Below are 288,358 nucleotides of genomic sequence, written 5' to 3' on the forward strand. Positions count from 1 at the left end.
GTGTTTTATTTACATTAGGGCGACCCTTAAGTTTAACTTACTAGTTATCTAAGTAAGTGGTGGAATTAATTAATCTAAGTAAGTGGTGGCACCATATTGTGTTCTTTCTGCCTTGTTTGAGAAGTTAAAGGACTTTGAATGAGTTATCTGTAGCTGCCACTGCAGCTTGATTTCCTTGTGTTTTTTCACCTCTCAGTTCTGGGCTGTCTGCTCCTCCCCTATCACTATCTTCTCTGAGCAGAACAGGCAGGGCTGTTGCACTAGCGACTCCCAGACTCCACACAGACAGTGCTGTTCTTCCTTCAGACAAAAATGCAGCAAATCTTTGTTCATTTGCCCAATGTCTCTTGTTCACATTCGCCTGTAAATGTCTAAACTCAAATGGCTAAATGCAAAAATGACATTCGGTACTCCTACTTATATACTGTATAGTGCATTCGGTAAGTGTTCAGACCCTTTACTTTTTCCACATTTTGTTACGTTACAGCATTATTCTAAAATGTATGAAATATTTCCTCATCAATCAACACACAATACCCCATAATGACACGGCGAACATTTTTGAAAATGTATTATAAATAAAAACAGAAATACATTATTTACATAAGTATTCAGACCCTTTGCTGTGAGACTCAAAATTGAGTTCAGGTCCATCCTGTTTCCATTGATTATCCTTGAGATGTTTCTACAACTTGGAGTCCACCTGTAATAAATTCCATTGATTGGACATGATTTGGAAAGGCACACACTTGTCTATATAAGGTCAGAGCAAAAAACAAGCCATGAGGTCGAAGGAATTGTCCGTAGAGGTCTGAGACAGGATTGTGTCAAGGCACAGATCTGGGGAAGGGTACCAAAATATTTCTGCAGCATTAAAGATCCCCAAGAACACAGTAGCCTCCATCATTCTTAAATGGAAGAAGTATGGAATCATCAAGACACTTCCTAGACGTGGCCGCCAGGCCAAACTGAGCAATCAGGGGAGAAGGGCCTTGGTCAGGGAGGTGACCAAGAACCTGATGGTCACTCTGATAGAGCTCCAGAGTTCCTCTGTGGAGATGGGGGAACCTTCCAGAAGGACAACCATCTCTTCAGCACTCCACCAATCAGGCCTTTATGGTAGAGGCCAGACAGAAGCCACTCCTCAGTAACAGGCACATGACAGCCAGCTTGGAGTTTGCCAAAAGACACTTAAAGGACTCTCAGACCATGATTAACAAGATTCTCTGGTCTGATGAAACCAAGATTGAAATCTTTGGCCTGAATGTCAAGCGTAACGTCTGGAGGAAACCTGGCACCATCCCTACGGTGAAGCATGGTGGTGGCAGCATCATTCTGTGGTGATGTTTTCAGCGGCAGGGACTGGGAGACTAGTCAGGATAGAGGAAAAGATGAACAGAGCAAAGTACAGAAAAACCCTTGATGAAAACCTGCTCCAGAGAGCTCAGGACCTCAGACTGGGGCGAAGGTTCACCTTCCAACAGGACAACAACCCTAAGTACACAGCCAAGACAATGCAGGAGTGGCTTTGGGACAAGTCTCTGAATGCCCTTGAGTGGCCCAGCCAAAGCCACGACTTGAACCTGATCAAACATCTCAGGATGTTTGATCAGCTTTGTCAACCTGACAGAGCTTGAGAGGAAGAATGAGAGACACTCCCCAAATACAGGTTTGCTACGCTTGTAGCGTCATACCCAAGAAGACTCAAGGCTGTAATTGCTGCCAAAAGTGCTTCATCAAAGTACTGAGTCAAGGGCTTGAATACTTCATGTAAATGTGACATTTAATATATATATATTTTTAATAAAGTTGCCAAATTTTCTAAAAACCTGTTTTAGCTTTGTCATTATGGGGAATCGTTTGTAGAAAAAAACATTTTAATCAATTTAGAATAAGGCTGTAACCTAACAAAATGTGGAAAATGTCAAGGATTCTGAATACTTTCCGAATGTACTGTATAACTTTATTAGCTGGATTGCCTGTCTTTGCAATTTCTTTATTTTCTTTTGCGCTTATCAGCGTATTTAGCTAGCAGCCTCCATGGAAATCCGCTATTACTTGTGCTAATTTAGTTAGCATTCTGGTAATAGTAGCATTTTTGGCTCCCCCTTGTGTACTTAATCGGTAATACTGTAAATTCCGGTTTGAGAGAAGGACAGTATGAGGATATGAAAATCTGGATACCGCCCAACCCTACTACTCAAGGAGAGTTCGGTGGAAGCTTTAGGTTGCTAAAAGAAAGACAAACTGAATTACTTTCGCAGAGGACTGACTTGACCACACAATTTATTCTCATCTTGAGTAAAAGCCATTGGTTTTCTACCGAAATAAAATGTTGTGATGAATTTAATAAACAAGAGACTAGCAACAAGGGTGTGACAGTAGCAGAAACAGCAGCATCTAGTGGGCAAAACCTGGTACTTTCACACTGATTTATTGTAAATAATGCAAACGACTTCAATTACTAATTTCTCTAAACAGGAGAGAGAAAATCATCACCAGATTCACAGGGAATACATTACAAAGGATGAAGATGCAATACTCCAAGCTGCAGCTCCCTACTACTTGTCAGACTTAGAGGAGGGATACTGTATACTGGTTGTTGGGGTGGGATTGGCATGGGTTGGGGGGGTCCGTGCGTGGCTTTTGACCCTTTTATTGGATTCAGGTCTTACTCAATTGTAGGAATACGTTTTGTCCAAATCGGATGTCGGGTACTATATTTATTGAATATTATATGAATCCTGTCAATCAAAAAGCCAATTTGGGTGCAATCAATTATCTTAATTTTTCAGAGATCAAATAAAATGTTAAAAATGCAATGTTTCAGCAATGCTAATCTTATCCGTTTCTAACTACAGAAACGATTTCAAAACAATCTGTGGGTGTCATGACTTGCTGAAATTTCATGACATTCAATCTCAAAAAGCACAAGAAAGAGGATTTCGACACCCACCATCTCTGATTGTTCAGAAATTCTTTGTGTAGTTAGTAACAGACACGATTAGCATTCCAGAAACATTATATTGTAGAAACATAATTTGACCTCTGAGAAATTAAGCTAATTGATTGCACTCAAATTGTCCATTTTAGTTTATAGGATTCAGATAATATTAAATAAATATAGTACCCAATATCTGATTTTGACCAAACATCTCCTACAAATGACAAAGACATAAGGAATTGTCTAAGCCATTGTAAAAAATTGTCAAAAGCCATCCAAGGACCCCCCACACCCCATGCCAATCCCACCCCAACAACCAGTATAAGTTCTCTATGTTTGACAAGTAGTATGAAGCTGTGGCTTGTAGTAGGCTATTGCCTCTCCATACTACGCAATGTATTCTCTGTGAACCTGGTGATGTTTTTCCCCCTCCAGAGAAATTAGTAATTGAAGTTGCTTACATTATTTACCATAAAGTAGTGTGAAAGTTACAGGCTGTGACCGCTAGATGCCGCTGTTCTTGCTATACCGCCAAACCCTTTTATCCATTGTTTTGATCTCTTGTGTTTATTAAATAGATCAACAATTCCTTAATAATGTGACTTCAATGAAAAATTGAAGTCACAAATTGAACATCACCTGATTCACAAGGAAATACATTACATAGTATGGAGAAACAATACTCCAAGCCACACCTTCATACTACTTGTCAAACAGACAACTGATACTGTATACTGGTTGTTGGGGTGGGATTGGCAGAGTGGAGACTGGTGACTTGAACAATTTAGGAGGATGGGAGACCCACGATATAGGCGCGGAACGCACGTCGATGACAAAAATCATCAAAGACAAATTATTTTAACCTAAAGCGTTTAATAAAGACATTTATATTACAATATTATGGGGAATGGGAATGAGAGGGCTACTTACACAGTGTTGGGAAGGGATCACAGCAGTGATCGCTTGAGGGTATGAGGCATGAGTTGAGGTGTTCAGATGCTTGACTTCAGTGCAGGACAGGATTTGACTGGGAAGACAAAAAACAATAACACAACACACTACACAGTTAGACGAAATAACTAATAATGAGTTAGTCCAAGCAAGAAGTAAAGTCATTGATGTGTAATAATGTGATTGTGTTTGTGTATGTGATTCTCTACATACAGTAGTGAAAATTGATAGGGATACTCACAGTGCTTGGAGAGGAAACATTCAATGTGCCAGTGGATGAGACGGCACATGAGACGTGGCTTCGGTTCATGTCAGGAGAGAGTTGACAATAGTAGTGGAGTGGAATGATCATCACCTCTTAATCAGGGAACAGGAGGGGACTTAGCTGTAAATACAAATAGCAGATACCTTCTATTACAGCTGTGCCATCGTAGGTTTGAACAACAAGTTTCCCCATGAAGTTAAACTCAGACATCTCAAAATTCACAAAGTCAAACACAGATTTCGCATCTCACCCACTTGACACATCAAAGTAGCCCAAGAAACGTTCCTGAATAAAGCTCTGTTCATCCACAATGACTGACCACTGCAAGCAGACTGGTGTCACCATAGGTCCCAGAGTGGTGGGGCAATTTTTACTCCTGGGGCCCGGAGTTTTTCCTTATATGTTAACCTAACCAGGAAAACTTCGGACACTATAAGGTATGACTGATTAATCAGTTGTAAAAAGGTTTTATGAAGGCTATGATGGGACCAGTTTTTCCTAATCAGGTCACGTTTTTTTTTTTATGTCCTACACTTGTGGGGATGAAAACCCTGTCAAACTGCAGCAACCTTATACTTGTTCATATGAATTATATTTAGACTAGAATAGGAGGGGGATTTCCTCTACCCAGACACAGGCACAACAGATAGACAATAGAACTCACAGGGCTGAGCTTGATTTATGCATGTTTGCATCATGCAGGCCTATACAACTGTAGGCCTTATAAAACATTACCACATATCTCATCAATATTATGTTGATTGATTAATTCCAGTTCATAATTTTGGATTGAAAACGTATAGGCAGCCCAGCCAGCACAATTTTGAATATAAACCAAATTTGATCACATTCACATTTTCTCCTGACACACAAATGGACTATAAATACATAACATTACCAATTAGTTACCCTGACCAGATGGACAGCGCACATTGAATGTACGCAGCTGCTCTTATTAGTAGCCTACAGTTGATCAGACTGAAAAATTGTCTCGTTTTCATCCCATACCGCATGTCAGATCTCTAATGTTTAGGTGTAGCCTAGGCTGCTGCAACGTTCATGTAATGAGTGTTTTCTTGTGTCTGTCTGTGATTATGTGTTATAATATTTGCTAAATAAATACTGGAGGGTTGTGAAAAGCCTACTTGAGCGCAGGTGAAAAAATGCTCTGCGTCAGAGTCCGCATTATGGAAGCTGTCAAATCATTCTGAATTGATTTCGAAATCCCAGAAAATAGAGTAGAAAGTTCCATATGTTCAGCAAGTAAAGCATCGTAACGTGCAATTACGGCTGCAAGCTCCTTGTAGTTGTTAACGGAACTTCCCCTCTAGTCGTGTCTTCTAAAAAACTATTATTGCATGCCCAAAAACGCAGTTGTGAAAATATATATATATATATATATATATATATATATATATATATATATATATATATATATATATATTGTTTTATATAACTAGGCAAGTCAGTAAATAAATTCTTATTTACAATGACGGCCTATCCGGGAACAGTGGATTAGCTGCCTTGTTCAAGGGCAGAACGGCAGATTTTTTTTTACCTTGTCAACTCGGCGATTCAAACCAGCAACCTTTCGGTTACTGGCCAACGCTCTAACCTGCCTTTCAATTACTGGCCCAACGCTCTAACCTTCCGTTCAATTACTGGCCCAACGCTCTAACCTGTCTTCCAGTTACTGGCCCCAACGCTCTAACTTGCTGCCCCAAATAAGCATCTTGAAAACATCCCTGTTTCTCCTTACTTTCTTGTTGTGTTGCGCAGTTTGAATACCTAGAACTTCGCCATGATTGATGCGGCTTTTTCCCAGAAGCTTGAATCTGATGTGGGCATTTATATGCTCCTTGTTTTTGTTTTGCCGTTTAGCTGAATGCTCACTGTACCCCCATTTCGCCCAAGACTTTCCAAAAAACAGGCAAGGCCAGCAATACAGGCAGATTGATGAAATGCTCCCTGTTAACCAGCTATACTTTTGATAACAATTGGTATTGAACGTCCTAACCTTTGCATCCTTCTTCATGAATCTGATCTCAGGCAGAGGTCGACCCTCGGTTTTAATTCACACTTTTTCCGAGTACCCCAGAGAATGAAAGCGTTTCTTCAACAAAAAGTCAACAACATTTGAGGTAGTGTTGGTGGCGAAAACAACACACTTGAGCAGCTAGGTAGCTAGCTAGCTACTGAAGTTAGCAAGGCAAATTTTAATAAATTGCACTAACTGGACACAAAAATAAAGTTCTAAAACCAAGAAAACTATTTATAATCTACCTCCTCCATCTCCTGTAATTTGAAGAAACTGATTTGAATTGAATAGTGTCCAAAAAATGCTCAACTATCACTTTTCAATCTCTATCCAATAATGTCATCCCCCCATAATGCTCTGTGGTACAACCCCAATTCAACACACTAGGTTCCTTCTCTGATCTTAATACTATGATTGGATGAACAACATGTCAGTTCATACTGATTGGTTGGTTGGAGGTCGTCCTCTGGAAGTGGTCCTAATTACCATGTAGGTCCATGGAAGGGGTGAGGCCTATGAGCCTCCTAGGTTTTGTATTGAAGTCATTGTACCCAGAGGAGGACAGAAGATCGCTGTCCTCTGGCTACACCATGGTGCTACCCCAGAGAGTGCTGTTGAAGTTACTATAGACCTTCATTGCAAAACAGTGTGTTTTAATCAATTATTTTGTGACATTTGAATCTATTTAATATATTTTTAGCTAAAAAGGATATCTTTTTTAGTGTTTCACTATTTTCTTTTTATACAATTTCACTGAGGATGATGGTCCTCCCTTCCTCTTCTGATGAGCCTCCACTGGCTTCCAGTTGAAGCTCGCATCCGCTACAAGACCATGGTGCTTGCCTACGGAGCTGTGAGGGGAACGGCACCTCCATACCTTCAGGCTCTGATCAGGCCCTACACCCAAACAAGGGCACTGCGTTCATCCACCTCTGGCCTGCCGGCCCCCCTACCTCTGAGGAAGCACGGTTCCCGCTCAGCCCAGTCCAAACTGTTCGCTGCTCTGGCACCCCAATGGTGGAACAAGCTCCCTCACGACGCCAGGACAGCGGAGTCAATCACCACCTTCCGGAGACACCTGAAACCCCACCTCTTTAAGGAATACCTGGGATAGGATAAAGTAATCCTTCTAACCCCCCCCCCCCTTAAAAGATTTAGATGCACTATTGGAAAGTGGTTGTTCCACTGGATATCATAAGGTGAATGCACCAATTTGTAAATCGCTCTGGATAAGAGCGTCTGCTAAATGACTTAAATGTAAATGTAAATGGATTGGCATGGAGTCTGGGTTTCCGTGAGTGGCTTTTGACAATTGTTTTGGATTCCTCATGTCTTACTCATTGATTTGAAGAAGTTTGGTCCGGATGCTGGGTACTATATTTTCTGAATATAATATTATCCGCCGTTCAGAGTGAAAACAATGAATGTGTCGATGATGTGGAGAGTGGAGGGCTACTGTCAGGGTCAGAGCCGCTATTGACAAGGAGAGCATGGACAAGGAAATCAAAAGACATGACAACCACAAATTTGCTCCCCCTGAAATCACCCAGTCAAAGCCATGCTCCTTATTGTTGCAAGGCATGTGGGAGGTATTTTAATGTTAAAAACAAAAAAAATTCAACATCAGAAAACACATCAGTGTGAGTAGTGCATCAGCTCTGAGAAAGCATTCTGACAAAATGTTTAAAATGCCACACCTTGGAGAAACCATATAGCTGTCATGTGCGCAGTAAATGTTTCCTTACAGAGGAATACCTTCAAAGACATACAGTATGCAAATACATACAGGGGAGAAATAATTTCATTGCCATGTGTGTGGCACTCACTTAACCCGGAAGGGACACTTGGCAGAGCATTTCAGGAAGTTACACCCAGAAGAGAAACCATTCCACTGTCAGGTTTGTAGTAAAAGTTTCAAACGCACTAGTATTTTGAAGGATCATATGAAATTACACAAGGGGATACACCATATACATGCTCCCAGTGGGCTAAATGGGCTAAACATCCATCGGCTAGTTCACACAGAGAAGATTTCCCTAGGAAGGGATACTTTGACATACACCACATATGAGGATACACACAGGAGGAAAAAAACGTTTTGTTGCCATGTTTGCCATAAAGGCTTCCATCCAAGTGCACACCTGACAGAGCATATGAAGAAGACAAGACACAAGGGTGGAAGTGCTCTATGAGGGGAACACAGTTCAGTCAGAATATCTGAAGAAATTGTTTCAATGTAGAACATTCCCCTCATGTCACTTCTGTTAGTTGAATGAATCGAATGTATTGATTTATGTGGGCAATTGATATGTTAGTGTATTTCTTCACGTTGTCTTCTATTTGGCACTATATCAATTTATCACGAAGCATAGTACATTTGTACTGTTTTGGCATATCCAATGTCAAACAGAGTGACCGTCCATGGTTGAACTAAAATGTTGGGATATTGGTGTCATTCATAAAAAAACTGCAAATATTGACACTCCTGTCCATATATAAATAAATAGGCCTAGATATGTTTTTCTGCAACTATCTTTTAACAGATTACTTTATCCAACAAGGAGAAGGATGCACGACACAGGGCACAGATAAATGCTAATCCTCTATCAAAAGAGGAATACCTTGCCAAGAGAACAGCATGGTATTATTTCCATGAATTTCATTGTACATTTCAACTTAATTAGTTCATTGTACACTGAGTGTACAAAATATTAGGAACACCTTCCTAATATTGCGTTGCACCCCCTTTTGCACTCAGAACATCCTCAATTCGTCAGGACATGGACTACAAGGTGTTGAACGTGTTCCACAGGGATGCTGGTCCGTGTTGACTCCAATGCTTCTCACAGTTGTATTAAGTTGGCTGGATGTCCTTTGGGTGGTGGACCATTCTTGGAACACATGGGAAAATTGTTGAGCATGAAAAACGCAGCAGTGTTGCAGTTCTTAACACACTCAAACTGGTGCCCCTGGCACCTACTACCATACCCTGTTCAAAGGCACTTAAATAGTTTGTCTTGCCTAGTCACCCTTGAAATGGCACACAAAAACAAACCATTTCTCAGTTGTCTCAATGTTTAAAAATCCTTCTTTAACATGATTGAAGTAGATTTAACAAGTAACATCAATAAAGGATCATAGCTTCCACCTGGATTCACCTGGTCAGTCTGTCATGGAAAGAGCAGGTGTTCAAAATGTTTTGTACACTCTTATGCCTGATCATGAACTACCACAGCTATCTTCAACATCAGTGAGAGACGTTCAACCAGAGTAGTTCTAAATCCTAACACTACAAATAAAAGAGCAGATTTCATAAACAATGCAAAAGAGAAGTCAGTTAGTTAAACAGCTATGGAGGGTTGAACAGCAATTGCAACAAAGCAAAAGAAAGGGAGGGACATTACCAAAATGTTGAGAGGTCAAAGAAAATGAAAGCAAGGGAGCGAACATAAGAGAGGGGGGAAAAACTATTTTGAGAGAAAAAACAAAGTCAATAAGTTCTTATGAAAACGTGAAAATAGTGGGATTGAATTCTACTGTATGTTATAAACCATGATGCCGTTATGATGCAAAAACTAACCTCGGGAATAAGAATTTGACATGGCCAGAAAAGGTGAGGAATGTATCTGCAATGGTTATGATATATTTGAGAAATTTGACATTACAGTATTCAGAAGTGCAATACTTCAACCACTTAAAACTGTGCTTAGGCATGGTCTAAAGTTTGCAGGAGGATAAGCGCATTCTCACCTCAAGTTTTTATCAATTCCAACTTTTGCGTGAAAACTAGCGCACGCATGTTTTGTGAGTATGTAGCGTTTATAAAAATAGGCACCCTGGGTAGAAAATGTGTTGTTTGTTCAGTCTCATCCATAGATCAGATCACAGAAACCAACAGTGCAGAGGCCTGGCATGCCTGCACAGTAGGTGGCGGTAATACAAATACTTTCAACGTCGTGTAGGCTACATCACCGACTCAAAGGGTGCAAATATACAGCCATTGGGGCAAACTCTTATCGCTTCTCTGTATGATATATATCAATGGTATACACTTTACTGTATCGGACATAAGAGGTCAACTGCTTCTTTAGAAAATGTCTAGACTACAGTTGTTACACCTATTTGTCAGTGAGCGGCTAAGAGCGGCCGCTGCTGAAATATTTGGGGCCGTGGAAAAAACAATAACGGATTACCAGGAAGAAATCTCCCGTTCAAAGGAGGACAACGACCGTTTACGATCGCTGTTCGATATCGCTTTCCAACCTCAGTTACCGAAAGCAGGTTTGCAGTTTACTGATTTTATTTTCTTTAACTAAAGCCACATTCCGTCTTCCTATGTCTGATGTGCCTTCCAAAGGGCTTAACAATGGAGAGAGTGTATTCCATTCACATTAGGATGTCAAATTTCATTTAGGATTGCTATGGCAAAGACATTTTCTTTTAAAGCTATACATTAAGTTTCATACACAAAAACAAATATTTATGTTTGTAATGATTTGGTCACAGAAATCAAGGGAAATTACCAATAAGCATCTGGAACTTGTGTCAGAGCATATAGTCTAATTATATTTAGATTGTATGTCTCATTTCAGCATATGTGAGTTAGCTATGTTTTTGTTGTTCCCTCCAGACCCACTGCATCTCACTCTCTCAAAAGAGCTTCTCCCTGAGCATCAGCACCATGAGCAGGAATGGAGCCCCAGTCTGGACCAGGGGGACCCAGAGCCCACGCAGGTTAAAGAGGAACCAGAGGACTTTGGGACCAGTCAGAGGGAGGAGTTAATAACCAAAGACTCCATTTTGAGGGACTGTAATCAGAAACCACCTGAGCCACATCTTTACCACATCCAAATAGTGGAGAACAGAGAGAGGGACTCACTATCGATCAACACAACAGGAGAGATCAAAACAGAACCTGGTGAAGAGTGTTATGGTGGGTCTCACTGGGAACCAACCAGTGACTCTCAGTCCCTCTCTGCAGTAAATCCTGACAGTTCTGCAGCTCAGACTGAAAACAGTGAAAGTGACGATGGGGTGGACAGTGGAGTACGACCATCAGGGCTACAACCATTACAATCAAACAACACCCAAACCACTTCTCAAGATAAGACGTTTCCATGCCGTACGAAATCACGCCGCCAAAGACTAGCCACGCCGTGTTTTTGCAAAGTGTGTGAAAAGTCTTTTGACTTCATAAATCATTTAATCAATCATGTGCGAATGCATGCAAAGGATAAAGGTCATGTCTGTGGTGTATGTGGAAATGGCTTTGAGTCCACAGACGGCATGCTGGATCACCTGCTAACACACATTGGAGCCAAACCTTTTTGCCAGATGTGCGGTAAATGTTTCACTAATAAGGCGAACCTGAAAGTGCATATTGTGAGGGCTCATGCCGGTGAGAGACCATTTGAGTGTCCTGTGTGTGGAAAACGCTTTCAAACATCATTCATTTTAAAAACACACCAAGTCATTCACACTGGGGAGAAACCATTTCAGTGTCAAGATTGCGGTAAACATTTCAGTAGAAAAGGAAGCTTGCAGATGCATCTGAGGACACACACAAAGGAGAAGCCGCATCGTTGCCATGTTTGTGGAAAGGGCTTCCCTGTGAAGAGATCCCTGACCACACATATGACGACTCACACAGGGTTGAAACCGCATCGCTGTGAAGAATGTGGCAAGGCCTTTGCTGTGAGTGAAGCCCTGACAGTGCATATGAAGACTCACCTCGAGGAGAAACCCCATCCGTGCCGTGAATGCAGCAAACGCTTCAATCGGATGGGATCCCTTAGAAGGCATATGAACTTGATTCACAAACTGGAGAAATCGTGATTTGTGTGGGGAAAATGTGTCAGTTTAAACTAGGTTGAAAAGTACTAACTGATGTCTAGAATTATATACATACTGTATCTCAGAAGTCACTGCTTTAGGTTGAAAAAGGTAGACAATAATGAATGCATGAAGTTGCATAACATTGTGGGGAGCCACAGAGTGGTGTGTCTAACAAAGACCTGTTACTGGATTAATTAAAATTGCATGTTTAGAAAATGTGTATGTGACTGCTTGAACTGAAAGACCTTCCATGTGTGTGGTTTGAGGAGGCTCTTTGTTTAAATATTGAAATATGTCAAATCTATTTTGACTGTGTTGCACAAAATGTAATGGTTTAATAAAACAAATGTTGCAAATGTTTTTTTGAACAAAGGTCATTTTGGGAAAGCCTTTTTCCCTTGCCGTATTGTAAATTAAATTGGGTAGGACTTTTGGTAATAGTACGAATAGTGTAACAGTGAGATTCTTATATACAGAAGACGCCACCACAGTACACACTTGACATGGTACTACACCCACACATATTGCTGCTGCCTGGATGGTAGAAGATTGCACAAATAGTCATCCTGACTTGAAACAGACCAATTATTTATTAAAACAGTTAAAGATGCGCTCCGCCATTTCCTGGTTGCTAAAAAAAATCATTTAGCAACGCTGCCCCCAAACTCTGGAAGTCTCTCCAACCAAGCCACCTGCAATTCAGACTCCCATCACCATTTTCAAAAACAATATCAAAGCCTACTTGTTTAGTCTTGCATTCCCCTAAGCGTAGCTCACCCCAACTCAGCCCTAGCCTAAGATAAGTAGCTTTTATTCATTTTATTGTCTTGTTTTATTCTCTTTGGTGTGCAGTGTTCTTATGGTTTTTGAAAGGTGCTTAAAGTCCCATGTATTATCATTAGGGATAAGGATAACTGTGGCAAGACCCGAATAGGCTAATCATACAGCCCAGCAGTCAGGTCCAAGTCCTAAGGGGAAATAGATAAGGATGATCAAATAAATTGATTGATTGCATCTAGTTAGGTTGAATAAGATGGATTTTCTACCCTCTGCATCTAGTATAATTACAAGAGAATAACATCACCGGTCCTCACTGTATTGTAATGCATTGTTCAAACATCAATCACTGGTTCTTCTAGTGTCTTAAATCCTAGACAATAGTTAAACTGCCCCGATGTACATGTTACTCTCCTTCTGAGTGTAGATGTCTCCGCTGTTAATGTTTTGACTGAGCAATTTTCCAGCTGTGTGGTCTCTCCCCTGGGTGAATTTTAAAGTGGGTGTTCAGGTGAGCCGACTGATTGAAACATTTCCCACAAATGTGACAGCGGTAGGGTTTCTCTCCAGTGTGAATCCGGTGGTGTCTCCTCAACAGGCTAATGGTGGTGAAGCTTTTTCGGCACACAGAGCAGCTGAATGGTCTTTCCTTGCTGTGCCATCGCATGTGGACTTCTAACTGACAAGAGAAATTGAAGCACTTCCCACACTCCCGGCAAGGATACACTCTCTGTATGCCTTGGGCTTGATAGGGGGATCTCTGTTGAGGCAGCTTGGTGGTGTTCTGGTCTCTAACGTGTATGTGTAGACCAATACTTTCTCTTTCATATGTTCCCTGTGGCTGTGGGGCCTCATATTCTGAGAGTCCTCTCTGAATTCTATTGTTGATATTGGGTTGGGCACTGTTTTCACTCCGAGCTGCAAGACAGTCTGAATTCACGGTGAAGATGCGCTGTAAGTCACTGGTTGGTTCTGATGTGCTGTAGCCTTCGCCTTCATTCTCTATTTTGATACGCTTATTAGATATGGTTCTGGCTAAAGAGTCTCCTTCTCTGTTGTCCACAGTTTGGGGAAGATGTGAAGGCTGAGGTGGGTCCTGATCACAGTTACTTTTCACAAAATGAGGCGTATATATGGATTCTCCTTTGGTTTCAGACTCCAGCCCTTGAAGCTGCTCTTTCTCTGGACTGTTTCTGAACTCCTGTTCCTCTTTAATCTGTGTGGGCTCTGGGTCCTCCTGGCCTAGACCGGGGGTCCACTCCTGCTCACGATGCTGCTGCTCAGGTGAAGATGCATCTTCGGTGAGATGGATAGTATGACAGTCTAGAGGGAAAAGAAATTAAGAAAGTATGGTAAAGGCAATTCTATTTCAGCGAACAACACAGCATACACAATCAATTCTAACTGAAGCTGGAAAGACAGCAAACTACCAGTTTTCTATTGATAGTTCTTTGTATATATCCATAAAAAGTATGCTGATATATGGCTGAGAAAAGCTGCCTGCCTGTCTGCCTGTCTCATCCCGACACGTTCATTATTATGGGACATCGAATTTAAATATTGAAACAATGTTGCAAATGTCAGACACAGACAGCAAGGTTTATACAAGTCTCTGCTGTTGAAAACTAAATGTTAGTCTAAATGAAATGTGAGATAATATCTAGATGCTTTTTATAGTCGAGATCAAGTTAATAAATTGTCTGGCTGGGCTGATGAGACAGTGGATTGTGCCGTCAGATGGAATAGAGTAAATAGGCATTTTAACATCTTAGAGTTAGCTGGTGAGAACTTGTGGAATAGACACCGGCTGGAATGCGGTTTTAACCAATCAGCATTCAGGATTAAACCCACCCGTTGTATAAGGTGTCTTAGAGTGTGTTAGTAAATTCAAACTGGAGTGCCAGAGTGCGCTCTGGGCGTTTGTAAATTTAGCTCACGGAGCATTCAGAGCGCGCACTGGATGCTCTGGCCGAGGAGTAAGGTTGATCCAAGCTCTCTGACCTCAATGCAGTCAAGCACCCAAGCTAACTGGCTAACATTGGCTAGCTGCTAGCTACTTCCAGACACATAATGAGAGAACACCCCACTCTGACCATTTTACACACCCTAGCAGAGCTTGTTTTGGCTGTTTTCATGTTATCCGGAGTGTTGGTGACTAACTGTGTTGCTGTCAACAATTTAATTACGCTATGCTTACTGACAGACCTATTCAACTGGTGTAGAGCATTCGTAAATTCATTGGTTATTCTGCCCTCTGGCACACTCAGACGAGAGTGCTCTTAAATCGGAGTAGATAGAGTGAATTTACAAACGCACGCTTAATGTAACAATGCATGCGTTCAGACCCCAGTGCAGCTCAGTGTAAACAAGCGTAATGGTAGGGTCGGTATCTGACGTTAGTAGGCTTTTCATTTTCACAAATACTTAGCAATAACGTATAAACATATTCTGGTCATGTATTTTCCTATAGATTAATTAATGGAGTCCAACAACAACCAATTCCCTCATTTTGAGAAATAAAAATAGGTTGGTAGCCTAGCGTTCATTCAGCTAACTACCTACTATACCCGTTTGAAGTAGAACGCGCTGAACAGCGATATCCAGCAGCTTTCGGAGATGATTGTTCTCCTCCTTGGAGCGAACGATTTCTGTCTGGTACTCAACTATCGTACCCTTCACAGCCCCAAATATCTCATTGGCAGCCGTGGTTAATCTCTCGGTGAGAAATATATTCAACAATTCCAATTTTTTCATTTTGTTTTCTGTGTGAGTAGTATTTTCACAATCCACCATCTTTGTTTACGTCCAGTTTCACGGAAGTGACGATGATTGTGATCTTTGTTTCCGCTTTGATAGCTCTGACCGAACTAAAGAGCACCATCTGTGTATTGAAAAATTATAATAAAATCGAATAGGGCACTTCTCCAGATTTGTCTAGTAGGGGTTCTCAAACCGCTCAGGGAATCCTAGCTATTCCATATATTTTAACTATTCCACAGCTAGCACACCGGATTCAAATAGTAAATCAATCATCAAGCCCTTGATTGAGTTAGTTCAGGGCTACAACAAAATTGTGAAATGTCTGGGGTGTCCCCAAGGAGAGGTTTGAGAACCACTGACATAATGAACTGAAACATGACCTCCACGGCACTCTATTACGAAACACTTTCTCAATAAGATCATCTTTGAATGTCTTCTCTTTGTGGGACATCTGGAATAAAGAGCCTGGATGAAAGCAAATTTTCATAAAAGCATTTTTATTTAGTTTCAACACCCTTTAGAGATTTAGATCATGAATATCAGGACAGGCCCAAGCAGGTACAGATACACAACAGGCTCCTTGCTCCAGATAGTAAAACTGATCAGCATATATAATCTGATCACAGTCAACATGGAACAGGAGGTACTCAGACAACGAAATGTGACATGCTAGCAGAGAAAATGGAAATCGTCTGTTGAATTGTAACATTGTGTATGAACAGTACAAATAGGTTCAAACTCAGACAGCAAATAAGTACTCCCTGAGAAGCTGCTTTTTCACATTTTAAGAGCAAAAAAACAATTTGTAACAAAAGTTCAATAGCAAACAGGCTGGATGTTGAACAGTGAAAGGAGTAATGTTTCATATTCAACTGTTTTGAGTGGGTCATGGTCAGATAAATTGGATAGGTTAAAATGTGGTCCGAACACTTTTTGGACCAAAAATACACTGGGAGCAGAAACAGAGGAACATGGTGGGTGTATTTTTAAAAAATGGACTTATTTCAGTGAGTTAGCTTTTCTGTTTTGTCTTACAGAAGCTAACTTTCACAGCCAAAAAGGGTACACCATTTTCATACTTCAAACCATCGTTCCATGCTTATTCAATTAACCTCAAATCCAACTTAATCCGTTCCAACAGTTCCACATTTACCGTGATCAGTCCAAAACTAGGAGAACAAAAACTTTGTACATGAGTTTGAGTCAGTAGATGTGGGACATGACAGATACAGGAAGCAAAGCAGGTTAACTATTTTAAGTGCAGTAGAATGTGTAGTTACTGTTACTCCATTTAAAGCAGTCTAGGCATACACAGTACACAAATTCACTCTTTCTGCAACAATGATTTAACATCCATAGGCGACAGGAAAAACATGCTTTTGTCCTTACAATGCAAGATGGGGAATTACCTGAGGATGTTAGATTTTTTTTTTAATGTAATTCTCCAACCAAATGGTTCCTTTTTCATGTTCTCTTTCGGGACAAAGAGCATAAAAGGAAAATGAACAAAGATAAAATCATTACATGAGTATTTCACTAGCACTGTAATCAAATAATAATAAAGGTGCAGAAATTAAAGATTGTTTTTCCAGGACAAAAAAAGGTAACCATGAATTAAAAAGTAAAGCGTAAAAACAATACCATCTAAAACACAATGTGTTTTAATTGAAGAAAAATAAAATAAGCCCACCAGTCCCCTCTGACATATTGTAGAAACCTTAGTCTACTCCGATGACATGGGCTGATAGACAGTGGTGGTTGGGAATCAGTAAGAAATACATATATCCTCCCCAAATCAATGAAGACATCTGTCAAATCAACCCTCTATGGCAGTGATAGGTGATACCCAGCCAGTTGCGCTGGTAGTAGGTTGACGTTCAACTGGTGTTTAGTTCTGGTGATCATTTGAAATATTGGTGTTGATGAATGTAGGAGTTACTGTAGATCAACGGTCAGTCAGGGGGTCGTGAACAGGGTATCAGGTGACATTAACATAGGCGTTGGTCAAGGGTCATGTACGGGGTATCAGGTAGGCCAGTCTAGCTGTCGATCATCTCAGACAGCTCCAGCAGGTAGTCATCCTCTCCCTTGCCTGGATCCAGCTCCAAGTCATCGTCCAGACGGTCATCTGTGAACTCGTTCATCAACTCGTCGAATTCGTCCATGGCGGAGGTTGAGGAGCTAGCGGAAGGGGCTGTTGCGGCCGAGCGAGACATCGCAACGCTGGGCCGCCGGGGCTTGGGCTGGATGGGTGTATTCACCACAGAGCTGGAGAGGGGAACAGAGTCAAAGCTCATTTAGCCATTGATGTTTGGCTTAATGCTAGGTTTAACCATATGACAGTATACAGGTGAGTTGTAACCGCAGAGCAGTTTGCCAAAGTTACCTCTGTGGGACTATGCAGGTCTCTGGGGCTGCTGTGGTGATGGCTGGGCTGTGTTGGTTGACAGGGACCGCCTGGAACTCCTCTCTCAGGGGGCTGGAGCTGAGGCCAGGGCCTGGGATGGTGGGGGGTCTCCTGGAGACCACAGGGCTCATCTGCACCTTCACACTGGAGGAAGTAGAGGACACCTGGAGAGAACACAAAGTTAAGTGGTTGTACAAAGTACATCTCCATAAAATCACAAAAGGAACCCCTACTATGCTGAGAGAGCAACTTACTCTGTTTCACTTCGGAACTTGACGAAATTGGACAATCGGCTATTTTTTACCAATTAATTCAACGTGGTTACAGGGTTAATTATGTATGGTTACAGGCTTAAAACAGAAGCAAAGGAGTTTAGGCATTTATTCAGAGTGGTTAAGGTTGAGGCTATGGTTTGGGGAAAGAATAAAACTAAACTAATCAAGTACTCTCCCTGCTTGCTGGACAATTTTGAGGTGCAGTGGTCTGAGCAGAGCACTCTGGTTCTGAACATTGTGAGTTATAGCCCAGTGTGTGTGTATAAATATATATGTATTTTGTTGTGAGCGCCGACGACTGCATATATTGACGTTCTCAGGACCTTTTCAAACATCCAAAATCGACGTGTGTTTCTAGTGACCAGCCTGAGAGAGCGAGCTTTGAGACATACCTCTCTCCGTTTGCAGGGCAGCTCCTGCAGTGGCTCCTCCTGCACTGCATAGGTGCTATTGAGGGGTTTGACTGCAGCAACAGCAGATCTAGCTGATGTTCTCTTCTGGCCTGGTTTCAGCTGGGCAGCCAGCTTCATCACAGAAGGCCTCACGTTCAGCTTGGGCCTCACTGCAACAACAGCACACAGGATGTCAGACATACTTTGGAGTTGATCTTTGCATAGGCTTTCTAGAGAAGTGTAGAGAGGATTTCTCTCTAGAGGCATATACCTTTAGCTTCAGTAGCTTGCCCAGGGGACTTCTTCTGGGCTCCATCCAGAGCCTTCTCAACCGGAGAACCTTTCACAGAGGGCCCAGGGGAGGCCGCTGCTGCTGCTAAGGCAGCCTGTTTTGGGGGACTGGAACCTCCTGGGGAGCCTCTCTTCCTCTTGCCTGGGGCAGCGCTGGAACTCCCGGGGCTGAGTGAAGGGGAGTCTGCCTCTGCCTGCCTCAGTGGAGACCCCTGCTGGGGGGAGGTGGCGCAGTGCAAAGGAGAGGCAGCCTTGGGTTTGAGGGTGATGCGCTGGCGAAGGGGGGCTTTGGGTGCCTGGGCAGGTGCCTCCAGGGTGATTGAGGGGGGAGAGGAGGTGGCAGGGGGGCTCACACGCACCCTCTTCTCCCGCTGGAGGGTGGGGCCTGTGGCCTGTTTTGGGAAAGAGTCTGCCTCGGCAGAGCCCTCTGGTTGGCTGGTGGACGAGGCCTGCTCTTCCTGCAGCTGTTGCCTGCGGAGCCTCTTCTCACGCATGATCTCCTCAAAGGTCTTCACCTTCACACTGTCACCGGACACAGCATCGCTCCTACCGTTAGCAGGGCTCGCCTAAGGACCAGAGGAATAGTGACATTCAGTGACTAACAAAGCTGATTCAGAGTATAACTACATATTTGGATGTACAGTATTCACAGAAGGACACAGGACACAATTCTTACCTCAGTAGCAACAGAAGACTCCATCTTCTCGGTCACCTCAGATGTCTTCTGAGTGGTAGTGCTGGCAGCTGTCAGGACAACAAAAGAATGTCTTGGAATTATACAAAACACTGCAGCTAGTTGGGTCAAGCCACCATACAATGTAAATTACTATGAGCAATTCTAAAAAAGTTTATATCAAATCAATAACAAACTCCTTACCAGAAGAAGCTGCTTTGTTGATGCGCAGTCCCAGGGGCTTCTTGGTGCCTCCCTCTCCAGAGGCTGAGCCTGGGCTTTTTCCGTTGGACGCCTCCTGTCCCCGGGCCTGCATCTTGGCTGCCTTCTCCCTGCGGATCTCCTCCAGGGTCTTTACCTTAACTCCACCTCGAGGAGGTGCGCCCCGGCTGGGCATGGCTGGCTCAGTGGGTCCCTGGGCGTTCCCTGGAGATGCATCCATAGCCTCCTGCTTGGCCTTTCTGAGGCTGGGGCCTTGCTGCTGGTCCTCCTCCAGCTTTCTCTTGGCGTGGAGGATCTCCGAGAAGGTCTTCACGTGGAGGCTGGCTGCAGGTTTGCCAGTGGTGCCTCTCTTTGGGGCCTTGCTGGTACTATCAGGGGTTGAAGAGAGAGGGTGGTCCCCCGGAGCTTGTCCTTGGGACTTGGCCAACTTCTCCTGCCTGATTTCCTCCAGGGTTTTGATGCGGATTATTTCAGGTGCTGTATTCTCACTGTTGCTCTCAGCTGAGGGAGAGGTTAGAGATTCAAATACAAACAATAATACATTTCATTCAACATATACAATTATTTTTTTTGTATACTGTTAAGATAACCGTTTCTAATTAAGATTGTATGAGTCACCCAAAGCTCTTTTTGCAAGACATATTTGTTAATTGTGAGAGGAGGCGAGTTAATGATTTTACCTGATTCAGAGGCAGTAGTGGGTTCAACAGGTAATCCCAATCTATCCCTGACAGGTTTCAGAGCTAAGGGTTGAAAAAAAAAAACATGAAATGAATCCAAATGATCAATGACAATTACTTTAAACAATGCTTTTACTTAGTATCAAACAATAGAACAATTATGCATCTCCTGTGACAGATGGTCCTAGAGGGAATCTAACGTGGATTCCTTTGTTCCAGAACAGACACCTGATTCTGCTTAACCACTAATCAGGGACTTGAACCAATGATGGGATTCAATTAATGCCCTGGGCATGCCCCATGTGAACCTGGTTAGTGTTGATTGCATTTGATTTGGAAGCAGGCTGCCTCCCAGGTGTGAGCAAGGGGTGTAATCATTAGTCCAAACAGTAAAACAAGTTCAGGTAGGTCCCTCCCTATTTTGTTTACTTCCATTTAAGAAACACTTTGCAACAGATTTGCCATAATGAATACACCCCAGGTGCCTCGTTCTAAAAGTGACCTAGGTTAAAGAGCCAGTGCCCCTAAAAAAACAACGAATCCCTTTGAAAATGGCATCGATACGAGTCAAACATTTAATCTTGTCTCAAAATTGACTACAAAGTGTAAATGGGATGATTTGTCAGTCTCGCCTAAAACAAAGTTAAGGTTGGGTTTGAATTACAATTGTGTCAATAATTCATGCCTCCCTTTGCCAAGCTCCACATACAAATTGCCCCTTCACCTACCTTCGCTTCCCTTCATTGAATGGGACTCTGTTGTTTCATTGCCCCTAGCACGTTAAAAGGATCACTGCCGTTTGAGAATGAATAGCCCTATACAGATTGACTATGGCTCTCCAGTTTGCATGCCCTGCTGAAGGACCCCAGTACCATACCATGCGGAATAAGTGGTTGAAGCTTGTTGGTCCCCAATGATGGTGAGTATGTTAGCTAGACCATACTGCTGGTTATGTATATTCTGACAATCATTATCATCGCTAGAATAGCTGACGTTACCTAGCTAGCCACCAAGCCAGAAACAGACTAGACGTTCATTACATTCTCTCTAGTCAGAACGTAGCTATGCCACAACCAGAACAGTGCGGAGCTGGCGTGAGACATGACTTGGAAAACGTACCTCAATTCAGGTATGGGAGATGGCAGCATACTCCTAATTATCCCATTACCTGAACTGACAAATCAAGAAGCTTGAAAGACTGCTAGTTTTTGTCAGCATGCTAGGCTAGCTAATGCTATAACAGCCCATTGGATTCAACAACAGTTCTGGTAGCTACTCACCTCAATGCTAGACGTCACATTTTAATGGAATCCAATGGGCTGCTATAACATTATCAAGCCTAGCATGCTGACGAAAAGCTAGTAGCAAAACCTTTGTCATGATTGTGATGTTGCCAGATTGACTTTAGATGCACTATAAGTTCAGCCAGCTAACTAAGATTGAGGGGACCACAGTATTTCAGCTAGCTAACATCAAGCATGGCTAACTATTTTTTGACAAACTGTTAGTAATAGTAATGGCAACATTGCCATTTCTCTCAAGTAAATTTGACAAATGGCAAAGTTGTTGCCTACTAACTATTTGTCCACTCTAGCAATGTTATCATATTTCTATGCCACTTTAAATTAGTGTAATTTATACTAAACAGTCAGCCTCCGAGGTGCAACCCATGTTTAGGGCACAAAAATATATTGCATGCAGCTATGGCTAATACAATATTTTCTTGTATTAAATCATTATAGTGAATAAAATGCATAGGCTGTGATTTACTTAGAATTAAATAAACAAAAAATACCTTTAGGCTCAGTCTACAGTGCCTTTGAATTCACTTTTAGAAACACGTTTAGCCAGTCTGTGGTTTCCGGCTCATGGGAGAGCAGGCCAGCAGTTGAGAATACCATCTCAGCACTTGCAGAGCCACTGGGGATGCTAAAAACCCTTCTGGCCACTCTTGCCAGGGTGGGCAGGGATGCAGAGTTTTTAAAATGTTCTATCAGTAGGCCTAAAGGTTTTTAGGCAAATTAACCCTATCAACAGAAAGCTCCTTGAAAAGAGGTGATATATCAGGCCTAATGGACCAAAATCCAGAATAGCCTTTTGTATAGATAATAGAACGAAAATGAAAGGCAACTTAAAGAGAACAGATTTTTTATTTATAAATACTTTTCTACAATGACACAGCTAGCAAAACACCTCGTTCCTTTCTGTTAGCATGTGCACGATCATGCTTTTTTCAAAACCTTTATTTAACTAGGCAAGTCAGTTAAGAACAAATTCTTATTTTCAATGATGGCCTCGGAACAGTGGGTTAACTGCCTTGTTCAGTGGAAGAACGACAGATTTGTACCTTGTCAGCTTTTGGGATTTAGGTCTTTTCAGATTGCACAATGATTCTTTAGTTGTGGACACTACATCACCACACTCCCTCTCTTGCTTTTGGTCCTCCTCGTCTTGATTTTGTACCTGTTTAATCACTTCTTTTATGAAAATATTTAGCAAACTGCAGCACACAAGTAGCCTACAAATGCATACTGGGGCGGGCATGCCCTAAGCTCGTGAAGTGAGCACTACTGGAACGCTCCAGTCAAATTGGGCACGCTCTGCTCCAGCTCCGCTCACATACTCTGGTCCAGGGCATAACCTAGCCCAGTGGAACCAGCCTGATCACTGTGTTAGGTAGGTTTAGTCTGACCTGTTCAGACTTCAACTTTAAAACACTATCTGCCTTCCATATGAAAACTACACTGAACAAAAATAAACGCAACATGTAAAGTGTTGGTCCCATGTTTCATAAGCTGAAATAAATGATCCCAGAAATGTTCCATATGCAAAAAAATCTTATTTCTCTAAAATGTTGAGTATTTCTGTCTTTGTGCCCTCCCAGGCCCACCCATGGCTGCTTCCATTGCAGTCATGTGAAATCAATAAATTAGGCCTAATTTATTTATTTCAATTGACGGATTTCCTTCTATGAACTGTAACTCAGTAAAATCTTAGAAATTGTTGCGTTTATATTTTTGTTCAGTATAGTTGGAAAATTCTAACATATTTTATAAGAAAGAGTTGTTTCTGAACAATACACAACGCTGCATTGTTGACAGTGTCACAGATTACCATTCCAGTCAAGCAGGCAGTGTGCCTCCCTCACTGGTTTCGCTTGGTCATGTGACGAGCCATAGCCTGGTTCAACCCAGTTCCATCTTAATGTAACTCAATAAGTACAACCAGGGTCATTTTCATCAGGCACAGAAGACAAACCGGGAGGGACCATTAATACCTGTCCAATAAACGCTCATTTTGGTTTTCCATTGCCAAAAATGTCTAAATGTTTTCTGCAGCAAACATAAAGAACAAAGGCTAACATGCCATTTCAATTACATTTTCTAAATTAAGAACTAGTATTCCTGATAGTCTGAGGTAAATCAATCCATTGGGGATATTTGGTTATCATTTCCCTTCGCATACCTTTCTGAGGCAGGTCCGTTTCACCCTCGTCCATTTTCCTCCCGAGGCGCTCGGCCAGACAGCGTTTCATTGGCAGGTCACCCCCGGCAGGAACTTCTAAAAGGTCAGAGGTCATGGAAGCTTAGTGTTGGTGACCAATGGTACCACCAATAACGAGTGTAATTTTGTAGTTCATTTAACACTGTACATTTACCTCTAACAACAATAATTATTATTATTTGGGGGTGCCTAATTTTTCCACTTAGACTTGACAAATATGTAATGGAAATGGTTTTTTTTGCATATCCCAACTGGGGTCACAGCCAGGATCAATTGAGGTTAAGCGCCTTGCTCAGGGGCACAGCGACAGATTTTTTTACCTTGTCGGCTCCGGTATTCGAACCAGCAACATTTTGGTTACTGGCCCGACACTAACCTCGAGGCTACCATTGACTGGCAGTGACTTCCTTACATTTTATAGATAAACAAGATAATAGAAAACATTTACCTTTGACTATTCTCTTCCCAAGCCTGTCCGCAACATTGCGTCTCACGGTCTCTTCACCAAAGACCACAGTGTCTGAGGGGGCGCAAGCATATGTTACAAATGACATGTAGCAAGTGTGTGTTCATATGTACTCGTGCGATTCACTTAAACAATATTCAATCTGGGATCTTGTGTTAATCTATACACAAGGCTCAGTGTTCAATGATTCTTACCATCCTTGGCTGTAAAGAGAGATGGACGGATGAAGGATCTCATGTTCTCCTTCTCTCCGCTGGCACCATTGTTCCGCTGATCTGAGCCCTGGCCAGGAACTGGATAACCTGACAAAGTACAGTTGATAAACTCACACATCATTTACAGCATAATAACACAAAAGGCAATAGTAAATGTATTTGGGAGGTAAGAGGAAGGATGAACTCACCAGCTCTCCTCATACTGGCTTTCAGCGCTTTTCTCAGTCTGATCTCCTCCAAGGTTCTGACACCAAAGTCCAGCGAATCATCTGTGCCAAAAAAACACTGTTAGCCAATCACAGAGAGTCATAGGGGCCACTCAAAGAAAATGGGGTCACTCATTGAACTCCTCAATAGGTGGTCAAGGTACAGTGCCTTCAGAAAGTATTCACACCTCTTGACTTTTCCCACATTTTGTTGTCTTACATCCTGAATTTAAAATAGATTCATTCAGAGTTCGTACAGACAGTGGCAAGTCAAATTCAAGGACTTAAGTACTTTTTAAATCACTAATATTTATTTTCAAAGACCAATTTGGCCAGGTCGCATTTGTAAATGAGAACTTTGTAATAGTTCATATTATGCAATTGTTTCTAGTCGCCACCAGACGGCAGTATATAGCTACAACCTCATGAAAAAACGAACTTCGTATTCATCACTACCTTGCAAGTTCTACTCAATAATACATTGTTTCACTACGTATTTAATACATGAGTGTTAGTACTGGTGATTTTGTAATTTGAGTAGTGATGAGAAGAGAATTGGGACATGTCTACTGGTGAACACACAATTCCTATTTGCATTACTAGACAATTCCAGCTTAATGACGACTTTTTAATTGGGCATTTGGGAAAATACTACTTAATAGCATCTTGCTTCCGACTGGCAGCTTTGGTGCCGCAGGTTGGGAGAAGGGCGAGTGGGCTTTTCGAAGCACTAATAATTCAAGCATCAATGTAATAAATCCTCTATGCAATTGTTTCTAGTCACCTTCAGACAACAGAAAATCTCCACAACCTCAAAAAAATAACTGACACCTTCTACTCAATAATACGTGTTTCACTACATAGCGTAAGTGGTAAGTCAGTACTGATGATGTTGACTGATTTCCTTATATGAACTGTAACTCTGTAAAATCTTTGATATTATTGCATGTTTCGTTTCTATTTTTGTTCAGTGTACATAATATTAAATTGTCTTTATATTTAAAATGTTATTTATTTCACAACATTTTAGGTCCCACAGGCTTTCCCCACACATGACATGAATGTGAATTCTGACAGTGTAAAATACCCTTAGTTGACTAAAATGTATTCTATACCCATTTGAAGAAAAACAAGTTATCCATGTGTTTGATAGAATCTTTAATCTTATCAGGGGACCCTATTTAAATCTTAGGGGACCCCACATGGGTCCTGGACCACATATTTGGGATCCCCTGTACTACTAACCTCTTTCCCTGCTTGCTTCAATGCTTCCTCTCTATGTGCATCTCCTTTGCCTAATTCATTGCAGCCTCACTCACCACTGTCTCTAACTACTCTCTATAAAAAAAATTGTATTTTGTTATAAGAACTCATAGTAACCCATCTTTTGATTATAGCTAGCTTAATTTCAGTCAAATGCTGCTGCCGAGGTCAGGCTCCATTCAACGTTAGCTTCTAACTTCATCCTTCTAGCAAGCTAGCTACCTAGCTAATAGCCAGAGCTAAACTACATTGAAATCAGAACTACATTGAAATCAGACTTAAATATATGCGACTATTTACCAGTTGTATACTCATTCTACAACTGAATCTACATTTGCCCGGCATTTTAGCTATCGATGTGGCGTTTGGCAGCACTTAATCAGTTCTGCACCTGGCTGGCTGATTAGCATTGTTGGTGGAATGAGCGACTTCGCCTGGCAACCAGAGCGCAAAACACGTAAGGGTAAAAAAAAACATCTGCAGTCTGCCTGGAAATTATTTTGCAAGACCAATATTTTTCATAAACAATATTCTGTTCTCTCATTTTAATTAAAGTAACTTGAGAAAATGTGATTTTTAAGGTATTCCAGTACTTGAATTTCAGGACGCCAAATTCAAGTAATTTAAGCACCTCAAGCACCTTGTGCGAACCAAGTGAGTTCATGTGGCTCTTCAGGGCCGACTGAAAAAATATATAAAACGCAACATGTAAAGTGTTGGTCCCGTGTTTTATGAGCTGAAATAAAATATCCCAGAAATGTTCCATAGGCACAAAAGGCAGACTTGAATCTACATACATCTACATTTGCCCAGCATTTTAGCTATCGGTGTGACGTTTGGCGGTGCCAAATCAATCAGTTCTGTACCTGCCTGCCTGAGTGAGTGGAATGAGCGAGCTCGCCTGGCAACCAGAGAGTGAAACACGGGAGAAAATAAAACTAAGTAGTCTGCCTGGAAATTCATTTGTAAGACCAATACAGAGATGTGGTCATTCTAAAACCACGTTATTAAACCCTATTATTGACAGTGAGTGCAACTTCTTACGTAACACCCAATAATGTCAAAGTGGAATTATGTTTTTCATTAAAATAATTACACTATTAAATGAAAAGCTGATTGGTCTTGAGTCATTAAATATACAACCCCTTTGTTATGGGAAGCCTAAATAAGTTCAGGAGTAAAAATGTGCTTAACAAGTTACATATGAAGTTGCATGGACTGTGTGCAATAATAGGGTTTCACATGGTTTTTGAATGACTACCTCATCTCTGTACCCCACATATAGAATTATCTGTAAGGTCCCTCAGTCGAGCAGTGACTTTCAAACACAGATTCAACCAAACACCAGGGAGGTTTTCCAATGCCTTGCAAACAGTTGTTGGAGAGGAAGGAAACCGCTCAGGGATTTCACCATGAGGCCAATGGTGACTAAAACAGTTAGTTTACTGTGATAGGGGAAAACTGAGGATGGATCAACAACATTGAAGTTACTCCACAATTGTAGCCTAATTGACAGAGTGAAAAGGAAGCCTGTATAGACAACAAAAAAACGATTCAAAACATGCATCTTGTTTACAAGGTACTAACATAATACTGCAAAAAAAGTGGTAAAGCAATTCACTTGTTGTCCTGAATACAACATGTTATGTTTGGGGGAAATCCAATACATTACTCAGTACCACTCTCCATATTTTCAAGCATAGTGTTGGCGGCATCTTTTTATGTGTATGCTTGTAATCGTTAAGGACTAAGGAGTTTTTCAGGATAAAAAATAAATGGAATGGAGCTAAGCACAGGCATAATCCTAGAGGAAAACCTGGTCCAGTCTGCTTTCCATCAGAAACTGGGAGATGAATTCACCTTTCACCAGGACAATAACTTAAAACACAAAGCCAAATCTACACTGTAGTTGCTTACTAAGACAGTGAATGTTCCTGACTGGCCAAGTTAGTTTTGTCTTAAATCTACTTGAAAATCTATGGCAAGACCTGAAACTTGTTATCTAGCAATAATCAATTTGACAGAGCTTGAAGAATTTTGAAAATAATAAAATGGGCAAATATTGCACAATCCAGGTGTGGAAATCTCTTAGAGACTTGCCCAGAAAAACTAAACTCATCGCTGCCAAAGAGGTGCTTCTACAAAGTATTGACTCAGGGGTGTGAATACTTATGTAAATGAGATCTGTATTTTACTTTCAATACATTTGTAAACATTTATAAAAATATGGCTTCACTTTGTCATTATGGCGTATTGTGTGTCGATGGGTGAGAAAAAAAATCGATTTAATCGATTTTGAATTCAGGCTGTAACAAAATGTGGAATAAGTCAAGGGGTATGAATACTTTGAAGGCACTGTATGTCATGACATAGAACAAGTGGTGGGGTGGGCCTTTCCTATTGTTCTCTATTGCTCCTTAACCTGTTGGGGCTAGGGGGCAGTATTTGCACGCCCGGATAAAAAACGTACCCGATTTAATCTGGTTACTACTCCTGCCCAGTAACTAGAATATGCATATAATTGTTTGATTTGGATAGAAAACACCCTAAAGTTTCTAAAACTGTTTGAATGGTGTCTGTGAGTATAACAGAACTCATTTGGCAGGCCAAAACCTGAGAAGATTCCAAACAGGAAGCGCTCTCTGACCATTTCATGGCCTTCTTGATCATCTCTAACCAAAACAGGGGATCTCTGGCATGACGTGACATTTTCTAACGCTCCCATATTTTAAACAGCGGTTGACATGCTTCGAAGTACGGTAATGGAATATTTTGAATTTTTTGTCACAAAACGCGTTGGGCCCTTCTTTACCCATCGGATAGTGTCTTGAACGCACGAACAAAACGCCGCTATTTGGATATAACTATGGATTATTTTGAACCAAACCAACATTTGTTATTGAAGTAGAAGTCCTGGGAGTGCATTCTGACGAAGAACAGCAAAGGTAATCCAATTTTTCTTATAGTAAATCGGAGTTTGGTGAGTACCACACTTGGTGGGTGTCAAAATAGCTAGCCTGTGATGGCCGGGCTATCTACTCAGAATATTGCACAATGTGCTTTCACCGAAAAGCTATTTTAAAATCGGACATAGCGAGTGCATAAAGGAGTTCTGTATCTATAATTCTTAAAATAATTGTTATGTTTTTTGTGAACGTTTATCGTTTTGACAATGAGGCACTGAAATGAGGCACTGAAAAGCGAAGCCGTCAACTGAAGTTTGAGCCTACCCTTGTAGCGTTTCAAACAAAATCTGTGTTAAACAGGCATTGTTTAAGATGTTTATCTATTCTATGTGTTCTGTTTCTTTGTCCTCCTCTTACCTGAGGTGGAGCCCACGGCCATCTTCCTGGGAGAGACCACTCTGGATCCGTCTGAGCCAGACCTGCTGTCCTCCCCCTCTGACAACTGATCTGCACGCGCGCACACACACACACAAACCCCCTTTGTCAAATGGTATTTCTCATTGTTCTGGGAAAAAACTATTATACTGTACCCCAAAAATATCAATACCATTTCCACCATTGAATATCATTTTCACCTAGCACTTTAATCACCTTAAAGGTCTGCTCCACTGTCTCTGCACTACTGCCCCTTTAAGAGCTCCTTTCTGTTTCTGCGCTGTCTATCTTTCCACTGTGTATCTTTCCATTGCTGAGCTCCTTCTTGCCCTACGGACTACATGCGGTTCAAATTTTATATTGTTTTTATTGTTTCTTTCTACATTGTTTGCTCTTCCTTTCTAGTGATGAAAAGTATGTTGTGACCTTTGTAAATTGCACTTTAAATAAACTTGATATGACGTGTTCTCACCATCTTCATCCTCATCTTCGTCATCTGCCGGGTTAATAACCACAGGCGGGTGAGTGGGGCTGGGAACGTTCTCCTGAGTCTCTGCCTTAATGACCCCACGGAGCTGGGGATTGGCTGGGCTGGGGATGGGGACAGGAGGCAAAGAATCCTCATGAGGCTCCTCCTCTTCTTTCAGGGCCGAACCTGAGTGACAAGACAATCAAGCTCAGAAACTATGGATAAACTCTGGTTCTGGTGAAGAATAGGTTCATAAGTGAGTCCAAATACATTATTCATCTCAATCATCATGTATCTGCTGATACACTACCATGTCAAATGAAAATCATGTCAATAATGTGTTTTAGAGCCATGCGATGCTAAGGAGATAAAGATCTCTAAGCTAATGGTGGTTTGGTCAGGATCGGCCTCTTCAGAGCGACTACTCACTTTTGTTGGGCGGTACGTATTGGCCGTCTATTATGCGTGGCTTCTCGTGGTGAAAGGCACAGTGCGGCTTCTGGCAGCCAGCAGGCTGGTTCTCCCAGTAACAAGCAATCTCCTTCCTGTTTTTCTGTAAGAGGGGAAGAGGTATAGAGAGGGCAGGTCAGAAAATGTAGCATAATGTCTTGCAACATATGAGTCTTTATGAAAGCTCACTTTAAAAAACAGTGAAATTCATCCCTTAAAAGCTATGACTGATTGCCTCAAAATGGCCAGGTGAAAAACTAGAGAATATGGTATTACTGCGAGGAGACCAAAAAAAAGATTTAAATGTCCCCCCCGACAAGTCCAGAGGCACACAACCCCTGACCCAGGTTAAGAGAGCGTATTTCTCTACACCTCCGTAATGGCAACTCGAGACATACACAGCCTTGAGTATGCAAAGCCTTAAGGGGACATTCCTGAAATACTTTTTTGGTTTGTGACAAAATTGAGGCAATAATGAGCAAAGATGGTCTACTGAAAAAGAGAGCACTATCCTTACCTTGATCTCCATGTGGCGGAACTTGCAGACCTGTCGGAAACAGCGGCTCTCCTGCCACAGGCTGCAAACGACCTCACTGCCCATTGCGGCTTCACAGTGTCTGAAGGGGCAACTGTCACCCTGCACCAGGAGACAAAAACACAACCATGTTAATACTTACATCTGAGAGCTGCATTTACACCACCAAAACACAGCAACACAGAAAATGCTACAGTGCTAGTTTATCTTTATGACCCCTACCTTAGCACAGTTGGAGTAGTAAAAGAAATAGCAGTCATCTCCATGGTTAGTCATGTTCAGGATGGTTGACTGGATTCACGTCCGGGTCAGGGATGTTCTCTTCAGGGCCAACAGGACTCTCCCTGGGCTGGCAACAGTGAAACAGAAGCCATGGTCATTTCTCTCCCATTAGTGGATTTGATTGCTTCACTGTGGTGGCAACAGAACTCCAGAGTTGAATTTGAATTTCTTTGAGGACTATGGTGACATACAGGTAACTGACTAAATAAAGGAAACGCCAACATAAGTGTGTCTTAATTAATAGGGTGTTGGGCCACGACGAGCCGCCGGAAGAGCTTCAATGCGACTTGGCATAGATTCTAAGTGTCGGGAACTCTACTGGAGGGATAAAACACCACTCTTCCACAAGAAATTCCATCATTTGGTGTTTTGTTGATGGTGGTTAGTGCTGAGCGATTAACCAAAAATTTATTTTTTACATTTTTTTAAGCACGAATTGACTGACGTCGGTTCAATTATTTGAATTCCACTTCGTTACGTATTTTTCTTCCTGTGAGCTCAATGTGCAGATCTTGTCAAGATAAATCAGATGAAGCCTGAACTATGCGATGTAGAAGGGAGTTGTAGTTTCCAGTAGGCCAACATTCTACATAGTTTAGCTCAGAAAACATGGTAATTAACTACAATGACCATAATCCACTGTGCGTTCACTTAAACCCAGAAATCTGCTCCTTTTACTCTCCGTTCACAATGCACTAGACGATTTCTTACAGCCTTTAGCTGTACCCTTAACCTCTACATCACTAGAGGAGGAGTAGGATAACTCAGGCCCTGCAGACCCCAGTACCACACCTATTCCCCCAGGGACTATCATTTGTTGACTTCTGTAACCGTAAAAGCCTTGGTTTCATGCACATCAGAAGCCTCCTCCCTAAGTTTGTTTAATTCACCGCTTTAGCACACTCCGCCAACCCTGATGTCCTAGCCGTGTCTGAATCCTGGCTTAGGAAGGCCATCAAATTCTGAAATCTACATCCCCAACTACAACATTGTCCACCAAGTTAGAGTTCGTACTGTCAGGTGACCTAAACTGGGATATACTTAACATCCCGGCCGTCCTACAATCTAAGCTAGATGCCTTCAATCTCACACAAATTATCAAGGAACCTACCAGGTACAACCCCAAAACCGTAAACATGGGCACCCTCATAGATATCATCCTGACCAACCTGCCCTCTAAATACACCTCTGCTGTCTTCAACCAGGATCTCAGCGATCACTGCCTCATTGCCTGCGTCCGTAATGGGTCCGCGGTCAAATAACCACCCCTCTCCATCACTGTCAAATACTCCCTAGGTCTCTGCTGCCAATGACTGGAACGAATTGCAAAAATCACTGAAGCTGGAGACATATCTCCCTCACTAACTTTAAGCATCAGCTGTCAGAGCAGCTTATCGATCACTGCACCTGTACACAGCCCATCTGTAAATAGCCCACCCAACTACATCATTCCCCAAATGGTTATATATTTTTGCACCCCAGTATCTCTACTTACACATCATCATCTGCACATCTATCACTCCAGTGTTAATGCTAAATTGTAATTATTTCACCACTATGGCTTATTTATTGCCTTACCTCCCTAATCTTACTACATTTGCACACACTGTATATACATTTTTCTATTGTGTTCCTCCCCATTGTATTATTGACTGTACGTTTGTTTGTACGTTTGTTTATCCCATGTTAACTCTGGGGTGTTGTTTTTGTCGCACTGCTTTGCTTTATCTTGGCCAGGTCGCAGTTGTAAATGAGAACTTGTTCTCAACTGGCCTACCTGGTTAAATAAAGTTTATATTAAAAAAAAAAGTTTAAAGAATTGGGGTGAGATCTGGTGACTGACACAAACACACCCTTTAAACTCTAAGCTCCTTTGAGACCCACTTTCAAAGTCACAGCTCTATTCTTCTAGCCACGGTAGCCAAAATAACAAGACAACCGGCCCTAAACATGATGGGATGCCAATTGCTTAATTCATTCAGGAACCACACCTGTGTAGAAGCACCTGCTTTCAACATATTTTGTGTCACTCATTTACTCAAATGTCCACGACAGGAATATGACCCAGAGTAGAAGTTGCAGAGAAACTAAACTCTGCTTGAAAGGGTTGTGGGGCTAAACTCACCTGTAGTGGCTAAGAAGATTCCTCCCTTCCTCACACACTTCTGATAGGGTGTCTCCGTGGCAACAAAGGTCCTGAAGGAACACTTGATCCGTGAGATAAGAGGAAAAAGGGAAGGTCCAGAGACACTCGTCGTCCTATGACCTCCCTTATGACTCCTTCCAGCCAGACTGCTAAGCATTACAGATGGATGGTGCAAGAACGTCCTTTTTTTTTTTTATTATTTTTTGTTAATGGGGGGGAATAATGTGAGATAGAAGCGAATCCAAAAAGACAGCCAGAGGAAAAAAAGGAGAGGTTTTGAAAGGAAAAAATATGGGGTGAAAAGAGGGGGGAAGAAAAATCTTCAACTTCTTCTTAAACTTGATGGCATAAAGGATGCTGTAGAAAAATATAAGTAAGGGTGGGGCTTCTAGGGATTCCTTCAGGCAAAAAAGTTTGGAGTGGAAAAAAAGTGGTGGGAATTTCGCATAAAATCTTCTGGGAATCTACTTTCTTTATAATGAACTCTATCCCCCATCCAAAGATCTTCAGGAACGGACAAGAAGCTGCTTCTTAACCTAGATTTAAATAAAACAAAAACACTCCCCTGGAGAACTGAATAGAAATTGGTTAGAGTACAGGACAGAGAGAGACTTGCACACAAACACAGTATCTGAACTGCAGTTTCTCACCAAAGTGTAGTTAACACCAAGAGAGAAAATGTAGAACATGACAAGGATGTGCCAACACCATCCACAATAGCGTATGATTAAGCATTGTTTCCCAACTCCGGTCCTGGAGTATCCACAACAGCACACATTTTTGTTGTAGCCCCTGACAAAAACATCTGTTCCAACTTAGCATTTACATTTAAGTCATTTAGCAGACGCTCTTATCCAGAGCGACTTACAAATTGGTGCATTCACCTTATGATATCTGGATGATTAGTTGACAAATAATATCAGGTGTGCTTGTCCAGGGCCACAACAGAAATATGTACTGTTGGAGATACTAGAGGAAAAGAGTTGGGAAACATTGTAGAGCATGGGTCAAACTGAATTTGACTATAACAGACAACACAACTGGGTAATTGTGTAATCCATTATTGGGAGCTCAATCAGCTCATACTACTTGATATGTTTGGATATCAACCCATTGCTTCAATTTTATGCATTTAATTTGGAATAATAAAATGTTAAACTGTATGTTTGTAACATTTGACACATCTGTCCAGAGGCCCCCACATCTTGTTAACTTGGAGGGCCTCGATGTAGGTTTCCAATTTCGATGAGTAACATACCGCACTATTACAATCAAGGACAGACATTTCGAATAATGTAATTAGGTAGTTACACAGCTAAATAACACGTTCTTTAAACGTAAAATTATAAGACACTAAATATATTGGCAAGACGAATTACCAGAATTACTGGGCGAATGCGATTTTCATCTTCATACGTGGTAGTTACTGAAAACACAAAATGCATTGCAACATTTAGATAACTAACGTTACTCATGTTTACGTCACAATATGAATGATTTAGAAAAAGAACGTTCCAAATTACGATACACGCGTTTGTAACTATCTTGCCCCACATACAAATACAAAATAACTAACGTTAGTTAGCTAAGGTGCCTAGAAACAAATCGTTCTGCTTGTATTTATATTGACGTGTATTATGTATATTGTTATTCACTTTCAGGGTTCCCTGACATAAGACTCCCTGATCAAAAAGGCTGAATAAACTCCAAAGCCAAGTTACCTGGCTAACGTTAACAAGTTACAGTAACAGTTAGCTAAACAATAGAAACAGTCACTTGCTATTTTAGGTACGTTATTGCAAATGAAATGTCTAACCGTCCTTAGCTAGCTAACGTTAAACTCAGTCACCGTTATGTCATTGGCAAAATGAACTGGGTGGTAATTGTATTTAACAAACGTTAGCTAGTTACCAGCTATGTATAGAATCTGGTTACAAGGCCTCGATGCTAGCAACTAACATTATACTTCTTGGCCTAGCCAAACTCCGTGGCCTCGTTGTTAGAGACGAGGCTCGAGCTAACTCATTGTTGCTAGCTAACTCGGACGTTTTTACACCTCGCTTTCAAGTAACGATCTACCCTTAAATAGTAATGCAATGACATCAAGACAAAACAATGATTTAATAAATCGAGTTAGTTACCAGTTTTACAAAAAAGGTTAAAATGTTTGTCCCACTACAAGAGAACAACACGTCCGCCGGGTTCCTTGCTGCGCAGCACTGGAGCCTGGAACAAAATGGCGACGACTCACACAAAGAATAGACATAGAAAATGTAATGCTAGATCAGAGATGAACAATTCAAAGTGATCTTTTTGGAGCTTTACAGACATAACTATAACGCACGTGTGTATTTTAATATACAATTATATGTTATCATGTTTACGTGTAAACTTATTTTTTTATCCATAAAGTCTGAGCTCTTATTGGAGAATGCATGCACATTCTATTTACTTTTTGTCTATGGTCATTAGTCACCACAGACAAAAGGGAAATCAGTATCTTCGACGTCACTTACTGTATGTATATTACGTCACGATTTATGTCAGTCTACATGCTAGTTGAACAATTCAAATTGAACAATTCAAAGTGAACTTGTTAGACCTTTACAGACATAACAATCACACGTGTATTTTAATAACAATTATATGTTATCATGTTTATGTATAAACTAACTTTTTTCTCCATAAAGTCTGAGATCTTATTGGAAAATGCATGTGCATTCTATTTACTTTTTGTCTACGGTCAATAGTCACCACAGACAAAAGGGAAACCAGTATCTTGTCACTTACTGCATTAAGTCACAATTTATGCCCCCCAAATGTATTTGATTTTATTTCCAATCTGATCACAAGCAGAATATCATGCCCATCATGTGTACATGCTTTTTAGTGTATGAATACAATGGGGATGTACGATATGCCTTGTACGCTAGACTCAAAAATAGAGATTGTGTATACGGTTCTTTGCCTAAAAATATCTAGACATACTTTCTCTGTTTATTCCATGTGTAGCTGAGGTAAGCAACATATAAATTATATGTTTGTCTGGATTGTTTTGGAATGAGGGTCTGCACAGACCACCCTTTTTACATTAGTAATTTTAGCAGACACTTCATATCCAGAGTGACTTATAATCAGTGCATTCAAGCAAAGAACATTACAGTACACAAACATCTTCCATTAATTGATTGCTTGATTCACTTATTTACAGTTTTTCCCTATTAATTTAACTTCATTACTTTCTCCCCCAATCCTAATCAATAATTCACTCATGTGTTTCATCTTATTGCACATTGTTCAGTAGCTCCTTTGTGCAAATACTGCTACAAACATGCCTGCCAGATTTCAGTCTCAACATATGGCTGAATTGTCCTCTACAGCTTTCAGTAGCTATGTTTCAGTAGCTTGTCCAGTGATTTCTTTTCAACATTTAGAAAGTTAGCATAGAAAATAGAAGCAGCAACTGCCTCAAGGGTGTGTTATCATTTAACTAACTATCTTGTCCAAAAAACAGCTGGACGTAATGACGTCACACCAACAACAACAAAAAACTACAGTAACCAGGTTTCCATCCAACCTTTTTATGCGAGAAAAGTACATGTCAGATAAAAAAAATTATGAAAACAGAACATGTGTAGGTAAACTTTCCAAATGTCAACAAAACAATGTCTTTTTGTGTTGGTAAAATTAATGTGAGTAAAAAACTACAGTGTAAAATAACAATTTAGTGGTGGAAGTGTTTCAATTACCCTTTTTAGGCAAATTGCACATTAATACATTTCAGACAGTCTGTAAGCCCTCCCACCGATCTGTCTAATGTCACAGGTAGCACGAGAAAGCCAGCATGGATAGAATGTAATAATTAGTCATATTCTAATAATTCCCATGTGCCAACATATTGCCACGGTCCGTGGTGAAACTTGCACTCCTAGTGATCTGAAATACAGAGCGAAAAAAGTATTTGATCCCCTGCTGATTTTGTACATTTGCCCACTGACAAAGAAATGATCAGTCTATAATTTTAATGGTAGGTTTATTTGAACAGTGAGAGACAGAATAACAACAACAAAAATCCAGAAAAACGCATGTCAAAAATGTTGTAAAATGATTAGCATTTTAATGAGGGAAATAAGTATTTGACCCCTCTGCAAAACATGACTTAGTACTTAGTGACAAAACCCTTGTTGGCAATCACAGAGGTCAGATGTTTCTTGTATTTGGCCACCAGGTTTGCACACATCTCAGGAGGGATTTTGTCCCACTCCTCTTTGCAGATCTTCTGCAAGTCATTAAGGTTTCGAGGCTGACGTTTGGCAACTCGAACCTTCAGTTCCCTCCACAGATTTTCTATGGGATTAAGGTCTGGAGACTGGCTAGGCCACTCCAGGACCTTAATGTGCTTCTTCTTGAGCCACTCCTTTGTTGCCTTGGCCGTGTGTTTTGGGTCATTGTCGTGCTGGAATACCCATCCACGACCCATTTTCAATGCCCTGGCTGAGGGAAGGAGGTTCTCACCCAAGATTTGACGGTACATGGCCCCGTCCATCGTCCCTTTGATGCGGTGAAGTTGTCCTGTCCCCTTAGCAGAAAAACACCCCCAAAGCATAATGTGTCCACCTCCATGTTTGACGGTGGGGATGGTGTTCTTGGGGTCATAGGCAGCATTCCTCCTCCAAACACAGCGAGTTGAGTTGATGCCAAAGAGCTCCATTTTGGTCTCATCTGACCACAACACTTTCACCCAGTTGTCCTCTGAATCATTCAGATGTTCATTGGCAAATTTCAGAAAGGGCATGTATATGTGCTTTCTTGAGCAGGGGGAACTTGCGGGCGCTGCAGGATTTCAGTCCTTCACGGCATTGTATGTTACCAATTGTTTTCTTGGTGACTGTGGTCCCAGCTGCCTTGAGATCATTGACAAGATCCTCCCGTGTAGTTCTGGGCTGATTCCTCACCGTTCTCATGATCATTGCAACTCCACGAGGTGAGATCTTGCATGGAGCCCCAGGCCGAGGGAGATTGACAGTTCTTTTGTGTTTCTTCCATTTGCGAATAATCACACCAACTGTTGTCACCTTCTCACCAAGCTGCTTGGCGATGGTCTTGTAGCCCATTCCAGCTTTGTGTAGGTCTACAACCTTGTCCCTGACATCCTTGGAGAGCTCTTTGGTCTTGGCCATGGTGGAGAGTTTGGAATCTGATTGATTGCTTCTGTGGACAGGTGTCTTTTATACAGGTAACAAACTGAGATTAGGAGCACTCCCTTTAAGAGTGGGCTCCTAATATCAGCTCGTTCCCTGTATAAAAGACACCTGGGATCCAGAAATCTTTCTGATTGAGAGGGGGTCAAATACTTATTTCCCTCATTAAAATGCAAATCAATTTATAACATTTTTGACATGCGTTTTTCTGGATATTTTTGTTGTTATTCTGTCTCTCACTGTTCAAATAAACCTACCATTAAAATTATAGACTGATCCTTTCTTTGTCAGTGGGCAAACGCACAAAATCAGCAGGGGATCAAATACTTTTTTCCCCTCACTGTAATTAGCCTGTGAAACTTGCCAGCCAACCAGAAAAGCAAGGCGAAACAATTCAAGCATTCTTGAAAGTCAGGACAATCCTTATCCTGCAAAGAAACATAATTTTTTATAGTTGAAAAATTGATTTTGCAAGCAGTACACATTTAGAATTGAATATGGAGTGGAGCTTTATAGTTAGGTCTATGTGGTGACATCATATGCACCACACCTTCAAAATGATTCAGCAATCATAATTTGTTCGAAAAACACAGTTTCCACAATCATTTGTCACAATAAAGAAAGTTAGAAAAAATTAAAACCCACCCCTGTTGAACTTATGGCCATTTTTCGAAAAGGTCTCCAATATATATATGCTGTTTCCAGTGGTTATTTTAGCATGTAAATCTTGGTGGGGCAAACTCAATTGACAGCAAAGCCACTACATAACACTAAACAATACATTAATTACACTATAACGGTGAAAAACGGTGCCGACAAACTGTTAGGGCCTACATAAAGCTGTCCCAACAGCAGTCCTAACATGTTACTACTGCTACACCTGGCTATCAGCGGATCCTTGTCTGGCAGTGAAACAGTTAATTCAGCCTTATTTACTGCCTTTTAATAACATAGCTGATATGGCTGACTTGCTTAAACAAATGTGGTTTCTACTGACAATTGAGATGTACAAACTATGGCATAAGGGGACAACGAGCGGATAAGAGGCAATCCGTAATTTCGATAAGACATTAATGAGCTAGCTAGGATGGACGTAGTCACTATAACTCTTTGTTCAACACTTGTTAAATGTACGGCGACAGAATTCAGAACATGGGCCATTCTTACAGTATTCACCCTGTACACTAAGTCAGAACTGTAGGATATAAAAAGAGGGCATATAAGCTGACAATGAAAGCTCTTACAATATTCAATGACAACATTTCTCTAAAACAGGCTAAAGGCTGAATGTGCACCACCACGTCAGAATTGTAGGCTAAGTTATGAGGTGAAAAGGGAGCAAATTATTAGGGTGAGGCACATGGCCTACTAACAGCTTACTACACAACATACACTTAGTATTACTTTCTTAGCTACAGTATACATATCTCCCTGGCAAATTACATAAATTATGCAGCAGCATATAATACATTTTTGGACTCACCTTGTTGGTCTGTGCTCAATTGAACAGGAATGTGGCGCGGCGATCCTTCTTGTAGGCTCTAGAAAGAGGCCAGAAATCCCAACTTGGAATTCAGAGTTGGATGACCGTTCAAAACTATTTGCATATTTTCCCAGGCGGAGCTAGTTTTATCCTAGTTACCAGTTGTCTTGAACTCACTGAAGTCTGAGATTTCCCAGATCTGAGATTCCAGTTGTTTTGAACGTGGTAGAAGTCATGCTGGATTTAGAGCATGGCCAATGTATTCAAACTTTTCTGGCCCATGGCGTTACCCTCTTTTTCGTGATATTCAATTGGTCGTTACGATCTTGTCTCATCGCTGCAATTCCCCTACAGACTCGGCGAAGGTCGAGAGGCAAGTCGCACTGCTTATTGACACACTACCCGGAAGCAAGCCGTAGCAATGTGTCGGAGAAAACACTGTTGAACTGACGAACAAAGTCGACCGATGAGACAAGGACATCCCGGCCAGCCAAACCCTCCCCTAACCCGGACGATGCTGGGCCAATTGTACGCCGTTCCCATGGGTCTCGCCGGGTCAACAGTGGCACCTTAGCACTCATTGTTGAATTTGAGATTTCCAACTTGTTGTGTAATGTTTATGTCCAATGGCTGATGAGCACCAATACGTTTTATCTATAATTTCTCTTCATATGATAAAGCTTGAAAAGGATTTACCAGTAGATTGCTGACTTGATGCATGATGATGACTGCTTGTCTCGCTTGCTAGCTAAGATTTTGAAAGTATGATGTTGACATGATCAGTCCAATCAAAGCTAAGGTAGATAAAGTGATTTGATGTTATACAATCTGTGGCCAATGACCTTGAGCCTTCTTGGATGGGCACTTCTAATTTAAGTCTATGACAGCACCCAAGGGGCTTGAATTTTTGAGGTCTACCCATAGATTTTGTGGTGACGTAGTGTCCCCATGAGTGAAGGAACACTGAGCCAATCACGGCGCAACTAGAGAACATTACCAACCCCTTCGCTCCATATTTTCTGTTGGCTGCCCCACCACCACAGAAAGCACTGAGCTAGGCTGAAACACCTGCATTTTGTAGCGGCCTTACTCAAGAAAGCAAAAAGAGACCATGTTTTATGCGACTTTATTAACTCAATTATCTTAAAAAAAATGTTTTTTATATTGTTTGCTTACTGCTATGTAACACGTATTAACATCTACGGGATCGGTGTCCCTATACCAGGATGGTTGTTGCTAACGTGCGCTAATGTAACTAGAACGATGTTGTAAGTCACAGCCAACTTTCCAGGACATAGACATGTCTTATATGGGCAGAAAGCTTAAATTCTTGTTAATCTAACTGACGTGTCCAATTTACAGTAGCTATTACAGTGAAAAAATACCATGCTATTGTTTGAGGAGAGTGCACAACAACAAAAAACTTTTATCACAGTAGTTATTTTCTTACTTTTACCTCTGAAGGTAAATACTGTGCTTAAATGCAGTAATCTTGCTCTGATTTGTTATCATGAGGGTCCCAGAGATAAAATGTAGCATAGTTTTCTTTAATAAAATACATTTTTATATTCAAATGTATGAACTGGGTTCTACAGTTTGAACCCCTGCTGTATCTTTTACCAGATCTAATGTGTTATATTCTCCTACATTAATTTAAAATTTCCACAAACTTCAAAGTGTTTCCTTTCAACTGGTTTCAAGAATATGCATATCCTTGCTTCAGGTCCTGAGCTTTGGGTATGTCATTTTAGGTGAAAATTGAAAAAAAGGGTCAGATCCTTAGCTAAAATAACATGCAAAACAGGTGTGGCTCAAAACAGGTGGGGCTCCACTGGCCGTTTCCATTACACATCACAAAGATGTTTTTTTTGCGAATTGTCAAATAAACCTGGGTCAATGGAAACCTGACTAGTGTTGAATTGAAAAGTCAGTAGCTATGTTTCCATTAACTTGTCCAGTGTTTTTTTTTTTTTTTTACATTTAGAAAGTTTGCATAGAAAATAGATGCAACAACTGCCTGCTAGGTTGTGTTTCCATTTAACTATCTTATGTCAATAAAAGACAGCTGGATACAGTAACCAGGTTTCCATCCAACCTTTTTATACAAGTAAAGTAGGGGAGACCGGGGATGGTTGAAACACTTTTAGCAAGTTTGTCAATTTCTCAGAGATTGTTTGAGCTACTACATTCAAAATGTGATAGGAACAGCTTTCATCTGTCTGCTACAAATGAGTATAGGTATCATCTCTCTGAATCAAACAGACAAGTTGTGACTTTGTCTCAAACACAAGGAGTGAAATGTTACAACATATCCCAACCCTGGGTCAGTTGTAACAGGGATTGGTGTGAAATGTAACAGTTTGAAAAAATGCAGAAATCATGAAATGCAACGAAAAATTTAGAAATCTTTAACAACATTGCCATGTTGAACATTTTGTGCAGCAGAAACAATAAAATAATAATACAAATCATAGATCGGTTATTATTTTTACATTACGTTAATAATTTTAACTGGTCTTTCTCGACTAAACAACAATCAACAACAACAAGTAAATGTTTGTGGTGTCCCTAATGGAAAAAACTAATGAATTCCACGTGATCAGATTTTTGTCAATAAAATCTGCAGTCTATCCCAGGGTCTTGCTTCTTCACATGAGGGTTGAGGACTAAACTGACCCTTTGCACAGTGAGTCATATGATTCTAGCTTGTTCCTGTTTAGAGATATTGAGTGTTACAACTATCCTGTGATACAACCATCCCTGGTTTCCCCTACATCTCAGATAAAACATGTAATCACAGGCCTGATGGAAACAGAACAATTGTCAGTAAACTTGTTGACAAAACAAAATACGCTAGACAAGGTGTGATATTTTTGGTGTTGGTAAAATTAATTATGTGAGAAATTTCGGTGGAAACGGCAAATATTTATATGATAACCATCATATCGAATTAAACTTGGAGTAACACAATGACATGTTGTGTGGTCCTCCAACTACTACTCATTGGGAAAGCATACAGTTTATTAGGCTACAGATGAAATAAGTTCTGAAGAACTTCACAGGGTGGTGAAAGTGCAAGGTGATGAGCTTGATGCTCCTTTCCAATAAATATTGAGGGTCTTACTCTGTTGACATGATCATCAACGCTTGGCTGCCATTTGACAAATAAAAATAATCTTGCTCTTTTTTCCATAATAATCTCATCATGTAGGCTATAGGCCTACCCGCACTGTATCTGCAAGCTGTTAGCTGGAGTGCACGTGCCAAGACCAGAGTAGGCACATTGCTATTCAATGCAACAGTTATTTTGACTATCGGTAGAGTTAAAAATGTGATGGAAGCAGATTGAAGATTTTTATTCGGTACATGAAAACGTACATTTTGTGTGCACTATGTCATCATGCACTGATTTTTATCCACAAGGAGTCCATTTGGTGGAAACACCACTGGTGGGAAAATGTGAATATTTTCTTTATGCAGATTTTTGAATATTGTCATGAAAATCTGTCGCCAATTGGATGTAAACCTAGCAACTGCCAAAGAGACTGGCCTTTCAGCAATCTCAAACATCAGGAAAACGATGTGCATGCTTAAATGGGGCAGAATTCCATGAGTTGTTGTGAGCTGAGGAGAAGTAAAATGGCAGAAGTGGATGCTGAGTTCAAATCAAATCAGTGTGAAAACTGGAACAAAGAAGGAATAGTCTAAAATTGGAGTGGAGGATACGTTTATGAATCATAATGATTTGATTCTTGTTGGGATGCGTTTGTTGAGTAAGAATGCATATGTTGGAAACCCTTTTGAGGTGTCGAAAATGGCTGGGAAAAGTGGTGTCTGACAGAGTGACCGGGACTCAGGAGTGGTCTTATTTTGATTCATTGTATTTCTGAAGAACAGAGGAAGATCATGAGGGCTTATGCACCAAAGCCTTTAAGATGTTATAACTGCCAGAGGTTTGGGCATGTGGAAAAAGCCTGTGAAGAGAAAAAGAGCTGTGCCAGATGTGGAGGGGAGCATGAGTATGGGAAATGTGGGGATGGTGTACAACCATGGTGGATAGAGGAGTTTGGGGCAGTGGTGAGGATTAGGAACAGAGCATTTGGAGAACTGAAAAGGAACAGGGCATTTGGAGAACTGAAAAGGAACAGGGCATTTGGAGAACTGAAAAGGAACAGGGCATTTGGAGAACTGAAAAGGAACAGGGCATTTGGAGAACTGAAAAGGAACAGGGCATTTGGAGAACTGAAAAGGAACAGGGCATTTGGAGAACTGAAAAGGAACAGGGCATTTGGAGAACTGAAAAGGAACAGGGCATTTGGAGAACTGAAAAAAAAACAGGGCATTTAGAGTACTGAAAAGGCAGCATAAATTCCAACATCTGATTCAGTATAAGCAGGCCCAGAACCTGGTGAGGAGAATGATCATTCAGGCAAAGAGGTCATGTTGGCGTCGGTTCTGTGACACCATTGGAAGGGCGACACCTGCGGGAGAATGGCAGTATCAGATGAGAAGGCAGAGATTATGGCCAAATCGTTTGTCCAAGTGCATAGCTCTGCAAATTTGTCAGAGGGGCGGGGGGGGGGGGGGGGGGGGGGGGGGGAAGAGAGAGAGAGCGCGAGAGAGAGAGAGAGAACGAGAGAGAACGAGAGAGAACGAGAGAGAACGAGAGAGGAGCACCCTGGAGTGCTGGGTAGGAGGGAGGATGTAAATGATGCGTGGCAGAGATGAAAATGGCAATAGGTAGGGCTGGGTTAACTTCATCTGGGAAAGATGAGGTGAGCAATGTCATTTTGACTCATCTTAGTAATGAGGCACTGGATAAGGTATTTGTGTTGTACAACAGTGTGGGAGGAGGGAAAACTACCAGGCAGCTGGAAAGAGGGAGTAGTGGTACCAATCCGGAAGACGGGGAAGAAACCAATGAGCTATCGGCCAATAGCTTTAACATCACATGTATGTAAGATTATGAAACGTATGATTATGGAGAGGCTAACTTACTTCCTGGAGAGCAGGGGGCTAGTATCGCCACACCAAAGTGAGTTCAGGAGGGGAGGGAAACTACGGACCCAGTGCTCTGCTTAGAAGCAGATGTCCGGAGGCTCAGGCTTTCTTTTTTGATGTGGAGAAGGCGTATATGATATGATATGATATGATATGATGTGGAAGGAGGGGTTGTTAATCAAGCTTGATATTATGGGGTTAGGATTAAGAATGCACAACTGGATAAATGATTTCCTGTTTGGAAGGTCTATCCAGGTGAGGAAGTCTCTATCAGGCAGCTACCTGGTGGATAACAGTACACCGCAAGGGAGCTTGATTAGGAGACAGCAGCTGGCAATTAATTATTAAGTCAACCTACAGGGACATGGGGTGTCTCACCCTGCATGCTGGGAACATGAGCGAGGACAGAATACGAGCTTTAGGTGGGCGGGTAACACCCAGGCGAGGGAGATGGGACTGTATGTAAGGGAGTTTTGTCCAACTTTAGCTATTCCTGTAAACCCATCATGGCTACTACCACCTCCAGTAGTTGATCTAGAAGTCTTGGAGAGACTACAGAAAGATATGGATGGGTGTTGATCCATCTGGTTTGTTTAATAGATGTCTGGATACTGTGTATTAGGATTTTGGGGCTGTTTACAGAGATGGTTATAAAGATCCAAGAACAGGACGTACTTGGCCAGCATTTGTAGTGCAGGAATGTGGGGTGGCAGTCAGGAAACGTATTACAGATCATCTGGCTGTATATACGGCGGAGCTGATGGCCATACTGTTGGCCTTGCAGTGGTTGGAGGAAGTCAAGCCAGACAGACTAGTTATTTGCTCTGATTCATGTGCAGTGTTGATGAGTCTGCAATCCTTTAGATCACGTAGCAGAAAATACCTGCTTTATGACATGCTACGAACCCATGGCAGGATTAGACAGATGGGTATACAGATAAGATTTACTTGGGCCCCAGCCCATATGAGGGTGGAGGGGAACGAGGCAGTTGACACACTGGCTGAACAAGCACTTAGTAGTGGGAATGTTGATGTTGTAGTTTCAAGGAGCAAGGCAGAGGCAAAAAAGCCTGATATGAACAGTGACGGTGCAGAAATGGCAGGAGCAGTGAAATAGAGATACTAAGGGCAGGCATTTATTTCAAGTACAGAGGAAAGTTGGGGAGGGGAGGACGGCAGGAAGGCACAGAGAGAGGAGGCTACTTTTACAAGATTAAGGGTGGGACACAGCTGGTTGAATAAGACTTTAAATGTGATAGAAAAGAGTCCAGCAGGAAAGTGTGATTATTACCAGGAAACAGACAGTGGAGCATTTATTGATACAGTGTGAGCAGTATGAGAGGGAAAGAGAAAGGCTGAGCTCTAGTATGAGGGAGAAGGGGATACAGGAAATGAGTTTAAAGAGTATATTTAGAGCGTCATTAGGTACAGTCTCAAATATTTTGTTATATTTTGTAAGAGAAATGGGGCTGCCAGGTAGGATTTAGTCTCTGGCCCACACTCCAGTACAGTAGGTAGCGGTAATGCACCATAACATTGGATGACAACTGCCAATAAAAGCCACCGAAGAAGAAGAGGAGGAGTTGTTTTTGGATGGCCAGATGGCTACCAACAATGATAAACTCCCCAAATACAGGTATGCCAAGCTTGTAGCATCATACCCAAAAAGACTCTAGGCTGATATCACTGCCAAAGGTGTTTCAACAAAGGACTGAGTAAAGGGTCTGAATACTAATGTAAATAAGGTATTTTTATTTTATTTGTAATAAATGTGCTAACATTTCTATAAACCTGTTTTCACTTTGTCATTATGGGGTATTGTGTGTAGATTGATGAGGATTTTTTGTTATTTAATCCATTTTAGAATATGTCTATAACGTAACAAAATGTGGAAAAAGTCAAGGGGTCTGAATACTCACTATAACTAACCATTCAGTTATTAGGTACACTAACCCGTTTACGAAAATGGATCGCTCCTACAGACAGTGAGTTGTGTGGCTTGCTATATAAATCAGGCAGACAGGCATTGATTCATTCATTCAATTACTGTTCGATTGAATGTTAGAATGGGCAAAACGAGTTGAGTAGATGATCGTCGGTACCAGGGGCGCCGGATCCAGTGCCTTAGAAACGGCCGCCTTCTGGGATTTTCACGCATGACAGTGCCTAGGGTTTACCGAAAATGGTGCGACAAACAACAACATCCAGTCAGCAACAGTCCTGTTGGCAAAAACAGCTCGTTGATAATAGAGGTCAAAGGAGAATGGCAAGAATCATGCAAGCTAACAGGCGGGCCACTAACAGACAAATAACGGCGCAGTTCAACAGTGGTGTAGAACGGCATCTCAGAAAGCACAACGTGTCAATTCTTGTCACGGATGGGCTATTGCAGAAGATGACCACACCGGGTTCCACTCCCATCAGCTAAAAATGAGAAGAAGCGGCTCTAGTGGGCACGTGATCATCAACATTGGACAACTGAGGAGTGGAAAAACATTGCCTGGAACTTGACAGCGAATTCAGTTTACTTGAGTGGCCTTTGGTATAAAATGGAAGGGCTGTTCGCAGCATGGAGGTACCGCCGTCCAATCTGTGGTAGAATAAGAGGTGTTGTTAGGGTCTTCCATTCTAACAAAGAATATCAGAAAGAGAAATAAACATTTACCCCATAATGTCGAAGTGGAATTATGTTTTTTCTAAATGATTTCAAAATGAAAAGCTGAAATGTCTTGAGTCAATAAGTATTCAACCACTTTGTTATGACAGCCTAAATAAATTCAGGAATTAAAATGAGTTGCATGGATTCACTGTGTGAGCAATAACAATGTTTAACATGATTACCTCATCTCTGTGCCCCACACATACAATTATCTCTAAGGTCCCTTGGTTGATCAGTGAATTTCAAACACAGATTCAAACAAAGACCAGGGAGGTTTTCCAATGCCTTACAAAGAAGGGCGCCCAATGGTAAATGGGTAAAAAAATAAGAAAGCAGACAATGAATATCCCTTTGAGCACGGTGAAGTTATTAATTACACTTTGGATGGTGGATCAATACACCAATTCACTTCAAAGATACAGGCATCATTCCTAACTTAGTTGCCGGAGAGGAAGGTAACCGCTCAGGGATTTCACCATGAGGCCAATGGTGACTTTTTTCTTCAGGATTTTGGAAAATCTCCCACGACCCCATTTTCATATCAGGCAATTTTTTGGTACATTATGAAGGGCTTGACATTAATTAATTAATGATTTTTTTTACTTGGTCTGTAATACCATAGGCCAAATAGGTGACTACAACTTGCATTGTATAGTTTTTAGGGCTGACCCCAATTAGTCAACTGGTCGATGGTTTGGTCATTAAGCTGTTGGTCGACCAAGATTGTTTTAGTCACAACACAAACTCACTTTTGACAACAGCTCTGCACTGCTCCACAAAGCGCAATAAGTATGAATGCCCTGACTTCTGCTGAGACCATAATCACCATAAATGCTGCATGGCCAATGCAGACTTCGGATTGACCATGCGCCCAGATACACAATGCACTTCTCTCTCCAGAACGCGCTCTCTCCCGCCAATTAGTGCACATTCATTGTTTCATAACTTCATTGTGTGAATTGTTTGCTTTTGATTGTTATTGTATATCAATTACCCATTACATATATCACCAGTAGTACATTTACCTTTAATTCCTATAATTTGAAATCTACAATGTTTCTTACTTTGCATTAAATATTATTATTCCAGTCTTCCCGTTCTCATTGTCAGAGTTCATTCCATTTTTGAGTTTTGTCAATTTAGACATTGTCTTTTGTTTTGAGCACTCCTGTCAATGTCATTAAATAGGCCTACCTGATGACTTCTTATCAGTGCTAGACTTGGACTGAAATAGGTTCCAGTACTTATTTTTGGTGCTGGTACTGTTTATATTTAGGTGCAGGAGCTCCAAAATACTTTCAAGCTAATATTCTATAAGATGAACAGGAGCTCAAGCTGGTGCCGGTACTCAGCTCCGGTGAGCTCCTGCCCAAGTCAAGCACTGCTTCTTATCCCTTGTGCAAATAGCCTACAGCTGTGTCTGTCCTGGGCTCACTGGCTCAGGAAACCCAGAGGCCCAGAATATTTTATACAATGTTGCAAGTTCGCTGATGCAAGTTTCGGGCCTGACCCAATAATGTTTCAAGTTCGTTGCAGACAGGCCATGTGTACCTTATTCAGTGGTGATTTTACAATTTAAATGTTGGTAGGTAAACATTTAAAAATATATATTTGTATGCATGCCAGCAAAGCCACTGCACAACACAACACTAAACAATACATTAATTGCAGTATATCGGTGACATACGGTGCCCACAAACTGTTAGAGCCTACATAAAGCAGTCCCAACCGCAGAGCTTTCTTTTCAGCACCATGGAGTGAATTCTTACCACTGCTATACCTGGCTATCAGCGGAGCCTTGTCTTGCAGCGAAACAGTTATTTCAGCCTCATTTACTGACTTAAAAAAAAGACATAGCTGATATGGCTGACTTGCTAAGGATCCGCACCTTTTTTTACATTTTAGTCTAAAATGACACCCAAATCTAACGGTCTGTAGCTCGGACCTCAAGCAAGGATATGCATATTCTTGATACAATTTCAAAGGGGACATTTTGAAGTTTGTGGAAATGTTAATGTATGAGAATATAACCCATTCGATCTGGTAAAAGATAACACAAAGAAAAAAAACATGCATTTATTTTGTACCATCATCTTTAAAATACAAGCAAAAAGCCATAATGTATTATACCAGTCCAGACACAATTTAGATTTGGGCCACTAGATGGCAGCAGTGTATGTGAAAAGTTTTAGACTGATCCAACCATTGCATTTCTGTTCAAAATGTTGTATCAAGACTGCCCAAATTGGTTTATTATTACATTTTCAAGTTCATAACTGTGCACTCTTCTCAAACAATAGCATGACATTATTTCACTGTAATAGCTACCGTAAATTGGACAGTGCAGTTAGATTAACAAGAATTTAAGCTTTCTGCCAATATCAGATATGTCTATGTCCTGGGAAATGTTACTTACAACCTTGTCATGACGTTGGCCTGTGGGTAAGGTTTATGACCCCCCCATAAATACCTTCTCCCTTCCCCTCTCTCTCTGACCCTACTGAAGGACTGGAATAGCCTGTGTTAAATATAGAGAGTCTGGGAACATCAAACAAATGGGGAAAGGAACCATCTTTTGCTAATAAAACCAGTTGGAAATATGCTTGATAACGTAATGAGTATGTATGTCAGTTCATTGTTATCTGAGACATTATGATTGATGGCAGGACAACATAAACTGTACCGGAGAAAGTATACACCCTCTAGTTATCAGAGTCACATGGAATTGTTATGCAATTGAAATGTTTGATATTGAAATTGTTTGTTAGGAGATTAAATGTAATTTTAGCTTCCAAATGAGAGAATTGGGTTTTCATAGGGAAAGTGCCCTGCCGATCAGTGGCCAACCCTGTGAAGAGACATGGGGTTATAAACGATGAAACCCCTCCTTTCCCCTCTCCACTATATAAGTCTTTGACGAAAAGACATTCCGGGTTCCAGTACGAGAGGTCTGCAGCCTCGACGTTATAAGGACAGACATGTTAACTAAACCATATCAAGGACAGAACTAAGCCAACCTCGGCGTGAGCTATGGTATGAACTGGTATGAACTTTGAGCTTATTCACTACAGAAGTGATACTTCCTAGCCGTTGAGTTAGCCGCTGCTAACGTGGGCTAGGAAAGGACGGACGACGGATCCAGTCTAACAACCAGACGAAGATACCACCACCATTGACATTCTTCCACTACACAACAGGAAGATCTGTTGGCCAACCACGGCCAGCATCTACGACCAATCTACCGAAGCGCAGCTCAGAGTAAATATTTATTGCATTTTCCTTTTCCAAATGGGCGGTAATTTAGAATGCATAAGATAATGTATTTACGATAGCATAGCTGCTGTTTCTGTGTTCCTAAATCTTCCCGCTCTTCCATTCAAGCCCAACCCCCTTCCTTTGTGTAACCAGCCATGATACAGGCTCAGTCCACCAGGACGTTTTCTGTATGACATCATATGAATTCTGTGTATTTGTAATTCTGTGTGATTAGTTAGGTATTTAGTAAATAAATAATTAAACCCAATTTTGTATTGCTGATTCAACTTGTTAGCCAGGGTTCGTGAAGATAACCAAGAATTTATAACTTTCATGATGAGATTGAAAATAAGATAAGATTGACTGCTATCGATGTAAAATATTACTAAGTATTTTAAGAGTTTATTCAGAAGATAACAGCTCTATAAACGTTCTTCTGTGGTGCCCCGACTTTCTAGTTAATTACATTTACATGATTAGCTTAATCAGGTAATATTAATTACGGAGAAATAATTTTATAAATTAGCATGTCATATCACTTAATCCGGCATAGCCAAAGACACGACAACCTCATGCTAATCACAATAGCCTAAGTTAGCTCACCAGTCCCACAGGGGGACCCACCAATCCTGTAGAGGTTAAACAAATGTGGTTTGTACTGACAATTGAGATGTACAAACTATGGCATAAGGGAATGATGAACGGATAAGATGCAATCCGTAATTTCAATTAAGACATTAATGAGCAAGCTAGGACGGACATAGTCAATATAACCAGCTGTTCAGCACTTTTGAAATGTACGGCGGCAGAATTCAGAACATGGGCCGTTCTGCACACCAAGTCAGAACCTTAGGATAAATAAAGCTCTTACAATATTCGATGATAACATTACTCAAAAATAGGATAAAGGCTAAATGTGCACCACCAAGTCAGAACAGTAGACTAAGTTATGAGGAGAAAAGGGAGCAAATTATTAGGGTGAGGCACATGGCCTACTAACAGCTTACTACACAACATACACTTAGTATTACTTTCTTAGCTACAGTATACACATCTCCCTGGCATATTACATAATTTATGCAGCAGCATACAATACATTTTTGAACTCACCTTGTTGTGTTGTGCTCACTCAACAGGAAGGTGGTGTGGCAGTCCTTCTTGTGGGCAAATTTCATCATCAAACTTTGTCATTAAAGTCTGGCATTCTCTGGACATATGGTTCTTTCAAGACAACTGGGAACTCTGAAAAAAACAAGGTTGAATCATGACGTCAGTGATCTTCAGGTCAGAGCTCTAGAAAGAGACCCGCGTTGGATGACCATTCAAAACGTATTTTCCGAGTCGGAGCTCGTTCTTTTACGATTTCCCAGTTGTCTTGAGATCACAGAAGTCTGAGATTTCCCACCTCCGAGTTTCCAGTTGTTTTGAACATGGCAGAAGTCATGCTGGATTGACAGCATGGCTAATACATACAACCTTTTCTGGCCCATGATTTTGCATGTAAATGTTAATCCTGTTAAGCTTGGAAAAGAGACGCTTAAACCCAAACATTGACCACACACCCTCTCCACTGAATAGCAGGCTAGTGATGGCTTTGCAACACTTGCAGTTAGCCACTGATTCCTTCCAAACCACTCAATGTTGAATTTGCCTTCCCTGTAGCTCAGTTGGTAGAGCATGGTGTTTGCAACGCCAGGGTTGTGGGTTCGATTCCCACAGGGGGCCAGGCCAGAAAAAAAACGTATGAAATGTAAGTTGCTCTGGATAAGAGCGTCTGCTAAATGACTAAAATGTAAATGTAAAATGTAAAATTTGCGATTTCCAAATTGTTGTGTAATGTTTGTGTCCAATGGCCGAGGAGCACCGATAAGTTTTATCTATACTTTTTCTTCATATGAAAAGGATTGAAAAGAATTTACCAGTAGATTGTCGACTTGATTCATGAAGATGACTGGTTGTCTAACTTGCTAGCTAAGATTTTGAAAGTATGATGCTGACATGATCAGTCCAATCAAAGCTAAGGTAGATATGTGATTTGACATCATTTTATCTGTGGCCAATGACCTTGAGCCTTCTTGGATGGGCACTTCTAATGTAATTCTATGGCAGCACCCAAGGGTTTTGAATTTTCGAGCTCTCCCTGTAGATTTTGCGGTGACGTAGTATCCCCATGTGTGACAGAACACTGAGCCAATCACGGTGCAACTAGAGAACATTAACAACCCCTACACTCTGTATTTTCCGCTGGCTGCCCCACCACCACAGAAAGCACTGAGCTAGGCTGAATCACCTGCATTTGGGAGCTGCCTAACTCAAGAAAGCAAAAAGAGACCATGTTTTATGCGGCTTAATTTTCTTAATTTTTTACTAATTTTGTAAATTCTAGAATAGTAGTGAAGATATCAAAACTATGAAATATTACATACGAACAAATGAAAATGTATTTTACATTTGAGATTCTTCAAAGTAGCCACCCTTTGCCTTGATGACAGCTTTGCACACTCTTGGAATTATCTCAACCAGCTTCACTGGAATACATTTCAATTAACAGTTGTGCCTTGTTAAAAGTTCATTTGTGGAATTTCTTTCCTTCTGAATGCTTTTGAGCCAATAAACTGTGTTGTGACAAGGTAGAGGGGTATACAGAAGATAGCCCTATTTGGTAAATGACCAAGTACATATTATGGCAATAAGCTCAAATAAGCCAAAAGAAATTACATTCCATCATTACTTTAAGACATGAAGGTCAGTCAATATGGAACATTTCAAGAACTTTGAAAGTTTCTTCAAGTGCAGTTTCAAAAACTATCAAGCGCTATGATAAATCTGGCTCTCATGAGGACCGCCACAGGAAAGGAAGACCCAGAGTTACCTCTGCTGGAGAAAATAAGTTCATTAGAGTTACCAGCCTCTGAAATTGCAGTTCAAATAAATGCTTCACAGAGTTCAAGTATCAGACACATCTCAACATCAGCTGTTCAGAGGAGACTCTGTGAATCAGGCCTTCATGGTCGAATTGCTGCAAGAAACCACTACTAAAGGACACCAATAAGAAGAAGAGACTTGCTTGGGCCAAGAAACATGAGCAATGGAAATGAGACTGGTGGAAATCTGTCCTTTGGTCTGATGAGTCCAAATTTGAGATTTCTGGTTCCAACCGCCGTGTCTTTGTGAGACACAAAGTAGGTGAACGGATGATCTCCGCATGTGTGGTTCCCACCGTGAAGCACGGACGAGGTGTGATGGTGTCGGGGTGCTTTTCTGGTGACACTGTCAGTGATTTATTTAGAATTCAAGGAACACTTAACCAGCATGGCTCCCACAGCATTCTGCATACGCCATCCCATTTGGTTTGTGCTTAGTGGGACTATCATTTGTTTTTCAACAGGACAATGACCCAACACACCTCCAGGCTGTGTAAGGGCTATTTGAGCAAGAAGGAGAGTGATGGAGTGCTGCATCAGATGACCTGGCCTCCACAATCACCCGACCTCCACCCAATTGAGATGGTTTGGGATGAGTTGGACCTCAGAGTGAAGGAAAAGCAGCCAACAAGTGCTTAGCATATGTGGGAACTCTTTCAAGACTGTTGGAAAAGCATTTCAGGTGAAGCTGGTTTGAAAGAATGCCAAGAGTGTGCAAAGCTGTCATCAAGGGTGGCTACTTTGAAGAATCAAAAATATATAATGATTTGTTTAACACTTTTGGTTACTACATGATTCCGTGTAATTTCATAGTTTTGATGTCTTCACTATTATTCTACAATGTAGAAAATAGCACAAACAAGAAAAAACCCTTGAATGAGTAGGTATTTCCAAACTTTTGACTGGTACTGGTTAAAACAAGTATTGTGTTTTAAGTATTTCCTGCTTCCAAAATATGTTTTTCAAAACAAGCTGTTCAGTTTCTAGGTACTCTGCCAGCTCCACCTCCATGGTGGCATAGGTCTGAACATTGCTTCGATATAAGTGGGAACTGCCCCAATGAAATCACTATTTCATAGCATAAATTATAACAGCACAAAATAAATAGACTGTCCTGGGGCGCTCAAATGTGCATTCAGTCAACTTCTGAGTCTGCTCTAATCTCCTCCTCCCAATGCGTCTCTCGTGCCAGATGGCTTACTTCCACACGTGAGACTGGATCTGATCTTAGGTACAGATGGAGCTAAAGCAAACATCAAATTGTAGTTCACTTGTAAATAAATAAGCATAACAGTCATGGAAGGCTGGGAACTGATAAACCGGACAACTACATCCAACAAGAATCAAAGGACAGAGGGATACAGTAGCTAGATCCTTCTCGTTGCGGATCTGGTGGGATAAAAACCATGGTCAATTTTTTTTATTCCCCCTGATGCTGTTTATAGGATTCTACTGTAGGTGACAGGGTGACATGTTGGGACTAAAACAGCATAAAACCGGGTGTATCACAAAGAATGATCATATTAATTTGCCAGCTACAGAAACATTGAGAAATAGTTGGTTGAATTTGTTTTTTTGGGTCAAATTAACCAACCACCTAGTTAGCTCCCATGGCAATTGTAAGTCTTTCTAAACTCATATCTGACAAACTCGGCAATAGGAAGATATTTCAGAATGAAAGTTAAATGTCTAGTGCATCATGCATTGTGACATTATGTTAGCTAGCAATCCTGGTGCACTCACTCTTTTGTGAGAAGGCAGCTCCTTCTAAACAGCATAATTTAATCCAGTGGAGGCTGGTGGGAGGAGCTAAAGGAGGACGACCTCATTGTAGTGGCTGTATTGAAATAACTGGAATGGAGTCAAACATGCGGTTTCCATGTCTTTGATGTGTTTGATACCGTTCCATCAATTCCATTCCAGTAATTACAATGAGCCTGTCCATCTTCCACTGATCTAATCTGTTCAAAACAGTGGCAGCATGTGCAGCAGTGGTCATTCGTTTTTTTGACATGCAAAAGTGAAATGGGTGTATTTATGCTGTTGTTCAAAAATCACAGATAGCTGTATATATCTAACGGTTGTTCGAAAACTTGGCATCATATGTCTGTCAGGTATGTATGTATCCATCCTCACCGATAGTCAGCAGAGGTTTGTGATCAGAGGGTTTGTCCCATGTCCACAGAACTGCCCAGAGAAGACATCCATGTCCAGAGCCCACACATGGGCACCACCATACTGGTTTTCTTACAGATAGCGGACCCGGTGGAACTAGATAGAGAAAGACCAGTATTATCAGTGTAAAAGATATGCATGAAACACACAATCACAAAGAAATAATCCTCAGATTTAGATAGAGGTTGAGTCTGTTGGTCATGCATGTCTGGAGATTTTTTTAGAAGATCTTACCTTGGCCTCATAACTCATCTGAGGAAAGCGTAGATCTGAGGAAAAAAAAACAACAACATTGGATTATGATGAAATGGATTTCAGTCTTTGAAAAAGAGGAGTGCAAGACTTCTGAAAACGTGTGAACCCTATAAGCGGGGATTCCCAAACTCAGTCGTCGGGACCCCAAGGGGTGCACATTTTAGTTTTCTGTCCTAGCACTACACAGCAGATTTAAATAATCAACTAATCATCAAGCTTTCATAATGTGAATCAGCTGTGTAGTGTTAGGGCAAAAACCAAAACATGAGTTTGGGAAACGCTGCCTTATAGTAAGCCCAGAGGCCCATCTCCTGAGTGTAGGGCCCAGGAGAAGCGGGTCCACTGACAGGGGCCCCGCATAGTCCTGCAAGGAAGGAAAATAGTTAGTGGAGCAAAATACTACCCTAATCTGAAGGCTTCATTAAAACAGTAAACAAGCAAATGTACTTTTTGCAACTTTACCAAAGAGATATTTGCAACTGTGTTTTTGACTCTTGCCTCAATGAGTCCTGTTTTCCTTACTGTTAGTGTATTTGTCATCTCCAGTTCTCCCTGATAGTTGGCGGTGACACTCCCCGAGGCTCCATGGAGGTTGAACGTCACTGATGAAGTCCAGATGACTTAGACACACAAAAACAGACATGTAACACTAACAGTGACCGAGGAGTATCACTTGATCAACCAGATGCAGGCCATACTTGGACAGCGCAGTGATTTCAGTCATCCCTCCTGGCTGCCAGTGCAGTTGACAGAATCAGTCTTGAGTTTCCCCTGGCCTTGCTTTCTGCGACATAAGCCTCAGAACTCCTGTGGGTGCAGATAAAGACAGACAAAGACACAGTAGTGAGCACAGTGGATATGTTTCTATTTCTATCATACTAGTTAATGTATTGTTTTGTGAAACATTGTTAGTTTAATCAATGCTGAGCTAGAACAAAAGCGTGCACCACATGGGTCCAGCAGGAATGGATTGAGAAGCTAGGTGTAACTCACCTGGCAGAGCAGAATAAACCTCGTCTTGTCCTCTGGGGGGCTCCCTTGGGACCCAGGATGCTCTATCCAGATCCAGACTGTCAAAGCCATGTCCTTAGGAAGCTGATGGACGGTGAGGATAATTCCCTGTAACACCCTGTTTTTATGTGAGTGTCACGGCTGTCGTAGTGATGAGACCAAGGCGCAGTGGGTTGCGTGCTCAACATATTATTTATTAAAGATGTGAACACGAAAAACAAGACAATACAGAAACACGACAGGAACAGTTTTGCATGCTAACAAAACACAGTGCAAAAACAACTACCCACAACTAAACAGGTGAAAACAAGCACTTTCAATATGACTCCCAATCAGGAACAACGATGAACAGCTGTTCCTGATCGAGAGCCACACAGACCACAAAGAAATATACAAACTAGAAACCTAGAAACCAAAAACCCAGAACATACACCAAAACCCCGGAACACATAAATACAACACCCCTCTACATACACATAACCCCCGAACCACATAAAACAAATCCCCTCTGCCACATCCTGACCAAACTACAATAACAAATACTCCCTCTACTGGTCAGGACGTGACAGTGAGGGTAACTAAGATCATTGTTTCTTCGACCAATGTGACGTTTCACTTTGTACTATGTGAAATTTGTAATATAAACTTTATAGAAGTTTAGAAGCACTGAGTCACTCCTTTCTGTTATAGTGTAACATGTCAATGTTCTTAGTTTGGTCTCTAGAGGGAGACCTTTCATAGGGAGTAGATGTGCTGGCTGCTTCGGCGTACCTTCCATTGTAGAGTTCATGGTTCCTCCCTCTCACCAACAGTAAAGTCATCAGTTTGGGGTTTCTGTACACAAACATTCAATATGAATATCAGAATATGTGTATCTCTCACTCTCTCCCGGTGTGTGTGTGTGTGGTAGAGAGAGAGAGAGGGGGAAAAAAAGAGAGCAAGAGGTGGCAGGTAGCCTAGTGGTTAGAGCATTGGGCCAGTAACCGAAAGGTTGCTGGATTGAATCCCCAAGCTGACAAGGCATAAATCTGTCGTTCTGCCCCTGAACAAGGCAGTTAACCCGCTGTTCCCCGGTAGGCCGTCATTGTAAATAAGAATTTGTTCTTAACTGACTTGCCTAGTAAAAAAGAGAAATGTAGTGTTTTACCAAATGAGCAACAAATTACCATTTTAATAGATACAAAATTGATTTAATTGTATTCATCATCAGAAACTATTACTTGGTCTTCAAGGCGGTGAAAGACTTGTAGAGGGTCTTGTCATTCCACTCGTAGGTGATGAGCTCATTAGCATAATTCATAATGGCAAAAGTGTAGACCAGGTGGGTGCACAGGTAAGGATCCACATTCTCACCAAACTGAATAAGTAGACTCAGACCTACAAGACACATTACAGATATAATTGTGTGCAGCTAAAATAAATGTATAGAGTTTGGTAAATAATCAATAATACGGTCTGACAAAAGCAACGGTACAACCAAAAATATGTAGCCATCTACAAAGAAAACAAATTCTGTGGATATCGCACCTGCTAAATATGCTATGCCTCTCATTATTTTATCTGTCCTGGTGTGCTCCTGGCTCTGGCAGTGTGGAAAGTCCCATGGAGAGGTACCTGGGAGAGCAGAGAGGGAGAGAAAGAGAGAGAGAGAGAGAGAGAGAGAGAGTGGGAGGAAGATGCATACATTGCAGAACGCCAGATGAACATTACCTCTCCGGTTACAGACATACGGTGAGCCAGGTGGAATGCTATTCCACTGGTCAGAACATTTATACAGCATAGCCTAAAATAGACTTCTATTTGTCTTGTTGAGAAGTACAATGACAGACTGCATGACATGTAGACGAAAGTACATGGTGTGGACCAACAGATTTTTTACTCAGTTGACAGTCTCATTTATCAGTTTAAATAGTATGCCTATATTAGCCTACATGCACAGTACAGCTTTGGTTGGCCTGACTGTTCTAAGACCAATTTATAATTTTAGGTCAGGCAACTCTTCAAGAAGGCAGACTGAAACCACTGGGAAGGATCTCGTTTATCAACTCGACGTTCATGATTCTCATTAGAAAACAGTCTAGGACTTGGTATTTAAGTGCCATAGTTTTTTAAATATGATCATCATTGTTTTAAAACCATTACTTAATGGACAACATTTAAGATTTTTCCGCCTTCCCTTTGGCAGGCGGGCCATTTGGCAAAGACCCAGAGTTACCTCTGCTGCAGAGGATAAGTTCATTAGAGTTACCAGCCTCAGAAATTGCAGCCCAAATAAATGCTTCAGAGTTCAAGTAACAGACACATCTCAACATCAACTGCTTAGAGGAGACTGTGTGAATCAGGCTTTCATGGTCGAATTGCTGCAACGAAACCACTACTAAAGGACACCAAAAAGGACCCAAGCCTATGATCACCATGCGCAATGCCAAACGTCGGCTGGAGGGGTGTAAAGCTTGCCACCATTGGACTCTGCAGCAGTGGAAATGCCTTCTCTGGAGTGATGAAATCATGCTTCACCATCTGGCAGTCCGACAGACAAATCTGGGTATGGCGGATGCCTGGAGAATGCTACTTGCCTGAATGCATAGTGACAACTGTAAAGTTTGGTGGAGGAGGAATAATGGTTTGGGGCTGTTTTCATGGTTCGGGCTAGGCCCCTTAGTTCCACAGAAGAGAAATGTTAACGCTACAGCATACAATGACATTCTAGACAATTCTGTGCTTCCAACTTTGTGGCAACAGTTTGGGGAAAGACCTAGCCTGTTTTATCATGACAAGGCCTCCATGCACAAAGCAAGGTCCATAAATTAATGGTTTGTCGAGACCGGTGTGGAAGAACTTGACTGGCCTGCACAGAGCCCTGACCTCAACCCTTTCGAACACCTTTGGAATGAATTGGAATGCCGACTGGAGCCAGGCCTAATAGCCCAACATCAGTGCCCAACCTCACTAATGCTCGTGGCTGAATGGAAACAAGTCTTACCAGAAGAGTAGAGGCTGTTATAGCATCAAAGGGGGACCAACTCCATATTAATGCCCATGATTTTGGAATGAGATGTTCGACTAGCAGGTGTCCACATACTACATTACCAAAAGTATCTATTTTTAGAATTGTGGGAACGCTTGAACAGTTTTCCTAAATGGAACACATTTTTTGCTGAATTCCTGATGTTTTTTTGAGCCCAAAACTAAAATCTCCCTTCTTTTTTGTTGTGCTAAAGGACTTTGTGAGCAGCAATTATTCAGGATGTTATGGTTATGTATTTTTTAACCATTTTAATTTACTCCACTAGCCTCACATGTATCATAAAATTCTATCACTTACTGTTACAGTTTACAGTACCTGATAGCGCTGGTTTAGCACACACACCCACGGCTGTCCCATTGCATGTATTGGTCATCAACTGTGGGCTACTAAACTATGCTGTGATGTCAAACAGCTTTTCTTATCCCTTTCCCCTCTCCCCTGGTTGGAGGACTGAACACTAATATAAAGACTAATGTAAAGTGCTGGTCTGATGTTTTATGAGCTGAAATAAAAGAGCTCAGAAATGTCAGGTGTGGCATATCAAGAAGCTGATTAAACAGCATGATCATTACACAGGTGCACCTTGTGCTGGGACAAATCCACTAAAATGTGCAGTTTTGTAACACCACAGATGTTTTGAGGGAGCGAGCAATTGGCACGCTGACTGCAGGAATGTTCTCCAGAGCTGTGAATGTGAATTTCACTACCATAAGCCACTTCCAACATCATTTTAGAGAATTTGGCAGTACATCCAACCTACCTCACAAGCACGTGTTACATCCCCCAGCTAGGAAACCAAATAATGTCACTCAAACAGAAAGGGGTACTAACAGAGTCTCTAACAACAACCAAAACAGAACAGGTGAGGTTATAGGAGGGGATTCTGAAAGACACTCATGGGGGTGTCCACAAAAAGTTGACCAGCAACAACTCAAACTAAAAGGCACCCACTAAATTTGCCCAAGAGGCAAACACAAGAAAAACACACACCAAACTTAAAGACAGGAAGCAAAACAAAGGGAAGATCAACCAAATGACTGGTTTGTTTGTTTGTTTGTTTGTTTTTTTTTTTTTTTTTTTTTCTATACATCAACTAGGGGAGCACCAACTTAACGTGTGACCCTCCACAACTGGAACACTGGGCCAGCCACTCTTAAATAGCACTTGGGCCAGCACAGGTGAAACACCTTCTGACTAACGAGATGGACAAGCCAGCACAGGTGTAACACATACTGACTAATCGGTGCACTCTACATGCTAAAAGTTTAGCCTCAAAATATATATGGAAAAAACAAAACCTGTATCAACCTCCTCCTTAAGACAACAAATATATCCTCTATTTTTGATGGAGAAGTTCACCACCAACACAAAATAAGATTTATCTCACAACATAATCAACTTAAAAACGTTGCCTTCTCCAATATAAACATGCCATCTACTGGCTGTCAACAATTAAATACAAGACAAAAAACACTTTTGTCCCTTTTTTATAATGTATGTTTTTATATGTAGTTGCCTATATATAAAAGCGTGTGCAAAGCTGTCAAGGCAAAGGGTGGCTATTTAAAGAATATCAAATATAAAATGTATTTTGATATGTTTAACACTTTTTTAGATACATGATTCCATGTGTTATTTCGTAGTGTTGATGTCTTCACTATTATTCTACAATGTAGAAAACAGTAAAAATAAAGAAAAACCCTTGAATGAGTAGGTGTTCTAAAACTTTTGACTGGTAGTGTACATCCACCTTTTTGTTGAAAGGTGGTACAAGCCGGCTTTTCCGACAAAGATCAAACTCTATTGAGGGTGTAGGATGGCCTGACTGGATTTGGAGCATTTCCAAATCATCTGTCAATCAAATGACATGCACACATTCTTTTTGTTGTTCTTCTAGTCTGGTTGCATGTTCCTCTTGGCTTTCCCTGTGCTCCAACCTCTCGTCACGTTCTTTTTCCCCTTTCCTTGTGCTCAAGCTCTAATCTCTCTTCACATTCTCATTTCTTGTGCTCGAGCTCTGATTTCTGTTAATCAAGCAAATTTTTGTTGCTCCAACTTTGCCTTTAGTTCTAACTCCCTTAGTTGTACATCTACGGGATGTACTTTACTACATGTAGCACCCTTTTCATGAGTCTCTCCCTCCGAGAGGATTTCATTCTCCACCAAAACACTACCTATCAACTCTTTAGCTATTGCTTTTGGATCGCCAGATGCCACTGATGTCAATGCTCTGCATTGACAAGCAGATTCGCCTTTGTACATTTAACTACCATCTCCCATGTAGGGTTTTCCACAAATTCTTCCAACTTAAAGTTCATGGCTTTTTTATTTATATGCCTGTGTTTATACAACTTTTAAAATGTATCCATTATTATTTATAACCTCTCAAGGTGGATGTCAGTGACAGAAACTCTACCACAAAAGTGTATTTTGAACACTCAAATAACTGTAAACAAAATCCCGGACGATCCCCCATTTTGTTATGTTCCCCAGCTAAAGAAAACTAATAATGTTGCTGACACAGAAAGGGGAACTAACAAAGAGTCACTGACAACAACCAAAACAAAACAGATGGGGTTATAGGAGGGGTTCTGAAAGACACTCATGCAAGTGTCCACAGAAAGTTAACTCGCAACAACAACTGGAACCTAAAAGACACCCACCATGAGCACCCACTAAATTTTCCCAAGAGGCAAACAAAAGAAAAACCAACACAGGAAGCAAACGAAAACAGGGAAGCTCAGACAACGGCATGTTTTTCTGTAACTCAGCTAGGGAGAGCCAATTAAAGGCAACTGGACCAGACACTCTTAAATAGCATCTGGGTCAGCACATGTGAAACACCTTCCAACTAACGAGATGGACAAGCCAGCACAGGTGCAACACATACTGACTAACGAGGTGACACCAATCGTTGCTCCCTACATGCTAAAAGTCCAACCTCAAGACATAAATGGAAAAAACAAAACCTACAACACCACGCCAGCCTAGGACCTCCAAATCTGACTTCTTCATCTGCGGAATCATCTGAGACCAGCCACCACAAACTGTGGGTTTGCAAAACCAAAAAGTTTCTGAACAAACTGTTGGAAATCATCTCAGGGAACTTCATCTGCATTGCTCATTGTCTTCACCAGGGTCTTGACCTGACTGTGATTCGGCGTCGTAACCGACTTCAGTGAGAAATTTGCTCACCTTCGATGGCCACTGGCATGCTGGAGAAGTGTGCTCTTCAAGGATAAATCCCGGTTTCAACTGTACTGGGCAGATGGCAGACAGCGTGCATAGCTTTGTGTTGGTGAGCGGTTTGCTGACGTCAAATCGAATCAAATGTTATTTGTCACATGCGCCGAATACAACAGGTGTAGACCTTACAGTGAAATGCTTACTTACAAGCCGTCAGCATTGTAAACCGAGTGATCCATTGTGGCAGTGGGGTTATGGTATAGGCAGGCATAAGCTACAGATGAAGAAATCTTTCAGCATGATAATGCATGGCCCCATGTCGCAAGGATCTGTATACAATTCCTGAAAGCTGAAAATGTTCCAGTTCTTCCATGGCCTGCATAGTCACCAGACATGTGAGCATGTTTGCGATTTTTCTGCATTGACGTATGACGGTGATCTAGTTCCCTCAAATATCCAGCAACTTCGCACAGCCATTGAAGAGGAGTGGGACAACATTCCACAGGCCATAATCAACAGCCAGATAAACTCTATGCGAATGAGGTGTTACACTTCATGAGGCAAATGGTGGTCACACCAGATACTGGCTGGTTTACTGGTCCACGCCCCTACCTTTTTTTGAAAGGTATGTGTGACCAAAAGATTCATATCTGTATTTCCAGTCATGTGAAATTCCCAGTCGTGAAATTCCTAGTCATGTGAAATCCATCAATTGACTGATATCCTTATATGAACTGTAACTCAGTAAAATCTTTGAAATTGTTGCATGTTGTGTATATTTTTGTTCAGTGTATAAACGCAACATGCAACAATTTCAATGATTTTACTGAGTTACAGTTCATATAAGGAAATCAGTTAATTGAAGTGAATTTATTAGGCCCTAATCTATGGATTTGCCTGCATAGGCCCATCCACCTGGTTGCCAGGCCCACCTACTGGGGAGCCGGGCCCAGTCAATCAGAATTAGTTTTATTACAGACAGAAATACTCCTCAATTTCATTAGCTATCCGGTTGTTTGGTCTCAGACAATCCTGCAGATGAAGAAGCTGGATGCAGAGGTCCTGGGCTGGTGTGATTAGACATGGTCTGCGGTTGTGATGCCGGTTGAACGTACTGCCAAATTCTCTAAAACAACGTTGGAAGCGACTTATGGTAGAGAAATTAACTAATTCTCTGGCAACAGCTCTGGTGGACATTCCTGAAGTCAGTATGACAATTGCACGGTCCCTCAACATGAGACATCTGTGGCATTGTATTGTGTGACAAAACTGCACATTGTAGTGGCCTTTTATTGTCTCCAGCACAAGGTGCACCTGTGTTATGATCATGCTCTTTAATCAGCTTCTTGATATGCCACACCTGTCAGGTGTATAGATTATCTAGGCCAGGGGTGGGCAATTCCAGTCCTCGAGGGCCTGATTGGTGTCACAGTTTTGCCCCAGCCCCAGCTAACACACCTGACTCCAACAATCACCTAATCATCAAACTCTGTTGAGGGTGTATCAATCTTCAGTTTAGAATGCAATTTGATTAATCAGCTGTGTTTGCTAGGGATGGAGAAAGTGTGACACCAATCAGGCCATCAAGGACTGGAGTTGCTCACCCCTGATCTAGGAAAAAGAGAACTGCTCGCTAACAGGGATTTAAATACATTGGTGCACAATATTTGAGAGAAATAAGCTTTTTGTGCGCATGGAACATTTCTGGGATCTTTTATTTCAACTCATGAAACATGTACATGGGACGAACACTTTACGTGTTTCGTTTATATTTTTGATCAGTATACTTTCGCCTGAACCTAAATATACTGCACTGCCAGCAAATTCTGTAACATTGTCTACTCTGAAAAAAATGAAAACTACAGTATGTTATAAACCTCGCTCCCTTTCAGATGCATAGAACAAAAATGTGAAATTATAATAGCCTATCTAATAGGCCCAATTAAATGATAGATGCGCATGGTAATTGGTTGTATGGCTACTTCGGGAATAGGAACTCATTATGGCCAGAAAAGGTACAATGGTTATGATCAGGGGTTGAACCGAAAACTGTAAAATAACACATTTTTCAAGGAACCGAAACGGAACCAGGAATGAAAGTGATCCATACTGTTTCGGAACAAAACTGTTAGTTTGAAAGCATGGGAACCGGTTACTAACGTTATTTTACATTCCATGCATTCTGTTCTAGTCCCACAACAAAATACAACAATGCACCTATGCAAAGCCCTCACTCTGTCACTCAACAACTTATTCCAGTGTCTGCCTGCAAGCTGGAGATCGGAAGGTCTACCTCTATAGCTCGGACGGGGCTGTTCGTGGGCCTAGTTGGTGTCGGTGTGTTCGTCAGTCGAGGAAAGATTGTGGAAGCAGATGATGAAGTGGATTCTGAATCTAATGGCAGTAGAATCAAGGAGAATTGGAATATTGTCCAAAATAATATTGTGAAGAGAATGATCCTTCGTATCTTGTAGGAGTATGGTTTGTTAATGAGGAGCAGCTGATTGGATTACCAATCTTGAAGAATCCATTTGAGATATCCAAACTGGTGGAGAGACTTGTGGATAAAGTGAAGGCTGTGAGGATCACGAGAGGCGGGCTTGTTTAGATTTTTTGTGCTTCTGCGGATCAGAAAGAACTCGTGTTGCGTCTCACCTGATTTGATAAGTTTGAAGTGTCATGTGTGTCTCTTCAGAACAAGGCACCCCTCGAGGGTTATGTCTGGTGTCTCATGGGAAGACGATGTTGAAGAGATTAAAAATATTCCTTGAATGACTGCACATCGTATGAATCGTGTGGTGAATGAAGAAAAAGTTATTTTGTATTTTGAAATGGAGTCTCTACGTACTCAAGTGTAATTGGGGTATATAAACTACAGTCAGAGCCTTTATCCCAAGACCAATGCACTGTAATTATTGTAAAGCTTTTGGTCATGTTTCAAGTGTTTGCAGAAGGGAGAAGCCAAGATGTTCAAGTTGTGGAAAAGATCATGTTGTGTTTTAAAAGTGATGAAAATGTGTCATTTTGCATTTGTGGTGGGAAAAATGAAGCCACGTCTTTCGAATGCCCGACAAGGTTGAAAGAGAATGGAGTGGCCAGTCAGGGCAGTCCAAAGCATTTCATATGTAGCAGCTGTTAAAAGGGTTGAGGCTTTGAATGGTGCACATGAAGAGTCCATGGTGGTGGATAGGCCTTCAATGCAGACTGCAGGGGTTCACTTTCACCAGCAGGAGCTATGGTGATTAATGGCACTGCCAATGTGGAGAGAAGGTCCAAGAAGATGGATATCATTGTGGAAGCGGCAGAGCAGTTCCTGGGACTGACACGTTTCTCGGAGGTCGAGTTATATGGAATTTTGCCACAAGCCATACCACCCTCTCAGGCCCTAGAACCTGAGAAGGAAGATATGGAGATTTGAAAGAAGGATGAAGTGGGAGTTTTTATTTGTTTTTTCAACTGTCCAGTTGGTGGCGGCAATTCACCTTTTGGGGTTGGAGTCTGCCATAAAACCCACAGAAGAAGAAGAAGAAGAAGAAATGCCTGCAAGCTGCAAATCTTTGCCTGTGCATGTTTAGGCTTCCTGCCACTCCCCCCTCCGAAGCATAGGCTACTGGCATTACATTGACACTTGCTTCAGAAGATAGGGAGAGAGATTTCTGTTAGCTTGAGAAGAATTAATTCACTTTTTCAATGCTAGTTAAGGACACAACAGGCCTAGTTATCACGTTTCACGTTGGATTTTTTAACTACAAAAAGGTGTTCTTAATTATGGTGCCCCTGTGCAAACACAAACTTGTTAGTTAGCTAGCTAGCTAGCTAGCTCAAGCTTGTTAGCCAGCTACCTCAAAGGACATTCAAAGTTCCTCCTTAGAGTCTGCTCCTCCTAGGTATAATTCTGTGGACATAATTCATGTAATGCATGTCATAACAAGTTGCCCAGCGCATCAAGCCTCCTCCTCAACTCTCCCACCCCCCCACCTGCAAAAGTCAGATCTTGCACTATAGGCTACACTTGTCTGTCCATCACGCACATAAAGAACTAGATTGCCTGCTCTATCTGCACTGATTGGTGAAATAATTTAATGAGTTAAATGTACAAAAACTGTTTATTTCACAGGTTAAACCGGTTCAGAACTATATTTTGCTAGTCGGAACAGTGGAACGAAATTAACTAAATTGTGGTTCTGTTCATGTTCTGTTATGATATACACTGAGTATATAAAACATAAAGAACACCTGCTATTCCATGACATGAAAGCTATTATCCCTTATTGATGTCACTTGTAAAATCCACTTCAATCAGTGTAGATGAATGGGAGGACACAGGTTAAAGAAGGATTTTTAAGCCTTGAAACAATTGAGACATGGATTTTGTATGTGTACCATTCAGAGGGTGAACGGGCAAGACAAAAGTGCCTTTGAATGGGGTATGGTGGTAAGTGCCAGGCGCAACGGTTTGTGTCAAGAACTGCAACGCTACTGGGTTTTTTGCGCTCAACAGTTTCCCATGTGTATCAAGAATGGTCCACCACCCAAAGGACATCCAGCCAACTTGACTCAACTGTGGGAAGCATTGGATTCAACATGGGCCAGCATCCCTGTGGAACGCTTTCAACACCTTGAAGAGTCCATGTACTGACGAATTAAGGCTGTTCTGAGGGAAAATGGTGGGGGTTGCAACTCAATATTAGGAAGGTGTTTGGTAGACTCAGTGTATGTATTATGTTTATAATTTAAATGTTGTCTAGGGTATTTGACAGTACAGTATTTAGATGTAGCCTAAAAATGCCAATGGAAAAGGTGAACCGTCTCTTCTACCCTTATACTGTGCTTTGGATCAGATCGCGTAGAGCCAAGTACTTGAAATACCGGTAGCTCATCTTTACTATTGGGAAGTGGGTCCAATTAAATGAGAGGTGGTATGAATTATAGCATAACCTAAGTTATGGGCCTTTAGGCTATTTTGTGAGTATGAAACCATCACAATCAAAAAAGATAAGGAATTTGGAAATGATCATGGAAATGAAATAAATAATCGGAAAAAGATTTCGAATGATTTTAGAATGTAAAGATAAAATAAATAGATTTGTCTCTTCTCACTAACAGAAAGTTATTCCATCTTGTTATAAAATGTAGCTACCTGTTTTTTTGTTATGAATAAGTCATATATTCCTCATTTACACAAGTCTACTTTTGCCTTCTTGCAATGCAATACTTCAATCACTGGAAACGTTTCTTATGCATGGTCTAAAGTTTGGAGGCGAAGCACATTTTCACGTCAAGTTCAGTTTTTATGAATGCCAACTTTTGCGTGAAGCTGGGGTTCTTCTGGGGTTTTGTTTTGGTTAGTATTTTTATTTGTAATAATGGATGTAATTCTTGGTAAGGTATTACATTATTTTTTATCATTCAACGCTCGTGTGGTGACTCCCCCTCTACCGGCTTTTGGTTGTCAGCTCTGATATCATGAGCTGTTGAGAATACAAGTCCCGTTCCATGATGGTTATGAATGTGATTGGCTAAGGTTTTGGGTCGAACCATTTTGATCTCATGGTAGGGTTCGTGTAAAGTAACCTTTTTGGGATTTGATTAGTTTTATGCTGTGACTATTTTATTGAACGCCATTTTTCTTTTTTGGGGTATCAGATTGTGATTTTTTGGTGAGTTTCAAATAATAGTTAAATTTGAAAAGAATGGATTGATGCATCAGTTTTGTATATCAGTTCATAAATCCTATGCCATGGTATTGGGACATAAAAAATACGTTCCAACTATCTTGAATTTTATACGGCATAGTTGTCAAACTAGTGAAACAGATACATTCCACGATTTACACTAGTCATTTTAAGCCATGCACGGTTTATCATTGGAGGCAGACAAACCAATACATTCCTTTCTCTATGAGTAATTGCCCCTTGAGTAATTGCACCTAACCAAGAGTTGGTTATACTTTCATATTGAGCATACACCTCCATAAACCTTTGTTATTTGCTTGTGTGACATAATTTTACAATATAATTCATAAACATTATACCTTCCTTATACAGTACCAGTCAAAAGTTTGGACACACCTACTCATTGCAGTATTTTCTTTATTTGTACTATTTTCTACATTGTAGAATAATACTGAAGACATCAAAACTGTGAAATAACATATATGGAATCATGTAGTAACCAAAACAGTGTTATATCAAATCAAAATATAATTTAGATTTGAGATTCTTCAAATAGCCACACTTTGCCTTGATGACAGCTTTGCACACTGTTGGAATTCTCTCAACCAGATTCACCTGGAATGCTTTTCCAAGAGTCTAGAAGGAGTTCCCACATATGCTGAGCACTTGTTGGCTGCTTTTCCTTCCCTCTGCAGTCCAACTCATCCCAAATCATCATTGGGTTGAGGTCAGGTGATTGTGGAGGCCAGGTCATCTGATGAAGCACTCCATCTCTCTCCTTCTTGGTCAAATAGCCCTTACAGAGCCTGGAGGTGTGTTGGGTCATTGTTCTGTTGAAAAACAAATGATAGTCCCACTAAACGCAAACCAGATGGGATGGTGTATCATTACAGAATGCTGTGGTAGCCATGCTGGTTAAATGTGCCTTGAATCTAAATAAATCACTGACAGTGTCACCAGCAAAGCACCCCCACACCATCAAACTTCCTCCTCCGTGCTTCACGGTGGGAAAAACAAATGCGGAGATCATTCGTTCACCTTCTCCGCATCTCACAAAACACGGTGGTTGGAACCATAAATCACACTTTTGGACTCATCAGACCAAAGGACAGATTTCCAATGGTCTAATTAATGTCCATTGTTCGTGTTTCTTGGCCCAAGCAAGTCTCTTCTTCTTATTGGTGTCCTTTAGTAGTGGTTTCTTTGCAGCAATTCAACCATGAAGACCTGATTCACGCAGTCTCCTCTGAACAGCTAATGTTGAGATGTGTCTGTTACTAGAACTCTGTGAAGCCTTTATTTGGGTTGAAATCTGAGGTGCAGTTAACTGCAATGAACTTATCGTCTGCAGCAAAGTAACTCTGGTTCTTCATTTCATGTGGCGGTCGCCATGAGAGCCAGTTTCATCATAGCGCTTGATGGTTTTGGCAACTGCACTTGAATAAACTTTCAAAGTTCTTAACATTTTCCAGATTGACTGACCTTCATGACTTAAAGTGATGAATGAATGTCAATTCTATTTGCTTATTTGAGCTGTTCTTGCCATAATATGGACTTGGTCTTTTACTAAATAGGGCTAACTTCTGTATACCACCCCTACCTCGTCACAACACAACTGATTGTCTCAAACGCAATAAGAAGGAAAGAAATTCCTCTAATTAACGTTTTAGGGTATAGGGGGCATTATTTTCGATTTCGGATGAAAAGCGTGCCCAGAGTAAACTGCCTAATACTCGGGCCCAGAGTCAAATATTTGCATGTTATTAGTAGATTTGGACAGAAAACACGCTCAAGTTTCTAAAACTGTTTGAATGATGTCTGTGAGTATAACAGAACTCATATGGCAGGCAAAAACCTGAGAAAAATCCAACCAGGAAGTGTGGAAATCTGAGAATTGTAGTTCTTCTTTTGAATCCCTATCAAAACTACAGTGTCTGTGGGGCTACGTTGTACTTCCTAAGGCTTCCATTGGCTGTCAACAGCCTTTAGAAAGTTTTTTCATCATTCTCCTGTTACTGGGCAGAGAATAGTAGCTCAGTCAATGAGTAGACTGCCTGAGGGCAAAGGGATTGGTGATGCGCGATCCCGCGAGCACGCCGTTCCTTCTTTTTCTCCTGGAATGAATACGTTATTGTCCGGTTGGAATATTATCAACGTTTTATGTTAAAAATACCCTAAGGATTGATTGTTAAACAACGTTTGACATGTTTCTACGACCGGTAATGGAACATTTTGACTTTTCGTCTTTGGTACTGCGCTCGCACGTTATGCCTTTGGATAGTGATCTAAACGCACGGACAAAACTGACGTATTTGGACATAAATATGGAGTATTTCGAACAAAACTAAAATTTATTTTGGAAGTAGGAGTCCTCGGAGTGCATTCTGATGAAGATCAGCAAAGGTAAGAGAATATTTATAATACTAATTCAGAGTTTTGTTGATGCCATAACTTGGCGGGTAGCTGTATAGCTTGCTTCGATGGCTGAGCTATGTACTCAGAATATTGAACAATGTGCTTTCTCCGTAAAGTTATTTTGAAATCTGACAAAGCGGTTGCGTCAAGGAGTAGTGTATCTATAATTCTTTCAATAACTGTCGTAAATTTTATCAACGTTTATGATGAGTATTTTTGTAAATTAATGTGCACATTCACCGGTTGTTTTGGTGGGAATACATTTTCTGAACATCACGCGCCAATGTAAAATGCTGTTTTTGGATATAAATATGAACTTTATCGAGCAAAACATACATGTACAGTGGGGCAAAAAAGTATTTAGTCAGCCACCAATTGTGCAAGTTTTCCCACTTAAAAAGATGAGAGAGGCCTGTAATTTTCATCATAGGTACACATCAACTATGACAGACAAAATGAGAAAAAAAATCCAGAAAATCACATTGTAGGATTTTTTATGAATTTATTTGCAAATTTTGGTGGAAAATAAGTATTTGGTCACCTACAAACAAGCAAGATTTCTGGCTCTCACAGACCTGTAACTTCTTCTTTAAGAGGCTCCTCTGTCCTCCACTCGTTACCTGTATTAATGGCACCTGTTTGAACTTGTTATCAGTATAAAAGACACCTGTCCACAACCTCAAACAGTCACACTCCAAACTCCAGTATGGCCAAGACCAAAGAGCTGTCAAAGGACACCAGAAACAAAATTGTAGACCTGCACCAGGCTGGGACGACTGAATCTGCAATAGGTAAGCAGCTTGGTTTGAAGAAATCAACTGTGGGAGCAATTATTAGGAAATGGAAGACATACAAGACCACTGATAATCTCCCTCGATCTGGGGCTCCACGCAAGATCTCACCCCGTGGGGTCAAAAGGACCTAGTGAATAACCTGCAGAGAGCTGGGACCAAAGTAACAAAGCCTACCATCAGTAACACACTACGCCGCCAGGGACTCAAATCGCCCCACTCTATTGTATAACATGAAGTCCAATGAGTGCCATCTGATGAAGATCATCAAAGGTTAGTGAATATTTTAGCTGTACTTTTGGTTTTTGTGATGCATGTCCTAACATAATCTAATTTATGCTTTCGCCGTAAAGCCTTTTTGAAATCGGAGAATGTGGTTAGATTAACAAGAGTCTTATCTTTAAAATGGTGTAAAATAGTTGATTGTTTGAGAAAATGAAATTTTGAGATTTTTGCTGTTTTGTATTTCGCGCCATGCTATTTCACTGGCTGTTGAATAGTGTGGGACGGTCACGTCCCACCTAGCCCAGAGAAGTTAACCTGTCTGGGCTAGGGCCCAGTATTTTCATGGCCGGATGAAAAACGTACCCAATTTAAACAGGTTACTACTCTGGCCCAGAAACTAGAATATGCATATTATTAGTAGATTTGGATAGAAAGCACTCTGAAGTTTCTAAAACTGTTTGAATGGTGTCGGTGAGTATAACAGAACTCTTATGGCAGGCAAAAACCTGAGAGAAATCCAAGCAGGAAGTGAAAAGTCTGAGAATTGTAGTTCTTCTTTTGATTCTCCATCGAAGGTCCAGTGTCTGTGGGGTGACGTTGCACTTCCTAAGGCTTCCATTGGCTGTCTAAAGCCTTCAGAAAGTGGTTTGAGCATTTTCCTGTCACTGGGCAGAGTATAGGAGCTCAGTTACTGAGTGGTCTCCCTGGCAACAAAGGGATTGGATATGCTCGGTCCCGCGAGTGCGCCCCTCTTCTTTTTCTTCTTGAATGAATATGCTATTGTCCGGTTGGAATATTATTGCAATTTTACGTTAAAAATACCATAAAGATTGATTTTAAACAGCGTTTGACATGCTTCTAAGTACGGTAATGGAACATTTTGACTTTGCATCTCTCGTTCTGCGCTCGCGCGTTATGCCTTTGGATAAGTGATCTGTACGCACAAACAAAACGGAGGTATTTGTACATAAATATGGATTATTTCGAACAAAAACAAAATTTCTTGTGGAAGTAGCAGTCCTGGGAGTGCATTCTGACGAAGATCAGCAAAGGTAAGAGCATATTTCTAAGACTAACTCTGAGTTTAGGTTGCCCCGAACTTGGCGGGTGTCTGAATAGCTCACCGTGATGGCTGAGCTATGTACTCAGAATATATAAAAATGTGCTTTCTCCGTAAAGCTATTTTAAAGTCTGACACAGCGGTTGCATCCAGGGGTAGTCTATCTATAATTCTTAAAATAATTGTTATATATTTTGTCAACGTTTATGATGAGTATTTTTGTAAATTGATGTGCACATTCACTGGACGTTTTGGTGGGAATACATTGTCTAAACATCACGCGCGACTGTAAAATGCTGTTTTTGGATATAAATATGAACTTTATCGAACAAAACATACATGTATTGTGTAACATAATGTCCTAGGAGTGTCATCTGATGAAGATCGTCAAAGGTTAGTGCTTCATTTAGCTGTGTTTTGGGTTTTATTGAGACATGTCCTTGCTTGGAAAATGGATGTGTGATTATTTTTGTCTATGTACTCTTCTAACATAATCTAATGTTTTGCTTTCGCTGTAAAGCCTTTTTTAAATCAGACAATGTGGTTAGATTAATGAGAAGTTTATCTTTAAAATGGTGTAAAATAGTTGTATGTTTGAGAAAGTTAAATTATGACATGTTGTTGTTTTGGAATTTTCCGCCCTGATATTTCACTGGCTGTGTCCCGCCTAGCCCATAGAAGTTAACTTTTAATAAGACACACCTGTTAATTGAAATGCATTCCAGGTGACTACCTCATTAAGCTGGTTTAGAGAATGCTAAGAGTGTCCAAAGCTGTCATCAAGGCAAAGAGTGGCTACATGAAGAATTACTCAAATTAATTAAATTACTGACAGTGTCACCAGTAAAGCAACCCCACACCATCACACCTCCTCCTCCATGCTTCTCTGTGGGAACCCCACATGCGGAGAACATCCGTTCACCTACTCAGCGTCACACAAAGACACGGCAGTTGGAACCAAAAATCTCAAATTTGGACTCATCAGACCAAAGAACAGATTTCCACCGGTCTAATGTCCATTGCTCGTGTTTCTTGGCCCAAGCAAGTGTCTTCTTCATATTGGTGTCCTTTAGTAGTGGTTTCTTTGCAGCAATTCGACCATGGAGGCCTGATTCACACAGTCTCCTCTGAGATGTATCTGTTACTTGAACTAGCTAATGTTGAATATTTTAATCCTGCTAATTTGCTGTTGGTCTAAATATGTTTTACAAGATAGTGGTGAGAATATCATGCATGAACTTAATTTCATGTTTTTTCTTTGTCATACCTCTGGAAGAACAGTCCACCATGTACTGCCTGCTGGTCAGTCAGCTGAGATTAAGGTACACAGACAATGAGTGGTCCCATAAAGACATGGACTGACTGTAACATTGTTCTACATCTTACAATTTTCTCAAGGATTTTGATGCATATAACCATTGCTAATACACCACACTGACTCAGATGCAGCTGCAAATCGGTATTGGACTGAAAGAGAGCGACATAAGTCGCCGTCTGACACCCCACACAAAGAGAGCAAAGGAATGGGAAATAAAAAAGCGTTTAACACTTTTTTGGTTAATACATGATTCCATATGTGGTATTTCATCGTTTTGATGTCTTCACTATTATTCTACAATGTATAAAATAGTAAAAATAATGAAAAAATTTTGTTACATTACAGCCTTATTATGAAATTGATTAAATCATTTGTTTTACTAATCAATCTACACACAGTACCCCATAATGCAAAGTGAAAACATGTTTTTAGAAATGTTTTACCTTATTTATTGAAAATTAATTACTGAAATATCACATTTACATAAGTATTCAGACTAAAGGGTGACTCAGTACTTTGTTGAAGCACCTTTGGCAGCGATTACAGCATTGAGTCTTCTAGGGTAGGACGCTAAAAGCTTGGCACACCTGTATTTGGTGACTTTCTCCCATTCTTCTCTGCAGATCCTCTCAAGCTCTGTCAGGTTGGTTGGGGAGCATCGCTGCACAGCTATTTTCAGGTCTCTCCAGAGATGTTTGATCGGGTTCAAGTCCGGGTTCTGGCTGGGCCACTCAAGGACATTCAGAGACTTGTCCCCAAGCCATTCCTGCATTGTTTTGGCTGTGTGCTTAGTGTCATTGTTCTGTTGGAAGGTGAACCTTTGCCCCAGTCTGAGGTCCTGAGTGCTCTGGAGCAGGTTTTCATCAAGGATCTCTCTGTACTTTGCTCCATTCATCTTTCCCTCGATTCTAACTAGTCTCCCTGTCCTTACCGCCGAAAGACATCCCCACAGCATGATGCTGCCACCACCATGCTTCACCGTAGGGATGGTGCCAGGTTTCCTCCAGACATGAAGCTTGGCATTCAGGCCAAAGAGTTCAATCTTGGTTTCATCAGACCAGAGAATCTTGCTTCTCATGGTCCGAGAGTCCTTTAGGTGCCTTTAGGCAAATTCCAAGCGGGCTGTCATGTGCCTTTTACCGAGGAGGGACTTCCGTCTGGCCATAAAGGCCTAATTGATGGAGTTCTGCAGAGATGGTTGTCCTTCTGGAAGGTTCTCCCATCTCCACAGAGGAACTCTGAACTCCAATCAAGTCTTGGTGGTTCCAAACATATTCCATTTTAGAATGATGGAGGCCACTGTGTTCTTGGGGACCTTCAACGCTGCAGAAATATTTTGGTACCCTTCCTCAGATCTGTGCCTCGGCACAATCCTGTCTCTGAGTTCGGACAATTCCTTTGACCTCATGGCTTGGTGTTTACTCTGACATGCACTGTCAAGTGTGGGAACTTATATAGACAGGTTTGGCTTTTGCAAATCATGTCCAATCAATTGAATTTACCACAGGTGGACTCCATTCAAGTTGTAGAAATATCTCAAGGATGATCAATGGAAACAGGATGCACCTGAGCTCAATTTCGAGTCTCATAGCTAAGGGTCTGATTACTTATGCAAATAAGATATTTCAAGTTTTATATGTAACAAATGTGCAAAAAAAACAACAGTTTTTGCTTTCTCCTCACGGGGTTTAGTACGTAGATTGATAAAGAAAATTTTTATTAAATCCATTTTAGAATAAGGCTGTGACGTTAAAAAATGTGTGAAGGCATCTGAATACTTTCCGAATGCACTGTATATAAATATAAAAGCAAATGATTTTAAAACATTCCCAGATTTTGATGTTTGTATCTTTATCAGATGTGTTATGTTATTTTTCCCGATTTTGAAAGACAATCCCAGACATGCATAGTGTAAGGCAGTGGAGGCTGATAGGAGGAGCTATAGGAGATCTGGCTCATTGTAATGGCTGGAATGGAATAAATGGAACAGAGTCAAACATGTGGTTTCCATATGTTAGATATGTTTGATACCGTTCCATTAATCCCATTCCAGCCTTTACATTGAGCCTGTCCTCCTCTTATTTAGGACAACCATGGAGTTGTCTTGGTGTCCCAGATCAGTTGCTTTTCAATGTACAGTTTATCATCTATGAGAGCTACACACCTTCCTTTAAATGTATTCTCTTTGAAGAGTGGGCACAGGACTTTGCACCATTCTGCAATTTCCTTAGGTAACTGATCGTTCATGCCTATTTTAGTGCCCGACGAGTGTTTTGCCCTGGCTTCTGACCGTTGTTTTGTCTTTAAAGGATACAAATTAGCCAATGATTGGGCGCTCGTATCAATGTACACTCTGTTCGAAACGATGTGCGCATTCAATTTTGATGTCAGTCAGTTGTCTGTACTGTTGTTATAGTGATCTGGAGCGACTCTTGAGGAGCAGGTGTTAGTGGATTTGTCATCTGTCACTCTGGCTGAATGGTTCTCACTTCCTGCATTGTGTTGGGTGGCAGGATCCTTGTAATCCCTGTCACTTATGCTGTCAGCCCGACTGCTGCTCACATAGCTAAGGGCTGTTGCATACTGTCCTGTACACAGGAACATAACCTACAATGTCATGACGTCTGTCAGTCCAAAAATGTTAGTGGACTAAGGAATTTTACACCGCAATTTATTTCTAAATACATTTTTAATTTTGTGTTCTGTGTTAAAATGCTGTGTGTGTGTGTGCATTTGATTGAGATTGCAAAGGTTTAAAAGAAAATTAATTTTCATGAATGTTTGTATAAGAGGAATTTCAATGCTTGTATTCTACTGTATGTAATTCACAATGCAAGGTGCTCCATCCCTGAAGATAGTGGCTATGCATTCCAACACCATCATTTGAAAGTGTTTCCTACTATGCCTTGTGTCAGTAGGAATATAGGCCACATTCATTTCTGACTTGGACCTGCTCCTGTATTGTGATTTATAAACATATTTGTATTACTAAACCCCACACCAGAGACAACCCACATAGACCATTGACATAATCTGCTCAAGTTCTCCCTTAAACCATTTGATTTCCACTAATGCTTCGTCCTTCACCACGTGACCGGCTGTAACACTTTTTGTCCACTATGTAACCCAACCCCAACCCTTTTTATACATGGCCGTTTTGGCTGGGTCTCCAAAAATGCTTTTAACGTTTGAATACTATATTGTATCACCAGTGTATTTTCAAATGCCATTTGATGAGGAGTCATTAATTACAAGGGAAAAGAGACAGATATTCAAGTAGAATAAAGACTATAGAGATACAGTATATGGCTCTGGGTTTGTAGAAGTATCACAAATCTGTTTGTCATGAAAAACTAAGAAGGTAGTAAATGTTTTAGTGTAAGAATTAAAAGTATTAAACATGTCAAACAAAGGGAAAATACAAGATAAGGCAGAATCTTTTATTTTTTGAGCTCATTCAAAACAAATCCTTTTCACATCTACAAAACTAATTGCATCTCAATTACTGTCTACACACAGCATTCTTCCCTTCCCACACAACATGTTTTAGCACCACAGTAACACTTAAAGGTGCACCGCTCCACCATTTCATGATTGCTAAAATTCTAATAGTTTGCCTAATTTCAGTTTATGTGACAAAACAAGCAAGTATAGTGTAGAGAATCATTGTACGATCTAAACCACTGTGAAATACATTCTCAGCTGTATGAAGCTGGTGTACAAAACCGAAAGTAAAAGACGCAAAAACTAAACTTGAGCATTAGAAACATAGAAATATCACACATAGAACAGATCTACCACTTCTTAGACTTGCTTTCGATGAGCATGACAGATCTATAACTCACTGTTCTATGTGAATTTGGATGGGTCACCCAAAAAGCTTAATATAGCATCTTTAAATCCCAGATGCAGTCTTTTTAATTGCATTTTCAAATCCTCACTGTATGTCTAATAAATCACTGTGTGTGTTTCATGAAAATATCTAATAAAATAACTAAATATATTGTTTCCCTGTGCCTCCTTTTCCGTTTGAAATACTCAGTCTGGTCATGTGGGCGTGTTGATACAAATTTAAATATATTTACATACACAGCCCTGATTGGTGGATAGGAGTATCAAGACCATACAATTAGAAACTAAAATACTAATTTAGTAGAATCTCAATGGTCTAGACTCTAGAGCCTTCCCGTCTTACCCCTAGGAGGAGGATACATATGAAAATAAAAGATGACTGGTCATTGGTCAGAATAATCAGAGGGCATTATCATAACATTTTACAATGTCCTAGTGTTATTTCGACCTCATATTGTGGAAATATATATTTAAAAAAAGTCAATTAAAGGGGCAGTGCAGTCTAATTTAAAGTTGGTAAATACAACGTTGGCATTAGCGATGCTAATTCACACCCTTACTTCCTCACAACACGCTTAAGGCCACACGCAGATCTTGGAGCTGGGGTCGAAGACCGAGCCGTTGCTGCAGGTTTTGAGGTGGGTGAGGCCATGGGCGCACATGTAGAAGGTGGTGATGTCGTCTGGGTTGGCGTAGATGCCATCAGGCTTTCCGTTGCAGAAACCTGTCCCAGGGGCATGGGTGGTGACAGTGGTGGTGGTGGGGCGGGTGGTGGTGACTGAGCCAGGTTTGGGGGTGGTGGTAGGGGGCAGAGGGGGTAGTTCTTGATGGAAGGAAAAATAAAAGGAGAGAGGGTTTTACCATGAAGGACAGAGCTGAGGTGATGAAACAGTGATGACATTTCGGGACATTATTTCATCTGACTGGTTTTATCATAGTGGCCCACCACACAGTGGGATAATCTAGTAGTTGATTCATTTCAGATTACACTTTAGTTTTTGAATATCAGGTTTGCTCCTTCACTAAAACCTCAGACTTACCGATGTCAAGAAGTTTGCGCAGATGTCCCAACAAAGGGTGGTTGCCCTCAGCGCAGAACTGGTTGGCGAAGTCATCAAGATCCAGGGCCCACACGAAGGCACCGCCAAACTTGTTGTCCTTCATGTAGCGGACCTGTGCAGCAGATCGAATGAGAAGACAGCGGTAGATAGACATAGATAGAGAGGGTGAATATATTTAGAGGATATGCCACAGAAGTATCATACCAGACTTTTTGTTGACCACTTTAATGACTATGGGCAAAAATGTCTTCTTATCTAAATTACAATATTATGTTAACTGATTAGGGGAAATGACCTTGGTCTCATAGCTCTGCCTGGAGTCAAATCCAACCCACTCATTGCCCTTGTAGGCATAGGGAACCATCTGGTCTGCAATCATCTCAACTGTTCCGTCATTTATGAAGGTGCAGATCTGAACAAAACACACAGAAAGGGAGTTTGTTTCATGAAAAACTCATGCAAAGGTCTCCATTGTACAGCATTCTTGGAATAACAATGAAAAACTGATTTCTAACTTTGCTTAACATTTTGGTGTTGAATGTTTTGGCCCCCAGCAGCCAGGCTCTCACCTCATAGTAGGCCCAGAAGCCAGCTTCGCGGGTGTAGGGCCCGGCGGATGCGGGGCCACTGGCTGGTGCTCCAACGCTGGTGTCAGATGATGTCAGGCGGAAGGTACGACCATAGGTGGCGAAGCCCATGTTCAGCTTCTCCACTGGGGTGCCATTGTCTCTCCAGTACTTCATGGCGTAGTCCTGAGAGAGAAAGAGGGGGTTAGAGGGTTGGAGAGATGGATGGAGAGAGAAGTGAGAAATGTAGCAAGTACTTCAGCAGTGCTGGGGAATAGCACACCACAGTAAAGTGGCACTATACTTTTCTATCATGGTGAAAATGTGTAGCAAATGTCATGATTATACCACACCGTTATAAGTAAATAACATCAGTAAAGCTGTATGATGTTTAAAACCTATTTTCCTTTATAAAGATGGAATGACAGGGGTTTTAAACGCACTACTTGCATACTATGGGTTTACAAGAGTATCATTATACACACTGATAAAGATTCTGTCAGTCTGTGTGTTATTTTTCCTTACAGTGTTGAAGTAGATAAGCTCTCCCTCGTCATGAGCACCGCGATACAGGGGGCTGTTGTGTCCAGTGAATCTCTCCCAAGTTCCGTGGAAGTCGTAGGTCATCACGTTGATGAAGTCCAGAGACCTGGAGACGCACACACAAACTATAACCACTGAGAACAGAAATGGCACCTGGAAACTGTTTCTAAAGCTCCATAGCTATTTAAACTGATTGACCTCAGGAAACATTGTTATTCAAAATGGCTGGCAGACTCACTTGGCAATCTCGGCAATCTCATATCCAGCATCGATGGTTCCCTTTCCAGCGGACACGGCAGCGGTCAGCATGAGCTGAGCATTGCCGGTGGACTTGGCCTCAGCTGCATAGGCTGCCACGAGCTCCTGTAAAATACACACACACACACACAAAACATCATGGGTCAAAGAGGGTTGGGGATGCACAGTAGAGACGTATTATGGGGAACCATAGGAACTGGGAAAAATATATGAATAGTATGCTAGGGAATAAGGAGAGTTTCTCTTCTTTTGTAAAGCTCTTTGAACGCTTAGAAAAGCACTATATACATCCAAACCATTATCTATCTACATTACTATCATTGAGTAATAACTGTAGTGGAGGAGCCACACCCACCTGGCAGAGCAGAGTAAACCTCTTCTTGTCCTCCGGGGGGCTCCCTCGGGCCCCGGGGTACTCCCAGTCCAGATCCAGACCGTCAAAACCATGAGTTCTCAGGAAGCTGATGGACGACTGGATGAATGTCTGACGGTTGGCAGCATTACTCACCATGATGGAGAACCTGAGGAGAGGAAGACGGTTTTATCATGAGGCTGTATTATAATACAACACATGGTTTCTAAATACTACCTTACTACTTCCACAGATATACTACTTGCTAGTCTCTCATGGACAAACTAGGTAAACATAAATCGAGCATATGACCAGATTATGCAAAATTTTAGTTCTGGGTTAACTGAGAGTTTTCTACTACCACAGCATGATGGAACACCTAAAAGATGATCAAGCTTTTATCATGACGCCATAATATAATACACCATATTGTTGCTAAAGTGTACTAAAAGTAAATTAGTACAGATACCAGTAGTCATACAGTACTGATAGTCATGATCAAAGTTATCTTGACAACACAAACACTGAAAAACATGATAGTTGTGTGATTTCATGTACACTATTAGCTATAGTTAACACACTTCCAGAGAACCTAAATTCAGCTACAGAGATTATCTCACAAACACTACGATACAGTAGGTACAGTTGCAGATACTCTAAATCTAAGTAATCCAAATGTATGGTGCTTTTCATAGCCCTGTAGCATGACTAAGGGAGGTACTCACTGGGAAGAACCAAAGTTCCATCCTCCGACGGCCAGCAGAGTCTTAAGATGAGGGTTCCTGCAGAGAGACGGCAAAGAGAGGAGGAGTTGAGATTATTCAGCAATTTTGTATATGAGTAGATTGATAATTCTGCAAGTGGCTGCTAAAAACAAGCTCCAGTTCAGAGGAGGGATTAATAAAACCAAAGAAATATCCCTGGACCCTTGAGAAACTAAATTCCTCATTCAACACCAACACTAATAAGTTGTGAGCTATTTACAACACCAACACTAATAATAAGCGAGCTATTTACTTGTTCTTCAAGGCGTTGAAGGACTTGTAGAGGACGTCATCGTTCCACTCGTAAGTGACCAGCTCATTGCGGTGGTTGAGGATGGAGAAAGCGTAGATCAGGTGAGTGCACAGGTGGGCGTCCACATTCTCGGGCTTGTACTTCCCTTTGTCTGGTCTGTACTGAGACCAGTTGGTGAAGTAGCACACCATTTTGGGAGAAGCATCAGCTGCGGTGGAAACTGAGGTGGAAGCGCCCAATTGGCACAGCACCAGGCACAAGACTAGAGCGAGAGAGAAAGAGTTTTGAAAGGTAAAGCAAATGTCTATGTAAATAGTCCCAAAAACATTTATCAAAGCATATCATTTTATTACACGATAAAAGGCAGTGATAGTGCCTGATGTAAATGATGGAGTCATAGTCACCTGCTAAGATTGTCAGCTTAGACATCTTGACTATTTGCTATGAGACAAAGAGAGAAAGAGAGAGAGAGAGTAAGAGAGAGAGAGAGTAAGAGAGAGAGTGAGAGACAGACAGAGAGATATTTTAAACAATGATACTTGGACCTGTTATCATGATATTTACACTGGGTTATGCCAGCATGGAATAGATGCAAGGTTTTGAACATTACCTGCTCACTACAGACAGAACAACAATAAACTACCACCACTCACATTTCCCCATTAAATTAACATTACCCACTGCACTGCACAGGGTACTGTCCTAAACAAGTGCCACAGATTGAAATATTGAAATAATAGTTAAATAATAATTTGTGCATTCACTGACTCTCATTACTACATTGATGTAGTTAAATTATTTAGTAAACTAATATAGCAATGTACTTAGATTCACACTAAATCCTTTCGAATAGCTATATTGCATTAGTTGTTGTCAGAGTCCAGTACAAATAATAGACAGAGACTAAAGGTATACAGACCAAGACATTGAAAGCAACAGTTGCTAGCAACTGAAACAAAAAACAAAAAAACAAACATCGAAGGCCCATTTATCCAATTATACAATGAATCAAGTTGGTCCTAATGACCAAGGAAACTGTCAGCTGTGACTAGTGAGTTTCCTTCTAAACTTACCTTGGGAACTTCACAGATGAAACCGTCAGTGATGAGAAGTTAAGTCTGGCTTTTTATATAGTTTATCCAGGGGTGGGTGGGCCCACGGGTGGGTGGGCACCCATGGAACCAAATGGGAGGGGGGATTGATCAAATGTGCAACACAATCAGATAAGTACAGAAGAGTCCGGACTGGGGTGGCGATTAATTTATGACCGGCCAGGTAATGTACACTAATCAGCTCAGAAACACTAAACAAGACAGATAAGACACCAAACACATAAGAAGACACATAACCTGAGCATAAACAGATGAACAACAGTGCACGTTAGATTGGTAATGTTGCTTTTCTGTTCATTTCCCATTTTAGTAGAGATTTTGATGTCAAAGTAATTCATTTGAAGCATATACACTGTGAGAATGTTCATTCTGTATTTGCAAAACAAATGTATGTACAGTATTAAAAAAAAACGGTAGCTGGGATTATTTATACAGTGAGTGTACAAAACATTAGGAACACCTTCCTAATACTGAGTTGCACCACCTATTGCCCTCAGAACAGTCTCAATTCGTCAGTACATGGACTCTACAACATGTTTCGAAAGTGCTCCACAGGGATGCTGGCCCATGATGACTGCAATGCTTCCCACAGTTGTCAAATTGGCTGGATGTCCTTTGGGTGTTGGACCATTCTTGATACACATGGGAAACTGTTCAGTGCAAAAAACCCAGCAGCGTTGCAGTTCTTGACACACTCAAACCGGTGCACCTGGCAACTACTACCCTTCCCTGTTCAAAGGCACTTAAATCTTTTGTCTTGCCATTCACCCTCTGAATGGCAAACGTGCACATTCCATGTCTTATTGTCTCACGGCTTAAACATCCTTCTTTAACCTGTCTCCTTCCCTTCATCTACACTGATTAAAGTAGATTTAACAGGTAATCTTAATAAGGAATCATAGCTTTTACCTGGATTCCTCTGGTCAGTCTATGTCATGGAAAGAGCAGGTGATGGTAATGTTTTGTACATGGTGTGCATTGCAGGCATTTAGAAAAATGTTAATCATAATTGGCACAACTATCCATTGGTTGGAATTGTGATAACACATTAATTAGACATTATGTTGGCAAGTTTAATATTAATGACCATTAGTTGTTCAGATTACGCTATCTGTGTCCCGAGCTGTCAAAAAACATCCAAAAAATTAAATAGTTGACACTTCTCAAATGTATTATGCATATCTGATTGTCTTTGATCCAGCAGGTTCATAGCTGTACTGAATTATATATAAAAAGTGTACTTTTTCAACTTTGATCTCTTATGATAACGATATGAATTTCTAGCAGTGGTTTGTTAGGTTCATTTGGTCAAGTCACTGACAACTGTTTTTGGCAGATGCCTTGGAGCAAAGTTTACTTGGATATTTAATGTCAGCAAAATTGTAGTTTTGTTGGCGCTCTGCCACGCATGTGCACTCACATACGTAATAAAATCAACGTAAGATATATAAAGTTGTCAGCAGTATTTTATTTATCTTTCATTAGAGCACCACTTTAGTGGGATTATTTCTTTGTCATATCAGTTGAAGTCCGAAGTTTACATACACTTAGGTTGGAGTCATTAAAACTGGTTTTTCAACCACTCCACAAATGTCTTGTTAACAAACTATAGTTTTGGCAAGTCGGTTAGGACATCTACTTTGTTCATGACACAAGTAATTTTTCCAACAATTGTTTACAGACAGATTATTTCACTTATTATTCACTGTATCACAGTTCCAGTGGGTCAGAAGTTTACATACACTAAGTTGACTGTACCTTTAAACAGCTTGGAAAATTCCAGAAAATGACGTCATGGCTTTAGAACCTTCTGATAGGCTAATTGACATAATTTGAGTCAATTGGAGGTGTACCTGTGGATGCATTTCAAGGCCTACCTTCAAACTCAGTGCATCTTTGCTTGACATCATGGGGAAATGAAAAGAAATCAGCCAAGACATCATAAAAAAAATTTGGCCTCCACAAGTCTGGTTGATCCTTGGGAGCAATTTCCAAACACCTGAAGGTACCACGCTCATCTGTACAAACAATAGTACACAAGTATAAACACCATGGGACCACGCAGCTATCATACCGCTCAGGAAGGAGACGCGTTCTGTCTCCTAGAGATGAACGTACCTTGGTACGAAAAGTACAAATCAATCCCAGAACAACAGCAAAGGACCTTGTGAAGATGCTGGAGGAAACAGGTACAAAAGTATCCAAATCCACAGTAAAACAAGTCCTATATCGACATAACTTGAATGGCCGCTCAGCAAGGAAGAAGCCACTGCTCCAAAACGGCCATAAAAAAGCCATACTACGGTTTGCAACTGCACATGGGGACAAAGATCGTACTTTTTGGAGAAATACCCTCTGGTCTGATGAAACAAAAATACAACTGTTCGGCCATAATGACCATCGTTATGTTTGGAGGAAAAAGGGAGAGGCTTGGTTGCAAATGGGTCTTACAAATGGACAATGACCCCAAGCATACTTCCAAAGTTGAGGCAAAATGACTTAAGGACAACAAAGTCAAGGTATTGGAGTGTCAATCACAACACCCTGACCTCAATTCCCTAGAAAACTTGTGGGCAGAACTGAAAAGCAAGGAGCAAGGAGGCCTACTAACCTGATTCTGTTACACCAGCTCTGTCAGGAGGAATGGGCCAAAATTCACCCAACTTATTGTGGGAAGCTTGTGGAAGGCTACCTGAAATGTTTGACGCAAGTTAAACAATTTAAATGCAATGCTACCAAATACTAATTGAGTGTATGTACACTTCTGACCCACTGGGAATGTGATTAAGGAAATTAAAGCTGAAATAAATCATTTTCTCTACTATTATTCTGACATTTCACAGTCTTAAATAAAGTGGTGATCCTAACTGACCTAAGACAGGGAATTTTTAATAGGATTAAATGTCAGCAATTGTGAAAAACTGCGTTTAAATGTAGTTGGCTAAGGTGTATGTAAACTTCTGACTTCAACTGTAAATTACAACATTTACAAATCCCTTACTACTGCTGAGACTACTGATTACAGTAATAGAAAACAGATATGCAACAACCTTTAGTAACTGTCTGTCAATAAATATGTAAACTGTCATTGTGGATTATGGCACAGCTTGCAGTGTTGCATTTGTTTGTTATTTTTTATTACATTGACTTGTATTGTTCAGTGACAGGAATGACAGTTCATATTAATCATGTAAATATATATATTTTTTGCAATATCTACATAACATAACAGTTACTTTGGTGTCTATTTGTAATTTCCTTAAATTGTGCGCCCTTCATTGAAACATTTAACTTCAGTCCCTGTGGGATGCACTATGCTGTGTACAGGGCTGCATTGTGGCTGCAAACAAACAGCATATTTCTCCCACTAGACTTTGTTGATTATAATGAGAGAAATCAATACCACCATGCATAAGTGTTCACATAAACAGCTATATTTGTTGGTACCCTCATTACTGGGATTTACATTGAAATGTCATTGAAACTTCTTTATTACATTATCATCACCTGCTAATTAATACTTTTTAGTTTCTTTAGGAATGATTTGATTGAAATATGGGCCATTGTGCATATGGTAACATGTAATAATAATAAGGATTCTATTGAATTATATATATTTTCACCCTAAATGCCTCCTCCTTCTAAACTGTAACATAAATGAATTAGCTACCATGACCTCATTCGGAGTCCATCTGAATCCTGGAAACAGAAAGTGTGCTATCTACACTGATGTACAAAACATTAGGAACACCTGCTCTTTCCATGACATAAGACGGACCAGGTGAATCCGATTGAAGACTATGATCCCATGTGCAGACATCCGGGAAGTAATAATAATGCAGCACTTTGGACAAAGGCATGGAGTTTGTTACTCTCCTAATGGCCATTATCTGAGGATAAGTGTCGGCAATGTAAACCACAGCATACACTCTGACTGCTCTGCTACTATGACCATGGGAGCACAGTTTTTCATTTGGCATGTTTTCTGGTAAACATGCAGGTTTGTCGGAATGAAAATATAAAATGTTGCTTTATTTATTTGTCTATGATATTAAATTAGAAATGACTTGGTAAACTGGTAGTAAAATAACATTATGGCTGTTAGCATCATCTTGTGTGAGATTACTTGACCCCCTAACAATGTGAAGTTCTTTGAGACCAAGTGAAAAGTGCTAAACTACAGTTGTAGTGATTATGACACATTCTTATATGTCTGTGGTTGTATTTGCAGGGAGGAGGGGGACCGTTGACTAAATGCTTGATATATACAGTTTAATCATAGCTAATAAAGGTGACAAGCGGACATAACAGTGTATGTGCTTTAGTGCCGTGACATGCAAGATTTGTTTCCACAATGAATTACGGGTAACAGGTTGAAACATTACGGCACTCTTCAATTTCATGTAAAAATACAAACATTTTACATATGTGAGCTTATATACAGTACCAGTCATAGTTTGGACACACCTACTCATTCAAGGGTTTTTCTTAATTTGTACTATTTTCTACATCTACAAACTATGACATAACACATATGGAATCATGTAGTAACCAAAAAAAGTGTTACAAATCAAGATATATTTGAGATTTTAGATTCTTCAAGTTGCCACCCATTGCCTTGATGACAGCTTTGCACGCTCTTGGCATTCTCTCAATGAGCTTCACCTGGAATGACTTTCCAACAGTCTTGAAGCAGTTCCCACATATGTTGAGACTTGTTGGCTGCTTTTCCTTCACTCTGTGGTCCAACTCATCCCAAACCATCTCAATTGGGTTGAGGTCGGGTGATTGTGGAGGCCAGGTCATCTGATGCAGCACTCCATCACACTCCTTCTTGGTCATATAGCCCTTACACAGCCTGGAGGTGTGTTGGGTCACTGTCCTGAAGAAAAACAAATGATAGTCCCACTAAGCGCAAACCAAATGGGATGGCGCATCACTGCAGAATGCTGTGGTAGCCATAATGGTTCAGTGTGCCTTGAATTAATAATAAATCACAGACAGTGTCACCAGCAAAGCACCCCCGCACCATCATACCTCCTCTTTCATGCTTCACGGTGGGAAATACACATGCAGAGATAATCCGTTCACCTACTCTGCATCTCACAAAGACACGGCTGTTGGAACCAAAAATCTCAAATTTGGACTCATCAGACCAAAGGACAGATTTCCACCGGTCTAATGTCCATTGCTCGTGTTTCTTTGCCCAACTAAGTCTCTTCTTACTGGTGTCCTTTAGTAGTGGTTTCTTTGCAGCAATTCGACCATGAAGGCCTGATTCATGCAGTCTCTTCTGAATAGTTGATGTTGAGATGTGTCTGTTACTTGAACTCTGTGAAGCATTTATTTGGGCTGCAATTTCTGAGGCTAGTAACTCTAATGAACTTATCCTCTGCAGCAAAGTAACTCTGGGTCTTCCTTTTCTTGTGGCAGTCTTCATGAGAGCCAGTTTCATCATAGCGCTTCATGGTTTCTGCGACTGCACTTGAAGAAACGTTCAAAGTTCTTGAAATGTTCCGGATTGACTGACCTTCGTGTCTTAAAGTATTGATGGACTGTCATTCTCTTTGCTTATTTGAGCTGTTCTTGCCATAATATGGACTTGGTCTTTTACCAAATAGGGCTATCCTCTGTATACCCCCCCACCTTGTCACAACCCAACTGATTGGCTCAAATGCATTAAGAAGGAAATATATTCCACAATTTAACTTTAACAAGGCACACCTGTTAATTGAAATGCATTCCAGGTGAGTACCTCATGAAGCTGCCAAGAGTATGCAAAGCTGTCATCAAGGCAAAAGATGTCTACTTTGAAGAATCTCAAATATAATTTGATTTATATAACACTTTTTTGGTTGCTACATGATTCCATATGTGTTATTTTATAGTTTTGATGTCTTCACTCTTATTCTACAATGTAGAAAATAGTAAAAATAGAGAAAAACCCTTGTATAAGTAGGGGTGTCCAAACTTTTGACTGGTATAGTATGAAAAACTAACAAGCAAAATGAAACATTCATAATATTGTATTCAGTCTTATAATATTGCGAGTATGGCTTTATTTTTATTTGAGAAAGACAGTAACCCGAAAAATACAAAACGACAAAATGAAAATAAGTATATTTTGTAAAATTTTGCCAGTTGCAGTTCAGGATCAGTTCCTAGGGTAAGTAATTGCCGTTACAGCTAGTTGTCATTGAAGGTTGTTATAGCATTCTAACTAATTGGTCCCACATAGCTATCAGTCATTCAGGGCCAGTCACAGCACTTGCAGGCATCAATATAGACGAGGCCGGGCTGGCATCTGTGCAGGTAGGTGTTTCCACGGAAACACTGGAAATAGGTGGTGTTGTCGATGGCGTTGACGTACAGGCCATCTGGACGTCCGGAGCAGAAGCTGAGGATGGGGTCAGGGGTGGTGGTGGGGGCCCGAGTTGTTGTGGGCTTGGGGGCGAAGCCTAGGAAGGAGAAATGGAAGGATGGGTGGAGGAAGGGAAGAGAGTGGGAGATGAGATGACATAAAGACCTACCTTTACTGTACTTGACTTATGGGTTTATAAAAAAGAAAAAAAAATTAACTTTAATGGAACTGAATTTACCCAGAGAGTTGCGGAGGTGATTGACAAGAGGGAAGGAACCATCAGCACAGAAAGCGCCAGTGAAGTCATCCATGTCCAGCGTCCACACGGAGGCTCCTCCCAGGTTCTTGTTCCTCAGCCAATGGACCTGATGGAGCAAAGGGGACAAAGACAGATGTGTAAACATGGACATGGGTATATGGAGAACTTGATTGATTAATGGATCGATTGACTGAGATGTTCCTTGCATGTACCTTGGCAGCGTAGCTCTCCTTGTTGTCATAGCCCACCCAGGAGCTGCCCTGGACAGCATAGGGGACCTTCTGCTCATCAATCCACTCAACAGTGGCGCTGGAGGTGAAGGAGCAGACCTGGGAGGAGAGAGAAGCATTCTGTTAGCTAATGACAAACAAACAGATAAACAAACAAACAACACAATATAACATAGAGTGTTTTGAGATCCATGGCCTGTATGCTTTGAGTTTGAGAAAAAGGCCTTGTAGATCAAATGTACCTCGTAGAAGGACCAGTATCCTGCATCGCGGGTGAATGGGCCGGCGTCAGCGGGGCCGTTGGCGGGGGCTCCTAAGCCAGTGTTGGAGGTGGTGAGATGGTAGGTACGGCCATAGGTGGAGAAACCCATCAGTAGCTTCTCAGCAGGGGCACCGTTGTCCAGCCAGTAGGTGATGGCAGAGTCCTAAATCACATGGACAGGTGGAGGACATCAACACCAATATTTCCTATATGTAAATAGTTTATTTACAAGTTTCCTATATATAATCATGGTCAATAACCCAATGGTTTACAAGTACTTCCTGGTTTAATTCTCAGCATGGAATAAAATCAATCCTAATAAAACCAAGTGTGTGTTAGTCTTACGACGTTGAAGTCGTAATGTGTCACTGAGTCGTGACTGCTACGGTACAGGGGGCTGTTGTGTCCGGTTGCTCTCTCCCAGTGTCCGTGAAAGTCATAGGTCATCACGTTGATGAAGTCCAGAGAGCTGCAGAGACATAAAGAGACAAGTATATGGAGTATAGTGTGCTTGTTGAGTTTGTAAGATTCATGAATTGGATGTATGGTGTTATTCTCCATTATAAGGTTTTCCTTCATTGACTAATTTGTCTTTTTAGATCAAATGTAATTTACCCCAACTCTGGCATAAAATAATTTCAAAATGTGTTTGACTAATGTCTCTTTCACCCCTCAGTCACATGCTGCCTACCTGGCGATCTGGGCCACCTCGTAGCTGGAGTTGATGGTGGGCCGTAGAGCAGCCACGCTGGCAGACAGCAGCAGCTGGGTTAGCTTGGTGTCTTTGGCGTCATCCATAAAGGCCTTCTGCAGCTCCTGTAAAGACATACAGAAACATAATGTTCTAACAGAAAGTAATTTAAACTATTTGGCCCTTCAGACCGAGCTAACCTCTTCAGCAGGTGGTAGATCGCTATACAACCATAAATAGTCCCAGGAAATGACAGTAACACATTGAAAGATATTGGTGCAAATCCTCACTCATGTTATAACTGTCAGAAAAAAAAGGTTCTGTGCAAACTTACCCTGATGAGGTCTGTGAACCTCTTCCTGTCTCCGTCGGGGCTGCCGTTCTGAGTGGGGTACTCCCAGGCCAGGTTGAGACCGTCAAATCTGTGGGAACGCAAGTAGTTGATGGCTGACTTGATGAAGGCCTGGCGGCTCTCAGGTTTGGACACCATGCCGATGAATCTGGAGGGGGAAGAAGAGATAATTTAACCGTTATTCTGGTTGTGAGCCTACATGAAAGGACTGAAACCCAACAGACACAGCAGTCCTCCAGATTAGGACAAAAACGGGGAAACACTATGATAATTATAATTGATTTCTCAGATGCTGGGTATAAAAAGACAAACCTGCCTTATGTGGAATTGCACAATATAATATCGTGATCAACCAATAAGAATCATCACTAGACTTACGGGCTGAGTCCGTTGACTGTGCCTCCGACAGACAGCAGAGTCTTCATCATTGGGTTCCTGCAGCTCAGAGAGATAAGATGAGGAGTCAAACCTAGTGTTCATCATGGAGTTATCAACTAAGGCCCAACTCTCACTGAAGTCAACCCAGAGTCACTCACGCGTTCTTCAGGTTGTTGAGGCTGCGGTATAACGTTTCGTCATTCCACTCGATGGGGGCGACCTGGTTGAAGCTGTTGATGGTGGCCAGGCTGTAGATCACATGGGTGCAGAGGAAGGGGTCAATGTTTTCAGGGGTGAATTTCCCACTGCTGGGGCGGTACTGGGCCCAGTTGGTCATGTGGCACACCAGTTTGGTGGAGGCGGCTGAAGGTAGAGAAGGAAAACTATTCAGAGACGGAAGTTCCCGTTGACCTTTTGGGGTACCTTAAAATAGTGGGCTGGACATTGTGTTTATTGGGATGCTCTCTTTATTATTCCAAATGCTTATGGGGAATCTGTGGTTTTTGATGGGATTGCCAAGCATCTTGAGTATGAACCACAGAATTAGATAGAGATAAATGATGTATTCTATGGTCTAAATATTTCAATTGAGAAATGTAAAAAAGTCGATGAGGGAAATGCTTACCAATCTGCACCATCAGCAGAAGGCCCAGACCTGAGGAGAGATGATAGTGTTAACATACACTGAATGACCCAGGCCCAGAAAATCACATTGAAGAATAATGTTAAGAATAAGATGAGGATGATGATAATGATGAGGATGATGATAGGGATTATAATGAGTGAAGAAGCCATGTACCTGCCAGCACAGTGAGTCTGGCCATTGTGTTGTGAAATCAAGTCTGTTATCCTTAGAAACAATGTACCTGTATAAATAAATACAAAATATGACATAAATACATGAATAGACACTTTTTTTTTTACAAATGAACTAATACAGAATTACTTAAATATAGATATATAACAACATGTTATAATTATACAATTTTAACATTTCATTATTTAAATACTTTTTTAAAGTACAGAGCAGTTCAGTTGTTATGTTGTTAATTCAGATGAAACAAGTTTTTAAATATTAAGTATTGGATACTGTTCGTAGTACACAATCCATAATATTTAGCAATGAACCTATGTTTCTATAATAGCGAGATAGCAAACAAAGCCAGATTGATGTATGTAGGTCAAATGAATAAACAATTTAAAATACTTGAGGTGCACTTTACATGACTGGTACAATGGAATCGATTAAATGTTCCCAAAAGTGCAAACTCCACCCACACCGCACCCCGTGTTCAATAATGTATTTGAACCAAGTCTGTTGCATGCATACAGATGTAGGATCTTAATTTGATCACTCTTTTATTGCTGATAAATGTCCTGCACAGCAGGAAATTGAAACTTGTAGTGTATTTCAGGTGCAAAAAAAGATTCTAAAGCTTGTAATTTATACTTTGAAATTTCTGAATTTTTTGCCGTAATGAAAAATGTATGTACCCCTACGAAAAAGTTCCTTTAATTATAATACACGTGTCCTGTTGCTGCAGGATTATTTTCCTACTGTAGCAAACTGGCTCAAATGAATATCCTACATCTGTACACACACTCATTCACTGTTAACAAACCTCCTAGATCTCTTTACATGCAATTCACAAGTTAATTAATAAACACACTTTCATCAATGTCATCCGTGATAAGTAAGGTGCAATATAGTAGGGATATTACCTCTGATATTACAAGCAATGTTACATAAATGAATATAAAGTCACATATTACATACAATACATGAATACCATATTACCTTTCTCCACCAGTGACAGAGGGAGAGTTCCTACAGTAGCTGTGCTGTGTTCTTGCTGATTTATACTTCAAATTTTCCCAAATAATAATTGGTACCAAAGTGCAAGTGATAAGATTCCTGGGTATTCCGGGAAGTGGGAGACGAACTGATTACCTAATAGATTAAATTACACACACTAGGTAAAATGGCAAGTATTTCAAGGGGATATTCATGCTGATAGGTCGCAACTGAGATAATAAAGCAATCTGATATGATCATGCTACATCTGCCATGCAAATTCAACAGTGGTAAGGAAATAAAAAACACAGTGGAACAAGCATGATTTAAATACAATCCCAAGGTGTTTATTGAGTAATATTTACAAGTGCCACACCTCCCCTTCACATTCCCATTTAATCACAGATTTAGAACGGCCCAATGGTATCAGAACATTTCAACATTTCAGCCCAGCCAGCTGACAGACAAACACATCCTAGCAAACAGGTTGCCCTTAACCACTGATACAGGGACAGATTTGTTTTCATCCCTTTATGGTTCAGGTTATGATTAGGGTGGGGTGTAATCTGATCCTAGGTCTGTGGTTAAGGGCAACCTCAACCTCAATAGCCATTGTAGCTTCCACCAGGAAGTGAGATTTGAACTGAACAATCAGACTTCTTGAAAATGACACATAATAGTAAGAGAACAGGGGTTTGAAAAGATGTCATCTTAGTATTACAGAGATGCTGTAAGATGATAATTACTTTTAATGGGTCTTTAGCTGATTGGAACTTTGCATACGAAAAGAGTTGGGTTAACAAAAACATTCACACACACACATACGCAAATGAGCTAGCAAATGAGCTAGCATTACGCAAATAAGCTCGCATTAAGTACATAACCAAAAAGGCAGTGTTTCCAATATTTCCCATTGGGTTAGAAACCAAGCAAGGGCAGATCACGTGTGTCTTTCAGGCCTATACCAGTGCTGGGTGAAGAAGGAACAACACTAGCCACCAGAGAGTAGGCAATTTTTTCTGAGTTTGTGAGCTAAGTGTGTGCTAACAACTGTACTCTAGCAGTACAGTACCGCACAGTATCTACAGACCAACGATGAGTGAGATTCAGTGTATATATATATATTTCTTTACTACAATAACTCCTATCCTGCTCTTGAGGGAACATAGGCTGCTTCCCAGTTGGCGGCTCTTTTCATTTATCTTGAACATTATTGAACAGCTAGATGAGATATAGTGTATAGTGATCTCAGAGCTGGGTGATCCAGTAGCTTACAGGATTACCGGCCATCTGTTAGACCCTGCAGTTGCTGCTACATGGAGGAGAATGAGATATCCTATCACCAGCAACGTTTGACTACAGTTTGACAGGCAGGTTGAAAGAGAGTAAAGTTGACTCCCTTGTCCTGCAGTTTCGTATAGCCAGCCAGTAGTACCAATCACACATTCACTGTCTTCAACTATGAAGTGTGAGTTTGAGTTTCCCCAAGTAAAGTCATCACTGCGAGACATCTGGATATTCACATATTTTTAAGCTGCCCTCTTTCTTTTAAGGTACATTGAGCCACATACAAAAACAGTTTATAAAACACAACACTCCCAATCCAATATAAAATTACCCTGAACACCGTCAGGCACAGGGCTAAGTAGCTTCACACACTAAAATCAAAACAACATCATTGGTCTAAACATAAAAACTGTCAGGTGGGGACTAGTGTAGTGCTGAATATGTCTATGTATTATAAAAGCAACATTACAGTCACTACTGGGCACTCTGGGTATACACGTTGAAAAAAAATGCTATCCAGAACCTAAAAGGGTTATTCGAATGTCCCCATATGACAACCCTTTGAAGAACAATTTTTGATTCCTGGTAGAACCCTTTTGGTTCCAGGGTTCTACTATGGGGACAGGTGAAGAACCCTTACGGAACCATTTTGTTCTAAGATTGTACTGGTGTTGTTGCTGTACTATCAGATTGTCATCCACATGTTTCATGTCCGGAGTGTGTTTGTGTCTTGCTCATTCTGATGTTGACAATCAATCGATGTCTGTTCAAGAGAGTCAATAACATCATAATAACTTCTATACAGTTGCGGGCACAACAAAGTGAGATGTAGCTAACAACCAAACAACACCAGAAAAACCATCATCCAACCACTTACTCAACAAACCTTTTTCACCTTCCAGACTTTTTACAAATAACAAAACACAATATGATTTTGGCTTCTCCGGACCGCTTGCAAACCAGAAAAAGTATTGTTTGATTCCTACACTCCTGAGATGTATCGAAATCATGAACTTACAATTACAATTTATGATGACCCACAAACCCCGAAGTGCCACAAAACGTCTTGATGCCTTGCACTGTTCTACTGCATAGATTCAACATGTAGCAGCAGAACTGTATTGCTGCTAGCCAACCTGCCTACGAATGTTTCAGAGCAACAGAAATGAAGAAAAAAAAAGAGACAACATACAGTAGCTGCCATTTTGTTTCCTGTTGCCTAAGCTTCATCTACCGGTAGTTATATTCAGAACAGACACACTGTGTTGAAACGGCTGTTTACCGTTGAACTACTTGACTATGCCCAAAATCAATAGTTCAAGGTATTATACAGAACACACATTCAACAGACTTTACAGGTGCAAGGGGGTATCAAATATGGGAAAAGAATACCCACTGTTCAAAAGCTGCCATGGTTTTAATATACAGTGACAACAGGCTTGACAAGGACAGTGGTTGGTTGACATGTTAGTATTGTAACTGTAGGAACATTGGGAACATCTAAACAGTGTGTGGGTATTATCCTTGCTGTCCACCCAAATCAATCCCACAGGGGCTTCATGATTAACTAGCAGATGCGGCATGTTCCTTAGATGACGTATCCTTGCTGTGAACTCTCCTCAGACAGGCAGTGTTTATGGCAGAAGTGTTGCATGATTAACAGTTAATGAACAACAGGACATGCTATGTAAGAGGTGAACGATAACACTGTACTTTGTGATCGGTCTTCAGTACCTGCTTTCATCGTTATATCGCAACAATTGCCATGGCGAAATACTCATCTTACACTTCAGCCCAGATGGGTTTCATAACCAACCCAAAAAACGCTGAATGTAAATTGTGTCTGAATATTCTACACAATGCAAGCACAAAAAAAGTGTAAACAAAGAACTGATAAATATCTTTATCAAGTTGAGTTCTCAACATAAACATAAAGGTAAACATTCATATAGACAAGGGAAGTTATTCATCCGGACGCTGTCACCGCCATAACTACATCACATAAAACAAACAAACCAACACACAGGCAGAAAATCCTAGGACGAGACAAAGAGTTGTGTCATAAGAAAGTAAGCAAGCGTCCATTCACAGGGAGTTCAATTTGAAGTAGACTTCCTGAAGAACCATGAGATGTATGAATGACATCACTGTTTAATCCCCCTTCATCTTATTCAAGAGAAAAAGAGTTGGTCAGTGTCTGAGTGAACCAGAGATGTCTACTGTTCTGTATGTACACATGATGTTCTACATACAGAAGTTAAGTTGAGTGACATATAGTGCTAAGCGATTAACCAAAATGTTATTTTTAGTTTTTTAATTAACTAATTGACCGATGTCGGTTCAATTACTTGAATTCCATGTATTTAACTTTTTTTTTACTGTAAGCTCAATGCGCCGTTTCTCTACATAGAAATCAGATCAAGCGCAAACTGTGATGTAGTAGGGAGATGTAGTTTTCAACAGCCCAATATTCTATACAGTTTACTGCAGAAAATGTGGTAATTAACAATAATGACCATAATCCATTGAGTGCCTACTTGTCCGGTCAAGTTTGTGGAGCAGATACAGAGAGGGAGAGAAGGGAGGGATAGAGAGAGCAGTTGTTTCTTTGCGAGGTATCTCTACCCGACAATACAGGTGATTGATAGTTGGTATTCAGCAGGCATGAAAGTATGCCTTATTTACTTGGAAGAACTACTAAAATAGTGATTTCGTCAGACAACATAGGCAGCAGCTCTATAGCCAGATAATATATAGGATGACTCATTGGGGAGCACAGAGATAGAAGGCTGGCTGGCTGCAACTGCATGAGCAGAGATGAGACAATGACTTGGGAATAAAATAAAAAAGGGCCCAATCAGATCTGCTTTAGCCGCCATACGCATAACTGACGTTTTGACCGTGTAGTAGTAGGTAGAACTGTGTTAGAGCTGTCAAATCCCCAAGCAGCTCCCGGCATTATACCTAAAGTGGACATTACCATTGGCTACAATGAGTCGCATTAAGATAAATCACATGCAGCCTTGTTTACAAATTTGAACACTAGAATGTGAGATGTAATCTACACCTTGATTAGGCTGATAGAAATCCTTATTATTTAAGTTGAATGATTTTACAATTTCATTGTAATTATTTCTACATAGCCTACGCTTTCTTATTCTGAACTTCTAACGCAAATGGGGCGGGTGTAGTTTCGTGACAATGATCGCCAGTGCAGCTGCTCACGATTTGACCGCAATACAGTTTCACCTCTGACACCTCCAAAACATCCACTATGCGGGTGTCTGCTATTGCCAGTTACTGCTTTATCTGATTGAATCTAGTCCAAAGTTATCAAATAAAACAAATGTATACCTACACAACTGACCTATTTTATTAATAAAGTCATGTGAATGGTTAATAAGTGATACGCAGTATTGGGTAGTCTCTACCATCATGGGGCTTTAAAAAAAAAAATCTGTGTTATTACAGCATTCAACCCACGTTATGCATAGTGCATATATTGTAAAAAAAAAATAACATTGAAACCCGAAAACCATTTTTTTTTTTTTTTTAAACGACACGAAACTGAACCGACTTCAGAAAGCACGACTGACATACGTTACCGAGCTTAGGGTTCATAGCAGAGTAGGGGAAGCCAGGAGACATGGAGAGTGTGACGCATTGCCCTGCTGCTGTGAAGGAGGACAAAAGACTCTCGTATCCACATAAGGCATGGTTCTAATGACACCAATGTAATTGACAATCAGGTAGTCTGACCCCTTAACACCCATAGACACACACACTTAAAAAAAATTCCCGATTTGATGTTCTTATAAAAAGAAGAATACAATAACCATTAGTCATTTTAATTCCCCCCATCCCCCTTGCTTCAAAATATTACCCCACACACCCCTGTCCACCTGTTCAAATTCCCCTCCCCGCCACAACAAAACAATAGATAGGTGAATCTGAACAATAGGCTTGACACCATGACTATGACACAATGTCCAGGGACTGGCGGAGATCACAGGTCCAGTAAGCCAATAAGAGTGAGGGAGAGTGTGGCGGTGAGAAGGAGAGGAGCGTGATTGGACCATGGGGATCTTGCTTGGTTCTGCACCATCATTCCAGTTCCTGTTTGAGAGAAAGAGAGCGACAGAGCGAGAGAGAGAGATGGGGGGGTTCAGAATTGCAGACATGATCTAGTACAGTATTATCCCAACAGTTGCCTTCTTGCCTCCTTTGCTTTTTTGAGGAGTCACAGCTAGGGTCTCAGAATAGTGAAAGACAGGTCCTAATATGGAGCACAATGGAAAAACGAATTGACTCACACGGACTCATTTAAACCTGCGTCTCTGACTGGCTTAAACAGCTCTATTGTGTTCTAACTTTAAGCAGTCTTAAAGGTGCAATATGTAACTTTCTGGGTGACACAACAAAATGATCATAGAAATGTGAGTTATAGATCTGTCATTCTCATTGAAAGCAAGTCTAGGAAGCGGTAGATCTGTTCTATGTGCTCTATTTCTAAGCTTTCATTTTTAAGTTTTGTTTTTGCTCTTTTACTTTCAGTTTTGTACACCAGCTTCAAACAGCTGAAAATACAATGCTTTTGGTTATAGAAAATATATTTCACAGCGGTTTCGATGGTACAATGATTCTCTACACTATACCTGCTTGTTTTGTCACATATTTTTTACATTTCTGCAACTAGGAAATGATGGAGCGATTTCTGCATAGGTCATATTTATGCAGAATCTAAGTACTAATGTGTGTGTGTGGTGCCGGCAAACACATGTTTTCCAGTACAGAAGTAGGGTCTTAATTCGATCACTCTTTTGTTGCTGAGATGTTTCCACACTAACACACAGTTATATTAACAGTATTCTACTTTCATGTAGCCTCGTTTTGACCAGATAATAGCCTAACCACCGATCAAGCAACATTAACACTAAATGTTAAAATCCTGCTACTTCAGGATTATTTTGCTGAGACAAATTACGATCTTTCATCTCCATGTGCATGTCTGCGTGCACTAATACAGAGCCCAGTGAGGCAAACCCCCATCAACCCTCACTGCCTCTCACCAAACCCTGTCACTCAGTGACAAACCTCAACTTCCATCCGCAGCCTATCAACCTAACCTCACAGGCAGCTGTCGTGTGTAGCCACCGGTTGAGACAAAATACTAATTAGTCCCTCTTGGTTCAAATTAGCACTTATGTTCTTGTACCCTTCTGTGTGTGACAGCTAGCTAATCCTGTTAGCCTCAGGCCATGCTAGCTGTTGGGGTAGACTCGGTGAAGAACAGGAGGAGAGATTTGGTTTATTTCCTCCTGTAGTCACAGCAGGAGTGGTGTTGCTGCTAGGCAAGTCCCAGGAGTGGATGTAACTTAAACCTGACACAAAACCTTGCCTGGAGAAGCTCTGGGGCTATGTGGTGTGTGACTGAAAAAATGTGTTGTGCCGAAGTCTCCTTTCCATCAAACCTCAGTGTCAGTGGCTATGTCCCTATTATATCTCCTTCCTCCCAAAGTGTGGAATTGTTCACTTCCCTTCACTGATTTGAAAGGAAATGACTGGTATATAAATATGGTGGAAAATTCCCTTTAGTATAGCCCATCCTTCAAACAATCCAATGCTTTTAGATTTGTGGGAAGTAGGGAATGAGTGTACACTTCAGGAAAAAAGGAGATATTATTACGACATACCCAGTCAGTCTGTCTCACCTGAGTCGCGGGAAACAATGGTCTCGTGTGCTGCTCCGTCTCCTCCTTCCCCCCAGGAGCGTATCTCCAGGACCACATAGCCGTTGTCTTTGGGTAGGGGCAGGGTGACGGACGTTTTCCCCTTGTCCAGAATCTTCAGTGCAGACTGGCCCTCATGCTTATACAACACCTGAAAGAACAGAGAGAGAGAGGGAACGGCTTCACTTCAGATTCCGACAAACTGTACAGAGGAAATGCAGTTATTTCATGTTTTTCCTTTGCCCCTTTGTTCAATGTTTGTTGAAGTATTTTTTGTTTAACAAGCTAATGTTTTAATTCCTTTTCTTTTTTTCTCTCTGCACAGTATCACATTATAAAAATAATAAATGATTGTTATTGTTATCTGTTGATGATATGCCGTATCATGCTCTAAGATTTTTTATATGACCTTTTTATTGCTCTGCAAATCTGATTATTTACAGAAGTAGCTCATTATGATTTATCCAAACAACATGAATCATTTTGACCGCATATCCCCTTTCCCTTCACACATTTTAACATTATTTTAAATATTTTGACCGTGCATTTGCAATATGACAAACACATAACCACCTGCACACACACCTCTCCTTCAAAACAGACACCACTCACCTTGTAGCCCAGTACAGCTGATTCGTTGTCTAGGGCCTTGACATGATCCCACCTCACAGTTACCCATGAGCCATCAGTCTTCCAGAACACGTTGCCAGGGGGGCGATTAGGAGCTGTTAACATAAAAGAACAGACAACAACTTACTGGCCGGTCTCTCACCTTCTGAAACTTACTTGACCAAGACATGACCTGGAAGTTATTGAGGAATTACACTTAGATACTTAATAACTTGATAATACAAAGGTCTCACGCACATATTATAGATACAGCAACGTTATGATCCAAACTGTAACCAAACTGCAAACTAAAAGGCATGATATCATATATAATATATTAATATAGGTATATTTGTGCGTAATGTCGACGTTCGTGTGTTCCGAAAGGGTTCTTCAGCTGTCCCCATAGGAGAACCCTTTTTAGTTCCAGAGAGAACCCCAGGAGAAGAGGAGAAGAGAGAGGAGAAGATCCTCTGTATCAGGATCTAAATCCCCCACTAGAATCCCTTTACACCCTTAAAGGAAAATTCTCAAACCCTCAAACTATCTTTTGGTATTTGTTTCATCAGTCCATTGTTGATATAAACCCAACATGTTTTGTATGTCAGCGATCAAGTTTTCAAGAGATATGACAAAATGCATCATACAGGCTGCATTTCTACATTTTAAAAGTTACATATCTTGAAAACTTGATTGCCGACATGCAAAATATTTTGGGAACTACAGTGTATATCAATGGACTAATATAAAAATGTTTTTAGGAGGAGTTTTTCTTGAAGCCCAGTGCATACCGGTAGTCAGGTGCATGGTGGATATCTCCCCTCCCAAACACACTGTGTGTTTGAACCCCTGGGGTATTCTCAGCTGGTAGGGACAATCCATCTTATCCCACATGGGAGAACTCATACTTACACTACTGGCCTAACCCAGTTATGTCACATCTGATCCCACGAAGAGGGTTGTGGCCAGGGGACTGAAATAATATTTGAGTGTGTGTGTTTGTTATGTCACACCACCAACAGTACGGTATGTTGGTGGTGGCAATACTGTGTGTGTGTTCTACATACGTGGTCTCCTGGTAGTGACAGTGGATTTGGGTGAGGCTGGTCCTGTGCCAGCGCTGTTGTAGGCCAGCACGGTAACATGGTACCGGGTGCTGGGTCTCAGTCCTGCCACGCGAGCCGTTGTCTCCAACCCGGCTGTACGCACACGGTCTGCAGCTGCCTCCCGCTCATGCTGACGCCAGTACCGGATCTGTAAACACACATTTTAGTGTGCTGATGCCACCAAGAGTACATCTCTGTGAAAAACTGGGGGTCTTCCCCAAAAAAGAAACTATCAAATAATATACTGTGAGGTAAATATGAACAGATCACTTGAAGGCCCTAAAATGAAAGCATTTTGTTATCTCTTAAACAGTTTATTTTTAAATGTGTACAATGAACAATAACCAGATTAAAGAGCAAAGTTTCCTCCAGCTGCCCTGTCATAACATTAATGACTCTCACCCTGACTCTCCCATTTTTTCCCCTCAGGGCCATCATGATAACCAACCATCAGACCTAATCTGCCTGGCGACGGACAAAAACATGCTGATGCCAACCAAACAACACATCAAATAAATGAATAAAACCTTTATTAGTCGGGGGATATAAGATATCAAGGCTGAGGAAATGAGATGAGGTCATCTCCAGGGCAGTGTCACTGTTGCCTCAGGATGGTAATAGCACCATAGCTGTTACCTCAGTTAACTTTCACACCAGTACTGACTGGTTCAGACTGGTTTAAACCTGAAGTCTAGATATGCGTCCCAAATTGCATGCTATTCCCTTTATAATGCACAACTTTCGACCAGGGCCCATTGCATGTCACATTGTTAGGGGTAAATGCACGTCGGGGGATATATCGTATGATATATTTCATGGTATATGTTTATGTTTATGTGTATGTTGTGCAGGTTCTTAACCTCGTAACCTCTGAGGATGCCATTGGCGCTGAGGTGTTGGACGGGGTCCCACGACACCTGCATCTCGAACGCCGTCAGAGCCGTGGCGTTGATCCTCGAGGGCGCCACCGTGGGCTCTGCATGGAGGGGCAGGGGTCAGAGGTCAGGGGTGAAATTAGGGTTGAGGATTATATCCAACACACACACGTACGATGAACACAGTGAACAAATGTGGTTGGTAACTTCATTTCGTTTTTTGTGTTTTTGATCGCCCTCTTGTGGCAATGTAGCATAATGTTCCTCATTCTTCTTGTATAACCCAGATCTGTTCTGACTCACCCTCCTCTGCAGAGTGCACCAGGGCGATCTGGCTGAAGGGACCCTCTCCTTTACAGTTGTAGGCTTTGATCTTCACCTCAAATGGGCAGTAGGGGGACAGGCTCTGGTTGGAGTACACATAGCGAGACGACTCCACGTTGGAAACACGCTCCACCACCCATGTCGGAGTGTTCCGCTTCCGGAATGCCAGGATGTAGCCAAAGCCATCTCCATTCTGGTACTCTCTGGCCATGGGCTGGGATCAGATTCAAACAAAACTTCATGTCAACTTTGACAAAGCTCTCCGTCTAACTCTCTCTCTAAAATGCACACACACACACACTCAGGCACGCATACACATACACAGAGAGACACACTTACGGTCCAGGTGATGATGAGTTCGTTGCGGTCTCCTCCTCCTCCACCTAGTCCACTAGGGGCCACTGTGGGAGCTGCTTGCTGGGTGCGTACGGTGTGTGAGGACATGCTAGGCTCTCCACTACCCAGGATGTTACTGGCTATGACCTGGAACTCATAGTCCATCCAGGGCAACAGGCCAACCACACGAGCCGATTCAGAATTGCCTTCAATGTTAGATGGGTCTGTGCGGGGAGAGGGAGAGGTCAGGGACTGATTGATTGATACAAAAACATACATTCATACCCACGCGTGCACACACAGCGGTGGTCCTCTCACCTGTCCTCATCGTCCTCCATCCGGATGACAGTGGGGAGCATCCCATGATGACATACTTTCCGATGGGGCTGTGGTTGTCATAGCCACGACTCCACCGCAGCTCCGCCGACGTCTCAGCAATGTTCTTCACCACTAAACCACCAGGAGGTCCCGGGGGGCCTGAGGAGAGACCGTTGGAGAATGCTTAGTCAGGACATTTATCCAACTTCCTTCATTTACATGCAACTACAAATCCTCACCCAGAAAGTAGTGGACGGAGCTCATTGTGGCCTGGGGATGAAGAGGATTATGCAAGTAAGTAATTAAGTAAAATCCTCATAAAATGTAGAATCGAAATCCTGCAATGCTGTAAGACAAACATTTCATGAGGATGACCATCATAGAAAAAGGACAGGTGAGTTGTTGTGATATGGTCGGGTCTTACCTCTGACCACCAGTTTAGCGGAGGCTGAGGCGCTGTCCACCACCGTCTGAGCTGTACAGCTGTATGTACCTGCCTGACTCAGCTGACCACTCACTATCAACAGATCCCCTATGGTCTCCTTCTGTTAGAGAGAGAGAGAGAGAGAGAGAGAGAGAGAGAGAGAGAGAGAGAGAGAGAGAGAGAGAGAGAGACAGCGCAAGTGAGAGAAAGAAAGACAGAGAGAGAAAAGAAAGAAAGACAGGGAGAGAAAGAAACAGACAGACAGACAGACAGACAAACAGACAGACAGACAGAGAGAGACAGAGAGAGACAGATAGACAGAGAAAGAGACGAAAGAAAGAGATAAAGAGAGAGAGAGAGAGAAAGAGAGAGACAGAGAGAGAAAGACAGAGAGAGAGAGACAGAGAGAGAAAGAGAGCGAGAGAGAAAGACGCATGCAGGGCAGAATTAGGCCAATATCCACTAATAATAAAAACTCAAAAAAGAGCAATTAAGTTTTGGAAACATATAAAATACAGTGACCCCCTCTCATATCATTACCAAGCCCTGCAATGCCAAGAGCTGAGCAAAGAAAAGAGTCCCCTCATCCAGCTGGTCCTAGGGCTGAGTTCACAAACCTGTTCTACTAACACACTGAAGCCTCAGGACCAGAACATCCAATCAATCAGAATAAAACAAATTACAACACAGTCAAAACAAAACTATATTGCTTATTGGGAAACACAAGCACAAACACAAAGCAAAATGCAGTGCAATCTGGCCCTAAATCGACAGTACACCGTGGCTAACTATTTGACCATGGTTACTGATCAAAACCTTAGAAAAACCTTGACAAAGTACAGGCTCAGTGAGCACAGCCTTGCCATTGAGAAGGGTAGACACAGGAAAACCTGGCTCCCTGTAGAGGAAAAGCTGTGCAACCACTGCACAACAGCAGAACCTGAAACGGAGTGGCATTTCCTGACAATATGTCAAAAATATAAAACAATTAGAGAGTGTCATTTTCCCAAATTTGAAACCCTTATTCAAGGTTTCAAAGACCTCTCTGATGAGGATAGGCTACCCGTCCTGTTGGGGGAGGACGCAGAGAGCTGTGGGTTGGCAGCGCACTACATTGCTGCCTGCCATAAATTGAGGGACTGTCTGACAGACCAATCAACCTGCACATGTCCTCTACTGTATGCTTATTGTTATTGTTGAATGTATGTGTCACAGGAGTCGTAGTGAACAGACCAAGGCGCAGCGTGTAGAGTGCTCATTCTTAATTTATTTTAGGAGAACACTTAAACAGAAAAAATAACAACGACCAACAGTTCCGCAAGGTACCCAGACGATACGGAAAATAACCACCCACAAAACCCAAAGGAAAACAGGCTGCCTAAGTATGGCTTCCAATCAGAGACAACGAAAGACCCCTGCCTCTGATTGGAAACCATACTCGGCCAAACCTGGAAAACTATGCATAGAAAATGAAAACTAGAACAGATTCCCCTTGAACCCAAAACCCCCAAAACACACAAAACAACCCCCCTGCCACGCCCTGACCATACTACTATGGCAAATGACCCCTTTTACTGGTCAGGACGTGACAATATGGTTATTTTGACCCTTGGTTATTGTTGTTACTGTTGTCCCGTTGACAATTTTAATTCTCATTTTAATTTATTTTTATATTGTAAATATCCAAAATAAGCTTTGGCAATATGTACATTGTTACGTCATGCCAATAAAGCGAATTGAATTGAATTGAATTGAGAGAGAGAGAGAGAGAGAGAGAGAGAGAGAGAGAGAGAGAGAGAGAGAGAGAGAGAGAGAAAGAGAGAGAGAAAGAGACAGAGCAAGTGAGAGAAAGAAAGACAGAGAGACAGACAGACAGCGCAAGTGAGAGAAAGAAAGAGTGTGAGAGAGAGAGAGAGAGAGAGAGAGAGAGAGCGAGAGTTTGTTCAGAATTAGAGACATACTCGGTAATTGGAGACATGGTCTGTCTGATACAGAGAAACAAGCCAGGTATTCAGTATTCATATAATCACAGTTCACAGCAGTACTGAAGGTAATTTTAATTCAAATGAAATTCAATTATATCCAACACTCTGCTTTGAAAGTTTATCCCATTATAAGACGACTCCAGTGACAGTGAAATCATAGTGCTGACCGTAATTTGTTTGGGTCAGGATTATAAACTCTAATCCCCAGTAAACCCAGGGGCATGGAAACGGCAATGTCACATTATCAACATAGAAGTGTTTCATCAGCAAGACGTGAACAGTAGGGTGTGACTCTGCACATTGAATGGATAGTTTCCTTGATATGGTCCGCAATTTAGATTGAAATGAGGCATATATCTGACTAATGCATTGTAAATACACCCTGCTTAATGGTTATTTTCATTAACCCTACTATTCATTAAAAAAAATCATACTAAATGTTTTTTCGATAAAGAAAATAATCTGTTAGGCAGTTTGATTCAATTTCAAACAGTTTGATTGAAAATAACCTCACGTGAACCTGTGGATTTTCTTTGTCTTATTCATCATGACGCACCCCCATTCCTGCAGTGGTACATTCTACTGTGGCCTGACCAACTCACCCCCTCCACACGGTGGTATGGTCCGGCGGGGTCCTCCAGGTCCAGCAGAGCTCCGTTATGAGCCCAGGTGAAGGTGAGGTCCATGGTGGGGTCATGTGACGCGTGACACTGCAGCGTGACGTTCTCTTCCTGGTTGATGTCAGCGTTGGAGGGAGCCAGGGTGATCTTAGTGGCGTCTGAGGAAGAGAGGGGAAGGAGAAAGCGAAGGAGGAGAGTAGTTAAAACTACACAGGTGTTTCAGTGGGCCAGTGTGTGTGTACACGTGTGTAAGAATGTGCATGCCATGTGTGTGCGTGTGCAAATGTGTACCTCTAACTGACAGGTGTCCAGTGCTGTTGGCCTTGCCCAAGTAGTTCTCAGCAAAGCAGGTGTACTTCCCCTCATCTGCCCTGCTGATGTTGTGGATCCACAGGATCCCATCTGGAGTCACTGTCACCCTGGGAGAAGAAGCAGGAAACGTCATCTTTATTATCCCAAATGTTTTCATGTGTTTGCAGTTTGCACTTGTTGTTAGGTGGGAGTATTGGACAAAATCAAAGCTAAAACATGAGACACTTTTCCTTCAGATCACATTTCTCTTTTAATCTCCATTTTACATTTACACACACACACACACACACACACACACACACACACACACACACACACACACACACACACACACACACACACACACACACACACACACACACACACACACACACACACACACACACACACACACACACACCCCAGAACTGTCGAGGCTGTCTGAATCTAAGGTTAAAGTGAGGTTCAGGGTCAGGTGTGTGTTTGTGCGTGTACCTGCTGCTGTTGGTGAGGAGCTCAGTGCCACGGCTCCAGAACAGGGTAGGTTTTGGGGCGGCTCGTGGCCGACATTCCAACATAACCTGCCCCCCTCGGGCTGCTGGGACCAACCTCCTCACCGGGTTGGAGCGGAAGTCTGGGGCCTGGACTGGAGACCACAACACGGGGGAGGACAGGGAGATAGAGAGGTTAGAACTCGGGTGTTAAGTTGCATTTCTCTTGGGCTGCAGTGTTTACAGGGTTTGGTTTTAACCCTTGAACCCTGACCTCTCACCTTGCACCCTCAGTTCGGCGTTGGAGTAGATGGTGTCGTGTTTGTTTTCAGCCACACACTGATACATCCCAGAATCCTCCAGTGCCAGGTTGATGACTTTCAGACGACCCCCATTGACCTCCACTCGGTCCTGATGTCAGAGGCATGGATGGAGAGATAGAGGAATGGATGGAAGGAGATATAGGTAAATGAATAGGGATGGGGAAAAGCATCACATAAGGGAAGGGAGAGACAAGCGATATTGGCTTGTGTGTCTATGTGTACGTGTGAGTGTGTATATACCTGTGTGCTAAGGGGCTGTCCATTACGTAACCAGCGTATGGAGGGTCTTGGTTTGCCAGCAGCCACACAGGTCCAGTGCAGCTCTGAACTGATCTCCACCTCAGAGTCACTCATCACCTGCAGCCACTCTGGCTGGGCTGAAGGGACCAAACATATACAGGGACAAGTTGACAGACAAATTCAGGTAAACACGGATGGTTCTGATGGTCATATAATGGTGATATTCAGGCGGAACAGGGTTTCAGACTTGCTGCTGGATACTACACTGAACAAAAATATAAACGCAACATGTAAAGTGTTGGTCCCGTGTTTCATGAGCTGAAAAAAAGATCCCAGATATGTTCCAAATGCACAAAAGGCTTATTTCTCTCAAATGTTGTGCACAAATTTGTTTACATCCTGTTAGTGAGCATTTCTCCTTTGCCAAGATAATCCATCCAGTTGACAGGTGTGGCATATCAAGAAGCTGATTAAACAGCATGATCATTGCACAGGTGAACCTTGTGCTGGAGACAATAAAAGGCCACTCTAAAATGTGCAGTTTTGTCACAAAACACAATGCCACAGATGTCTCAAGTTTTGAGGGAGCGTGCAATTGACATGCTGGCTGCAGGAATGTCCACCAGAGCTGTTGCCAGAAAATGTCATGTTAATTTCTCTACCATAAGCCAACAGGCCTCACCCTCAGACCACGTGTAACCATGCCAACCGAGAACCTCCACATCCGCTTCTTCACCAGCGGGATTGTCTGAGACCAGCCACCCGGACAGCTGATGAAACTGTGGGTTTGCATAACCAAAGAACTTCTACACAAACTGTCAGACACCGTCTCAGGGAAGCTCATCTCGTGCTTGTTATCCTCACCAGGGTCTTCACCTGACTGCAGTTCAGAGTCGTAACCGACTTCAGTGGGAAAATGCTCACCTTCGTTTACCACTGGCATGCTGGAGAAGTGTGATTCGTGACATTCATCCACTCCCTTCACCTCATGTTTCAGCATGATAATGTACAGCCCCATGTCGCAAGGATCTATAGACAATTCCTGGAAGCTGAAAATGTCCCAGTTCTTCCATGGCTTGCATACTCACCATACATGTCACCCATTGAGCATGTGTGGGATGCTCTGGATTGACGTGTACGATGGCGTGTTCCAATTCCCGCATATATTCAGCAACTTCACACAACCATTGAAGAGGAGTGGAACAACATTCCACAGGCAATAATCAACAGCCTGATCAACTCTATGTGAAGGAGATGTCGCGCTGCATGAAGCAAATGGAGGTCACACCAGACACTAACTGGTTTTCTGATCCACGACATACCTTTTTTTTAAGGTATCTGTGACCAACAGATGCATATCTGTATTCCCAGTCATGTGAAATCCATAGATTAGGGCCTAGTGGTTTTTCAATTGACTGAGTTCCTTATATAAACTGTAACTCAATAAAATCTTAGAAATTGTTTCATGTTGCGTATATATTTTTGTTCAGTGTAGATCAGGTTATGAGGAATGTAAGCTTTGTTGTTTTGGGCTTGTGTGTGTGTGTGTGTGTTTATGTTTGTGTTTGTTTGTGTCTCTACCCTACCTTGCACGTTGATGCGTCCCTGGTGTTTGTCGCGGCCCTCAGAGTTGTATGCCTCACACTCGTACACGCCCTCGTCATGGAAGGTCACCTCAGGCAGAGTGAGGATGGGTCCCTCTGCACTGGCCCCGGCCTTAGACGGCAACAGACCATCCACCTTCCTCCAACGCAACTTTGGGACGGGACTAAGGTGAGGGAAGGGAAGCAGTGGTGGATAAAGAGGGAGAGAGGCATGGGCAGAAGGAGGGGGAGGTGGAGGAGAAAGAGGAAATTGGAGGAGGGAGAGGTAAGAAGGGGAATGCAGGTCGAGAGGGTGTGGATACAGAATACAACACATCCTGTATAGAGAATGCTTACATACTTTATCGTGTTCCTCTTATTTTTATTTCTCGAGTGTTTTTGTTCTACCTTGTTATTTTTAGTATTAAATTGTTATTGATTACTGCATTGTTGCAAGCTTGCAAATTGGAGATATTTTAACAATATGGGATAATAACATGGATCAGGGACATACTTTCCGTAGGCAAAGCATTCCAGCTGGGTGGTGTGTCCTGCCAGGGCGTAGGTCTCTGCTGGGAAACGCACTTTGATAGCAGGAGCTGACTTTCTGGCATTGGCTGTGGTTAACAGAGAGGACGTGTCAACAACAGAGAAAATAGCTGATGTGAAATAAAGCAAATTATAAGCTACACCTGCACTTCAAGTCTCTCTTCTTAGAGGAGAAATGTACAGCACTGTATTCTTTGTAGTTCCTTGTCAATTGAAATGTCAAAAGCTTTTCAAAGCTGCACAATTACCGTGTAAGAGTAACAGAGTGCTTGAATAGACCTTTTCTCTCTCTCTACACACACACACACACACACACACACACACACACACACACACACACACACACACACACACACACACACACACACACACACACACACATACACACACACACACACACACTCCTGTACCGTCTGGCTGCACGGTGAGCTGGTTGGCCTTGCTGAAGGTACTCTTGGTACTGATGTCCATGTCGATGGTGGTGAAGCAAAAGTAGCTTGCTGTATCGTTAGGCTCCGCCTTGGCCAGGTACAGGTTGCCCGTTACCTGGGAGACGAACCACCGACCCCCTTCAGGCTTCACGAAGCTGGGGAAGTCGTTAACGAACCAGCGGTAGGACAGCGCTAACGAGAGGAGAAAGGGACAGAAAGAGAGAGAAGGGAGAGCAAGAGCGAGAGAGAAGACAAGGAGGAGAGTGAGACTTAATCAATGTGCCATAAATAGGGGCTTATCAATGAAAACATTCCACAAACTAGTTCAAGGGAGCACTCAGAGAGAAAGCAGAGATTGGAATAAAAGGCTTCTCAACAGTTTTTACCCCCAAGCCATAAGACTCCTGAATAGGTAATGAAATGGCTTCCCGGACGATTTGCACCCCCCCCCCCCCACCCCCCGCTTCTCTCTGTTTATCATATGTGCATCGTCATATAACTATACTATATTCATGTACATACTACCCAATTGGGCCGACCAACCGGTGCTCCCGCACATTGGCTAACCGGGCTATCTGCATTGTGTCCCGCCACCCACCACCCCCCAACCCCTCTTTTACGCTACTGCTACTCTCTGTTCATCATATATGTATAGTCACTTTAACCATATCTACATGTACATACTACCTCAATCAGCCTGACTAACCGGTGTCTGTATGTAGCCTCGCTACGTTTATAGCCTCGCTACTGTATATAGCCTGTCTTTTTACTGTTGTTTTTATTTCTTTACTTACCTGTTGTTCATCTAATACCTTTTTTTGCACTATTGGTTAGAGCCTGTAAGTAAGCATTTCACTGTAAGTTCTTCACCTGTTGTATTCGGTGCACATGACAAATAAACTTTGATTTGATTTTGATTTGAGCATGTGTGTGTCTGTGTGTGTGTGTGTGTGTGTGTGTGTGTGTGTGTGTGTGTGTGTGTGTGTGTGTGTGTGTGTGTGTGTGTGTGTGTGTGTGTGTGTGTGTGTGTGTACCTGGGTAGTGGGCGGGGGCCTGACAGGCCAGGAAGGCACCTGCACCCTCGTACACTGTCTGTGGGCTCTGCCCTTCCCCAGAGAAGTCATGGAGATCTAAAAAAAACAGTAAAGAAGGATATCACAAGAAGATAGAAAACAAACTACACAAAACAATGAAAAAAAACTCAATTAAATCCAGTCAAGAGTACCACTAGACGAAAGTGTACTTCTCACTGAGCAATTTCTTCTTTTCACTATATAAACCAATCAATGGAATGAGATGAGATCCACACAAAATAGAGTTTGATGAATAACAACGGGGATCGAATACATCTTGATTAATATGCATCAACACAGAGAATGGTAAATACATAAATATAAATAAATGAATAAATGAATGTACTCACAGCCGAATTTGAGATTGGCGACGCGGCTGAGTATGGTGCCACAGCGGTTCATGGCCAGACACTGATAGGAGCCTCCGTCACTGCCGTACTGGGGACCACTGATCACCAGGTTACCGGCTACCAGTGTATACCGGGGGTCCCCTACCGGGACATTCGTACCATTCACATGCCACCTACCGGACAGGGAGGGGAAGAAGTTACATAACGCTGTAGAGATGAGCACTTAGTACCTGTACCACCTCTCTGATGACTGCTTCTCTGATGTGTGTGTGTGTGTGTGTGTGTGTGCGTGTGTGTGCGTGTGCGTGCGCACATGTTTGTTCTTACCTGTACGTAGCAGCAGGGCTGGCTCTAGCCTGGCAGTTGAGAGTAACTGTTCCCTTACTGAGACCCTCTGGGTAAACCACACTGCTGGGCTGCTCCTCAAACACTGGCCCACTGTCATGACCCGTTATGCACACGTCCCCGCCTGTCAACACACACATACACAAAATCAGAATTAACAACCACCCAATTTCCTACTACCAGCCCCTTCCAATCAATCAGGATTTAGAGTAAACAATTAGATTCCACATTTTTTTTAAGGGTCTTTCACTTTTCAAACTGTATTCAACTGAAACTGTGTTGTACTGCGGCTATTGAAAGACACAACATTTCAAAACAACTAACATTTAAGTCATTTAGCAGACACTCTTATCCAATATTTCATACTTTTTTTTTTTGTACTGGCCCCCCATGGGAATTGAACCCACAACCCTGGCATTGCACACACCATGCTCTACCAACTGAGCCACAGGGAAGACCAACATGTTTTGTATCACTTTAACATATTTTTTCTTAATTAAATGGAAAGGAAGGATCCCCAAAACACCATGTATCACCATTCAGAAATTCAGTTAGTGGTAAATACAAGTTTCATCTGTGCTTTGGGAAGCCAAAGTCAGAAAATGTGGAATTGTCTAATTGAATGAGAAATGTTCACAAATTACAGTGGAAGTAGTTGATTAAATATAATCCAATCCATTTTAATCTCATCGAAATAATGTACTCTGGGATGGTGTTGAGATGGCCTGTTTTCCCCTATTCCCTGTTCCCCTGACAGAAAACACATCATTATGTGTTCATGACTCAGAGATGTGTGTGCGCGTGTGAGTGTGAAGCAGGAGTTGTGCAGGCAAGCATTATGGTAAAACAACCATCTGCACTAAAAGCGGGAGTGAGATCCAAAGGGTGGGAATCTGGAGGGGATACAGGCTGTCAGGGACAATACTGTTCAGTACTACAGTGATGAAGAGAGAAAGAGGAGAGGGACTTAAATGGGGAGAGGACATATAGCTGAAGAGTGAAAAGAGATTGAGTGTTGGGGTGGCTAGAGGGAGGAGAGGCGCAGGTAAAGGTGGAGAGGGGGATGAACAGAGGAGAGTAGAAGAGTGGAGGGGTGGAGAGAGAGGGAGAGGAGAGAAGCAGAAGGTGCGGTAGAAACAGCCGGTTGGAACAGACAGCTAGCTATTCTCCAGGTACACAGAGAATCTGTCCGTGTTATACGGCGCAAATTGGGTTAGAGACGCCTCATGAACATATGGGAATCTAATGCTGAATCCTCGTGGCACAAAAAGTGTGTGTGAGAGAGAGGGAAAGAGGGAGGGAGGAAAAAAGAGATAAAAGAAAGAGATGGTATGTGTGCACATGAGCATGCATGTGTACGTGTGTGTGTGTGTGTGTGTGTGTGTGTGTGTGTGTGTGTGTGTGTGTGTGTGTGTGAGAAAGTGAGCTCTTAAAGTCCCAGTGCAGTCAAAACTATGAGGCTGGAATAATACAGCAAAATTTTGACAATTATGATAATGCCCTTTTAGTGTAAAAGTTGTTTAAAAACACCGCTTTAAATTTCAGTCTGTTTTGGTGGGATGGAGTGTGGGCTTGCCTGGTGACAGCACCAGGCAGTACAAGTTAATAGACCAATAACAAAGACAGAGTTTCAAACCTCTCTGCCAATAACAGCACATTTTCTGGTATTTTTGTTTGTTTTCAATTAAAATGGTCAAAAAGAATTCACAGTAAGGTACTTCAATTATTACCCAGAAATTATTTGATATTGAGATAAAAATAGCTGCATTGGACCTTTAAATCTGGGGCAGTGAGAGACACACAGGCTGTTTGGGGACTCTCTAATCAGTCTCTCCTCTCTCTGGGTATTTGCTATGCTGGGGTGCTAGGATGCTGTGTTTGTGTGCGTGTGTGCGTGTGTGCGCGTGTGTGTGTGTGTGTGTGTGTGTGTGTGTGTGGAGGGGGACTGCAATCCCACAACCATACAGAAGATACATTTCCAAATTATTTCATACCCTGGAAACATCCCAACCTACCAGCTAACAGTGCTGCATGTTAGAAATCTGCCATACAAACCACTGTTCGTGTTTATTTTGAGGTGTGGCAATGAGAGAGGACAATGAGTATCTCTCAATATCTAAATATCAAATCATTTTGACTCTCTCTCTCTCTCTCTCTACTGCACCTGCTGTCTCGACCTCTGAATGCTCGGCTATGAAAAGCCAACTGACATTTACTCCTTAGGTGGTGACCTGTTGCACCCTCTATAAACGCTGTGATTATTATTTGACCCTGCTGGTCATCTACGAACGTTTGAAGAACGATCTGGCCTTTAATGGCCAATTACTCATATAATCTCTACCCGGCACAGCCAGAAGAGGGCTGGCCACCCTTCGGAGCCTGGATCCTCTCTAGGTTTCTTTTTAGGTTACTGATTTTATAGTGAGTTTTTACTAGCCACTGTGCTTCTACATCTGCATTGCTTGCCCTTTGGAGTTTTAGGCTGGGCATGTTAATAAGCACTTTGACAACTGCTGGATGTAAAAAGGGCTTTATAAAATACAGTTGATTGATTGATTTGGTTGAACGAATAGGCCTATTCTTTTACAGTAACACAACAGAATAACCTGAGGTAGGCTAACTATGAACTTCCCAACCAAACAGACCAACAGTTCTATATCGTCAGATAAATTCAATGTTCTTGTTGTGTCCTTGGGTGTGTTTGTGTGTGGGGTAGTATGTGTACTGGTTTTCCTACATTCTTAGGACCCCAATATCCTAACATTTTACCTGAAAGAATAATTATTCTAAGGTGTAGATCCTCTCACAAATTGCTTGATCTGCTGCTCCATTAATAGAAATATGACAGGTAAGCTCGCATGCACGATACAGGCTATGATTTTTTTTTAGCTTGGCTCTAGGAATAGTCTTGGTGGTTTGACATTTCTTCCATTTAAGAATGATGGAGGCCACTGTGTTCTTGGGAACCTTCAACAATGCAGAAATGTTTTGGTACCCTTCGAGTCTGTGCCTCGACACAATCCTGTCTCGGAGCTCTACGGACAATTTGTTTGACCTCATGGCTTGGTTTTTGCTCTGACATGCACTGTCAACTGTTGGACCTTACATAGACAGGTGTGTGCCTTTCCAAATCATGTCCAATCAATTGAACTTACCACAGGTGGACTCCAATCAAGTTGTAGAAACATCAAGGGAATCAATGGAAACAGTACGCACTGGAGTTCAATTTCGAGTCTCATAGCAAAGGTCTGAATATTTATACATTATTTATATATCTGTTTTTAATACTAATGTAACATGCATTGGATACAAAACAAACACTGGCATTTGAAAAAGGATAACATGTCCAATATAATTACAGAAATGCATATCTAAACAGGAATATATATATATATATATATATATATATATATATATATATATATATACACACTGCTCAAAAAAAATAAAGGGAACACTTAAACAACACAATGTAACTCCAAGTCAATCACACTTCTGTGAAATCAAACTGTCCACTTAGGAAGCAACACTGATTGACAATACATTTCACATGCTGTTGTGCAAATGGAATAGACAACAGGTGGAAATTATAGGCAATTAGCAAGACACCCCTAATAAAGGAGTGGTTCTGCAGGTGGGGACCACAGACCACTTCTCAGTTCCTATGCTTCCTGGCTGATGTTTTGGCCACTTTTGAATGCTGGCGGTGCTTTCACTCTAGTGGTAGCATGAGACAGAGTCTACAACCCACACAAGTGGCTCAGGTAGTGCAGCTCATCCAGAATGGCACATCAATGCGAGCTGTGGCAAGAAGGTTTGCTGTGTCTGTCAGCGTAGTGTCCAGAGCATGGAGGCGCTACCAGGAGACAGGCCAGTACATCAGGAGACGTGGAGAAGGCCGTAGGAGGGCAACAACCCAGCAGCAGGACCGCTACCTCCGCCTTTGTGCAAGGAGGAGCAGGAGGAGCACTGCCAGAGCCCTGCAAAATGACCTCCAGCAGGCCACAAATGTGCATGTGTCTGCTCAAATGGTCAGAAACAGACTCCATGAGGGTGGTATGAGGGCCCGACGTCCACAGGTGGGGGTTGTGCTTACAGCCCAACACCGTGCAGGACGTTTGGCATTTGCCAGAGAACACCAAGATTGGCAAATTCGCCACTGGCACCCTGTGCTCTTCACAGATGAAAGCAGGTTCACACTGAGCACATGTGACAGACGTGACAGAGTCTGGAGACACCGTGGAGAACATTCTGCTGCCTGCAACATCCTCCAGCCTGACCGGTTTGGCGGTGGGTCAGTCATGGTGTGGGGTGGCATTTCTTTGGGGGGCCGCACTGCCCTCCATGTGCTCGCCAGAGGTAGCCTGACTGCCATTAGGTACCGAGATGAGATCCTCAGACCCCTTGTGAGACCATTTGCTGGTGCGGTTGGCCCTGGGTTCCTCCTAATGCAAGACAATGCTAGACCTCATGTAACTGGAGTGTGTCAGCAGTTCCTGCAAGAGGAAGGCATTGATGCTATGGACTGGCCCGCCCGTTCCCCAGACCTGAATCCAATTGAGCACATCTGGGACATCATGTCTCGCTCCATCCACCAACGCCACTTTGCACCACAGACTGTCCAGGAGTTGGCGGATGCTTTAGTCCAGGTCTGGGAGGAGATCCCTCAGGAGACCATCCGCCACCTCATCAAGAGCATGCCCAGGCGTTGTAGGGAGGTCATACAGGCACGTGGAGGCCACACACACTACTGAGCCTCATTTTGACTTGTTTTAAGGACATTACATCAAAGTTGGATGAGCCTGTAGCATGGTTTTCCACTTTAATTTTGAGTGTGACTCCAAATCCAGACCTCCATGGGTTAATAAATTGGATTTCCATTGATTATTTTTGTGTGATTTTGTTGTCAGCACATTCAACTATGTAAAGAAAAAAGTATTTAATAAGAATATTTCTTTCATTCAGATCTAGGATGTGTTGTTTTAGTGTTCCCTTTATTTTTTTGAGCAGTATATATACACACACACACACACACACTATACACCGCATTGAATTGTTATTGATGGTTTTATCTCTCCTTGCAGTGGCTTATACAAATGAACTGCAATCACTAGATGCCCAAGCTTGAAAACAAGAAACGTGTTGAGACACTTGTACATTTATAGTAAATGTTAACATTTGTATTGGTTTTCCTGTATATGTGCATGAGTCCTAAAAACACAGTCCATTGTACAAAATAAGTAATTCCCAAGTGAGGGACATCTCATGGCTTGTTCAGTACAGGAGGGCACATTTTGTCACAGGTTTTTTTTATACACAGGACAGGAGTTTACAGGGTTTTTTTCCCGGCCCTTCACTAACAGCTCATTCAACTAATTGTGGTCTAAATTGAAGACTTGCACACTGTGCAAATCAAATCTTTATTTTCGAATGAGCTTTATAAATTACAATGTCCTGACAAATGTGGATGATGAATTATAACCAGGTTTCCATCCAGTGTTTTTATGTGAGTAAAGAATGTTGGGGGAAAAAATGGCATGACAGGCCTGATGGAAACTGCAAATGTTTTATTTCTTTATTTTTGCCGACAGTGGACGGTTTTGACGGCATCTCCCAACTTCCTGGGGACCTGCAAAAATTTAAAATTTCGACTTGAATCTCTGGAGTGATCTCTGGAGTGATGAATAGAGCATTTTTTTCCTTTCAAAATGTGTCTAGTGGGACATGTTTGTGTTGTGTTTCAGTATGTGTTTATGAGTGTGGCCTTGTATGTGATTGTCTGTGTATGTTATTCACTTCTTGTTTACTGAGCATAGAAAGTTAACACATACTACGTGTCAAAGTGTGTCCATTGGGATGTATGAGTGTGTGTGTCTGTTTCTGGGTTTCTGTGGCCTTGCATCTTTTGCCAGCGTATGTATGTATAATCAGCAAAAAAAGAAAAACGTCCTCTCTCTATCAACTGCGTTTATTTTCAGCAAACTTAACATGTGTAAATATTTGTATGAACATAAGATTCAACAACTGAGACATAAACTGAACAAGTTCCACAGACATGTGACTAACAGAAATGGAACAATGTGTCCCTGAACAAAGGGGGGGTCAAAATCAAAAGTAACAGTCAGTATCTGGTGTGGCCACCAGCTGCATTAAGTACTGCAGTGCATCTCCTCCTCATGGACTGCACCAGATTTGCCAGTTCTTGCTGTGAGATGTTACCACACTCTTCCACCAAGGCACCTGCAAGTTCTCTAACATTTCTGGGGGGAATGGCCCTAGCCCTCACCCTCCGATCCAACATGAGGCTGCAGGAAGGGTACCACATGAGGGATGGGGATGTATTCCCTGTAACGCACAGCATTAAGATTGCCTTCAATGACAACAAGCTCTGTCCAATGATGCTATGACATAACGCCCCAGACCATGATGGACCCTCCACCTCCAAATCGATCCCGCTCCAGAGTACAGGCCTTGGTGTAACGCTCATTCCTTCGACGATAAAAGCTAATCTGACCATCACCCCTGGTGAAACAAAACCGCGACTCGTCGGTGAAGAGCACTTTTTGCCAGTCCTGTCTGGTCCAGCGACGGTGGGTTTGTGCCCACAGGCGACATTGTTGCCGGTGATGTCTGGTGAGGACCTGCCTTACAACAGGCCTACAAGCCCTCAGTCCAGCCTCACTCAGCCAATTGCGGACAGTCTGAGCACTGATGGAGGGATTGTGCATTCCTGGTGTAACTCGGGCAGTTGTTGTGGCCATCCTGTTCCTGTCCCGCAGGTGTGATGTTCCGTTGTACCGATCCTGTGTAGATGTTGTTACACGTGGTTTGCCACTACGAGGACGATTAGCTGCCCGTCCGGTCTCCCTGTAGCGCTGTCTTAGGCTTCTCACAGTATGGACATTACAATTTATTGCCTGGCCATATTTGCAGTTCTCATGCCTCCTTGCAGCATGCCTAAGGCATGTTCACGCAGATGAGCAGGGACCTTGGGCATCTTTCTTTTGGTGTTTTTCCAGAGTCAGTAGAAAGGCCTCTTTAGTGTCCTAATTTTTTAGAATTGTGACTTTAATTGCCTACCGTCTGTAAGCTGTTAGTGTCTTCACGACTGATCCACAGGTGCATATTCATTAATTGTTTATGGTTCATTTGAACAAGCATGGGAAACAGTGTTTAAACACTTTATAATGAAGATCTGTGAAGTTATTAGGATTTTTACGAATTATCTTTGAAAGACAGGAACCTGAAAAAGGTTTATTTTTTTACTGAGTTTATGTATGTGTGACTCCCCATTCATGTTGAGTATTGATTAATACTATACTAAGTTTTGTTTATGCATTTTGTGTGACTGTGTGTGTGTGTGTATGTGTGTGTTCGTGTGTGCATGTGTGATTCACTTCATCAACAGTCCAACAGAGCATTGATGAGCCTAATAATTACAATTTCATGGACTGTGTGCTGTCCCCAGGGATTGACTATGCGTAACTGCACATTTGGCAACAGTGGAAAATCTTGTTCATTTCAACAAAGGAACGCTACACCATCTTCATCTATCATTCATGAGATCGCTGAATTATTTCAACTCTGTCGTCAAATAAATAAATAAAATAAAAAAATCGAATCCCTTGTGCCCGCTGGTCTAAAATAACAACATGAAATTTTAATCTGGCCTGAAGCCCCCAAGAGGCGCAGAACCCTTACTTTTGGTTCTCCAGACACACACTCAACCTCCAAACCCACCCAATGCACACCAAACCATCGGTCTGATAAGATGCATGGTCATGTTGAGTGTGTGTACGTGTCTGGAGTGAGAGGCAGTGGGGGCTTGGGAAGCACAATAACTGAAAGAGGTTGCATGTCGGTGGGAGAGGGAGATTTTAATAACAACGACTGAGATAGTGGATGTGTTCATATTGATGGGGAAGTAGCCCGGAGCTGAAGTCCATCCTAATTTACTAGTCAATTCAGGAAGTGAACAGCACTCTTATGGAAATGTCATTTTATCCAATTCTCTGTCCAGGACTGACAGTAGCCGCATTCCTTGGTAGTATTGAAAGATTTGAACTAATGGAGTGGACGTGAGAGGAGATCTGACAGTAAATGGTGATGTGAGGAGGAACGGAACTGACATTGGAACATAGGGTAAGGAGAATAAAAGACTAAAGGGAGGAGAGGGAAATAGAGAAGACAGGAGGAGATGAGTGGAGAGGAGGGAGGGTAAACAGAATATATAACAAAAAGAGAGAGAGAACTTACCGACAGCGTAGCTCAGAGCTAATGAGCTAAGGCTCAACAGAATCAGCAAACGCACCATTCTCACGCTCAGATCAGAACCGAACCGGATCAGAACCACACCAGGAGGAAGGAGAAGAGGCTTATCAGTGCCTGTGGAGAACAAAAAGAAAGACAGATTTATGCTTGGTTGAACTACAAGGCTAGCTCTCTATTGCTAACACATGATCTATAAGCAGCCACACTCGATTTTTCTAAACATCCTCACAGTACAGGGTCTCTAATGTCTGTGGACTGAAGCAATGTGTAACACTACAGCTGGGGTTTGTCCAAATGGCACACTATTCCATACATAGTGCATTACTTTTGACCAGAGCCTTATGGGCCTAGGTCAAAAGTAGTGCGCTATATAAGCAGTAGGGTGCCATTTGACACGCACCCCTGTTAAGTATGCTCCAGTGGCCTTCTCTCTTCAATAGCTATATCTCCCGCTGCCTTTCACACACCCAGGAGACTGTCTTCCCGCACTCTACTTCAGGTTACATTACAAAATAAACACTATAGCCTAAGGTAGATAGACAAACAGATAGTATGGGTCATTCTTGGTACACAGCCTTGCAATTATCTCTCTCTGGCAATGTGAAAAAGCAGCTTGCGGGAAAAATGGGCGAGGTAAGAGCATTCGCAGTGTTTTAAGCTAGATTTTTATTGAGCTTAAATAAATCGTATTGCTCTGAAATATATCGTAGTACTCTTACGTTCAATGCATGACTCTTTCACAAGGTGCAAACAGAACAACTCCTTGACAATGTCTTCTCTGACCTTCTTATATTCCCTCCCTCTTTCTCTTACCCTCCTCTCCTTTCCTGTCTCGTTTTCTCTCTCTCAGCTGGAAATGCTGGCAAAACACTCACTAAAAACACTTCCACCTAATCTAAAAATCAGCATTGCATGGCAAAAAATAACTTAAAAACACAATAGACTAACACGATCGTGGAAATCAATGAGAGGGTTTTCATTCATGAAGTGTTTTATTCTCTTCAAATCCAATAGGTCCAAGGTCTTTAGAAAGAAACATCCATAAGCCAGGGAAGGTTCTGGCTCTTTTACTCGGAAGCTGGCACGGAAGGTAGAATTAGATCTAGTACATCTGTCGGAACTTCTCCAGACAGCTCACAGCCTAGTAGGCTCATTTACAGACCAGGAACAAGTTACTCCATGGCAGAATTCCCTGGACAGACCCGGCTAACATAATCTACTCTGTCAGCCTGTGTTCTCCCTCTGTGCTCTCCCTCTGTGCTCTTCCACTCTCCCCAAACTGTCACCTTCTGACACTTCACTGGATACTACTGTTATTAAACACAGAGAGCGAGGGAGGGGTGGGGATAGGAAAGGGAGTGAGATAGAGATATGAGAGGGGGATAGGGAAGAGAGAAAGAGAAAGATAGCAATAAAAAGAGCAGAGAGAGGAGAGACAAAACAGACAAAAAGCGAGCCAGGCAAAGACCGAGAGATATATCTCATCAAATCAGCTCACAGCTTAATGACTGTGGAAGGAGGAGATGTGAGCGGAGCAGCATATCACATTGCTCTCCCGCCTTCATCACACCACAGTCAAACAACTGGGTCTGGTTCAACAGTCAGCTCAAAGTAGATAGAAACATTCATATGACATGCTGTAATAGGGCTTGGATACACTGAAATGATGACATGACAAGACAGTTAGTTAGTAGTGACAACCAGGAAAAGTATCTGGTTGCTTTGCAATGGAACATGACTCCTTCATGACTCCTGCAGATGCAGGTGCGTCACTTTAAAGATCAATGCCGTCAATTTGTTGCACCTGATGATTTCCATACGGCATCTCATTGCCAGCCAAACTGACTACCAACAACCAGGTGTTGTGCATTTAGCAATCAACGGAACCACAACTGAACAAAACACGTCTCACCCCTCAGGGAATGAGAGTTTCCTGTGAATCGGTCCATATGAATTGTCGTATCAGGGTAAAATCTGTCCAATATGTGCAGTCAGTGCAGACCCTTCCATTTCTGTGTGTAGCGCTGGGGAATATTGTGTCCCATTGACGATCCTCAGGGTGAGTCACCCATCAGTGCACACCTCTTCCTCTCTTCCTCGCTCTTCCTCTCCTCCTCATCTCTCTGCTCCTGTAATTGGAACTCAGAACTCTGACACATTCTGACAGATAACAGTAATGGAACCAGCACTGTTCCAGTCTAGACAGGAAGCGTTCCTCCCGTGGGCACTGATCTAGGACCTGCTTTACCCTCTCCTAATCCTATGACCACAAGGGGGAAATCACAAAACTGACCTTAGATCATTGTTGTCTGTTTTGATCTCGGCTGAATTATTCTGGGCTGTTTCTGGGGGCCGGCTGGTCCAAGCAACTTAACCAAGGACCACAGATGGGCTGTTTATGAGGAGTGGTTAAAAACTGATTGTGTCTCTGGAGAGGAGAGGGCCCAGATTGGTGATTCTACAGTTTAGAGTGAGCAGCAAAGAGAGTGTACACACACACACACACACACACACACACACACACACACGCACACACACGCACACACACAGATCCTGAAATTAGATTAATGTGCGATTGATTTTATTATTAGTATCATGCAAGGATGCACAGCCCACATGGGCTTATAAGACACTGTATTCGCTGTAGCAAAATAAAATAATCTGTCTGAGTGTCTCTGATGGCTGATTGCAGACTCAATGTGTACCACTCTACCACTCTGATGCTCATTTTCTCAGTTTGGGTTCAGCCAGCTATACTGCAGTGCTCTTAGCAGCCCCTTCGCTATCAACAAAACGCCACACACACGCTCTCCACACAGTATGGATGGCTGGAGACCGAGCTAAGCCTTTTAAGGTTGCTCCTCTGTCAGTGTGGGTGTTTTCCCAGAGGCCCCTCAGTTATCCACCATTATATGCACATTCTTCACATAATATGGATGACTGGGTCCGGATCACAGTAAAGGGTGGCTGGTGCTGTATTCCATCTTTGCAGTGTGCAAGGCTAGTGTGTGTGTGTGTGTGTGTGGGGTGGGGGTGGGGGGGGGGGGTATGCTGTAGTTGAGTGCTTGAGTTAACACCGACTTCACTTGTGTGGAGTGGAGTGTTGGTCTGATTGCTGGAGAAATCTCTGTAGCTCACTCCCTCTTTTCTCTCCCCTCCTCTTCACAGTATTCTCCTATGTGTTCCTATCCTCCATCCATATACACTGAGTCAACACAGACTGCACAATGGCGCTAACAGAGATGGTCGCCTCATTTCAGGTCCTTAGAAATCTATGCAGTTATTTGTTATTTGATGTATTATTTCTTTCATTGTTAGCCCAGAAAATCTCATGTGTTATTACATACAGCCGGGAAGAACTATTGGATATTAAAGCGATGTCAACTTACCATCATTACGACCAGGAATACGTCTTTCCCGTAGCGTATCCTTTGCTCTGACCTCCACCCTGGACATGTGATCTTATCCCAGAGGCCGACCCAAAACAACGCGGTCACCGCAGGAGAGGCCGAAGGAGCGGCCTACTGGTCAGATTCAGAAGGCGAGCACACCATCCACCGCTTCCGAGCATATTACTTGCCAATGTCCAATCTCTAGATAACAAGGTGGACGAAATTAGGGCACGAGTTGCCTTCCAGAGAGACATCAGATATTGTAACATTCTCTGTTTCACGGAAACATGGCTCTCTCGGGATATGTTGTCAGAGTCGGTACCCGGTTTCTTCATGCATCGCTCCGACAGAAACAAACATCTCTATGGTAAGAAGAAGGGCGGAGGTGTATGCCTTATATTTAACGACTCATGGTGTATTCACAACAACATACAGGAACTCAAGTCCTTTTGTTCACCTGACCAAGAATTCCTTACAATCAAATGCCGACCGCATTATCTCCGCATTATCTCAGAAGTTTACATACGCTAAGTTGACTGTACAGCTTGGAAAATTCCCGAACATTATGTCATGGGTTTAAAAGCTACTGATAGGCAAATTGACATAATTTGAGTCAAATGTAGGTGTACCTGTGGATGTATTTCAAGGCCTACCTTCAAACTCTGTGCCTCTTTGTTTGACATAATGGTAAGATCTGTAACGGCTGTCTGAAGGAGTAGACCAAGGCGCAGCGTGTTGAGTGCTCATATTTAATTGTAATCGAGACACTTTGAACAAAACAAGAAAATGACAGCCAAACAGTTCTGTCAGGTATAACAAAACACTAAACAGAAATTAACCACCCACAAAAACCCAAAGGAAAACAGGCTGCCTAAGTCTGACTCCCAATCAGCAACAACATATACAGCTGTCCCTGATTGAGAGCCATACCCGGCCGAAACAAAGAAATACCAAACATAGAAAAAAGGACATAGAATGCCCACCCCAAGGCCAAGACCTCAGAAAAAAATGTCTTGACCTCCACAAGTCTGGTTCATCCTTGGGAGCAATTTCCAAACACCTGAAGGTACCACGTTCATCTGTACAAACAATAGGATGCATGTATAAACACCCTGGGACCACACAGCCATCATACCGCTCAGGAAGGAGATGCATTCTGTCTCCTAGAGATGAACATACTTTGGAGCGAAACATGCAAATCAATCCCAGAACAACAGCAAAGGACCTTGTGAAGATGCTGCAGGAAACAGGTACAAAAGTATCTATATCCACAGTAAAACGAGTCCTATATCGACATAACCTGAAAGGCCGCTCAGCAAGGAAGAAACCACTGTTCCAAAACCGCCATAAAAAAGCCAGACTATGGTTTGCAACTGCACATGGGGACAAAGATTGTACTTTTTGGAGAAATGTCCTCTGGTCTGATGAAACAAAAATATAACTCTTTGGCCATAATGACCATCGTTATGTTTAGAGGAAAAAGGGGGAAGCTTGCAAGCTGAATAACACCATCCCAACCTTGGAGCACGGGGGTGGCAGCATCATGTTGCGGGATGCTTTGCTGCAGAAGGGACTGGTGCACTTCACAAAATAGATGGCATCATGAGGTAGGAAAATTATGTGAGTATATTGAAGCAACATCTCAAGACATCAGTCAGGAAGTTAAAGCTTGGTCGCAAATGGGTCTTCCAAATAGACAATGACCCCAACCATACTTCCAAAGTTGTGGCAAAATGGCTTTAGGACAACAAAGTCAAGGTATTGGAGTGGCCATCACAAAGCCCTGACCTCAACCCTATAGAAAATGTGTGGGCAGAACTGAAAAAGTGTGTGCGAGCAAGGAGGCCTAGAAACCTGACTCTGTTACACCAGCTCTGTCAGGAGGAATGGGCCAAAATTCACCCAACTTATTATGGGAAGCTTGTGGAAGGCTACCCAAAGTGTTTGACCCAAGTTAAACAATTTAAAGGCAATGCTACCAAGTACTAATTGAGTGTATGTAAACTTCTGACCCACTGGGAATGTGATGATAGAAATCAAAGCTGAAATTAATCATTCTCCAGTATTATTCTGACATTTCAAATTTTTAAAATAGTGTTGTGTCACGTCCTGACCATAGTAAGATGTGATTTTCTATGGTAGAGTAGGTCAGGGCGTGACAGTTTTTTGTGTGTTTTTCTATGTTTTCTATTTCTATGTTCTTAGGTTCTAGTTTTTGTATTATATGTTGGCTTGTTTGGGATGATCTCCAATTGGAGGCAGCTGGTCCTCGTTGTCTCTAATTGAAGATCATATTTAAGTCGTTTTTCTTCCTGGGTTTTGTGGGTGATTGTTTGTGAGTAGTGTTTGTTCTCCTCTGCATCACGGTTTGTTGTTTTTGTCTATTCAGTTATTTTTATGTATTGCATGAGTTTCACAGAGGAAATAAAATGTGGAACTATCAACACGCTGTGCTTTGGTCTGCTCCTTTCGACAGCCATGACATGTTGATCCTAACTGACCTAAAACAGGGAATTGTTTCTAGGATTAAATGTCAGGAATTGTGAAACTGAGTTTAAATGTATTTGGCTAAGGTGTACGTAAACTTCCAACTTCAACTGTATACGCTGACTCGGTGAGCGAGTTTATTAGCAAGTGCATCGGAGATGTCGTACCCTCTGTGACCATTAAAACATTCCCTAACCAGAAACCGTGGATTGATGGCAGCATTCACACGAAACTGAAAGTGCGAACCACCACTTTCATCATGTCAATGCAACAGGAAACATGACCGAATACAAACAGTGCAGCTATTCCCTCCAAGGCAATCAAACAAGCAAAGCATCAGTATGGAGACAAAGTAGAGCCGCAATTCAACGGCTCAAACATGAGACGTATGTATCAGGGTCTACAGTCAATGGCGGATTACCAAAAGAAAACCAGCCCCGTCGCGGACATTGACGTCTTGCTCCCAGACAAATTAGACAACGTCTTTGCTTGCTTTGAGGACAATACAGTGCCACTGACACAGCTCGCTACCAAAGCCCGTCGGCTCTCCTCCATGGCCAACGTGAGTAAAACATTTAAACGTGTTAACCCTTGCAAGGCTGCCAGCCCAGATGGCATCCCTAGCCATGTCCTCAGAGCATACGCAGAAGAGCTGGCTGGTGTGTTTACGGACATATTCAACCAATCCCTATCCCAGTCTGTTGTCCCCACATGCTTCAAGATGGCCACCATTGTTCCTGTTACCAAGAAAGCTAAGGTAACTGAAGTAAATGACTATTGCCCCATTGCACTCACTTCAGTCATCATGAAGTGCTTCGAGAGACTAGTCAAGGATCATATCACCTCCACCCTATCTGATACCCTAGACCCATTCCAATTTGCTTACCGCCCCAAAAGGTCCATTGACGATGTAATCACCATCACACTGCACACTGCCCCTATCCCATCTGGACAAGAGGAATACCTATGTAAGAATGCTGTTCATTGACTACAGCTCAGCATTTAACACCATAATACCCTGGGTCTCGACCCCGCCCTGTGCAACTGGGTCCTGGACTTTGATGGGCCGCCCCCAGGTGGTGAAGGTAGGAAACAACATCTCCACCCCGCTGATCCTCAACACTGGGGCCCACTAGGGTGCGTTCTCAGCCCTCTCCTGCACTCCCTGTTCACCCATGACTGCGTGGCCATGCACGCTTCCAACACAATCATCAAGTTTGCAGACGACACTACAGTGGTAGGCTTGATTACCAACAAAGACGAGATGGCTGACAGGGAAGAGGTGAGGGCACTTGGAGTGTGGTGTGAGGAAAATAACCTCTCACTCAACGTCAACAAAACAAAGGAGATGATTGTGGACTTCAGGAAACAGCAGTGGGAGCATCCCCCCATTTACATCAACGGGACAGTAGTGGAGAGGGTGGAAAGTTAAGTTCATCGCTGACGATCTGAAATGGTCCACAGACAGTGTGGTGAAAAAGGTGCAACAGCGCCTCTTCAACCTCAGGAGGCTGAAGAAATTTGGCTTGTCATCTAAAACCAATCAACTTTTACAGATGCACAATCGAGAGCATCCTGTTGGGCTGTATCACCGCCTGGTACTGCAATTGCACCGCCCTCAACCGCAAGGCTCTCCAGAGGGTAGTGCGGTCTGCACAACGCATCACCGGGGGCAAACTACCTGCCCTCCAGGACACCTACAGCACCCAATGTCACAAGAAGGCCAAAAAGATCATCAAGGACAACAACCACCTGAGCCACTGCCTGTTCACCCCGCTATCATCCAGAAGGCGAGGTCAGTACAGGTGCATCAAAGCTGGGACCGAGAGGCTGAAAAACAGCTTCTATCTCAAGGCCATCAGACTGTTAAACAGCCATCACTAACATAGAGAGGCTGCTGTCAACATATAGACTCAGATCTCGGGCCACTTAAATAAATGGACTGAAAAGGTATTACTAGTCACTTTAAATAACGGCACTTTAATAATGTTTACATATCCTACATTACTCATCTCATATGTATATACTGTATTGTACACCATCGCTCGCCATCTCTCATCCATATATTTATATGTAGAGTACATATTATTATTAATTCCTTTACATTTGTGTGTATAAGGTAGTTGTTGGGAATTTGTTATATTACTGGTAGATATTACTGCATAGTCAGAACTAGAAGCACAAGCATTTCGCTACACTCGCATTAACATCTACTAACCATGTGTTCGCGACCAATAAAATTTGATTTGAGTGTGGTTGACTACTTTTGCCAATTGACGTTCATATGAGTCGTTTATAATGCTCCCTCCCAAACCACATCCCAAAGACAGACACCACGACACCTCTCCTTGTCTACCTTCTCCTCCCTCCAGCCCTCCATCCCTCCCTCTAAAGTTGTCATGCTCCATAAAGGAGGGAAGGACTGCCTGAGGCCATGGAGCTTTTAGCTCAGCCCAGACATCTGCCGACAGGACACACACTCCCACAAGGACCACACACACACACAGGACACTCTCATAATGGCACTTACCACCCCAGGTGGGCTGTTTGGGACACCACTCTGTGCAGGGGGGAGGAGAGAGGGAGGGGGAGAGGATGAAAAATGAGGTGGGAAGGGGATCAAATCAAATCAAATGTATTTATATAGCCCTTCTTACATCAGCTGATATCTCAAAGTGCTGTACAGAAACCCAGCCTAAAACCCCAAACAGCAAGCAATGCAGGTGTTGAAGCACGGTGGCTAGGAAAAACTCCCTAGAAAGGCCAAAACCTTGGAAGAAACCTAGAGAGGAACAAGGCTATGAGGGGTGGCCAGTCCTCTTCTGGCTGTGCCGGGTGGAGATTATAACAGAACATGGCCAAGATGTTAAAATGGATGACTGACAGGGACACCAGAAGACAAAACCTTTAATTATTGAAGTCATTTTTTATCAGCTAAGATCCCAACAGTCCTGCCCTACACTCTGTGGTGACAACTAATATCCTGTCTGCTCTGGCCTTGGAGCGTGACACACACACACACACACACACACACACACACACACACACACACACACAGCTCTGAAATGTCCTGTCTTCTTGGCGATAACCATCTCTTTAGCAGGTATTTGATGAGAAAGCAGAGGGTGTTAGCTGTCCCTGCCAGGACCCCTGAGAACATCAAACATAACACTGATCTGGTCCCTAAATCCATCTCTGGGATGAACTGTGGTGATTGGGAGCTTTGGATGGCTTCTACATCATACACCTCTGTGAATAGCATACACACGCACCAAGACACACACACACACACACACACACACACACACACACCCTGATCCCTAGCTGTTGATTCAAAGATAAAGAGGCTTGAAGATGGAGATGGCTGATATTGCAGCGTGAGATGACAGCCACTGGCAGCATGACTGGAATCATAACTTAGTCATCACATCAAACACACACACACACACACACACACACACACACACACACACACACACACACACACACACAGGTAGAGATCATTACCAAACCTTAGTAAGGAAGGTCAGGGACTGCTTAGCTGCAATTTCACAGGTAAATTGTTAAATAGCTCAAGATTTCAACACCTAATAATATAATGCACATCATGTCAATTTCACAGCTGGAAGATGTAGCACCTCAGACAGATATCTGTGACAGTCACATTAGCATTATCCTGCACATGCACACACAGTATATCCTCCGGGGTAAATGGAATTCACACTCAACCTGACTTTAAATGGTTTGACTACAATTCACACTATTGGGCTTGTAAATCTGACAGACAAAGAGTACTCTACACACATACATTGGCAGGCACAGACTGTATTGGTTTTGACTTGCGGTTATTGTTTGTAGGGGTGCCAGGTAGGTTGGGCCAACCAGAGAAAATATTGCTTTCTCGTTTTTGTTTGTGAGGGAATGAGTCCCGTCTGGTCCATGAAGTCTACACCAATACGAAGGACTCATGTAAAAGTCAGTATGGACATACACTTTTCATAAACCCTTAAAACATTGGAAATAACTTCAAAACAACTGTTATTTTGCATGGGTTGTGTTAACAACATAAATGATCACACATAATAATATAACAAACAATGAGCTCTGGTTTCTCAAGAAAAGTCCTGTACCTCAGGCCTAAAAGATTCCAGCCCGGGAAAGGAGTTCAGTGAACTCAAGTGACCTTAGTCACGCAATGTTTGTCCGTTCATAGAAGTGTAGTGTAAACCCAGTCTCAATCATACAATCAAAATATCAAACACTTTTACCACACAACCCTAAAGAGTATCAAGAGTATCAAATCTCAGTAGTTTAACTACAACTTGTCACGCACTGATCTGTTACACCTGTTCTTGTGATTGTCTCCACCTCCTCCAGATGTCGCTTATTTCCCCAGTGTATTTATCCCTGTGTTTCCTGTCTCTCTGTGCCAGTTCGTCTTGTATGTTTTCAAGTCAACCAGCGTGTTTTCCCATGCTCCTGTTTTCTATTCTATTTTCTAGTCTTCCTGGTTTTGACCCTTGCCTGTTTTTACTGCCTGACCCTTCTACCTGCCCTGACTTCAAGCCTGTCTGCCACTGTCACGTCCTGGCCAGTATAAGGTTAATTGTTTTTGTAGTTTGGTCAGGTCGTGGCAGAGGGTATTTGTTTTATGTGGTTCAGGGTGGTGTGTTTTTGTTAAAAGGGTGGTTGATTTAGTAATTCCGGGTTTTGGTTTATGTTTAAGTATTTCTATGTGGAGTCTAGTAAGTGTATGTCTATGTTTGGTTAATTGGGGTTGGGACTCTCAGTTGAAGGCAGGTGTTGTCTATCTGCCTTTGATTGAGAGTCCCATATAGTAGGGTGTGTTTGTGTTTGTTATTGGTGGGTGATTGTTCTGTGTTGAGCCTATGCTAGCCAGACTGTTTGTAGTTGTTCGTTCTTTTGTTTTGTTATTTTGTACGTTCATTTTTTGAAGTAAATCAATTCTCAAGATGAGCATACACATACCTGCTGCGTTTTGGTTCTCCATCACCGACGACAACCGTGACAGAATCACCCACCACTCAAGGACCAAGCAGCAGAGGAAGGAGCGGAGGAAATTCGAAGTGGACAAACGAGAGAGATGGACTTGGGAGGAGATCTTGGAGGGAGAAGGCTCCTACACTTGTGAGGAGATCCAAGCAGGGAAAGATCGCCTTCCTTGGAATCAGGTGGTACGCGAGAGAGAGGAAAGGAGTAAGGCTGGTATGGACCGGGAACGTTTCCGAGGGACAAGACTGGCGTTGAAGCACGAGAGGCACCCCCAATAATTTTTTTTGGGGGGGCACACGGGTAGTTTGGCTAGGCCTAGGAAGAGCCGGAGGCCAGCTACCCGTGGTTATATGGAGGAGCGTATGAGGTGGGGAGCGCCATGTTTCGCTGAGAAGCGCACTCTCTCACCCATAAGCACGCACAGTCCGGTGCGAGTTATTCCAGCCCCTCGCAGGTGCCGTGCTAGAGCGGGCATCCAGCATGGTAGGAGGATGCCTGCGCAGCGCATCTGGTCGCCGGTACTCCTCCGAGGACTAGGCTACCCAACTCCCGCTCTACGCACGGCTACCATCAGGCCCCTGCACAGCCCAGTCTGCCCTGTACGAGCACTCCGCTCGTGCAGGGCTACTAGTTCCATCCAGCCAAGGCGGGTTGTGCAGGAGGTAAGATCTAGACCGGCTGTGTGCCTCCATAGCCCTGGGTTTCCAGCTCCTGTCTCTCGTGCGGACCCGGAAGTGCGTCAACCCAGTCCGACTCATCCTGTTCCCGCTCCCCGCACTAGCCTGCAAGTGCGTAAACCCAGCCTCGCCAGTCAACAGTCGTCAGAGCTGCCCACCAGTCAACAGTCGTCCGAGCTGCCCGCCAGTCAACAGTCGTCGGAGCTGCCCGCCAGTCAACAGTCGTCGGAGCTGCCCGCCAGTCAACAGTCGTCGGAGCTGCCCGCCAGTCAACAGTCGTCGGAGCTGCCCGCCAGTCAACAGTCGTCGGAGCTGCCCGCCAGTCAACAGTCGTCGGAGCTGCCCGCCAGTCAACAGTCGCCGGAGTGGTCAGACTGCGCTGAACTGCCGGAGTGGCCAGACTGCGCTGAACTGCCGGAGTGGCCAGACTGCCCTGAACTGCCGGAGTGGCCAGACTGCCCTGAACTGCCGGAGTGGCCAGACTGCCCTGAACTGCCGGAGTGGCCAGACTGCCCTGAACTGCCGGAGTGGCCAGACTGCCCTGAACTGCCAGAGTGGCCAGACTGCCCTGAACTGCCGGAGTGGCCAGACTGCCCAGACTGTCCCGAGCTGCCAGACTGCCCAGACTGTCCCGAGCTGCCAGACTGCCCAGACTGTCCCGAGCTGCCAGACTGCCCAGACTGTCCCGAGCTGCCAGACTGCCCAGACAGCCTGGAACGGCCTGAGCCGGAGCCACCTCCAGAAATGGGTGGGTTGGGGAGGGGGGGTGTAGCACAGTGCCGTCGTTGACGGCAGCCACCCTCCCTTCCCTCCCTTTAGAAAAGGGGAATTTTTCTTTTGGTGTTGCTTGGGGTTATTTTTTGTTAAGGTGCTTCCGGGGTAGCACCTTTAAGGGGGGGGGGGGGGGGGGTACTGTCACGTCCTGGCCAGTATAAGGTTAATTGTTTTTGTAGTTTGGTCAGGGCGTGGCAGAGGGTATTTGTTTTATGTGGTTCAGGGTGGTGTGTTTTTGTTAAAAGGGTGGTTGATTTAGTAATTCCGGGTTTTGGTTTATGTTTAAGTATTTCTATGTGGAGTCTAGTAAGTGTATGTCTATGTTTGGTTAATTGGGGTTGGGACTCTCAGTTGAAGGCAGGTGTTGTCTATCTGCCTTTGATTGAGAGTCCCATATAGTAGGGTGTGTTTGTGTTTGTTATTTGTGGGTTATTGTTCTGTGTTGAGCTTAGGCTTTGCCAGACTGTTTGTTGTTGTTCGTTCGTTCTCGTGTTTTTGTTCTTTTTGTACGTTCATTTTTTGAAGTAATAAATTAACAAGATGAGCATACACATACCTGCTGCGTATTGGTCCTCCTTCACCGACGACAACCGTGACAGCCACTCTTTACCTCTTGGACTCAGAATCTGGTTTTGACCTTTTGCCGGTCCACGACCATTCTCCTGCCTACTCCTTTTGGATTACAAATAAACTACAAAGACTCTAACCATCTGCCTCCTGGGTCTTGCCTTGTGCCCTTATACAACAGACCACAAATCAGCATGGTATAAATCACACTCAAACAAATGAAATTCCGTATGTAAAAAAGTTGTAGACAGACAATCCAATCCGCCAACAGATCTCCAGCACAGAAAGGCCACGACGAAACAACAGAGACCAAATGGGATGTGTAGTCCAAAGGAAGAAATGAGTGGATCCGATCCTGCTTAAACTTGAGACAAAGCTTCAAAGCACACTTTTAAATACAACTAAACAAACGGAGTAGGGTTTTCTTTCTGGGTTTTCTTTCTCAGTGCTCTCTTTTTTATGAGCTAAAGCCATCTTCGTTTCCTTCAGACCGATCTAAGATAGCGGATGTTATTACGCTAATGTCGGGAAGGGCGCTCTCCTGGGCTACGGCAGTTTGGGAGCAACAATCCACCATTTGTTGTCATCTGGAGGATTTCATGGCAGAAGTGAGGAAGGTATTCAATTCTCCGGTATCCGGGAGAGAGGTGGCCAGTAAACGTCTTGAATTACATCATCTCCCGTAGTGTGGCAGACTACGCAGTTGATTTTCACACGTTGGCCGTCGAGAGTGCCTGGAATCCGGGGTCTCTTTTCGAAGCTTTTCTTCACAGATTATCTGAGGTGGTAAAAGATGAGCTAGCTGCTCGGGAATTACCGGTGGACCTCAACTCCCTCATTGCCCTCACCAATGGACGCCTAAGAGAACGCAGGTGTGAGAGGAGGTCTGGTCTCGGGCACACTCGTTCATCCACAGTGGCTCGCTCACCTCCGAGGGAACCCGGAAGTCCCCGAGGATGGTTTTTCCGAGAGGATCCGAAGCCACCCGAGCTCCCTCAAGAATCATCGACGACGCGTGAGTCGGATACACCAGAACCTATGCAACTGGAAAGAGCTAGATTATCGCCTAGGGAACGTTCACATGGGCTAAGCTCCAACAGTTGTCTGTATTGCGGTGCTGCGGGGCATTTCATTGCTACCTGTCCAGTGACCTGGCAGCTCCCCTCTCTGCACTCACCTCTCCCAAGGTACCATTCACATGGTCCCCAGCAGCAAATAAGGCTTTTGTGGATTTGAAGCAACGATTCACCACTGCCCCCATCCACATCCATCCGAATCCGACCCATCAGTTTGTGGTGGAGGTTGACACTTCCGACATGGGAGTATGGGCCGTTCTTTCCCAGCGATCAATCCGGGGCCAAAAGCTTCATCCCTGTGCCTTCATATCCCATTGTCTCAACTCGGCGGAGAGGAACTATGACGTTGCCAACCGGGAACTCCTAGCAGTAAAGATGGCCCTGGAGGAGTGGAGGTATTGGCTGGAATGGGCAGAACATCCATTTTTGGTTTGGACCGACCACAAGAATTTGGAATATCTCCGCACAGCCAAGTGCTTTAACTCTAGGCAGGCCCGGTGCGCTCTGTTATTCACTAGGTTAAATTTAACCATCTCCTACCACCCAGGGTCCAAAAATGTGAAGCCGGACGTCCTTTCCCGTCTGTACAGTTTCGCTGCCACACCCTCAGAATCAGAGACCATTCTCCCTGCCTCGTGTTTGGCGGCTGCGGTTGTCTGAGGTATTGAGGCTCTGGTTCGCAAAGCACAATGTTCCCAGCCGGACCCTGGGGGAGGCCCGGCTACCCGGATGTTCGTTCCTGACTCGGTCCGGTCCCAAGTCCTGGAATGAGATCACTCCTCCAGGCTTACCTGTCATCCTGGTGCTCGTCGTACCTGGTGCTCTGGCTTTCCTCCAACAGTGCTTCTGGTGGTCCACCATGGGTCCTGATGTCTTGGCCTTCATTGCCGCATGCATGGTGTGTGCCCAAATCAAGACTCCACAGCAAGCTCCGTCTGGTCTCCCTCAGCCACGTCCTGTTCCTCATCGCCCCTGTTCCCATATTTCCCTGGATTTTGTCACTGGGCTTCCTCCGTCAAATGGCAACACCACCATCCTGACGGTGGTTGACAGGTTCTCCAAGGCCACCCATTTCATTCCTCTTCCTAAATTACCTTCCGTGCAGCATGTCTTCCGAATCCGTGGACTCCTGGTCGACATTGTCTCAGATCGGTGTCCTCAGCTTTCATCCCGATTCTGGAAGGCGTTCTGTACACTTATCGGGTCGTCGGTCAGCCTGTTCTCCGGGTTTCATCTCCAGTCCAATGGCCAATTGGAGCAAGCTAATCAAGATATGGAGACGGCACTCCGGTGTCTTGTTGCCAGTAATCCCGCCACCTGGAGTCAGCAACTGGTCTAGGTTCAATATGCCAGGAACACTCTCCCCTGCTCGGCTACTGGACTATCCCCCTTCGAATGCTCCATGGGATATCAGCCCCCGCTCTTCCCAGAGCAAGAAGTGGAGGTCAACATCCCTTCAGCCCAGATGTTTGTCGTCGCTGTTGGCGTACCTGGAAAAGAGCTCGGGCGGCTCTTCTCAAGAAAACCTCCAGGTATTGTCGACAAGCAGACCGCCACTGGACTCTGGCTCCTCGCTATCGGGTCGGGCAGAGGGTATGGTTGTCCACTCGGGACCTATCCCTCCGGGTAGAATCCCATAAACTTTCCCCTCCTTTCATTGGTCCTTTCCCCATTTCTAGTCATTAGTCCAACTGCTATCCATCTGCTGTTGCCCCGTACCCTCCGTGTTCACCCTACTTTTCATGTGTCCAGGATTAAGCCCTTGTCTCACAGTCCTCTGTCTTCTGTTTCTAGGCCCATCCCTCCCCCGGGTCATTGATGTCCAGCCGGCATATACAGTGAGACACCTCCTGCGGGTTCAACCACGGGGCAGGGGTTTCCAGTACCTGGTTTACTGGGAGGGTTATGGTCTGGAGGAGAGGTGCTGGGTTCCTGCTAAAGACATCCTGGACCCGGCCCTCATCGCCAATTTTCACCGTCAACACCCCGGTCAGCCAGGTAGCACACCAGGTGGCGTCCCTAGAGGAGGGGAGGGGGGGTACTATCATGCTTTGTTCTGTTTCACCTGTTCTTGTGATTGTCTCCACCTCCTCCAGATGTCGCTTTTTTCCCCAGTGTATTTATCCCTGTGTTTCCTGTCTCTCTGTGCCAGTTCGTCTTGTATGTTTTCAAGTCAACCAGCGTGTTTTCTGGTGCTCCTGTTTTCTATTCTCTTTTCTAGTCTTCCCGGTTTTGACCCTTGCCTGTTTATTCTGGACTCCGTGCCCACGTGCCTGACCCTTCTGCCTGCCCTGACTTCAAGCCTGTCTGCCACTCTTTACCTCTTGGACTCAGAATCTGGTTTTGACCTTTTGCTGGTCCACGACCATTCTCCTCCCTACTCCTTTTGAATTACAAATAAACTACAAAGACTCTAACCATATGCCTCCTGGGTCTTGCCTTGTGCCCTTATACAACTGACCACAAATCAGCATGGTATAAATCACACTCAAACAAATGAAATACCGTATGTAAAAAAGTTGTAGACAGACAATCCAATCCGCCAACAGATCTCCAGCACAGAAAGGCCACGACGAAACAACAGAGACCAAATGGGATGTGTAGTCCAAAGGAAGAAATGAGTGGATCCGATCCTGCTTAAACTTCAGACAAAGCTACAAAGCACACTTTTAAATATAACTAAACAAACGGAGTAAAGAAGCATCGGAACTGACGGTTGAACACATCGTCATTCGCACCACCATCACAACTACCTATTTCACAGCTAATGCTGGCTATTTAACCTGATATGGATAGGGGGCAGTATTTTCACGGCCGGATGAAAAAACGTACCCGATTTAAACTGGTTACTACTCTTGCCCAGAAACGAGAATATGCATTTTATTAGAGATTTGGATAGAAAACACTCTGAAGTTTCTAAAACTGTTTGAATGGTGTCTGTGAGTATAACAGAACTCATATGGCATGCAAAAACCTGAGAAAAAGTCAATCAGGAAGTGGAGGATCTGAGAATTGTAGTTATTCTTTCTAGTCTCTTTCGAAACTACAGTATCTGTGGGGTTACATTGCACTTTCTAAGGCTTCCATTGGCTGTCTAAAGCCTTCAGAAATTAGTTTGAGCCTTCTCCTGTCACTGGGCAGAGTATAGGAGCTCAGTTACTGAGTGGTCTGCCTGGCAACAAAGGGATTGGATATGCGCGATCCCGCGAGCTCGCTGTTTTTTTCTTTTTCTCCTTGAATGAATATGCTATTGTCCGGTTGGAATATTATCGCAATTTTACGTTAAAAATACCATAAAAATTGATTTTAAACAGAGTTTGACATGCTTTTAAGTACGGTAATGGAACATGTTGACTTTTTGTGTCTCGAATTGCGCTCGCGCGTTAGCCTTTGGATAGTGACCTGAACGCACGAACAAAACGGAGGTATTTGGACATAACTATGGATTATTTCGAACAAAAACAAAATTTCTTGTGGAAGTAGCAGTCCTGGGAGTGGATTCTGACGAAGATCAGCAAAGGTAAGAGCATATTTCTAATACTAATTCTGAGTTTAGGTTGCCCCGAACTTGGCGGGTGTCTGAATAGCTCGCCGTGATGGCGAGCTATGTACTCAGAATATTGAAAAATGTGCTTTCTCCCTAAAGCTATTTTAAAATCTGATACAACGGTTGCATAAAGGAGTTCTGTATCTATAATTCTTTAACCTCTATGGGCTAGGTGGGCCACCTACTCAACAGCCAGTGGAATCCCGTGGCGCGATATTCAAATACCTTAGAAATGCTATTACTTCAATTTCTCAAACATATGACTATTTTACACCATTTTAAAGACAAGACTCTCATTAATCTAACCACACTGTCCGATTTCAAAAAGGCTTTACAACGAAAGCAAAACATTAGATTATGTCAGCAGAGTACCCAGCCAGAAATAATCAGACACCCATTTTTCAAGCTAGCATATAATGTCACAAAAACCAAAACCACAGCTAAATGCAGCACTAACCTTTGATGATCTTCATCAGATGACACTCCTTGGACATTATGTTATCCTCTCTAGGGTAGGGAGCAGTATTTGCACGGCCGGATAAAAAACGTACCCGATTTAATCTGGTTATTACTACTGCCCAGAAACTAGAATATGCATATAATTATTGGCTTTGGATAGAAAACACCCTAAAGTTTCTAAAACTGTTTGAATGGTGTCTGTGAGTATAACAGAACTCATATGGCAGGCAAAAACCTGAGAAGATTCCTTACAGGAAGTGGCCTCTCTGACCATTTCTTGGGTTTCTACACTCTCTTTATTGAAAACTGAGGATCTCTGCTGTAACGTGACACTTCCTACGGCTCCCATAGGCTCTCAGAAGGCGGCAAACCGGTGAAGGATGCCTTTGGAGCCTGAAAAATAGTAGCGCATTTGGATAGTGGTCAATCAGAGAACCATGAGACTGAGGCGCGTGCACGAGGCGACACCATGTTCTTATTTTTTCGGCTTTGAACTAAAACAGGGTTTCCCGGTCGGAATATTATCGCTTTTTTACGAAAAAAATTGCATAAAAATTGATTTTAAACAGCGTTTGACATGCTTCGAAGTACGGTAATGGAATATTTTGAATTTTTTTGTCACGAACCGCGTCGGGCATGTCACCCTTCGTCACCCTTCGGATAGTGTCTTGAACGCACGAACAAAACGCCGCTATTTGGATATAACTATGGATTATTTTGAACCAAACCAACATTTGTTAATGAAGTAGAAGTCCTGGGAGTGCATTCTGACGAAGAACAGCAAAGGTAATCTAATTTTTCTTATAGTAAATCTGAGTTTGGTGAGTACCAAACTTGGTGGGTGTCAAAATAGCTAGCCTGTGATGGCCGGGCTATCTACTCAGAATATTGCAAAATGTGCTTTCACCAAAAAGCTATTTTAAAATCGGACATAGCGATTGCATAAAGGAGTTCTGTATCTATAATTCTTAAAATAATTGTTATGTTTTTTGTGAACGTTTATCGTGAGTAATTTAGTAAATTCACCGGAAGTGTTCGGTGGGAATGCTAGTCACATGCTAGTCACATGCTAATGTAAAAAGCTGTTTTTTGATATAAATATGAACTTGATTGAACAAAACATGCATGTATTGTATAACCTCTCTAGGGTATGTGGGACGAATCGTCCCACCTACTCAACAGCCAGTGGAATCCCGTGGCGCGTTATTCAAATACCTTAGAAATGCTATTACTTCAATTTCTCAAACATATGACTATTTTACACCATTTTAAAGACAAAACTCTCGTTAATCTAACCACACTGTCCGATTTCAAAAAGGCTTTACAACGAAAGCAAAACATTAGATTATGTCAGCAGAGTACCCAGCCAGAAATAATCAGACATAATAACATAATCTAATGTTTTGCTTTCGCTGTAAAGCCTTTTTGAAATCGTACAATGTGGTTGGATTAAGGAGAAGTGTATCTTTAAAATGGTGTAAAATAGTCGTATGTTTGAGAAATTGAAATTATTGGAGTTTTGAGGTTTTGTATTTCGCGCCACGCTGTTCCATTGGATATTGGCTAGGCGTTCCGCTAGCGGAACGTCTGTCCTCAATTATTTGGAAATTAAAGGGGAAGCGCCCTATTGGAAGGAGAAGCAAAGAGCATTTTTTCATATACTCACTCAGTGTCCTTCCCTGACTCTCTCTCTCGCTCACTCGCTTACTTACTTTCTCTCTCACACTGTGAACTACTCCCCACCCCGACCCAATCCCCCACCCCCAGCCGCCACATGGCACAGAATGATGTTGTCAGAGTTGGCAAGGATGTGTGTATCACATTCTCTCTCTGTGTCTCTGTGTCTTTGTGTCTGGCCCTGGGCATCTCAGACCGGTAGTCACTGACATGGACAGACACTGAAGGTGACTCCAGTCATGACCAAGTCTGAGCTAATACACCCAGAGATGCACCCACTCAGACACACACACACACATACACAGACAGCCAACAGACGGCAGGAACTGTGCTGGTCATGCATTATGTATTGAATCATTCTAGGATGTTCCACATTGGCTGTCAGTTAGTCACTGGGGCAGTACCAACCAGATTGAAGTATGAAACTATGAAAGGGTTAGAGGGTTTAAGAGGGTTTTCCATATTCAAACTGATGGACACACACATATACACTGTCAAACACAAACACAATTATACACTTGGCTGTCCACACGCCCGCCATTCCTGCACACACCACTTCTAAGGACAACATTTGACCATGATGAGGACAGAGTTCAGAAAGCTCAGATGTGACTACTGGAATCCTATTGTTGAAAAGACATAAGCACAAATCAATATCAGCATTATAATCACAGCTCTATATCCTACAGATAGAGTTTAAAGTTAGGATTTTGAGTTTCCATTTTAGTTTAGAATTGGGATTTAGAGATTAGAATTTATGGCCAGATTTAGTGTTTACACAGTTTAGAGCAGGGCTATTTAGAGCAGGGCGGATTTGGACAATTTTTTTATTTTATTAAACTGGCCCTTTGATCAATTCTGAATATTAAAAAAGGGTATGCAAAAAAATCCCAGCAAAAATCTGCCATTCAATTCCAGAATGACAAGCTCTATTGTGGTTGTCTATAGTGTGATTTCTAGTGGATTTTAGAGGTTTCTAGAGCCTACAGTGCATTCGGAAAGTATTCAGACCCCTTGACGTTTTCCACATTTTGTTACGTTACAGCCTTATTCTAAAATGGATTTTAAAAAATCCTTATCAATCTACACACAATACCTCACAATGACAAAGCAAAAACAGGTTTTTAGACATTTGGGACTCGTTTCAGGAAACAAGGCCTATGTCGCCCGTCCCTACTTCACAGGACATCCGTTTGAATTTAAAACTTTTTTGAAAAATCAAAATGAGTTTGTTTGGCAGAAATGCCTTCTGGAACTTTCATGTGCCTTAATAACAAACTTGTATGCCATCTGTAAATACGAATAACATTTTTAAATTACGAGCCTAGTTGGTTTAGCCCACAAAAAAAGACATCAAACTTCCCGCTAGCCATGATTGGCTGAGATAATGAGTGGGCTGGACATGCCGAGAGATGAGTTCGGATTGGTCTGCCATGTAGCATGCATGTGTAGGTAATCCTTTCTAAACGGATTTTTTGAAAGATCTAATTTAGTAGAACTGCATAAGTGTTGCTCTCCACTTTCTGGAGGACCGAGTTTTTAAATCAGTGTTATTAGAGTATGATATCTAAGAGATGGAGAAAATTCTGGTGTTTGATTGCAAATATGCAGACGAAAAGTCAAAAAGAGAACACACAGAAGGTTGTTGTATAAAACACCTGTCTCTGGATCACATCTTCAAACTAAGGGTAACCATGGCTTCCGTGACAGAGAGGGAGAAGCGTCCTTCCGTGTATATGCGTAAGATAGCCTAGCTAGCTACATTTTCAGATATTACACATTTCTAATTTGTCAGAAAGTTGTTTTTATTTTCACCTCCTTAAATGTATAGTCCCCCATATTTGGGGACCATATAAGATTTTTTTTATTCAGTTCAGTCTGGTATGAGAATGGTAGCCCATATCTGCAAAAGCAGGGTGTCTGCGGAAAGCTGAATATCTTGGCTATTGATCTGTGCCTTAAAATCGTTGGTGTGGCTTACTACCATATAGGACATACAAATGTATAAGTGCAGGCCGAGCCGATGGTTGCTACCTACATTCCAGCGTTGCCATCCAAACACTTAAAAGACACTCTCGTCCACTTACCTTCGCCTTATGCCCTTGGGGGAATCCCCATCGCCATCTTGGAGGGCGGTCCAAATGATTAGCCAAGCAAGGGAAGTTTGCAACATAAGCCCCATAGCCCTCATTTTTAGTTGGCTTTGCAAGTGTACAATTATGTTCCCTTCGGGCCTGAAACTCCCCATAATTCAATTCGCAACGATTGTACATCCGCTAAGAAAAGTCTGCAAAAACTTAAAAACAACATCAAGGGTGCGTCTTTTAAATGTTTGGACCGCCAGAAATATGACGTTGCCTGTTTATGCGTATGCAACCATTACATAGGGGATTGGCTACTATGGCACCTTGACAGTCTTTTAGCCAATGAGATTAGCTTTCCAGGGATATGCAGTTGACCTGGGTGGGACAAAGCAAGGCCTAGAACCCCTTAATGTGTAATGTGAACTATTGCTACCTGGCTCAGAGACGAGACGCACCGAGCACGCTACATTACATTGTAAACAGATTTCATGTCTTTAATTTCATTGCTTTCATAAAAGATCGCTTCTCAAGGGGGGAAAAAAGCTAAAAACTAAGAATATTGAACAGGGAGCTAAAAAAAAGGCAGCTATGAATAAGTATAGCGCCATAGAAGCTTTGAATAAAATACTGGTCGGACTCGGATCAGGGGAGCGATTTGGACAACGAGTATTTTGACTCGGTCGATGAAGATTGCTTTCTAGAAGGATTGGATCCATTTTTAGATCTGTAAGTAAATTATTTTCATGACTTTATATAGCTAATTTACTATATGTATTTCGTTTTTTATAAGTTGTCTGCTTTTTGTGCTTTGGATTTAGTTTACATAGGCCTATGTAACTAGTAATTTAATTGTTATATAATTCCAAAGTAGTCATTATCTGTGTTTCATATTAGTTCACTGTTTGCTGTTCTAAGTTCCATCCTTGTATCTTTGGAGAGGCCACTAAACTCTCATGGGCATTATTTATTTGTCGTTCACACCGCTGTCTTTGTCTCTCTTTACTGACAGTTGTGGCTGCTTTGCGTGATGTATTATTGTCTCCACCTTCTTGACCTTTGTGCTGTTCTGTGCCCAATAATGTTTGTACCTTGTGCTTCTGCCATGTTGGGATGCTACCATGTTGCTATCATGTTGTGTTGCTACCATGCTGTGTTGTCATGTGATGCTGCCATGCTATGTTATTGTTGTCTTAGGTTTCTCTTTATGTAGTGTTGTGTTGTCTCTCTTGTCGTGATGTGTGTTTTGTCCTATCTTTTTATTTAAATTTAAATGTTTAATCCCAGCCCCCGCAGGAGGCCTTTGGCCTTGTGGTAGGCCATAATTGTAAATAAGAATGTGTTCTTAACTGACTTGCCTAGTTAAATAAATAAAATACTAAATACAAGTCTTCAAAGTGTTACTGTTTGCATTGTGTGTGTGCTTCACACCTTCTATGTGAGTCACTGTACAGATACAGTTTAGGCTTAATGTTTTTACATTACAGTAATGTTGTTTTGTAAATTTAGTGAACTGTAATTCTCTTTTACAACAATATATTCCTTTATTTTATTCACCACAGAGTGGAGAATGCAGATTTTTGGATGATGACATTTGGGAGCCATCCCTCCCCAGCAAGCACCCCTGCCGGTCAAGGCCTTCACTCCCCACTGCTATGTCAATCACCCTGTCTGATGGTTCTACATCCACTTTACATAGACCTCTTGAAAAATAAAATAGGGGCTTGTGGCACCATTCGTCCTAACATAATCAGTTTCCCCAAGATCAAGGTAAACGACATGACAAAGACAGCAGAGAGGGGGACCATAAGTTGGATCAGGACTAACAAGATGCTTTTTGTGAAATGGAAGGACACTAGGGAAGTAACCATGCTCACCTAACAACCAAGGAGGGTGAAAAAGGAAGAATGTCCCCATTTCTGTGAAGCACTACTATGCCAGTATTGGGGGGTGTCGACCTATCTTGTGATCTGAAAGGCCACTACCAGGTCCTCCACAAGACCAGGAATAGGTCTAATACTTTTTTTACCACTTTGTGGACCATGCTACAGTAAATGCTTTCATTCCCCACAAGCAGATGGCCAAAGCAAAAGGTCAAACCCCTCTCTCCCAGTTGGCCTTCCGAGAGCAGCTGGTGTTGGAAGTTGCTGAATTGGGGGCCCAAAGCAACCTCACAACCATCACAAGACCCCCCACTCAAGGTGAGCGCCACTATCCAACACACATGCCAAAAGACAAAAGGAAGAACTGCAAGCATTGCACAAAACACAGGGGGGTAAAGGGTGAAATGCCAGATCTTCTGTCCGAAATGCCAGTTTGCTTTTTGTTTCCTGCTTCAAAGACTATCACGACATGGACAAGCTATGGTGAAAGTGAAATCTAGTCATCTACAGCTGGGATGTAAAATGAACACGAATGCCAATGGTAAATAGTTCCGCATATTTCTATTTTTGCACCTTTTTTAGTGAAGAACTCGTGTGTAACCAAGTTTGTGTTTGATAAGACATTTTATATATTTTTAATGTACATCTGTTGCTTTTATATTGTCTTTGTAAACAGTTCATTTGTATGTGGGACCAATACAATGGGTATGCCTAGGCTAAACTTTCAGGCACTTTGGAGAGGTTGAAAAAACAGTTGGATATCCCCTGTCTGTCCCCCGACACCACCACAATGTTTGAGAGAGGTTGGTGTTGTATACATTTAGTTTTTATAGTGAACAATAACTTTTAGACACATCCAGTCTGCAAAAACAATGCAATTACCACATTCGGACACTTTGGAGAGGTTGAAAGGACACAAGAATGTATCCTGGATACCCCATAACAACACCACAATGTTTGAGTGAGGCTGATATGGTAGACATTGTTTTTATACTGAACAAATAGCATTTAGGGATTGCAAATATGTAATAGCACTGGAATTATGTAATTTACAGACATATTCCACTTTGGAGAGGTTTAGGGACACTTGGAAAAGTTCCGTGACAACACCTGACACCCCTTATTAAAACATCTGTCCATTTCTAGTTGTTAGGTCTATCAATCCCATTTTTTTCTGATATTTCTCACATCTTGTGGAAGCCACCTGTTGTGTTTCCAGTTCTGGGAATCAATAATTCACTTATAGCTTGTCAATGAAAAATGACTTTAAAAAAAACAATAAAAAACAAGGTTATTTTGTGTGTGATTGATCTTGTGTATTCTGAACTATGTAGCTCCTATCTTCTGATCATTTCCTCATTATCTCCCAGATGTCTTCTTTCCAAATATACCACGTTTTGGCACATTGGAATCATGTAATTACACATGAATAGCAGTTACTTTTGGGTATGTCTATTTAGGCGGAAATCTAAATTTTGCCATTACATTTAAGAGGTTAAAGTGTACTGTTAGCTGGCTGGCTCGCTAGCTAACGTTACGTGTATGATCTGTGTATTAATGATATTCGTATCTCAGAACCATTTGCATTGCTAGTTATAGCCTAATGTTAGATAGCTAACATTGAACTTGGTTAGTTAGCTACCTGCAGATTCATGCAGGGTAGTAACGTTATGAGTTGGGATGATGGTTCATTGTTTAGCTAGCTACATGTCTAAACAAAATACTCCACTATTATAAACCATTTCAATAGAATGTTCATGATGTCACTGCGACAACTGTCGATAGACATAGCTGGTAAATTCACTCTGGCTATCTATTCCGATTTCAGAGCAGTCTCATCTGAATGTGCCAGAGCGGAGAATAACTGACACATTTACGAACACTCAACACCTGTTGAATATAGCCGGTGTCAGTAAACGTTGGCAAAAAAGCGTAGTTAAATTGTTGCCAGCAGCACAGTTGCAGTCACCAATGCACTGGATAACATAAAAACAGCCTAACCAGCTCTTCTAGGGCGAGTAAAATGGTCAGAGTGAGGTGTTCTCTCATTTGTGTCTGGAAGTAGCTAGCCAACGTTAGCCAGTTAGCTTGGGTGCTTGAATGTTGCTGTTAGGTCAGAACGCGCAACCCTGCTCCTCGGCCAGAGCTTCCAGTGTGCGCTCTGAACGCTCCGGGAGCAAAACACTCTGAATTTACGAATGCCCAGAGCACCCTCTAGCACTCCAGATTAAATTTACAAACACACCCATAGTATAAACCAGCCTTTAATCTTGAAATCTTTGGTTGTTTAGTACATGGCCTCACATGTGAACGCTTTAAAGGATGGGTGGGGCTAAAGCTTAACCCTTGTGTTGTCTTAAGGGTAAAAAATGACCTGCCACTATGTTTAACAGCAGAGAAAACCCCCTAAATTATATTTTTTCAACTTAAAATTTGATTACTTTTCCTAGTCACCCCAACATAAATTTTGACCCGTCAGTTATAAAATAATTTACACACCACAAAACCACACAGACAGACACACACACACACACACACACACACACTCGATTAATGTATATTATTTCTATTGCTTTGTTTGCTGTTTTCCATATTATGTCCATCTCTGATAACACAATGATAAATGTAGATTATATGTGCTACTGATTGAACTCAAACAAAACTAAAACTGTATTGTGCATGTGCAGCATCTCCCCTCCACGACCCCAAACATGACTCAAGTTAACAGATAAAACAAAATTCAGACAAAATAAAAATGTCTTGAAAGCATTGTTTACTAATGGGGAATGCAGTCAGAGGCTATAAAGGTGCTGCAGATGACAGTTCCCCCCCCCCCGTTCTCTCTTTGCTGAAGCCATGAGTGCTTGTTTCAGTACCCAACAGGTCGTAGATCTGATTTTTTATTCAGATGTCCAGGAGGAACAAGAGAACAATGATTTAGAAGAGGAGGAGGTATCTGAAGAAGATGGGGAAAAATACAACCCAGAGCACGATGCATCATCTTCAGATGAAGAAGAAATCCCCCAAGCTGAAAGAGAGACATTTTTGTCAAAGAACAGCAAAATAACGAGGTCCTTGTCACCATATGACAACCAGTGCAGGATGGCAGCACAAAATGTCATAAGGATGACCCCAGGGCGCACAAGACATGCAGTTGCCCATGCCCAGGACATTGCCTCAACATTCTACATGTTCATCATACCAGCCATCAAAAAAATCATCCTAGAGATGACAAATTTGGAGGGTTTCCGTATATATGGAGACAACTGGAAAAGGATGGATGAGATTGACCTGCGTGCCTACATAGGGCTGCTAATCTTAGCGGGTGTGTATAGGTCCCGAGGCGAGGCTACATGTAGTCTCTGGGATGTAGAGAGTGGAAAGGTGATTTTCCGTGCCACAATTCCACTGAAAGTGTCACTCTTTCTCAAGAATGCTAGGATTTGATAACCGTGAATCAAGACCTGCAAGACGTGTGAGAGACAAACTGGCGGCCATTAGAGAGATCTGGGAGAAGTGGGTAGAGCGTCTGCCAAACCTCTACAACTCTGGGCCTGAAGTAACAGTGGATGAGCAAATGGTTCCATTCAGAGGTACATCTGTATTTGTATGTGATTTTCACTGTTCATTTTATTATGTATTGCTGTAATATCATTGATTTATGTGATTGTTTTATGTGACGCTGATACTAATTACTGATAGTAATCTCTTTTGTTAAAAGGTCACTGTCCTTTCCAGGCAATATATGTCCAGCAAGCCAGCAAAGTATGGCATCAAGATATGGGTGGCCTGTGACGCACAATCCAGCGACACTTTGAAGATGCAAGTCTACACAGGGAAGCCGACCAGTGGAGGCAAGGAGAAGAACCAGGAGATGTGGGTTGTGCTTGATGTGACAGATGGACTGAGGGAGCACAATGTCACATGTGACAATTTCTTCACTTCTTATGAACTCAGGCAGCAGCTCCTGAAGAGGAAAATCACCATGGTTGGCACAGTTAGAAAGAACAAGCCTGAGCTCCCCCGTGCACTCGTCGCAACAAGGGGGAGAGGCTTTCTCATCAAAGTTTGCCTTCACCTCCACCACCAGTCTAGTTTCTTAACTCCCAAAAAGGAATAAGAATGTGGTCCTCCTGAGCACACTGCACAAAACGGCTGAGATCAGTGATCGTGAGGACAGGAAGCCAGTCATCATCCTGGACAACAATCACAACAAAGGAGGCGTGGACAACCTGGACAAGGCGATTAGAACTTAGAGCTGCAGGAGGATGACTGCCCGCTGGCCCCTGGTCATCTTCCATAACATCATTGATGTGTCCTCATACAATGCCTTCGTGATATGGAACAAGACCAACCCTACCTGGATGCCTGATAAGCAGAATAAGAGGAGCGTGTTCCTGGAGCAGCTGGGAAAGGCACTTGTAACCCCACACCTTCAAAGAAGGGAGGGCCTCCCCCGCACAGCAGCCTCTGCAGCGCTTGTGAAAGCTGTTCATGGGACTGAATCTTGTCCTGGTCCACCTGAGGCTGCAGCTGGGGCAGGCAAGAGGAGGAGATGCCAATTCCGGCCCCCAAAGAAGGACTGTAAAACAAATAATATGTGCTGCACAGGTGAGAAATACATCTGCAAAGTCTATGCACACACTTGCGTACTGTCCCACATGTGCTAATTAGAGTTGATTTGATTTATGTTCATCACATTTTTGTTTTGTATCTAATATCTTATTTTACTATTATTTATTGTTGTTGTTTATACACCTTGTGGGTGGGGGCAATGGTTAAAAAAATGGGAGAAGACTAGTATTTTGTAGTTGAATTCCTCATTGTACAGTATATAAGAATATACCACTATGTTGTCAAAAGAGTTCAAGACTGCAATGGTTTCCCTTCAATAAAATGCATTCAAAACTACTTTCTGCACATTTATTCTACCTTCTTAGGCTATACAAATGCTATCTCTTGCTACAAAGGTTATGTTTACGCCTATGCAGTACCTTTAGCAATAATAATAAGAATAATAAACCTCTACTTTAGTAAAGAAAACAATTATGACAGGTGTGTTGTAATAAAACAAGTGGTGTCCACTGATTAAATGCAGTCTTTCTGCATTGTGAAGAGGGAAAACACAGATATTCACTAAGTTTGTGATGAACGACAGGTTGTTTCTTCATGCAAAATAGATTTGGGGTTTAAAATTCAATGAATCTGCTTTATTTTAGGTGTTTAGTGAAGGCGGGTCATTTTTTAAGGAGAGTATACAGAATGTATACAGAATGTTAAGACTACATAAGCGTTAAGAGGGTGTGAACGATACTGAATGGGTGTAGACAAGAAAGAGCTCTTCAGTACGTGCACAAAAACATTCAAATTACATTTTCTCAAAAGTGAGTTTGCAAGTTTAACTTCAAAGCAGAATTACTTTCCCATTGTAGTGTATGATATACCATTTTCTAGCTCTACTTTTATCCAGCGTAAAAAACACAATTTCAAATTTTGCTACGTAAAACTGGTCGCTCACATTTTTGCAAATGTATAGAAAAAAAACACGGACATATTATATTTACATAAGTATTCAGACCCTTTGCTCAGTATTTTGGTGAAGCACCTTTGGCAGTGAATACAGCCTTGAGTCTTCTTGGGTATGATGCTACAAGCTTGGAACACCTGCAGATCCTTGCAAGCTCTATCAGGTTGGATGGGGAGAATCGCTACACAGATACTTTCAGGTCTCTCCAGAGATGTTCGATCGGGTTCAAGTCTGGGCTCTGGCTGGGCCACTCAAGGACATTCAGAGACTTGTCCCGAAGCCACTCCTGTGTTGTCTTGGCTGTGTGCTTAGGGTCATTGTCCTGTTGGTCCTGTAAGCCTTCTCACCAGTCTGAGGTCCTGAGTGCACTGGAGCAGGTTTTCATCAAGGATCTCTCTGTACTTTGCTCCATTCATCTTTCCATCGATCCTGATTTGTCTCCCAGTCCCTGCCGCTGAAAAACATCCCCACAGCATGATGCTGGCCAAAGAGTTCAATCTTGGTTTAATCAGACCAGCTGGCTGTCGTGCCTTTGACTGAGGAGTGGCTTCTGTCTGGCCACTCTACCATAAAGACCTGATTTGGTGGTGCTGTAGAGATGGTTGTCCTTCTGGAAGGTTCTCCCATCTCCACAGAGGAACTCTGGAGCTTTTTCACAGTGACCATTGTGTTCTTGTACACCACCTTGACCAAGGTCCTTCTCCCCCAATGGCTCAGTTTGGCCGGGCGGCCAGCTCCAGGAAGAGTCTTGGGGGTTACAAACTTCTTCCATTTAAGAATGGAGTCCACTGTGTTTTTGGGGACCTTCAATACTGCAGACATTTTTTGGTACCCTTCCAAAGAGCTCCGAGCTTCCTTCGACCTCATGATTTGGTTTTGGCTCTGACATGTGGGACCTTATATCTAGGTGTGTGCCTTTCCAAATCATGTGGGAACAGGATGCACCTGAGCTCAATTTCGAGTCTCATAGTAAAGAGTCAGAATACTTATGTACATAAGGAGTTTCAGTTGTTTTATTTGGAATATATTGGCAAAAATGAAAACAAAAACTGTTTTTGCATTGTCATTATGGGGTAATAATTGTAGATTGATGAGGAGCATTTGTTATTCAATACATTTTAGAATAAGGCTAAAATGCATTGCATGTGGCATGTTGATGATTTTTTCGTCGTATGAATTTGGCTCCAGCATTTCAACAATTTAATCTACAAAATATTATGACCTCATTCCTGAAAGCTCTCAGGAACACATACATGCTTTCTCTTCCTCTCTGATGCTCACTGGGAAATTCATTAAAATAATACTCCCTTCGGACTGGAAATTGGCATTACGTGATTTGACGTATCTTTGTATTATTTATTTAGATGCTTAGTTTAAAAATTATCTACAGCTTTTAATAGCTGTTGGATTAAAAAATGACTGTTTGTTCACACACTCCTTTCTGTACGTAGTGTGTAGAGATGGCTTGGTAAATACAAATTCTTTATCAACAATACATGCAGTAGGTGGGTCGTAGAAGGGATTGCTTTATCTTAGACAGAATGTGTGTGTGTGAGAGAGAAAGAGTAGAGAGAGAAATAAACAAAGATGAGATAGTATGTACAGAGTGAGAGTGAGAGAGAAAGTAGACTGAGCAGGAGCAAACATAACAGCTCTAAACAGCAGAAAAGTGTAAATCAATCCATTGGTTCATATTTCACCCAAATGCAAACTGTCTTTTACGTGCTTCTTCTATTTGGAGCTCAGTGTGCTAGGTCTATGTTAGGAGAAAAAGGGCTTTTTAAGCTCTAATGATGGTACAATCACTTTGTGTGTATTTGAACAGTGCTCTGCTGTGACAGACTGGGACGCTGGGACAGACAGCGTATGGAATACTCCAATTTAAAGTTTCATATTTAAAACATTCGGCAGTGGAACCAAATATTCTAGAATGTTCTAGTAAGAATCTAAATGCTAATTTTCATTGCCTGATATTTACTAGAAAACATATGTCAAAGGTTAATTGCATTACTACGTGTGTGTATGGGGAGCAAAAAAGTAAAATCTGAGGAAATGCTACCAAAGTTTTATCAACACATCGCATGCGCAACTCGCTCATCAATAATTCTTGACCATTGCTACTCCATCTTACGGGACGGCTACAAGGCCCTCCCCCGCCCTCCCTTTGGCAAATCTGATCACGCCTGCATTCTGCTCCTCCCTTCCTATAGGAAATACATGTGGTAAGGACTGTTCAACGTTGGTCTAATCAATCGGAACCTATGCTTCAAGATTGTTTTGATCACGTGGACTGTAATATGTCCCGGGTTGCCCTTTAAGATAACATTGACGTATACACTGACTCGTGACTGAGTTCATGAGGAAGTGCATAGAGGATGTTGTTACCACTGTGACGATTGGAACTTACCAAAAATGAAATGTATGTGGCAAGGACATCAAACAATCACAGATTATAAAGGGAACACCAGCCACAGTCCTCAAGAAGCTAAACACCTTCTTTGCCCGCTTCGAGGAAAACAGTGGCCGGCCACCGCCACTCATGAGGGCTGAGAGCTCTCCTTCTACGTGGCCGACTTAAGAAATACATTTTAAGTGTGTTAACCCTCACAAGGCTGCCGGCCCAGATGGCCTATCCCATCTGGACAAGAGGAATACCTATGGAACTGGGTCCTGTAGTTCCTGGGTCCTGGACTTCCTGATGGGCCGACCCAAGGTTGGGAAGGTAAGCAACAAAACCTCCGCTACACTGATCCTCAACATAGGGGGCCCCACAGGGGGTGTGCTCAGACCCCTACTGTACTCCCTGTTCACACATGACTGCGTGGCCACGTACGTCTCCAACTCAATCATGAAGTTTGCAGACGACAACAGTGGTAGGGATGATTACCAACAACGACAAAGCCTACAGAGATTAGGTGAGGGCCCTGGCAGAGAGAGTGGTGCCAGGAAAATAACCTCTCCTTCAACGTCAACAAAAAGGAGCTAATCATGGACTTCCACATCAACGGAGAGGGTGAAATGCGTCAAGTTCCTCTGTGTGTACAACATGAAATCGTCCATCCACACAGACAGTGTGATGAAGAAGGTGCAACAGCACCTCTTCAACTTCAGAAGGCTGAAATTTGTCTTGGCCCCTAAGACCCTCACGAACTTCTACAGATGCATGATTGAGAGCATCCTGTCGGGCTGTATCACCATCTTTTACGGCAACTGCACCGTCCACAGTCGCAGGGCTCACCAGAGAGTGGTGCGGTCAGCCAAACCTGTCACCGGGGAAGTTGTATGTGTCTGGCTTAGGGTTCTAGTTTCTGTAATACCAGTCTGACAGTCAGCAAGACAGTATGTGTGTGCGTGTGTGCGTCTGTGTGTTCTAGACCGATATTGGTTAAGATAGGGCTGCAGAGCGTTCTGCCTCTATTGAAGGGTGATTGTGCACATTTGCCCTTTCAGAAAACGGGAAGAAAAAGACGTCTAACAGCTCTGACCTTTAAAGAAGACCACAAGAGGGATTATTTTGCATTCAGACTAAATGTCTGGAAGTTTAGTAGCCCAAGGAATGAGCTAAGTTTAGCTAGCAGACATTTTTATACATGATTTAATATCTACCTCATGATTTAAAATCTACATACACCCTTCATAGAAACTAATAGAGGCCTGCTTTACACATTCACATACAGACACACAAACAAACACACAAACATATACACACCCCTGCTCTAGAGAACAAAATGGCATGGGGATGAATGCTAGATCAGAATGTCAAAATGTCATGGAGACAAGTGTTTTATTTGTCCACCCATAAATAAATAACACAGGAATAACAAACAAACATACACAACCAGACTATTTCCTTCCTCTATGACCTTAATCAAGACAACAATGGATTTCCAATATGAAAACATCATGATTGTGTTCTTCAGTTTGTCGTGGTCAGGAGTTTTTCATGGCCATGTGGCCAAACCATGAAAACGTCTGGGCCATTGTTGAATTGGTAATTTTGGCCAATCCTGGAGTAAAAAAAATGAATAAAAAATAACACCATTGCCTTGATGGCACTAACACTCGCACTTGTCTTTTATTTTTTGCCGCTGACTTTCCTGGTAGCTACTTCATTGAGGAGAAATGTAGTTACTATGGTTGTGATATTGGTTGTCTCACCTAGCTATCTTAAGATGTATGCACTAACTAAGTCTCTCTGTTAAATTACTAAAATGTAAATGTTCTCAGTCAGGTCATGTGGTCAGGAAAACCCTCCTGGTCCCCCTCATTGAATATAGGCAGTAAATATTCAGATATCATTTCTACATTCTCTGGGACTGAGTCTAACGCATGCAGAACAGCAGTGAGTGATGGGAAGGGTTGATACCAATAGTGACTTCATCTGTGAATGGATGATCCCAGCATCTGTGTTTGTGTGTATGTGTGTGTACTGTTCATTGGGGAACAATGCAGGGTCTATGGGTCCCCTTAGCTCCTTCTGCTTCAGTTAAACAGAGAACCATTTACAGGATTAGCACTCTACTTTAATGACAGGGACACAGAGGGACACAAAGTAAGACATGCGCTTACGCACACACATACTTGCAAAATGCACAACCACACACAGCTCGACTGGGCCGCAGTGGGGAATGTCAAAAGCTTCAAGTTCCTCTGTGTGCACATTATTGTCGACTTGAAATTGTCACACAGTCAGCATGGTGAAGAAGGTGTAACAGCGCCTCTTCAACTTCCGGAGGCTGAAGAAATTTGGCTTGGCCCCTAAGACCCTCACAAACTTGTACAGATGCACCTTTGAGAGCATTTTCGGGCTGTATCACCACCTGGTACGGCAATTGCACCATCCGCAATCACAGGGCTCTCTAGAGGGTGGTGCGGTCAGCCCAACACATCATCGGGGCACAATGCCTGCCCTCCAGGACATCTACAGCACCCGGTGTCACAGGACGGCCAAGAAGATAATCAAGGACCTCAGCTACCCGAGCCACGGCCTGTTCACCACACTACCATGTAGAAGGAGGAGACAGTACAGGTGCATCAAAGCTGGGACAGAGAGACTGATGAACAGCTTCTATTTCCAAGAAATCAGTGTTAAACAGTCACACAAGTACCCTGCCCTGAACCTTAGTCACTGTTATTAGCCGGCTATCACCCGGTATTCGTTTCGTGCTGTTGGTGGTAGGTGCACTTGATTCAGCAGCCATAGCGCTGGGAAGCCAAAGTGTTCCCATTTTGAACCATTTCATGTGTCTGAAGGGTACAACTCAACCTACCCGGCAGGTCCAGATAGCAAATGAAGTGCACTTACAGGCCTACCACTGGCCAATCAGATAACTCAGATCACCATGTCTGCACAGTTTCCTCACGCAATAGACTGTTAAAAAAAGCCTTCAACGCACAGCAATGTTGATAATGTGAGATTTAAAAAAAAATGAAATCATGACTAGAGAGACTCAATGAATAAAGCAAAGAGCTGCTGTTTTTAGGAGTATGTTTATGTTTAAGTTGTTATTCAGCACTGTGGTCAACACTTTGGTCAACACTTTTATAAGCCATAAAATGTGCGTCTTCCCTACTTCCACTCACGCTACAACCAGCACTGCAGCTGCAATGAACGAGTATAGGACAGCAGTCAATAAACTTGCGTTGTTATTATTAGCGGCTTGTCTTTTTAAATATCGAGGAATATTTTACTTTCTCTTTTCATAGGAATAACAACATAAATTGGTGCATGAGGCAGAAATAATACAGTGCGACTTAAGTTTCGCCATCAGCTGGAAGACTGTGTCCCCTTTTCTTAGCGGCGGGAGGGCGAGAGGAGGGACATTGAGTCGGGTGAGAGGCAGCCTCAACGCTGCTCCCTCCCTCCCTTCTGACTGACCATCAGATGCAGGCCATCAGTCCAGTAAAAAAAGCACATTATTATGTTCACTCAGCTGTCCCTCACAAGTAATACAATAAATGATCTATTACTAGTGCGATCTGTGACGTCCCTCCCACTCTGTCTGCTGGGATCTCCTGTTTGGTAGTCTGTTTGTTACAGGAGGCCAGTGGGTAGAGCTAAGAGGATGTGGTGCACAAGGTAGGCTTGGCCTGCAGGTTATAAAGGGTGGCCACATCAGCCAACCCTGTCTCTTCCCTGACTGGCAGGCTGGCTTCCAACACCTTTTGGGTTTTTGGTCTGTTTTCACCATACAACACCCTCTCCACTCATCCACACACTGCTTACACTACTGATCCTACAGATGTCCACAGCTTATGTTACATTTTTTTGTTAATATTTAGTTTAATACATTTACTCCTTTTTACATTTAAGTAATGCGTGGTCTCCCTTTGTTGTTACAAACTATGAGTCAGGTCGTAACGCAGTGGGGGCTCGTCCAATTGGGGATTTTGGTTATATGGTAGTTTTGGTAGTATGTTATTTGTAAATTTGGCTAATTTGTTTTGTTTTGATGGCATTTGGTTTGGACTCCCTGTTTTGTGCATGGTCAGCTTGGAGCACAGTGTAGGATAAGTAATAGGGGCCAAATTGGATTCAGCTGTGTTGCTGCAGTTCTTAGAATGCAATGGTGTACTATTTGTTTGGCAGTCTTTGTTAAAGCCAAAGTTTGGGATTATCACTCATTATTTTTTTTCAGGGTTTTTCCTTGATTGTGTTAGCTTTAACGGTTTTGTTTTGGTGGATGCTGGAAATGAAGCAGCCTTTGTCCCCTGTGTGTTGGTCTACAAATGTGTTTGTGCCTATTTCCTAGTCATTGGTGTTTTGGGTGCTGGTACATGTGTTACATTGATTTGGTAAGGATTGCCAATTCAGTAGGTAGGAGCCACATATCCCCTTCTAGGTTTCAGTGACTTTATCTCAAAAGGAGATCAGTAATTTTGTTCTCGCTCTAGTGTGGTGCAGACCGTGGGTCGAGCCCATTCGTGATAAATTGCCACGGGAGCACTTCCTTGAATTCAGATCAATCACTGGATTTCCGGTTGCATTTCTGTTTCCAATGGAACCAGTTCATAAATACCCCATTCCAGTATCTGCACGAAGACTAGGGTTGAGATTAGATAGGTGTATTTGTTAAAATAGTCCCGGGGAGGTTCTATTTTGTCTTGGTTGTCCTTTACCTTATCAGTGTACACTATGTACCAACACTAGTTTTGTAGGGTTTTGTCTTAGTCTAAATTGGTAATTTAGTTGAGTTTATCACGGCTAGTAATGTAGACAACTTTGAGTGCCCGTCTGACTCACTTTTGTAGCATTGCACTACAGAGCAGACAGCACAGATTGCTGAGTACTACAATATTGAATTAGATCGTAAGCAATTGAAAGACATTATGAAGGCCAGTCTAAAAGCCAAACTAGTTGAGGAAGGAATCTTAACTGTTTGAGATCCAGTTTGTTACTCCAGTTGCATCACCAGGTGTTGCTGGTTTAAGTTTTGAGCAACAAAGAGATGTTAATGCTACAACTAGCAAAATAGCAGATGAAACACATTGAGTTGACAAATTGAGCTACACCTAATCAGAGAGGGTAAGCTTAAATTAGTCATCAGTTTCGCCAGTAACAAACTATCCAACTGAGGACATTGTAAGAAATGTGCGTTTATTTCCTAAGTTGAATGAAAAGGACCCGTTTTGTTACATCCAATTGGTAGTTACAGTTTTGTCCCATCGCTACAACTCCCGCACGGATTTGGGAGAGGCAAATGTCGAGAGCCGTGCGTCCTCTGAAACACGATCCCGCCAAGTCGCCCTGCTTCTTGACACAATTCACGCTTAACCCAGAAGCCAGCTGCACCATGTATTGGAGGAAACACCGTACACCTGGCGACAGTGTCAGTGTGCGTTGCGCCTGGCCTGCCTAGGAGTCGCTAGAGCGCAATGAGACAAGGACAACCCGGCCAGGCCAAGCCCTCCCCTAACCTAACCTGGATGACGGTGGGCCAATTGTGCACCGCCTCATGGGTCTCCTGGTTGCAGCCGGCTGCGACACAGCCTGGGATCAAACCAGGATCTGTAGTGACGCAGCTAGCACTGTGATGAAGTGCCTTAGACCGCTGCACCACTCGGGAGGCCCCATGCCTATGTAGATTTGGCACATAATTTAGTGTCTCATTTAATTGTTGGTGTTCTGCCTCAGAGGTACATTGAGGGAAAAAAGTATTTGATCCCCTGCTGATTTTGTATGTTTGCCCACTGACAAAGAAATGATCAGTCTGTAATATTAATGGTAGGTTTATTTGAACAGTGAGAGACAGAATAACAACACAAAAATCCAGAAAAACGCATGTCAAAAATTTTATAAATTGATTTGCATTTTAATGAGGGAAATAAGTATTTGACCCCCTCTCAATCAGAAAGATTTCTGGCTTCCAGGTGTCTTTTATACAGGTAACGAGCTGAGATTAGGAGCACACTCTTAAAGGGAGTGCTCCTAATCTCAGTTTGTTACCTGTATAAAAGACACCTGTCCACAGAAGCAATCAATCAATCAGATTCCAAACTCTCCACCATGGCCAAGACCAAAGAGCTCTCCAAGGATGTCAGAGACAAGATTGTAGACCTACACAAGGCTGGAATGGGCTACAAGACCATCGCCAAGCAGCTTGGTGAGAAGGTGACAACAGTTGGTGCGATTTTTCGCAAATGGAAGAAACACAAAAGAACAGTCAATCTCCCTCGGCCTGGGGCTCCATGCAAGATCTCACCTCGTGGAGTTGGAATGATCATGAGAACGGTGAGGAATCAGCCCAGAACTACACGGGAGGATCTTGTCAATGATCTCAAGGCAGCTGGGACCATAGTCACTAAGAAAACAATTGGTAACACACTACGCCGTGAAGGACTGAAATCCTGCAGCGCCTGCAAGTTCCCCCTGCTCAAGAAAGAACCTATACATGCCCGTCTGAAGTTTTCCAATGAACATCTGAATGAATCAGAGGACAACTGGGTGAAAGTGTTGTGGTCAGATGAGACCAAAATGGAGCTCTTTGGCATCAACTCAACTCGCAGTGTTTGGAGGAGGAGGAATGCTGCCTATGACCCGAAGAACACCATCCCCACCATCAAACATGAGGGTGGAAACATTATGCTTTGGGGGTGTTTTTCTGCTAAGGGGACAGGACAACTTCACCGCATCAAAGGGACGATGGACGGGGCCATGTACCGTCAAATCTTGGGTGAGAACCTCCTTCCCTCAGCCAGGGCATTGAAAATGGGTCGTGGATGGGTATTCCAGCATGACAATGACCCAAAACACACGGCCAAGGCAACAAAGGAGTGGCTCAAGAAGAAGGACATTAAGGTCCTGGAGTGGCCTAGCCAGTCTCCAGACCTTAATCCCATAGAAAATCTGTGGAGGGAGCTGAAGGTTCGAGTTGCCAAACGTCAGCCTCGAAACCTTAATGACTTGGAGAAGATCTGCAAAGAGGAGTGGGACAAAATCCCTCCTGAGATGTGTGCAAACCTGGTGGCCAACTACAAGAAACGTCTGACCTCTGTGATTGCCAACAAGGGTTTTGCCACCAAGTACTAAGTCATGTTTTGCAGATGGGTCAAATACTTATTTCCCTCATTAAAATGCAAATCATTTTATAACATTTTTGGCATGCGTTTTTATGGATTTTTTTATTGTTATTCTGTCTCTCACTGTTCAAATAAACCTACCATTAAAATTATAGACTGATCATTTCTTTGTCAGTGGGCAAACATACAAAATCAGCAGGGGATCAAATACTTTTTTCCCTCACTATAGATACATTTCAGGAATTCTCTGATCTGCTGTTACTTGAGCAGGTAAAAAATTCAGTACCAGAGCATGTTGCAACTTATATAAGTGAGCACAAGGTGAAAACTCCTAAAGAGGCATCAGTTCTATCAGATGAGTATGTCTTGATACATAAAAGCTTTTTAATGGGTCCTGTAGTCATGCTGAAACTGCCCGTAAAGAGTACTCTCCCCTCGCCAAAAGTTTTCAAGGTTGGGAGCAGATCAATGTTTTCCTAAGGTTGTTTGTGGTCTATGAGGTAGAAATGATCTAAAACGAGTTTAACTACTGTCAAGGTAAGGGACACTGGAAAAATGAGTGTCCTGTCCTTAGAGCAAAAGTTACATTCTGGTGGCAACTCAAATATATATATTTTTGTTGGGGCCTAGCTATATCACTTAGTCCAAATACTGTATCTCTGCTTGAGAAGCATGCATAGACATTATAGAAAAGCCAGTGCTTCTGTCTATGCTGCATACATTTCTGAGGGTTACATGTGACTGACCAGCTCGATTCAGTCTTATGTCGTAAAATTTTTAACTGTGTTTTTCACATTGGATAAAAGTAGAGACTCAGCGCTAGAAAATGGTATATCATACACTACAGTTGAGGAACAATGGGAAAGTAATTCTGCTTTGAAAGTTGATAAGGGAGTTTTTCCTAGCCACCGTGCTTCTACACCTGCATTGCTTACTGTTTGGGGTTTTAGGCTGGGTTTCTGTACAGCACTTTGAGTTATCAGCTGATGTAAGAAGGGCTATATAAATACATTTGATTTGATTTGATAAACTTTTGAGAAAATGGCCTTTGAATGTTTTGGTACACCCACTGGTACACCCATTCAGCATCATTCAAACCGTTTAAGCTATAGCCCCGTCGTAAACGCAGAGTGTTGTCAGATTGTGCGTTTGTAAATTCAGAGCGTTTCGCTTTCGGAGCGCTCAGACCGCTCACTGGACGCTCTGGCCGAGGGGTAGGGTTGATCCCAGCGTTCTGTCCTAACAGCAGTCAAGCACCCAAGCTAACTGGTTAACGTTGGCTAGCTTGCTAGCTAATTCCAGACAAATGAGAGAACACTTTGACCATTTTACTCACCCTAGCAGAGCTGGTTAGGCTGTTTTTATGTTTTCCAGAGCTTTGGTGACTGCAACTGTGCTGCTAGCAACAATTTGAATTATACTTTTTTGCCAATGTTTACTGACACCGGCGATATTCAATGGGTGTTGAGCGTTTGTAAATTTGTCAGTTATTCTGAATCATAATCCCAACTCATGATGTTACTACCCTGCATGAATCTGCAGGTAACTAACCAACCAGGTTCAATGTTAGCTAGCTAACATTAGGCTATAACTAAGCAAAGCAAATGGCTCTGAGCTAACAGTACACTTTATCTTGAAATGAAAATGACTTTCTGACAAAATTAGAAACGTGTTATATCTGAAAATGTAGCTAGCTATACTATTTTACCTGTAAACATGAAAGGACGCTTCTCCCTCTCTGTCACAGATGCCATGGTTTCCCTTAGTTTGAAGATGTAATCCGGAGACAGGTGTTTTCTCCATCTCCTTAGCTATCATATATTATATTCCACTGATCTCTCGGCATGTCCAGCCAACACATTTTCTCATCCAATCATGGCTAGCGGAAAGGTTGCTGGCTTTTTCCAAATAGGCTTGTCATTTTAGTAATTTTATTCATATTTACAGATGGCATACAAGTTTGTTATAAAGGCACATGAAAGTTCACATGTTCCAGAAGGCTTTTCTGCCAAAAAACATATTTTGATAAAAATTTAAAAACTTTACTTTCAAATGGCTCTCATGTGAAGTAGTCATGTGCCTAGTTTCCTGAAACGAGTCACACATCTCCCTGTTAGAACGTGATGAGAAAGTGCCAGTCAAAATATTGTGCGACACAGGCTCTGTGGAATCATTTGTTTGCGAATCCATATTGCCATTCTCTTCTGAGTCCGATAGAAATTATTCTATACTCATATGTGGGATGGGTTGTTCGTTTTTCCTGTTCCTGTGTATACATTTCAACTTGACTCAGATCTTGTGAAAGGAAAGGTGTGCGTCCTCATCTACCAGTTGAGGGTATTAATCTCATTCTGGGTAACCTGTTAGCTGGTGCACAGGTCTGGGTTGATGTGCCACCACCTTGTGGTTACACAGCAAACCCATGTTCTCCCTGCTCCTGAGGAGTCAGAACTCTCCAGATAGTGCATTAACAATACAGCTTGTGCTGTATAGATAACTTGTGCCATGAGCTTAGAGGTGTCAGTAACTCAACAAAATGGTGTCTGTTACATAACTGTTTGACTCGCCTGAGCACCTTTTGTCTGTTTCTTGTGATGAATTGGTGTAGAAACAGCAGCGTGACCCCTCTTTGAAGGAGCTGTTTGACAGTGTTGCCAGCTGATGCACAGCTCTGCACAAGGTTACTTGTTTCAAAACAGTATGCTAGTTCGCAGGTGGGTGCCTAATGGGGAAAGATTTGTAAGTGATCCTATCATGCAGATTGTAGTGCCCTCTAAGTTTCGCCAGACAGTGCTTCAAACCGCCAATGATAATGTTGCTGGACATTTGGGGGTTAGGAAAATGTATGATTGTATTTTGCATAACCTTTTCTGGCTAATGTTGAAACATGAGATCTCTGCTTACATTAAAACATGTCACATATGCCAGTTGACTGGTAAGCCAAATCAGTCAATTAAACCTGCTCCTCTATATCCTATTCCTGCCGTTGGTCAGCCTTTTGAACATTTAATCATTGACTGTTGGTCCTTTGCCCCGCTCTAAGTCTGGCAGTAACTATTTCTTTACAGGGATGTGCCAAACAACCAGTTACCCTGCTGCTTATCCACTACACACAATAACTACTAAAGCTGTGTACATACTGTATCCTATATACTTAATGAGTGTATATCCTACATACTAAAAACTATTACTTCAATTTAGTATACTGTAAACGAATGGTATCATTTCAGTTGAGCATATTAGCGCTTTGCCTGTCTAACAGAAGTTGATGCTTTTGCTAGGCAACCTCTTGAGAGCTTGTTAGCATAACAAATGACTAGCTAGACATTTTACAATTTCGGTTCAATCTGGATTGTCAGAGCGCGCTCTGGACATTTGTAAATCCAGAGCACTGTTAGATTGAATTTTACTAATGGACAATCTGACAATGCTCTGGATATACGAACATCCAGAGCACACATTGGCACTCCAGATTTGAATTTAGAAATGGACAGAGCATTTCGCTCTCTGAGTGTTCAAAGCACACACTGGACGCTCTGGCCGAGGAGTAGGGTTGAGCCGAGCGTTCAGCGGCAGTCAAGCACCCAAGCTAACTGGCTAACGTTGGCTAGCTACTTCCAGACACAAATGAGAGAACACCTCACTCTGACCATTTTACTCGCACTAGCAGAGCTGGTTAGGCTGTTTTCATGTTATCCAGAGCGTTGGGGACTGTACCTGTGCTGCTTGCAACAATTTAATTATGCTTTTTTGCAGATTTTTACTGACACTGGCAATATTCAATGGGTGTTGAGCGTTCGTCAATTAATCAGTTATTCTGCGCTCTGGCACACTACGACGAGAGTGCTCTGAAATCGGATTGCATAGCCAGAATGAACAATTGAAACGCACATTGAATATATCACATAGCTAAGAATGAAGTGAATAATCAAGTCAATAAACGTTGAGTAGTTAGTTAGCCTGGCAAGTTCGATGTATTAGTAGTCAGCTAATGTTAGGTAACTAGCTAACATACTGCTACATACTGCTGTAATGCTATGCTGTTCGTAAGGATAGCATAGCTAACAAATTGGCAGGCAACGTAACGTAACTTATTTGAAAAGTAATTACTTTATTACATTGCTCAACATTTTCTTAATATTTGTCATAATTAGTTAAAGCAATGAATTTGTATCCACTCTCGTCAGACTTCGGCTCCATATTTTCCACCATTTTCTTCAATTCTGAAAACATTGAAGCCATGCCCATTTCCTGAAGAATTGCATTATGGGCCCTAAAAGCACGGAAATAGTGTCCACTGCTTGTATACTTGGTATTTTGGCAAATTTAGTATGACATCTGGGAACTTTTGACATGCTAACTATATCCATACTATGACCAATAAGCATACTATTTACTCAATTCACGTCACAAAATAGTATGGTTTGGATGAGTATTCGAACACAGCTTAAGTTTGCTGGCTTTATCTCAGTTTATCTCTGTATTTGGCATTCCTAAGTTCATTCAGAGTGACCAAGGCTCTAATTTTACCTCTCACATGTTTGCACAAGTACTACAGCAGCTTTGTGTCAAGCATAACCAGTCCTCTGACTAGCATGCAGTATCAGGGTGCGTTAGAGTATTCATCAAACCCTGAAGTCTCTCCTGCTTGCATACTGTACAGAGCTAGATCGTGATTGGGAAGAAGGTTACTGTTGGCAGCTAGAGATGTTGTCCAGGAGAGTATGGGATTTAGTATTTTGGTATTTTATTAGGATCCCCATTAGCTGTTGCAAAAGCAGCAGCTACTCTTCCTGGGGTCCACACAAAACATGAAACATGACATAATACAGAACATTAATAGACAAGAGCTCAAGGACAGGACTACACAATACATTTTTTTTTACAAAAGGCACACGTAGCCTACATATCAATACATACGCAGGATATATATCTAGGTCAAATAGGGGACAGGTGTTGTGCCGTGAGGTGTTGATTTATCTGTTTTTTTATAACCAGGTTTGCTGTTCACTTGAGCAATATGAGATGGAATTGATTTCCATGCAATAATGGCTCGCTTTCTTGAATTTGTTCTGGATTTGGGGACTGAGAAAATACCCCTGGTGGCATGTCTTGTGGGGTAAGTATGTGTCAGAGATGTTGACTATGCAAACAATTTGGGATTTTCAAAACATTGGGATTTTTAATACATTAAGGTTTCTTTATAAAAATAAGTGATGCAGTCGGTATCCTCAATTCTTAGCCAAGAGAGATTGGAATGCATAGTATTTATATCAGCCCTCTGATTGCAATGAAGAGCAAGACGTGCCGCTCTGTTCTGGGCCAGCTGCAGCTTAACTAGGTCTTTCCTTGCAGCACTCGACCACACGACTGGACAATAATCAAGATAAGACAAAATTAGAGCCTGCAAGACTTGCTTTTTGGAGTGTTGTGTCAAAAAAGCAGCACATCTCTTTATTACGGACAGACCTCTCCCCAGCTTTACAACCATTTAATCTATATGTTTTGACCATGACAGTTTACAATCTAAGGTAAGGCCAAGTAATTTTGTCTCAACTTGTCAACAGCCACAACATTCATTACCAGATTCAGCTGAGGTCTAGCACTTAGGGAATGATTTGTCCAAAATACAATGCTCTTAGTTTTAGATGTTCAGGACAAGTTTATTACTGGCCACCCATTCCAAAACAGACTGCAACTCTTTGTTAAGGGTTTCAATGACTTCATTAGCTGTGGTTGCTGATGCGTATATGGTTGAATCATCAGTGTACACGGACACACATGCTTTGTTTAATGCAAGTGGCAGGTCATTGGTAAAAATAGAAAAGAGTAGAGAGCCTAGAGAGCTGCAGTACACCACACTTTACATGTTTGACATTAGAGAAGCATCCATTGAAGAAAACCCTTTTGAGTTCTTTTAGATAGATAGAGGTTGAAAAGCAATAATACATACGTTCTTTCAAAACAGGTTATGGTTAATAATATAAAAGGCTGGAGTGAAATCTAACAGTACAGCTCCCACAATTTTATTATCAATTTCTTTCGACCAATCATCAGTCATTTATGTCAGTGCAGTACATGTTGAGTGCCCTTCTCTATAAGCATGCTGAAATTCTGTTAATTTGTTTACAGAGAAATTGCACTGTATTTGGTCAAACTATTTTTTCCCCCATCAGTTTGCTAAGAGCTGGCAGCAAGCTTATAGGTTTGCTGTTAGAACCAGTAAAGGCTGCTTTACCACTCTTGGGTAGCGTAATTACTTTGGCTTCCCTCCAGGCCTGAGGACAAATACTTTATTCTAGGCTTAGGTTAAAGATATGACAGGAGTGGCTATAGTCAGCTACCATCCTCAGTAGCTTTCCATCTAAGTTGTCAATGCCAGGTTTGTCATTATTGATCAATAACAATCTCCCCCACTAACTTTACAAAATTATTTTTCTTTCATTATTCGTTTTTTTATTCATGAAGACGATGGCTCACTGTTCGTTGTTGGCATTTCCTGCCTAACTTTGCCCACTTTGCCAATGAAGTAATCATTAAAGGAATTGGCAACATTAAATGCTTTAGTGATGAATAAGCCATCTGATTCGATGAAAGATGGAGTTTAATTTATCTTTCTGCCCATTTCATTTAAAGTACTCTAGTTTTTCACCCATTCTTTATATCATTGATCTTGGCTTCATAATACGGTTTCTTCTTTTTGTTTTTGTTGTTTCTCAATTTGCAGTAAGTCAGCCAGTCCGATGTCCAGCCAGACTTATTAGCCATTCCCTTTGCCCTAATTCTTTCAATCATACAGTTTTTCACATCCTCATCAATCCATGGAGCCTTAACAGTTCTAACAGTCAGTTTCTTATCAGGTGCATGCTTATCAATAATTGGAAGAAGCCATTTCATAAATGCATCAAGCGCAGTGTCTGGATGCTCCTTAATAATCACATCAGACCAACAAATATTTTTAACATCATCCACATAAGAGTCACAGCAAATCTTTTATATGATCTCTTATACACTATTTTAGGCCCAGCTGTTGGAACTTTGGCTTTCCTGGACATAGCCACTATATTGTGATCACTGCATCCAATGGGTACAGATACAGCTTTAAAACAAAGTTCTACAGTATTAGTAAAAATGAGATTGATACATGTGGATGATCTTGTCCTGTAATGTTTGTAAACATTAATAACCTGAACCAGATTACAGGCACTGGTTACAGTGAAAAGCTTCCTCTTGAGCGGACACCTTGATGAAACGCAGTCAATATTCAGGTCCTCAAGAATGTAGACCTCTGTTTATACATCACATACACGATCAAGTCTTTCACACACATTATTTAGATACTGACTGTTAGCACTCGGTGGCCTATGGCAACACACCAAAAGAAAAGGCTTTAAATGTGCCAAGTGAACCTGCAGCCATAAGATATTTTCTAAGCATTGCAGGGATATGGCTCTGAATATATACAGCAACACCTCCCCCATAAGCATATCTGTCTCTTCTATAGATGTTATATCCTTGTATTGCTACTGCTGTTTCAGTAAATTATCTAAGTGAGTCTCAGAAATGGCTAATATATGAATGTTATTTGATGTTAGCAAGTTGTTGATTTCATGAACCTTATTTCTAAGGCTACGTATATTAAAATGGGCTATTTTCAGCCCTTTTCTGGCTAGCTTATCAGAGATGGACATAATATGGAAAACAGCAAACAAAGCAATAGGAATAATATACATTAATCGAGTGTGTGTGTGTGTGTGTGCGTGTGTGTGTGTGTGCTGCGGGGGTTGAAGCTACGAACCCATAGGCTATAAACTTCCGACTTCAACTGTACACATGTTTAACAGATGTTATTGCAGGTGTAGCAAAATGCTTGTGTTTCTAGCTCCAACAGTGCAGTAATATCTAACAATTCACAAAAATACACACAAACCTAAAAGTAAAATAATGGAATTAAGTAATATATAAATATTAGGAGGAGCAATGTCGGAGTGGCATAGACTAAAATACAGTAGAATAGAATACAGTATATACGTACATATGAGATGAATAAAGCAAAAATATGTAAACATTATTAAAGTGACAAGTGTTCAATTATTAAAGTGGCCAGTGATTTCAAGTTTATGTTTACAGGGCAGCAGCCTCTAAGGTGCAGGGTTACGTAACCGGATGGAAGCCACCTAGTGATGGCTATTTAATAGTCTGATGACCTTGAGATAAAAGCTCTTTTTGAGTCTCTCAGTCCCAGAATTGATGCACCTGTACTGACCTCGCCTTCTGGATGATAACGGGGTGAACAGGCAATGGCTCGGGTGGTTGTTGTCATTGATGATCTCTTTGGCCTTCCTGTGACATCGTGTGCTGTAGGTGTCCTGGAAGGCAGGTAGTTTGACCCCAGTGATGCATTGGGCAGACCGCACCACCCTCTGGAGAGCCCTGAAGTTGCGGGCGGTGCAGTTGCTGTACCAGGCGGTGATACAGCCCGACAGGATCCTCTCAATTGTGCATCGGTAAAATTTGGTGAGGGTTTTAGGTGCCAAGCCAAATTTCTTCAGCCTCCTGAGGTTAAAGAGGCGCTGTTGCACCTTCTTCACCACACTGTCTGTGGATAATTTCAGATCGTCAGTGATGTGTACACTGAGAAACTTGAATCTTTCCACATGCTCCACTGTGGTCCCGTTGATGTGGATAGGGGCGTGCTCCCTCTGTTGTTTCCTGAAGTCCACGATCAGCTCATTTGTTTTGTCGACATTGAGTGAGAGGCTATTTCCTGGCACCAAACTCCCAGGGCCCTCACCTCTTCCCTGAAGGCTGTCTCGTCATTGCTGGTAATCAGGCCTTTTACTGTTGTCATCTTCAAACTTGATAATTGAGTTGGAGGCATGTGTGGCCACGCAATCATGGGTGAACAGGGATTACAGGAGGGGGCACAGGAGGGGGCTGAGCATGCACCCTTGTGGTGCCCCTGTGTTGAGAATCAGCGAAGTGGAGGTGTTGTTTCCTACCTTCACCACCTCGAGGCGGCCCGTCAGGAAGTCCAGGACCCAGTTGCATGGGGCGGGGTTCAGATCCAGGGTCCCAAGCTTAATGATGAGCTTGGAGGGTACTATGGTGTTGAATGCTGAGCTATAGTCAATGAACAGCATTCTTACATAGGTATTCATCTTGTCCAGATGGGATAGGGCAGTGTGCAGTGCCATGGAAATTGCATCATCTGTGGATCTATTAAGCAAATTGAAGTGGGTCTAGAGTGTCAGGTAAGGTAGAGGTGATTTGATCCTTAACTAGCCTCTCAAAGCACTTCATGATGACAGAACTGAGTGCTATGGGGCAATAGTTATTTAGTTCAGTCACCTTTGCTTTCTTGGGTACAGGAACAATGGTGGACATCTTGAAGCAAGTGGGGACAGCAGACTGGGATAGGGAGAGATTGAATATGTTTGTAAAAACTCCAGCCAGCTGGTTTGCACATGCTCTGAGGATGCGGCTAGGGATGCTGCCTGGGCCAGCAGTCATGCGAGGCACTGTTATCCTCAAAGAGGGCTAAGAAGGTGTTTAGCGTAGCGAGACGTCGGTGTCCGCAACATGGCTGCTTTTCCCTTTGTAGTCCGTGAATGTCTGTAGACCCTGCCACATACCTGCAGTGCATTCTCTGTTTGGCTTGTCCCCATCTCCATTTCTAAAGAGCGCCTCTTGTCCAATTACCAAAGACTCGGTCCTCCAAACATACTCAAAATGTTCAGTCCTGTAACGCCATATAAACTGTAGGTCTAGGCTATGTCTTCCTTACTAAGAATGTGCCTCACACATAAAATACAGTTTACGGAAGTTTTGTATTTTTTTATTTATGGAGAACTGTGATGTGTAAAGGCCTATACTACTTAAAACCAATTACAACAGTGTTGTTTTACTATGTGCTATTTAATAAACTGTAGTATCAATATACAAAGGACTAGGATGAGAATATTCCGCGTCCCGATCTGAATTGGAGTTAACCTACAGAACTTGAGACAAACACATGCACTATTAAGCCATGGGAGGGGTTGAATGGAGCTGAAGTGTGGACTAATAACAACAAGATAACCAACGTAAAACATCGGTTTGTAAAATGTATATAGGTTCAGAAATTTTGTGAAATAGCACAGTTACAAATAGAAATCAAACTGGATCAAATCAAATCAAATGTATTTATAAAGCCCTTCTTACATCAGCTAATATCTCAAAGTGCTGTATAGAAACCCAGCCTAAAACCCAAAACAGCAAGCAATGCAGGTGTAGAAGCACAGATACAAATCAGAAATAGAGGAAGGACTAAAAACAAACAAAATATAACTATTGTAAAATAGATTGGGTCTGTACAATGTGTATAGTATGTATAAACTGAAGGTAGAAGCCTAAGTATTATTGTTTATTAGTTTATTCCAATTGGGGGAGGGGTGGTAGGGTTTGTGGGGAATAATAAAGGTATATTAAAAAAATAGTGTGTGTGTGGATATATATATATATTTTTATATATATATATATATATTTAAAAAATATATATATTTACCCCAAAAAATATATGGGGGATTGGAAATGATGCAGACAATTAGATTGATAGAAGCAACAACCTATCCGCAATATTAAAGCTGATCCACCCCTTTAAATTATATATATAACAAATATTTTAAAAATGTAATAAGCCATGGAACGCCTTGATTGGCCAGTGAATGGCCAAGTCCACGTCACACCTACAACTTGTCTATTCATCAAAACCCAGCCCCTTGGCACCACCGCCAGCTATTGTGCTCAAAATTCTGGCTGTTAAAATTGCAAAAATATTTCTGACACAATCCCGGATCTATAGAGCAATTGCCAGCGCTTAGATTTACCATTGCTTTAGGTTTGTTATCATATAGCCCTCTTTCTCATTCCCCAGAACACCTCACAGAGAGTGGGAGTGTGCCACATGCACAGGGAATATCACTGGCTATTTTCAAAGCCAGATTTACTCACAAATTACCTTGATGAATCCCAAGTTCACCATACAACAGATAGCTCCAACATCCAGAGTGACATAGGCTATTAACCAAAATTGACAAACAATTTTCACCAAATGTAAATACCAATGTAGCCAGGATACACAAGTGATAGCCTCCGATGGCGACATACTTCAATTTCATCCGACAAAATGACATAATGCTCAACTCAGCTCAGCCATAGACCAATGTAGCATTCACAGTTACAACTGATAGGTGGCACTAAATGACCAATATGGTCACATTTCATACAAATAATCTGCAACACAAACTCCATAGCCTTTCATAATGAATTTACAATTCTTCCAATGCGCACTGCGAACAAACACAAAATAACACTATTATGTGAAATATTATTACACACACATATATAATAAGATCTAACAACATTTACATATCAACAGTTTAAATGACTGAAAAATGTCTTTAAAACATTAAAAAACATCAAAATCAAATGCATTCAAAGGGATGTTGTCTATGCTCATGATTCAATAGCATCCCCAAGGCCCATTATGTCCACAAAACAAAAGTACATGTCCTAGATGGGTAAAAACTATTAATTGGTAATAAAAAAGTGGACAGTCCAGTACTCACTTTGCCTGCATGACAGCTAGCAGTGAGGGAGATGGTGTCATGGTGGTTGCCTGTAATGCCACGTCTTGTGTATAGAGCTCCTGTATGCTGCCTCTGTCTGGTCTTAACTTTCATTATAGTTGATGTTCCACTCTTTCACTCTGACATTTCCAATGGCATGTTACATTATTCCAAACTGGAAAATTGTTTAAGGTCCAACATATAGAGAAAGATGGGGGACTGAACACAGCAGTGTAGATCACCTTAAGATAAAAATGGAGTATGTGACTCACCACCTGGATTTGATTTTATGTAGCAAAATATTGAAATTGTGTTTTTTACATTGGATAAAAGTAGAGACTCAGATCTTGAGGTACAATGGGAAAGTAATTCTGCTTTGAAAGTTGATCAACTTGTAAACTCACTTTTGAGAAAATGGCCTTTGAATGTTATGGTATCTAGTGAAGAGCTCTTCTTCGTATACACCCATCCAGCATTGTTCACACCCTCTTAAGCTTTAGCCCCACTCATCTCGTTTCGCACACTTGACGCTCTGACCGATGATTTGTTTACCTCTGGATAATATGAAAACAGCCTAACCATCTCTGCTGGCAACAATTTCATTATTCATTTTTGCCGAACTTTACTGAGACCAGACAATTTCAACGGGTGTTGACACTTTAGCTTAAACTTCTTACAGATACGTGGGACGGTAGCGTCCCACCTGGCCAACATCCGGTGAAATTGCAGAGCGCGAAATACAAAAATACCAAATTCAAATATTTAACATTCTTGAAAATCTACGTGTTATACATCAAAATAAAGCTTAACTTCTTGTTAATTCAGCCATGGTGTCAGATTTCAAAAAGGCTTTACGGTGAAAGCAAACCATGTGATTATCTGAGGACAGCGCCCCACACACAAATGCATGACAAATCATATTTCAACCAGGCATTTGCGACACGAAAGTCAGAAATAGCGATATAATATATGCCTTACCTTTGAAGATGTTCTTCTGTTGGCACTCCAAAAGGTCTCAGTTGCATTACAAATGGTCCTTTTGTTCGATAAAGTCCTTCTTTATATCCATAAAACTCAGTTTAGCTGGGCTTAGCTTCAGTCAATAATCCACCGATTTCCCTACTTCAAAATGCATACAAAATTAATCCCAAACGTTACCAATAAACTTATCCAAACAAGTCAATCAACGTTTATAATCAAACCTTAGGTAGCCTAATACGCAAATAAACGATACAATTTAAGACGGAGAATCATTATTATCTTTACCGGAGATAAATAACAAAGAATGCGCTTTCCTCCACACGCTTGGAAACACTACAGCCAAAATGGGAGCCACTTAGAAAAACAACAACTTCTCCCTAATTTTTCAAAAAAACAGCCTGAAACTCTTTCTAAAGACTGTTGACATTTAAAAAAAAATGTTTTTTTCACCTTTAATTAACCAGGTAGGCAAGTTGAGAGCAAGTTCTCATTTACAATTGCGACCTGGCCAAGATAAAGCAAAGCAGTTCGACACATACAACAACACAGAGTTACACATGGAGTAAAACAAACATACAGTCAATAATACAGTAGAAAAATAAGTCTATATATAATGTGAGCAAATGAGGTGAGGTAAGGGAGGTAAAGGCAAAAAAGGCCATGGTGGCAAAGTAAATACAATATAGCAAGTAAAAAACTGGAATGGTAGATTTGCAGTGGAAGAAAGTGCAAAGTAGAAATAGAAATAATGGGGTGCAAAGGAGCAAAATAAATAAATAAATACAGTAGGGAAGAGGTAGTTGTATGGGCTAAATTATAGATGGGCTATGTACAGGTGCAGTGATCTGTGAGCTGCCCTGACAGCTGGTGCTTATTAACTTCTTAGGGCTAGGGGGCAGTATTGAGAATTTTGAAAAAAATATGTGCCCATTTTTAACTGCCTCCTACACCAACTCAGAAGCTAGAATATGCATATTATTGTTCAGGTTTGGATAGAAAACACTGACGTTTCTAAAACTGTTTGAATGGTGTCTTTAAGTATAACAGAACTCATATGGCAGTCAAAACCCTGAGACAAATTCTGACAGGAAGTGGATACCTGATGTGTTGAATTACCTTTAAAGCTAGTGAGGGAGATAAGTGTTTCCAGTTTCAGAGATTTGTGTAGTTCATTCCAGTCATTGGCAGCAGAGAACTGGAAGGAGATGGCCAAAGGACGAATTGGCTTTGGGGGTGACCAGAGAGATATACCTGCTGGAGCGCGTGCTTCAGGTGGGTGCTGCTATGGTGACCAGTGAGCGGAGATAAGGGGGGACTTTTCCTAGTGGACATCTAGTGGAAGCCCTAGGAACTGCAATCGGGGAGGATTTCGCCTTATTATAATAGTGCCAGCCATTGAAATCAGTGTTATGCTGAATAATTTTTTGGGGGATGTTTTGTCATCGGGGTTTCGCCTGCCATTTCAGTTCTGTTATACTCACAGACATTATTTTAACAGTTTTAGAAACTTTAGAGTGTTTTCTATACAAATCTACCAATTATATGCATATTCTAGCTTCTGGGCCTGAGTAGCAGGCAGTTTACTTTGGGCATGCTTTTCATCCGGATGTCAAAATACCGCCCCATAGCCCAATTAACAAACAAGGCTCATAATTTAACAATTTTATTCGTATTTACAGATGGCATACACATTTACATGTTCCAGAAGGGATTTCTGCCAATAAAAACGCATTTTGATATAGATGTTAAAATGGCTCTCCTGTGAAGTGGTGACTTGCGACATTTGACCTAGTTTCTTGAAACGGGTCACATATTCAATATCGGTAAGTTAGACCAAATATTGGCACTTCACAAACTGTGAGTTATAACCTTCAATCTGGCTAACAACACCAAACAAATCTTAAGGCTAGAGAAATGTATTGACAAATATTCCAAAAACAAGCAACACATGCTGGAGAGTTAAACAGGGGAACCAATCCTGAAAAGAAAATGTTACTCTTCGACAGACACAGACAACTTAGTATTTTAAATGGTAAAGGGTGGAAACCGATCTGTTAAAATCAATAACTGACAAACTGGGCATACTTGAATTAGTCAGTAAGGATATAAAGGAGTTGAAGGCAAACCTTGGGATGAGTGGTGAAAAAGCTGCGACATTGGAGAAAGATGCAAACAAGCTGAAAGGGACAGTTAATAAGATTGAAACCGATGTTAATGAACTTAACATTTTCACACGTACCGACACACGGGTGTGATCATTGTACAGTTGTCCCTGTAGCGTACGATCAAACCAGTGTGATTAGAACGCTTATTTAGAATGTCCAGTTTCGGTATGACGCAACAATCAGCATTTGAGCTGGCCACACTGTTTTTTCAGAAACATTTTGCACAAACACAGTCCTTACAAAGTTATGTCCAGAATGTGAGAAGTTTATTTTTGGATGCAATGTTCAGACATTCACAAAAGTAGCTACAGCATAACACAATCATCAAAATAGGACAAATGTAGGCTACATTTGTCCCAGCGCTAACTGAGGAAAGATTGACATTACACAAGCGATCACATTTTTATAACTCTCGGGTGACAGAAACTACAATATGAGTTAGCTAATAGCAATTACTATTTATAATTAATCTCATCACGGGTGAGCTCACCAGTCATCAAAATAATTGGGTAAAACACTTTCTAGAAATCAAAAGTAATCGGACGATGGGTAGTTTCGGCGCGCAGGCATGTTAGTTTTTTCACAGAAACCAAAGATAAGAGGAGACAAGATGAGTTTGGTCTGTTTTATAGTATGCATGTTGAAGGGATTTTGTCATCTACCATCGTTCACATCCCGGAAGTTCTCAAAAAATGAGTGTACCCTTACTCACCTTATTTTGTTATAACATCTTTGGAATGACAGACAATTACGTGAAACCCAGTATGCATTCTATGTCAACAAACATGGCTCCACACATAGCTGGAATTAGCTTAGCTCATCATAATCAGTACAAACTTCAAAAAATTATTTTACACACTGTGTTCATTACAATCTATGCAAGAATTGGAATGCATGTTTTGTCGCCAGTACTTGAAAACATGAATAAGACAGTAAATATATAAATAATTACCAACCACACAAAACATTTTCTGATAGTGATCTATTGATACAAGTGGCGCGTGGTGGCAGTCAATCACGTAACCTCTCACTCCCACTTTGAGCCATTCAGTGTTGTTGTTTATGTATGTAGCTAGTGTGCTAAGCTGTAGCATTAGCAATGTCTTTCAAAAGGAGACAACTCACAAATGCAGAAATTCTGCAGTTCACAATAGAAGCCAGAAACACAATAGAAGCCAGAAACAACTTCTAAAGACTGTTGACATCTAGTGGAAGCCTTGGGAAGTGCAATCTGACCCCACAGACACTGGATATTCGATAGGCATTCACTTGAAAACTACAAACCTCAGAATTCCCACTTCCTGGTTGAATTTTCTCAGGTTTTCGCCTGCCATATGAGTTATGTTATACTCACAGACATTATTGTAACAGTTTTGGAAACTTTATAGTGTTTTCTTTCCAAATCTACTAATTATATGCATATTCTAGCTTCTGGGCCTGAGTAACAGGCAGTTTACTCTGGGCACACTTTTCATCCAAACTTCCCAATGCTGCCCCCTATCCCTAAAGAGTTTTAAGCATGATTGAATATAACACCGTAAAGGTTATGAAATGAGTAACGTTACCTCATGTGTCCGCGGTTGTAAGGAATATACACAAATATATTGTGCTCCATACAAACAGTGAGCTACAGTAGAAACGACATAACACGAAATACAGAAACTATGATAACGTAATAAGGCACTTTGTTAGAAAGGCACACATTTCCAAACGTATTATTGGTAATGAAAACAACGACTGCGATGGGGGTACCAGACAGAAAATGTGAACACGTGTGTGTAGATCCTGTTCTGACGGGAGATGCACAAATGTTTGCAGACTTGAACTGCACAAACAATTGGGAAGTGCTTGGGGAATTTTGTCCGGGTCAGAAATTCCTAATAAATAAATTGTTCGCAAAAGTAAAAAGGCCTACTTTCATGTGAATTAATGAGGAGGCAGAATGCATCTCAATTCAAACAGTTTTTAGAACATTTAAACTGTTTCAACTTTAAAGTTGAAACAGCCAATAAATAAAAACAGGCAGCATACCTTGGTTTGAGGGCAGCGTAACAATCACATTTTGGAATGGTGAGTGCATTCTAACATCACGTGCATAAAAAAGGCACGCTGGGGCGACCGTTAGATATTTGGAACTCACGTATGAAAAGGTTAAAATGGAGAACATCTTTCTGAGAGAAGCCTTACTTGACATACAGACTAGGAAAATAGATTCAAAGGGAAAAGTGTAGCTCTCGTAGTCGATAAACTGTATATTGATAACCAAATGTTCAGGGACACAAAGACTACTCCATGGCTATTCTAAATATTACCAAGTTCCCATAGAGGAGTCGAATAATGGAACACACAATACTAGACATGGTAGGGATTGTAATAAAAAAAATATATAGAAAAGCAATAAAATACATTCTAGATAGGGAATGTTGGAAAATAATTCATTTTAGACTTTCCATTTATAGTATTTCATAAATTGAAAAGACAGCATTAGAAGAAAGGATAATTAGCGAAATAATTTATCTTCAAATTTAAGGAACTGGAACACAAATGTACTCAATCACCATGGTAGCGATAAACACAGAGGACATAGAAGGCACAGTATGTGGGTATGTGTGAATGTATTGTGATGGAATGTGGGGTGTTTGTGTTTCGAAAAGTGTGGAGTTAAGTGAGTGAAAAAAGGATACGGGTTGAAAATCCCAGAGCCCATGTGTATTTGTGAGCAGGGGTTATGAGAGTGAGCTTTCAATTTTGTGTAGATATGGGATATACATTTAAAAAATATATATTTGTATTTATTTATTTACTGTCCTATCGTGATGGAATGGTCCCCAACCCTATACCCTAGACACCCACCTGAGAGACCCATACAGTAAGGAGAAGTCCTTATCTGTTTTATGGGCCTACTGTAAGTAGCCTATATGCAGCCAAATCAGAAAGATGAATGTGGTCAGAGACCTACCAAAGCAGCACCACCCCCTCAAGATTCTGAGCCTACCTGGCAGGGTTGGTCCTAAAAAGCCAAAGCCCCCTGATGGGAGAGCATAATATACAAGGAAATTCTCAAAGCTGCTAATGAGAACCTTGACGACCTTGTACCTAGCTGGTGGAGATTCCAGTGGGGTGCCGCCACCCAGGCAGTGGCAGTGCTGGCAACACTAGCTGCAGTAACCCATGGGGGGGGGGGGGGGGGGGGGGGGGGGGGGGTCACACTCGTACATTCAGAGAGGGGGCATATTATTCTGGCCCTGGTGGCACAAAATCATCAAAGGTCTGACTGCACGGAGATGCTTGGGAATAAGGTCACAACGGGGGACTGCGTGTGGGTGTTTCAGGGGAAGGGAGTATATCTGATCTCCATCACCTAGGACGTGACAATGGTTAATCAAATCTCCCAAATTTTTGCTCAGTTTTGCATGCCTTCTCATACAGATGCAACTGTATATACATTCATAAATCAAGGCCTTTCTTGAGTTGAGCTCTGGGATGGAACAACTGTTTTGCATCTGAGTGTATGGTTGTTTGTGGTGGAAAGGGTTGAGTGTGTATGAATGTTAGTGTGTGTGTATCCCACAACTGTTGCTAGGGAGTAAAGACGTTAGGGAAAATATAGGACGAATCACAATAATTGTTTGCTGCTAATTGTCTGCCGGTCACTGGGATGACAACCCAACTCTGGATGAGGAGGGATTTTAGTGGGTGCAATAGTGGGGAGCAATTTACTCACTAGCAAATATATGCAAATATCATGGTATGGCTATGGACACTCAATCAATATGGTACATTTTAATGGTGAGTTTACAAACATATATGATGATAAATAGATTTAAAACTTGTATTACATTATGGTAAATGGTGAAATAAGTATAGCCAGTTATAACTTTAATGCTTAGCAGATAATAAGAAACGACGGTCAGTATTTACCTGGCTAAAAGAGAAGGAATATAATATCTATTGTTTACAAGAAACTTATTCAACTATTTTAGATGAAGTTTCGTAGAAAAAAGACGGGGGGATATATTTCTCCCATGGGCAAAGAAATTCAAAAGGGGTGATGATATTAATTAACAGTAATTTTGATCCAAATGTGCAAATTGTCCAAACAGATCCTCAAGGTAGATGGATGATTTTAAATATGTTATTGGACTATAAACAGATGGCTTATTAACTTATACGGTCCAAATAATGATGATCCACGCTTCTTTAAAAATATATATAATAATTTATCAACTCTACAAGCAATACAAACCTCTATTATTATGGTGGGAGATTATAATACGGTTTTAAATACCTCTATGGACCGTAAAGGAAATCACACTACAAACTATCACCCACACTTAAGGAAATCATGAATGTCATGGATATATTGGCATTAGTGGATATATGGAGGCTTAAATACTCTGACCTAGTGAGATATACATGGCGGAGGCTCAATCAAGCTAGTCGTCTTGATTACTTTCTTATGTCATTCTCTCTGGCACCAAAAGTTTAAAAAAATTGTTGATAGGGGACAGAATGCGGTCGGACCATCACATAATTGGCATATATATTACTCTTACAAAATTTCCACGTGGGCGTTGATTTTGGAAATTTAATCAAAGCCTACTGGATGATAACTTGTTTTTAACTAGGACAGAAGAATTTATAACTGACTTTTTCCGACATAACATATGTACAGCAGATCCCCTTATTATATGGGACACTTTTAAATGTGCCTTTAGAGGCCATGCAACTCAGTACTCATCTATAAAACAAAAGCAATTTAGATCAAAAGAGTCCATATTGACAAAGGAAATGGAAGGACTAACAGTACAGATAGATAGCAATAAAAACTGTACCATAGAGGCTCAGAGAAAGTTAGAGTATAAAAAAATGGAGGAACTTATTCAAGAAAGATCCAGTGCAATATATTATAAAAAATAAAGCGAACTGGATGGAATATGGGGAAAACATTCACCAAATTCTTTTAAAATCTTCAACATAGAAATGCTAAAAAAAATGTTTTACTGAAACTTGTTACAAATGATGGAGTCCCCCATGATTCACTAAACAATATTTTGAAAGATGAAGTAAATGTTTTCGTTTCAGTTTCATCCATCTCCACTAACCGAAGCTTATTGTATGGATTCTTTTCCCTATTAATAATGTAAACTTAACTGTAGAGAAAGACTCATGTGAAGGCCAAATAACAGATGAGGAACTTCTTGATGCAATTAAAGCCTTTAAGTCTGGGAAAACTCCAGGGCTGGATGGCATACCAGTGGAGGTATACCAAGCTTTTTTTATATACTCAGAGGACCGTTATTAGCATGTTTTAACCACTCCTATATAAATGGTAGATTATTGTACACTCAACAAAAAGGTCTGATTTCATTATTACTGAAACAGGATCCAAGTGGTAAATATAAAGATCCAATCCATTTAAAAAATTGGAGGCCTCTTACACTTCAGTGTTTTGGATGAAAAAATTCTAGCTAAATGCTTAGCGCATAGAATTAATCAGACAGGTTTTTTACATGGACGATACATTGGAGGTAATATAAGACAAGTAATGGAAACAATAGAACACATTGAAATATCTGGGAAACCAGGCTTGGTATTCATAGTTGACTTTGAAAAGGCCTTTGATAAAGTATGACTGAAGTTTATATATTAATAACCTCGCTGGATTAAAACCAAATTATGGAAAGTATTACGTATTGGATCACTAAAAAATAAAAACTGTACATTACCGTGTAGTTTACCAAGTAAATGGTCTGATGGGGATGTGGACATATTTAGAATACATATCCCGAAAGAAAGAAATGATCTCACTCCAATAAATGTTAATAGAAAGTTAGCAAAAATAGATAAGATCTTGCTAGCATGGAAAGGAAAATACCTTGTCTATTTGTAGAAATATCACCCTGATGAACCCTTCAGTTATATCACAGTTTACCTATTTGCTTATGGTTTTTCATACACCTAGCAACCTGTTTTTAACCTCTCTGGGATAGGGTCTAGTTTACTGAATTTCCGCCTGACTGACGTGCCCAAAGTAAACTGCCTGTTACTCAGGCCCAGAAGCCAGTACATGCATATAATTGGTAGCATTGGATCGACAACACTTTGAAGTTTCTTAAAATGACAACGCAGTTAGATTAACAATAATTTAAGTTTTTAAATGATATAAGGGCAGAAATGATTAAATAGTAAAGCATTAGACCTCTCACTAAAGGAATCAGTCATACAAAAGTTACACTTAAATCCAAACTGGTTCTCTAGCAAATTAGTAAGAATGTCTCACCCCATGTTCAAGAATGGCCTTTTTCCCTTTATTCAGATTACAACTGCTCAGTTTCGGTTATTTTAAATTAAATAATCTCCAAAATAATGTTAAGCCATAGAAAGTTGGTTGCAATTTCAGTCACCAGAAAAGACCAGAACAAATAATACAACAAATATTATACTAATTGATAAAAAAAATGTTTTTTAAATTAAATATATAAAAAAGGTATAATCTTTGTGAATTATATCATAAATAGGACTGGTGGAGTTATGTCAAACATGCAGCTAACACAAATATATGGAAAGGTCTGCTCTACCCAAAATTACAACCAACAAATTGCAGCATTACCGCAAAAATGAAAGAGGAAAGTGGAAGGGGAAAATGTAAGGAACTTGGCTGTCGGCCCTACATTAAAGACCAAAATTGGTTAAAGAAAATTGTGATAAATAAAAATAAATACCAGTTTAATTTAAGGACCAACACATTGACAGCTGTGCTATATAGATTGCAAAATAGTTGGGAAGAGATTTTCAATGTACCGATTCCATGGCACATGGTTTATGAATTGACACGCAAAACAACGTTGGATTCAAAACTTAGAATTTTTTTATTTAAATGAATATACAAAATACTTGCAACCAGTGTAATGTTTTATATATGGGGGATACATTATCGCTATTTATGATTTTGTGACGCCTGTGCTGGTTTGAAAACATATGTTGTTGTGGGGCGCTGTCCTCAGATAATCGAATGATATGCTTTCGCCGTAAAGCCTATTGTAAATTGGACAACGCGTTTTGATTACCAAGATTCTAAGCTAAAGAATCATGTATGACACTTGTATTTTCATGAATGTTTAACAATACGATTTTGTATTTTGAATTTGGCGCACATCTGATTTCACCGGATGTTGTCGAATTTGATCATGCTAGCGGGATCCATGCGCTAAGAGGATATGGGGCATACAACTTTCCCAGCTCTGCAGATTTTGCTGCGAGGAGGGAGAGTCATTAGATCATTTATTTTGGTGCTGTCCATATGTAGCTCGTTTTTGGTCACAGGTCCAGGAATGGCTGAAGAATTGCAACATTTACCTAGAGCTAATGCTGCAGATGGCAATATTGGGTGACTTGAAAAGTCATATTCAATCGATAAATAATATAATAATGTCTTAGCCAAAGGAGGCCAGTTTTATTGCTTCTTTAATCAGAACAACCATTTTCAGCTGTGCTAACATAATTGCAAAAGGGTTTTCTAATGATTAATTAGCCTTTTAAAATTATAAAGTTGTATTAGCTAACATAGTGTGCCATTGGAACACAGGAGTGATGGTTGCTGATAATGGGCCAATGTACACCTATGTAGATATTCCATGAAAGAATCTGCCGTTTCCAGCTACAATAGTCATTTACAACATTAACAATGTCTACACTCTATTTCTGATCAATTTGATGTTATTTTAATGGACAAAAGATGTGATTTTCTTTCAAAAGCAAGGATATTTGTAAGTGACACCAAACTTTTGAACATTACTATATAAGTATATATGTGTGTATACAGTTGAAGTCAGAAGTTTACATACACAGGTTGAAGTCATTAAAACTCGTTTTTCAACCACTCCACAAATTTCTTGTTAACAAACTATAGTTTTGGCAAGTCGGTTAGGATATCTACTTTGTGCATGACACAATAATTTTTTCCAACATTTGTTTACAGACAGATTATTTCATTTATAATTAAATGTTTCACAATTCCAGTGGGTCAGAAATGTACATACACTAAGTTGACTGTGCCTTTAAACAGCTTGGAAAATTCCAGAAAATTATGTCATGGCTTTAGAAGCTTCTGATAGGCTAATTGACATAATTTGAGTCAATTGGAGGTGTACCTGTGGATGTATTTCAAGGCCTACCTTCAAACTCAGTGCCTCTTTGCTTGACATCAAAGGAAAATCTAAAAAAATCCGCCAAGACATCAGAAAATGGTAGACCTCCACAAGTCTGGTTCATCCATGGGAGCAATTTCCAATCGGCTGAAGGTACCACGTTCATCTGTACAATCAATAGTACGCAAGTATAAACACCATGGGACCACTCAGCCGTCATACCGCTCAGGAGGAGACGCGTTCCATCAACTAGAGATGAACGTACTTTGGTGCGAAAAGTGCAAATCAATCCGAGAACAACAGCAAAGGACCTTGTGAAAATTCTGGAGGAAACAGGTACAAACCTATCTATATCGACTTAACCTGAAAGGCAGCTCAGCAAGGAAGAAGACACTGCTCCAAAACCACCATAAAAAAGCCAGACTACGGTTTGCAACAGCACATGGGGACAAAGATCGTATTTTTGGAGAAATATCCTCTGGTCTGATGAAACAAAAATTGAACTGTTTGGCCATAATGACCATCGTTATGTTTGGAGGAAAAAGGGGGAGGCTTGCAAGCCAAAGAACATCATCCCAACCGTGAAGCATGGGGGTGGCAGCATCATGTTTTAGGGGTGCTTTGCTGCAGGAGGGACTGTTGCACTTCACAAACTCGATGGCATCATGAGGTAAGAAAATTATTTGGATATATTGAAGCAACATCTCAAGACATCAGTCAGGAAGTTAAAGCTTGGTCGCAAATAGGTCTTCCAAATAGACAATGACCCCAAGCAGACTTCCAAAGTTGTGGCAAAATGGCTTAAGGACAACAAAGTCAAGGTATTGGAGTGGCCATCACAAAGCCCTGACCTCAATACTATGGAAAATTTGTGGGCAGAACTGAAAAAGCGTGTGCGAGCAAGAAGGCCCATTCACCTGACTCAGTTACACCAGCTCTGTCAGGAGGAATGGGCAAAATTCACCCAACTTATTGTGGGAAGCTTGTGGAAGGCTACCCGAAACATTTGACCCAAGTTAAACAGTTTAAAGGCAATGCTACCAAATACTAATTGAGTGTATGTACACTTCTGACCCACTGGGAATGTGATGAAAGAAATAAAAGCTGAAATAAATAATTATCTCTACTATTATTCTGACATTTCACCTTCTTAAAATAAAGTGGTGATCCTAACTGACCTAAGACAGGGAATTTTTACTTGGATTAAATGTCAGATATTGTGAAAAACTTGAGTTTAAATGTATTTGGCTAAGGTGTATGTAAACTTCCGACTTCAACTGTATATGTAAATATATATTTACCCCAAAAATATTTGAGGGATTGGAAATGATGCAGACAATTACATTGATGGAAGCTAGAATCTATCCGCAATATTAAAGCTGATCCAGCCACATAAAAAAAAATGCAATAGTCACCATTAGACTGGTAACAGGTTGTTTTTGCTCGCCAATTTTGTTCAGTTCAAGGGGGGCTGCGAGCTCCAAATTATGTAGACACACCCAAATGTGCACAGCTTTCGCAAGGGCAATACCCACACAACATGTTTAGGCTATAGGCATGCACGAAATTTGAAATCGGCTCAATTTAAGCTACTTCAAGCAAGGCAAAGCAGCAACGCCTATGCTGACCCTGTCCATTAACATTGACTGGAGTCAGGAAAGGCTGCGCACGTCAAAGATTGCGGTGGCTTTGAATGGATGGAATGAAAGGCATGAATACCCTAGCACCTTTCCTGAGGTTTTCATGCCGTTTCAACACATTTGTAGATTTTGGCATAAAAAACACCAGAAGCATTGTGAAAAAAACTATTTTATATATATATATATATATTTTTTTTTTTTTCATAACACCTTTCTTTATTAGATTATCACAGGGTAAGCACTGCCTACCCTGACTGCACGTCACTGTAAGGTGTTACATGTGTCTTGGCCGAGCTAGAATGTTTTTCATAGGTGCTGTATTTAATACTGTAGAAAAATCTGTCTGTGTGGTGGGCATAGTGTTGGAGAAAGTGTTGTGTGGATCAACCTTGAAATAATTTGAGATTCCCTATTGAATACAGATACGGTCATCTCGGACGGAGGTAGCAACTAGCTACTGTAACTAACAATCACTTCCCAAATGAGATGGAGTTATATCAGGCAGTAGGCAGTTTTCCATCTGGAGCGACAGAGCCCAGTGTTCTATAGGGCCTCTCAGCTCTAACAGACACACATGAAGAGCTGCAGCTTTGAGATACAGTAAATGAGGTCTGATTGAAGTGAGCTGATGCTAAGTGCTTTGTTACGGCTATCAGAAGCACAGGCTGGCTGGGTTAGAAGAAGAGATCATTCAGAAGAACAGCTCATGCCTCAGCAAGGAGGAAGAAAGGCAGGCAGAGATTTAAACATCAGTGTTCAGGGTGGAAGACTAACAGGCTTAGGGAAGAAAGGGGAAATGTACTGAAGGACATGAGAAGGAGGGAAAGAGAGCGGAAAAATCTGAGTCCTCAAAAATGATCTGCAAACGAATAGTTGCACGCAATGTTTTGGATGGCTGATTGATTAGCAGGCACTCAAAATACAAATCTGGCCTGCAATTGTCAGTCATCCAAAACCTCCACAAATTATAATGACCATAGATCATATTCACAATGCACAATCGTTTCAGGGACATTTCTTCTCATCTAGGGAAATCTTACTTCCTTTACATTTTCATAGTTCTGGTGCCAAGGCCCCCAAACCCCAACTCAGCACAATGTCCTTTAGAAATAAGTACATAATTTTATTTCTGCCCAATACCTCAAAAAGCATTAGCTGTATCCATTATTCAAATGGCTTTCCTTGGTTTTAGGGAAACCCCAGTTGGATTCCGTGAGGCAAAAGCTGTGTCAAATGAAATGAGAAATATCATCTCTAAAGGTTACTCGCTCCCCAAAAAAGCTTTAAGAGGTGCAGCCTAACTTTGGTGATGCAGCAGAGGCCCTCTCTGAAACAGTTAAAGTTTAATGAGGCTGTGTGTCTAGCCTACTGCCATTGACCTTCCCTTCACAGGTAAGCTCACTGAGAGCACAGCAATGATCTGGAGAAGAGTTACAGGGGAGGGGAGCTGGGCTAGCTGGGCATTATTATGTTAGTGTAGCAGTATGAGCTGCCAGGTTGGGAACCGAGCCAACCAGTACACTGGGGTTTAGTACACCCATTCCTGTGACAGGTTTTTAATGACTATTGAGTCGGGACCTTGGTTCAACGTCTCATCTGTTGCCTGTGTGAACGAATAGCCTTGCTAAAAAAAAAAGACAGATCTAGGTTCAGCTTCCCCTCACCCAATCTTCACCTTCAAACACAAAACCAACCTTAGATCAGCATTTAGGGGTAACTTCCTCCTACTGTGTGTATGCAGTATGTTGCCTGTGTGGATGTGAATGGCTGCCTGGTGTTCTGCCTGCGGCTACGGAACCCTGACCTGTTCACCGGACGTGCTTGTTGCACCCTCGACAATTACTATGATTATTATTATTTGACCATGCTGGTCATTTACGAACATTTTAACATCTTGACCATGTTCTGTTATAATATCCACCCGGCACAGCCAGAAGAGGACTGGCCACCCCTCATAGCCTGGTTCCTCTCTAGGTTTCTTCCTAGGTTTTTGGCCTTTCTCAGGAGTTTTTCCTAGGGAGTTTTTCCCAGCCACCGTGCTTCTTTCACATGCATTGCTTGCTGTTTGGGGTTTTAGGCTGGGTTTCTGTACAGCACTTTGAGATTTCAGCTGATGTACGAAGGGCTATATAAATAAATTTGATTTGATTTGATTTGGTGCAGTGTGGGTGGCTATATATATGTATTTATTTTTTTAATAAATGATTCAAGGTCAGCCAGCACTGGCTCTGAGCGAGACAGTGGTGGACCATTAAGGTTGTGAGACTGCACTGACTGTACCAATTGAACTATATCTCCCGGAAAGTGTCACAGTAATAAGGCCCTCGCATTGTTTATGCAAGTGTTGTGTGGATGTACCGGTGAATGATATTTGCTCTCTCTATCTAAAGTATCTCTGTTTGTGTGTTGTCCTCTCTTCCACTCTCCTTGAGTCCCGCTCTTTCTCTCTCTCTCGCTCTCTCTAGGCCTATGCCTTGCTCTTTCTAACTATGTCTCTTACTCTCTTTCCCGCTTTCCCTTAAACCTCATGTTCTTTTCCTTGTAAACACCCAGTGCTCTGTCTTGCCATGGCTCGGTGTTAGCTTGCTAGAGCTGCCCTGACATTACCAATGTAGTAGTTAGCTACGCTGCCCTAACATTATCAGTGTAATAGCTGGCTAGCTGTGCGGGGACATAGCATTAGCAGTCTGCATCGTGTTCTCCTACAGCGCTTCACTGACTTTTAATTTGCACTTCTGCTGCTGCTGGGCTTCTATCTGCTGCCCTGACAGTCCCAGTACTCCCACACCCCTCCAGCCAACCAGTCCGCACTCAGACTGACACACACATTGGAAAGCACGCGCACATTCGTGAAGCAGATCACACAAACACACACCACACATTTATGGTGTCAAAAAAAAGAGCACATACATTGCTCTTCCTTTCACACATTTCAAACCCATTTTAACATGTGTGGTTGCAGACACACACACACACACACACACACACACACACACACACACACACACACACACACACACAGCTCTCTGTCTCCCACTCAGCTATCCATTTGCAGAGTGCTTTAGGTGGTTAATTCACAGGGACGTGTGTGAACTCCCCAGCAGTGTGAGACCAGATCAGAGCTCAGTCAGACGGAGGTCACATCTAATCACCCGGGGTCATAACTCTCAGCCCTTATCTACTGCACTGAGCTAGAAAGAACAAGTGTCACAGTCTCAACAGTCTCACCCCTCCAACTATTAGTCACGCACGTTATCACACTGACCACGATAGTTTCATGAGAAAAGAATGTTTGTGGTGTGTGTGTGTGTGTGTGTGTGTGTGTGTGTGTGTGTGTGTGTGTGTGTGTGTGTGTGCATGCGTGTGAAATCAGACCCATTGAACTCATTCATCTCTGCAGGAGAGATAAGATGACCGGGAGGGATGGCGTGTCATCAGGATAGAACATTCTCACCAAACTACTGTCCCCTGCTGGGGGTTGGGAGTTCAGAAGAGGAATTTTACAAGTGAGACCACAGCAGACAAAGCAAAAGAGAAAGAGCAAGAAAGAGAGAAAGGACGACAGACAGACAGAGCTAAAGACAGTCAGAGACAGGGAGAGTTTTTGCTACTTAAAAAATGTGCTGTATGTTTTCATTGGATAAGAAGTAACTCAGTTTGATAATATGTTCTCTCGTTCCATGCCTTCTGAACACGACCCAGCCAAACACTATGACGTCATCGCTCTAGACAGAGACCGTGTGGCTCAGTTGGTAGAGCATGGTGTTTGCAACGCCAGGGTTGTGGGTTCGATTCCCAAGGGGGACCAGTATGGAATAAAAAAAATAAAATGTATGCATTCACTACTGTAAGTTGCTCTGGATAAGAGTGTCTGCTAAATGACTTAAATGTAAAATGAGAGACTAGAAGGTCAGGGCAGAGATGGTCCAGTGGAAGCATCTTGAGCAGGGGTATTCAACTCTTACTCTATGAGGTCTGGAGCCTGCTGGGTTTCTCTTCTACCTCATAATTAAATAAAAATAATTAATTGCACCCACCTTGTGTCCCAGGTCTAAATTAGTCCCTGATTAAATGAGAACAATGAAAAAATGCTGTGGAATTGGCTTCAGTGTTGAGATTGAGGGGTCTAGAGGGACTATCAAAGAGGAGGTTTGGAGAATTTAGATGAAGTAGGATGCAGATCACCCCCAGAACCTTCAAAACATTGCTGTGAACACCCCCATAAGGAGTTAGTTGGTTTAGTCCACAATTTCCAGGACAGTTACAACAGTCATTGTATAATTCAGATCCTAAAGGGGACCATTGTACCATGCAGCCAAACAGTTTGTCTGGTATCACAGGATACTGTGGAAGTACTACTCTAGCCTAATATTTCTATATCTGAGAGGGTTCCATACAGAGCAAAGCATTCCACCAACATTCTATTTGCCAGTCTGAGACAAAGAATTCCTCTCGCTTCCATTGGATGTTGATTTAAGATTCTGAGATGTTCTGACAGCTCCACAAGTTATTGGTTGGTGCCATGAGTCACTGAGTAAAACATGCACACATACAGTACCAGTCAAAAGTTTGGACACACCTACTCATTCAAGGGTTTTTCTTTATTTTTACTCATTTCTACATTGTAGAATAACACTATGAAATAAAACATGGATTAATGTAGTAAGCAAAAAAGTGTTAAACAAATATATTTGAGATTCTTCAAAGTAGCCACCCTTTTCCTTGATGACAGTTTTGCACACTCTTGGCATTCTCTCGGCCTGTTTCATTAGGTTGTCACCTGGAATGTATTTCAATTCAAATAAAATAAAATAAAATAAAATTTTATTGGTCACATACACATGGCTAGCAGAGTGTAGCAAAATGCTTCTTGTTCCGACAGTGCAGCAATACCTAACAACTAATATCTAACAATTCCACAAAAAAAAACCTTATACACACATATCTAAGTAAAGGAAGAGAATAAGAATGTATAAATATATAGATGAGCAATGTCAGAGCGGCATAGGCTAAGATGCAGCATATTGTATAGAATACAGTATACACATATGAGATGAGTAATGCAAGATATGTAAACATTGTTAAAGTGGCATTTTTAAAGTGACTAGTGTTCTATTTATTAAAGTGGCCAATAATTTAAAGTCTGTATATTTTATTAAATTTTTATTTAACCATTATTTAACTATCTATAGGCAGCAGCCTCTCTGTGCTGGGGATGGCTGTTTAACAATCATATGGCCTTGAGATAGAAGCTGTTTTTCAGTCTCTCAGTTCCAGCTTTGATGCACCTGTACTGACCTCGCCTTCTGGATGATAGCGGGGTGAACAGGCAGTGGCTCGGGTGGTTGTTGTCCTTGATTTATCTTTTTGGCCTTCCTGTGACATCGGGTGCTGTAGGTGTCCTGGAGGGCAGGTAGTTTGCTTCCGGTGATGCGTTGTGCAGACCGCACCACCCTCTTGAGAGCCCTGCAGTTGTGGGTGGTGCAGTTGCCATACCAGGCGGTGATACAGCACAACAGGATGCTCTCAATTGTGTATCTGTAAAAGTTTGTGAGGGTTTTAGGTGACAAGCCAAATTTCTTCAGCCTCCTGAGGTTGAAGAGGCGCTGTTCCGCCTTCTTCACCATGCTGTCTGTGTGGGTGGCCCATTTCAGTTTATCAGTGATATGAACACCGAGGAACTTTCCACCTTCTCCACTGCTGTCCAGTTGAGTGAGAGGTTATTTTCCTGACACTACACTCTGAAAGCCCTCACCTCCTCCCTGTAGGCTGTCTTGTCATTGTTGGTAATCAAGCCTACTACTGTTGTGTCATCTGCAAACTTGATGATTGAGTTGGAGGTGTGTGTGGCCACGCAGTCATGGGTGAACAATGAGTACAGGAGGGGGTTGAACACGCACCCTTGTAGGGCCCCAGTGTTGAGGATCAACGAAGTGGAGATGTTGTTTCCTACCTTCACCACCTGGGGGCGGCCTGTCAGGAAGACCAGGACCCAATTATACAAGGCGGGGACGAGACCCAGGGCCTCAAGCTTAATGATGAGCTTGGAGGGTACTATGGTGTCGAATACTGAGCTGTATTCAATCAATCAATCAAATGTATTTATAAAGCCATTTTTACATCAGCCGATGTCAAAGTGCTATACAGAAACACAGCCTAAAACCCCAAACAGCAAGCAATGAAGATGTAGAAGCACGGTGGCAATGAAAAACTCTTTAGAAAAGCAGGAACCTAGGATGAAACCTAGAGAGGAACCAGGCTCTGAGGGGTGGCCAGTCCTCTTCTGGCTGTGCCGGGTTGAGATTATAAAAGTACATGGCCAAGATGTTCAAATGTTCATAGATGACCAGCAAGGTCAAATAATAATAATAATTGCAGTGGTTGTAAAGGGTGCAACAGGTCAGCACCTCAGGAGTAAATGTCAATTGATTTTTCATAGCCGAGCATTCAGAGTTAAAGACAGCAGGTGTTGTCAATGTAGTCAATGAACAGCATTCTTACATAGGTATTCATCTTGTCCAGATGGGATAGGTCAGTGTGCAGTGAGATGGCGATTGCATCGTCTGTGGACCTATTGGGGCAGTAAGCAAATTGAATTGGATCTAGGGTGACAGGTAAGGTAGAGGTGATATGATCCTTGACTAGTCTCTCAAAGCACTTCATGATGACAGAAGGCCAGGTCAAGAACTTTGAAAGTTTCTTCAAGTGCAGTCGCGAAAGCCATCAAGCGCTATGATGAAACTGGCTCACATAAAGACCACCACAGGAAAGGAAGACCCAGAGTTACCTCCGCTGCAGAGGATAAGTGCATTAGAGTTGCCAGCCTTAGAAATTGCAGCCCAAATAAATGCTTCACAGAGTTCAAGTAACAGACACATCTCAACATCAACTGTTCAGAGGAGACTGCATGAATCAGGCCTTCATGATCAAATTGCTGCAAAAAAGCACTACTAAAGGACAACAATAAGAAGATACTTAGTTGGGCAAAGAAACACGAGCAATGAACATTAGACCGGTGGAAATCTGTCCTTTGGTCTGATGAGTCCAAATTTGAGATTTTTGGTTCCAACCGTCGTGTTTTTGTGAGATGCAAAGTAGGTGAACGGATGATCTCAGCAAGTGTGGTTCTCACCGAGAAGCATGGAGGAGGAGGTGTGATGGTGTGTGGGAGCATTGCTGGTGACACTGTCAGTGATTTATTTAGAAATTAAGGCACACTTAACCAGTATGGCTACCACAACATTCTGCAGCGATCGCCATCCCATCTGGTTTGCACTTAGTGGGACTATCATTTATTTTGACCCAACACACCTCCAGGCTGTGTAAGGGTTATTTGACCAAGAACGAGTGTGATGGATTGCTGCATCAGATGATCTGGCCTCCACAATCACCCGACCTCAACCCAATTGAGATGGTTTGGGATGAGTTGAACCGCAGAGTGAAGGAAAAGCAGTCAATAAGTGCTCAGCATATGTGGGAACTCCTTCAAGACTGTTGGAAAAGCATTCCAGGTGAAGCTGGTTGAGAGAATGCCAAGAGTGTGCAAAGCTGTCATCAAGGCAAAAGGTGGCTACTTTGAAGAATCTCAAATATAAAATATTTGTTGATTTGTTTGAAACTTTTTTGGTTACTACATAATTCCATATGTGTTATTTCATTGTTTTGATGTCTTCACTATTATTCTACAATGTAGAAAATAGTAAAATTAAGAAAAATCTTGAATGAGTAGGTGTGTCCAAACTTTTGACTGGTACTGAATGTGCATGCCCAAACACACACACACACACACACACACACACACACACACACACACACACACACACACACACACACACACACACACACACACACACACACACACACACACACACACACACACACACACACACACTGAGGGAGGATTGACCCCTGTGTTTCTGCCCCTCGTTATAGGGAGCAGAAGGAGTCTTTGAGCTGGCGGTGGGTCACTGAGACACACAGACACAGGCAACGGGGGAAAGACAGACACTCCAGCCAAAGGAATATCCAGGGAGGGCTAACCTTGTCAAGTTGAAAGTGAAAGGAACCCCAGCATATCATCAGCAAAATAAGAAGAAAGGGAATGTGCATAGCGGCTGGCCATACAGTGTGGGCCACTCCCAGGCCTCACCCTGATCGTTATTCAGGTGGTAGTGATACAACATGCGGTGACCTTGCTGGCTTTCACATGGGAGGAGGACCCTGCTGCTACAGCAACACAGAGAAAAAGACTAGCGAGCTTCTCAAGGCTAAGTATATTCACTCTGTAGCTAACATCTCAACTGGAGGATAACTAGGGCATTCTCCTCACCAAAATGCAAGACTTTAACAGGTGTACAATGTCTAGATTATGGTTATTCTGAGTGATAGAGACCCATCTCTACCCCTCTGTCCTTGCCTCTCAGCCTTCCCAATTTCTGCGCTCAACAACGCTACAGTGTTGCCTTGCCAAATAGACCAGATCAAAAAAGCAAAAACATACACCTTCACCCTCCACTCTCCACTTGTGTGTTTCTATTTCATCAATTCACAGTACTATGCATGTTATTAAAACTTACTTTAGAGGCGTTCTGTTGATGGAATGGAGACTTTTTATGCACTAACTGTGCTGTTGCTCCAGATAAATGGAAAGCTGAATAGGCTTTTATATAAAAAGGGTAATATTAACATACAACATGAACTGTCTGGAGTGGTGCTTTAACATCTGGGAGAAAGACAGCGAGATATGCGTATCTTCTGAATGCCATATGTTCTTCACCATCATATTAGTAATTTGATATGTATCAATACATTGCAAGTGCCCTTTCCTCCTCTTGCTCAGCAGACCTTTAAAGGTAAACATCACTGTCAGAAGGTAATTTATGCTTGAGTGCGTTCATATTAATGTGTGTGTGTGTGTACCCACGCACGCACGCGCAAGACACTGTGCGCGGTATACCAGCCTGCCAGCACAACGGCATACGCACCTGCCCGCGAAACGTGCTCATCAGCGGCGCATGATGATGGTAGGGCTGACGGAATAGCGCCCCGGGAGCAGCCGTGGGGTTTCTCTACCCCTGTACCACTAAGCTGGGCTGCCTATCACTTTAGGTGTAACAGACCCGAAACACAACCTACAGTTTTACTTTTTACCAATCAGGGGTCTGTCAATGGAGCATGAACCATCCCACTGGACATACACTGCTTGAATTAAATTACGTTGTTCCAACATGGAATATACATTGAATTGACGTCTGTGCCCGATGGGATGCCCCTGTTTGATCCTGCAAACTATGGGAATAATTCATAATGGGTCCCAAAACACAATGTGTCCCAAAACAAGATGAAACATTTAGCCCCTCATTCTAAATGGTGTATAAGTGCGTATCTCTATCCCATGCACAGTTGCGTCTAATGAAATGAAAACGGAAAATGGGAACCCTTTCATAACAGTCGAACCCCAACAACTGCTCTAGCAACATCATGCTTTTTGAAACCCTTAACGATAGGTAATGACAACCTTTAAACTGCACAAATCTTTACAGGTCAGAAAACAGAAATCTTATCTGATAGTGCGACAAGAAAATGTAAATGCGCGTTTACCTACCTCAATTAGCGGAGGAGAGCGGGTGTTTTTCTTTCTGTCTCTGGCGGAGAGATGTTGAGATATGTGTTGACTCCCGGCAGAAGGGGTGCGTAGACAGCTGATCATGCGCAAGAGACACACTGATGCTGCCCGTTCAGAACGCCCTGTAATAAAGGAGACCACACAGAAAATAGAAGCGTCTCAAGCCTCATCTGACAGATCTTTGTTGCCCCTCCCACCCTCTCTCTTCTTTTGTCGTTGCTCACTCGTTTTTCCTGTCTCCCCCTTCTGCACTAAGCAATTTAGTCAAGCTGCAGCCCCTGTCCTATTAGGATGCTCTCTCTCTCGAAAAGCAGGCGCTTTTCTTTCGCTGCTTGTACTCCCTGCCCACCTTCCTCCTCCTCCTCCTCTCTCACCTTCTGTTCTCTTCTCCTCCTTTAAAATGAAATGAAGAAAAACAAAACAGCAGCAGCCTGTGCATCTCACTCGCCTTTGTTGCCTGCCTCTCCTACACAGTCAACCTGTACACAGGGTTAGACATAACATGGAACATCTAAATCTGTCTCTCTCTATTTAGTATGATATCATGTTTCATATGGTAAGTATTCATTTGTGGATGTCCATCATCCATTTTGTATGATATGTTAAGAATTGTATGATATATTACAAATTGCAATTCATACAATATGTTACAAATTTTCAATACATAAGATATGTTAGAAATTCCATTTTTTTTGTGGCTAATGTTAGCTAGGCTAGAGGTTCTGTGCTTCTCAATTGAGTCAAGCTGCAGCCCCTGTTATGGTTAGGGGTTTGGGTTAGGAGTTAGGTTAAAGGGTTAGGGGAAGGGTTAGCTAACATGCGAAGAAGTTGCAAAGTAGCTAAAAAGTAGTAAGTAGTTGCAAAGTTGATAAAATGCTAAAGTTGTCCGTGATGAGTTTCAAACAGACAATCTTTGGGTACTTGATGTTCTCGCTATATATGCCCACCCATCCACCCCGACCAACTACCCTCCTTTCATTTTTGCTTTAAGTAACCATCTGTGTTATGTAACCATACCAAACATAGCATATCATACTCATTTGAATGTCCTGGATCTACATTTACTATGTTATGTCTAGTCTATGAGACCAGGCTGACACAGCAGCTACTCATTTTAGAATAGTAGCCTTGGTGACTCCCCCTCCCTCCCCTCTCTGCCTTTTTCTCCCCCTCCCCATATCTCCAAATGTGTGGGCTGCGCACCTCTCCCCCATGCTCCCATCCCTCATTTCACACCTCACTAATGAACATCTCATGCCACAATATGCACACAATCTCATCAAGGAGCGGGACCTGCCTGTCGCACAGGGTACTCAAGCGCTTTCCTTAATGATTTCCTCAGACGTTATTACACCCAGGTCTCATCTACCCACACCTGAGCTTCCTGCTCATAGCCAATAGGCCACATATGGCGCTGACACTCACATTACTAATGACAAAAGAAAACGCACAATATGAATAAGTGCATTTGGAAAGTATTCATGCCCCTTGACCTATTCCACATTTTGTTGTTACAGCCTGAATTCAAAATGTATTTATTTTTTCACCCATCGACACACGAAAAAATGTTTTTAGAAATGTTTCCACATTTATTGACTATTAAATGCAGAACTATATCATTTTGAGAAGTATTCACACCTCTTTGCTATGACACTCCAAATAGACCTCAGGTACATCCAATTTCCTTTGATCATCATTTAGATGTCAATACAACTTCATTGGAGTCCACCTGTGGCCAATTCAATTGTTTGGACATGATTTTGAAAGAAACACACCTGTCTATATAAGGTCCCACAGTTGACATTGCATGTCAGAGCTGAAACTATACCATGAAGTTCAAAGAACTGTCCGTAGATCTCCGGGATAAAATTGTGATGAGACATACAGTACCAGTCAAAAGTTTGTACACCTACTCATTTAAGGGTTTTTATTTATTTGGACTATTTTCTACATTGTAGAATAATAGTGAAGGTATCAAAACTACGAAATAACACATATGGAATCATGTAGTAACCAATAAGTGCTAAACAAATCAAAATGTATTATAGATTTTAGATTCTTCAAAGTAGCCACCCTTTGCCTTGATGACAGCTTTGCACACTCGTGGCAACCAGCTTCAGCTGGAATGCTTTTCCAACAGTCTCGAAGGAGTTCCCACATATGCTGAGCACTTGTTGGCTGCTTTTCCTTCAATCTGCGTTCCAACTAATCCCAAAACATCTCAACTGGGTTGAGGTCGGGTGATTGTGGAGGCCAGGTCATCTGATGCAGCACTCCATCACTCTCATTCTTGGTCAACTAGCCCTTACACAGCCTGGAGGTGTGTTGGGTCATTGTCCTGTTGAAAAGCAAATGATAGTCCCACTAAGCACAAACGAGATGGGATGGTTTATCGCTGCAGAATGCTGTGGTGGCCATGCTGGTTAAGTATGCCTTGAATTATAAATACATCACTGACAGTGTCACCAGAAAAACACCCCCACACCATCACACCTCCTCCTCTATGCTTCATTAGACCGGTGGGAACTACACATGCAGAGATCATCTGTTCATCTACTCTGTGTCTCACAAAAAACACGACTGTTGGAACTAAAAATATCAAATTTGGACTCATCAGACCAAAGGACAGATTTCCACCGGTCTAATGTCCATTGCTCGTGTTTCTTGGCCCAAGCAAGTCTCTTCTTCTTATAGGTGTCCTTTAGTAGTGGTTTCTTTGCAGCAATTCGACCATGAAGACCTGATTCATGCAGTCTCCTCTGAACAGTTGATGTTGAAATGTATCTGTTACTTTTACTCTGTGAAGCATTTATTTGGGCTGCAATTTCTACAGTTGGTAACTCTAATGAACTTATCCTCTGCAGCAGAGGTAACTCTGGGTCTTCCATTCCTGTGGCGGTCCTCATGAGAGCCAGTTTCATCATAGTGCTTGATGGTTTTTGCGACTGCACTTGAGGAAACTTTAAAAGTTCTTGACATTTTACAGATTGACTGACCTTCATGTCTTAAAGTAATGATGGACTGTTGATTGTCTTTGCTTATTTGAGCTGTTCTTCCTTAATATGGACTTGGTCTTTTACCAAATAGAGATATCTTCTGTATACAATGCCTACCTTGTCACAACACAACTGATTGGCTCAAACGCATTAAGAAGGAAAGAAAATCCACAAATGAACTTTTAACAAGGCACACCTGTTAATTGGAATGCATTCCAGGTGACTACCTCATGAAGCTGGTTGAGAGAATGCCAAGAGTGTGCAAGCTGTCATCAAGGCAAAGGGTGGCTACTTTGAAGAATCTCAAATACAAACTATATTTGTATTTGTTTAACGTTCTTTCGGTTACTACATTTCAAAGTTTTGATGTCTTCACTATTATTCAACATTGTAGAAAATAGTAAAAATAAATAAAAACACTTAAATGAGTATGTGTGTCCAAACTTTTGACTGGTACTGTCACACCCTGATCTGTTTCACCTGTCTCTGTGATTGTCTCCACCCCCCTCCAGGTCTCGCCTATCTTCCCCATCATCCCCCGTGTATTTATACCTGTGTTCTCTGTTGGCCTGTTAACATTTCGTCTTGTTTGTTCGAGTCAACCAGCATTTTCCCCCCTGCTTTTTCTAGTCTCTCTTTTCTTTCCCTCCCAGTTTTGACCCTTGCCTGTTCTGACTCTGAGCCCGCCTGCCTGACCACTCTGCCAGTCCCTGACCCTGAGCCCGCCTGCCGACCTGTACCGCTGCCCCCTCTGAATTATCCAGACCCTGAGCCTGCCTGCCATTCGGTACCATTGCCAGACCTCTGGTTTTCTGACCCCTGCCTGTCCTGACCTGTCTTTTGCCTGCCCCTGTTGAAACATTAAACTATGGTCTGCATCTAGGTCTGCATCTTGGTCTCCCTTCATACCTGATAGGTACTGTATATCTGGGGAGGGTATACAACCATTTTTAGTGTTGAAAGTTTCCAAGAGCACAATGGTCTCCATTATTGTGAAATGGAAAAAATATGGGACTACCCAGACCTTGCCTAGAGCTGGCCGTCCAACCAAACTGAGCAACCAGGCAAGAAGGACCTTGGTCAGGGAGGTGATCAAGAACCAAATCACCACTCTGACAGAACTACAGAGTGGTTGAGATGGGAGAACCTGCCAGAAGGACAACAGTCTCTACCACCCTTCACCAATCAGGGCTTTATGAGAGAGTGTCTAGACGGAAGCTATTCCTGAGAAAAAGGCAGATGACAGCATACCTGGAGTTTGCAGAAATTCATGTGAAACACTCTGAGAGTATAAGGCAAAAGATTCTGTGGTATGATGAGACAAATATGTACTCTTTCACCTGAACGGGAAGTTTGTATTAAACCAGGCACAGCTCATCACCCGTCTAACATCACCCCTACCGTGAAGCATGGTGGTAGCAGCATCATGCTATAGGGATGCTTTCAGTGGCAGGGACTAAGACTGGTAAGGATAGAGAGAACAATGAATGGAGCCAAATACAGGCAATTCCTTGATGATAAACTGTTTCAGATTGTAAACGACTTCAGTCTGGGGCAAAGATTTATTTTAAAACAGGACCCCAAGCATACAGCCAAACCAATGCTTAAATGACTTCAGAACAAGAATATTAAAGTTTTTGAGTGGTCCAGCCAAAGTCCAGACTTGAATCCCATTGGAAATTTGTGGAAAGACTTGAAGATTGCTGTATACCACAACACCCCATCTAACTTAACAAAGCTTGAGAAAATATGCAAGGAAAAATGGGAGAAAATCCCCATATCCATATGTGCAAAGCTGATAAAGACGCAAGATGACTCAAAGCTGTAAAAGCTGTAATCACCATCAAAGGTGCTTCTACAAAGTACTTACATATATAGATTAGATATTTCTGAATACAAATTTCAATACATTTTCTCACATTTCTAAAAACACGTTTTCATTTTGTCATTATGTGGTATTGTGTGTAGATGGGTGAGAAGATAATCTATTTAATCCATTTTGAATTCAGGCTGTACCACAAGTAATGTGAAAATTATTTTGTATTTACTTGAACCTTTATTTAAATAGGCAAGTCAGTTAAGAGCAAAATCTTATTTACAATGATTTCCTACCCCTGCCAGACCCTAACCCTGACGACGCTGGCCAATTGTGCGCCTCCCTATGGGACTCCCAATCACGGCCGGTTGTCATACAGCCTGGAATTCAACCAGGGTCAGTAGAGACACCTCTAGCACTGAGATGCAGTGCCTTAGACAGCTGCATTACTCGAGAGCCCCAAAATAATAAGAAATAAGTCAAGGGGTATGAATACTTTCTGAAAGCACTGTATAGCCTACTTATGACTTCAAATTTCAAAAGGATGTTAAGTACATGCAAAAAGACGCTTATTAGACACGCAAGGTTAGATTTGAGCACTATAACAAAGCAGGCCTGCTGAGTAACCATGGGTTAGACAATTAGCATTATTAGACATGCAAGACAGAACACACACTTATATCATCATGGTTATTACTAGTCATAATGCAGCCATGTAGATCAGTGGTAGGTTAATTACTTACATTCATCACACTACATATCATATCAAATCAAATCGTCATTTGTCACATGCGCTGAATACAACAGGTGTGGACCTTACAGTGAAATGCTTACTTACAAGCCCTTAAACAAGAATGCAGTTTTCAGAAAATACCTAAAAAAAAGTAAGGGATGAGAATAACAAATAATTGAAGAGCAGCAGTAAATAACAATAGCGGGGCTACAGTACCTTGCAAAAGTATTCATACCCTATGAAGTTTTTCCTATTTTGTTGCATTACAACCTGTAATGTAAATGGATTTTTATTTGGATTTCATGTGATGGACATACACAAAATTGCCCAAATTGGTGAAGGGAAAAAATTACTTGTTTCAAAAACCTCTCTCAAAAAAAAAAGAAAAGTGGTGTGTGCATATGTATTCACCCCTTTTGCTATGAAGCCCCTAAATAATATCTGGTGCAACCAATTACCTTCACAAGTCACATAATTAGATAAATAAAGTCCACATGTGTGGACTTTTAGTGTCACATGATCTCAGTATATATACACCTTTTTCCGAAAGGCCCCAGAGTCTGCAACACCACTTAGCAAGGGGCACCACCAAGCAAGTGGCACCATGAAGACCAAGGAGATCTCCAAACAGGTCAAGGACAAAGTTGTGGAGAAGTACAGATCAGGGTTGGGTTATAATTTTTTTTTATCAGAAACTTTGAACATCCCACTGAGCACCATTAAATTCATTATTAAAAAATGGAAAGAATATGGCACCACAACAAACCTGCCAAGAGAGGGCCGCCCAGCAAAACTCACGGACCAGGCAAGGAGGGCATTAATCAGAGAGGCAACAAAGAGACCAAAGATAACCCTGAAGGAGCTGCAAAGCTCCACAGCGGAGATTGGAGTATCTGTCCATAGGACCACTTTAAGCCGTACACTCCAAAGAACTGGGCTTTAAGGAAGAGTGTCCAGAAAAAAAGCCATTGCTTAAAGAAACACGTTTGGTGTTCGGTCAGGTCTTTGACCTCCTCCCTATAGGTTGTCTCATCAGCAAACTTACTGATAGTGTTGGAGTCGTGCTGGCAGTGCAGTCATGGGTGAACAGGGAGTACAGGAAGGGACTGAGCATGTACCCCTGAGGGGCCCCAGTGTTGAGGATCAGCGTAGTGGATGTGTTGTTGCCTACACTTACCACCTGGGGGCGGCCCATCAGGCAGTCCAGGATCCAGTTGCAGAGGGAGGTCTTTCGTCCCAGGGTACTTAGCTTTGTGATGAGCTTTGAGGGCACTATGGTGTTGAACACTGAGCTGTAGTCACTGAATAGCATTCTCACATAGGTGTTTCTTTTGTCCAGAGGGTTATTCATTTTGAATTAGTTCGACTCCATTTCACTCACTTTGTTTGCCACCGCTGCCACCTACAACACTTTCTCATTCATATGGGTTATGTCCTTCTTATAGGCAAGCAATGGGCCTATTAATATTATAACTTACATGAAGGGAACGATTTGGCATTTCCCATATGACTGATGAGGATCTCCATATGGCAAATGTACAGTCCCTTACTAGACGTCCGCAAATGTTTTTAAAATAGGCTGACGGCCTCCAGTCAGGCGCCAGGGCCTGCTCTTCTGGGAAGTCATCAAATTAAGTCTCTTGGACATTTGGTTTCCGTTTTATAAAATTTTGAATTTTTGGTCATTTTTCCTCTGTACCGGAAAATTCCACCAGATGGTGACTGGCAGCTTAATGCAAATGGACAAAACATCACCAAAGTGACATGGCCATTTCTCCTAAATGGAAAAGACTTTGAAGACGGAACTTGGTGAGCACGGGTTTGGCCAAATGGGCTTTTAGCCCAGAAACAAGATGGCATCAAGGCCTCAACGCTTTTTGAGGGAAGGCCCATTTCTGGGATTAAAGGTCAAAAACGGTAATAGAGCGCTAATTTGACCACTTCATGTCAAAGTGCATGAACCTACAGAGTAAGGAAATAAGAATGAGCCATTTGTCTATCGTAATTTACAAGAAATTGGCCCATAGCGACGGACCCTAAAGTTTCTGTCCGATAGCTCAATCAGGGATCCCATAGCAACACCTGGAAAAAGTGTATTTTCAGCACTAATTAAGGTCGCTGCTCGGGCTCCACTGACCTATTGAGCCAAAACTCGGGATTCGGGGTCGCTTGAGCTAGGCCTACACATAATGTCAGAACTGGACCCCACCAAAGTGACATGCTGAAATCAACACCAAGGAGCGATGGAGAGGAACCACTATCACTGCCCGGCCATCCCGAGTTCAACGGGCCAGTCAATTGGGCATTTCTGCAGTATATTAGAGCATGTGAAATTTGTGATGGTAAATGCCCATTGTAAGACATTGCAAATGGACATCCGTGCACCTGGTTACCTGAACGGGTTACCAGTAGCACATTTTTGAAATTGTTTTTAATGCCTTTAGGGGGGTGCAAGGGGTCCATGGCCGTGTAGGGAGCATGCCCAACACGTGCCCAACCAATAGAAGGCGCTCCTGGTCATTTTGGACGTTTTTCAATAAATCTTAAAAAATCTACAGAGTCCCACTTTTTTCTCATTGCACCAATGAGTGATGGAGAGGAACAAATATCACTGCTCGACCATCCCGAGTTCAACGGGCCAGTCAATTGTGCATTTCTGCAGTATATTAGAGCATGTCCAATTCGTGATGGTAAATGCCCATTGTAAGACATTGCAAATGGACAGCAGTGCACCTGGTTAGCTGAATGGGTTCCCAGGAGCACATTTTTGAAATAGTTTTTAATGCCTTTAGGGGGGTGCAAGGGATCCATTGGCCGAGTAGGGAGCATCCAATAGGGGGCGCCCCTGCTCATTTAGTTTTTTTTTCAAAATATCTTTAATAAAAATGACAGAGTCCCACTTCTATCTCATTGCACCAAATTCTTACTTCCTATGACCTCCTATGATCAAACATGACAAATAGACCTTCTAGGTTGATTCAGGGCTTTAAATAGTGATATACACTGCTAAAAAAAATAAAGGGAACACTTAAACAACACAATGTAACTCCAAGTCAATCACACTTCTGTGAAATCGAACTGTCCACTTAGGAAGCAACACTGATTGACAATACATTTCACATGCTGTTGTGCGAATGGAATAGACAACAGGTGGAAATTATAGGCAATTAGCAAGACACCCCAAATAAAGGAGTGGTTCTGCAGGTGGTGACCACAGACCACTTCTCAGTTCCTATGCTTCCTGGCTGATGTTTTGGTCACTTTTGAATGCTGGTGGTGCTTTCACTCTAGTGGTAGCATGAGACGGAGTCTACAACCCACACAAGTGGCTCAGGTAGTGCAGCTCATCCAGAATGGCACATCAATGCGAGCTGTGGCAAGAAGGTTTGCTGTGTCTGTCAGCGTAGTGTCCAGAGCATGGAGGCGCTACCAGGAGACAGGCCAGTACATCAGGAGACGTGGAGGAGGCCGTAGGAGGGCAACAACCCAGCAGCAGGACCGCTACCTCCGCCTTTGTGCAAGGAGGAGCAGGAGGAGCACTGCCAGAGCCCTGCAAAATGACCTTCAGCAGGCCACAAATGTGCATGTGTCTGCTCAAACGGTCAGAAACAGACTCCATGAGGGTGGTATGAGGCCCCGACGTCCACAGGTGGGGGTTGTGCTTACAGCCCAACACCGTGCAGGACGTTTGGCATTTGCCAGAGAACACCAAGATTGGCAAATTCGCCACTGGCGCCCTGTGCTCTTCACAGATGAAAGCCGGTTCACACTGAGCACATGTGACAGACGTGACAGAGTCTGGAGATGCTGTGGAGAACGTTCTGCTGCCTGCAACATCCTCCAGCATGACCGGTTTGGCGGTGGGTCAGTCATGGTGTGGGGTGGCATTTCTTTGGGGGGGCCGCACAGCCCTCCATGTGCTCGCCAGAGGTAGCCTGACTGCCATTAGGTACCGAGATGAGATCCTCAGACCCCTTGTGAGACCATATGCTGGTGCGGTTGGCCCTGGGTTCCTCCTAATGCAAGACAATGCTAGACCTCATGTGGCTGGAGTGTGTCAGCAGTTCCTGCAAGAGGAAGGCATTGATGCTATGGACTGGCCCGCCCGTTCCCCAGACCTGAATCCAATTGAGCACATCTGGGACATCATGTCTCGCTCCATCCACCAACGCCACGTTGCACCACAGACTGTCCAGGAGTTGGCGGATCCTCAGGAGACCATCCGCCACCTCATCAGGAGCATGCCCAGGCATTGTAGGGAGGTCATACAGGCACGTGGAGGCCACACACACTACTGAGCCTCATTTTGACTTGTTTTAAGGACATTACATCAAAGTTGGATCAGCCTGTAGTGTGGTTTTCCACTTTAATTTTGAGTGTGACTCCAAATCCAGACCTCCATGGGTTGATACATTGGATTTCCATTGATTATTTTTGTGTGATTTTGTTGTCAGCACATTCAACTATGTAAAGAAAAAAGTATTTAATAAGATTATTTCATTCATTCAGATCTAGGATGTGTTATTTTAGTGTTCCCTTTATTTTTTTGAGCAGTGTATATCATTTGGTCAGTATAAATGCCATTTGGACATTTCTTAAGCCATTTGGTCATGTTTCACATACTTTTGGGTTCGGAAGCCGAATTTCTGTGATCATATATGGCAAATGGATATAACATCCTGATTTGGTACATTCAATACTTATGTATGGCATTTGGACATTTCTTATGCCATTTGGCCATGGTTCACTGACTTTTGGGTTCGGAAGCCGACTTCCTATGGTCATATATTGCAAATAGACAAAACATAGCCTTATGGAAAAACTCAATAATATCAGACAAAGGTATGTTCATACGGTTATTATATATGTATAATTGAAAAAAATGTCTAAAGAAATTCAAAAAACGGCTCAGAAAGCACTTTTTTAGAGTAGGTTGAATTTTCGATTTCTTTTTTGAATTTTTTTTTTTACCCTTAGGTCTTGACTATGTGACCATTTGCAATATGAAAATCTATGGTGGAGTGCGCTCGCCTTCTTTGGGATTTTTGTTGTATGACACTTGGCAAATGCCATATGTCACTTGCCATATGGTTTAGATGAACTGCCGTCCATTTCAGTGGTATTTGCGATTATGTATATGTTTCGTCCAATGACAATATGTTGCCATTCATTTTTGTCCATTTCATGGGAGTTTTCCCTTACATTACATACTCCATTGCTGCATTAGAAAGTCAAAATCAACAAATGGTCAAAGGTGAGTGTAGTTGAGATGAAAATGTACAAATATTTACTTTCACCTCATAAAAGAGTTTACGTTTGAAATGTATAGTCTGAAATGAGAAAGGAAGGAATTCAGCCCAATGCCGTTTGGAGAATGGGGAAGTGTTGTAGGCGGCAGCGGTAGCAAACAAAGTGAGTGAAATGGAGTAGAACTAATTCAATATGCAGACTCACAGTGCATCTACAGTATCAAACAGGGCACGCCTTATTCCAAGACTGTCGTCTCGGCGGAGAGAAAGAGAGAGAGAGAGAGATGCTATTGTGGAGCATACAAGAACACCAGTGTGCTGGAGTTTCTTTTTCAAATACATCTTTATTTTTCTCAATGCACCTAAAACTATACAATGTGTAAAAAAAACTATTTTTCAATCGGATGCTGTGAAGATGAGATATTAGACAATGTAGACATATCTACAACTCAGTGTACAATGCATTCCCAGCCAAATAACTTATTAGTTTGACATTTTTCTCTGGAGAAGTCTACAGGGAAAATGACTAAATCATTAAAACCAACTTGTACATATCCAAATGATTTGAAATGTGTTTTTGATACTATCATCTTACACATCAATTGTGTTTATTGGCTGTTTTAGTTATAATATTTGGTCTACCTAGGCATTGGCATGTCCAGAACATTTTGAATGGGGGTGGCAAAGGGTGGGCACAGACTCAGTTTAGGTGGGCCATAAGATTTTCAAGTTTCAAGTTTTTAGCAGTCATATGGTTTGGGGATAGAAGCTGTTCACGTGCATGTTGGTGTCAGACTTGATGCACCACTTGCCGTGCGGAAGCAGAGATGGCTCGGGTGGCTGGAGTCTTTCATGATTTTCCGGGTCTTCCTTTTACACTGCCTGATATATAGAGGTCCTGGACGTACAGTGATGTAGTAGGCTGTCCACACCACCCTCTGTAGCGCTATGCTATTGAGGACGGTGCTGTTGCCATACAAAGCAGTGATACAGCCAGTCAAGATGCTCTCAATGGTGCAGCTGTAGAACTTTTTAAGGATTTGAGGGCCCATGCCAAACGTTTTCAACTTCTTGAGGGGGAAGACACACTGTCGCGCATTCTTCACAAATGTGCACGTGTGAGTGGACCATTTTAAGTCCTTAATGATTTGGATAGTGAGGAACTTGAAGATTCTGACCCACTCCACTGCAGCTCTCGACCACCCATTTCCTGTAGTCCACGACCAGCTCCTTTCTCTTGCTCACATTGAGAGAGAGAGGTTGTTGTCCTGGCACCATACTGCCAGGTCTCTGACCTCCTCCCTATAGGCTGTCTCATCATTGTTGGTAAACAGGCCTACCACTGTTGTGTCGTCAGAAAACTTAATGAAGGTGTTGAAGTCGTGTTTGGCCATGCAGTCGTGGTGAACAGGGAGTACAGGAGGGGACTAAGCACGCACACCTGATGGGACCCAGGGTTGAGGATCAGCGTGGCTGACGTGTTGTTGCCTACCCTTACCACCTGGGGGCGGCCCGTCAGGAAGTCCAGGATCCAGTTGCAGAGGGAGGTGTTTAGTCCCAGGGTCCATAGCTTAGTGATGAGCTTTGTGGGCACTACAGGGTTGAACGCTGGGCTGTAGTCAATGAACAGCATTCTCACATAGCTGTTCCTTTTCTCCAGGTGGGAAAGGGCAGTGTGGAGTGTGGTTAAGATTGCATCATCTGTGGTTCTGTTGGGGCGGCATGCGAATTGGAGTGGGTCTAGGTTATCTGGGATGATGCTGTTGATGTGAGTCATGACCAGCCTTTCAAAGCACTTCATGGCTACCGACGTGAGTGCAACGGGGTGGTAATCATTTAGGTAGATTACCTTCGCTTCCTTAGGCACAGGGACAATGGTGGTCTGCTTGAAACATGTAGGTATTACAGACTCAGTCAGGGAGAGGTTGAAAATGTAACTGAAGACACCTGCCAGTTGGCCCGCACATTCTTTGAGTACATGTCCTGGTAATCCATCTGGCCCCGCCGCTTTGTGAATGTTGACATGTTTAAATGTCTTGATCACATCGGCTATGGAGAGCATTATCACACAGTCATCCGGAACACCTGGTGCTCTCATGTTTGTTTCACTGTTGCTTGCCTCGAAGCGAGCATAAAAGGCATTTAGCTCGTCTGGTAGGCTCGTGCCACTGTGCAGCTCGCGTCTGGGTTTCCCTTTGTGGTCCGTAATAGTTTTGAAGACCTGCCACATCCGATGAGCGTCAGAGCCGATGTAGTAAGATTCAATCTAATCCTGTTTTGACGCTTTGCCTGTTTGATGGTTCATCTGAGGGCGTAGCAGGATTTCTTATAAGTGTCCGGATTAGTGTCCCGCTCCTTGAAAGAGGCAGATCTAGCCTTCAGCTTGATGCGGATGTTGCCGGTAATCCTTTGGGGACGATGTCGTTGATGCACTTATTGATGAAGCCGATGACCGGTGTCATATACTCCTCAATGCCATTGGACGAATCACTGAACATATTCAAGTCTGTGCTAGCAAAACAGTCCTGTAGTATAGCGTCTGACCACTTCCGTATTGAGCGAGTCACTAGTACTTCCTGCTTTTGTTAATCATGAGGAATCAGGAGGATAGAATTATGGTCAGATTTGCCAAATGGATGGCAAGGGAGAGCTTTGTATGCATCTCTTATGTGGAGTAAAGGTGGTCTAGAGTTTTTTCCCCTCTGGTTGCACATGTGAGGTCTTTGTGCCAGCATCGGTTTGTGGTGGTAAACAGACAGCTACGAATAATATAGATGAGAACTCTCTTGGTAGATTGTGTGGTCTACAGCTTATCATAAGGTACTCTACCTCAGGCGAGCAAAACCTCGAGACGTCTTTAATATTAGACATCGCGGACCAGCTGTTATTGACAAATAGACACACACCTTGCCCCTCGTCTTACCAGACGTACAGTGCCTTGCAAAAGTATTCATCCCCCTTGGCGTTTTTCCTATTTTGTTGCATTACAACCTGTAATTTAAATGAATTTTTATTTGGATTTCATGTAATGGACATACACAAAATAGTCCAAATTGGTGAAGTGAAATGAAAATAATTACTTGTTTCAAAAAATTAAACAACCAAAAAATCCAGAAACGTTGTGCGTGCATAAGTATTCGCCATCTTTGGTATGAATCCCCTGAATAAGATCTGGTGCAACCAATTACCTTCAGAAGTCACATAAGTAGTTAAATAAAGTCCACCTGTGTGCAATCTACCTGTCACATGATCTCAGTATATATACACCTGTTCTGAAATGCCCCAGAGTCTGCAACACCGCTAATCAAGGGGCACCACTAAGCAAGCGACAAAGGAGCTCTCCACACCGTTCAGGGAAAAAGTTGTGGGGAATAACAGTTCAGGGTTGAGTTATAAAAAAAAAGATCCGAAACTTTGAACATCCCACGGAGCAACATTAAATCCATTATAAAAAAGGGAAAGAATATGGCACCACAACAAACCTGCCAAGAGAGGGCTGCCCACCAAAACTCACGGACCAGGCAAGGAGGGCATTAATCAGAGAGGCAACAGAGACCAAAGATAACCCTGAAGGAGCTGCAAAGCTCCACAGCGGAGATTGGAGAATCTGTCCATAGGACCACTTTAAGCTGTACACTCCACAGTGCTTTACGGAAGAGTGTCCAGAAAAAAAGCCATTGCCTAAAGAAAAAATTCAAAAATATGTTTGGTGTTTGCCAAAGGCATGTGGGAGATTCCCTAAGCATATAGAAGAAGGTACTTTGGTCAGACAATACTAAAATTGAGCTTTTTGGCCATCAAGGAAAACGCTATGTCTGGCACAAACCCAACATCTCTCATCACCCCGAGAACACCATCCTCACAGTGAAGCATGGTGGTGGCAGCATCATGCTGTGGGGATGTTTTTCATTAGCAGGGACTGGGAAACTGGTCAGAATTTAAGGAATGATGGATGGTGCTAAATACAGGGAGATTCTTGAGGGAAACCTGTTTCAGTCTTCCAGAGATTTGAGACTGGGATGGAGGTTCACCTTCCAGCAGGACAATGACCCTAAGCATACTGCTAAAGCAACACTTGAGTGGTTTAAGGGGAAACATTTAAATGTCTTGGAATGGCCTAGTCAAAGCCCAGACCTCAATCCAATAGAGAGTCTGTGGTATGACTTAAATATTGCAGTACACCAGCAAAACCCATCCAACTTAAATGAGCTGGAGCAGTTTTGCCTTGAAGAATGGGCAAAAATGCCAGTGGCTAGATGTGCCAAGCTTATAGAGACATACCTCAAGGGACTTGCAGCTGTAATTGCTGCAAAAGGTTGCTCTACAAAGTATTGACTTTGGGGGGTGAATAGTTATGCACGCTCAAGTTTTCTAGTTTGTTTCACAATAAAAAATATTTTGTATCTTCAAAGTGTTAGGCATGTTGTGTAAATCAAATGATACAAACCCCCCCAAAATCTATTTTAATTCCAGGTTGTAAGGCAACAAAATGGGAAAATGCCAAGGGGGGTGAATACTTTCGCAAGCCACTGTACCTTCTCTGTCCTGCCGATGCATGGAAAATCCCACGAGCTGCATATTATCCGTGTTGTCGTTCAGCAACGACTCGGTGAAACATAAGATATTACAGTTTTTTATGTCCTGTTGGTAAGATTGTCTTGATCATAGATAATCTATTTTGTTTTCCAATGATTGCACGTTGGCCAATAGAACAGATGTTAGTGGATGTCTACTCATTCGCCTACGAATTCTCAGAAGGCAGCCCAACCACCGCCCCCCTTTTCTCCGTATTTTCTTCACGCAAATGAGGGAAATGATTGTGATCTTGTCAATGTATTTTTGTGCATTCATATTGCCATGCATGCCCATACCATAACCCCATCACCACCATGGGAACCAAATTGTCTAAAAAGACGTTGGATGAAGCTTTTGGTAGAGAAATAACATCCAATTACCTGGCATCAGCTCTCCTGCATTCAGCATGCCCTTTACATGCTCCCTCAAATCTTGAGACATCTGGCATTGTGTTGTGTGACAAAACTGCACGTTTTAGAGTGGCCTTTTATTGTCCCCAGCACAAGGTGCACCTGTGTAATGATCATGCTGTTTAATCAGGTTCTTGGTATGCCACGCTTTTCAGCTGGATGGATTATCTTGGCAAAGGAGATATGCTTCCTAACAAGGATGTAAAGAAATTTGTGCACAACATTTGAGAAAATAAGCTTTTTGGGAATATTTCTGGGATCTTTTATTTCAGCTCAAATGTGGGACCAAAACGTTACATGTTGCATTTATATTTTTATTCAATGTATTTATGTAACCTTTATTTAACTAGGCTAGTCAGCTTATTTACAGTGACGGCCTACCAAGAGGCATGCACTTCCATAAGAAAGCCTTGAGGGCCTCTATTAAAAAGAGGTCGATCCCTTCAGCCTGCTATAGGCTAGGCCAACTATATTTATTTCTCAACTTTCTTAGTATTAAGCACATTGCTTCTCTTTACAACTGAAGTAACCTACCTGGCTGGCATGAAAATGAACCACAGGAAAAGCGTTCTCCATTCGCTATTTAAGAGCATACAGATGATATGTCTTTTCTCCCCCTGCCCCTGTTCCGAAAGGTGCATGATAATGCCCATTCTAAATCAAAACACATTTCACACATATACTGTATGATTTAGTATACAGTTGAAGTCGGAAATGTACATACACCTTAGCCAAATACATTTAAACTCAGTTTTTCACAATTCCTGACATTTAATCCTAGTAAAAATTCCCTGTCTTAGGTCAGTTAGGATCACCACTTTATTTTAAGAATGTGAAATGTCAGAATAATAGTAGAGAGAATGATTTATTTCAGCTTTTATTTCTTTCATCACATTCTCAGTGGGTCAGAAGTTTACATACACTCAATAAGTACTTGGTAGCATTGCCTTTAAACTGTTGAACTTGGGTCAAACGTTTTGGGTAACCTTCCACAAGCTTCCCACAATAAGTTGGGTGAATTTTGGCCCATTCCTCCTGATAGAGCTGGTGTAACTGAGTCAGGTTTGTAGGCATCCTTGCTCGCACACGCTTTGTAGTTCTGCCCAAAAATGTTCCATAGGATTGAGGTCAGGGCTTTGTGATGGCCACTCCAATACCTTGACTTTGTTGTCCTTAAGCCATTTTGCTACAACTTTGGAAGTATGCTTGGGGTCATTGTCCATTTGGAAGACCCATTTGCGACCAAGATTTATCTTCCTGACTGATATCTTGCGATGTTGCTTCAATATATCCACATAATTTTCCTCCCTCATGATGCCATCTATTTTGTGAAGTACACCAGTCCCTCCTGCAGCAAAGCACCCCCACAACATGATGCTGCCACCCCCGTGCTTCACGGTTGGGATGATGTTCTTCGGCTTGCAAGCCGCCCCCTTTTTCCTCCAAACATAATGATGGTCATTATGGCCAAACAGTTCTATTTTTGTTTCATCAGACCAGAGGATATTTCTCTAAAAAGTACAATCTTTGTTCCCATGTGCAGTTGCAACCATAGTCTGGCTTTTTTTTGGCGGTTTGGAGCAGTGGCTTCTTCCTTGCTGAGCGGCCTTTCAGGTTATGTTGACACAGGACTCGTTTCACTGTGGATATAGATACTTTTGCACCTGTTTCCTCCAGCATCTTCACAGGGTCCTTTGATGTTGTTCTGGGATTGATTTGCACTTTTTGCACCAAAGTACGTTCATCTCTAGGAGACAGAATGAGTCTCCTTCCTGAGCAGTATGAAGGCTGCGTGGTCCTATGGTGTTTATACTTGCGTACTATTGTTTGTACAGATGAATGTGGTACCTTCAGGCATTTGGAAATTGCTCCCAAGGATGAACCAGACTTGTGGAGGTCTACAATTTTTTTTCTTAGGTCTTGGCTGATTTCTTTTGATTTTCCCATGATGTCAAGCAAAGAGGCACTGAGTTTGAAGGTAGGCCTTGAAAGACATCCACAGGTACACCTCCAATTCACTCAAATTATGTCAATTAGCCTATCAGAACATTCTAAAGCCATGACATCATTTTCTGGAATTTGCCAAGCTGTTTATAGGCACAGTCAACTTAGTGTATGTAAACTTCTGACCAATCTGTCTGTAAACAATAGTTGGAAAAATGGATTGTGTCTTGCACAAAGTAGATGTCCTAACTGACTTGCCAAAGCTATAGTTTGTTAACAAGACATTTGTGGAGTGGTTGAAAAATGAGTTTTATTGACTCCAACCTAAGTGTATGTAAACTTTCGACATCAACTGTAAGTAAAGACAAGATTAAATTGAGAATAGTCTAATGGGTGAGAATATTATACATTAAGAATGATGCCCAGCATGTGCAGTCTAAGGCTTGAAGCAGTTCATGCATTTTTTTGTGACTTTTTCAAATCATAATCACATGCATCATGTAGCCTAGTCCATAGTCCTATACTGTACAAAAATATAAACGCAACATGCAACAATTTCAAAGATTGTACTGTTCATATCAGTCAATTTAAATAAATAAATGAGTCCCTAATCTATGGATTTCACATGACTGGGTAGGGGCACAGCCAATTCAATTTAGTTTTTCCCCACAAAAGGGATTTACAGACAGAAATACTACTCAGCACCCCCTCTCCCCCTTCTCAGACAATCCCAAAGGTAAAGAAGCGGGATGTGGAGGTCATGGGCTGGCATGGTTACACGTGGTCTGTAGTTGTGAAGCCAGTTGGATGTACTGCCAAAATCTCTAAAACAACGTTGGAGGCGGCTTAAGGTAGAGAAATTAACATTAAATTCTCTGGCAACAGCTCTGGTGGACATTCCTGCAGTCAGAATGCCAATTTCATGCTCCCTCAAAACTTGAGACATCTGTGGCATTGTGTTGTGTGACAAAACTGCACATTTTAGAGTGGCCTTTTATTGTCCCCAGCACAAGGTGTACCTGTGTAATGATCATGCTGTTTAATCAGCTTCTTGAGATTCCACACCTGTCAGGTGGATGGATTATCTTGGCAAAGGAGAAATGCTCACTAATGCTCACAGCTTTTTGTGTGTGGAACATTTCTGGGATCTTTTATTTCAACTCATGAAACATGAGACCAACACTTTACATGCTGCATTTATATTTTTGTTAAGCATATATGTTTTGATAAGGTTTGTATCGCAACTAAAGTTTCCATATAACTCCTGGCACAGCGTTGGAGAACCCATAGTGCGGTTTATTAAGATCAGTATTGTGCAATTGTGTGTGAAAACAGAGTTTTGACTGGCCACTATTTAAAAGAAGATCCCAGCTTTCTTGTCTTAAATGATCCATGGTTTGACCATCTTAAAACAATTCCATACGTTAGCTTAGTACCAATTGGGATCTAAACAGATGAATCCATATTAATCCAAACCAAATCAAAACAAATGTATTTGTCACATACACATGGTTAGCAGATGTTAATGCAAGTGTAGTGAAATGCTTGTGCTTCTAGTTCTGACCATGCAGTAATATCTAACAAGTAATATAACCTAACAATTCCACAACAACTACCTTACACACAAGTGTAAAGGAATTAATACGAATATGTACATAAAAATATATAAATGAGTGATGTCCAAACGGCATAGGCAAGATGCAGTAGATGGTAAGAGTACAGTATATACATATGAGATGAGTAATGTAGGGTATGAAACATATAAAGCGGCATTGTTTAAAGTGGCTAGTGATACATTACATCAAGATGGCAAGATGCAGTAGATGTTACAGAGTACAGTATATACATATGAGATGAGTAATGTAGGGTATGAAAACATTATATGAAGTGGCATTGTTTAAAGTGGCTAGTGATACATTACATCAAGATGGCAAGATGCAGTAGATGGTGTACCGTACAGTATATACATACGGGATGAGTAATGTAGGGTATGAGAACATTATATAAAGTGGCATTGTTTAAAGTGGCTAGTGATACATTTAATTACATCAAGATGGCAAGATGCAGTAGATGGTATAGCGTACAGTATATACATATGGGATGAGTAATGTAGTGTATGTAAACATTATATAAAGTGGCTAGTGATAAATTGATTACATCAATTTGTCCATTATTAAAGTGGCTGGAGTTGAGTCAGTATGTTGGCAGCAGCCACTCAATGTTAGTGATGGCTGTTTAACAGTCTGATGGCCTTGAGATAGAGAGACTGAAAAACAGCTTCTATCTGTAAAAGTTTGTGAGTGTTTTGGGTGACAAGCTGAATTTCTTCAGCCTCCTGAGGTTGAAGAGGCGCTGCTGCGCCTTCTTCACCACGCTGTCTGTGTGGGTGGACCATTTCAGTTTGTCCATGATGTGTCCGCCGAGGAACTTAAAACTCTCCACCCTCTCCACTACTGTCCCATCAATGTAGATAGGGGCTGCTCCTTCTGCTGTTTCCTGAAGTCCACGATCATCTCCTTTGTTTTGTTGACATTGAGTGTGAGGTTATTTTCCTGACACCACACTCCGAGCGCCCTCACCTCCTCCCTGTAGGCCGTCTCGTCGTTGTTGGTAATCAAGCCTACCACTGTAGTGTCGTCTGCAAACTTGATGATTGAGTTGGAGGCGTGCATGGCCACGCAATCGTGGGTGAACAGGGAGTACAGGAGAGGGCTGAGAACGCACCCTTGGGTGGACCCAGTGTTGAGGATCAGTGGGGTGGAGATGAGGTTACCTACCCTCAGACCCAGGGTCTCGAGCTTAAAGACGAGTTTGGAGGGTACTATGGTGTTAAATGCTGAGCTATAATCAATGAACAGCATTCTTACATAGGTATTCCTCTTGTCCAGATGGGTTAGGGCAGTGTGATGGCGATTGCGTCGTCTGTGGACCGATTGGGGCGGTAAGCAAATTGGAGTGGGTCTAGGGTGTCAGGCAGGGTGGTGGTGATATGATCCTTGACTAGTCTCTCAAAGCACTTCATGATGACAGAAGTGAGAACAACTGGGCGATAGTCATTTAGCTCTGTTACCTTAGCTTTCTTGGGAACAGGAACAATGCTGGCCCTCTTGAAGCATGTGGGGACAGCAGACTGGGATAAGGATTGATTGAATATGTCTGTAAACACACCAGCTAGCTGGTCTGCGCATGCTCTGAGGATGCGGCCGGGGATGCCGTCTGGGCCTGCAGCCCTGCGAGGGTTAACACGTTTAAATGTTTTACTCACGTTGGCTGCAGTGAAGGAGAGCCCGCAGGTTTTGGTAGCGGGCCGTGTCCGTGGCACTGTATTGTCCTCACAGCGAGCAAAAAAGTAGTTTAGTCTGTCTGGGAGTAAGGCATCTTAATCCGCGACGGGGCTGTTTTTTCTTTTGTAGTCCGTGATTGACTGTAGACCCTGCCACATACCTCTCATGTTTGAGCTGTTGAATTGCGACTCCACTTTGTCTCTATACTGATGCTTAGCTTGTTTGATTGCCTTGCGGAGGGAATAGCTACACTGTTTGTATTCGGTCATCTTGCCCTGATTAAAAGCAGTGGTTCGCACGTTCAGTTGTGCGCGAATGCTGCCATCAATCCTCGGTTTCTGGTTGGTGAATGTTTTAATAGATGCTGTGGGTACAACATCACCGATGCACTTGTTAATAAACTCGCACACCGAATCAGCGCATTCGTCAATGTTGTTGTTCGCCGCAATGCGGAACATATCCCAGTCCATGTGATCGAAGCAATCTTGAAGCGTGGAATCCGATTGGTTGGACCAGCGTTGAACAGACCTGAGCGCGGGTGCTTCCTGTTTTAGTCTCTGTCTATAGGCTGGGAGCAACAAAATGGAGTCGTGGTCAGCTTTTCCGAAGGGAGGGCGGGGGAGGGCCTTATATGCGAAGTTAGAATAACAGTGGTCCAGGGTTTTACCAGCCCTGGTAGCACAATCGATATGCTAATAGAATTTGGGGAGCCTTGTTTTCAGATTAGCCTTGTTAAAATCCCCAGCAACAATAAATGCAGCCTCAGGATATGTGGTTTCCAGTTTACGTAGAGTCCAATTAAGTTCTTTCAGGGCCGTCGATGTGTCTGCTTGGAGAGGAATATACACGACTGTGATTATGATCGAAGAGAATTCTCTTGGGAGATAATGCGGTCGGCATTTGATTATGAGGAATTCTAAGTCAGGTGAACAAAAGGACTTGAGTTCCTGTATGTTGATATGATCACACCACGTCTCGTTAATCATAAGGCATACACCCCCGCCCTTCTTCTTACCAGAGAGATGCTTGTTTCTGTCGGCGCGATGCGTGAAGAAACCAGGTGGGAAAGGATAAACTTCCCGGAGCAGAAACAGAAAGACAATCACATTCATAAGGTTAGTACTGTATTAAATAAAACAAATAAAGAAGCATCCATCACATTTTCATCTACTCAAATGTGTTTAGGTCATTTCACTAGCAGCATGTAAATAATTTTGTCTTCATCTGCTTTTCTATGAAACCATGGCTTGCTAAATAAATGAGCCTTGCAACAATGTCCAACGACTTCTATTTGTAGTAAAAGGGTTTCAAATGAATTTATCTGGCACTGCCCCGGGAAGTTTATCCTTTCCCATCTTTCCCATCGTCCCCATTTCCATCTCTCTACATGGCAGATGGATGTGCTCATTTTTCAGACCTAATACCCCTGAGCCTATCTCCTCACCCCCCCCCAACCCCTTCTCACATTTCTCATTGATCCTTATTCATCTCAGCACTCAGACACATGCATGCGCACACACGCACGCACACATACTGTAGTAGCGTCTGACGTGACTGGCCGGAGGTGATTTGTGGAGGGTCGTCCCAGTGCTGAGCCTTCAAAACTTCTCATCCCAAAATCTCTCACCCCATCCTCTCTCCCTTCACCCCCTCAAACACAACCTCCCCCCCTCTGCTCAGTCTTGAGAGCTTGGCCTGAAACCCCTCAGTCTGCCGCTTCACCCCCATGTCCCCCCTCACTCCCCTCTCTCCCTCCTTCCTCACCCCTCCATCCCTCCCTCCTCATCCCTGCTGTGGAACGCTCCACCCCCTCCCTCTCCCTGTCTCTCTGCAGGTCCCTGGTGTCGTATTAATTTTCATTCTGACTGCATGGTCACACGACCCTCCACAAATCACCTCTGGCCTGTCCCATGTCAGAAGCTACTACAGTATGTGTGCATACGTGCGTGTGTGCGCATGCATGTGTCTCAGTGCTGGGATGAATAAGGATCGATGAGAAATGTGACGCGATATAGTACATTACATTCACTACATTCATTAAGCATATGCTCTTACGTATAGAGAATTACATGACGTGCAAATACATTTTAGGCTCTATATTGTACACAGCCTGATGAATTTTCATACTGTCAATGTTTGTTCTAGATAATGCCAACATAACATTTAGTTTTGAAACTATGTTTTTCTACCCTCACATAAGAGCAAATTTGTAGAAGTGCATTTTGTTCTGTTTTTATCTATGGCAGCTTCTGCCGGCGTATCCATGAGCCCAACAAATCACCATGGATACCGCAGAATGGACTTTTGACTTGTCACACAAAACAAAATATGTGAATGATGTTCAGCAACTCTTGTGGACAATGGATGTTAACTAGAAAAATACTGCTGTACTATTTGACTATTTAACCAAAAAATACATATTTATTATTAAAAGTGTAATAATTGTCCTCATGATGTGCCCATGCATGTATTCTTGCTCTAGAGTGGGTCTACCTCACAGAATTACATATAGACTCACTAATTTATATGATCTCTATGTCCTACCCTTTGTCAATAGATGGTATTTCGGTTTTGACTTACGTGAAAAAACAGATCATTATTAATTTCAAGCTTCACCTCCTCATATCTCCTAATATAGAAGGGCCTGGATTAAATGTGCCGTGTCACTCTTCAGAATCCCTCTCCTCCCTCCTCTGAGTATTGATAATCTCAGAGTGTCATCATCATTCATGGCCTCCATTATGACTTGCCTAGTTCAATAAAGATTAAATCATTATATACAGTTGAAGTCGGAAGTTTACATACACTTAGGTTGGAGTCATTAAAACTTGTTTTTCAACCACTCGACAAATGTCTTGTTAACAAACTACAGTTTTGGCAAGTCAGTTAGGACATCAACTTTGTGCATGACACAAGTCATTTTTCCAACAATTGTTTACAGACAGATTATTTCACTTATAACTCACTGTATCACAATTCCAGTGGGTCAGAAGTTTACATACACTGTTGACTGTGCTCTTAAACAACTTGGAAAATTCCAGAAAATGATGTCATGGCTTTAGAAGCTTCTGACAGGTTAATTGACATAATTTGAGTCAATTGGAGGTGTAGCTGCGGAGGTATTTCAAGGCCTACCTTCAAACTCAGTGCCTCTTTGCTTGACATCATGGGAAAATCAAAAGATATCAGCCAAGACCTTAGAAAATAAATTGTAGACCTCCACAAGTCTGGTTCATCCTTGGGGGCAATTTCCAAATGACTGAAGGTACCACGTTCATCTGTACAAACAATAGTACGCAAGTACAAAAACCATGGGACCACGCAGCCGTCATACCGCTCAGGAAGGAGACGCATTCTGTCTCCTAGAGATGAACACTTTGGTGTGAAAAGTGCAAATCAATCCCAGCACAACAGCAAATAACGTGGTGATCCTAATTGACCTAAGACAGGGCATTTTTACTACAATTAAATGTCAGGAATTGTGAAAACTGAGTTTAAATGTATATGGCTGTAACGGCCGTCGTCTGTGGAAGTAGGGGACCAAAGCGCAGCGTGGTGAGTGTTCATATTCAATATTTAATTAATAGAAACACTTCAAACAAAACACGAAAATGAACGACAGCCTACAGTTCTGCTAGGTACAAAACTAAACAGAAAATAATCACCCACAAACCCCAAAGGAAAAACAGGCTGCCTATGTATGACTCTCAATCAGCAACAACGATCTACAGCTGTTCCTGATTGAGAGCCACACACGGCCAACCAAAGAAACAAACCAACATAGAAAAATAAACATAGAACGCCCACCCATGTAACACCCTGCCCTAACCAAAATAGAGAACTAAAAACCCCTCTCTATGGCCAGGGCGTTACAATGGCTAAGGTGTATGTAAACTTCCGACTTCAACTAGAAATTTTAAGAATGTGAAATGTCAGAATAATAGTACAGAGAATTATTTCTTTCAGCTTTTATTTCTTTCATCACATTCCCAGTGGGTCAAAAGTTTACATACACTGAATTAGTATTTGGTAGCATTGCCTTTAAATTGTTTAACTATGGTCAAACGTTTTGGGTAGCCTTCCACAAGCTTCCCACAATAAGTTGGGTGAATTTTTGGCCCATTCCTCCTGACAGTGCTGGTGTAACTGAGCTTTGTGGTGGCCAGTCTAACACCTTGACTTTGTTGTCCTTATGGCATATTGCCACAACTTTGGAAGTTTGCTTGGGGTCATTGTCCATTTGGCAGACCCATTTGTGACCAAGCTTTAATCTTCCTGACTGATGTCTTGAGATGTTGCTTTAATATATCCACTTAATTTTCCTCCCTCATGATGCCATTTATTTTGTGAAGTTCACCAGTCCCTCCAACAGCAAAGCACCCCCACAACATGATGTTGAAACCCCCATGCTTCACGGTTGAGATGGTGTTCTTCGGCTTGCAAGCCTCCCTATTGTTTCTCCAAACATATTGATGGTCATTATGGCCAAACAGTTCTATTTTTGTTTCATTAGACCAGAGGACATTACTCCATAAAGTACGATTTTTGTCCCCATGTGCAGTTGCAAAGCGTAGTTTGGCTTATTTATGGGTTTTGGAACAGTGGCTTCTTCCTTGCTGAGCGGCCTTTCAGGTTATGTCGATATAACACTCGTTTTACTGTGGATATAGATACTTTTGCACTTGTTTCCTCCGGCATCTTCACAAGGTCCTTTGCTGTTGTTGTGGACTTGTCTACCATTTTTTTCAGAGGTCTTGGCTGATATCTTTTGATTTTCCCATGATGTCATGCAAAGACACCTCCAATTGACTTAAATTATGTCAATTAGCCTATCATTGACTTCTAAAGCCATGAATTTTCTGGAATTTTCCAAGCTGTTTAAAGGCACAGTTCACTTAGTGTATGTAAACCCACTGGAATTGTGATACAGTGAATTATAAGTGAAATAATCTGTCTGTAAACAATTGTTGGAAAAATGACTTGTGTCATGCACAAAGTAGATGTCCTAACCGACTTGCCAAAACTATAGTTTGTTAACAAGAAATGTGTGAGGTGGTTGAAAAATGTGTTTTAATGACTTCAACCTAAGTGTATGTAAACTTCCGACTTCAACTGTATATATATATATAAACTACCATTCAATAGTTTGTTGTCACTTAGAAATATCCTTGTTTTTGAAAGAAAAGCACATTTTTTGTCCATTTAAAATAACATCAAATTTATCAGAAATTCAGTGTAGACATTGTTAATGTTGTAAATGACTTTTGTAGCTGGAAACGGCAGATTGTTAATGGAATATCTACATAAGCGTACAGAGGCCCATTACCAGCAACCACCACTCCTGTGTTCCAATGGCCCATTGTGTTAGCTAATCCAAGTTTATAATTTTAAAAGGCTAATTTATCCTTAGAAAACCCTTTTGAAATTATGTTAGCACAGCTGAAAACTGTTGTCCTGATTAAAACCTCTTAAGGATCCTCCCCTTTTTTTTCAATTTTCACCTTAAATGTCATACCCAAATTTAACTGCCTGTAGCTCAGGCCCTGCAGCAAAGATATGCGTATTCTTGGTACCATTTGAAAGGAAACAGTTTGTGGAAATGTGAAAGGAATTTGGGAGAATATAACACAATAGATCTGGAAAAAGATAATACAAAGAAAAAACCAACTGTTCTTTTGTATTTTTTTTGTACCATCATTGAAATGCAAGACAAAGGCCATAATGTATTTATCCTGCCCAGGTGCAATTTAGATGTTTGGCCACCAGATGGCAGTAGTGTATGTGCAAAATTTTAGACCGATCCAATGAACCATTATATTTCTGTAAAAATTTTGCATCAAGACTGCCCAAATGTGCCTAATTTGTTTATTAAGAACTTTTCATGGTTCAAATTGTGCACTCTTCTCAAACAATAGCATGATATTATTTCACTGTAATAGCGATAGAGCAGTTAGATTAACAAGAATTTAAGCTTTCTGCCAATATCAGATATGTCTATGTCCTGGGAAATTTTCTTGTTAGTTACAACCTCTTGCTAATCGAATTAGCCTACGTTAGCTCAACCATCCCGTGGAAGTGACACTGATCCCGAAGAAGTTTTAAAGAAGCAATAAAACTGGCCTTCATTAGACTAGTTGAGTATCTGGAGCATCAGCATTTGTGGGTTCGATTACAGGCTCAAAATGGCCAGAAACAAAGGTCTTTCTTCTGAAATTCGTCAGTCTATTATTGTTCTGAGAAATGTAGGCTATTCCATGCGAGAAATTGCCAAGAAACTGAAAATCTCGAACAACGCTGTGTAGTATTCCCTTCAAAGAACAGCGCAAACTGTCTCTAACCAGAATAGAAAGAGGAGTGGGAGGCCCCGGTGCACAACAGAGTAAGAGGACAAGTACATTACAGCGTCTAGTTTGAGAAACAGATGCCTCACAAATCCTCAACTGGCAGCTTCATTATATAGTACCCGCAAAACACCAGTCTCAACGTCAACAGTGAAGAGGGACTCCGGGATACTGGCCTTCTAGGCAGAGGTCCTCTGTCCAGCGTCTGTGCTTTTTTTCCCATCTTGATCTTTTCTTTTTATTGGCCAGTCTGAGATATAGCTTTTTCTTTGCAACTCTGCCTAGAAGTTCAGCATCCTGGAGTCGCCTCTTCACTGTAGACATTGAGACTGGTGTTTTGCGGGTACTATTTAATGAAGCTGCTACTTGAGGACTTGTGAGGCATCTGTTTCAAAGAGCCCTCAGAAAATTTTTTTTTTAACATGCCCGAACCAAGTTGCGTTTGGTGGCAGCAAGCTTTTAGACAAGGCTAAAGACAACCAAGTTGTAGTTAATACTCAAAAGGAAAAAATAGACTTTACAGCCAGTCTTTCGAACAGCCTTAGGAGGCTAAACGTCACAGCCACAGGCCCGCTCATGGCTTTGAGCAAGAAATGTCAGGAGTTAAAAGGACTTGACACGGCAAGAGTCATTGTAGGAGGTTTTGAAAAGTAAGGTAGGATTTTAGTTTTTATTTTCAAACTTGTTCTGCACTGAAATTAATCGGAATATGTGTGTCATATTATCTCACAGGCATGAGGCCTATATTTTCTCATATGTGTTTTCTGCTGTAGCCTACATTGATTTATTTGATTTGAAATTCATTTCCGGTATTGTGATATTTGCTCTACTGCTACATTGATGTCTTGAAAATGATATGAAATTCGGGTCTTGTAAGCCTCACAGCTGAGTATGTGTGCATATGCATATGGCCAGTGTTCTGCATTGATGTCTAAAAATGTTGCTGTACATTGATGTCTAGAAAATGTATTTATAAGAAATTCAGACTTTTGTAAGCCCTGCAGCTATAATCAAGTATGTGGGCATACTGCAGTGAAGTCTAAAATGCTTTGAATTAATCAACACCTTGGAGAGTCCTGTCCATTTCACCACCGTAGATAGTAGGCTACTTGGCTGTTTACTCTGCTGCGCAGCTACTTTGTGTTTGACACTTTTTTCTCAATTTATTCCAATATCCCAGATCCCCCTGGATAACCCTCCCCCCTCTCGTGCTCACTATGTGTTCTGGCACCTCCCGATTTACAAATTAAACACTGGGTCCAACTTTTCTTAAGTCTACCTTTCTTTGATCTGAGGTGTATCCTACAAAGAAAGCTAGATCGACTCAGGCTTTTCTAAAGCTAACCAGCTTCAGTTAGTTTCACATTCCAGCTCAGGCCTCATCCGAACTACCACGGTGGATATTGCCCCTCCGCCTGCTGCTAACTCTAGCAGGCTTGTAACTGCACGTGCATGTCGCACATGGCTAGTCAAATGCTGAACTCTTCATTGAGAATGCTGAAACATCCATCGAATGGCGAGTCAGTGCCACATTTCATTTGTGCCGAATCCAAATGATAGAAAACTTATCTTTCAGCAGGCTATGGTGTGAAGTAGGCTTTTAGAAGTGCCATTTTTGTTTGACTATTTATCGTTCATTTCGACTTTGGTGTGCTTACCAATGCACAACCACCTTTTCCCCCACTGCTATAGCTGAAATAATTTTACAAAAGTGTTATTGTGTGTGAAGTTCAAAATTCATTCTGTCATTACTAAATGAGTAACGCAATCTTTGCAAGAGGTAGGGAATCTGATTTTGTGGGTCCTCAACTCATGGTTCAGTCATTTAAGCCATGAGTTAGCCTGCCCGGGAGCAGGTTAGTTCTGAAGGATTCATTGCCATATAAATTTACCTCGCTAAAAGGTGAGCCACTTTCGTATGACCGGATGTTCTGAGTTGAACACAGAGTTGACCAAAGTTACCTCACTAACTCCTCAAACCTGCCTCATAGGATACCCCTCTGCTTTTCAGAGCTTATCACTGTCCTCAGAGCCTGTCAACATCCCAACCCTCTTTAAACTCTCCCATCCTGCCACTCTCACCCAGCCTGCTGTAGACCTATTCCTTGCTCAGGGTCTTACCATCCATTTTTACCACTGTTCCAACATACTATTGTACAAGTGAACATGTTTACTTTCTGTAGACCTACCTGGCTTTGATCTGGTCCCTCTTGTAAACAGATTTATCTTTGAGCCTTTTTGCACGTCTTCAATACTATTGTGGATAATCATGCTCCCTTCAAAGGGTTAAAGGAAGCTTGAGTGCCTGGTACACTCCGGAATTATCAGAAGTAATTTATAAAAGAGATGATGCTTGGGTCAAGGCCTGGAACACAGGCTTAGGCCCGGACTGGCAAACTTTTAAGCAACTGAGGAATCTTTGTGTAAGACAAATCAGAAAGGTTAAATCTGATTATTATGTAACCGCTCTTTCGGATTGTAATGGTAACCCAGCTAAATTCAGGAAAACTCTCAAATCCCTGAAGGGTTCTACTTCAGATACTGGCCTCATTACAGAAAAAAATGCCATCATTGATGCATTCTAAGCCTATTCATAATTATATTGGGCTGGATGCTGATAAGGGAAACTTGCTGAATGATTAGAGAAATTATAGTCAAAGCTTTTTGTTTAGGCTAATTACAGAAAAATAAGTCCTGGATGCTTTGCTAGCAATAGACAACAAGAAATCCACAGGGGGAGACCAATTGGATCCCAGTCTGCTTGAGTGTGCAGCGCCCATCATTGTTGGCTCAATAACCCACATTTTTTATTTAATATTGTTATCAGGAAATATTCAAAAAAGTATGGAAATCAGCTCTTGTGCTGCCACTCCATAAGGGCGGCGATAGTGGTGATCTTAATAATTATCACCCCATTTCAAGGCTTCTTTGTACAGCTAATATTATTGAATCCTTGGTAAATGTAGAGCTTTTCTCTTTTTTATTTGACAAATGTATTTTGAATGTAAACCAATCTGGATAGCACTATTACCACTTTTGTTGTTAATGATCTTGTCAATGCTTTCGACTCTAAAATTAAATGTGCTTCTTTGTTTGTGGACCTGCCAAAAGCTTTTGATACTGTTGATCATGCTATTTTATTGAAGAAATTGTCCTCGATAGGCCTGAGCTCTGACGCCTGTTCATAGTTTCATGATTATCTTAGTGACAGAACTCAGGCCATCGTGACTGATGTGCCCTTCTGAATTTCTTGAAGTACATAAACATGTACCACAGGGGTCGATTTTGGGACCTTTTCTCTTCACTATTTATAAAACACCATTGGTCAATCGGTTAAAAATGGTCAACTTCCTCTACAGTATATGCAGATGAAACTATTTTGCATGCTAATGCCTCGACTGTTGATCTGGCTCTGTCAAAACTACAGTCGGATTTTATAGCTATGCAGGAATACCTTGCTGATTTAAAACTGGTGCTTTATAGGGGCAAAACGAAATACATGTTCTTTTTAAACTCTCGTAGGAATGTTTCAGATGAACTACATGTTCACTCACTGGAAGGTTCTCCAATCCAACATGTTCCCGCATATAAATATATAGGCATTTGGATTGATATGGATTTGACGTTGAAAAAGCATATAGATGAGCTGGTTAAGAAGCAAAGATTTTAAGTTTGCTTTTTCTACAGAAACAGATCATGCCTTTCTCTAAGCAGTAGGAACCTTTTTATCTGTACTTGATTATGGTGATCTTATTTATCAAAGTGCAGCTGCTACTACTCTTAAACCTTTATCATAGTGCTCTTCATTTTGTTACAGGTGACAGTTTTGATACTTATCATTGCATCCTGTATTAAAAAGTTGGCTGGACTTCGCTAAAGATCCATAGATCCCTTTTTGTTTACAAGGCCCTGCTTCATAAACTTCCATTTTATCTCACTTTAATGTTGAAGTGTAGACACCTGAGTTACCTAACCCGTTCACAGGATTGGTTAACTCTTGAGGTTCCTAGGGTCTCGACCAAGCTGGGTGTGTCTGCTTTTAGTGTTAACCTGTTTGGGGTAGGGGGCAGTATTGAGAATTTTGGAAAAAATATGTTCCCATTTTTAACTGCCTCCTACACCAACTCAGAAGCTAGAATATGCATATTATTGTTCAGGTTTGGATAGAAAACACTCTGAATTTTCTAAAACTGTTTGAATGGTGTCTGTGAGTATAACAGAACTCCTATGGCAGGCAAAAACCTGACAAGGTTTCAAGCAGGAAGTACCCTGTCTGACAAGGAGTCGTGCGTCTTGCATCTTTTTATTGAAAAGTAAGGATCTTAGCTGTAACGTGACAATTCCCAGGGCTCCAATAGGCTCTCAGAGCCCGCGAAATAACTGAAGGTTTACGAGGGAGCCTCAGGTTGAAACAGATTATCGCCTTTTGTAAGTGGATGCTCAGAGGACCTTTGAATGATGCGCGTGCATGAGTCGCTCCCGAGGAGAAATTTTATTCGGCTGTTTAGGCTCAATGCATACTCCCGGTCGGAATATTATCACTTCTCTACGACATAAATGGCATAAAAATTGGTTTTAAACAGCGGTTGACATGCTTCGAAGTACGGTAATGGAATATTTAGACATTTTTGACACGCCAATGCGCCATGCGCGGGACCGTGAAGAAGCATTCTAGAACTCACGAACAAAACGTCGCTGTTTGGATATAACGATGGATTATTTGGGACCAAACCAACATTTGTTATTGAAGTAGAAGTCCTGGCAGTGTATTCTGATGAAGAACAAGCAAGGTAAGAACATTTTTCTTATAGGAAATGTGATTTTGGTGGATGCTGACCTGGGTGGGTATCTAAATAGCTAGCCCTGTAATGCCGGGCTATGTACTTAGATTATTGCAAAATGTGCTTCATCCGATGTGCTTCTATGCACTCGGACATATCGAGTGCATAGAGGAGTAATGTATCTATAATTCTTAAAATAATTGTTATGCTTTTTGTGAACGTTTATCGTGAGTAATTTAGCAAACTGTTAGTAAATTCAACGGAAGTTTGCCGGGGGTTATGCGTTTTCTGAACGTCACATGCTAATGCAAAAAGCTGTTTTTTGATATAAATATGAACTTGATTGAACAGACATGCATGTATTGTATAACACAATGTCCTAGGTGTGTCATCTGATGAAGATCATCAAAGGTTAGTGCTGCATTTAGCTGTGGTTTGGGTTTGTGTGACATTATATGCTAGCTTGAAAAATGGCTGTCTGATTTTTTCTGGCTGGGCACTCTGCTGACATAATCTAATGTTTTGCTTTCGTTGTAAAGCCTTTTTGAAATCGGACAGTGGGGTTAGATTAACGAGATTCTTGTCTTTAAATAGCTGTAAAATAGTCATATGTTTGAGAAATTGAAGTAATAGTATTTCTAACGATTCAAAAATCGCGCCACTGGAATTTCAGTAGCTGTTACGTAGGTGGGACGAAATCGTCCCACATACCCCAGAGAGGTTAATGCACCGTATTGCTGCAACAAAATTCGAAATACATTTCATCTTGGTCTCGTGCCTTTAAGTGAATTGAAAGTATTGATTGGGGACTTATTTGTGTGGTCGGCCTACCCATGTGAGAGACGCAGACTCAGTCTCAACCTTTAAGTCTTTACTGAAGACTTATCTGTTCAGTAGGTCCTATGATTAAGTATAGTCTGGCCCAGGAGTGTGAAGGTGAATGGAAAGGCTGGAGCAACGAACCGCCCTTGCTGTCTCTGCCTTGTCGGTTCCCCTCTCTCCACTGGGATTCTCTGCCTCTAACCCTATTACAGGGGCTGAGCCACTGGCTTACTGGTGTTCTTCCATGCCGTCCATGGGAGGGGTGCGTCACTTGAGTGGGTTGAGTCACTGACGTGGTCTTCCTGTCTGGGTTGGCGCCCCCCCTTGGGTTGTGCCGTGGCAGAGATCTTTGTGGGCTATACTCGGCCTTGTCTTAGGACGGTAAGTTGGTGGTTGGAGACATCCCTCTAGTGGTGTGGGGGCTGTGCTTTGGCAAAGTGGGTGGGGTTATATCCTGCCTGTTTGGCCCTGTCCGGGGGTATCATCGGATGGGGCCACAGTGTCTTCTGATCCCTCCTGTCTCAGCCTCCATTATTTATGCTGCAGTAGTTTATGTGTCGGGGGGCTAGGGTCAGTCTGTTACATCTGGAGTATTTCTCTTGTCTTAGCCGGTGTCCTGTGTGAATTTAAATATGCTCTCTCTAATTCTCTCTTTCTTTCTTTCTTTTTTTCTCTCGGAGGACCTGAGCCCTAGGACCATGCCTCAGGACTACCTGGCATGATGACTCCTTGCTGTCCCCAGTCCACCTGGCCGTGCTGCTGCTCCAGTTTCAACTGTTCTGCCTGCGGCTATGGAACCCTGACCTGTTCACCGGACGTGCTTGTTGCACCCTCGACAACTACAATGATTATTATTATTTGACCATGCTGGTCATTTATGAACATTTTAACATCTTGACCATGTTCTGTTATAATATCCACCCGGCACAGCCAGAAGAGGACTGGCCACCCCTCATAGCCTGGTTCCTCTCTAGGTTTCTTCCTAGGTTTTTGGCCTTTCTAGGGAGTTTTTCCTAGGGAGTTTTTCCTAGCCACCGTGCTTCTTTCACATGCATTGTTTGCTGTTTGGGGTTTTAGGCTGGGTTTCTGTACAGCACTTTGAGATATCAGCTGATGTACGAAGGGCTATGTAAATAAATTTGATTTGATTTTTGATTTGTGGAAGAATGTAACGTTTTTTTCTGGATGATTTGGGATGTTGTATTTGTGCTTCCCATGACTGTGTTTTTGTATTTTAACATGCATATAATGTATAATGTGTATACTATTTATGTTGTATTATACAGAGCGCATTTGAAAAAGAGACCTAGGTCTCTGTCTCCCCTCTTAAAATAAAGGTGAAATAAAATAAAATAAAAAATAACGTAACACCTGGGAGTCAATATCAATCAGCTCACAGCAGCACTCAGTATTCTAATCTAACCGTTGGTAAAACCTCTAGCCTACAGCACTACCATTGATCCAGTTCAGGCTACCCAGCCGTCTGAACTAACCATCTCATTACTGAACTGATTAACACACAAACACACTCAGACACATACTGGTGTCAGACACATCAGAGATCAACACATTCACAATCCTCATCTGTTTTTTTTTACATGTCTTGAAAACTGCCTATTATTTTCAACGTCTTCCCATTCATGGACTGAATTACCACTCACTTCCTTGCCTGACTGTGTGAATATTGAATTGACCCCAACTTCTGCATCTGTCTATTTACTCACCTACCTCCTCCACAATAAAAACAACCCAATCACCCAACAACAGCTCTTTGACCCCCCCTCCTCCACCACTACCGACTGACCAGCCCACTCACGCCTTTCCAGGCCAGGAGATGTGGACTCACTCTGGGCTGAGAGAGAGACCAATCTGGCCCTGTTTGTTCTACAAACTATTGTTGTTGTAGAGCTAGATTGCTCCTAGGGCCTCCACCTGAGAGAGATCAGGTTCTTTCATCACTGAGCCCAGGTAAAGCTGCTTCGCCTAGCTGCCAGATTTGAAAAATAAAACATATCAGAAAGGTGAGCAAGATCTGTGGGAAATTACCAATGTTTTGAGTAAAAATGTAATATGATTGCAGTGGGGGTGTGGGAGAATTAAATTTTGTTTGGTGAATATGAAAGGATGTAATATCTATAGGCAATGCATGCTCACACACAAGCATGCACACAGGCAGTCAGGCAGGCATGCAGGCAGGTGCACGAGCATACGTGTGCACACACACACCAATATGATACAAAATGCCTGAGGAAGACTGTGTTCCTGGTACCTGAAACTTGATCCAGCAATATACACATCTCTGGCCCTGCCCCTCTCCCCCACCCTGCCATGTCATCCACTGACCTGCTGAAGACAGGCAATCTATGGATCTCTCCTTTCTTTCCTCCTTTCTTTTCTTTCTATTTTTCATTCATACTCATCCATTTTCTCTCTCTCTCTCTCTCTCTCTCTCTCTCTCTCTCTCTCTCTCTCTCTCTTTCTCTCTCTCTCTCGCTCTCTCTCTCTCTCTCTCTCTCTCTCCATATTAGCATTTAGATGAGAGGTACTGGCTCGTAGAGAACCAGGACACATCTCTCCTCAGAGTCCTAGACCCTTGTCTCTTCCTCAGGGGAACCACGGGATGCTCACAAACTTACAAAAGTGATGCCACTCATTCATACCTGCAGGCTGGCACAACAGGGTGGTGTAGGGGGTGTGTGTTGTGTGTGTGTGTGCATGTGCTTGTGTGTGCCTCAGTGTTTACGTGCATGTGCACACATGTTTGTTTGTGTGTGCATGCCTGCATGTGTGTGTGTGTGCGTGCGTGCATGCGCATGTGTTGGGTTAGAGGTCTCCAAAGCTCCAGAAATGACCTCTCTAGAGCAATTTCATAACCTCTCTGCCCCTCAGAGTTTGGCTTCTGGATGTGAGACACAACACTGATTATAACCTGCCTGTCAGCTTCTCCAGTCTCACGCCCACGTTCCCCGGGTGTTACATCCTCATGCAGCTGAGTCACTACTGTATCTTTATTCCTCTCAAAAGGAAAGCACTGTTCTTAATTTAACAACGGTGACATAGTTTTCACATACAGTGAAAGCAGACTGGGGTGTTTAAGGTAAGATTGGTTAAGCATAGAGGATGTCAGACAACACTTAAAACAGTCTTCATAACAAGGCCTATTATATAGCAGATATACTTTTTCATTGTGTGTGCAGTTGAAAACTTCCTTTAACTCTAGTTAACTAGACAGGAGGGCCAGTCGGGGTGGAACCAGAGTCCCAGTGCACTAAGTCCCACTCTCAGCATCTTTATCTTTAGAAACTGTCCAAGCAGTCAATTTGATAATAGAATCCCCCAGAGTGGTAATCATGGACCGTCACATTGACACTGCCAACTGTGCCATCTGCCTTTGAGGCATATGGTGGCCACTCACCGGGGAGAATGTGTGTCTAAGGGAGAGAGAGTGTGAGTGTGTGTGTGTGTGTGTGTCAGCACACACCTGTGCCAAGCCAGGCAAAACAACAACTATGCCAACACCTCAGCTACCCACTGTGAGAACTGTCTAACTCACTTACAGATTCACACACATCTCACCCCTACCCACACATTGATGCGCACACAAACACACACATACACACGTACACACTCACACGCACACACACCCACGAGCACTTAAGATAAACAGATGCAGATATTTCACAAAACATAGGAAAGAATTTGATTAGCAACTCAGAAAAACAAAAAAACAAATACAATAAACAATCCTAATCTCCATTGCCCACTCAACTCTCCAGGAATCGCCTTAAAATAAACTGATTAATAAGGCCATATTACTTCTGTAATATGCAGAAGCCTTACTTCTGTAATATGCAGTAACCTTTGTTACGATATTCAATTATTATACATTCTGAAAGTCTCAAAAGCAACTCTTACACCCACCAGTAAGATATTGAAAGTGATGTGTTAATGTAACATTGATGAGATGGCCTTTCTCTGTTCATTGATCATGACTCCTATTGATCTACTGCACAGCGAGTGAGACCTGGGTCGTTTTCTGTGGCTCGCAGATGGCCGCACACGTAATCCGACCCTGATTAATACTTCAATATGGCCCTGTCAATCAAACATGGTGATTCAATTATGACAGGAGGAATAGGGGGAGGTGTCTTAAAGAACACATAACAGATGAGGCCCCCTACAATACCTCTCCATCTCAACTCCCTAACCCCCCCCCCCTTGCTTGCACACCATCTTATCTCAGATCTCAGACTGGACCCATTACACTCCATTATCTGGACAGAAAGAATAGGGAACAGTACACGTCAGATGAAGAAAATGGCTCATGTCTTTGAAGGTCATTCTAAGGGGTGGAGGGGGCAAATAGTTGAGAGGATTTTTTTATATATATTTTTTTTATTTAACCTTTATTTAACCTTTATTTAACTAGGCAAGTCAGTTAAGAACAATTTTTTACTTATGATAACAGCCTACCCCGGCCAAACCCAAACCGGGACAACACTGGGCCAATTGTGCACCACCCTATGGGACTCCCAATCACAGCCGGTTGTGATACAGCCTGAAATCAAACCAGGGTCTGTAGTGATGCCTCTAGCACTGAGATGCAGTGCCTTAGACCGCTGTGCCACTCGGGAGCACAAGGATGCTTTTGAGGATGTCATTGCTTTGTGTTCGGTTGACTCAAGCCAACATACAGTACATGAAATATCCAAAAAGGTAACAAGTGAATAAGTGATTGTATGAACTCCTTCATCTCAATATATTGTGAGCATAATCTTGCTTCTGGAAATTAGAAAAATAAACGTCTCCTCCTCTCAGTGTGGTTCGACTCAAAAAAGCTCTGAGGGATGAAAGAGATATGCCAACGAGGCAGGCTTGACACTGATGCAAAGAGAGCAGGAGAGGAGATGGAATGAAGTCGGTGCCTCTAAAGTCAAGCGCGATGGGAGGTCTGATACGGAGATGAAAGAGAGAGCCGGGGCTGTGATGGTAACCGGGGTTGATGGGGCGAGCTGCAGGCTGATCAGTCTCTCTTTAAAGAGAAGGAGGTTTCTATTCCTTTGACAGACTGGCTTAACACAGTAATGAGACAGACAGTAATGAATACATCAGTGACATCGCACTGGTGTTCTCAATAGAGAGGTTGTATGAGGATACATGAGGGAGGGAATCAGGAATCATTAACACTGATTCAGTCTGCTCGGGCTAAACAGACGAGAGAGAGAGAGAGAGAGAGAGAGAGAGAGAGAGAGAGAGAGAGAGAGAGAGAATTTGCAGATGTGTGATGGTTTAGTGCTGACCATCAAGAACCAGAACAGAAGTAGAAGAGTGATTGACATGTACCAGTACATTATTACTCCACTGAACCCAGAAAGGCCAGTCAATGAAATTAGCTCTATTGGAATTAAAGAGGGAAACCAATACCACAATCAATCACCTGCTTAGCTTCCAATACATCCACCAAGTCAAAGTCCATCCACTCATTACCAGACTGACAGAAAGACGGAAATACAGGGGGCTAAGATCGGGGTGCCTTGTGAGAATTCGTAGGTGAGTGGGTAACCCACTTCTATCATCCATTCTATTGGTCAACATGCAATCACTGGAGAATAACTGGATGATCTCTGTTCGAGACTATCCTACCAACAGGACATTGAAACCTGTAATATCTTATCTTTCACGGAGTCGAGCCTGAACGACGACGCGGAAAATATGCAGTTGGCTGTTTTCCATGCAACGACAGGACAGAACAGCTACGTCTGGTAAGACGAGGTGTGTGTGTGTGTGTCTCTGTCAATAACAGCTGATGTGCGATGTCTAATATTAAGGAAGTCTCGAGGTATTGCTCGCCTGAGGTAGAGTACCTCATGATAAGCTGTAGGCCATACTATCTAAATGGTTTTGTAGTTGACTATTTACTACCACAAACCGATGCTGGCACAAAGACCGCACTCAACGAGCTGTATAAGGCCATAAGCAAACAAGAAAATGCTCATCTGGAAGCCGGGGACTTTAATGCAGGCAAATTTAAATCTGTCTTACCTAATTTCTACCAGCATGTCATGTGCAACCAGAGGGAAAAAACTCTACACCACCTTTACTCCACGTACAGAGACGTGTACATAGCTCTCCGTTGCCCTCCATTTGGCAAATCTGACCATAATTCTATCCTCCTGATTCCTGCTTACAAGCAAAAACTAAAGCAGGAAGGACCAGTGCCTCGCTCAATACGGAAGTGGTCAGATGACGTGGATGCTACGCTACAGGACTGTTTTGCCAACACAGACTGGAATATGTTCTGGTATTCATCCAATGGCATTGAGGAGTATACCACCTCAGTCACCGGCTTCATCAATAACTGCATCGACAATACCGTCCCCACATTGGCCGTATGTACAAAACCCAACCAGAAGGCATGGATTAAAAGCAAAATCTGCACCGAGCTAAAGGCTAGAGCTGCTGCTTTCAAGAAGCGGGAAACTAATCTGGAAAATCCTGCTACAGTTGAAGTCGGAAGTCTACATACACTTAGGTTGGAGTCATTAAAATTCGTTTTTCAACCACTCCACAAATTTCTTGTTAACAAACTATAGTTTTGGCAAGTCGGTTAGGATATCTACTTTGTGCATGACACAAGTAATTTTTCCAACAATTGTTTACAGACAGATTATTTCACTTATAATTCACTGTATCACAATTCCAGTGGGTCAGAAGTTTACATACACTAAGTTGACTGTGCCTTTATCAGATTGGAAAAATCCTTCTGATAGGCTAATTGACATCATTTGAGTGAATTGGAGGTGTACCTGTGGATGTATTTCAAGGCCTACCTTCAAACTTAGTCTCTCTTTGCTTGACATCATGGGGAAATCTAAAGAAATCAGCCAAGACTTCAGAAAAATAATTGTAGACCTCCACAAGTCTGGTTCATCCTTGGGAGCAATTTCCAAATGCCTGAAGGTACCACGTTCATCTGTACAAACAATAGTACGCAAGTATAAACACCATGGGACCACGCAGCCGTCATACCGCTCACGCAGGAGACGCTTTCTCTCTCCTAGAGATGAATGTACTTTGGTGCAAAAAGTGCAAATCAATCCCAGCACAACAGCAAAGGACCCTGAGAAGATGCTTGAGGAAACAGGTACCAAAGTATCTATATCCACAGTAAAACGAGTCCTACATCGACATAACCTGAAAGGCCGCTCAGCAAGGAAGAAGCCACTGCTCCAAACTGCCATAAAAAAGACAGACTGTGGTTTGCAACTGCAAATGGGGACAAAGATCGTACTTTTTGGAGAAATATCCTCTGGTCTGATGAAACAAAAACAGAACTGTTTGGCCATAATGACCATCGTTATGTTTGGAGGAAAATGGGGAGGTTTGCAAGCCGAAGAACACCATCCCAACCGTGAAGCACGGGGGTGGCAGCATCATGTTGTGGGGGTGCTTTGGTGCAGGAGGGACTGGTGCACGTCACATAATAGATGGCATCATGAGCCAGGAAAATTATGTGGATATATTGAAGCAACATCTCAAGACATCAGTCAGGACGTTAAAGCTTGGTTGCAAAGGGGTCTTCCAAATGGACAATGACCCCAAGCATGCTTCCAAAGTTGTGGTGAAATGGCAAGGAGGCCTTCAAACCTGACTCTGTTACACCGGCTCTGTCAGGAGGAATGGGCCAAAATTCCCCCAGTTTATTGTAGGAAGCTTGTGGAAGGCTACCCAAAACGTTTGTCCCAAGTTAAACAATTTAAAGGCAATGCTACCAAATACTAATTGAGTGTATGTAAACTTCTGACCCACTGGGAATGTGACGAAAGAAGTACAAGCTGAAATAAATCATTCTCTCTGCTATTATTCTGACATTTCACATTCTTAAAATAAAGTGGTGATCCTAACTGACCTGAATGTTTACTAGGATTAAATGTCAGGAATTTAACCCTTTCACGCGTGAGTTCCAAATATCTCTAACGGTCGCCTCAGTGTGAGTTTTTTTATGCACGTGATGTTCGAATGTTCTCTCCATTCCAGGATGTGATTGTTACATAAACAACAACACTGAACGGCTCAGAGTGGGAGTGAGAGGTTACCGTGATTGACTGCCTGCACGCACCATTTGTATCAATAAATCACTATCAGAAAATGTTTTGTGTGGCATTATTGATATATTTAGTATTTTATTGACGTTTTTCAATTACCCTTGATAAATCATGCATTCGGATTTTTGCATAAATTGTAATGGGCGCATAGTATGTGTGTAAAATAATGTTTTGAAGGTTGTACTGATTATGATGAGCTAAGCTAATTCCAGCTATGTGTATGGAGCCATGTTTGTTGACATACAATGCATTCTGGGTTTCACGTAATCATCCGTTTGACCAAAGATGTTATAACAAAATGAGGTGAGTAAGAGTTCACTAATTTTTTGAGGACTTCTGCAAATGAATGGTGGGATGTGAACGACAGTAGATGACACACCCCTTCAACATGCATACTGTAAACAGACCAAACTCATCTTGTCTTCTCCTATTATATTCGGTTTCTGTGAGGAAAAAATGCATGGCTGCATGCTGAAACTAATGGACGGATTACTTTCAATTTCTAGAAAGTGTTTTACCTAATTATTTCGATCAATGGTGAGCTCACTCGTGATGTGATTAATTATACATAGTAATTGCTATTAGCTAATTCATGGTATAGTTTACGTCAGCCGAGAGTTAGAAAATATGACCGCTTGTGTTGCGTCAATCTTTCCTCAGTTAGCGCTAGGACAAATGTAGCCTACATTTTTCCAGTTAGGATGATTGTGTTATGCTATAGATACTTCTGTGAATATCTGAACATTGCATCCAAAAATAAACTGCTCACATTCTGAACATAACCTTGTAAGGACTGTTTGTGTAAATAGTTTCTGAAAAAAAGTGTGGCCAGCTCAAATGCTGATTGTTGCGTCATTCGAAACTGGCCGTTCTAACTGAGCGTTCTAAATGAGTGTTCTAATCACACGGGGTGTGATCGTACGCTTCAGGGACCACTGTAGAACGATCACACCCCGTGTGATGGTATGTGTGAAAGGGTTAAGTGAAAAACTGAGTTTAAATGTGTTTGTCTAAGGTGTATGTAAACTTCTGACTTCAACTGTATACCCTCAGACGACCCATCAAACAGGCAAAACGTCAATACAGGACTAAGATTGAATCCTAGTGCACTGGCTCTGAGGCATGTCGATTAGTGGCAGGGCTTGCAAACTATTACGGACTACAAAGGGAAACCCAGCCACGAGCTGCCCAGTGAAGTGAGCCTACCAGATGAGCTAAATGCCTTTTATGCTCGCTTCGAGGCAAGCAACACTGAAGCATGCATGAGAGCACCAGCTGTTCTGGACGACTGTGTGACACGCTCTCCGTAGCTGATGTGATAGGTCAATCTGACCAGTCAATATTCACAAGGCTGCAGGGCCAGATGGATTACCAGGACATGTACTCAGAGCATGCGCGGACCAACTGGCAAGTGTCTTCACTGATATTTTCAACCTCTGCCTGGCCGAGTATGTAATACCTGCATGTTTCAAGCAGACCACAGTAGTCCCTGTGCCCAAGAAAGCGAAGGTAACCTGCCTAAATGACTACCGCCCCGTAGAACTCATGTCGGTAGCCATGAAGTGCTTTGAAAAGCTGGTCATGGCTCATATCAACAGCATCATGCCAGAAACCTTAGAACCACTCCAATTTGCATACCGCCCCAAAAGATCCACAGGTGACGCAATCTCAATCTTACTCCACTCTGCCCTTTCTCACCTGGACACAAGGAACATCTTTGTGAGAATGCTGTTCATTGACTACAACTCAACACCATAGTGACCAGAAAGCTCATCACTGAGCTAAGGACCCTGGGACTAAACACCTCCCTCTGCAACTGGATCCTGGACTTCCTGATGGGCTATCCCCAGGTGGTAAGGGTAGGCAACAACACAACTGCCGCGCTGATCCTAAACACTGGGGGCCCTCAGGAGTGCGTGCTTAGTCCCCTCTTGTACTCCCTGTTCACCCACGACTACTTGGCCAAACACGACTCCAACACTATCATTAAGTTTCCTGATACCTAACAGTGGTAGGCCTGATCACCAACGATGAGACAGCCTACAGTGTTCTGTAGGCTGTAACTTCTGTTAAATAATGACCTTGCAGATTCAGCAGCCATACAAATCCTTGTGTTGATACAGTTGAAGCAGTCTGAGTGAAGCTAGCATACTTGTCTGGACTCCATTCTGCAACCACTGTGGCATGCAGTCACTGTCACAATGACAGCCAAGACAAATATGTATTCAGCTCTGATTGAAATATAAAGGCCTTTCACATCTAAAACTCACTCACAATTCTGTCATTCAGAGAGGAAATCTTCGAATCAGAGTATAGTAATAACATTATAATAATAACTTTAGAAAGCGATTTTCATCATTTCACTCATCTGCTAATGTGTCAACAACAGTTCTTGTAACATTGAGATGCATATTAAATATATCCCTACAACAGGATTCAAGATTTTAGAACTGTCATGTTTTCAGCAGCATTTGACTCTAGAGTAAACTACAGTATTTAAGTCATTTACATTTAAGTCATTTAGCAGACGCTCTTATCCAGAGCGACTTACAAATTGGTGCATTCACCTATAATATCCAGTAGAACAAACACTTTACAATAGTGCATCTAAATCCTTTAAAGGGGGGGGGGTTAGAAGGATTACTTTATCCTATCCCAGGTATTCCTTAAAGAGGTGGGGTTTCAGGTGTCTCCGGAAGGTGGTGATTGACTCCGCTGTCCTGGCATCGTGAGGGAGATTGTTCCACCATTGGGGTGCCAGAGCGGCGAACAGTTTTGACTGGGCTGAGCGGGAACTGTGCTTCCTCAGAGGTAGGGAGGCGAGCAGGCCAGAGGTGGATGAACGCAGTGCCCTTGTTTGGGTGTAGGGCCTGATCAGAGCCTGAAGGTACGGAGGTGCCGTTCCCCTCACAGCTCCGTAGGCAAGCACCATGGTCTTGTAGCGGATGCGAGCTTCAACTGGAAGCCAGTGGAGAGAGCGGAGGAGCGGGGTGACGTGAGAGAACTTGGGAAGGTTGAACACCAGACGGGCTGCGGCGTTCTGGATGAGTTGTAGGGGTTTGATGGCACAGGCAGGGAGCCCAGCCAACAGCGAGTTGCAGTAATCCAGACGGGAGATGACAAGTGCCTGGATTAGGACCTGCGCCGCTTCCTGTGTGAGGCAGGGTCGTACTCTGCGAATGTTGTAGAGCATGAACCTACAGGATCGGGTCACCGCCTTGATGTTAGTGGAGAACGACAGGGTGTTGTCCAGGATCACGCCAAGGTTCTTAGCACTCTGGGAGGAGGACACAAGGGAGTTGTCAACCGTGATTACAGTAGATTACAAACTAGGTGGTTCGAGCCCTGAATGCTGACTGGCTGACAGCCGTTGTACATCAAACCATATACCACGGGTATGACAAGACATTTCGTTTTACAACTGTAATTACATTGGTAACAGCTTATAATAGCGATATGGCACCTCGTGTGTTTGTGGTATATGGCCAATATTCCACGGCTAAGGGCTGTTTCTAGACACTCGTACTACCATACCCCATTCAAAGGCACTTTAATACTTTTGTCTTTCCCATTCACCCTCTGAATGGCACAAATACACAATCCATGTCTCAATTGTCTCAAGGCTTAATAATCCTTCTTTAACCTGTCTCCTCCCATTCATCTACACTGATTGAAGTTGATTTAACAGGTGACATCAATAAAGGTTCATAGCTTTCACCTGGACACACCTGGTCAGTCTATGTCATGGAAAGAGCCTAATGTTCCTGTTGTTTTGTACACTCGGTGTATAAGCCTCATGAACATAATAAAAAGCAAGCTAAGCTGTTAATTAACAGTCTGACTGCATTTTGCCCAAGCCAGCAACTTGCCCAAGCCCCATTTCTCCTTCACCCAAATCCGGATAGCTGATGTTCTGAAAGAGCTGCAAAATCTGGACCCCTACAAATCAGCTGGGATAGACAATCTGGACCCTCTTTTTCTAAAAGTATCCGCCGTCATTTTTGCAACCCCAGTTACTAGCCTGTTCAACCTCTCTTTCGTATTGTCTGAGATCCCCAAAGATTGGAAAGCTGCCACGGCCATCCCCCTCTTCAAAGGGGGAGACACTCTAGACCCAAACTGCTACAGACCTATATCTATCCTATCCTGCCTTTCTAAGGTCTTCGAAAGCCAAGATAACAAACAGATCACCGACCATTTCGAATCCCACCGTACCTTCTCCGCTATGCAATCTGGTGTCCGGGCTGGTCACGGGGGCACCTCAGCCACGCTCAAGGTCCTAAACGATATCATAACCGCTATCGATAAGAGACAATACTGCGCAGCTGTATTCATCGACCTGGCCAAGTTTTCGACTCTGTCAATCACAACATTCTTATCGGCAGACTCAATAGCCTTGGTTTCTCAAATGACTGCCTCGCCTGGTTCACCAACTACTGCTCAGATAGAGTTCAGTGTGTCAAATCGGAGGGCCTGTTGTCCGGACCTCTGGCAGTCTCTATGGGGGTGCCACAGGTTTCAATTCTCGGGCCGACTCTCTTCTCTGTATACATCAATGATGTCGCTCTTGCTGCTGGTGATTCTCTGATCCACCTCTACGTAGATGACACCATTCTGTATACCTCTGGCCCTTCTTTGGACACTGTGTTAACTAACCTCCAGACGAGCTTCAATGCCATACAACTCTCCTTCCGTGGCCTCCAACTGCTCTTAAATGCAAGTAAAACTAAATGCAGGCTCTTCAACCGATCGCTGCCCACACCTGCCCACCAGTCCAGCATCACTACTCTGGACGGTGCTGACTTAGAATATGTGGACAACTACAAATACCTAGGTGTCTGGTTAGACTGTAAACTCTCCTTCCAGACTCACATTAAACATCTCCAGTCCAAAATTAAATCAAGAATCAGCTTCCTATTTCGCAACAAAGCATCCTTCACTCATGCTGCCAAACATACCCTCGTAAAACTGACTATCCTACCTATCCTTGACTTTGGCGATGTCATTTACAAAATAGCCTCCAACACTCTACTCAGCAAATTGGATGCAGTCTATCACAGTGCCATCCGTTTTGTCAGCAAAGCCCCATATACTACCCACCACTGCAACTTGTATGCTCTCGTTGGCTGGCCCTCACTTCATATGCACCGCCAAACCCACTGGTTCCAGGTCATCTATAAGTCTTTGCTACGTAAAGCCCTGCCTTATCTCAGCTCACTGGTCAGCATAGCAGCACCCACCCATAGCATGCGCTCCAGCAGGTAAATTTCACTGGTCACCCCCAAAACCAATTCATTCTTTGGCCGCCTTTCCTTCCAGTTCACTGCTGCCAACAACTAGAACGAACTGCAAAAATCACTGAAGCTGGAGACTCATATCTCCCTCACTAACTTTAAGCACCAGCTGTCAGAGCAGATCACAGATCACTGCACCTGTACATAGCCCATCTGTAAATAGCCCATCCAACGACCTCATCCCAATACTGTTATTTATTTTATTTATTTTGCTCCTTTGCACCCCAGTATCTCTACTTGCACATTCATCTTCTGCACATCTATCACTCGTGTTTAATTGCCATATTGTTATTATTTTGCCACTATGGCCTATTTATTGCCTTTCCTCCCTTATCCTACCTCCTTTGCACACACTGTATATAGACTTTTTCTATTGTATTATTGACTGTATGTTTGTTTATACCATATGTAACTCTGCGTTGTTGTTTGTGACACACTGCTTTGCTTTATCTTGGCCAGGTCGCAGTTGTAAAGGAGAACTTGTTCTCAACTAGCCTACCTGGTTAAATAATGGTGAAATAAAAAAAATGATTTTTTTTTTTTGTCCATTGGTCCAGATAAAACACACAGTGACACCACATGTAATGAAATGCATGTTTGAATGATTGATAAATATCACTTTAAGGGTTCACCTAATTAATAAAAGATTTGCACCCGTCCCTCCCCCTTGACCCGTCTGGCTGACATAGAGAGTCTGATATTCCAGTGGGAATGCTTTAACTTGGCTATAGTGTCTGTCCCGGGTAGCAACGCTAACCATGCGGCATCATGTTGGGGCTGGGCTGGGGGAAGGAGAGAGGGGAGGGAGGGAAGAGAGGAGATGATGGGTGAAAGATGGGGGGGAGACAGAGGCAAGGAAGGAGGGGGTCCTTGTCTGTCATATGAGCTAACGACTGTCCACTGGCATCTGCCCATTGTGTACACAGGCAGCTCATTACAGGGCCGCTCTGCTGTCACCCACAGGACATGGGGAGGGAGGTAGTCTAGGGAGTCGAGGGAGGGAGGGAGGGATAGGTGGACGGAGGAAAAGACAGACATGAAGAAAGAGAGCAATAAAAGAAGAGAGATGGATGCTGTTATGTTTCTGATTATTATTGCTATAATTGGTAATGACATTGACGTTGAAGATGTTGTTATTGTTGTCATAATTAGCTTTTGCAACGTAAGCTCCTTAACTTTTCAAGCCAGACATTTGTTTTATGAAGCTGGAGAGAGGTGGCTCGAAAATAGATGGAAAGGGATAGACAGAGGGAGGGGTAGATGAAGAGCAGGATAAAAGTGGGAGTGAAGAACGAACAGAGAAAACAGATGTAGAATAGAAAATAGGAACAAGTGGATAAAGAGGTGATGGAGAATAAGGGTTGGCATTTCAAGAAGCAGAAACATGGAGAAAAGGAGAAGGGAGAAGGGATGAGGGAAGACAGGCATAGAAAGGTAGGTGTGGAGAGAGATGGATTAGAGTAAAACGACAAGGGAGAGGTGATGTAAGAACGAGTGATGATGGATGAGAAAAATAATGTTTTTAAACGGCTGAAAATTACCCAGAGATAGTTAAACTTTTCAAAAGCAACGAACCAATCTCCTTCTCTGGTCCCTCTCTGGCGATGTCCCAATATATTTCTCAGGCAGAAAATACATAGTCCTACTTATGAGCAACAAATGACCCACTTGGCAAAAACAGGTTGAATAAACGCTGTTTCCAAGTCAATTCAATAAAAAAATGTAATGCGAGGTTGAATCAATGCAAAAAAATGGAATTTGTAAAAAGTCATCAAAGTAAGGTATCTTCGTCTTTTTTTCACCAAACTTACAACCTAAATCCAATGACATGGTGACATTTTCTGTTAATTTCATGTTAAATTCACGTTAGTTGACAACACAACCAAATCAAAACTAGACATTGAACTGATGTCTGTACCAGTGGGGAGCAACAAATAAGAACAGCAAAACAACAATGTGCCTGTAATGTAGCCACGTTAGAAGTTGGATTGGGACATCACTCCCAATCCATCACTCCAGGATCATGCAAAACGGAGGGGTAGGGCTAAGGGTAAGGGCTAAGGGGAGGTAATGGGATTGAGCCTCAGTCTCCCTCCCTTTGATCCCTGTCTCCCCTCTCCTCTCTCTGTCTGAGGTAGCTGTCCCCCCTCTCACTCTTCCTCTTTCCCTCTCTCCTATCATTCGCTGGTCCTGTCTCCCTCTCTCCTCACTAGTCCTGTCTCTCTCCCTCTCAATGGTCCTGTCTTTCTCCCTCTCTTGTACTCCCTGTCTCTCTCACACTCTAAGATCCTGTCTCATTCTCTGGTCAGGCGCTTTAAGACATTAATTATTCAGGCCTGACTGATAGAGGCTGTGGCTTAGAGGCTTTTAAGCTATTGGAGGAAGCGGTGCAACGTTAAAACAGCTCCCCATGACAAATGTAACAGTAATGGCATTACACACCACATTGCACCCAGTCCGACACTTTATTATTCCCTTTTCTCCCAGACTAATGAACAACTGCTGACAAATAGCCCAGATTAATTGGTAAAAGGTGTAAGGATACATTTATAACAATGAGAGATGTGTACAATGTCCCGTTCATGTATAATCTGATTGATTCACATGATGGAGTGTACTAATGAAGCAGGTTTATTAGGGTGGACAAAAAAGATGGTCTAGAGGGGACTATGAGGGACTGTCTACTGACTGCCTGGAACAGAGATGGACAGACTTACAGCCGGGATTGTCCACCATAGTTGCTGGAACTGGGCCGTAAAGGACTATGTGAAAAGAAAACACCAGAGCCAGCACAGTATGATTTGGTTTAGCACAATAGTGTGAAAAGATGTATACAGACAAACAGAAAGATCGTCAAAGCTATGGTCCAGGGCAAAGAAAATTGTAGATAAAAGATGAAGGACGTCTGCAACACTGGTGAGCTCCTGTGATGATTCATTCATATTGGCACAACAAACAGACAAAATAATAGTGCATGCCGAGTGTTGTAGAAATTATTTATTTTCTCATCGTTGATCTCTGTCTAGCACCCAGGCCAGTGGGATGTGTGTTCTAGGTCCTTCATTGGTTAAATGTGAAGTAGTTGGCCGAGCTGTGGCACCAATGGAGAGGGAGTATACAGTACGTAAGGAAGTGTATTATCATAAGTTATTATAATGTAGGCGTGATGGATACATCTGAAGTTAATATTCAGCCCGTAAACTAGACAGTATAATATTCCCTATATAATCTCCAATACACTTCCTCATAAAAATACATACTGTATAGTAACCTATTAGTGTAAGAGGCTCTGCTATGTGAGGAGGACTGTGCCTGATTAAAACAGATCCTCCACTGGATCTGCTGGCTGCTGCAGCTCTCGGAGAGATAGTGAGTCATGCACTCTTCAAAAAAATGTGCTATCTGGAACCTAAAAGGGTTCTTTGGCTGTCCCCATAGGATAACCCTTTGAATAACTATTTTTGTTTCCAGGTAGAACCCTTTTTGTTCCATGTAGAACCCTTTTGAGTTCCATAAAGAACCCTTACACAGAGGGTTCTACATGGAACCCAAAAGACGTCTTCCTGGAACCAAAAATAATTATCCTATGGGGACAGCCAAATCACACTTTTGTAACCCTTTTTTCTAAAGGCTGGTTTATACTTTGTCTATCGACATGTCTGTAGGCAATTAGAATGCGACAAGTGTCACTGGTCAAAACAACATTTTATTTATACTCCAGTGGAATGTCTATAGACCGTCACTGTGACAGTCGGTTTCCTTGTTGCAGACAGATGAAAAAAGTTCAACTTTGACCCTGTCGCTGCATCCATTGTCATGGTTACTTGACTGAGACGGCAATGAGACAATGCACAAGTTCTAAAATTCTCTGTTAGAGTGCCCTGCTTTTATTTCGTCACACTATTTTCTGTAATTAACTCGTCATTTACTTGTATATAATGATCTTGTTGTGAGTTTAAATTCCTGTAAGAATGAATAAAAATGAACTGAAGTTAAGACATTATCAGCTATGATATGGTCATTATTTGAACTGGCTAGCCAGCTAGCTAGCTAACAAGCTAGAAACGAACTAAAACATTGTTTAGAAAGTTGCTTTTAGTTGCTAGTTTGCTGGATTGACAGACTATAAATGGATCATTTTGCAAATATGGGCCTTTTCCCAGGGTTAGATTTTTAAGCTAAAATGTTGATTTAGATTTTTTTACTTCACATCCATTAAGTTGAGACTAAAATAACCTTAAGGTTTTTTTTCAGCTTTCAAAAAGTGTTTTATTTTATTTTCTTAAGCATTTCATGTTTGGATTTGACTGTTTTGCACTGTTTTTGTCCTGTCTGACACCTGGACTTTCAATATTCTTCTGTGTATTACAGTTACAGAAGTCTTGATAATTACAAAATATTTAATACACCTGTTCAAAAAAGGAGTAAAATAAATGGAAACAATATACATATTAGTTGTGCAAGAGCCATTTCATGCTTCTCTTTACACAAAATATCATTACCACCATGACAAGAAAATTACATGAAAATAACCTATTTTCAAAAGTTTGTGTACTTGCTTACCATGGATATAAAGAGTGACAGTGTCATGGAGGGGAATTCCATTTTTGATGCAAGGAAATTATAGAAAATAAAGGTAAATGTTGTACATCAATATCAAAAAGGCTGTAATTTCATCAAATTATGTTTCATTTTTGAAATTATGCTTTAATTATACATTGTATGCTAGCTGTTCAACTGGAGTTAAATCAAATCAAATTGTATTTGTCACATGCACCAAATACAACAGGTGTAGACATTACAGTGAAATGCTCACTTACAAGCCCTTACCCAACAATGCAGTTTTAATAAAATACTCCCCCAAAAAGTAAGAGATAAGAATAACAGATAATTAAATAGCAGGAGTAAATAACAATAGTGGAGATATATACAGGGGGTACCGGTACACAGTCAATGTGCGGGGGCACTGGTGTCGAGGTAATTGAGTTAATGTGTACATGTAGGTAGAGTTATTCAAGTGACTATGCATAGACAACAACAGACAGTAGCAGCAGCGTAGATGGGGAGGGGGGGCAATTCAAATAGTCTGGGTAGCCATTTGATTAGCTGTTCAGGAGTCATATGGCTTGGACCTAGACTTGGCGCTCCGGTACTGCTTGCCGTGCGATAGCAGAGAGAACAGTCTATGACTAGGGTGGTTGGAGTCTTAGGACCTTCCTCTGATACTGCCTGGTATAGAGGTCCTGGATGGCAGGAAGCTTGGCCCCGGCCCGTCAGGAAGTCCAGGATCCAGTTGAAAAGGGAGGTGTTTTGTCCCAGGGTCCTTAGCTGAGCTGAGCTGTAGTCAATGAATAGCATTCTCACATAGGTGTTCCTTTTGTCCAGGTGTGAAAGGGCAGTATGGCGTGCAATAGAGATTGCACCATCTGTTGATCTGTTGGGGCGGTATGCAAATTGGAGTGGGTCTAGAGTTTCTAGGATAATGTTGTTGATGTGAACCATGACCAACCTTTCAAAGCACTTCATGACTACTGACGTGAGTGCTACGGGGCAGTAGTCATTTAGGCAGGTTACCTTAGTGTTCTTGGGCACAGGGACTATGGTGGTCTGCTTGAAACATGTTGGTATTACAGACTCAGTCAGGGAGAGGTTGAAAATATCAGTGAAGACACTTGCCATTTGATCAGCGCATGCTTGGTGTACACCTCCTGGTTCTGCGGCCCCATTCAATGTTGACTTTTTTAAAGCTCTTACTCACATCGGCTGCGGAGAGCGTGATCACACAGTCGTCCGGAACAGCTGATACTCTCATGCATGTTTTAGTGTTACTTGCCTCGAAGCGAGCATAGAAGTTATTTAGCTCGTCTGGTAGGCTTGTGTCACTGGGCAGCTCTCGGCTGTGCTTCCCTTTGTAGTCTGTAATAGTTTGCAAGCCCTGCCACATCCGACGAGTGTCGGACCTGGTGTAGTTTGATTCGATCTTAGTCCTGTATTGACGCTTTGCCTGTTTGATGATTCGTCGGAGGGCATAGCAGGATTTCTTATAAGCTTCTTATAAGTTAGCATGCTAGAGTCCCTGTTATTTTTGACCAAATATTGTAAAAATATCATTCCCACTACACGTCATTACCACTACGTAATGAACTGTGATGGTAAGGACAAACAGTGGTGGTAATGACAAAATGTATTTGTTCATACATTTTTATTTCTTCCCTGCTAGAGCTGCCCTGGTCAACTGTAAGTGCTGCTATTGTGAAATGGAAATGTCTAGGAGCAACAATGGCTCATCTGTGAAGTGGTAGGCCACACTAGCTCACAGAACAGAACTGCCAAGTGCTGAAAACTCACTACATGTTTTTGAGTATCATCAAGGCATATATGGATATTTAGACATGACAATGGTGAATGCATAGAATTAAGAAAACTTCCAAATATTAAATAAATAACATGACAAAATACGATTCATGTGAAATGTTGTATAAAATAACTTAGGCGCAATTTCTGTCATTTCATTTTCAACTGAAATAGCACATTTTATGATGTGGTGGTAATGACATTTCCCCTCGGGTATTTGGGGAAACCGATAAAATGTGTTATATTCTAACAGTATGGTCTCAGCCATTATTAGATTTTGTTTCCAGACAGAGTGAAGAAAATATTCAGATAAATAAAAAGCAGTTTCAAGCGGTTTCACTTTCTAAAACATTTAACATCCAAAAGTTCCCGTATTTGCAAAATTAACCAAATGCATTTTTAAATGGATGGGTTTATTGATGTTAAAATATAGCAGTTATGCTATTTTGGACAACCGGGCTGCTTATGTCATGAGCCTGTAATTTTTGTGTTTATACTTTTTCGTAACGACAAAAACAAGTTTGATGTCTGACGACAATAGAATGTTCATGATGTCACTGCAACAACTGTCTACAGACATGTCGATAGAGCAACTGTAGGCCCTAAAAAATGTCAAAATCTCCAGCCACCCTAGTCATAGACTATTCTCTCCGCTACTGCATTGGTGGTTAATAAGGGCTTGTAAGTAAGCATTTCACTGTAAGGTGAAATGTATTTGGTGCATGTGACAAATACAATTTCATTTGATTTGATTTAACTCCAGTTGAAAAGCTAGCATACAATGTATAATTAAAACATAATTTCAAAAATCCAATATAATTTGATGAAATTACACCCTATTTGATAATGACATACAATATTTATCTTTATTTTTCTGTAATTTCCTGGCATCAAATACAATTTGATTTGATTTGAACTGTAAACCAGCCTTAGCCTTAAGAGTGTAGTGGCCTGCTTTTCTGTTACCATCACAGAGAATAAAGAGATAGAGAAACATAGACACAGATATAGTATTTCACTTGCTTTGGTAATGTAAACATATGTTTCCTATGCCAATAAAGCCCTTAAATTGAATTGAATTGAGACAGAGAGACAGAGGGAGAGAGAGAGAGACAGAGAGAGTGAGAGCAAGGGGGCGAGAGAGAGCAAGGGGAGAGAGAGAGAGCGCACAAGAGAGAGAAATAGAAAGAGAGAGGAGATACAGAGAAGACACATCATTACTGCAGCTCAACAGAACCCCAGAAACTTGTCTTGGCGCTGACAGATCCCAATCACAATGCTAAAACAAGCTGGGTGCTAGATTGACTTTACACTGCATGGTGCTTTTTTAAACTAGGTTTCAAAGAGGTTTACATTGTCAGCAGGGCAACTCATTACTATGAGCCTGCCTGCCTTCACCACACTCCTTTGAACTCAGCATGTACAGTATGCACTGGAGAGTGAGAGAGAAAGAGAAGATAGGAGAGACTCTCAACTGGCACGATACATAGTTACCAATGTTGCGCAATACCTGTATTGAGCTTACGCAATAGTTGAGACACTGTTTCAAGGTTGTTCCAAGCACCCACCCGCCCACTCCTGACTCCGAGCCTTACATCCAGTATACAGAAGTCTCTAAATGCATGAACATCTATCAGTTGTTCTATTCAGTGTCCTCTGTACACTCTCTCTGCCTGAGTCTACATTCACAAAGTGACCTCAGCTCCAAACTCACTCCAGGGCTAGAATCACAATGACTTACTGTTACCTACTCTCCATCTACACAGCTCCCTATCTTAAACACCACATAATGCCGTTTTCTTTTCTCACTAACCTCCCCTGGTTCTTTGCAGATTTTTTTTATGGCCCACATAAACCAGGGAACCTAGCTTGGCTTGTTTGGGGTTTCTGAGTACATACAATGCACCGGATGTTTTGTTGTAATCAATGGAATCGACCATGCACTCTAACCTCCTCTGCCTTTCAATCTACTTCAGAATGCAGTAAAGATGAGGATGGATACGTCCCAAATGGCACCATATTGGCTATATAGTGCACTACTTTTGACAAAAGTGGTGGAAAATTACTGCACTGTAAAAGGAATAGGGTGCCATTTGGGATGCTAACCAATGATTCACTGTAGACAGTAACTGCAGTCAAAGTCCACTTGGTATGGACAGCACCTGGGTAGATGCATCATACAAGCCATGCATATGGCGCACAGATAAATCAGGTTGTCAAAAATTCTTTGTGTGCGCTTTCATCATGTCATCTATCTTTTTATAGACTACGGCAAAGCTGAAAGGGCAGAGTTACTTGTCTGGCTCTAGTACAATAGCTGCATGAATGAAACACTATGATTTCAACCCCCTTGGGAATTCATTCATTCAACACAACGGAAGCCATGTGTTCCAATTACTCTGAATATGCTCCTTGGTGCCAGTTGAACAGAGTGCATTTGCAAAATTAACAGGTCAAGCTGGCCAAGCATAAATAGTAATTATAGTGGAGAGGTGCAGTGGGTGGGGGTGTTTTTGGAAGTGATCTCATACCATGTGGATGGGCTAAGATAAGATAGTACTTTATTGATCACCAAAGGGGCAATTAGATTGTGCCAACCAATACCTAAGACACAGTAGTCTACAGAAAGATGGTAGTCTACACAGAGACAATTTCAATCAATGACAATCTGTCACAGCATGATCATAATCAATAGCTTACCGAAATACCTTAGTTTAAAGGAGATTCATGTCTTTATAGCCCAAACCACAGAGAAGGGCAACAATATAGCACTCTGGTAGATTAAATCAGACATGGTGTGTGTTGAGTTTTCCCTGGACAGGTTCCGTAGTAATGTGATGTGCTACCTGGCAGGGCTTGGTGTCATGAACATCTGCTTCTGTTTACCTTAACGTACCCCTGTGGAGATCTCAGAGCATCTGCTCTGGGGAGGGGAGGGGACATTTTGCCTGGTTAGGGTTGTCTTTAGGGTTGTCACATTGTGTAATGACTCCTAAGTTAGATGGCATCTCTGTGTGGGGACTACTATGTTAGACTGCGTCCCTGTGAGGGGACTTCTATGTTAGACTGCGTCCCTGTGAGGGGACTTCTATGTTAGACTGCTTCCCTGTGAGGGGACTTCTATGTTAGACTGCGTCCCTGTGAGGGGACTTCTGTGTTAGACTGCGTCCCTGTGAGGGGACTTCTATGTTAGACTGCGTCCCTGTGAGGGGACTTCTGTGTTAGACTGCGTCCCTGTGAGGGGACTTCTATGTTAGACTGCGTCCCTGTGAGGGGACTCCCTGTGTGTGTCTTTCTATTTAAGTGTCTCAGCAGTGTAGCGAATTCTTTATTATTCAGAATCTCTGTAGAACAACTTCTGTGCTCCACTGTAGTGACATGGTCCTTACAAACAGTTCTACTGTGGCCCAGTGGATCATAGTATACCACTTTCTTTTACCTGTCTAATAAGTACTTAACAGTGCCCAATTCATGACACTGCTGATGAATGAATGACTAATTAGCAGCTGCAGTACTTCATTTAGGCCTTTGAGAGCAAAGGCCAATCCGTATCGCAGAAGTTCAGCTTTACAGCGTGATTGAAATTTAAAGGTAATGTTCCTTTGTTAGCGGAGACTGCATTCACGGTAACCGCTGCACGTCGACTCAATCTGAAATGGCCTTTACATTTCTATCGCACAATCTGTAATGCTTCAGCGATACAGGTTGAATAGAGTGTTAAAATGTCAATGCAATATTTGCCTTAACTGCAGACAATCGAATTATGGCATGTCTTCCCCTTTTAATTATGGTCTGTGGTGCGCGTCTGTAGATTATGGAGTTGTGTTGTCGTTTTAATTACGGAGTATTTTGCCATATATTAGCTGTCAGTCAAACTGGGCATTCATTCTGAGTACTTAAACTTAGGATTACGGTTTGATATATGGTTAAACTTAAGTTTAGGCATTCATTCATTCAGAGTGGTTATGTCACGACTGCCACCGAAGTCGATTCCTCTCCATGTTCGGGCGGCGTTCGGCGGTCGGCGTCACCGGTCTTCTAGCCATCGTCGATACACTTTTCATTTTCCATTTGTTTTGTCTTGTTTTCCTACTCACCTGGTTCACATTTCCCTCATTAAGTGTTGTGTATTTAACCCTCTGTTCCCCCCATGTCTTTGTGTGGAATTGTTTGTTTGTAAGTGCTTGTGCACTTGTTTACTGGTGCGTGTCGGGTTTTGAACCTATGTTGGTTATTTCTTATTTGCCGTTGGTTTTGTATTAAACGGCTCCGGCTATTACCTAGTTCTGCTGTCCTGCGTCTGACTTCACTGCCACCAGTTACGTACCCCTTACAGGTTAACGCATAAACTGACTGAGAGTGTGCTAGTGTACTACCTTGAACGGCTGAAATGTAATACTTCTTGTATATATGAGACAAAGTTATGGGTCCAAGGTAATTACAGAAAGATTGTTATTTATGAAAGAATAACACGTCTCATGTTTAACAATGACATTTACTTCAAGGAATCTCATTAGCCATGATATCATGACACATCATCTCATAAGGATGCAGCATCTTATAACCACCATATAAAACGATTACTGTTCTCCAATTCCAGACTCTAATGCAATGTCCTCCTTGCCTTGGTTAAACCTGATCACAATGCAATCCCAATTTGTCAGTAAAATCTACATTTCCCCCTCTGCATCCAAGTAACCTAATTCCCTTCATGTAGAGAGAGGAGGGCGTAATTACGGAACACTACCGTGAGACATGGGAATGAGCGGGTGTAGTGTAGTTTTCGTCAGCACCAGCCACCGATATGTACACTAATGGCTTTTATGGGTGACGTATTTGACAGAGAGAGGCTAAGAAGAGAGGTCTGTGGCTCTCTTTAGAAAGGCTGCATGGCGGCGTGGTTAGGACATTAATATTTACAAGCCTTGTGGGGGTCAAGGCAGGGAGAATGTATTCAGCCTTCTTCAATAAAACATACCATCAACCTACTCCAACTCCCCCTCTCTCTCTTTTGGTCTGCCAGCTGATTTATTGTTGTGCTGCTTGTATTAATCTTGCCAGTGTTTTGGGGTTTGTTGTCGGCATGGAGGGAGAACAGTAGCCCTGCCAGTTTAATAGGAATGATGTAATCCACTCTAGGCATACATCAGAAGATAAATGAGTAAGTTACTTATGGTAGGGCTGTTTGGTGGGCTAAAACAAGACTGGGCCAGGGTCCAGTAGTGCTTAAACTTTAATGCTAAACCTAGACTGATAAAAAAATATATATATCAAGCTCCAACAATGTATACCTGTATCTATATAGTATTTCAAACTATTTTTGTAATAAAACATATTGACTGATGCACAAATATAATCAGTAAGCACAGTAAACAATTCCTTTTCTGGATATTGAAGTTTCCAGACTCTGGGAAGTGATTGAATAGTATGAGTAGTTGACATGGACAGAACCTTAGAAGATAAAGACAATAACCAGGAGTTAGAGAAAAAGAGATAGCTTTATTATAAAGAAGGCGTTTCTAGCCGAAGTTGCAACATCTCATCATACACGCATACATGGCAGGGCTTGGTGTCGTGAACATCTGCTTCTGTTACCTTAACATATCCCTGTGGAGATCACAGAGCATCTGCTCTGGGGAGGGGAAGGGACATTTTGGATGGTTAGAGTTGTCTTTAGGGTTGTCAAATTGTGCAATGACTTCTAAGTTAGACGGCATCCCTGTGTGGGGACAACTATGTTAGACTGCTTCCCTGTGTGGGGACTTCTATGTTAGACTGTGTCCCTGTGTGGGGACTACTATGTTAGACTGCTTCCCTGTGTGGGGACTTCTATGTTAGACTGCTTCCCTGTGTGAGGACATCTATGTTAGACTGCTTCCCTGTGAGGGGACTTCTATGTTAGACTGCATCCCTGTGTGGGGACTTCTATGTTAGACTGCGTCCCTGTGTGGGTCTGCGTCCCTGTGCGGGAATAGGCTTTGTCGTGCCCTCTTCATGACTGTCTTGGTGTGTTTGCACCATTCTAGTTTGTTGGTGATGTGGACAACCAAGGGACTTGAAGCTCTCAACCTGCTCCATTACAGCCCCGTCGATGAGAATGGGGGCATGCTCAGTCCTCCTTTCCTGTAGTCCACAATCATCTCCTTCGTCTTGGTTACGTTGAGGGATAGGTTGTTACTCTGGCACCACCCGGCCAGGTCTCTGACCTCCTCCCTATAGGCTGTCTCGTCCTTGTCGGTGATCAGGCCTACCACTGTTGTGTCATCTGCAAACTTAATGATGGTGTTGGAGTTGTGCCTGGCCATGCAGTCGTGGGTGAACAGGGAGTACAGGAGGGGACTGAGCACGCACCCCTGGGGGGCTCCAGTATTGAGGATCAGCGTGGCAGATGTGTTGCTACCTACCCTCACCACCTGGGGGCGGCCGTCAGGAAGTCCAGGATCCAGTTGCAGAGGGAGGTGTTTAGTCCCAGGATCCTTAGCTTAGTGATGAGCTTTGAGGGTACTATGGTCTTGAACGCTGAGCTGTAGTCAATGACTAGCATTCTCACATAGGTGTTCCTTTTTGTCCAGGTGGGGAATGGGCAGTGTGGAGTGCAATAGAGATTGCATCATCTGTGGATCTGTTTGGGCGGTATGCAAATTGTAGTGGGTCATGGGTTTCTGGGATAATGGTGTTGATGTGAGCCATTACCAGCCTTTCAAAGCACTTCATGGCTACGGATGTGAGTGCTACAGGTCTGTAATCATTTAGGCAGGTTGCCTTCATGTTCTTGGGCACAGGGACTATGGTGGTCTGCTTGAAACATGTTGGTATTACAGACTCAATCAGGGACATGTTGAAAATGTCAGTGAAGACACCTGCCAGTTGGTCAGCACATGCCTGGAGCACACGTCCTGGTAATCCGTCTGGCCCTGCAGCCTTGTGAATGTTGACCTGTTTCAAGGTCTTACTCACGTCGGCTATGGAGAGCGTGATCACACAGTCGTCCGGAACAGCTGATGCTCTCATGCATGCCTCAGTGTTGCTTGCCTCAAAGCGAGCATAGAAGTGATTTAGCTTGTCTGGTAGGCTCGTGTCACTAGGCTGCTTGCGGCTGTGCTTCCCTTTGTAGTCTGTAATAATTTGCAAGTATGTTAGACTGCTTCCCTGTTTAGGGACTTCTATGTTAGACTGCTTCCCTGTGTGGGGACTTCTACGTTAGACTGCGTCCCTGTGTGGGGACTTCTATGTTAGACTGGAGGGGACTGCTTCCCTGTGAGGGGACTTCTATGTTAGACTGCTTCACTGTGAGGGGACTTCTATGTTAGACTGCTTCCCTGTGTGGGGACTTCTACGTTAGACTGCGTCCCTGTGTGGGGACTTCTATGTTAGACTGGAGGGGACTGCTTCCCTGTGAGGGGACTTCTATGTTAGACTGCTTCACTGTGAGGGGACTTCTATGTTAGACTGCTTCCCTGTGTGGGGACTTCTGTGTTAGACTGCGTCCCTGTGTGGGGACTTACTTCTATGTTAGACTGCTTCCCTGTGAGGGGACTCCCTGTGTGTGTCTTTCTATTTTAGTGTCTCAGCAGTGTAGCGAATTCTTTATTATTCAGAATCTCTGTAGAACAACTTCTGTGCTCCACTGTAGTGACATGGTCCTTACAAACAGTTCTACTGTGGCCCAGTGGATCATAGTATACCACTTTCTTTTACCTGTCTAATAGTACTTAACAGTGCCCAATTCATGACACTGCTGATGAATTAATGACTAATTAGCAGCTACAGTACTTCATTTAGGCCTTTGAGAGGAAAGGCCAATCCGTATCGCAGAAGTTCAGCTTTACAGCGTGATTGAAATTTAAAGGTAATGTTCCCTCGTTAGTGGAGACTGCATTCACGGTACATCAGAAGATAAATGAGTAAGTTACTTATGGTAGGGCTGTTTGGTGGGCTAAAACTAGACTGGGCCAGGGTCCAGCAGTGCTTAAACTTTAATGCTAAACCTACTGATAAAAAAAACTATATCAAGCTCCAAGAATGTACACCTGTATGTGTATAGTATTTCAAACAGTTTTTGTACTAAAACATATTGACTGATGCACAAATATACTCAGAAATTCATTTATATTACTTTTCTGGATTTTGAAGTTTCCAGACTCTGGGAAGTGATTGAATAGTATGAGTAGTGTTGACATGGACAGAACCGTAGAAGATAAAGACAATAGCCAGGGGTTAGAGAAAAAGAGATAGCTTTACTATAAAGAAGGCGTCTCTAGCAGAAGTTGCAACATCTCATCATACACGCATACATTGTGAATATATTAATATGCCATTTCTCCGTTGATTAGATGTACCTTACAAAAGCTGTTCTTTTGCGTGTAGAGGCTTGACGGACGAGCTGCTTTGATACACTTATAATTGTAAAAGTAAAATGCAGAAATTAAAATCATTTCAAATAACAAGAACATGAACAATTACAATACATGCGCCAATTTTATAATTGTTATGGGGCATCACGTTGAAGAATAAAATCGCAGTTTTGCAGAATCTCAAATCAAGTGAACTCAAAGCTGTGAAAATGCACATTGATACTTTTACATTTTTGTTACCCCTTGATAGTTTAAAACTTATTTGCTATTGTAAGGGAGGAGTAGTGTCGATGATACACACATTACAAACAGAATAAAAAAACACTACTCCTTATGCACCTCCAGTAAACGCGCACAAACAAATTAAAATACAGAAGAAAGCACTGTGTATCAGCAAATATGCATTATTATATTTTCTGTTTTCTAGCCAGTTCACTAATTCCCCCTTAAGGATCCATACAGGGAAAGTAGAAAGGCTGTCAGGGGAAAGGGCTTATACAGAACTCAAACAACGGTGAGATCAAGGCTAAATCCGTCATCGAACATTCTGTGATTCAGTCGTTTTTAAGGGTTGTTGGAGGTTTGTGATTGGACTGTTTCTCTGTGCACTTTGTCTTGTTGAGGAGAGCATATAGCAACAGGAAAGGCACTGTATTGTGTCTCTGCCAGCACTCCTGGCCTCCTGTGTCCTCATGTTTATAGTGGTCAGGTGTCTGTGCATGGTAGGCTAATGTAGTCACTACCCAGTGGTCACGGTGAACTTTACCACAAAGAAACAACATGAAAATCAAATGGGTCAAAACTTGCTTTGACATACTGGAGAAAGAAGGTTTAAAGAGGACCCATTCACAGAGGATGTTGATGGCCATACAGTATATTCAAATTTTTTTAAGTCTAAGATGAGGAGGAAGGCAGAACACAAGACATCTCTTTAAAGAAGTGAAGCACACAACCAAATCTGTCCCTTTCAAAATGGCCACCAGCCACTGTGCTGTCACCAGGAGGAGTGGAGCAGCAGGCATGTTAGGTGAATGGCATGATGGGAGAATGAGTCTGTGCAGCCTTGAGAAAGTCTGGGGTTGCCTTATTAAGAGACGACAATACAAAAACAAACAAATTAGGGGAAAATTGGCTATCCGTTACCTCAGCAAATGCTTTTTTTCTCCATACCTATTGAACAGGTGTGTGCAGTATGCTACAACAACACATTTCATTTGCACTTTTTATTTACACCATAAAGTGGCTGACTACTGTATACCTGTTCCACAACATAGTGTTTATTCTCAACTGTTTCTTTTGAATTAGTGATGATCAGAAAAGTGACGGACCGATAGACAAGTCACAAGCCATATATTACAATTTCAAAGCAAGTTCTTAGGGACAACATCAATTGAGTAATTTTGAGTCCCAATCATAATCAAAGCTACATTGCAAAGGTCCACATGACATCATTCTTGGGATGCACCAGGTACATTTGCTTGGTGGATACAGATTTGTGACTATTTCTTTACTCATAAAGCAGTTTTTCTGATAGATATTTACAAAGACATATTGTTTCAGGACTTAAATGTACGCACAGTTACAGTATGTCAAACAAATAAGCAACGTTACATTTCTGTGTTAAGTTAAAGTTATATTAAATAAATTCTAATACCAACATGGAATAATAACAGTAATACAAACATGAATACTCAACATGAAGAGCATCACAATGAATAGATCAACACGTCTTTAATGGTGACAGTCAATGTTGTTAGTTTACAGAAAAATACCCATAGCAACAAAAGATGTGTCATACAGCAGATTTTCCTTTTCTTATGTACAATAACAAATCCCGTTAAGTTCTTTATCGTGGCTTTCAGAGTGGGTTCTGATGTGATACCATTAATTCAGTTGGTCAAAAATGTTTTTTCAACAATTAATAAATGAATTACTATTATATGAATTAACACTATCGACATAATGTAATAAATTAAAATATAAAATAGTTATCTGAAATACAATGTGACCTCTGTTAGCTAATTGCAATTTGTTAGCTAAGATCTATTTGATTTAACGTGAAAGACTTTAGTAATGCTGTTGTAATAAGTTGTAAAAGTGGGTTCTGAGCTTTCTACCGCTTCAAGAGGTGAAACATCAAGGAAGACTCATGAATGAGTTCTACTATTGAAAGGATCAAATGGTAAAATGGCGGTCCACCAATGTATTAGTATCGATGCGCTCTAACTTCTTCACACTTCCTTGACATACTGGCTTTGCATGACAATGATGACTAGGGCCAGATGGAATCTGCAGGGACGTTCATTACCTTCACAGAGTTATCTGTATCCTATATTCAAAGACATGAAATATGTTTTGTAGCAGTATTTCGTTTCATTTTGACTTCAAGAGTCAATTATGTTTTCAAATAATTTCCAGAGGTTTGAAGGTGAAGACATGCCTCTACAGATTCTGCCTGTCCCATAACGAGATCAGTTGTAAAAGAAGCAGACAAAAGAGGTGCCGATCAAGCCTAGCCTAATGATCACAGCCATGCTAAACAGGAAGTAAACAAGAAGTGAGTCACCTCCTTGCAGCACCATTCGCCATAGAGATGGACAGACAGTCTGTAGCAGTTTACCAAGCAGAGCAAACCTCCTCTCCAAGCTACTTTTCCTTTGTGTCTTGCACTAAAGTACTACCATGCTTGAAAAAAATATTTTCTTCAAATGTCATTTATAACTGACATAGTATAGGCTTGTACTATAACAAAGCTTGAGGCAGGAATGGCATTGCTATTGCTGTGGCCATTTTGAATATCTCCACACGACTTGAGTTTGGAGGTGAAACAGAAGTACATTTACCACAGCGGGATGGGGAGGGAACGATACCATTTCATTAAGCAAGTTATTCTTCTTTAAACCTGTGAGAAACAACACAAAAAAAAATATTTGAATTCATAACCAGACTTTACCCAAAAACATGAGGTGGTGGTAGTGCATAGTTTTGCAGCGCACTAGAAGGTGAGCTAGCAGTGTTTACAGCATTAATATATTCTAATGACTCGTCTATTGTACCAGAATTATCTCTCTTTGCGGAAATATCAATATGATAAACATATCTGCTGACATCCTGCTATGTTGGTGGTCCGTAGCTGATATGTTCACAGGAGGAGCGTCTGTGTCTCCTTCCTTAGGAATGCTGGGTAAAGACACAGGGGGCGTGATATGTGTGGGAGGAAGAGGGGGGTTGCGGGAAAAGCTGAGGACGTTGAAAACAAAAAAGCTCTAGTGCCACACAAAATGCTTGAAAACCTCTGCGTTGCCTCTTAGTCCTCTATACTTGAGGCCAGCCCTTTAGGCACACTAAAGTCTGTGTGATGGGCAGGAGGAGGAGGAGCATAGAGAAACTGGTACTGTTCAAGATTCCCAAACTTTGCCTCGGCAAGCAAATTTTCTGGAGCTGACAATAAAGGCTTGGCTCACTGTATATGATAGCTTCCATTCCATTCCATTCCATTCGCACCCCCTTATTTCTCAGAGGAATGGTTTCTCCGTCCGCTGAAAGAGGCCAAACAGTCTCCAGGCAGGCGCTGTGTGTTTACGTGTGTATGCGTGTTTTCATAGATTCATATATATATATTCATTTTCATATCTGTGTTTGTGTGTGTGTGTGTGTGTGTGGTAGTAGTAGTGGTGGTAATAGTACCCTCCGACCGCTAGGGGGAGCTCCTCAGATCCCCAGGCCGAGGCGGGCGGGGGGGGTTATGCCAGCGAGTAGATGGCGTTAACGGGTGAGGTGGCCTCAGAGCTTTCGTTGCCCTCTGTTTCGTCCTTGTCCTTCTTGACTGTGTACTGGCCAATGAAGGAGCCGTCCTCGTTGAACTGGCCATCCCCTCCCTCGCCGTAGTCTACCAGGCTGTCGTCACTCTCCTTCACCCCGCCGTCCAGAGAGTTCTGGCTGCCCTGCAGAGGCTTGTTGTCCTCGTCGCTGCTACAAAGGGTAAAAAGGTCAAAGGTTAGACTCCGCCTGTGATGTCATCGACACGGTCAACACCGCAAGTGAGTCCTTACCGTCCCAAAGGTTAAGGGGGAGAGAGAATAGGGTTCAGGGGTCAGAGGAGAACTGGGGAAGGGAACAACTGTATACAAGAGAAGTGTTGACTGTAGTTTTCCGCAGTCCTTTCTCTTACAGATCATCACAGACTGAAGCTGAGGTCATTCAGTTCACACTGGAACACAATCACTTTCAAAAAAACAATTTTGGAACAACATCGATACTTGCCTTTAGCTATGATATAAAAACACTGGCAGTTGTCAACCAGAGTGCAATAATATAAGCTTGCTGAAATAAATACTGTAGTCTACAATAACTGCTACAGCACCGCTGAGTCATTGGGGAAGCTGTATGTTGCCCTTAAATGCTCAAACCAACACATTCTCATACATACACATGCCACTCAGTCTGGACTATGTTCTGATGTGAGATCTGTGCATTAACCTCAAGCTCACACACAAAGCAGAGTGTTGCAGGGATTAGACAATTTGTGTGAAAGCTCAAATTAGAGTAGGTGAGCCTATCTCAGTTCAGAACATGTCCCTATGTCTTCTACCTCCGCAGTAGGGAGAGAGAACTGTCATGCAGAGGGACACTGGTGCTATCAACCAACATTAGCTCTCTAGACTCTCACAACGGGCAGATAGCAAACAGCAGAAAGGCATTACCAGAGCAGTGGGAAGAGAAAAGTATGCAAGTTTAGCTCTTCAACAGTCTTTCCATCATATTTGGAGGTGTTGAATATTTATCTTGGCTGTAGAAAGGATCGATCTACAAACCAGACTGTTTTGACATTTTCTTTGGTGATTTGCTGGTGTGGTACTGTGTCAAGGATGGCCAGTTAGTAGACAAACTACGTCGGAATATAATCTGACAGAGATTACCTGAAGTCATGGCTCTGAGCATGCTCCATGCACTCACCAAATCAACTGAGCACACAGGTCATCAACGAAGAATTACCAAGGCAACCAGACCAAACAGTATCAACAATAGTAAATTCGAGTCTGGTAGCAACAGTTGTGATGTGTGTGTGTGTGCATGTGTGTGTGTGTGTGTGTGTGTGTCTGTGTGTGCGTGAGTGAGTGAGTGCATGTGTACTAAGGTGCAGAGAATCACAGCAGGTGTTCAGTCCAGGTCAGGTGTTCAGCAGTCTGATGGATTGTAGATAGAAACTGTCTCAGTGATGTACTGGGCCATCTTCACCACACACTGGAGGGCCTTTCGGTCGTGGACGGAGCAATTCCTGTACCAGGCCGTGATGAAACTGGTAAGGACGCTCTCGATGGTGTATTTGGAGAGGACCCGGGGTGGCATGCCGAATTACTTCAGACGCCTTAGGAAGTAGAGGCACTGTTGTGCCCTCTTGACAAGAGTGGTGGTATTGTTGGTTCATATCAAGTAATCGGTGACGTGGACCCAGAGGAATTTAAAACTACTGACTCTCTCTTCTGCAGTCCTGTTGATGTGGATCAGGGGATGTGCCAGTTCACTTACCTCCTCCCTATAGGCTGACTGGTTGATGTTGGTTATCAGTGTGGAGGAGGTTGTTGCCAATCCTCACAGCCTGTGGTCTGCCCGTCAGGAAGTCCAGGATCCAGTTGCAGAGGGTAGTGTCCAGACCCAGGGCTCTAAGCTTGGTGAGGAGCTTGGAGGGAACAATTGTGTTGAATGGTGAACTGTAGTCAATGAACAGCATTCTCACATAAGTGTTCCTCTTGTCAAGATGTGCAAGGGCCGTGTGAATAGCGATGGAAATGGCATCTTCCGTGGATCTGTTGGAGCGTCAGGGATATTGGAGTGGGTCCAGTGTACCCGTCATGCTGGCCATGATATGGGCCATGACCAGCCTCTAGAAGCCCTAAATGATGACAAGGGTGAGTGCGACGGGGCGATAGTCATTTGGGCATGTGAACTATTGAGCATTGGAACGATGGTGGTCTCCTTGAAGCAAGTGGGGACTACATCCTGGGATAGGGACAGGTTGAAGATGTCCGTGAAGACGCCCACAAGGTTGGTCAGCCACACTCTGATGATGCAGTCAGGGATGCCATTTGGCTGGTGACTTTGTGAATATTCCCTCTTGAGATCTTTCCACACATCAGCCTTGGAGAGCGAAAGCACCTGGTCATCCGGAGCAGTGAGATACTTCCTGGATGGCTCTGTATTGTCTGCCTTAAAGCGAGCATAGAAGATGTTAAGCTCATCTTGGAGGGAGGCTTCGGTTGGCACCAATCCGCTGGATTTACCTTTGTAGTCAGTGATAGCCTGGAGTCCTTGCCACGTGTCGCAAGTCTGAGTTGTCGAATGAATGGATTTGTGGAGCTCATACCTGCTTGTCTTGTACACTTCACACCGAGTCATTGTGGTTCGTTCTGCTGACATTAAATGCTGCAGTACGGGCTCACAGCATGGTATGGATTTATCTGTTCATCCAGGGTTTTTGGTTGGGTTATGTCCAGATTGGTATTGTGTGTACAACATCATCAACACAATTTTTTATGAAGCCTGTGACTGACGATGTATATTCCTCAATGTTAATGGATACGTTCTGGGTGGATGAATAAAAACAAAAATCCAATCAGTATTCTCAAAACAGTCCTGCAGCATTGAGTTTCATTCCTCTGTCCAGCTCTTCACTATTCTCTGAGTTGGTGGCTCCCTCTTGAGTTTCTGCTTGTAGGCTTGGAGTAGGAACACAGAGACTGATCTTATTGGCTGAAGTGGGGGCGGGGGATTGCTTTGTACGAGTCATGGATGTTTGTGTACAGATGGTCCAGCATGGTCCTCTTGTGAGGCAGGATACATGTTGGCGATACTTTGGAATATTCTTTAAAAGATTTGCTTGGTTAAAATCTCCCGCGAAAAAGACAGCTTCCGGGTGAGAGGCTTCTTGCAGGCTAACGTTATTGTACAGTTCGCTGAGTGCCACCTTGCTGGTTGCTTGTGGCAGTATGTACACAGCTGTGATAATAATACACTTGAATTCCCTCGACATAGATTGGGGTCGGCATTTTAGCATCAGGAACTCCAGGTCGGGTGAACAGGAGCTCGAGACGTTTTTAATTTCATTACACCAGGAAATGTTGATGAGGAAGCATACACCTCCCCTACTCTTACCAGAAGCCGCCATACGATCCATACGGAAAATGGAAACGCCATCAAGTCGGATAGCAGAGTCGAGTGAGTTTCACGTAAGCCATGTCTCTGTAAAAACAAAGACACAGCATTCCCTGATGTCCCTCTGCGATTGAAGCCTTGCTCTGAGCTCAAAGTTTATTTTCCAGCGATTGGACATTAGCCATCAGGATACTACACTCTTAGCAAAAAGGGTTCCAAAAGGGTTCTTCGGCTGTCCCCAAAGGAGAACCCTTTTTGGTTCCAGCTAGAACACATTTTTGTTCCAGGCAGAACCCTTTTGGGTTCCATGTAGAACCCTCTGTATAAAGGACTCTACATGGAACCCAAAAGGGTTCTACCTGGAACCAAAAAGGGTTCTTCAAATAGTTATCCTATGGGCACAGCAGAAGAACCCTTTTAGGTTCTTGATAGCACCTTTTTTTCTAGTATAGGAAGAGGAGGCCATGTAGCCTGTCTTTTCAGCCTAGCTCAGTCTCCCTTCCCTTCCTTTTCTTCATCACTGGCTTTGCCTTCGGTCAGGTAAGCCCGCTGTGCGGGGAACTATGGAACTAATGTATTATTCCAGATCTGGGAGGCTGAGAGATAAGTGTGTAGCTTCCGATCATGATCCAGAAGTGTTTGTCGGTCGTAGGAATATTACACGAACATTCTGAGCAAACAAAGTAACAGTGAACGCAGAAAAAGCAATACAAAAAGCAATGTCAAGCAGGAACCGGCAAGACTCGCCGTCCTCAGCGCCGCCATCTTATCATACATGTGAGAGTCTAGAGAAGATAAGTAGACCAGAAAATAGAGAGAGAGTGAAATAGATGAGAAGAAACTGGATAACTGCACGGGAGATGTTTTTTTACGTTTTAATCGATTAATATACTGAGAGACGGATTTATCAGGAGTGTTAGAACTCACTCTCATACATACAATAGTGTATGTAGACATTGGCCTTATGCAGGCATGGTCAATGACAACCTTGATTTTTAGTAGAGCTGAGCAGATGGAGAAATTAACTTATTAGATTTTCACAACCCTCAAACTCACTAAGATTTATCGAACCATAAGGTGAGAAGCATAGCAGCTGGCAAATACGAAACTATTGTCCATAGTTCTAAATCCACTCAAGAGTGGAGTATTACAGCTAAATTATGAGGACATCTCCACATTATATAATTGAATAAATCTACTAGAGTGGCAAAGTCATAAAAAAAAACCTGGCTCAAGTCGCGGGTTTCCCAGCTTTCGTGTGTTGACCTTATCGCTCAAGCAATATTAGTGAGCCAGAAGGTTTAGAGGAGGTATAAAAGACCAAGCGTTCTTCGACTTTAAACCTCTTTACAATGAGAGGGTGTAGAATGATTCAATTATCTGATTAGATTCTTTTTTAAGAAAGGAGCAAAGGTGGAAAAAGTAACTGGGAATACTTTATTCTACTGAAATAAGCTGCAGTGTCTGAAACTACTTTCAAAACAAACTGTTTAATCTTTGTTATTTGAGCATTTTTCTATCAAAAAGAATATTACCCAGCTCAATTAACATATCAATTGGACTAGAGAAATCAATTGCGTAAATGTCAACATCAGTTCGTTACTTTCCACCTCCACTTACTTCGACATGACTGGAATCAACAATATCTTTGAAATTAAATGAGGGTTTTAGTTGGTTAAGCCTTAGTGAGAATATGTTTGAGCTACGACTTTCATTCAATTGAAAACAGAATGGTCAATGTTTAGTCAATTCAACAGGTTGTGATTAGTGTGTGATTAGATATTAATCGATTAAAATCCAATGCAAGAAGTCTGAGCGATCTCAAAGTAAATAATGCATATTACTTCAGGGTTATTCTGGTTGTGGTGTGCACTGTGCAGAACAGACTTCTACTCCTTCCATACCTTTTGAAGGAACAACTTGATTTGACCCAATGGGAACAGAAACCAAAACAGAAAGACAAAGGAAAAAGACGTAAGGTGAGGAAGAACAAAAAACAGAGATGGCTAAAAACACACTGAACAGACAAACATACTGAATAAACACACAGACTAAAAATGAGATCTTAAATGAGATCTTGAATGGGGGGGGAATTGCTAACATACCTGAGTGATATAGACCTAAAATCACATTTACTAGTGGGTCAAAAACATTTGGGTGCCAATACATAGTTGCCCCATACTACTAATGTACTATGACATCAAACAAACAAAAACACAGATGAAGCAACAATAATCATAGGATACCGAACAAAAAGCCCTAGAATTAGGTTTTACATAGCCAAAGGAAAATGGGATCTCTATCTATCTGGTCATGAGGTGCATCAAGGCTAGCTCTGGTCCACGGTGTTACGTGGGGCTTGAACCTTCTTCAACTGAAGAAAATGCTCTCTATGGAGGAATGAATGGACAGATGGAGGCCGTTGAAGCCGTCTCAAGCCGCAAGTAACACACGGGACCAGAACTACATCAAGGAACACATCTGTGGGTTTAGCAATTGGCAAATGAAGGCCCTAACAGCTGAGTCTGTAGTACCACAGAAAGTCAAACTGGATACACCATAGACCAGGGAGGGCCAGACCTGATCCTGAAGAGCTGCAGAAGGTGCAGGCTTTTGTTCCAGCCCAGCTTTAACATCCCGATTCAAACAATCAACCAGTCTTCAATGTACAAACGTTAAATCAAGTGTGTTAAAGCTGGGCTGGAACAAAAGCTTGCACACTGCGGCGTTCCAGAAGCAGGGTGGACCACCATTGCCATAGAGTCATGCACATGGAGAGATAGAACTGTCAAAGTGTTTATACATCATAAATTACAAAAATTACTCCCCCACATGAAAAAATACTATAGCCTATTTTAGCAACAAGGCACCTTGGGGGTTTGTGGTATATGGCCAATATACCACGGCTAAGGGCTGTTCTTACGCACGACGCAGTGCGGAGTGCCTGGATACAGTGCTTAGCCGTGGAATATTGGCCATATACCACAAACCCCCGAGGTGCCTTATTGCTATTACAAACTGGTTACCAACGTAATTAGAGCAGTAACAATAAATGTTTTGTCATACCAGTACTATACCACGGCTTTCAGCCAATCAGCATTCAGGGCTTGAACCCGCAGTTTATAATATGGTATAAATACTATAGTATTCATTGTAGTGTTTTTGCTAAAGTCTGCAAAAATACTACAGTGAATACTGTCTTATACTGTCATATTTACTGTAGTATAATGTATCATACTGTATTATACTGTAATATGTTCAGTTAACTATAGTATAAATAGTGTATTAAAACAAAACTGTATATACTATAGTAATTAATGTAGTGTTTTTGCAGATTGTAGTTTACTGTAGTATTTACTGTAGTGTTTTTGTGGACTGTACTACAGTATACTGTAGTGTTTACTGTAGTGTTTTTGCAGACTGTTGTATACTGTAGTATTTACTGTAGTGTTTTTGCAGACATTACTGTAATATTTACTATAGTTTTTGACATAGAAGTGGAGGTTTTCTCCTTCAGGAAACCTATTGGAGAAATAATAAAAGAGCACATTTTCCATAACCTGTGGGAAAACAATATATGGTTGACACTTGGCGTGTAGATTTCTCACTTATGGGTGGCACAAATTGCGATATGGGGAGGGGAATGGGCAAGGTATAGGCAAATTCAATACTGTTGTTTTTACAATAATTTAAAAGTGAACTGTTTTTGCGGACTGTAGTGTTTTTACGGACATAACTTTAGTATTTATTACAGTGTTTCTCTATAGTAAGCACTACACATGTTTAATGGATACTACAGTGTGTAGTATAGTATTATACAGTATACTACAGTTTACTATAGTAAGTACTGTAGTATTCTATAGTACACTGTAGAATTTTTTCATGTGGGCCAGAACATACTAAGTTTACTCCTGCATGTTTATTTTATCGACATATCTGTCAGTTTGACCCTTTTGAAGGCCGAGGTCGACTCAACCGAAACGGGACAGAATAAACATTTGTTTATTGGACGTGAGCAGCGGTGAATGTCAGCATGTAGGAAGGAAATAGTGTTGTACGTGTTGATATTTTATCTGCATACAAAGGCTTATATTTTCACATGTTGCGAAGGTTCTCTGCTGCTTATTCCCCAAATTGGTTCCTCAAGGGTGTCAAACTCCAACGGAAGACCTTCCAACCTCCCTCCCTAAACCCTCTCTCCATCAGATTCTACCCTACACCTTCTTCCCTCCCTCCCTCCCTCCCTCCCTCCCTCCCTCTCACTTCAGCCCAAATTGATTTCCGTCCTCAGCCTTCACCTCTGCACCTGGTGGTTGCTGCCTTTTGAAATGTCAGCTGTTGGAAGAAAAACAAAGCAATTAACCTTAAGGGTAGGAAAACACGATCAAAGCCTCGACAGAGACAAAGGGTTCAGGACTTCTCAGTGTTCACGATCAGTTTCAGGATCACCACATCACCTACCTGATCCATGAAGCACTTGACGGCTCTCTAGGGAGAGATAAGAAAACCCTGCATATTCTCTCTCTCGCTCTAGGTCTCCTTCACTCTCTCTCTCTCATTTGCAAATTACCTCGATTTACCTGACACTTTATTACCTGATTAAATTGACACTTTCAGAGCATATTTAGATGAGTGACTCTTCAGCTGTGGATCTAAAGTGAGGCCTGTGGTACTCCGAAATCTGCTTTTCCAACACTGTGATATCCTGCAGACTGATAATAAGAAGAGGCTTTCACAGTACGGAGCCTTGGCTCAGTGTCTGCGCACTTCAGCGGAGTCCTGAACACTAATACGCTTTTCTCACTTGAATGTCATGAGCCTGAGGCGGTGCTTAAACCACAGCTATGATTAGCCTCACTTGCCCCATATTGAACACTTGCTGCTCTTAACCCTGAACAACCCATGGATGGATCTGGTCCCTGCCAAGACAACTCTCCACCAGAGGCCTGTATTGAAAATGTCCAGAACAGCCCTGGGCTTAAGTCATTTTGCCTATTGTAATGGCTGTTGTTCTGTTTGTGAGGTAGCAGGTGTGGAACAGCCATGGACAGGCCATGGATACCCAGGGCAATAGATGATCTTAGCCTTAAGGTTAGGCCAAGGTAGTCTGGTGATGCATAACATGGTTTAGCCCTGAAGTGAGATTGTCCTATTCACTAACCTGCCTTGAAGGGAAAGTTGACCTAATTTTATGGAAGTAGACTATATACCCAAAGAGTCAGGGACCGATTATAGAAGCTTTTGTTAATTAGCTACAGCTTAGCTACATATTTCTGAAGTCCATTGCCGGAAGGTCTAGCTGTGTAGAAACAACACTTCTCACTTCTCTCTGTGTATTCACACTACCCGGAGAGTCTCAGCTGTGTAGAAACAACACTTCTCACTTCTCTCTGTGTATTCACACTACCCGGAGAGTCTCAGCTGTGCCCTGGTCACATGTTTGACACCCCGGGAACTGAGATATCTAAATTGGCTGGTGTACTGTGTCGACCTCCACCACCCATCTCTCACTTTCCCCTTCCACCCCATGAACAGTAGTGCAAAGGGAGGAGGGTGAAGTTGGTCATAGACCATGATCTAACGTCACAGTTATTGCCTCACTTCCGCAACCCCACTTTTACCCCGAACTCCCCAATCTCACCCCCAAACCCGCAGGCAGCCCCCCCCCCCAGTCTGGAGGGGAGTATCTGCCCCAGACATGCGCAGGCCGGGAGGAGGATGCCGTGCCAAAACCAAAGTACCTGTTCTCGTTTTCGTTCTCATTTTCGTTCCTGTCAGGGACAGATGACCATTTCAGCGTGGAGAAGAGAGGGAAGAGACGTGAAGATAGGAGAGAGAGTAGAGAGCAAGAGAGAGGGAAGGGAGGAAGGAGACATCCTCCAGGTGACACACAAGCGTATGAGAGCCAGAGACTACACACACACGTACACGCCACACACACACACACACACACACACACACACACACACACACACACACACACACACACACACACACACACACACACACGTGCTTATACACAAACGCACACACACACACACACACACACACACACACACACACACACACACACACACACACACACAGACGCCCAAACATGCACGTACACATACACTAACACAACGTGGGAGTTATGTAGACAAAGGGATTAGTGCCAGTGCTATTGAGTGTGTGTCACTGTGTGAGCTTAGCGATGACCTTCGCTGCAGGAAAGAGGGTAATATTAATAAACATTGATTAGAGGCGAGAGCAGGGACTTGCTTTGGTTTTCCATTGTCGACATGCCTCACACACTTGTATAAACATTACAGTAGAGCACTGCTCACACACAAGTGATAATGGTTGATATCGCCTTTGAACATCACACTGCACATCCAAGTGCTTTTAAAAACACTTAACACTTTAAAACCACAGCACTTTGTTGTCAAGTAGAATAAACACCTACAACAACACTGTTCAAATGATTTCATACATTTTTTATGGTGTAACGCTTGTAATGCTTGTTTTCTGGGCGGCAGGCAGCCTAGCGTTTAGAGCATTGGGCAAGTAACCGAAAGGTTGCTAGTTTGAATACCCGAGATGTCAAGATGAAAAATATGGCGATATGTCCTTGAGCAAGGCACTTAACAATTATTTGCTCCTTGGGCGCCGTACTACTATGGCTGACCCTATAAAACGACACAATTCACTGCACCTATCCAGTGTATGTGAATATATATATATATATATATATATATATATATATATATATATATATATATATATAATTGTTATTGCTCGTAATGCTTTCTAAAAGCAAAACGAATAAAATCTCTTCAAATTACTGTAAATATACCTGACTAAACCATTGTAACTGGTCTAGGTAGAAGGTTCCCCCAAAGCTTGGGTAAATTAAGGTGCCATGTTCCATTTCAGATTCATAAGAACAGTTAGGGGTTTGGGTTACAGGTTGTGTGGTGTTACTGGGGGTTGAGTACAGGGGCACTTCCTCTCCTTCTGAAGATCTTAAGACACTGTCAGTGGTAATATGATCATCACCATGGCAACAGTGGATGAGGGTCACCTGAGAAGGTACCTCTACCCAGGAATTAGCTTTGGTCATGTGAGAGGACATTGCTACCTTAGAAACCAAAGGCCAAAAGTTTTTTGTGTTACCACCACAACAATACACACCAGACAGGCTGTGTATGGATGCTTCTCTATGTACTTTAGTTATGGATTTACAGTGAGGGAAAAAAGTATTTGATCCCCTGCTGATTTTGTACGTTTGCCCACTGACAAAGAAATTATCAGTCTATAATTTTAATGGTAGGTTTATTTGAACAGCGAGAGACAGAATAACAACCAAAAAAATCCAGAAAAACACATGTCAAAAATTTAATAAATTGGTTTGTATTTTAATGAGGGAAATAAGTATTTGACCACCTCTCAATCAGAAAGATTTCTGGCTCCCAGGTGTCTTTTATACAGGTAACGAGCTGAGATTAGGAGCACACTCTTAAAGGGAGTGCTCCTAATCTCAGCTTGTTACCTGTATAAAAGACACCTGTCCACAGAAGCAATCAATCAATCAGATTCCAAACTCTCCACCATGGCCAAGACCAAAGAGTTCTCCAAGGATGTCAGAGACAAGATTGTAGACCTACACAAGGCTGGAATGGGCTACAAGACCATCGCCAAACAGCTTGGTGAGAAGGTGACAACAGTTGGTGCGATTATTCGCAAATGGAAGAAACACAAAAGACCTGTCAATCTCCCTCGGCCTGGGGCTCCATGCAAGATCTCACCTCGTGGAGTTGCAATGATCATGAGAACGGTGAGGAATCAGCCCAGAACTACACGGAAGGATCTTGTCAATGATCTCAAGGCAGCTGGGACCATAGTCACCAAGAAAACAATTAGTAACACACTACGCCGTGAAGGACTGAAATCCTGCAGCGCAAGTTTCCCCTGCTCAACAAACCACATATACATGCCCGTCTGAAGTTTGCCAATGAACATCTGAATGATTCAGAGGACAACTGGGTGAAAGTGTTGTGGTCAGATGCGACCAAAATGGAGCTCTTTGGCATAAACTCAACTCGCAGTGTTTGGAGGAGGAGGAGGATGAACCCAAGAACACCATCCCCACCGTCAAACATGGAGATGGAAACATTATGCTTTGGGGGTATTTTTCTGCTAAGGGGACAGGACAACTTCACCGCATCAAAGGGACGATGGATGGGGCCATGTACCGTCAAATCTTGGGTGAGAACCTCCTTCCCTCAGCCAGGGCATTGAAAATGGGTCGTGGATGGGTATTCCAGCATGACAATAACCCAAAAAACACGGCCAAGGCAACAAAGGAGTGGCTCAAGAAGAAGCACATTAAGGTCCTGGAGTGGCCTAGCCATTCTCCAGACCTTAATCCCATAGTAAATCTGTGGAGGGAGCTGAAGGTTCGAGTTGCCAAACGTCAGCCTCGAAACCTTAATGACTTGGAGAAGATCTGCAAAGAGGAGTGGGACAAAATCCCTCCTGAGATGTGTGCAAACCTGGTGGCCAACTACAAGAAACGTCTGACCTCTGTGATTGCCAACAAGGGTTTTGCCACCAAGTACTAAGTCATGTTTTGCAGAGGGGTCAAATACATATTTCCCTCATTAAAATGCAAATCATTTTATAACATTTTTGACATGCATTTTTCTGGATTTTTTGGTTGTTATTCTGTCTCTCACTGTTTGAATAAACCTACCATTAAAATTATAGTCTGATCATTTCTTTGTCAGTGGGCAAATGTACAAAATCAGCAGGGGATCAAATACTTTTTTCCCTCCCTGTAGGTGGCAAACAGTAGCTACACATTTAAGTGTGTACATACCCTCTGCCTGCCTGTGTAACTTAGGACATGGGTTTTAGCACCATTTCAATAAAGTAGGATCAGGATGATTAGAGTGAGTAAGCTGACTTGACGGTTAAGTTAGAGGGTTAATTAATCAGTAAAGGTGGACAGAGAGAGTCTCATTCCCCACAGAGAAAAATGAGTGGAGACAGATCAGTGGGACCTGTAATGAGCAAAAGACAATCACTCACCAACAAATATATATACTACTGAACACATGCATTGCTAGACCTAACACATACTAACTCCTGTCATAACATTCACCAGGATTACAAGACCTAAGAGTCCCTGTCCCTCATTCCTGATATCTAAATACAGTACATACAGATAAACACTACTACGCAGGATCCTAAGCCTGAACACCATACATCATAATCATGATGACTAGTATACACATACATAAGTAAACCAACCAGACAAAAGCCTACTAAATCCCCCTCTATATAAGCCTGCGTGACTCAGTCATACCTAGCTCTATTTACTACACATTGTTACAATAGATAATCTGCATAGATGAATCGGTCACTGATTGGTGAAACACATATTTAACCTCCCAGGGGAACATTGGGCCATATAATACATAGTTCCACAAACATATGAGAAATATTCATATTCAGGAAAAATACTTACTGGTAGTCAAATGATCCGTCCTCTCCTTTCTGATCCACTGCGTCCAGAGGGAGATCTTTTTTTTCTCGCACTGAAGATAGATCAAGCCAAAAAGACACACATGATTACTGAACATGTATTCAAAGCTCCACCAAGGATTTGGAATTTACATGGGTGCTGTTCTCCGTAATTGAATAACCCATTACGTTTACATTTATGTTTGACCTGTAAACTCTTACATTGGAACTTGACCCACTCCCACCCCACATCATTACCTTACCTGGGTATTTAACTCCATTCTGTTAACCCTTACCTGGGTATTTAACTCCCTTCTGTTAACCCTTACCTGGGTATTTAACTCCCTTCTGTTAACCCTTACCTGAGTATTTAACTCCCTTCTGTTAATCCTTAGCTGGGTATTTAACTCCCTTCTGTAAACCCTTACTTGGGTATTTAACTCCCTTCCGTTAACCCTTACCTGGGTATTTAACTCCCTTCTGTTAACCCTTACCTGGGTATTTAACTCCCTTCGGTTAACCCTTACCTGGGTATTTAACTCCCTTCTGTTAACTCTTACCTGGGTATTTGCCTCCTCGACTCCTCTTGATGAAGCAGACGATGAGGAGGATGAGGATGATGAGAGCAATTGCACACATCAGCCCGATGAACCAGCCCTGGGTAGCAATGTCCACCTGATCTTTACTGTAGGCTGTCAGCAGGCAAACACATTGACACGCACATACACACGCACACACACAGGAGGGAGAGATGAGACACACAGAGAGAGGGAGAAAAATAATAAGAGTCTGTTGTGCCCCAGATGAGTCACTGGCAATACGTCCGACCATCTGTCCTCATCCAAGACTTTTCAAATCAAGATACAGTAACCACACAAAGTATGACAACCCAAAACCATCATCACAATATTCCATTATTCCCTCAACGCAGAGCTATTACTCTGAACGGAATCCCACTACTCATTCAATGGTTTTTCTTTATTTTTACATTGTAGAATAATAGTGAAGACATCAAAACTATGAAATAACACATATGAAACAACACATATGGAATCACGTAGTAACCAAAACAGTTTTAAACAACATATATTTTATATTTGAGATTCTTCAAAGTAGCCACCCTTTTCCTTGATGACAGCTTTTCACACTCTTGGAATTCTCTCAAACAGCTTCATGAGGTAGTCACCTGGAATGCATTTCAATTAACAGGTGAGCCTTGTTAAAAGTAAATTCATGCATTTGAGCCAATCAGTTGTGTTGTGACAAGGTAGGGCTGGTATACAGAAGTTAGCCCTATTGGTAAAAGACCAACTCCAAAGACACTGAGGGGTCTTTGACCTGATTTGCTAACTACCTCTCTCTGAAAGATTGCAGTGTATAAAGTCAGAACATCTGCTGTCTCAGCCACTGCCTGTCAACAAGGGAGTACCCCAAGGCTCGATCCTAGGCCCCACTCTCTTCTCAGTTTACATCAACAACATAGGTCAGGCAGTAGGAAGCTCTTTCATCCATTTATATGCAGATGATACAGTTTTATACTCAGCTGGCCCCTCCCCGGATTTTGTGTTAAACGCTCTACAACAAATCTTTCTTAGTGTCCAACAAGCTTTCTCTGCCCTTAACCTTGTTCTGAACACCGCCAAAACAAAGGTCATGTGGTTTGGTAAGAAGAATGCCCCTCTCCCCACGGGTGTGATTACTACCTAGGAGGGTTTAGAGCTTGAGATAGTCACCTCATACAAGTACTTGGGAGTATGGCTAGACGGTACACTGTCCTTCTCTTAGCACATATCAAAGCTGCAGGCTAATGTTAAATCTAGACTTGGTTTCCTCTATCATAATCGCTCCTCTTTCACCCCAACTGCCAAACTAACTCTGATTTAAATAACCATCCTTCCCATGCTAAATTAGGGATAAATAATTTATAGATTGGTAGGTAAGGGTGCTCTCGAGCGGCTAGATGTTCTTTACCATTTGGCCATCAGATTTGCCACCAATGCTCCTTATAGGACACATCACTGCACTCTATAATCCTCTATAAACTGGTCATCTCTCATTACTTGTCGCAAGACCCACTGGTTGATGCTTATTTAGAAAACCCTCTTAGGCCTCACTCCCCCCTATCTGAGATATCTACTGCAGCCCCATCCTCCACATTCAACACTGCCAGTCACATTCTGTTAAAGGTCCCCAAAGCACACACATCCCTGGGTTGCTTGTTTTTTCAGTTCACTGCATCTAGCGACTGGAACAAGCTGCAACAAACACTAAAACTGGACAGTTTTATCTCAATCTCTTCATTCAAAGACTCAATTATGGGCACTCTGACTGACAGTTGTGGCTGCTTTGCGTGATGTATTGTTATCTCTACCTTCTTGCCTTTTGTGCTGTTGTCTGTGCCCAATAATGTTTGTACCATGTTTTGTGCTGCTACCATGTTGTGCTGCTTCCATGTTGTGTTGCTACCATGTTGTTGTCATGTTGTGTTGCTACCATGGTGTGTTGTCATGTATTGTTGCCTTAATATGTTGTTATCTTAGGTCTCTCTTTCTGTAGTGCTGTGTTGTCTCTCTTGTCATGATGTGTGTTTGTCCTATATTTTTATTGAATTTCTTTTCTCTTTAATCCCAGCCACCGACCCCAACGGAGGCCTTTTGCCTTTTGGCAGGCCGTCACTGTAAATAAGAATTTGTTCTTATCTGACTTGCCTATTTAAATAAAGGTTAAATTAAAAATAAAATAAATACAAATAAATATTTTGTTAAGAACAGCTCAAATAAGCAAAGAGAAATGACAGTCCATCATTACTTTAAGACATGAACGTCAATGTGGAACATTTCAAGAACTTTCTTCAAGTGCAGTCGCGAAAACCATCAAGCGCTATGACGAAACTGGCTCTCATGAGGACTGCCACAGGAAAGGAAGACCCAGAGTTACCTCTGCTGCAGTGGATAAGTTCATTAGAGTTAACTGCACCTCAGATTGCAGCTCATATAAATGTTTCACAGAGTTCAAGTAACAGACACATCTCAACATCAACTGTTCAGAGGAGAATCAGGTTTTCATGATCGAATCGCTACAAAGAAACCACTACTAAAGGACACCAATAATAAGAAGAGACTTGCTTGGGCCAAGAAACATGAGCAATGGACATTAGACCGGTGGAAATCTGTAGGTGAACGGATGGTCTCCGCAAGTGTGGTTTTCGTCGTGAAGCATGGAGGAGGTGGTGTGGGGTGCTTTGCTGGTGACACTGTCTGTGATGTATTTAGAATTCAAGGCACGCCTAACCAGCATGGCTACCACAGCATTCTGTAGCGATACGCCATCCCATCTGGTTTGCGCTTTGTGGGACAATCATTTGTTTTTCAACAGGAAAATGACCCAACACACCTCCAGGCTGTGTAAGGGCTATTTGACCAAGAACGAGATTGAGATGGTTTGGGATGAGTTGGACCGCAGAGTGAAGGAAAAGCAGCGAAAAAGTGCTCAGCATATGTGGGAACTCCTTTAAGACTGTTGGAAAAGCATTTCAGGTGAAGCTGATTAAGAGAATGCCAAGAGTGTGCAAAGCTGTAATCAAGGCAAAGGTTGGCTACTTTGAAGAATCTCAAAAATCAAATACATTTTGATTTGTTTGAAACTTCTTTGATTACTACATGATTCCATATGTGTTATTTCATAGTTTTGATGTCTTCACTATTATTCTACAATGTAGAAATTAATGAGTAGGTGTGTCCAAACTTTTGAATGGTACTGTATATATATATATATATATATCTATCAATAAAGTATTTATCTTCACTTCCCCAAACCTTGAAAATAACATTTGAAAATATGAAGTCTATTTTGCATTTCAAATTGAATCAGAATATACACTACAATTATGTGTTGGGTCAATTTGTTGATATGAACACAAAACCTAGGTATTTTAACAGAAAGAACCTCAAATATTGAAAGCAACCAAAGACACTGGAGAGTATTATGATCTGAAATCGGTCTAAAATATAATTATAGAACATTGAAATTAGCCAAACACAGTATGCTACTGGTTGAAAAACACTTCTGTAACAAAATGCAGACTTAAATATACCCCAACAATGACATGAATAGTTTATAATTACTAACCAACCAAGTGTGAAATTAGCTAAGTGAATTTGCTCAGAACAAAACGAAGATATGAGAAAAGTAAAGTATATGTCCAAGTTATAGACCCATTGTATGTTTTAGCTTTCATTCATTACATTGCATTGGATTATTCTTACCACATGGAATACTCTCCTACGGCAAATCAAGACATCACAAACAGCTAAATCGCTGATTCATGGCAGATATTCCCAGAAGTCCAGAACAGACAACTGAACGGAGACAAAGCAGTCACTTTACAATGCGTTTGAGTATTTGATTGATGGACGGGGAAATCATGGCAACAATTCAATACCAGCTCATGGAGCTATTTCAACTCCTAGCCTTCTTTCATTTGGCTGGAGCACCACAGTGTTCTGACCCAACATACCTCATTGTTAGGGAACTGGGTAATCCATGTGGTCCCTGTAGCATGGGTGCTGTCATGTCTCTGTATTAGCCTGCTATAGTCTCCTAGACTGGGCTGATGCAGACACAGACTGGCCCCCAGGCTATCTGACCTGACCTGATCCGGGCCATGCACCATCCCTCCTCAACTGGGCAGGTGGAGTCTCACCTGCGCTGGTCTCAAAGGTGACAACATTGCTGGAGATGCTGTGGTATTCGTTGGAGTACACCCTCAGGTGGTACTTGGCCCCTTCGATCAGTCCCGCCAGCTTAATGGGCGGCTGGTTCACAGGTACCCTTGACATACTGCCGTTGCCTTGGAGACACAAGAGATGGCCAATCACACTCCGTTGTGGGGCGTGGCCGGGCTACCGTGGTAACGACGCAAAGTGGAAGGGTACGACGCAGTGATACTACATGGGCAGGACTGATTTTTCCCCCTATGAGATGGTGGGCCAGCGGAGTGAATTGAGACTGACCCAATGCAACACACACACACCCTCTTACCTCCACTTATTGACAACCTCGTTGAGATTGTTAGCTACATCTGTAAGCCGATGTCTCGAATACGGATACATTTATATCTAATGGAATTTATAGAGATTGAAAGTGAATAGAAGAGCCGCAGCTCGGGGTTCCATGGCTTTTACAGGATTCTTTTTGGTAAATTTTCTTCTCAGTGAGGGTGAAACCACATTTCTCACCTGGGGGATAATTCTCCTGAGAAAGCTAATCTAAAAAGGGGACATTTTCCGTTGGCGAGAGAGAAAAGAGTGTAAATCTAGGAAGCAGGTGTTCCTTCAGGTTACTATAATAATGTGGACATCAAAGTTTTACTAAACTCCCAGCTGAATTGGCAGCAGTAAATTGTATTACCCTGACTAGTGGAATTTAAATTCACCATTATGGAACACTCCGTATTGTGAAATAGGGCAGGAGGGTAGAAAAGCACTGTGTCACAATTACCCATAGCACTCCACTCATCTCAATGGAAGAAACACCAATGGTGGAAACGAACGCAGCATCTTTCCAAAGGTCATGACAACACCAAGCTGTGGGTGCATGGGTCAGTGATTGCTGGAGGAGCACACAAACTGGTGACTTCATGCACCATGCTATGACATGGCCTTTGACCCCCTGAAAGGGTGAGACGAGATCATCATACAGCAATCAGCCAAAACCATTCCAAAGCTTGGTACATCCAATGCAGCCTCTGAAGCAACTAAACAAAACCATAGAAAACTCAATTCAATCTTGACTTGGCCACAAAAAGACCTGAAGCACTATGAAAATCAATAACTTGGAAGAATGTCTGACTAATATAAAAACACACTGCATTCCTTACATCAGTTAAAATATGAAGCTAAAGCTACAAGTTGAATGTCTGAAAAATATATTTGCTATTTGACTCAGTGTACAGATGTAGGATCTTAATTTGAGCCAGTTTGCTGCAGCATGAAAATAATCCTAAACTACAGGAAATGTGAATTAGAATTCATAGACATTTTTTGTAGGGGTAGATACATTTTTCGTTAGGGAACTCAAGTCATTTTAAAGTGAAAATTACAAACTTTAGAATCCGTTTGCATTTCCTGTTGTGCAGGAAAATTCTCAGCAACAAGAGTGATCAAATGAAGATCCTACATCTGTACAGTGTTGAGTCCAAAATATAGAAAGACAAAAGCAAACAGCTTGTAGCCCTCCCTTCCCAATCTTTTTAACCTTCTCAATACCCTTGGCTTGCGTTGTGAAAGCATCTCCCTGCCTTCCCACCCGATAACATTAGCAGTACTGCAGCATGCAGACAAAGACCGTAGTCTAGATCTGGCATAGAATACACACCACTGACTACAGCTAGTCATCATCACAGTGATAGCCCCGCCGGGGAAATTGCGCGTGTGTGTGTTCATAAAGACATCATGCTTCCCCCCCCCCCCCCTCATCCCCACTGACTCTAATGTTAAACAGCCAATGGAAAAGCCAAGCCTGACAACCAAACATACAGCCAGATAGACAGCCAGATGATGCAGGAGCTCGATACTGGGTAGTAGCTATGAAGGTTGCACACTGCACAGTTTGGGGAGTTAAGACATCATGATACACTATGGACATGAACTATACAAAGCCACATTTCCAAAAGAGAGAGATGGAAAGAGAGCAGTAGAGACAGGGAGAAAGTGGGGTATATTGTGTGTTATAAATACAGTATGTCATTGATACAGTTTGGGAAAATAGAAATGTGTGCACATGCTCGGCTTGTTTGAATATCACCTAACATTTCCTCTTCTGCAATCAGAATCATTTAACACATATACATATACTGCTATCACTGTGCTATAAGCCATCAGTATTGTTGGTAGCATATCAAGATTTGGGGAATGTTATTTTGAGTATTTTTTTTTAAGGAATGTTTTTTATTAAACAGTATATTTCCGCCCAGTAAAATAACACATTCTCTCTCTCTCTCTCTCTCTCTCTCTCTCTCTCTCTCTCTCTCTCTCTCTCTCTCTCTCTCCCTCTCTCTCCCTCTCTCTTTCTGAAATTAACTTCTGTTTCAACTGGCAACAGAGAAACTACATGGGTACAATAAGATACAAATTTAACAAAGCCTTTAGTATGGATTTTTGAAAAAACAAAACCTCAAAACCTGCAGCCAAAGTGCAATAGAAACCGGAGGTGCTATACAATAACACATTAATTATTCAAATGGAAATGCCACAGACTATATTATATATTTCACCCACATCTACAGCTATGGGATGCTAGACAGATTCTAATCTGACTTCTATAGGTAACTGAACTCCGCTCTGCCGAGGCAAAATTAAATGAGCGTTGAGAGTTTCTTCTCAGAAATTGCCTTTCTGTGGAGATGAATAGAGATGAGAATGTTGCCTTACTCGCCTCTGAATAAAAGCCTTGCTTCTCCACAAGAGTGAAGGGCTGTCATGAATTGGACTGGATTTTCTAATACCATTTTGTGTATTTTCCTGCCCCAAGAATGCCTCACCGTTCCCTTCAGAAAGCCCAGTGGGTTCTCTGCAAAGATAGACTGTCTGAAGATGAACTTTACTATTGACATTTCTGCCCAGGATGGATTTTGAACTGTAGCTGTTTGATATGATCACACTTGGGTCAAATGCATATGTCAAATCCTTTCAAATACTTGAGCTGGGCTTGATTCAGTTCTCAATTTGCAATGGAAGCAATGAAATAGTCCCTAAATTGCAAACTCCAAGCTTTATCAAGTGCACATATGTATTTGACCCATTTCTGAATATTACTGTCCCCAATAAGACCTAGGCTGAGGATCTTAAACTCTGGGTCTTTTCTTATTGTCCAGCCTCAGCTCTGACACAAACTCTGGTTATTTTCTTACAGTCTAGCCTCAGCCTTGACACAAACTCTGGGTGTGGATCTTACTGTCCAGTGTGAACTCTAGCTGGAACTCGCTGCTGCCGGCCGGGAAGTTGTGGTTCCAGCTGACGTTAGCGTAGTTACTGTTAGGCTCCACCGTCAGGTTCCAGATCACGCTCCCAGGAGCCATGCCTACTAGAGGGCAGGGCGGGGTCAGGGCGGGGTCAGGGGCGTGGCAAGGTGGAGCAGAGAGGGGTGTGTTACAACACCACACACGCAGGGTTGTAATCACACAATGGTTTTAGGGTTAGGGTTAGGGTTGCCCTATAAACAGTGGACTGGACCAATGTTATATTTGAACACTTTTAATGAGTGTCAACATTGATGTCAACACTTTTGGTGGTACCCACTCCACAGTTAATGTATACACACTGATGGAGGTGTCTTGAATTGTAATGGAGGTGCCCAGTAGTTAAGGTATCAACTGCACTGGGCAGAGTTATAACGGCCCACAAACACCCTCTAACTGTTAATATTACATGTTGGATTCTCACAGCCCGACCGAACAGTGTTGAGTTAATGGTTACGTTCCAATACATTAAAGTGACTTAATTTCATGTATCCTGTCTCCAAGGAGACATGACAAGGTAATGAAGTGGTATACTGGAATGCAGCCAGTTCCTCCAAATGCTTCCTTTCTGGTCAGGAGGGAGTAGCCAATCAAAATGCTTCAAATTAAAGCTTATTAACGTATCCTTTGAATCTTGGGCAAGATATAAAAATAACACAATACACCTTTAAAAGTGTATCCATTGTAAATCTATTTAATCTATGCCATAGATGCCATAGAAGAAAACAACTGAACTAAAGGTCAACTAAAGGAAACAGTAGGCCTATTGTATGTACCCAACACATTCGTATGTGCTTGCTTGGTGCTGGTAACCAGCACAGGAGTGGTAGAAGTAGTCGCAGCAGTAGTGGTAGTAGTTGTAGTAGTAGTAGTGATAGTAGTGGTAGGGGGAGTAGTTGTTGAGGTACTAATGGTTGTAGTAGCAGCGGTAGAAGTGGAAGGAGGTGGAGGGAATGTTGTAGACACGGACACATCTGTACGCTCGACTACAGGGCAAGGGAAGAGAGCACATGGTTAAAGACAAAAGCAGGAAAATCACAGGTAAACACACATACCAATAGAGACACAGAGAGAAAGTCAATGAACCAATGAGCAGAAAGGTGCTATGGAATTTCCCAGAACCAGCACTGTTGCGGAAATATGGAAAATGCAACTGTCTAATTAGCCAAAAGAGGTCAACAGAAATCTAATATTTATATATGTTTTGATTTTAGACATTAGACGTTAAGATAATAGAATATGTTATATGTGTGGGTAGATCCAACAGATATCCAGGATTAAAATAGGATTGGGTATTCATAAATCATTTAATTCATCCACACAACCCAAATTGAGGGCCATAAAGTAGAATAGCAGTGCCCCCTCGTGGCCAAATGCTGCTATGACTACCAATCCATCCCCATCTTTGCCCAAACCAACACAGGGCAGGTCTATTGGTTGTGTTTTTTTAAATTGAATAAACAGGAAGTTATGGGAAATTCATACTTAGATACACTGCTATTACAAAGGAGACTTGCTTTCTTCTTACGTAATTTTGAGCAGAATCATGACATTATCTACGGTGAACATACAGGGGCCTATGTAGGCCATTCTTTGTAGGACCTACAGTATGTAGGACCTTCTTCGTAGGACCTTATCACTCTTCCTTTTACCTTGCAGTTGATGAACATCTCCATTTGGAGGATCCCACTAGAGAGCAGTTGAACTGCAACCCTCCATCCTCCCTCCCTCATGCATACTCCCCCAAGTCAGCCATGACACACAGCATGCCAGAGAGAGCCAATCTCGAGAGAAGAAGAAGAGGCAAAGGCAAAGGCAAAGGTGGCGGCGAACTTGAACGCATCAGTGCAGGCAGGTGCTCAAGAACCCCTGTTACCCAGGTAACACTAAAAAGCCAGCCAGAGATCACATTGGCCGCAAGCCATGTCAATCAAAAAGCTGTGCCAATCCCAGGCTGTTTCAGTCAAAAGGCATAAACCTGAGGCATTGCCCTTCAGAGGGGTTGAACCCCAAGCTCAGTGATCTCTTACCTCTGACTTCCCCTTATACAGAGATCAGGGAGAAGAGGGACAATGCTCACCAGCCAAGACATAAACACACATGGATGAGATGGATGAGTGACACTCTGAAAGCTGAAGCCCAAGCAGCAGTGAGCAAGCAAGCAAGTGAATGAGCAGCAGAGAATGTTCGATGATGGAGAGTCATTCAAGCGAGAGCAGTGTAAGCTTGAAATCACCACCCATCCCCACCCCGGAGACGTGTTCCCATCTCCACATACAAACGTAAGCAAGCCCCCCCCCCCACAGTGCATTCCACGTAATGAGGGTCAACCCCTTTGCCGACTTGGTCAGTACACAAGATCCAAGGCTTGTGACGGACAAGTAATTGTCATGATTCAAGTTGCAAGGTGCGCTATCAGGGATTGGAGCTGGGTGACAGGTCAAAGTTCAGACCTCAGAAATGGCAGGAAGTTGATACCAGCTACGCTACAAGGGATCCTGACCTGGACTACAGTACAGCCGAATTACACACTTCTTGGATATAACGGGATTTGCAACTGTTATACAAGTGATATAAGAGTTATAAAAGTGTCTCAAATAGAACTAAAGGTTGAAGCAGAGACTATAATGTTAGTTGTTTCTACACTCATTCCTTTAAGGTGTGCATAACAGAGTTATAAGTGTATAATACTGTAGGTTTTAATGTCAAATATGAACCTGAGATTTCTGTGGGTTTGTTCAATCCCTGAAAGCACAGAGTGAAGCACAGATACAGTACACTGAGAGATACAGATATAGACAGAGAGACAGACAAGATAGACAGACATACAGTTATACAGCTGGCAAAGAGGAAGCCAGTGTTTGGTAGAGTGCAGTTTAGTCCATTACAAAGAACTTTCTGGTTACAGTCCAAAGCTCTCTATTTAAGCTCTCTGTAAAATTTTCAGATGACAATGCCAGTCCTGAATATGGCTGTTCACTTGCTAATTGCTCTATTAATTCAATCTAGAATCTACTGACTTAAATATCTAATAGTAATTAATGTATACTTGATTTGACGAGAACTCATACATATTCAAAATGAGTTTTCCTCAGGGTTTTACCCTTGACAGACCTCAAAGTTACCCCTCATTTGTTTTGTTTGTTAGCTACGGCGTAAGATTTGTCAACCCCTATTTAACCTCTATGGGTAGTTTCTCTCTAGGATAGAAGGTGTCTGGGTCTGTACCATTGTCATCAGTAGGGGGTGGTAGAAACCCATGATATAATGACGAGGCAAAGTGGTAAGGAAATGTAAAGATGACATGTCATTAATTTGAACTGGACACCACTGCTGGAAAATGGACTGAGACAGTGTCGGAGAGGAATTATAGAAAATAGACAGACAGACAAGCAGACAGACAGACGGGCTATGCATTTCCCGTTACCTACACCCAAGTGGTCAGTACACCCATGGAGAGAGACACACAGAGAGGAGGTTGAGAGGGAGGGGGAGGGGGAGAGGCAGGGGGAGACAGGTAAGAGGGAGGAGGAGACAGGTGAAAGGGAGGGGAGACAGGTGAGAGGGAGGGGGAGACAGGTGAGAGGGAGGGGGAGACAGGTGGAGACAGGCAGGAGCGAGGTGATGACGGGCGAGAGGGAGGTGGAGACAAGCGAGAGGGAAGTGGAGACAGGCGAGAGGGAGGTGGAGACAGGCGAGAAGGAGACAGGCGAGAGGGATGTGGAGACAAGCGAGAGGGAGGGGTGAGGTGAGAGGGAGGTGGAGACAAGCGAGAGGGAGGTGGAGACAGGCGAGAAGGAGGTGGAGACAGGCGAGAAGGAGGTGGAGACAGGCAAGAAGGAGAGAGCGAGAGGGAGGTGGAGACAGGCGAGAGGGAGGTGGAAACAGGCGAGAGGGAGGTGGAGACAGGCGAGAGGGAGGGGTGAGGTGAGAGGGAGGTGGAGACAGACAGAAGAGGGTGAGGCAGGTGAGAGACAGCAAGTGGAGGAGGGAAAACAAGAGTGAGAATCTGAGTGGCGGAGACAGAAAGACAGCGTTAAAAGACACTACAGAAGATCAACCACAGGAGAGGAAGAGAGACAAAGAGAGAGAAACAAGGAGAGAAAGAGAATATTCTGACAAAAGAGCACAACGACAGACAGGAGACATGCCAAGAAGAACACTGGGTGATTCTGCATTTATCGCTACTAACACCAGTGTGTGTGTGTGTGTGTGTGTGTGTGTTTGTGTGCTCGTCGTGCTCATCTTAACCCATTGAACACTACTGCACACACTGTGCACGAGTGTGAATGTGCTATATATGCTGAATGGGTGCCAGTGTGACAAAGACGTGTTTGCTGCCGAGCTGCAGTAGGCTGGAGTCACTGAGCTTTACAAGCCTTTTCTGTTGGCCTCACTTGACACACTTTACCGTGTCAACTAGCTGCACAGACACTCTAACAAACATCTAACCCAGTTCCCACACATAACTAAGACTTAAAAGACCAACTTATTTAAAAAAAAATAGCACACATTTTTGTGTCTACATAGTGTAGATGGTTTAACTTTTTCATTCAGTCTTTGTGAAATGTGTCATCCTAAACAGTGAATTAATAAACATTTGTGTAGATCTGTTCGGTTATCTGTTTTATGTCTTCTCAATCCTACATTACCCAGCGTACCACATTACTGAAGAATTAAAACGAACACGTGCCCCAGGAAAGACTTGACCATGCAAGCTGGTGACATATTGCATATCAAAGAACGGCCTTACACCACTTACCTGAAGTAAACAAAAACGTGTTTGTGTTGTAACAGCGTAAAAAGTCAGAGTTGACTGTGTGTGTGTGTGCGCGCGAGTAAGAATGGTATTGAGTAAGAGAAGTTTGTTTGTATGAGTAAGGATTTATGTGTGTATGTGTGTAAGTGTGTGTGTGGGCGCGCATGAGCATGTGTGTATGTGTGTATGTGTGTATGAGTAAGGATTGAGGTGTGTGTATGTGTGTATGAGTAAGGATTGAGGTGTGTGTGTGTGTGTGTGGGGGTGTGTGTGTGTGTGAGTGTGTGTGTGGGCGCGCATGAGCATGTGTGTATGTGTGTATGAGTAAGGATTGAGGTGTGTGTATGTGTGTATGAGTAAGACTTGAGGTGTGTGTGTGTGTGTGTGTGTGTGTGTGTGTGTGTGTGTGTGTGTGTGTGTGTGTGTGTGTGTGTGTGTGTGTGTGAGTGTGTGTGTGGGCGCGCATGAGCATGTGTGTATGTGTGTATGAGTAAGGATTGTGGTGTGTGTATGTGTGTATGAGTAAGGATTGAGGTGTGTGTGTGTGTGTGTGTGTGTGTGTGTGTGTGTGTGTGTGTGTGTGTGTGTGTGTGTGTGTGTGTATGTGTGCTGTGTAGGCAGTGTGGACATACCCTCATTGGTGAAGTGTGGAGACTCCTCAGCGTAGACCTCCCCTGCTCCCACCTGTGTGAGGGCCGCCATGTAGAACTTATAGCGGACGGCTCGTTCGGGCAGACGGAGTGTGTACGTTGTCACGTTAGGTAGGAAACTCTCCATCTGCATAGGGCCAACACGTGACCCGTTCACTACAAGAACACACACACAGTCAGTCAGCTGGTCAGGTAACAGTCATGCAGCTACTGTAAAAACACTTGACTGTCTATCATCGCGACGTTCATATCTACATACCATTATCTCTTGTCATAAGGTTATCTCTAATATGAGCTTGGAATTGTATACGATTATACAACGGGTGGGTCTAATCCTGAATGCTGATTGGTTATAAGCACATTCCAGCCGGTGTCTATTCCACAAGTTACCACCGGCTAAATCTATGACGATAAAATGCTTATTTACTCTGTTTCATCTGACTGCGCAATCCACTGTCTCATCAGCCCAGCTAGGCAATTTATAAACTTGATCTCGACTATAAAAATCATCTAGACATAATCTCACATTCCTTTTGGACTAACATTTAGTTTTCAACAGCGGAGATTTGTATAAACCTTGACTGTCTCTCCGACATTTGCAACATTGTTTCAATATTCAAATTATATCTCCAACTGTCCCACAGTAATGAACGTGTAGGGGTCGGGTTTCGGGACGAGAGAGAGAGGCAGGCAGCGTTTCTTAGCCGGTCGAAATCATGAATCAGCTGGATACATACAAAGAAATTGAAAAAAGGTCAAACTAAAGTGCAGCTAGTTTGCTGTGTTACCAGCTCCAGTTTTAAGTGATTGTGTTAGCTCTGTTGTTGGCTAGCTCCTCTGAACAACAGTGTCCTAACGAGAGATTACATTTTCTATGCCAGGCGAAATCGTGCCTCAATAGCTCATTCTTTTGGATGTATCCAAATAAATGTCAAAACGAAATAGCTTAAACAAATGCAGCTACTGTCCTTAGTCTGTCTGCACTGTTTGATGTGACTGTAAGTTAGCCGTAGTTGGCTAGCTAGCAAACAAGGGATAAGAACGTTGCCAGCCAGTATGGCACTGGAACATTTAGAATGAACGACTGGGTTGCGTCCATAGATACAGAACAAAAAGACGAATGACCAGCTGGCTTGGGTAGCAACCCTAGATTTGTTTTGGGACTATATCTTGTGGAAGGATGAAATAGTATGAATAAAATCATCAAAATGAAGTTTTTAATGAAAATATGCCAATCATTATTTGAATATGTTGGTAACCTATTGTATAAAAGTGATAATGCCCTCGAAGCCGGTGTTTGGAGGATACGGTGCCAGTAGATCTTCCAAACACCTGCTTCTCTGGCATTATTATAACAAAAATTCAAAATTATTTAAGTTTTATTTAACGGCAAATCAGTTAAGAACAACTTCTTATTTACAATGATGGCCTACAGGACCATTATCACTTTATTCACATCAAATCGCATTTGTCACATGCGCCGAATACAACAGGTACAGGTACAGGGCAGTGTGGAGTGCAATAGAGATTGCATCATCTGTGGATCTGGGCGGTATGCAAATTGGAGTGGGTCTAGGTTTTCTCGGATAATGGTGTTGATGTGAGCCATGACCAGCCTTTCAAAGCACACCATGGCTACAGACGTGAGTGCTATGGGTCGGTAGTCCTTTAGGCAGGTTACCTTAGTGTTTTTGGGTACAGGGACTATGGTGGTCTGCTTGAAACATGTAGGTATTACAGACTCAGTCAGTTAGAGGTTGAAAATGTCAGTGAAGACACTTGCCAGTTGGCCAGTGCATGCTCTGAGTACCCGTCCTGGTAATACGTCTGGCCTTGCGGCCTTGTGAATGTTGACCTGTTTAAAGGTCTTACATCGGCTACGGAGAGTGTGTTCACACAGTCGTCCGGAACAGCTGATGCTCTCATGCATGCTTCAGTGTTGCTTGCCTCGAAGCGAGCATAGAAGTAATTTAGCTCATCTGGTAGGCTCGTGTCACTGGGCAGCTCGCGGCTGTGCTTCCCTTTGCAGTCTGTAATAGTGTGCAAATCTTGCCACATCCGACGAGCGTCGGAGTCGGTGTAGTATGATTTAATCTTAGTCTTGTATTGACTTTGCCTGTTTGATGATTCGTCGGAGGGCATAGAGGGATTTCTTATAAGCTTCCGGGTTAGAGTTCCGCTCCTTGAAAGCGGCAGCTCTACCCTTTAGCTCAGTGCACATGTTGCCTGTAATCCATGGCTTCTGGTTGGGGTATGTACGTACAGTCACCGTGGGGATGACTTCATCAATGCACTTATTGATGAAGCCAGTGACTGATGTGGTGTACTCCTCAATGCCATCGGAAGAATCCCAGAACATATTCCAGTCTGTGCTAACAAAACAGTTCTGTTTTGCGTCATCTGCGTCATCTGGCCACTTATTTATTGACTGAGTCACTGGGGTTTCCTGCTTTAATTCTCTTGGTAAATAGTGTGGTCTACAGCTTATCATGAGATACTCTACCTCAGGCGAGCAAAACCTAGAGACTTCCATACTATTAGATTTTGTGCTCCAGCTGTTGTTTACAAATATACACAGACCGTTACCCCTTGTCTTACCGGAGGTGGATGTTCTATCTTGCCGGTGCAGTGTAAAACCCGCCAGCTGTATTTTGTCCATTTGTCGTTC

At 42.2% G+C, this 288,358-nt stretch overlaps 7 protein-coding genes across 22 annotated transcripts in view; 1 reads left to right on the top strand and 6 right to left on the bottom strand.

Moving 5' to 3' along the window:
- The first annotated feature begins 9,852 nt into the window (after positions 1–9,852).
- Positions 9,853–12,393, top strand: LOC115208116 (zinc finger and SCAN domain-containing protein 2-like). Its single transcript, XM_029775919.1, has 2 exons — positions 9,853–10,479; positions 10,829–12,393. The coding sequence occupies exons 1-2, from the start codon at positions 10,293–10,295 to the stop codon at positions 12,031–12,033; spliced, it is 1,392 nt and encodes a 463-aa protein (XP_029631779.1). The 5' UTR covers positions 9,853–10,292; the 3' UTR covers positions 12,034–12,393.
- A 207-nt stretch (positions 12,394–12,600) lies between these two features.
- LOC115208117 (zinc finger protein 62 homolog) lies at positions 12,601–15,842 on the bottom strand. 2 transcript variants are annotated; one of them, XM_029775920.1, is made up of 2 exons: positions 15,369–15,842; positions 12,601–14,133 (listed from the first exon to the last, which is right to left on the bottom strand). In XM_029775920.1, exons 1-2 carry the CDS (start codon positions 15,601–15,603, stop codon positions 13,250–13,252), a joined length of 1,119 nt encoding a protein of 372 aa, XP_029631780.1. In that variant the 5' UTR covers positions 15,604–15,842; the 3' UTR covers positions 12,601–13,249. The 2 variants fall into 2 exon arrangements, with proteins under 2 accessions (XP_029631780.1, XP_029631781.1); XM_029775921.1 differs by having other exon boundaries at positions 15,378–15,839.
- A 208-nt stretch (positions 15,843–16,050) lies between these two features.
- On the bottom strand, positions 16,051–35,643 carry LOC115208118 (zinc finger CCCH domain-containing protein 11A). Of its 4 annotated transcripts, none has more exons than XM_029775924.1 (19): positions 35,529–35,643; positions 34,767–34,813; positions 33,367–33,437; positions 31,182–31,308; positions 30,942–31,061; positions 30,404–30,527; positions 29,978–30,160; positions 29,488–29,577; positions 24,884–24,964; positions 24,675–24,782; positions 24,463–24,534; positions 23,976–24,071; positions 20,511–20,573; positions 19,813–20,331; positions 19,612–19,679; positions 18,916–19,501; positions 18,645–18,814; positions 17,957–18,141; positions 16,051–17,838 (listed from the first exon to the last, which is right to left on the bottom strand). In XM_029775924.1, exons 4-19 carry the CDS (start codon positions 31,233–31,235, stop codon positions 17,610–17,612), a joined length of 2,748 nt encoding a protein of 915 aa, XP_029631784.1. In that variant the 5' UTR covers positions 31,236–31,308; positions 33,367–33,437; positions 34,767–34,813; positions 35,529–35,643; the 3' UTR covers positions 16,051–17,609. The 4 variants fall into 4 exon arrangements, with proteins under 4 accessions (XP_029631784.1, XP_029631783.1, XP_029631782.1 ...); XM_029775923.1 differs by having other exon boundaries at positions 33,367–33,923; XM_029775922.1 differs by having other exon boundaries at positions 33,367–34,813.
- A 43,123-nt stretch (positions 35,644–78,766) lies between these two features.
- LOC115208119 (acidic mammalian chitinase-like) lies at positions 78,767–83,809 on the bottom strand. Its single transcript, XM_029775926.1, has 11 exons — positions 83,772–83,809; positions 83,103–83,139; positions 82,699–82,960; positions 82,407–82,463; positions 81,685–81,850; positions 81,310–81,434; positions 81,054–81,177; positions 80,532–80,714; positions 80,258–80,374; positions 79,942–80,074; positions 78,767–79,724 (listed from the first exon to the last, which is right to left on the bottom strand). Exons 2-11 carry the CDS (start codon positions 83,125–83,127, stop codon positions 79,477–79,479), a joined length of 1,440 nt encoding a protein of 479 aa, XP_029631786.1. The 5' UTR covers positions 83,128–83,139; positions 83,772–83,809; the 3' UTR covers positions 78,767–79,476.
- A 6,030-nt stretch (positions 83,810–89,839) lies between these two features.
- LOC115208121 (acidic mammalian chitinase-like) lies at positions 89,840–94,210 on the bottom strand. The gene is made up of 12 exons (XM_029775928.1): positions 94,142–94,210; positions 93,143–93,209; positions 92,969–92,998; positions 92,502–92,706; positions 92,344–92,400; positions 91,948–92,113; positions 91,614–91,738; positions 91,268–91,391; positions 90,903–91,085; positions 90,643–90,759; positions 90,410–90,536; positions 89,840–90,268 (listed from the first exon to the last, which is right to left on the bottom strand). The coding sequence occupies exons 2-12, from the start codon at positions 93,165–93,167 to the stop codon at positions 90,060–90,062; spliced, it is 1,368 nt and encodes a 455-aa protein (XP_029631788.1). The 5' UTR covers positions 93,168–93,209; positions 94,142–94,210; the 3' UTR covers positions 89,840–90,059.
- Positions 94,211–99,305: 5,095 nt separating this feature from the next.
- LOC115208120 (contactin-2-like) lies at positions 99,306–194,676 on the bottom strand. Its single transcript, XM_029775927.1, has 22 exons — positions 194,527–194,676; positions 121,684–121,812; positions 113,410–113,551; positions 113,083–113,255; positions 112,694–112,789; positions 111,639–111,851; positions 111,194–111,296; positions 110,683–110,864; positions 109,097–109,233; positions 108,815–108,944; positions 108,538–108,688; positions 108,043–108,170; positions 107,734–107,909; positions 105,147–105,267; positions 104,723–104,881; positions 104,408–104,628; positions 104,048–104,282; positions 103,730–103,845; positions 102,831–103,017; positions 101,767–101,879; positions 101,137–101,305; positions 99,306–99,541 (listed from the first exon to the last, which is right to left on the bottom strand). Exons 2-22 carry the CDS (start codon positions 121,739–121,741, stop codon positions 99,432–99,434), a joined length of 3,120 nt encoding a protein of 1,039 aa, XP_029631787.1. The 5' UTR covers positions 121,742–121,812; positions 194,527–194,676; the 3' UTR covers positions 99,306–99,431.
- A 60,792-nt stretch (positions 194,677–255,468) lies between these two features.
- The window catches only part of nfasca (neurofascin homolog (chicken) a), a 143,617-nt gene continuing 110,727 nt past the window's right edge, over positions 255,469–288,358 (bottom strand). For 7 of the 12 annotated variants that reach the window (XM_029775930.1, XM_029775933.1, XM_029775936.1 and 4 more), the window contains 7 exons: positions 285,673–285,846; positions 281,058–281,267; positions 280,218–280,346; positions 276,967–277,113; positions 272,825–272,956; positions 272,269–272,338; positions 255,469–259,577 (listed from right to left, as the gene is read on the bottom strand). In XM_029775930.1, the coding sequence (XP_029631790.1) occupies positions 259,349–259,577; positions 272,269–272,338; positions 272,825–272,956; positions 276,967–277,113; positions 280,218–280,346; positions 281,058–281,267; positions 285,673–285,846 (1,091 nt within the window). In that variant the 3' untranslated portion in view covers positions 255,469–259,348. Of the gene's footprint in view, positions 259,578–271,554; positions 271,802–272,268; positions 272,339–272,824; positions 272,957–276,966; positions 277,114–278,529; positions 278,913–280,217; positions 280,347–281,057; positions 281,268–285,672; positions 285,847–288,358 lie in introns of those variants that run through there. The other 5 variants (XM_029775940.1, XM_029775939.1, XM_029775932.1 and 2 more) reach the window with 4 other exon arrangements.

The sequence above is a fragment of the Salmo trutta genome, chromosome 14 (genome assembly GCF_901001165.1).
Source record: "Salmo trutta chromosome 14, fSalTru1.1, whole genome shotgun sequence".
Classification (NCBI taxonomy): Eukaryota; Metazoa; Chordata; class Actinopteri; order Salmoniformes; family Salmonidae; genus Salmo; species Salmo trutta.

Coding starts and splice junctions, on each gene's coding strand:
- LOC115208116 (XM_029775919.1), top strand. CDS start 10,293: ATGTCTAGACTACAGTTGTTACACCTATTTGTCAGTGAGCGGCTAAGA. Junction 10,480..10,828: donor ACCTCAGTTACCGAAAGCAG/GTTTGCAGTTTA, acceptor TGTTCCCTCCAG/ACCCACTGCATCTCACTCTC.
- LOC115208117 (XM_029775920.1), bottom strand. CDS start 15,603: ATGGTGGATTGTGAAAATACTACTCACACAGAAAACAAAATGAAAAAA. Junction 14,134..15,368: donor ACTTCAAACGGGTATAGTAG/GTAGTTAGCTGA, acceptor TTTTCCCTCTAG/ACTGTCATACTATCCATCTC.
- LOC115208118 (XM_029775924.1), bottom strand. CDS start 31,235: ATGACTAACCATGGAGATGACTGCTATTTCTTTTACTACTCCAACTGT. Junction 29,578..29,977: donor CGAAGATGAGGATGAAGATG/GTGAGAACACGT, acceptor GCGCGCGTGCAG/ATCAGTTGTCAGAGGGGGAG. Junction 20,332..20,510: donor CACTACTGCCTCTGAATCAG/GTAAAATCATTA, acceptor CCTCTCCCTCAG/CTGAGAGCAACAGTGAGAAT.
- LOC115208119 (XM_029775926.1), bottom strand. CDS start 83,127: ATGTCTAAGCTGACAATCTTAGCAG. Junction 82,961..83,102: donor TAAGCTGACAATCTTAGCAG/GTGACTATGACT, acceptor CTCTCGCTCTAG/TCTTGTGCCTGGTGCTGTGC. Junction 80,375..80,531: donor GCTTCTGGGCCTACTATGAG/GTGAGAGCCTGG, acceptor TGTTTTGTTCAG/ATCTGCACCTTCATAAATGA.
- LOC115208121 (XM_029775928.1), bottom strand. CDS start 93,167: ATGGCCAGACTCACTGTGCTGGCAG. Junction 91,392..91,613: donor GAGGTGGCCCAGATCGCCAG/GTAGGCAGCATG, acceptor ATGTCTCTGCAG/CTCTCTGGACTTCATCAACG. Junction 91,086..91,267: donor CACATTACGACTTCAACGTC/GTAAGACTAACA, acceptor CATGTGATTTAG/GACTCTGCCATCACCTACTG.
- LOC115208120 (XM_029775927.1), bottom strand. CDS start 121,741: ATGGTGCGTTTGCTGATTCTGTTGAGCCTTAGCTCATTAGCTCTGAGC. Junction 113,552..121,683: donor AGCTCTGAGCTACGCTGTCG/GTAAGTTCTCTC, acceptor GTGTGTTGACAG/GCGGGGACGTGTGCATAACG. Junction 108,945..109,096: donor GACAGCCCCTTAGCACACAG/GTATATACACAC, acceptor CTCTGACATCAG/GACCGAGTGGAGGTCAATGG.